Source organism: Vipera berus, assembly GCF_964194415.1.
Source record: "Vipera berus genome assembly, chromosome: 7".
Classification (NCBI taxonomy): domain Eukaryota; kingdom Metazoa; phylum Chordata; class Lepidosauria; order Squamata; family Viperidae; genus Vipera; species Vipera berus.
In genome coordinates, this window is record NC_138209.1 from 26547217 (window position 1) to 26806338 (window position 259122).

Below are 259122 nucleotides of genomic sequence, written 5' to 3' on the forward strand. Positions count from 1 at the left end.
CACTCTCTCCTATATGAGTTGTATCACAGAAAGAGAATTCTAGCAATGCTAATGTGATGTGATACCAGCATATTCTACAGTGCCTTCTGTTCATTTACAATTCTTTTTTAATTCTATTTTTAAAACTAAAGTTGCAGGCTTTTCATTTTTTCATAGCTGAAAAAGTCATATTAAAGTTATGAGAAAATGTCTAGTCCTAACGTATTTCATATGAAATTAAAATTGCTATATTTTGATGCAAACATTTCATTGTTATAATCCCAACCTCTTTGGAATTTTTGTCTTCCAAAAAAGTAACCACAAATACATACAGTAGTAATTTGTTTCTTTCCACCATATAATTTTTAATCAAGACAAGATTCTCAAGATCTTAGATTTGATTTCTGATCAGTATTATATCTCAAAGAAAATTGTAGGTTTCAGGTATCAGCACTAAATCCATCGAAGGCACACAAATATTTAAGTATTCCATTATGCAGTGCCTAGCAAAAATCACGCCATCAAATCATTTCTATTCTGCTCCCCCTTCCCTTATTTTCAGTTTGTTCAGCTATGCTGCTAAAAACATACTTGTACCTTTTAGACTTTTCAATTAGAAAGGAAAAAACATCTTCCATTGCAAATGGAAATGAAAACTTTTGCTATCTGCCAAGTACTCCATGCCAAGAACACTTAATAATATGTAACGTTTACTTCAAAACATTCTGCAAAACATTTAATTAGTTAAACTATAAGGCGAACTGCTTTAGCTCACAGAGCAAGGTCAAAATAGCTCAAATAAAGGCATTAGCTGTTTTTACAGCCTGGTACCAATTACTGGTGCATTGGTCTAATTCTAGTTTGGAATTCATAAACAATACCAAAGTTCATAAATTTAACATTTGCTTGGAATTAGTTTATTAATAAATAGTATCTTAAAGTACTAATCATCTTTTTATAAAAATATTCTAAAGAGGAAGACAAATTTAGTAACATTTTCTTGAGAAAATATTATAAATTACACATTTAAAAGAAATATGTAAAACAAAATATTTACACTAGAATTTAGTGATAAAGCACACACTGTAGTTTGAAAAGGAATTTTGCATATATTGAATATAAAATTGAATAATAATTAAATATATCTTTCTTCCAAAACTCTGTGGAGTCTGTAAATTTTCTTCTAACAATTCTGTTACAAATAGTAACATTAAAATCTATCCATCCTATATCCTGAGATATCCTGGGATATATAATCAGAACAAAAGCCAAGGAAAATAAGAAAACAGATAAGAGAATTATCAATAATAAAAGAATTTAACAAATATAACAATGAGATATTAGAAGAAATAGAGGAAAGTGAATGAGATACACGTTATCTCCTTCTGCAGGTTACCCCCTATTTATATTGATTTGAGACCAAATAAAATAATTCTTATTAATTCGATGTCACCTAGATCATTCTACTCTATAATTTACGTATTTTCTAATAAAAATCAAGATGGTTTTATTGACTTTACATTTTCCAGATGTTCAACTATTTCTAATACAGCTCAAGCAATAATGATCTTATTCCTTTGGAATTTTATGAGATGTAGTTCCCTTTCATTAGACTCTTTCATCAACCAAAATATCAAGATACTTCATTGTCATTCAGCAACATTCCAAGAGTTTGAACAGAATAGTATTTTTGTCATTCATCTTAGTCTATCCTGGCTGTTCCAAATCTTGCATTATCCAATGTACAAAAGGTCAGGCTGTCTTCTATAACCACTTATATTCCCCAAATCCTGGATCATTAGTATAGTTAAGTAAAGAAACAACAATTCTTGTTCAAGCTTATAAATTTCAAAATACAGTTAAAGGCTTGATAAGAAAAGTGACGTCCACCACAGCACAACTTACTGTCAGATTTATTCCCTGGAAACAAAGTATTTTACAATTAAAGGTTCTAATCAAAAACTGATCCAAACCTAATCAAACTATATTAAATAATTTATTATTCTTTTTGCACCAAAAAAGTTGTTATACGCTTTGTAAAGTGGACAGACAGATGAATCATTGCAATAATATAAGGCTTACATGTCTGTGCATATCTGATTGAAGCAACATTTCCACATGATAGCATGTAAAATCCCTACCCTACATTTTCTCCAATATAAGTACAGATTACAATGGATCTGGTCACAATGATAACATTTTCCCATAATCAGCCTACTGGGAAGGCAACCTATGTCTATATTTTATTGCTACACATCAAAAACCAAAAGCTTTCTGACTTGTGCTGGCTCAAATGTGCTAAGCATTTACACTGTGTAGGGTAGGCAAACCTCTCCTTGCTATTGGCTGCCATGCACTCTAGTAAGGAACTGCCCTCCCCTTCCAGTCACTATTGTCTTTCACAGCCATTTTGTTTTACAGACTTACTAGTGGAATAGTGAAAGGCTGGGTTTAGAGTGTTTGGATTTGGGGAATTTCAGAGATTAAAGTGAAGCAATGTAACTGTGTTGTTGTTGTTGTCTTACACATTTACTTATGAAACAATAAAATATTTTTAAGAAGAGATAAAAAAGTTTTTTTAAAAAAATTGTCCTGGCAGTCCAAATGATAAAAGTGTGATAATTCCTTTCTTGTTCAGTTCAGAAAGGGTAAAGAAGTAGGGGAACTCATAACTGGGACTGTGAAAAATGTGGTCCAGGCAGAACACCAGCTAAAGAGGAGGAAAGGGTTGAAATCAGGAAGGGATTTAAGACTGCTTCATTTCCAGCCAGTTTTCACATGAAAATGCAGCAGCTTAAGGCCACAGTATGGAAAAGCTCTAAAAATAAAGGGGGTGGGGGAGAGATCTCTACAGATAGGCTTTCATCATCACTTGATTGCAGTAACCTCTGATAGCCAGACCAACAATACAGCTCCCACACCACAGAAACCACTTCTAGAACAAAGGAAGTCTGAAAAGGAAGTGTCTCATGAGCAGACAAAATGCATAATATAGGAAAAGAGCATCTCTTGAGGCACTGCAACATTAGCAGCTCTCTTACCCAATTTGATAACCTCAAAATACTGTATGTTCCACTGCAATTATTTCCAGAAAGGAGAGCTAAAAAGGCTGGAATGATTGGCACCATAGTCCAGCATAACTAGAAAGCAGCAAGTAGGGGAAAATTCTTAAAGATATAGGAACAGTCTCTAGGTTAAGGTCCAGCAATCATATTTAATCTGGAAAACAAATGTGAGCAACTTGTAAGCTAACTGTGGTGAAGATCTAATTCTAAATATTCCAAATCACAGAAACTCTTGTCATTTTAGGAGCAATGGAGAGCAAGGTTTTCAACAGTATATGGATATTTAATTATGGCTGTTTAACTTTTAAATGTGAATAATTAAATCTCTTCTGATTAATACCTTACTTGTGTCATGAGAGAATAATTCCAGTTGGTGGCACCACAAACCAATTTTCATAAAACATGTCTGAACTTGCAGTTTAAATTTTTTTAAATGTGGAAGCAGCAATTAGTATACATGCTTAAACATGAAGCTTATGTTCAAATCAAATATATCTAAATCATATGATGAATTTGCTATGAATCTTGCCAATATGGTCGGGGCAAAATGAGATTCAAATGTGCATAGAATCCCACTACATTTATGAATTTTCCTTACCAAATATAAACACTTGTCTTGGATTAGGACCTAAAATGGACAGCCATAAATTTAACTTGTTACATCACCATTGTGGTCCCACCTGAAATTTTGTATGAATGTTTGTATTTTCTATGCATTTTGTAGGTGTGGCTGGGACTGAGTTAAATATTTTCATTCCATATCAAGAACATCAGGAGTTGAAGGAAGCAGCAGGGTTGGCTGTTAATCCTTCTGGTACAATTATTCTTACCCATTCTTCCCTTCCTTCTACCAGCATGCCTAATAAAATTAAGTTAAAATCATAGAAGAAAAATTACTGTAATTGCCCTCATTAGCATAACTATTCCAACAACCTGTTGGAATATTTATTCCATCACACCTTTGTTTCTGAGCTGGATTGGAAAAACAGGCAGTTGCATGAAATTAAATTCTTTATTCTTCACCCAACAGTAATTGACAATAAGCTGTTAGGTGGGTGACCACAAAGATACTCTCCATCCAGTACAGGTTATATACATTATAATCAGCCCCTTATATAGGATACCACCTTACCCAATCACTCATATCCCTCCTCACATCCTTTCATATAAAGAACTTCCTTCCTTCTTTGTGAGGTCTTCTAAGTTTCTTGAGAGTATTTATCTAAGGAGAAACTATCCTTGGAATGTACATCTTATCTCACTGACTTCCCTAGGTAAGCTACTTTCAAGGTCTGTGAACTATAAAATGTAAGAAGTCCAACAAATCTTAAAGTGAACAAAAGGACACATGGTTTCTGAGCCTTAATAAAAGTTTAAATGCTCAAGTGAAATTTCTACTACTATATTCTATAAAATATTCTAACAAGCCCACAAATTTTGATGAGTGATATTTGATGAACTTTTTCATATAGAAGAATACAACAATCAAACGTATGCTTGGAGGAAGAGATATTATGAAAGACAGAGTGGAGAAACTCCATCATTGGCCCATCTGGGACTCGTATGGTTGTCTGGATTTGTCCAAAGGCCATCTCTGTGTCCCAACTCCACTCAGTATTAGTGACATTACTAAATGCACCTTACTCAGTCTTGTTACTATAAAATCTATTCAACAAATTCTTAACAAATTAAGTGAAACTTTACTTTTGTTAATTACATTAATCTGGTTACAGGAAAAATTAAAATCTTATCTCCAATTTGCTTTCTCTAATTTGCCTAATTATTTTCAATAAATACTAAATTATTGGAATAAAAGGGAAAAGACTGCAATACTAGTGAGAACCATGATAGGTATTAAAACTAGGGTGACAGTGAATTAATTAATACTTTATTTAAGTTATTTTTCCTTACATATAGGAAAAAATAAGACATAATGCTGGGTTTTATTTAAGAAGTATTAAAGTGAGTAAAATGTTTATTTATTGTGAAAATGACTTTATGTTCACCATTGTAGAAAATAGTTGCTGAGAAGTTATTGGATGTTGATCTTTTCTTACCTTTTCTACTGTTCATAAATGGTATTGCAATGCCTTGTCAGTCACTAATTGCAAATCATTGGGTGACAGCATTGTTATTGCACAATATTTGAGACAAACCCAGTTTCTACACATGAAGAATGTAAATGTCAGCATGTAATGCTCATGAAAAAAGTGCAGGAAAAATACATATCTACTGAGAAGTAAATTCAGTTGCTTTCAATGAAACTCAGTCTAAAATATATGAACAAATTATTGTTGTTTTCAGAAAATAATGCCATCCTCCAGTTTCAGCCTGTTCAGTTTTGGAATCGAAATAAGAGAAATCAGAAGAGAAGGTGAGCAAATTTTGGAATTAGAGGAACTCACTTTTTCTTGTTTTTCCTCTTTCTTTTGGAAAGATGTTTTCTATCATTTTCCCTTGTATCTATCTATCTATCTATCTATCTATCTATCTATCTATCTATCTATCTATCTATCTATCTATCTATCTATCTATCTATCTATCTATCATCTATTTATAAAACTTATTGGCCACTCATCAGTTATCTTACTGAACTTCTTCTGTTCATTTATTTTTCATAGAGAGTAATGAACTTTTCTATACTATAAAAATATAACAAATTAGCTGTAAGTAGAAGTGAAATCACAAAGTGTAATTGCCAATAGTAATTTCTGAACTACAAAAGTCCACTTCTGTCATTCATGTAGAAGATGAATGGCAGCATGTTTCTACATTCTAGCCTCAGTCATACTTCAAACCTGCAGTAAAGAGGTAATAACTCTTTTATGTAAGGTCCATTCTACTTGCAGACTTGGAAATTTTGGAGTTAACAATCTTAATCATAAAGGACCCCTGGTTGAGAAATACTTTTGTAACCCTAATGGAGTAATGTATGACACACTCTATGTGTGCTACTTTATTACATAAATGCTAAGGAACTTCCGTTCATAAAGATTGCAAACATAACCCTACTTTAACTTGCATTTATGTACATGGCAAACAGTTGTATGAGATCTGTAAATACACACTACTTGCAAGAAACAATAACTGCTTGTCCATTGGACAATTTGCAGCATCTGTCAGGAAATCATGGATAAGTTAATGACCTAAAAAAAATCTAACCTATACTATTCCCTTTCCCCATCCCTATTCTATCTTATCACCTGCCAGGTTATATGCAAACCTTTGCATATATTTACATATATATAACGTTGCAATAGAAAGTTAGTGGAGACACCATTGTTTTTAAGTAGCTCATCCCAAAAAGGTTATGCAACAGGAAGTAAGATATTACACTTTCTGGACTCAATCTCTTCAGCTGTATCATCTTTTTCAAAAATTATTATGTCCTCTTATCCTTTCTTAGAAATTGCACATGGCCACATCTCACAAATCACTATTTAATCTGATTATCTTAGATTTCAATAGGTAAACAATGAGTTGCAATGTCAAGCATCTTGGCAGCAGCCATTTTCTGGTAGCAAGATATTTATGAATAAAAATTCCCATGCATCATAAGGATGTGTAAGTATATTCCATATACTTTCTAGTTAGTGGAATGTGAACAACACTTTGTTAGCTTGCAAGGTAGTTACTATTTTAGAAATTCTAATTATTCTAACTTGTAGAATAATTTTCAAATAAAAATGAATGTTGCTTGCCCTTGTGATATTGCCCAAAATATGGCCAAACTGATAGAATTTAATTAGGGACTTAAGAGCAGGAACTCTGCTCCTAGTTGTACCTGAAGTTGATTTTATTGAATTCCAGTCTGCATTCCAATGGTTTAGCAATGGGGCTAGACAGGGGATCAGTAACCATAAACTTTGATTAGTCATTCTCTTGCTTTTTTCCCCTCTTTCCCATTTATGCAAAAAGGAAAGCCTTGTTATCTGTTCTATGTGTGGGTGAGTCCATCAGTACTATATTTGTTTGTTTTTAATCTTAGAGATGTTCGTTCTTCAGTAATCCCTGTCCTTGTCCTTTGGTTTCCTAGTTATTTGGACACACAGATATCTTTCACATCCCCATGCTTTTTTCCTTTGATACTAACTACTCCCTCTTTCCCCTTCTATCTTTCCTTCTGTCCCTTCTTCCTTCCACCCTCTCTCCCTCCCTTCCTGCTCTCCCACTGTAACACTGTGCTTTAATAGGGAGAATCATGTTAATTCATTCCTTTATTCTGTAGAAACCTGGCTATGTGGCTATGAAGAATTCATGGTTCAGGTTCATAGAAGCAAAGGAACAACAATCACAGAGAGATGAAACCATTCCAGTCTAGTGGGCATATGGTGAAAAAGAGATTATTTCATCAGGCCAGACAGAAATCAAAAGAATGTTCACTGGGAAAACATAAGAAAAACGTGGTGGCCAAAACACTCTTCTGGACAGCTTGGCCTTTATGGAGATTGAATCAACTAGAAAAGAAAGAGGAAGGTGCTAATCAGCTGAGAAGACCCCGTCTTAGATAGTCATCATTAACTGGAAAAGAGGGGATATGCTATAGGCAATCAGCGGTAGGATGATGCTAGACTGGTGTGCAGTAGATTAAACACTTGGAAGGGCTTCAGACAGCTCTAGAGAAAAAACAGTGAAAATGCAAAGCATCAAAACACAGATAGTGCATCTGAATGAAAGATGAGATCATTTGTTCCTATGCTCATGAAATAGTGGGTGGCCTGTACTGACAATGAGGCAAGCAGAAACTTTGGATCTGGTCTTAGAAAGGAATGCTGCATACGTCACTGTTACGATCATACTGCAACCTATTACGCCTTCTCTACTTTTCCCCAAAGCATTATACATTAGCCTTGATTTAACAAGTTGGTGGTGGATATCTATGATCCCATCTACTGATAACCATGCACATGGAAGATAAATTATGACTTAGAATGTAAGAGAAATAAATGGTAAAGGTAATGAATTAACAAAATGAAAGAAAGAATATGTATGTTGTCCCTGTGAAGCTAAGGGAAAGAAAAAAGAAGTACTAAATCTGAGTGAAAGTGATGTGATCTTGTGGAGTATAGTTGATAAATATATAAAAATAATTATGAAAGAGAAAATGTCAGAAAGTATGAATTGGTGTTATTTAGACTGTTATGAGTATATATACTATATTTCCATGTCAGAAACACTGGAACACTTTTGTGGTTAAAAAATTAACTGGTGACATCATTGTTGCCAAAGGAACACGCAGCTGGGGGCTCCTTTATTGTCCCCATTAATGAGTCCATCAAAGTGGTACCTATTTATCTGCTCACATTTGCATGCTTTTGAACTGCTTGGTGGGCAGGAGCTGGAGCAAATGATGGGAGCCCACCCCATCACACAGCAGCATTCCCCCTTCCAACGCAGGCTTGTAAATTATCAGCCCAGCATCCAAACTACGTGAGTCACTGCGCTCCTTTTGAGTATGTATAAAAGTAGGAATCAATAGGTGGGTGATAAATATATACTTGAATTCCAGTAATAATGGAAGAACAAGATAAGAATTTTCAGAAAAAATATGCAATATTTTCAGTGAATGCAATCCAGAACAAAAAGGGTTTTTTGTTAAGTGACGTGAATGAATAGGTAGGAACAAAATTAGACAGAAACAAATTGTTTCAAATTTAAACATCTATTTATACATATGCATGACTAATTAATTGCAATGAATATAAATATAAGTATAGTTAATTTGATTGGTTATGATGAAAGATTAAGAGAACTAATAAAAATATGAAAATGAAAGATGCAGAATATAAGATAGTAAATTCTGGGGCTGGATCATGGGCAAAAGTGATTGTGATAAGAACGACAGATGTTAGGCAAGCTATTTCATTGATTAATTGTTCTCACTGTCAGGAAATTTCTCCTTAATTCTGGGTTGTATCTCTCTTTAATGTATTTCTACTCATTGCTTCTTATTCTACCCTCTGATGCCTTGCAGAATAAATTGACCACCTTCTCTCTGTAACAGCCCCTCAGGTACAAGAAAAGAGCTATCATGTCACTTCTAATCCTTCTCTTTGTTAGGGTAGACATATCTAGTTTCCTTAACGGTTCCTTGTATGATTTAGTCTCCAGATCCTTTATTATCTTTGTTGCTCTTCTCTGCACTTGTTCAAGAATCTCAGCATCTTTTTGTGCCATGTGACCAGAACTGGATGCAGTATTCCAAATGTGGTTTCACTAGTGCAGTATAAAGTGGTACTATTACCTCTCATAATCTTATGCTAGAACTGCATTGACCTTTTTTGGTAGCTGAAGCACCCTGTTGATTCATATTTTAGTGGTGGTCTGCTAGGACACCTAGATTCTTCTCAGAGTTACTACTGTTGAGCCAGATATTGCATATTCTATACCCATGGTGGCAAACCTATGGCACGCGTGCCGCAGGTGGCACACAGAGCCCTCTCTTTGGGCATGTGTGCTGTCACCCCAGTCCTAGGCCTTCAGCTGGGTTTTATAAAACCTTTTCGCTTTAAGCCTCCGCCGGTGTGCAAGGAAAAAAAAGATTCATTCAATCAATCAATAAATTTCAACTTCTCGCGGGAAAAAAAAATCTTGCAAAGTTGGAACTGATTGAACTTTTTATCCCCACCCAGTCTGCCGTTACCACCGCAGCCACATTCACCCAACTGGCCACTCCCACCCAATGGGCCACACCCACCCAGCACCCGATGATACATAAGTGGGTTTGGGGTTGCAGTTTGGGTACTCGGTCTCTAAAAGGTTCGCCATCACTGTTCTATACCTTTGCATTTGTTTTTTCCTGTCAAGGGCAGACCTTACTTTTCTTACCACTGAACTATACCTTTTGGGCTAGGGCCCACTGCTCAAGTCTGTGAAGATCCTTCTGAATCTTAAGCCTATCTTACAAAGTGTTAGTAATTTTCCCTCTCCCACCCCCAGCTTGATGTCATCTGTAAAAATGCATTATTGCAGGCAAACTCTGCCCACAATCTGGAGTTCAGTCCTGACAGGGGTTAAGGATGACTCAGCTTTCCATCCTTCTGAAGATGATAAAATGAGGACCCAGATTGTTGGGGGCAAGCTGACATTGTAAAGCATACAGAGTGCTTTAATGCATTATGGAGAGAGATATAAGTCTAAAGTGCTACTGCTGTTGCTATTCCCTCTATGTAGATGCAGTTCCATTGAGGACTACACACTAAGTACATTTGGCTAGAAAACTATGAAACCATCTGATGGTGGTATTGTCTACCCATTGTTCTATCTTACTAAGAAGTAGATTGTGGTCTGCTTTGTCAAATCACTTACTGAAGTTCAAGTACACTATATCCACAGCATTTCCCTGATCCACTAATTTAGACACTTAATCAAAGAAGACAATAAGGTTTATCTGGCATGATCTGTTGCTAACAAAACCATGTTGGCTTTTAGTAATTACCTTACTTTTCCCAGGTGGTCACAAATCCATTGTTTGATTAGCTTTTAGGATTTTCCTGGGTATTAATGTGCAGCTGATTGGTTTATAGTTTCCTGGATCCACCTTTTTCTCCTTTTTGAAGATTGGAACTATGTCAGCTCTTTTCCAGTTGTTTGACAATTCCCTCATGCTCTAGGTGCTCTGAAAGATTCTGTTCAGTGCTTCCTTCAGAACCCTGGGATGCAAACCATATAGTTCTGGCAATTTGAATTTGTCTAGATAGGTGCCTCTTACCAATTTTTGCCTATTTTGATCTGCATTCATGTTCTGTCTCCTACGGTGCTGCTTTTGGTAGGTTGGGCTATTTTTTCCTTTTTCGTGAGGACAGATGCAAAGAAGGAATTAAGGAATTTAGTTTTCTCCCTGTTCTTTGTTACCTTCTTGCCATCGAATCCCATTAGTGGACTGATCACTTCATTGACTTTCTTCTTGTTCCTTTTTTTGGTTATTTTTGGCTTTTGTTGCAAGTCTTAGTTCTTTCTGAGGCTTAATTTTCCTGATTCCATCCTTGAAGAGTCAGGCTACTTGCTGGTATTCTGTTCTAATTTTGTGCCCTTTCCACTTTTTTATAATTGTCCTTTTTGTCTCTCAGTTTGTCACAATTCTTTATGGAGCCATGCTGGTTATGGCTGGGTGTCTTGTTCTTTTTTCCTCTGTGGTACTGTGTTAGATTAGGCTTCTATAATTTTGCTTTTCAGAGTTTCCCAAGCATCTTAAATTGTTTTTCCTTTTAGGATTTCCATCCATGTAATCTTTCTACTCTCTCTCTTAGCTTGTTGAAGTCAGTTCTCTTAAAATCTAAAACACTAATTTGACTTTGTTCAACTCCTGTGTAATGTTGAATTCTGATATAATATAGTCCCTTTTCCCCAAAGTTCCTACAATGTCTACACCTTCTATCATTTTATCTGTATTAACAAAAATTAGGAAAGCTAGTTGACCCTTTAGTTCCCTCCTCTATCTTTTGGATGACAAAGTTCTCAGCTAGGTGCATCAGAAATCTGTTTGATCTCCCATTTGCTGTAGAGGTTGTCTCCCAACTGATGCATAGCCAGTTGATAGTGTAGACTTTCCACTCCAATCTATTGCGAAAAGTTCCAAATACAAAAGCAAATTGTACACACCCATTTACATTAGTATTAAAACTGAGTTCAGCCTTATGAAAAAAAATCCCTTTACCCAGGATCCCTTTATCATGGATCCAATCTGAGTCAGTCACTGAGACCAAAGGTTTATTCTTCCATACTTTTGGATTTGTGCTGGAGCCATCCTCAGGGAACTTCTCTGTCTCCAGAATGTTGGGAGAAGACATTCTGGACAGAGAGAAGTTCCCTGAGGACAGGTTCCAGCACAAGTTCGAAAGCTTGGAAGAATAAACCTCTGGTCAAGTGACCAACTCAAATTGGATCCTGCAACATTTTCCTGGGATATGTATATTTGCCTTCACACATTACTATGTATACACTGTGAGCTCAAACATAGTTTTCCCACAGAGTTTGTATGATAGAGTAAACAATAAATTAAAAATTCAGCCTGGGTTCCGACGTAATACAGTAGGTAAATGGTTGATTGAGTTTGGTTATAGCTGTGAAAACTCATCCTGTGGCTTGGAACTATGTGATAATCTTGCTAATCCTGAGAATTAGCAATCATAACTTGACCTACCTCAGCTGCAAATAGAAGTAGCAGATCACTGGATAAAAAGTGTCTATACTGCTGGAATCGTGTGCAATCAGGAACTTTTGCCTTACACTGTACTTCCCAGGTATTTCAGCTGTGGACATTGTTTTACCTAACATAATTTTATGTTAACTTTAAAGAAAAGAAAGATTACAGTCTCTTCACTCAGACAGTAATTAAATATTTATTTTGAACAAACAACTGGTGAAAATAGGCTAGGAGTGTCAAGGGCATTTTTCTCCAGTAGTTTAAAGATAAACCCAAACTGAAAAAATTGGGATCTAGCATAAATTATAGGACAATGGGAATTAGCCAACCCTGAAACTGACTTTCCTTGTGTTGGAACTAAGCCAATAAGAGGTTTGTTTAGTTATACTAGCTCTCTTAGCAGGTCACTTAACCAACACTGAAAAGAGCAGTAAGATTTCTTTTGATCAGAAGGATAAATTTCTAAATGTCCTGCTGGTTTCAAAAAGCAGGTAAACTTCCTCTGCCTCACCCAAACTCTGACCTTTTTCTTTGCAAATAAAAATCAAGGAACCTTGATGATCCATCCACCCGTCATCTGTCCTTCACTTTTCTACAGCTGCTTCAGCAGTGACTGGGGAGGTCTATCAAGAAAAAACTAGTAGAAACCTTCAAAGGCTTAGAAGTGATCCTTATGGGATAAGAACATCTCATGTTTTATTCTATTGCACAGTAGTGTTTCTGGAAGAATTAGATTGAGGCAGCTTTGCTAATATTAAAGAGATCAAAATTTCTCTGACACGTTGCAGATGTGGAGGTTGGTGATCCATAAAGCAGTCAACCCTTATGCCAGATGCAGCACAGTAAACAATCTTTTACTGCCTTGATCCTTGCCCTAGCATGTTTTCCTTCATTGTCTTTCACACAGTACCTTAATCAGCTGAAGAAACATCCTGCTTACACATGTGCTTATAATCTAAATTTTAAGAACAGTAAATGTTTTATATCTTTATTGTGAGCTTAAAAATTGTGCTTGGAGATGCTTTGTTTAATATTAGTTTATTGAAATCATAACTGGCTAGTTTTATGCAATACACAAGCTGGAAATCATGGTTCACAATTCACCATGCTGGCTTGCCCAATGTGCATTCTATATTTCTCAAATTGCGTTTTAAATTGAAGCATGTGCAACTCATGAGCATTAGTCAATATATCTTAAAAAGAAACTGGTTTACTAAATCCTCTAGACTAAGTAATTGGGATACTGATAGATCTTTAGATGTTACAGTACTACAACCTGATGTCAGTTGTAGCCCATTAACACTGTGGGTGTGCGTATGTGTGTGTCAAATGTTCTCCCTTCTTAAGGGCTCAGGGTTGCATGGAATTCCCCAAACCCTTCTTCAGTGCTGCTCTACAGGGTTCCGCTGAATTCTAAGGTACAAATTGTTAACTGCGTAGACTTAATTAAATTTTAAATCATTGCAAATTAAATACAATCAATTTTAGTTTTTGCCCTGGCCCACTGATTTCTTTCACATAGTCTTGTGGAAAGCAGTTGCTGGCAGCATGGCATTCAATACTGTGAAGTAAGCCAAGGAGGAAAGGAGTATTTTGAGCGGATCCTTTTTTATATGTTCAGATTTTTAGCAGCTGTTTTAACAAATAAACATTTGTGCAGCTATTGTATGTTGTAAAATGTTTGCAGTGCGCACACATGAAATGCTAGGTGTGTAAAATGCTTGCATGTGTATCTTAACTCCCCAAAGGACTTTGCTGGGACTCTTTCCTTTTGGCGCCAGGACTATAGGTTGCTGATTCAGGGTTTTGCATTGCTGGAGCATCTTTGCAGCAATCATCAAAGGTTTTGGGAGTTGCTTGTAGGAGTGAGTCAGGCCTAAGGGTGAATAGGAAATGAGGAAAGAATCAGTGAAGGGGAAAAAAAAAGACTGTGACAAGGGACAGGTAAAACATGAGCAAAATGCCTGTCAAAGAAATAAAAAACCAGGAGGGAGCAAACAAAGTTATCTAAATAGCAACAACACAGATTTTTTTTAAAAAAAACACCATGACTGGATAGACCAGACAACTGTGTTAGTGAAATAAAAAGCATGAATTGCAGTGAACAAAACATTTGTTATTTCCCACAGAAACTTGTCAAGCAGCTCACTGTTGTTTGTTTTCACATAAAAGAAAAGCTGATGATAAAGGCTCGCTCGGTCTTGCCTAAAAGTTGCCCTCCAAGTATGCTGTCATTGAGAGTGATGTCTAAAATCCCAATGTTGTTCCTCAAGTTGTATGATATCCACAAGTATCTCTGGCTTTGTGAATAATTCTCCACCTAGATAATCTACAAAAACAACATTTTAAGCATTTCACAAATCAAAACAGAGACATAACCCACCATAATTAGAGAGCTAATGTAAACTTTTTAGGGGCAAGTTTGGAAATAAGTATGTGGCTTGATAAAATAGCTATGAATGATACAATGTAGTGCTAATAACATAAATGTCCCATGCAAAGCAAAACTGCCATTTGTTTTAATCTAAGATGTATGACTGATATGTCTGTATAAAGTTCCTGGACATAGGGACAGAGTGTCTATATTAGAAGCAATTCTTGATAGTGTCATAAGCATCCCCCCCTCTTATTTATTTATTTATTTATTTATTTATTTATTTATTTATTTAATTAATTAAATTTCTATACTGCCCTTCTCCCAAAGGACTCAGGGCGGTGTACAGGGCAATAAAATGCAACATACAAAAGTTAAAAAGAAAATTAAATTAATTGGCCCTAACAATAAATAGTTAAAATAAACTCAAACCCTTAGTCCAGGCCGGCCTGTTCAAACAACCAAGTCTTCAGATCACGGTGGAAAGAGCGAAGGTCGGGAGCCATCCGGAGCTCAACAGGCAGTTGATTCCAAAGGGCTGGCGCACCCACAGAGAATGCTCTCCCCCTGGGGGCTGCCAGCCGGCAATCCCTGACCTACGGCACCCTGAGGAGGCCCTCTCTGTGGGAGCGCACAGGATGAAGGGAAGTTGACGCCGGCAGCAGGTGCTCCCGTAGGTAGTCCGGACCCATGCCATTTAGGGCTTTATAGGTCATCACCAGCACCTTGAATACTGAGAATATCTTTTGAAATGGCACACTTCAAATTTGCATATATCATTAAGTAAAAATTGTAATAGTTTGGTTTGAGTTTAGCATGGTGCATGAACCCAGACACTTTGGATTGTAATTTATTGTTTATTCCTTAGCATGTTGTATACATTCAGTCATGATATTTATTCAATAAACCATAGTTAAAACATGATTAACATATTTAATGAGAGTTTCAGAAGTTGAAGTATCCAGACTTCATGTATTCCTCCGAATGTATCTTCCAGAACCTTTTCTAAAATCTCCCCAAAGTAGAAAGGAATCTAAAACAAAATTGCCCAACAAAATTGTCCGAATTTGATTATGAAGTTTTCCACTCAAAATGCATGAGAAAATACATACTGTTAAGGAACAGTGTACATTAAAATGTAAACATCATGGAAAAAGTATGCAAAAATGGATTTAAAAATTGGCAATGGAAAATTCCTAGGAGTTGCTAGATACAGAAAAATGTATCTGAACAATCAAACGTACATTTTAGTCTTGAATAACCAAATTACCAGAGAAAAACAATTTTTGTTAGTAAATTACAATTAGAAAATAGAATTGTCTAATTCAACCTAAAACCAATATTAATGTGAGGAGACAAAATAATTTCATATTTTTCCAAATGTGCTATCTAGAAAATTTTACATTCTTTTCTCTGACATCAACATCTGCCTTATTCCAAAAAAGTGAGACTGAAACAAGGAGCAATAGTAATAAGGCTCAAATAATCCTCTTATAAATATTAAAAATTGGGTGTTCTGAATAGTAAGCTGTAATAGTTTAATCCCTCACATAAATGCATCTAAAATTTATTCTTTTAAATAGTGCATTATATTTGCATTATATGCTTCTATGTTATTTAACAAGTATCTGGACACAATGAATTAGCTACGCTTGAATTTAATACTATAAATATACACATTAATTACACAATATATTAAGCCTATACCGCTATCACATGTTATTGTTGGACCATTAGTACCATTAGTACTTTGTTTGCAGTTATTTACATTTGACTTCCAGGTTGATTTCATGATGATTGATTCTCTAACAATAGCCAGCTGGTATTTTCAATGTTTTACATTATTCCATCAAATTGACAAGAATTACGGTAATAAACCAATTGCAAATATAAATTTTGATAAAGTTACCAGTAAGACTAGATCTGGAGCTAGAGTAATAGGCAAGGTTAACTTTCTATCTGGACAATCCTTTTACGCAAAGAAATAGTACAGAAAGAGTGTATCAGATATAAAATCTGGCTTAGTCAATCATAAATTATTCTGATATATCCTCATAATGTACTTAGTGACAGACACTGCGAGGGAGAACTCTATGTTCTATTATGTTAATTCAGGTAGTTACAACATTGGATTATTTCAGAATTTTTCTAGATTACCGTACTCATTAGATAATGGATGAACTGCATACTAAGAGCAGTTTATAGTTAGCATTGGAGCTAACTATAAACAAGAAAAAGGCACAAAAATGTACTTGCATATCACAACTTTTATGAAAAGCAAAGCATTCTATGTTTGAAGAATAAGAGAAACCAATAAGAATGCAATTCTATACATATTCCCTTAAGAATAAGAATTACTAAAACCTGGGGGCATTTCTAAAAGAAATAAACATACTTCTGCACTGCTAATAATGCCAAAGGTAGTATTTGTTTTTTAAAAAAAACAAATGTCAGAATTCTATAAGCGTGCCCAAAACTTCACCTTTCCCACCACAGAATTCACAAACTGCCATAGATATGATTCTGGTTTCATGAAAGGATGATGTTTCTGTTTTCAGAACTAAGAGAAATGCTATTTAACCTATTTTAATTAGGTTAAAATATCTAACCTAATTATTGGATTATGTTTCTTCCATATCCCCTGATTTTTATAATAGTTTGTTTGATGAAGAGTTGTAGATAATTCAAAGATTTGCAAACCAGCTGCTCTAAATGAAATTATTCATCAGTTCTGAAAGATAGACATAATTAAGCTGAGCAACATTATCAAAGCAGATTTGTTTAATAGCCTTCTGTTCTGTATTTCCTTTGAAAGATCAAGACACCTTATGTGAAGATCTCCACCCATCTTTTTTCTTCATTCAATGGTAATGAGGTAAGGTTGGTTGAGAGAGAGTCCCTGGTTCACAAGGACAAAATGAATCTTCCTGGTTCCAGTTCAGCACTTTGATTATTGAGATGGCAACAAATTCCTATCAGCAGCTACTGGAAAAAGTTCAGTGAAAAGAAGTAAATCTCCTATTTGCAACATGGAGAGGTCTTACCCTGTCCTCATGACTACTTCCATGGTGGAAGTCAATGTGATGGTGGTAGTAGTGAGACCATAAAGGAGAACTAATTCAGTACTTCATCTGTGCTTTGTTCATTTTTACAAATAATTTTTAGTCCAACACAATCTATTTTAGACACGTTTATTACATTTTCAAGTAAATAACTCATTTTTCTTCGGTGGAATAAGCCTAAAAGGAAGCAATCAGGAAACTTAAGAACAGCACAAGTTTGTTTCAATCTAAGTATAAAATAATTCATGTCATTTTCTTGCTTGAATATATCTTACTAGATCTCAAAGATAGTGTTTGTCTATTACTGCATTCTGAACTTATGATTTATTACCAGGATAAAAATGAGAAAATTACAAACAACTTCAGTAATTCTTTCACAGAAAAACATGAATAATGTTTTTGGTTTTCCAAAAGCAAGTTGTGTCATATTAAGCTTATTGACCCAGTGGAAAACCCACAGTCTTCAGATGAGCGGAAATGGCAATGCTCCCTTACAGTGTTGTGGGAGTGGGGTGAATAAATGGGAAGTCACCCCCCTCATCTTTTGCTGCTGAAGTAGACACTGCATGTGCTGTCTCCCTACTTGAAGTAACAATGTACTCTTTCATTAAGTTGCAGGTGTTTGAAGCCTGAGAGAAAAGGAGCACTGTGAATTAGCAAGACAACAGTGGCTGAATGTTTAAGAACCCTCCAGCTCTACTTACAATGCAAGCTGCTGGGAATATTGTTCTTTGCTTGAATTATCATGGATAGCTGCCTCTCTACTGAGATGAATAGAGGAAAAAATGAAGAATGACGTAGTTAAACTGCACTGAACTTTGACCTACTAGTTTTAGGGCACAGGCTGCAGTTTAATGGGTTTCTCAAAAGTGATCCAGTTTGTCCATTAGCCAGGGCTCATGAAACAGATTTGCACAATATTTTAAGATTAACTTAAGCAAAGCACATGCTAGTTCAGTTGAGAGTGTCCACACAGTCTAATAGGTGAACCCAGATTTTGTGTCCTAAGAGAAGCAAAGAAATACTTTTCTTTTTGGGGTTTCATATGGTGATTCACAAAAATGCCATATTTACATTAGATTTGTGTATAAATAAGAAACTAAAATATGGATATCAGTTTTTCACCTCCTTGGGGCTGTTTGGACATCTTAAGTTAACTATACTTTAAGAATGGATAGATAAGCAAAACAAAACACCGAACAGCAATCTTAAATGCATCCAAATAAACCAGTAAATTGTGTATGACCTGTTGAGTGTATTACACTTATTTGTACTTTGCAAACTATGGGCATAAGGAGGGCAAAGTAGCTGCAGTTTTGTCACAACTGTTCTAAATCTATTTTAAATCTATTATTCCTGGCTTGTCAAGATTGCCTCCTAATTGCATTTTAATTAACTTATACTTGCTCTTCTGGTTGCTTGCCACATAGATATTACTTTACAGATAATGTACATCTTTTACCCTTTAATGTATGCAAGCTACTAGACGTGGCCCTTAATAATGTTTCAGGAGCCAGATAGATGAATGTGTAATTATGATGAGTAAGTTCTAGTACTTGTCCATTTAAGATTGTCTTGCAAAAAAGATACTATCAACAATTGATGATTCTATCTTACTAGTGGAATCAATTCAATTCAAAATATTGATTTGATTTGGACTTCCATTTTGGTTACCATATTTATCTGATCTATTTAAGAAATGTATAAAAATATTTCTATGCATATAAAAATATCAAATTATCAGATCAATTGAGAAGCAACCAATTCATTTGAACACATTCCACATTGAACAATTCAATTTAGAAAGTTGATTATATGTAGGAATTAAATGAAATAACCCAAATCCAGAATAATATTTTGCATAGTTCCAATAGCAAACCAGATAAAGAATTCAGAGTGGTATAAACTTTGTTTTACTGTAGATCCATCTGGTTTAGAATTGACCACAAAGATACTCTCACCTACTTTAGACGGTTTCATTTGCTCTATTGGAATATCAAAGGAATGTATTTTGTCACTGAGATACAGTCCTTTTTAATGCATTGAAGTCTTCAGTCTTTCATCAGCAAAATAATGCAGAGCTTTGACCTAAAATTATAATTCTCAATCAACATGGCAATAGTAATAATGGAAGTTTATGATAGAAAATTACATATGGATTCTATTTATTAGAAAGACCAAGAGTTGGAGAAGATTACAAAGTATCAATAAAATACAGTATCAATCTCAAAATTGAAGCTGAAAGATTATGGCATGAACTGGCAGTGATGGTCCCAAGAGTTATCAGTGCACTGTATATTATATTAAAAAACCTTGGATGACACTTAGAAAATCTGCACATTGACAAAATTTCCACCTATCAATTATAAAATGCACACTGCTTGGATCTGCACATATGCTGTCACAACATAGTATAATATACTAGGTTCTTGGGAAGAACTCAATGTGAATGAAGACTATTAGCTAAAAACTGACAACTATAATTTCATGTTGTGTATATAATAATAATTTATATGATACAACAATATATTGTAAATATATTAAAATTATATGCTGCCTGATTCCCTAACCCTAACCAAAGACATTTAAGTGGGAACTTTTAAATGTTAGTAATGCAATTTTTATTTATTTTTTTCTATCTTAGACTGCCTTTGTTGCAGCAAAAAATAAGTCTTCAGCTTCTGGCAAAGATATAAAGCCAAGATATCATTTATTAAATATTGCCCATACCCATGGATTTGTTCACCTTGAGCAAATTAGAAAGCTTATTAGAATAGGTTGGCCATCTGCTTTTATTTTATATTTTTAATTTTTTTTAATGCATGTACTCTACAGGCCTTCCATCTAATTCATTAGCAAAGCTAGCTGAGACGGCACAGAAAGTGCTTGTAAGAAAACTAAAACTGTTGTAATCTGCACCTGAAGGAACTTGTATACAAGTAAACACACAAAGCAATTAATGATAGTTTTTCTTGCTGCTTCAAACTTATCCAACTTTATTCTAAGCAGCCAATTATTCATAAGGTACATGCATATGGAAGACTAGAAAAAAAACACCATAAAAACAATTTAAAAGTGATCAGGACAGATGTGCATTAGCTGGGCAACAGTAAATACTTAAAGCTTTTTAGCCCAGAAATAAACCTATTTTAAAATTTAATTTTAGCTATTGACACAAATATTACTCCTTCATGGATTACTGCCTTGTCGTGGCAAAGGGGCTTGCGTAATTCAATGAAGCTATGGGCTATGCCGTGCAGGGCCACCCAAGACGGAAAGGTCATAGCAGAGAGTTCTGACAAAACGTGATCCACTGGAGAAGGAAATGGCAACCCACTCCAGTATCTTTGCCATGAAAACCCTATGGACAGTACCAAAAGGCAAAACGATATGACGCTGGAAGATGAGCCCCCTCAGGTCGGAAGGCGTCCAATATGCTACTGGGGAAGAGCAGAAAGAATGAAGCGACTGGGCCAAAGCCGAAAGGACGCTCAGCTGTGGATGTATCTGGTGGTGAAAGGAAAGTCCGATGCTGTAAAGATTTTTTCTCCATAGGAACCTGGAGAAAAAGGGAGAAAAAGAAAAGAAAGATACGCCCAATTGAATGCAGAATTCCAGAGAATAGCTAGAAGAGATAAGAATGCCTTCTTAAATGAACAGTGCAAAGAAATAGAAGAAAACAATAGAATAGGGAGGACCAGAGATCTTTTCAAGAAAATTGGAGAGATGAAGGGAACGTTTCATGCAAAAATGGGCATGATAAAGGACCAAAATGGCAGGGACCTAACAGAGGCACAAGAGATTAAGAAGAGGTGGCAAAATTACACAGAAGAACTATACAAAAATGAGCTTAATGTCCCTGATAATCACAATGAGGTGGTCACTGACCTTGAGCCAGACATCCTAGAATGTGAAGTGAAGTGGGCCCTAGAAAAGCTGAGCAACAACAAAGCTAGTGGAGGTGACAGTATTCCAGCTGAGCTATTCAAAATCTTAAAAGACGATGCAGTAAAAGTGCTACACTCAATTTGCCAGCAAATTTGGAAAACTCAACAGTGGCCACAGGATTGGAAAAAATCAGTTTACATTCCAATTCCAAAGAAAGGCAGTGCCAAATAATGTTCAAACTATCGCACCATTGCACTCATTTCTCATGCTAGTAAAGTTATGCTTAAAATCCTACAAGCTAGACTCCAGCAGTATGTGGATTGAGAACTACCAGAAGTACAGGAAGGATTTCGAAGAGGCAGAGGAACTAGAGATCACATTGCCAACATACGCTGGATCATGGAGAAAGCTAGGGAGTTCCAGAAAAACATCTACTTCTGCTTCATTGACTATGCTAAAGCCTTTGATTGTGTGGATCATAACAAACTCTGGCAAGTTCTTAAAGAGATGGGCATACCAGACCATCTTATTTGTCTCTTGAGAAACCTATATGTGGGCCAAGAAGCAACAGTGAGAACTGGACACGGAACCACTGATTGGTTCAAAATTGGGAAAGGCGTCCGGCAAGGCTGTATACTGTCGCCCTGCCTATTTAACTTATATGCAGAGCACATCATGAGAAAGGCAGGGTTAGAGGAATCAAAAGTTGGAAATAAGATTGCCGTAAGAAATATCAACAACCTAAGATACGCAGATGATACCACTCTAATGGCAGAAAGTGAAGAAGAACTAAAGAGCCTCTTGTTGCAGGTGAAGAAGGAGAGTGCAAAAGTTGGGTTGAAACTTAACATTAAGAAAGCCAAGATCATGGCATCCGGCCCTCTCAATTCCTGGCAAATAGATGGGGAAGAAATGGAGGTAGTGACAGATTTTATTTTCCTGGGCTCCATGATCACTGCAGATGGGTACTGTAGCCAAGAAATTAAAAGACGCTTGCTCCTCGGGAGGAAAGCCATGGCAAATCTAGACAGCACACTAAAAAGCAGAGACATCACCCTGTCAACAAAAGTGCGTATAGTCAAGGCTATGGTCTTCCCAGTTGCAATGTATGGGAGTGAAAGCTGGACCATAAGAAAGGCTGAGTGCCAAAGAATTGAGGCCTTTGAACTATGGTGCTGGAGAAGACTCCTGCGAGTCCCTTGGACTGCAAGGTGATCAAACCGGTCAGTCCTAGAGGAAATCAACCCTGACTGCTCTTTAGAAGGCCAGATCCTGAAGCTAAAACTCAAATACTTTGGCCACCTAATGAGAAGGAAGGACTCACTGGAGAAGAGCCTAATGCTGGAAAAGATTGAGAGCAATAGAAGAAGGAGACGACAGAGAATGAGGTGGCTGGATGGAGTCACTGAAGCAGTAGGCGTGAGCTTAAATGGACTCCAGAAGATGGTAGAGGACAGGAAGGCCTGGAGGAATGTTGTCCATAGGGTCGCGATGAGTCGGACACGACTTCGCAGCTAACAACAACAACAAATATTAATCATTAATTCCTGTTTAGTGGCTAATTTGGTAGTTGACTAAGGATGCTGCATTTTTTCCTTAGACAGTCTTTAAGTTGTTTTGCTCTTTCGTTATACTATTTCCATATTGGAAAGTGGATTCAGTTACTGAATTTCTGCTTAATCCTTGATTTAACACATTACAGCATTACAGATGGAGGAGATAGATATTAAAGAGAGTCAGTTTGCATAGTGATTAAGGTGCTAATCTAGAAACCAGAAGACTATGAGTTCTAGTTCTGTTATACATGAAAGCTGGCTAGGTGACTGTGAGAAAGTCACTTTCTCTCAGCCCAACCCATCTCACAGGATTGTTGTAAAGAAAATAGGAGGAAAAAGTATTATGTATGTTCACTGCCTTGAGTTACCTATAAAGTGAATTAAAGTGAAATAAAAATAAATAATATAGATAAACTAGTAAAGGTACTCAAGTGTTAATTTTCTTTTTTTTAAATATATTTTATTGATTTTTTACAATAACAATCTTTAGTGCTTGGTAAACAACAATCAATAATAGTTAATTTATATGATTCCATAACCAACATACTAGTTAGTGATACATTTCCTTGATCTTCTCTTCGTCCAATAATATTTTCCTTTTGCCAACATTGAGTAAGTACAATTCTTAGTATTTTCGATACATACAAAGTTGAATGAAAACATTTTCCTAGTGTTTATACAAATAACATCAACATCAGTGTATAACATCTTTTTTTAATCAGCTTATGTTTCAGTTGTATTTACAAAGTGTTAATTTATTAAATCACTATAGGTCCTGTTTTCAAAGTTCTTATTTAAGCTTAATTTCCCCTCAATATTCAAAACATTCTTGTCAATTATAATTTTCTGAAAATTAATTACATTTAAATGTCCAGACATTTCATTCACATAAACCATCCCAGTATTTTTATATTTCTCATCTCATAAAAGAAAAAAAGCTATATGACTTATAAATCACATCCCTCTTACTATAGGACCCATTTATATCCAAAGTTTATCTATTTTTTTAGTCGTATTCAAACAAGTGTATAGTCATGTAGTACTGCATCTGGTAAGTCAAGTCATCTGATCTCTTGAATCTAACTTTAGCCTTCTTCTTTTGCCAAACAACTTTCTGAGTCAATGTGTTCAGCTTGCCAGGGAATTCTTCCTGTATTTTTTATAAATGTTGTTAGAAATGGGGAAGATAGATTAGGTGGAGTACCTTTGAGGGGGAGTTTTGCCCATTTCCACTTTCCTTCTCCCTCAGTTTCTCTTTTCATTTTTTGTCTCCCAAACTCTAGTGGTTCTCCTGGCATCTCTATAATCCATTTTGTTGGATCTTCTTTCTTGTCCTCTTTTATTTTGAAGTCCTGAAACATAAAATGCTTTTTCCTTTTCCAATATTATTACAGAATCTTGCAAATTTTTCTTTAGCTGTGTTAAGCTGTAATTCCTTTCATTTGTAGCCTCCATCTTTGGGTCACTTTCCTCTGATTTGTGTTCTACTGTCTGATGTATTTGTTCATTCTTTATCATCATTTTCTGAGAGTTTTTTAAATTATAATTTTAGGTTAAAGATGTGCTCATTTATGTCATCTAAATTAATCTCATCATGATTTGAAATAATTGTCATTTGAATTAGTTGCAACATAGCATGCATTTCCTCCTGGAGTTTATTTGCCTTGTCTTGAAGTATTATTCCTGCAGACCTCTGATGTTCCAAGCTGGGAGTTTCAGAAAAGAATCTTGGGTGTGGTTTCCTACCACTTTCAGTTTGGTATGCAACATCCATTGTTTCTCCCCCCTCCAAATAATCTTTCACAAGTACCATAATCCCCATATATTAGTCTTATCCAACAAACCAATCTTAAGGTCCAAACAACAAAGTCTTGTATAATTCTTATCTTTATGTATGGCCTTTATAGTCCAATGTGCTTCCAATTGTCAATCCACCACTAAAAGCAATATTTTATAATGGTTCTTCTGCTCAGGGTTCCTACAATTATCAATCAGCCAACATTTGTAGTCCAAAATGTTCAACCACTAAGAGAATTCAGAAGCTTTCCCTCTAGTAGAGTAGTCAAAAGTCAGGGTTTTTCTTTCTTTGCAAACAATTCTTGAGCCTAAAGATTACAGCGCAGTGAGTGTTTATAATCCAAGAAGGTTAGCAATTTTTATAGTTCTCAGTCTGTAGTAAATAGCCCAATGTATTTTCTCTTCTCTGTTCCCAGCTGCTCTCTGTTTAGCTGGGAGTCACTGAGGATCAAAGGGACAAGTTGTTATCTTTTTCTGGGCATCTTGCCAGTTTCTGAGCCAAAACAGCTATAATTTTATACTGTAATCCACCACTAGATGTCAATACCTATTCATTTTCTAACTTTTAAAACAGAAAATTATTTTCTTGTAATTTCATCAATACTCTTTCAAAGGGAAGATCTTAACAATTTCCACAATTTTCAGATTTATCCAGACTATAGCTTTATATTAAATTCCATTTCAATATGTTTCTGTTCCTCATAAAAAATTAGAGCCGCTTCCATCTATGGAAGGGTGGGGGTTATTCCCTTCCTTCTGACTTTCGGAGGATTTTTGTTTCTTGGGGAACTTTTCCAGGAAATCAGTTGCAAGACAGAAGAGAAAAGATTGATATTCTCACCCAGTTTCCAACATGCTGTTCCCAGTCTGTTCTGGTTAATGCTTTTGGACTTCGGCTGCTGGTAGCTTGGGCTAGTCACTGAGGTGCAGCTAGCCTTTCTCCTGTCAGTTTGGAGGGCTTCCCCTGGATCACATGGATCAACCACCATCTTTCTGTGATCAAGGGGGGGGCCCTCCTTTGTCAACTCTCTGGGGCGACTTTAAACTCATTTAGGGTCCCATGGTAGGATGAATTCAACCGTGGGGTGCCAAGCCCCGCAGTCCTTTGGCCGTGTCGCTATGACACAAAACCAGAAATCTCTCAAGTATTAATTTTCACTGATATGTATTTTGAGCCATTATATATATTTATTTAAATTACGTATATGGCCATCCCTCTTCCAGCAGTGATTCTGCCATTTAATAAAATTTTGTCCCCAAAGTATATTTCCAAAAGAAATTTCAGTATTATTAATGCAGAGCTGAAGTGATATTGGTAGATGGAAGTCTTCATTGTCTTTATGTACTGAACAGTTGGGAAGAAGTCAGTATGAATGAAGGCTATTAGCTAAACACTGACAACTGTTGTAATGGTAATTAGGCCTAGGAACCCCATTGCTAAGTGGTTGTAAGGCATAGATTCCGGCAGATACAATTGTCATTGTTGCATGAATCCTGCATGGTCACAGTCACGTGACTGCCATTTGCAACCTCCTACTAGTTTCTCCATTGCTTGTTGGAAGCTGGTAATGAAGGTCCCAATTCACAGACTGTGGGACACTATGCATTGTAATTGTGAACTGGTCACCAAAGCCCAAAGTGCAATCATATGACTACAGGGATGCTGTGACAGAATGCAATTATGAAAACTTTTATTATTCATTATACTTATTTAATAGATTTATATGGCTGCCCAACTTGCACACAGTTATTCCAGGTGGAGTATGACTTTAAAATTCAACAATATAAAACCCCCAGAAACTTCCAGAAACTTCTTACAAGTACCCCTTGTTTACCACCATGGTAACTTCAGTCACTGTCATGGATCTGCCCCGGGACCTCTCTCCAGACATGAATTCAGAAGAGGAGGGTGAATTTAAGTCAGCAGAGGAAAGGACGGAGCCAAGTGTTAGTCAGAATTGGGGCTTGGAGTGTGCTAGCCTGATGAAGCAACTTCAGCTGGGTCAATCGGAAGGCTGAGGGAAGTGAGCCACAGCTGCAGCAAGTTGAGAATCCAGGCGAGGACCAGGACCACTTGCCACCTGTTAGCAATGAGGAGGAGGTGGAGTCCACACCTCCTTCTGATCCAAGGACACATAGAGCAGAGAGGTGACAGGCACAATGCCAGTCAGTGAGACTACTCACAATGAGGTAACCTCACCTCTCATGAAGGGCTGCACTGGCATCGCTTACCTAAACCCATCCTGAGGACTTAAGCATTGCTGAAATAACGTGCCCAGTTCTGTGCCTTGTGTGCTTGTGCCATGTATTCTGACTTGTTCTACTCATGGATTGCTTTCCTGGACTTCATGTGTGCCCATTGCACCTGATTACTCAGTGACTCTTGCCATATTGAGCTTGGAATCCAGTCCTGTGCAACAAGGGTGCTTCTGAGGACCTGTTTGGGTGTGTGTGTGTGTGTTGAATAAACACCTGTAGAACTCTTGCCATCTGTGTGTGGGGGAGGGGGTAGCGTAGCAGCACAGTCACTGAATGAGAGTCATTCAATGAGGACTAACTGTAATTCTAAATAGGTGAAGGTTACTACAGAAGAAAGGATCCAAGCAGTGGTGTTGAAGCACTAGACAGGCGTTCATCAAATATTATGAGGATCTTTCTGGATATTCCAGGTGTTCAATAGTGACATAGATTACCTAGAAATGAATGGATTTTTAAAGTAGAAAATGAATGACTAGCTATCAAATATATTATGACACACATTTGGCCTGAATGACCTTTGAGGACTTTTTAGTCTTTATTATACCATGCACTACAAATGGCCATTGTCACGAATAGGGATTTTTTTTAACATTTTTATTTAAACTTCAAAAACATAACTATATTGCTACTTATGAATAGAACAATTTAGTTTAAAATAGGTGCCTAATTGACATAAATGTTTAATTACCTATTTATACAAGAATACAAGAAAAAGAGATATGATATAGTAAATTTATAATGGACCCCCCCAAAGAAACAAGTTTTAAAAATTGTAAAGCAAAAATCTACATAACCAAACACTTAAATATCTCATGTATTTCTTTTTATAACATGAATACACATATATAGAAAGCAATATTAAGAGAAATAATTAGATAAGTTAGATTTAGTTTTTAAAATATATTATGAAAAATATTTCTATAGTAAAAACCAGTCTCCAACAACTTAAAAGCTGTGGTGTTTTAAAAGCTGTGCTGGCATAAGGACTGAACAATGTAGATAATGTTTCAAATATATGTATAGCAATTTATGCTTTTTAGATAAATTATGTTTCTTTTGTAAATTCTTGAAAGTTCTGAAGATACCATTACATAATAGCTGACTGAGGGTGATGATTCAGTTATGAGCATATTTTCAGGAACAATTTGTCACCAACCATTTTCAAATAAGAATGACTCCAGAGTATTTGTGTAGAAATAATAGATAAGTATGGCTACCTCAGTCAATTAGATGCTAAAGCAGCTTTTACTAGGTTCTTGTTCTCTGGATGTAATAGCTCAAAATTTTAAAAAGATATTGGATAATAAATTGTGCACTGAATAGAATATTACCAGCCTTTAAAATTACAGTAATATAAGCATCATAGCATAAAACTGGTAGAACTTGATTTTCTTATTTCATAACAAATATACAACTACTTTCTCCTGAAATTTAATTAATGTATTTTTAATATTTTGGTAAATGGGAAAGCAAATGCATTGTGTGATTTTATTTACTTAATTCATATAACTTCAGTTCTTTGTATTTGCACTTACTTTTAAAATACATATTTTTAAAAGCAGTGGTAACAGATAAAGGATACGGAATAGGATTGCTTATTGTTGGAAATGGGCGCTTAAGATTTCTGTTAAACCTCATTTAAGGAATGTTTATTTTGGCTGAAGCCAAATTCAGAAAGCTGAATAAAAGAGCAAACCCAGTCTTCTTGTATTAGATTTCATCTATCATAATTCCCAGCCATGATGTTTAATACATCTAGAAGGAACCAAGGAAAGAAATGGAATATAGAGCTAAAGCAATTTTCCATCATACCTTTGCAGCTGCAACTATTATCTATAACTTGATGGGTGTGAATGCTACTTAAGACAAAAATGATAAGATCCTGGCCTAAGGATCTTTCAGTCTAGTAAAGACATGCAGCACAAGTGTAAACATTAAACCACAAAATGGGAGTGGGACCAGTTAGGAGAGAACCTTGCAAATTTATCATTGAGTCATCAAAGAGTTGGAAGAAATCCATCAACCGAATCTTTGAGCTGTTACACATTTTAAATAGGCAAGTTGAAATCATGAATAATGAGTTCCTTCACAGGCTCAGCTGAAACAGGAGTAATGATGCAGGAAGAACTTCCAAATCATTGTTCTGGTGGATATTAAGAAGTCTTCTGCAGCTCAATGTTTCTCCTCATTTACAATTTCCTAGAGCCAGGCAATCCTTTGCAAAAGCAAAAGCAATTATATCCATTGGCATCCAGTATAAACCATCCACCAATATTCTTGTTCTGAATCTATGTGAAACTCCCTTTCACCCATCCTTCCACTGAGATATGTTTTGAGATTATCTTTCAGTAGGAGCCTTGGGATTTCCATATGATATCAGTAATTTTATCTCCCAAAGCTACTATCCTGACATAGCTAGCCAAGAACATATAAGGTATTATCAGGAAGATGGTAAGTAGATAAACTTCCACAAATAGTTTAAGATCTGGATAATTTCATAGCAATAGTGAACTGCCAGAATGTTTGATCTGGTGACTGTAAGGAAGGGTATTCTTGTTTTTAACCATGTTTGTATGAATTGTTGTGAACCAGCTAGAGTTATTGTATGAGATATGCAGCCACATAAATGCTATAAATAAATAAATAAGGCCATTTTGCAAGGTTATTTTTGTTTCTATGAAACTCATACTATTCTGACACAGTTTTATGTATCTGTTGTCTACCAGAGTTCCTAGCCTCATCTATTTGATAGTGGAAGCAGTTTGAAAAGGGATAAAGAACAAAGCAGCTTATATGCATTTGTTTCAATATTTTGCCTCTGATAATTTTCATAATACATTGGAAAAGACTAGGAGAAGGCAATGGAACACCTTCCATAATGTTAGAATTACCAGAAGTCAAATCCAGTAAAGAAACTTTATTTTTAAAATACATGTAATCGAATCTGGATCATGAACGCAATGTATAAGAAAGAAGCCACCAGACCTAGAATCTACTTATTAAAATGTCTAAACAAAAACCCTGCTCCAAAGTACAAGTAGATTAAAATGCTGCATGAAAGCACACATGTGCACATATATCCACATACATTCAGGGAATACATGTAAATTCTTCTGAAAAAAAGGTGCTAAGAGTAAGGACAAGACTCTGATCTCATTGTGTGTGGTGATTCTAATCTATCTAGTGGTTACCAACCATTTGAATGAATAAGAAATAGAATTGGAATGGCTTGCTATCTAATTAATCAGTAAGTGTTATGTATTGGTTCCCATAGTTACATAGTGAATCACTTTAAATTTTTTAGAGATGAAAATATAATTATGAAATCTATGTTAATATACAAATATTCTTCCAGGAACAAATATGATTTGAAAGGGTATTAATGTAACCTAAGATAGGAAACAATGAAAAGCATCACCTTAGACTGTCACAAGAAAATAGACAATCATCTCTTTCATTACATTTATGAAACTGTAAAAACATCACAGTTCATTCAAGAAAAGAAAAATCACCCATTTGTTTCACAGAAATAATATTCCATATACACAGCACAGTGAGGTAAAAATATACTCTAGATTTATTCATATAATGCACTATATAAAAAAACCATGACTTGTAAACCACAGTGGTTAAACTATAACCCAACAAACCACATTATAATTTAGCATGTTGTATGAATTAGGCTATCATATTAAACCATGTTATATTTTACCATGTTGCATTATGTGACCAAAGTAATTTTCCTGTCTTAATCATGGTTTATGATTTACTATTATACAAATGTGGCCGCTTACAGTACTGTTTTCTCTCTTGCTCGCTCTTGATCACACACACATATGCCTTCTTCAAATTAATATTTGTTTTTTTCTCCTTCTATCTGAGTAGAAGTTACTTAAGAATAAAGTTAACAATATGCAGTTACATATTGGGTAATGTACAAGAAGCGGAAGCATATCAAAAACTGATATGAAGCTAGTAGATCTTGATTAAACAAAGACATTTATTTTGCGTCATGGTCTTTTTGTCAGTCTCCTGAACAAACAAAATGTCTCATTGTAATCTTACCTTCTTATTTCTGAGCTACAGGCAAGACTGTCCACAGCAAGTTTCTCTGGCACAGAAGCCGTAAGTTTAGGTTTGAAGAAATAGAAAGTTGCAGTACTGTAGCATAAGACAAAGTGTTTAAAAAAGTATGCACATGCATATATTTCTCTTGTTTGTGCATACGGACATATTTAAAACAGAAGTCAATATCATGTGCAAATATGCATTCATGCATAAGACAAAAGGATCAGTCTTGCAGTGTGTACTTCTCAAGAATTTATTTTAAAAAAACCAGGTACAGAGTACTAGAAATCCTGTTTGTGTAGAAAGCATCCCAATTTCATACTCATTTACATGGGAATAAATCTCAGTGAATTTCAGAGTAAACATGCAGCAGATTATACTTGCGTCGGATATACAGTGTATGGGTTCATTAACATACCAATAATATGCTTGGTTTTAGAAAAAAATATTGTGTGAAACCAGGCACTGTGATTTGTAAACCATAGTTTATGTATTGTTTATTCTTTACATTTATTATTGTTTATTATGTATTGTTTATTCAGTAACCTACAATTGAAAACCACTGCTTAGTGTAATATAGGAACTCAATCACACTGTATGCATCACTATTTTCTACATGTTAATTAGAATCTACAGCTGATCAAATGCTGCCTGTCATGTATAATAGAAATGTATGCATTGTTAGAAGCAGTAAACTTAAACCTCAAGAACTACTAAATGTAAGAATTAGCTAAACTCTTAGCATGTGTTCATTGTTCTAGCAAAACTAAAAGCCGTCAGATAAATCCATGAATAAAAACGGATAAAAAGTGCATGCAATGTTACTATACAAACTGAGTACATGACATTGGTTTGCACAGATAATGAGGGGACAGAAATTGTATTCTAATAAGCATAATCAGAGAAGATAAAATGCAATCATGCGTTGGAAAATCAATTCTTGGGGAACAATAGCAGATCTATGTTCTTTAAGAAAATAGTCTGGTTCTCAGTACTACATTGCTTTATTTTGTTACCTTTCTATTGAAATCCACCTACCTTATGCTCTCAGGCAAGATTTTTTTAGACAGAAGGTTACTTGCCTCCCCTTACTTACTAATGCACTTGTCAAGATCTCCTAAAGGTAAAACCTTGATTTATTTATATCCCACCTTTATTATTTTTATGAATAACTCAAGGTTGTGAACATATATAATAGTCTTTCCTCCTCCTATTTTCCTCACTACAACAGCCTTGTGTGGTGAGTTGGGCTGAGAGAAAGTAACTTGTCCAGAGCCATCCAGCCAGTTTTCATATCTAAGGTTGAACTAGAATTCACTGTCTCCTGATTTCTAGGTTGGTACCTTAACTACTAGACCAAATTGGCTCTCACTGAGTGTTGCCCTGGTGATTTACATGAATGTATCCATGTGTTTTCTTGGCAACCATACAGAGGTATTGCCTCACTGCCTCCTCCCAATCTAATCTATAGCCCTGGGATTTCCTGATAAGTCAAGGTACTAATTCAGAGCAATCTTGTAACCTGTTAACTTTTTCAAAGTCACCAAACCACACTCCAGAAGTGATGTAGCTGTCTTAAAACAGCCTTGCTAACCTATGCATGAGAATTCCCAGCCAACAGACCACTTCATCATCCTGACTGTAACTGGAAGACTCACAGCTATTGCATCCAGAGAACAAGAACCTAGCAAAAGCTGATTTAGCATCTAATTGACTGAGGTAGCCATACTTATCTCTATGGAATAATTCAATTTTCTGGATTTCCATGCTGAACCAGAAACTAATACAAAGATTGGATTTGTATAACTGATATATAAACCAGCCAATCACATTTTAGACTAACATACCTTTGAACCACTGTGTGGTGGTACAGTGGTTAGAATACAGTACTGCAGGCTACTTCTGCTGACTGCCAACTACCAACAGTTTGGCATTTCGAATCTCACCGGCTTGAGGTTGACTCAGCCTACCATCTTTCCAAGGTTGATGACCCAGACTGTTGGAGGCAATACACTGAGTCTGTAAACTGCTTAGAGAGGGCTGTAAAGTACTGTGAAGAAGTACATAAGTCTTATTGCTATTGCTATTATTTAGCCTATGAATTGATGAAGGAAACTGTCCCACCAGACAGAACAGCCAAAAAGTGATCTAGAATGGTGCCAGCATCCAAAAATGATCCTTTGTCCTTGGCTGAACACATGTGAAGTTCCAATAAAGTTAAAGAATATTAGAGGAGTAGTAGTTCATGAATATGTTTATATAACACATGTCTGCCCACAATAAATCATGGTTGGTTCAGCCTAGTATTCTGCAAAGCACATTGACTATAAACTAATCCTATCAGCTATGTTGAGTGGGTACATAATGGCTCAAGTTTTTATGCCTGTATTGTCTATTGAATGATCAATAGGGAATAATTCAGAGACTGTCTGTATGGAAGAATATCTAATTGCTTACAGAAGCAGAGATAGAAGAGGGCTTATAAAGACTGTGGGATGGATTAAAATAGATAATTAAACAGAAAATGAAACTTAGAATTCCTGAAAGACTCTCTACCTTTCTTTCTATAACTGAAATTTTGTTTTTTCTCAGGAAAACAAAATTTATTGTTTTTCCACATTCCTCTATTTTGACAGCCCTAATAATTATTTTAAGATTACTGTTCTAGAGACAGGTGTTGAGCAATTTCTCCTTTCATATAACATTAAGAATTATGGAAGGGAACATCAGATTTTGTAACTCATTCACAATTTTAGGAAAGTAGTTTTAATGTGGAAAGAGATTGTCAAAGGTTCATTGTAACAACAGACAGAGGTTCTGTACAATCAACTTTCACACTTTTCTTTAACAAATTAAACTAGTACATATATATATTATTTAAATATTCATCATAATAAGTCTTTAAGACAAGCCTGTATTGCAGTCCCTCTGCAAGCTGAAGCTAACAAAACATAAGCTGAAGTTACTCAATACACAGCTGAACTAAGAACATATAATTTCATTTTATTTATTCTATCTTTCTTCTAGCAGCCCTAAAAATGAATAGAAAAAACAATTTAAGAACTGATTTATTAGATATTCCGAATAATCTGTTCTGCCATTGGAAATGAATTTACTATGATGCACATGTCAGGGCAGATCAATGTTTATTTGCTCAAATTCATACAATAAATAATATCCTAAACTCAAATGTAGGTAAAGTCCACATTCAAGTATGCAAACTTGCTTCTGCGTTTAAACAATTTACCCTGTGTTTAAACAATTTACCCTAGTTCACTCCTTTATAATCCAAATTAAGTACTACTTAGAAAAGGCTTCCATAGTCTTTATACTAAAGTGTGGTGGAAATAGTAACAATATGTAGTTTAAACAAGGATAGCTTGTAGAAGGTTGTGTTGTGTTCTAGCCCAGGACAATATGGGTTACTTCCAAACTGTGGATTTCTGTACCCAAGGATTTTGCAACTAAACATAAGACAGGTAGTCCTCAACTTACAAAAGTTCACTTAGTGACCATTCAAATTTACAATGGCACTTTAAAAAGTGACTTATGACCATTTTTCACACTGCTGCAGCATCCCCATGGACATGTGATCAGAATTCAGACAGTTGGCAACTGACTTATATTTATGATATCAAACAAATTCAATTTTCTTGATGCCTTATCCTCATGGCAATGGCAAAATTTAGCTACATTAATAATGACTTTATGATCTGGTAGGAAGTTGGGGACCTGACCAAACCTCTTCTTGGAAGTTCCTTTAAAAGAGATTGAGTCTATGCCTAAATATCACATTCAGGCCAAATACAGAAAGAACCAGAGTATGAATAAAGCCCATTGGACATTACAGTGAGCACAACCACTGTGATCTGAAGAACAGGCAGAAAAATAGGAGGCCTCTATTCCTGCTATTCTTGATCTTCACTTCTGTCTTATTGGGCTCCACCCAACCCTCTCAATATTTTGTTGCACTCAGTCAAGATGTTTCCTCTTGTCTTGGCAGAAGATCAACTTCAGACCAAAGGGAAGCCCAAATAGGAAAGAAGTTATTTCAACATACCTGGAACTTGGAATTTTCTCTTTTGTTACATAGTATGGTTGAGATTTAATTGTATTTTTGCAGCCTTTTTACTTTTAATTAGAATTTCAGAAAGAATTTGTGTCAGTACTGCAATACTGCTTTTACTGGTCTCATCTATCGGAACCATGACAATTTGATTTGATGGTCAAGATCTAGATACAGTTAGTCCTAATCCTATTCTGAGTAAAGGACCTAACACTTTATAGCAAAAGCATGAGGACAAACCAGAAGTAAGCATTCCAATGTAGCAGCATTTATAATTTACTTCAGTGTCTCTCAAACAGGCAAATTCAAGATGTGCAGACTTCAACACTCAGAATTCCCTAGTCAGCATGGGAACTGAAGTCCTCATGTCTTAAAGTTGCCAAGACTGAGAAATGCTGATCTAGTTTATGAACAATGTGAGATATCATCTTGCTAACAGCTGTGGAGAAAGGACCCACTTCCTGTGCAACTATTATAGCTGGAATATATGAAAACATAGTTTTAGCAGGTACTACAGAACTAGATTCTGTAGTTAGCCTAATAAGATATTCATTAGCATCCAAGGATAGTTTAGAAAACTTGGAGGAATCAGCACTGTACAATCAACTGGAATATACTGTATCTTCCAGTTGTCAATAGTCCAAGCTAATTTGCATATTCAGAAGCACCAGCCTGTTAGGTCTTCCCAGCTGGATTTTGAGTTTCAAGACTTATTGATCATTCACGGGTTTATTGGCTGATTAAAATATGGGAAGTTTGCTGAAAGCTTTATGGGGATTAGCTCTATCACAGCTAGGGAATCACATTAAATACTGGAAAAATCATAATATGAGCAAGACCATATTCACATATTTAGTTCCTTATCCAGCCTGATTTTCCTCCAAAACTTTCTCTATTTCTAAAGTCAGATTTCATTTAGGTGTATACTTACAGTTGTCACTGCAGACCTCGAAACAATTTTTCTTGCAAAAAAATTAAAAAGTACTTTGCAGATTGGTTCATGAGACCACACACCATATATTATCAAACTTGATACATCAAATTTTTCCAGGGACCCAGCCATGATTTACATGTTTTGAATCTTCAGGATGTTCCAGTCAATACTATGAACTTAATAGTGATGTAGAAAATATATACCTGTCTCTCATTACCCAATTTTACTCTTGTTTCATTTCTTACCCAAACCCAGTTTTTCTTACAATGGGGCTAGCTTGGTGTTTGGCAAAATGAAGAATGCATTCCATCTAGATTACATGCAAAATCTGCCTTTTGGAATACCGCTTATCTAGGTGCTCAGCCAGCTATACCTGTGATGAGGCACGTGTTCCATTGCTGAATGGTAATTATATCATCTTTCTTGTAGCCCAGGAAATAGTACAAGTCTTCTCAAGCACCAGTGAGTCACTCTGAATATGCCTGGTGTGGTTCTAGTGAAGAAAACCACCCTATTACTCACCACACAATTGAATAAACACAGAGATATAAAATTGTGTTGGCGGTCAAATGGGCTAGTACAGAATGTTTACCAAAGCCAAGGCATTCAAAAATAGCGATTAGCGTGGTGTCTTGATTATTCCTTGTCTTCTTTGCTATTCCATTCCTGAGCTCCCATTAATACTTATGCCACAGCAGTTGCAGAAAGAGTAGTAAACAGATTGAATCAGAAGCCACAGCATATCCTCTCACCCCAGCATACTGGATGGGGAATTCTGGGAACTGAAATCTATGCATCTTAAAGTTGTTGAGGTTGAGAAGTGCTGATCTAGCCTAAGACATGATTATAAGACGTCTGAACTGGTGCTAGATTTGTCAGGCACCATAATGGGGACACTTACAGTACATTCTTGTAACAACTAGATCTTTGGTCTGCTCACCAAAATTTAACTATTGTATTTCACTGCTCAAAAAGGCAAGACTTTTAATAACAGTTGTTTTCTAAGATAAATTAGACTTTATTAGAATATGAATATCTGTGTGGGAGATTATTACCAAGAAGCTAGAGTTAAAATTGACAAGATAATTTTCAAGTCTTTCACTTAGGGCTAACCAAGATAGTTCAAAAGCTACACATATTCACCCATAACAGGAAAGACAATAAGATAATCCATCTGGTTTATTAAAAAGATAATAATTAGTTCATATTTTGGACAGTGTCTGCTAAGTATAGAAGCCTATAAATCTTGGAGAATTTACAGAACTGCAGTTATGTTGCTCAGAAAGATGAGGCAACATAACAGTTACGCTTCATGTTGATCTTTGCAGAAAAATGAAAAAGACAACAATGGGCTTGCTCTCTACATGAACAGCCTCAGGTTAAGATTCTACTCTGGCAGCTGTTGCATTTGACTATTCCAGGTTCTGCTGAATTTATAATGTCACAGATTACTTGACATTTCTGTTTTCAATAGATTTAAAGCCCTTTACATGCCCATTTCACATAACCATCTATAGACTTTTGTCTACTTTTTGTCATAGTTTTAGTTTAGCTTTTGTCTTAGTTTAGCTTAATCCAAAACTGATTTTAATAACAAATCATACCAATATAAAAGATTTTCTCTAAGAAGAAATCCACATATTTTCTTTCTTCAGATATGGTGCTGAAGATAAAGGCTATTTCACTTGTAAAGTGATTTTCTTCAACTTAATGACCTCCTCACAGTCCCAAAATTCTCAGCCTGCATCATCCTTGGAATTTGAGCCTTGGATGTGTTGGCTGCAAAACTTTGAAACTGTGGATCATCACATCTGGAGGATAAAGTTAGCAAGACATTTGTAGAGGAATCTTATCCATTTCTTACATATGACATAAACTCTCATGTTATCAATGACCCTGCCAGGTTAGGGTCATGGAATATAGCTCCCAATATAGATGTAGGGCACCTTTTTGGGCCAGGAGCACATTTGAAATTTTAAGGCAGGGCTAGATGAATCAAAAGTTGGAATTAAGATTGCTGGAAGAAATATCAACAACCTAAGATATGCAGATGATACCACTCTAATGGCAGAAAGTGAAGAGGAACTGAAGAGTCTCTTGTTGCGAGTGAAGAAGGAGAGTGCAAAAGTTGGGTTGAAACTAAACATTAAGAAAACCAAGATCATGGCATCCGGCCCTCTCAATTCCTGGCAAATAGATGGGGAAGAAATGGAGGTAGTGACAGATTTTATTTTCCTGGGCTCCAAGATCACTGCAGATGGGGACTGTAGTCAAGAAATTAAAAGACGCTTGCTCCTCGGGAGGAAAGCCATGGCAAATCTAGACAGCACACTAAAAAGCAGAGACATCACCCTGTCAACAAAAGTGCGTATAGTCAAGGCTATGGTCTTCCCAGTTGCAATGTATGGCAGTGAAAGTTGGACCATAAGAAAGGCTGAGCGCAAAAGAATTGAGGCCTTTGAACTCTGGTGCTGGAGAAGACTCCTGCGAGTCCCTTGGACTACAAGGCGATCAAACCGGTCAGTCCTAGAGGAGATCAACCCTGACTGCTCTTTAGAAGGCCAGATCCTGAAGCTAAAACTCAAATACTTTGGCCACCTAATGAGGAGGAAGGACTCACTGGAGAAGAGCCTAATGCTGGGAAAGATTGAGGGCAATAGAAGAAGGGGACGACAGAGAATGAGGTGGCTGGATGGAGTCACTGAAGCAGTAGGCGTGAGCTTAAATGGACTCCAGAAGATGGTAGAGGACAGGAAAGCCTGGAGGAACATTGTCCATAGGGTCGCGATGGGTCGGACACGACTTCGCAACTAACAACAACAACAAAATAGGTGGATTTACAAAATAGGGCTTGGGATACAATTCTAAAAAGGTGTGGTGCATAAGGACCATGAACATTTCAACTCTTTGTAATTCTTTAAAGCTACTGGATCCTTTGCTGGATCATGCAGGCAAACTCATAAAAACATGAAACTAAGAAGTAATAGATTAGTGCTCTATCTGGGTCACTGTGTACTCAGAAGCACTTTTTTGGAACTAAATCCAAAGTGCTTCAGAACCTTACAAAATAGTGGTCATGAAGACTTCCCTATTCACAGGTTGTACATATAATTGATTATAATGAGCCCTTCAAGGTAGACCAGATCAGGAAACTCCCCACAGGAAGACCCGAATCATACTTTATTACGGTAAGGCTATATTAACAGAATTTTGCTAATCTGATTTATTTATTTAATTTTTGTGGTCACTCATCTCAATCAATGACTCTGGGTGACTTACATTTTATAACATATATTACAAGTAAAGATTAAAACAACTTTTGAAAACTATAAAAAATTAAAAAGTGATAACATTAAAAAAAATCTGTTCAAGATACACAAGAACAAGATATTTGGCCCATTAGTAATATAGCCAAGAACCGGGTCTTTGGCACATCCAGTGCCCCAGGCTCAGGAACATAGCTAAGTTTTTAAGACCTTGTAGAAAGGCTGACAGGGTTGGGGCCATTCTGATCTCTGAAGGGAGGTTGTTCCCTAGAGCAGGGGCCACTGCAGAAAAAGCTTATCTTCTGGTCCCTGCCAGCCAATATTCTGATTGTGCTTCTTGTGCCCTCTCTCTTATATCTTAGTGAATCATGGTGTGTGTGTGTGGCGGAGAGAATCATTCTGAATCTTAGTACAGATACTCTGTCCAGAACTTAGGAAATGCTTCTATCCTCTAAATCTATGCATCTTTCCCACAGGCAGCTGTTGAGGAGGAGGTGGGTGTTATATTTCCATCCCCAACCTTAATGTGTCACCAGAAATGCCCAAACAGCCTGAATTTATCGGTTCGTTAATCTGCCTATTTGGGCTAGTTGTCCTATCAAGCATAAGCTTTTCCCCCAACAATTCAAGAGAAAGTCTATTTTAAATATTTTGTGCAGAAGCTATTGTTAGAAAATTAGAAAATATTTTTTAGTTGGAAAATATTTTTTCTGTATAAAATGGATGTTTGGTGCTGTTATCCAGACTTATTTTCAAATCCATTACAGTCAATCTCTTTTATTAAACTTAAAATGCAATTACAGTATTGTGAAGCCAAGTTTGAAATGACCTGTGGTTTGAACCCGTGATTTGCAAATTAGGTTATCAATCATACAGACTTCCGAAGTCATCAAATGAATTTCCAAAGGCAATTGCTGTTGTGATTCAGCATCAGCCTGTGATACCGGCAGCTGAGTCTGATGATTCTGAAGAGGAGGAGGAGGAGGGGTTTGGAGAGCCTTTGGTGTCAGAGGAAGGCTCTGATGCACTGCAGGACTCTCAGCATGGCCCCTCCCGTCATGTTACTCATCAGACTCAGCCATGTGAGCACAAGGTATTGGACGTAGATGATTCACAGCTGGATTTATTCAGGGATGCTAGGATCAGGAGGCAATCCAGCAGAGTAGAACAGAGAAAGGCAATGAGGCAACTTGGTGAGAGGAGAAGAAGGCAATGAGAAGCCACGTCTTGGGACTGCTGATAAAAGGGAAAGGTGTGGGAGGTGCTGGTTGCTGAAGGCAACCATTTGAAGATCTGCTAGAGTCCTGGTCTGTTATTCCTGTTTAACTCTTGTTTGAACTTTTGGTTTAACTCTTGTTTGAACTTTTGATTTCTTTGTAAATAAATTTGGTTGGGTTTTTCCAGCCTGTTGACTATAAAAAGGGGTTGTCCCTGACATTCAAACAGGGCCGGTCGTAGGCTGGAACAGAACAATTGCCAAGTATAGACTTGAATCTGAGACTTCAAAGCCTACTCTATTACTTTAACTACTGTACTACATTAGCTGGAACATTCACATAGTAATCAACTTATAACCCTATAGGATGGGAAATCAGATGACTATAGGAATGAGTTGGATGTATTGCTGGAAATTATTCAGACCTGTATGGACAAGGTGACATGGTGAATAATATAGAGACCTAGGTCTTTTAGTTCTTCCCTTTTGCCATCAACTTACAAGACTGTAGTGAGTTTGCTTCAATAGTGCTTGCCTGTTCTTGTCTTCCAATTTCTTAAACTTACGGTTGCATCTGGAGCCCTTGCTTCACTCTCAGATCATGCTAGATCTAAATGAATAGCAAGCTTGGCTTTCATACAATCATGAGATGCATTTCAGGCATCTTTCCATAAAAGGAAAAATTGTCATATTTTGGTTTCTGAGCTTATATTTCTCTTTAATACTTGGTTTTAAGGAAATTTGGGGAATTGAATTCACACAAGTGATCCAATTCACTGCCATAGTGCTAGCTGTTCACATTTGCACAGTATGGTAATTGCACTTTGATTTCAGTTATCATATCATGCAAACATGGCCTCCTAACAAAAAAAATGCTAAGAAGGTATTCTGTAGTTTAATGGTAGAATACATCTGTTATATTCCAAGGATCCCAGTGTACCATAAAACTTTTGAGATTTGAACAGTCTTTATAATCATTCTGCATATCATTATGGTTTGTCAGCCAGATAATATGACAGGATTTGGCATTTTTATTTACCTGTTGAATCCATCTCTAGGACCTGGGATAGGCAGATATTGATGTTTGATGGTGTTAAGGGTATTATCACAGAATGATAGCTATTGCAAGTAAAATTGCCATCTGAAATTGACCAAGGGGGATTTTGTCAAAGTCAGTGGTGTTCAAACGGCGCTCCAGTTGTTATGGGATTGTACCCAAGGCCCTACCTATTATTAGTAGTAATATTTTTGCTTTCTTTTGCCATGGTTGCTCTATTTCTATTTGCAGATCTCGGTATTTTGTCATCTCCAGTTCTTTCTTTTTTATTCTGCTGTCTCCAGGTACTTTCATGTCCACTATCCAGACTTTTTTTGTCTTTCTTATTGACAAACAGGTGCCTGTCTGTCTGAATTCTAAAGTCCCAGAGCACTTTAGCTTTTTCATTTTTCAATTACTTTCTCTATTTTGTGGCCCCATCAGTTCTTGCTTGCAGACAAATGGTATTTCTTACAGATCTTCCAATGCACTGTTGTAGCTACTTTGTCATGCTGTTGTTTGTAGTCAGTCTGTGCAATCTTCTTGTAGTAGCTAAACATTATTTTTATTATTTTATTTATTCATATCCTACCTTTGTTATTTTTACAAATAATTCAAGGCAGTGAAAATATCCACCACTTTTCCTCCTATTTCCCCCCAAACAACTCTGTGAGGTGAACTGGGCTGAGATTGGGGCTGGCCCAAAGTCACCCAGCTGCCTTTCATGGCCAAGGCAGGACTTGACCTCACAATCTCCTACTATGGTGCTTTAACCATTAGATCAAACTGGCTGTAGCAACTGTACCAGAAATAATAATAGAAGAAACCAGCAGCCATGGCAATGACTTTGATGTGAAAGATACATTTCTGTTTAGTGGTTTTATGCTAAATAAACATTAAGACATAGAAATCATTTTAATGATGTTGAGTCTTATAAAAAGCTAATATTATTATTAATAGCTGTCATATTAATGTTAAACAAATATTTTAATGCCTGAGATCTTGTTTAGAGGATGGTTTTGATATTTTAACACTATACAGGAGTTTATACATTTAATTTCTATTTTTTTCTTATTGTTAAATAAACTGACCAAACTATTAATAAACCAAGGGGGATAAATATGCTTTAGGCAATAAAATATGTTCATTTTGTGGACTTCATTTTCTGCCAATAATTAAGAAAAATAACCGATGTCAGGGTTCACAATTGCAATGTATAAATGTGACATTTAAAAATATTTCCTTCATACCATAAAATTAGATATCCTTATCTCCAAGAATATAATCCCTCTTATTCAAATATGGTAGTAATACTTTATTTACTATAGTTTTAGATTCTTCTATCCACTTCTTCAATAATTCTCTCCAACTGTGCAAAAATGTTTATTTCTTAAAAATCTATTCCATTATCAAAACTGCCAAAATCCAGATATCAGTTGGCAGCTGTCAGCCTCCTATACCATTACAACAGCAGCAAAAAGATACACAAAGCTCTCCTTTTTACTATCTAGTGTTCATCTGGATTACTGCAAGTCAGATGTGGTAATGCTATTATTCCATAATAGAACACCTGTCTGAGTAGCCTGAGATAAAAATGCAGATTTTTTTATGAAGCACAACAGGTTATATTTGTCAGGCCTTTGAGGTAATCCAGACAAGAAGCACCAACCACAAATACCAACATTGTATTGTATGGTTATAATAACAGAATCTTGCAACTCTCCCTTGTTTTACTTTTACTCACCTGAAAACTAGGAGTATCCCTTCTAAGATGCTTTCTCCACCCCAGCCCTCCTTCAGACTCAGATGTTGTTATCAGATGGCTATCTAGGCTGTAGCTCTTCTTCTGTCTCTCAAGGTCATTTCCATATAACATTAAAACATGGCAGCAACAAATTTTTAGTGTCCATGAGAATTTTAGAATAATATACAAAAACATAGCACTTTTATTTCTCAAGTTTCCTTCAGATCTGTTATCTCCCATTCCATTTTGGAGAAGAAATCTATTCAGATCTATTATCTCTCTCCCCCCATAGAAAGAGCCACTCGGAACCAGTTCCCTCACAAAAGGAAAAACTGGGAGCCGCAAAAAATGTGTGCGCATGCACGTACATACGCGCATGCGCAAAACAGGGTTTGACTGAAGAGTGGAGCCAAGGCGAGATATGCACCTACCCTGCATATTTGAATTGATTGAACTTTTTTAGTCCCACTTTTTTTGGGGGGGACTGCACATGGCAGAGGACTGGGAGCCGCAGGAGACAGCTGAAAGAGCCGCATGCGGCTCCGGAGCCGCGGGTTGCAGACCTGTGATCTAGGCTTTCAACAAGGTAGAGGTCTTCTGGGAAAAAGCTAAGAGATGACACCAACTTGATGGCACATAATCAGTCAAGACGAGACAATCAGTCTACTACTACATTTGGAGAAGAGGGGACATATTTCTTCTTACATATTATTTTCCTTGTATTTATTAGCTTCAGTCATTCAACCTCTGCCCATTCTAGCATATCAAAACATAAAACATTGGCTATTTAACTGTTAGAAGATTAATGTATTTCTGCCCTACAACACTAGCTAGCTGTAAATCATGGCAGAACCCATCACCCTTCACTCTGGGGTTATTTCTGGTTTGGAGCCTTTTTATATGATTTCCTTTGTTTGCATTTATTTAAATTTGAAAGATGGCCTAATGGGATACAGAAAGAGAGCAGAAAAAATAGCCTAGAGAAAGTGTTTGGGACAAGCATTTCCCCTGCACAGACCTGATTGGCAGCTAATGACTAGCTGGTGACAGCTGAAAGCCATTAAAAGAAATGAACTTGTCTATAACCAGGCAAAAACTTTTTTTGCTAGAAATTCAATAATGATATCATGGAGCTGAATAGAAATTAGTAACAGCATAGCAAATATTATGCTGACATTGTTTTAGATAGGCTCAAGGTTAGATGGAGAGCCTTTTTATTCATTAATAGAGAAAGATTCACAGGGAAAGAGAAACATGGAGGGCCCATAACAATTTACCTGAGAGGAATGTTCTTTGATGGACAGTTTCCTTTGATATGAAAAGTGGTTTTTCTACCTTCCAAAACAAAATCTAGGAGTTTTAAGGAAATATATATTTGAGTATCGTTTCAGGGAGTAAACCCACATTTGAAGAAAATTCATGAATTGTTTGGAGTTTTATTTTCAAAAGTCTTTTTACATTTAACAGCTGTTCTTCTATCCCTGTATTTATATGACTTTAAAAATGGCATCTGTGGAATTTCTCCTTAGGCAGACGTAACATGACGAATAATCTTAATTTTAAAACAAATTCATTCCTGTGAAAATGAGGGGTTTGGCTATTTGTTTGTAGTTCTTTCCTGTCAAAATGCTACAATATCGGTGAACTCTAACCTTCACCACCTGTTGCTGTAGGATTGTTAAAAGGACTTTCTCAATATTCTCTCATCCCCTAGGACAGGGGTGTCAAACTCAATTTTATTGAGGGCCGCATCAGCATTGCGGTTGCCCTCAGGGGGCTGGGTGGGTATGGCCAGGGTGGGCATGGCCTACTGGGTGGGCATGGCTAGAGTGCGTATGGCCTACTGGGTGGGCGTGGCCAGCTCTACATCGTTCGCATCAAGGGTGCCTATGGGGGCCTGGACAGGAGTGGGACAGATCTGAGGGTCTCTGGCAGAAGGAGGGTCTCTGGGCCAGGGCCAAGGCAGTGGGGGCCGTTCCCTCACTGTTTCCAGGATGGCTTTGCGGGCCACATGAAACCACTTCGCGGGCCGGATCCGGCCCCCGGGCCTTGTGTTTGACATGTCTGTCCTAGGATTATAAGAGGAAAATTAATTTCACAGATTTGAAATTTGAAGATCTGGGTGTACTAATTTTAAAAAAAATGAAGAGCAACCAACTATGTTGGTAGAGGGGGAGGGGAAACAACAGGATAGGGTGGGAAAAAGGTAATATATGGAACGGGCAGGGCTTTTTTTGTCATAGAACGCTCAGAACAGAGTTCCGGCACCTTTTTTGGATGGAACCTTGTAGGGTAGGCAAGGTGGGTTGTATGACACGTGTGAGTTCCGGCACCTTTTTCTTTTACAAAAAAAGCACTGGGAACGGGAGTGGGAGTAAATAACTCTGGACAAAATTAAAGGAAGGGTCGGAACAGGAGAAAGGTAAATGAAAATATCAGAGTGGAAGATATAGTAAGATAACCTAAAATATAGCTACAGGATTTCTGAATTTGAGAATGGAAAAACAATATTTAAATAGAACATGCAGCAATTTTATATTTGAAAATATCATATTCAGGCCTACAGTGGGACAGATGATGATAACTGCCAGTTAGTTGCTTGGTTAGTATCTTCTCATACTACTGTTTAAACCCATGTTTCTCAACCCTGATAACCTGCAAATGTAATGTCAATTCCTAGAATTTCCCAGCCAGCACACTCATAGTCGTCATTAAGTTTAGCATGTGAGAGAAAAGCCAAAGGAAGAATATGCATTTATTTCACTTACATGGGTTTAGCTTTATTTCCTGTAGGGAGAATGACCTAATTTGTTGTGCAAGGATAGATTAGGATTTGAAGCAAGAGATAACATAATCAAATAGTAGCATCACCAGGAATGAGCAACCCAAAGGATAAAAAGAAAAAAGAAACAGTATATTTAGGCTACCTAAATAAATCCTTGGCTCATATGTGATCCCATGTAAATTGTATGGCTATTTTATTCTTTCATTGATTTACAAATTGGTCTACCATCCCATGTCTGCTAAAAAAATTCCTACTGATATTTTATTTATGTTCTGCATTAAGCAGACATCCGTATTTTTCACACAGTGTACATTTGTAGTTACTCCTATCTCTTTAACAGGAAGAGGAAATTAATACGGGAACATTTGACAGCTTTGTTAGCATGGGTGTGGATATGTAGGAAAATAACAGTGACTCTTCTCATACCAGCCAGCCCATTTATTAGTATCTAGTGGGGGAACACCTTTTCCTAGTTGAAGGAGGAGAAACATTTAGGAAGTTAGGCCAGTTATGAAATATCTTGCTCCATTGGTCTTGAATGCCTTAATTGACTTTATTCACTCATGAAGATATTTTTATTTTGAGAAATGATCAATGTGTTAAATTAGCCTCAGTGAGAAATCTCACTAAATGATTTTATTTAGATGGGTAACTTAAAATTCATTGGGATGTGATTAGTTCACTGTATTCTTTCCCATAATCCACTTAATCTGACTGGCCATTAACCCAGTGAAATTACCTTACCAGTGGATCTGGCAGCACATATGGCAATACTCAGAATACTCATTTGATTTCCCTGCAACTCCACGAGCTTCTTTATAGCCAGTTTGTGGGCCCAAAACTTCTTAATATAATTAGATGCTGGGAATTGTGATTTCTTCTGTGAATGTTCTTTGTGGTTGGGATTTGGTGGGATGGTTGCACACAACTGGACAGATGGTTTTGCAAATAACCTGGCCCTGTGCCATGCAGGGCTTTTGATGTCATCGTAAGCATCTTAAATTGACCCAGAAGTGAGTGGGAGTAAGTGTAGCTCATGTGACAAAATGGGATGACTTGCCATGGCCAACTTGCTGTGGGAAAATTCAACAATTCAATTATTTAAAATAATTAAAAAGTTATTTTAATTTTTGTTGTTCACATTTCATTTTGTCACTCCTTTGGCATATTTTCTTTAGTGATTCCATTCCTCTATTTCTTTGATATTAGTGTAACTCTTGTCCCACAGTGAGTTGTCCCATGGCAAGTTGGCCATTGGAAGCTTCTGTTAAGGCAAGCTGGCCTGTGGCAATTTGGTCATGGTGAATTGTCCCACTACAATCAATTGTAGTGATTGATCTGCCATTGCCACTGCATCCTAGACAAGCAGCAGCTTCTAAATCTCTTTAATGGTTGCCCTCTGAAGAGCCATTGAAGTAATCCAGCAAGATAGTGCTGTGACCAGAAGTTCCAGAATGGGCATAATTGACTCATTAGTCAATTATTGACTCATTAGTCAACAAAGGCTTTGCTGGCTACAACTATCACTTGATTCTGGAGAATGAGTCATCAATCCAGAAGGACACCCCCCCAATTATGTATCAACAGTATCTGAGAGACTAAACCCCATGCAGAATCTTCTTCCCCATCCAGATTTCCACAGCCTTCAGGCAGTGACAAACCTGACTGCATGACTTGGCAGTCTTGGGCAGAAATGTACAGCTCATTATCTTCAGCATACTGATGGTACTTAACTCTGAACTGACGAATGACCTCACCTAGTAGCTTCCTGTGGGTAGATGTTAAATAGGAGTGGGGAAAGAATTAAACCCTGAGGCATTCTGTAATGAAGGAGTCTAGGGCAGGACTTCCTCACTAGTGATAGGAACCAGTCCCCAAGTAAAAAACAACACCATAACAGTGTTCAACACTCCCCTCCACCCTAGGATGACACCATAATTAATGGTATTGAAAGCTATTGAGAAATCAAGGAGGACACACTACCCCACCCAAGCTATGGGAGACCATCTGTAAATGCGATCGATGCTATCTTAATAATGTAACCCAATCTGAAACCCAGAAGAAATATTTCTAGATAATCTGCTTCTTTCAGGAATTTTTGGAGCTGTAAGCCTACTATCTTCTCAACAAGCTTCTCCAAGAAGAAGAAAAAATAAAGACTGGATGAAAATTGCCAAAGTTAGTTGGATCCAGTGATGATCTTTTGAGATGAGGGAGTATCCTCACCTCTTTCAAATCAGAGACCTGTTCACCACTATCTGTTTTCAACCACATGTTATCTCCCAAGAGATCATGACCACTCAGGTGCAGCCTGGATCTAAGACACAAGAGGCAGAACATAGAGCCCAAGGACCCTTTATCAAGACTAAGAGGCTTGAATTCTTTCCAGATAATCAAAGAAGATGGGACCTGCACAACAAGAATCCAACTCCATGAGAATCCAAGCAACATAAAAAAGTTCCCACAGGGGTTTGCAAGGGTTTCAACAGCCTGCAGTATCTAGAAGGGATTGAATAATCCAAAACAAAGCCACTAGCGGACTATCTTTGAGTGTAACAAGAGCAGAAAAATAAGTAGATGTAGTCACAGTTATCACAGTGCAGCACTTCATAAATTCTTGCTAGTTTTCCTCAGCAGTTTTCTTGGCATGTTTTGTGCCATTTCATCTCTTGACGTTTCTCGGAAATGAGGGGGGCCTCTGGAATCCACAAAGACGGTTTGCACATGATTTCATATGGCCAAGAACCTATTTGCATGCTCATTCCAAGCAGCAACAGGCTTTGCTAAACTATGCCACAATTTCAAGAATATCCCAGATTCTCTCTGAAACTCTATTGGGTTAGGTGTTGATTTATGGTTGCATCTTGCTGATCCTAGTGGTGAATAAACAAACAAGTTCTAATGTGCTTAATATTGGAATGGGAAATTGAACAAAAACGTGGGTTACAGGCTAGAGAGTGGGGGGAAAAACATTCCAGAAAGAGGCAAAGGCATACAACTCTGTATTACTGCCAAGAAAACTATACGGATATCTCTATGTAGTCCCTAGCAATTGTATGACATTCAGATGAATTTACTTTTTAAGTGTTCCTGTAGCAGAGCAATTTTATCATATGTGGAAATGGGTCAGGCTAAAGTAAATTTCCCAAATGACCCTTGCTTGGTCCTCCCACAATATATGAAACCTTCCTCCCATCCAATTAAAAGTATTGTAGTAAAAGAGTCAGCATGTCATGCAAACACAGCCCTCACAGGAGGTAAGTGTGCAGTTGCTTTTCCACTTGTATAATTTTATTCCTCTTTCTTTACTGAAACTGAGTTGAAAACTACAAGTGATTGTCACTGTCACCTTCTGTTCTACAACATTCTTATCACCAAAGGAGAATAGATTATATTCTGGCCAAAATTATATTCTACTTTCTGTTTTTATTTCGCAAGGTAACTGTAATTAGTTTATCTTGTCATTATTGTGAAGTTTTGAATTTGGTTTTTATTTTACCCAAATATTTGCAAATTGAGTTAGCTTGGATTCAAAAGTACCTTTAAAATTGATAAAATGGTAATCCTTGACAACAATCATCATATAGTTTGAAATTACAACAGCACTGAAAAAAGGGACTAATGATTGTTTTTCACAAGACTGTTGCAGCATCCCCATTGGCTCACATTTATGATGGATGCAGTATCCTAGGTCATGTGCTCACCTTTTGCAACCTTCTCACAAGCAAAGTCAATGGGCAAGCCAGATTTACCTAACGGTGTTACTGACTTAACAACTGTAGTGATTCACATTAACTGTGGCAAGAAAGATCATAAAATGTGGCAAAAATAACAACTGTCTTGCTTAGTAATGAAAATTTTGGCCTCAGTTGTAGTCATATGTCGAGGACTACCTGTATTTTGAAGTAATTTGAGCTGTACCTGTAGTTTATACCTGCATCGCTTAGCTCAGATTACTTCAGAATAATCCTAAAACAGGTGAGATGACCAATATTGGAAACCTATGCAAAACTCCAGGGATGAATATGTCAGCTGTTTTTCTTTTAAGAATGCGTTAGCATTGAAATGGAATTTTTCCACTCTCTTTACTATGGAGTAAATCTTAGCTAACAAGCTGATGCAACTGCTATACATCTGAAAACTCTACCCTTGCTAAAAGATGATTCTGCATCTGCAAGGTCTCTCCCAAAATGAAGTCATTATGCTAATGGTTATTTTATCTTTGAATTAAAATCAATAAGCTAAGTGTATGAATGGAGTAACAAAGGAAAGGAAGTTAATAGATCAGAGAAATATTTTTGCTAAGAAGATCACATTTCATCCTGTTTATGTATTGATTCCTTTCTTAGCTAGCTTCTTTAAATTTCTAATTTTTATGTTGTAATTGTTTATATTGCTGTCTTATTATATTGGAAACTGCCTATAGTTGCTCATCTGTGAGATGGAGAGCATATAAATTTAATAAAATACTAAATAAAGAATATGAATGTGTGCATATATTTTCATATCTATGTGTATTTATATAGGAATAATAAAATGGTATCTAAGAAAAATAATTAGGCAGTTAGTAAAAACTGGTAATTGGGGCTTTTTCCTCCCAAAGAGCAACATTTTAAAAAATGTGTAAGCTATTATGATATTCAATCATCATATGGGATATGCTTGTGAACATTTCAAGAAATGTTCTGAGGCAAATTTCCCAGGATGGAATACATGAAATTTCCAAAAAATATATTAACAACATCTGAAACCTTTAGAGAGTTAAAGCCAGACTTGATGTCTTAAGAAAATAATACAAAACTCTTAAAAAATGTGATCACCATTATGAAGCAGGCCAGCAATGAGAACACTGACATGTCTCCAAACCAAAACAACTAATGACAAGGAAAACGTCTGACACTATCATAGATTTTAATGTTTTCTACATAATGCTTATCCGCAAATATCAAACATAGAATTAAAATAGAAATGGATACAAAGTATCATTATTTTAATTGGCTGGAAATCCTGAATTGTGTGTGTGTGTGTTTATCCCAGATTTAGGATCTTCCATTGTTATAACTTACAGCATTCCAAGATGCACTTAGCCTTTGACAGCACATGTAGCCCTTTCACCTTATTCTGTGTTGAAAGGTTGTTGGTTACTCTTTAATATGAGTAGGGTTAAGAGAACTAGGCATACAAGCACCAGTGTTAACAAATATGATTATTATAAAATTTGTAATTTAAAACCCTGTTAAATTTTAACTGACAAAATAATTTGTTGGGCTAACATACTGTGTATTAAATTATTTCTTAAAATAATTAAACAAACCACAACTGTCTGGATTCAGGCAGCACTCTACATCAAAAACCTTTTGGCTTTAACGAACTGTATGTACCACACCAGGATGTGCAGTAGAAAGGCAGACCTGGAACACAAGTCTACTTCCTTTCAAAGAGCTTTTGACAGCTTGAGATTGTTCATCATTTGTTGGTGTTTCCAACTGTAATGTTTTTGTGCCAGATCCACTGGATTCGGCTGTTATTTTGTGATACCATTTTTCTGTGTTCCTGTTTATAAGACGATTGTATTTTTAACTTGTACTTGGGATTATTTGTCTTTAGGAAAGGGCAGCCTAATTTGTGTCATAAACTGCTTCCAATCCTGCCTAAACAAGTGTGTCATTCCCCTTCTTGAAATTTAGCAATAGATAAAATATTCTAAGTGAACATAAACAAATGCACTGGCAAATTCAGACTTGTCAATTTTTAAATATTCATAAGGCAATCTAAGCCTCAAACTAGAAGGGAAAATACTTCATCCAGACTATAATTTGTTTAAAATGGAATATGGCATTTAGAATATTATTTCCACCTTAAGCTTAAGCAACCTTTAAATTTTCTTTCAACTTTCAGTTATGGATAGTTGCTTTTATATCCTGCCTGAGGCTCTTCCACAAAAGCAGCCGTAGTTTGCAGGAAGCAGGAAAATTGGATAGTCCAAGATGGCCATTTCTTACGTTCAGAAGACAAGCATTGGCACTCTTCTCTTGGACATCTCTTATCTAGTTTCACAATAGCTTAAATGCTGAATATAAATTGGTCAACTTGTCACTTAATTGTATTTATTTTTTCCAAGGCATTTTATGATTAATCTTTCCACCATGGTTCTTAACAGGAATACCAATCAAAACGCTAAGCAAAATCACACTAGAAGAATGGAAACATATAGCACAAATCCCATAAATGGGAACTTTATTAAACTAGCAAGATAAACTCAGAAATGTATAAATGGTCCATTAAATACATCCAGTTCATTTTTACATATACTTTTATATAGAAATTTACTTACAGTTTCCAAACATGTAACATTTAAATTATTTTCTCTTTTCAAGATCACTACCATCAAAAGGTAATAAAAATCCACCACCTGCTTTTGCAGATGAGTATAAAATGATGTAGATAGAGCCAAAGGGGTAGATTACTGCATTTTACCTATGGAGGAAGAACTCAAGAACCTGCTAAAACCAAAAGCAATGATACCATCCCAAGAGCATTTACCATAAGAAAGCTTGGCCAGCCATTCTACTGAAGTGGTGGCTCAACTATACACTTGATGGCATTTTGGCAAACAAGCTGGGGAGAAAAAAATAATTCGGTCACAGAAAAACACAATATCATGAGCTGAAAGTGTAAAATTCAGTTCATTCGTTCAATGTCTGTTGTCAGCCTGAGCAAATTCCATAGGACCTGATGTACATATAGAAGAAAGAGTGGGAATGTTGAAAACACGGCTTGATAACTAACATTATTTTCCCCAATATTAATATTTATTATTATTTGCTTTTTAACTATTTTATCAATGAATAAAATGGCAGCTGTTTAAATCAGGACTCTTCAAACTTGGCCCTTTTATGACTTGTGGACTTCAACTCCCAGAATTCCTCAGCCAACATGCCCAGCTGAAGAATTCTGGGAGTTGAAGTCCACAAGTCATAAAAGGGCCAAGTTTGAAGACCCCTGGTTTAAATGAAGAGGCTGAATAGCCACTTTCCCTATAAAACTCACTGCCCAACATTTATTTGGAAAGGGACCAAGGAGAACGCAAAATATACATTAACAGGTTTTTCCTCATTCTCTGTATCTTAGCTTGACCTGATTTTCTCATGCAGCGAACTATTTCTCTAACACTAACATACTAACCCACCCAGCCACACACACACACACACACACACACACACACACAAACACGCCTATAAGTGAAGTTTAAAAAGGAGTGTTAAAACCTACACTTGAGGCAAAAGAGTCTTTTGCCATACTTAAAAGAAAATTTGCACATTTCAAGCCTACTTGTTTTTTAAAAGAAAGTGTTATCAGGAAAACTGAAGGCTTTTCCTAACTGGAGCAGCAATTCAAGTAAGTGGCATAATTAAAAATCAATAGAAACCAGAATTGATAGGAAAAGTGCTCTGCAAAAGGTTAAATCCATTGCAGATTTCAAGCTGCAGCATTTGTGATAGGTATCACAAACATGGCACTTATGTATACCTAAAGCTGGCAAGTTTACACATGACTGAGACAAACCAAATCAACCATAAACTTTTTTTCTAACTATGGTACCACTTGTGATTTCTGAGAGCCACGGCTTCCAGCTAACCCAACTAATTCCAACACCAATCATTCCTTTTAGAATTCTACACTATTTCTACATGCAATCAGCTCTGTTACACTCACGGAGAATAAAAATTCTGCCCAGCAGACATTTCCCTCCTTCCAAAAGACACACATATTAACTGAAGACATGCTGCGTATTCTTTAGATGAGGTTACGGTCACACCCCTTCCAAAGCCAGCGTTGTTCATTTTTTATAATTTAGTAGGCCAGAAATTCCACGTGTCCAATTGCCAGCAATGGACTCTGCAATAGACACAATTATTCTTGAACCCAAGTGTTTAAAATGATCTGTGTGTATTTTTCATGCTTTTTGCAAAAAAAGAAGAAGTTCAGGACTGCATTCTCAGAAAAGCAGTGACAATACAACAACTGGCCATAATTCCTAATTCTGAATTCCTTTCCTTTCATTGCATGAAAGCATTTGTTAACACAATCTTCCCCAACTTTGCAATATTTTTTTACATGTAATTAACTTTAGTTCATTTCATCTCAAGCCAGCTAACTTGGAGATGAGGTCTTGTCTGGCAGAACACTAAGTTGAGGAAATCAGTCTTAGCATGCAAAATTCCTGAAGAAGTACTATCTCCCCAAGACATGGGATCTTAGTTACAGCTATTCCATCACAGAAGTTTTGAAATACATTCAGTTCAGGCATCCCTCAGATTTGCATAAGGTACCTTAGTTTCTATTGAATAACAAAATACAGCATTACTGTTTAGAATCTTTCATAAGAAAATAGTCAGCACTGAGAAACCTGGTTTTCACATTCTATATTGCCAAATGATACAATGCATTTATGTTTTAGAAGTGATTCAATAGTTTCCCAATTGTAGTTTGACTCCCATCTTTGCATTTAAGGGATCCTGATTTTTCCGTTATTATTTGTTCCCTCAGCACAGACTCTGCTTTAACACTTAGAAGCTCACTGTTGTCAGTGTTTCTTTTGATAATTTTAGCACTGTTGGCTCTTTTCAGTGTGCTTCCACCATTTTCCTTTGGATTAGAATCATCAGAGGCTGCTGTTACTTTCATTCGAGGTAGTCTTTGAGACAAAGACCTTGTGAGAGGTGGAGCTCTAGAAGGGGAGGGCAAATCCACCTTTGCACATTTTGAAGAAGAGGCCACTGTATTTCTTGCAAAACTCGGAACAGGAGCTGGTGCCTTGGGAGCTATGACAGATGTGCTTTTGTTAGCATCTACAGGGCCCTGAGATTTGGTCAAGGAGCGGCACATTTTTGTTTCATCATTTTTTGACTTGGGAACATATCTGACTGGTTTGCAGCTTGGCTTTTTGAAAGAGCCTTTATGCTGAAGCGCCTCCTTCTCAAAATGGCCACTGCTTGAATTTGAAGTTCCATGCTGAAATTTTGGCTCTTCTACTGATATACTCTGCCGATATTGAGGTTTTGGCGCTGCGTCTACAATACCCCGGACGGAGTTACGACGTGACAGACGTGTTTCAACTACAGCCATGTCTCGAGATGCAGGCTTAGCCTCTGGTTTTTTGGGACAACTAGGAGATGCTGGTTTAGTGGACCTGGAAATGGGTACAACTTTTCTCATGCTTGCATTCTCTGATGAATTCAGAGTTCTCACAGGTCTGGGATGATTTGGAGAGGCAGTGCTGGATTTTGTGTTACCTGAAGTTTTGTCTTTCAAAGAATTTCTCTTTGGTCCCAATGCATCTTTGCTCCTTACCGATTTTTCCTTTGGAAAACTAGGCTTATTGCTACAGTCAGATTTATCATTGGAAAAGATGGCATTATCACCAGTTTGCAGATCATTCATATAAGAGGAGTTAGCACCATTTTTGTTATCTATTTTATTGCCACCTGGCTTTGGACTGCTTTCTTCTGAGAGATCAAGTGTCAATGAACATTCAAAATCTGATTCAAAGAAGACTGGTCCTTGAGTTTTAGTTCCTGAAATACTACCATCTGAAGATATGGGGCTATCATTATCAGGTTCCAGAGCTTCATTAACATAACTCATCATTTTGGCAGAATGTTCAGTTTTATAATTAGTCTTTTCTCTATTGGATGGATTTCCTGTTATGCCAGGAGAGTGTAAGTCTGGATCATCTTGAGCATCTAAGCCTTGCATTCCAGCCACAAAATGAATTGGAGATGAATCCTCTATATAATTTGTTTCATGAGAGTCAAACTTACACAGACCAGGAATGTGTTCATGTTCTTCCATAGATGGGTCCCAAGAAACTGCATCACTGGATTCCATACAAGGCACATTGAACCTATACTTCTCATCATTTGACCTCTCTTGATTGCTATAGAGGTTATCATGGGAAGTATTTTCTACATGTTGAGCCTGAGATGGGAAAAGCTGGTGACTGTACTCCTTGTGTTTGGAACCTTGGTCTAAATGCAAATGAGTGAAGCAGACATCCACAGGCTCCTTACTTTCTGACCATGCTACATTTGCTCTTGTTGGACAAGGATGTTCACGAGGGAGACTGTTAAACTTGTTCAGATCTTCCTCTTTTGAGGTACCCAGGAAAGTAAAGAGTTCTCTTTCTGCAGTCACGCCCAAGGAATGTCGAGAACGTCTTGTGCTGGTATTTCTGTATGAAGGACTTTGGGGTCTTTGTTGCAAAAAGGGTAAGAATTCTTCAAGCCCTCGCTTTGTTAGTGCACCAACATCATTTTCACTACTGCTTCTGCCAAAAGCACTGATATCCCCAACAACCCACGACCGGCGTTTGTCCTCCAGCTCTTTAAGTCGCTGTAGTTGCTGAAGTTGTTGAGCCTCTCTTTCTTTGTTTTCCTGTTCAGAAAAGACATATTTGTAATCATTGAATTAAATACTTATTTACAAATAAAATGTTATTTACATTAAGTTTGCCCTTATATTAATCCTCCTTACCTGTCCCCCATCTATATCCTTGATTTTTTAAACAAAGTACTGTAATAATTTTCTATCAGAATATGAAATGGAGTAATAAATATTTTGTTGATGTCTCATTGCAAGTACATAGGCCTAACTGCAAGTGGACTATTATATGCTCCTCAAATTTTATTCCATTACGCTCAAACATTCTTTAAATAATCAACTCAGTCATAATATTGTCCAAAATTCTAAAGTTGTCATTCAATATATTACGAAAACATAAGCAAACCATTCAAAGCAACCAGTACAATTCATGTCCAGATTTGAATAAGATTTCTATGAATGTGAACACAAGGTAGGATAATAACCCATACCTCAGTATATTTAGCATTATTCCCATATTGTTTTCTTTTATAAACCATTTAAATGCTTTTAATGATATAAATCTTCTTGCCTTTTTAAAAAATTGAGTTTTCTGTGCCATAAAAACACTGTAATGAAAACCATCACTGCAACCATTTACATTTCACACAAACCAGATTGGAAAGAATTGGTAATTTTCATGTATGTGCAGGTTTAGTAGGGATCATCTGGGCATCCACACATGTGATTACATATTTTCACATTTAAAATCTTCTAGAGTTTATAAAAACATCTGGCTATATCTGTAGCATCAGGTACAGAAAAGGGGCATATTTTGTGCTATCATCTTTGTTTTTGTACTGGACTGCTACAGAACTGTCTGATATAACCTACACAGTGTGGCTGTAGAGAACAGAAGGTCCTTGAAGGACAGGAAGAAGGCCTAATCAATGAAAAGCTGAGATAAATAAGGGTATGAGCCTCCTTCTCCAAGACACCTTGAGAAAATATTTCAGACAAGCCCTTTATATGAAGAAAAACTGAGGTAGCAGGGTCATCAGCGCAGTCAGTTAGAAGAGGAACATTTAATTGTAAGCTGCTCAGAGTCATTAGGACTTGGGCAGCTCAAAAATATATTTATCTTATTCCTGCAGTGCTGACAGGACCCTAAGGCCAAAGGCTGAATAGCCACAGCTAATCTTTCTGCATCCATGAAAGTTCATGAGTAACAATGAAACAAAGTAAATAAAATAAAATTATAATTTAAACAAGCTTGATGGAACAAGGAGCTCAAAGGTGAATGTGTTACTTTTCTGGAGGTCAAGAATAAACAAATGAGGTTCAGCAGGAAATATGCCCAGACACATGACAAACCTTTTGCAAGACTACCACCAAATAAATTTCTATAAACTCTAGAATGTTCCAACACCTGCCCAGGTATTGGCAAGTGATTACGTATTATCAGCAATACATATAATTTCCCAGTAATACATTTAAATGCTTGGCCATTCAAGCAATGCCTCTAAAGTTACATCTCAGTGACTTGAGATCATGGGAATCTAGATAGGGGAAAGCAGGCTCAAGTTCAACCCCAGCAAAACTGAATGAATGACGATTTTAGGACCACCTGGATGTAAATAATTTCTAATTTTGATTCTTTTTAATTTTGATAAATGACCATCTGTCTGCATGCAATATAAATTCTTCCACTCCCCACCATCTAGTCAGAGCTGAAGGAGCTTCTTGGAGGAGAAGTGAGACGTCTTCCAAAGAAACACAAAAAAGTCCAGTTGCCTCCTGAAAAAAAATCACCTTTGGGTCCTTAAAATATGGTTCCTGCTTGAAGAACAGGCAATAGCATAGTTTTGAAAACCTTTGCACAAATTTATCTTGTATGCCAGTTATGCCCATTCCTGGACCACAAGGTCTTACTCAAGTTGTGTCCATATAATATTCCATGAACTTCTGGTTATCGTATTCTTCCAGCATGTGTTTTAAGGTGCTGATTGTGACCTACAAAGCCTTTTTCCAATTACTTCTACCTGACTGATAAGATTTGATAAGGCTGGTATGCTCTAGATCCCATCACGTAAGAGTCCCATCTTGCCAGAAGACGTGCCTTGTTTACTGCCGCACCTACTGCAAGGCACAGCTTCAACCAAGACAGCCAGATGGCCACAATCCTATTTGCCTTTCGGAAAGCCATGAATCCCTGGCTTTTCTTCCAGGAACTAGGTAGGGAGTTTTTGTGATTGAATAGCAGAATAACAGAGTTGAACAGGACTTTGGAAGAAACCCTATACCATTTCAGGCAAAGATTGTCTGGGCTTTTTTCACTGCTTTGGATGGATGAACTTGCGTCTTGTGCAATATGGTTTCTTTTTTTAAAAAAAAAAAGATGTTGTTTTTATCTGATTTATGGTCTTCATGATTGGGTGGCAATATAAACTAATAAATGAATGAATACAGCGTAACAAAACTTTATAAAATACACATTATTCCAGTGCATCTGAGGAGCTTTGTCAAGAACACAGCCACACATATTTGTATGGACACATATGTAATTGTGTACTCCAAGAACTTTATGATCTTGAGTTTTGCAGAAATAGCTCTTTCAGGAATTTGGCAAGGGTAAGAAGTACAACTCTGGAAAATCAGGAGGGGGTAGGCAAACAGGGATGAGAGAACAGAGAAATGGCTCCCCGTTAGCCCCAAAGGGTGTCATGCATTATTTGACTCAATGGATCAAATCACAATATTAATAGTAATAAAGCAACTTTATCACTTAAGGCCATTAGATATTTCTGAGTTTTGGAGTTGTTGTTACCTTAACAGCTTTGTTGAACCTTAAACAAAAATCTCGAAAGATCTGAAAGCATTCCTCCAGTTTCATAGTTTCTTTGTCTTCACACAAAAAGTCTATAAGGGCGTGTGCTTCTTTCATCAGATCTCGTTTCCAATGGTCGAGTTCTTTTAATTCTTTAACAGCAAACTTTAAATAAAAGTAAAATACATAGAGATTGATGAGTGATTATTTCTTACATGCTATGCATGCAGCTGCTAATTTCAGAAATCCAGAGTGTCATCTGTAGCAAGAGACTGTAGCCTATAGCACTGGCACAACAGTTGCTGTGCTCACTTTGGTCTACATACAACTTTTTATCCTTCCAGTCAAACAGGTTTCGCAGGGTTGTTTTTTTTAAGTATGGCACAAACCTGTGATACAAGTTTATACAAAAGAGTAGTAGAACGAGTGGGCACTTCATGGGCAATAATTATGCCAACAGCATTCATCATTCAGAAATGAATCAAATATATTATACCTCTCTTCACAAAATGCAGATCCCCAAAGAGCTGCTTTCCCCTTTCCTATAGTTCAGTGAAATGATGAGAAAGGAAGGGCAAAAACCCTAAGCACTTGTGAAATAAGCCATAAATATCTGTTGCCATATAAAGAATGTTGATTATTGATTGAAAGCATTAGTATTCCGTTACAGAATATATATATCTATGAAAGGAGAGGAATATAGTACATGCTCATTATTTTCTACCAAATATTTCATTTTGTCTACAACAGGGGTCTTCAAACTTGGCCCTTTTATGACTTGTGGACTTCAACTCCCAGAATTCCTCAGCCAGCGTGCCTAGCTGAGGAATTCTGGGAGTTGAAGTCCACAAGCCATAAAAGGGCCAAGTTTGAAGAACCCTGGTCTACAATAATGCAGAAGACTCAACTATGAAATCTCATCTGAAATTATAAACAGATAAAAGTCCACTTATGTGTATCAGCATCTGTTCTTGTAATTAATATAGCCCTTTGGACCACTGAGTTTCAAATTCAAATCCAATTTAACAAATAACCAGTAACAGATATTTGATCAAGTTAAGCTGAAATCTTCCCAATTCCTTTTTTTTCCTGTTTAAAAAACATGCAACAGAAACAAAGCAGATTCCTTCAGAACTTCCATTCATTCCCTAAAAAAGCATTCTTTAAAAAAAGGGATGGCAGTGCCAGACATGTATTATTAAGCTTTCTTTTCCTCATGACTTTGCTTACAAAATGAAAGAGAAAGCCTGAAGGTAAAAAGGCATGGAGATACGTAAATGCTATTCTAAGAAAGGTAGATTATCTTAAATTCATCTGTTAAACAAAAAGGAAAAAAAAGCTATTTCACTCAGCAAAGAGTTATGAAGATGACCTAAAGAGGGAGTATGAAAAATTGGCTCTACCTTTCTTGTTAGATAGGTTGTTTATGAGTAATAACGAGAGTAGATTTTTAAATCAGATTTATTCAGCATTTTTTAGAAACGATTATATTAGATGCATTTTTAAAATAAAGGGAGACTGAAACCTTAGTTGCATGTTTTTAATTAGTCTAATTAAAATTAATATGGCAATTATATGTCTGTTGCTTTAAATATTTTCTTCAGTATTAGCATTTTAAAAGGTGATATTAGCACCTTTAACATGGCAGTCAAGGCCTCTTTTTAACTTCAGGAAAACATGTATTTTTCTTCTAAGTCAAGGCTATTTTTGTATGCGAAAACTTGTCTTTTCAATACTAAACAATAAATAGTGTATTCTGAAAGTCCTTGAATACACTTGCAAATTTTAAGAAAGATACAAAGTCGGCTAGGAAAGAATAATGTAACCCATAAATTTGCTGTGGAATGTTATCTAGAATCAACATTTTCTATTGTTCAAGTGTCACGTGTAATCAATCTCCTTTACTGTTTGATCGCTTGTTTTCTGACATATTACATGTACTGCATATCCAGCATGCCTCATTTTTTTCTGTACCTTATAAAGAGACTTGATGCCCCTTGCTTTGCCTGAATTAGTGATTCACACTTTTGGGTGGACAAAGAAGGCGCTTTGCAAAGACAATTCAGGGATCAAGTTCTTAATCAGCTACACGTCAAACTCAGGATGCCAGCAAAAGTTTAACAAGGACATTAGGAAAACTTAAATATTTCTTAATACTGAATAGGTGATACAAAATCATTTGTAGTAATAACTATTACCAATGAAGTACAGGAGTGTGTAATGACAGTTGGCAGCTGTCATTAATGTAAACTAATATTCAAAGCCTAAACAATAAAGTGTTGGTTTGGACACATATGTATTTTTTTCTGTCATTCATATTTGCATTTGTTGCTTACAATGTTCAGATATAGATGATACCTACTTAAAGCTTTTGTCTTAATTAAGACCTTGTGAAATTATAGTTTAGGAACCCAATTTTATGCCCATTTTTACTGCAGTGATTAAATGAATCCAGCTTTCCCAATTGACTTTGTTTCTTGGCAAAGGGAAGCAGGGAAGGTTGCAAACCATTAATTTGATAAAATCAAACTTCACTCTAATTAACTTCCCATTTATCTACTCTATACTAATAAGTATTGTCAACCTTTTAAAATTTTACTTTCTCCTATTATTTAGAAATAGAATACTTGCAGAATCTTTACTTCATGTGTTTATTTATTTAATGTGTTATGTGTAACTAACATAATGTAAACACCACCCAAGACATGTGAATATAGGCCTCTTAATGGACCTGCACAAACAGAATATCTAAGTATGGGTGTTTCACTTATCTACAGGTGGTCTTCGACTTATGACCGTTCATTGATAATTCAAATAATGACAGCCTCAGAAAAAGTTAGTTATGACCTGTTCTCAAAGTTACGACTGTTGCATAACCTCCTGTCATGGTTCCGACAGACAGAGATGAATAAAGCAGAACTCAGAGGCTTGCAAATTCCTCAAAGAACATGTTTATTAGTTACAAAATATAGGCATGGTCAAGAGTGAAATCAAGTCTGGATACACAAGTAACAATTTTCCAATACAAAATTAAATGTCCCACCCACAAAAGCTATGCAAGCAACTACGTTCCCCAATATGATTATTTGGTGGGCTTTTTATGCAACGTCCAGTCCCTAGTCTTGGGAGCAGCCGGTAGCTTTCATTCCCATAGGACAAAAGATTATTTTGACTAGCGAAGCATGTGGGCAACCTCCCTCCCATTCTATGTGGCAACCCAGAATGAGAAGGAAAATGGCTGCAGCCATGCTCATTTGTACAGTTGACACCTCCATAGTCAAAATTTGAGTGCTTGGCAACTGGCTCATTTTTATGATGGTTGCAACATCTTGTGGTCACATGATCATGATTTTGCAACTTTCCCTGCTTCTCTTTGCCAAGAAACAAAGACAATTGGGATAGCTGGATTCACTTAACAACTGCAGTAAAAATGGTCATAAAATTGGTTCCCTAACTATGATATCACTAGATACGTGAGATCTTAATTAAGACAAAAGCTTTAAGCAAGTATTACCTTATGTATCTGAACATTGTAAGGAACAAATGCAATTATATGAAAGACAGAAAAGACACACAAGAGTCAAATATATCCAATGCAAAAGCTAATCAATTTTAGCAGATATTATCCATAAATCAGAAAAACAAAGTATTCATAAAAATAAGTTGTAGACTAAAATCAGTTCTTCATTCTCCTAGAAGTAAATTCATTCTTTATCTTAGAAAGCCTCATTCTATAAGACTAATCTGAGAAGTATGACATCAGTTGTAAAAATATCTGAGTTTATAAAATCCAGTTGGACATCAGAGTATACTAATGAATATTAAAAAAATGCAACATCTTATCTGAGACACATTAGGGTAGCATTATTCTAATTACTAATTTACAAAACTAATAAGACACTAATTCCTGTTATTCAACTATTCTATCCTTTCTATAGAAATAATGAATAAAATACTTAACAGGCTTTTAAAAACCAGGATGTTTAAAATTGTCTATAATGGAAGAATTTTTAACAAATAAATCAGAGATTGTAGGAAAGAATGCTTTGATCACCAGCACAAAGGCAAACAGATAGGTTCAATTGCCTTAAGCATTATACTACTTGGCTTTCATCAAATTGAAACAGTGGTGCAATTAAATGTTTGTACTGAATTTCAGACTACATCACCTCAAAGCTACTGAAAAAGCACAAACATAAGCTTCCATACTGAAGTGGTAATATTTGTTAAGAAAAGAAACCTTTTTAAAGCATTATTTTTTCCGCAAGCAGAGGAAAGTGGGTGGGCAGGAAATTCCATTGATCAACCAGTTAGCACTGCTTAAATAATAGACACTTGACAAAACCATTTCACACACCATACCCTTTCAGGACAACAAACTGTGTTGGTTTGACTGGGAAAAGCAACCCCTTAAAGTGCCTACAGAATTTTAGCAAGAGTACCACTGAAAAAGGTTTCTAAAAGAAACAAGGGGTTTATTATCTGTTAAGCACACTAACTGAATTTAAATTATGCAGCTCAATATATAAATGTATAATAAACAGACATATCAAGAATCTGCAACAAACCTGAAGGAATCCTTCCATCTGCCGAAAGAGTTCAGTGTCCCGGCGAATACTATCCTTTAGAGATTTTGTCTTTGATGACAGGGACTGAAGTTCAGTTTCAATACTTTCTACAGATATCCTGCAGAGAAACAGCAATCTCAATCTACCTTGGAAAAGAGCATTTCCCCATTGAAATGTGGACAACTTAAACCATCGTATTTGCTAATGGGACACATTAGTGAACAGTGTCTAAGCAAATCATCAGCCAACATTGTTGAATCATGACATTCACAACAGAAGTCAAAGTATTTGCATTAATGCAATGAGTGTTACAATTCTGATTCTTAAGTGGAAGGATACAATGGTGGCAAGATGTTAAATAATATGATTGCAACATTAAATGAAACTTTAATCAGTGCAATCAATTGATTAATATGTATAATCCAGTAAGGTTTAGTAAGTTAACTGCCATGAAAAACCCCTTTAAATATTCTTGAATTCAAACTCTAAACAGGAAAGTTGCATTCATATTTCCTTTTGCTGTGAAAATGAAAACAGTCTACAGTAAATATTTCCTTAAATTTCAGTTTTCATGCCCAAACTCTGCATACCAATTTATGTTCTCTGTGAAGAGAATAACCCAATGTTTACAGTTTTCTTACTTACCTTGCTGCCTCATGAACATGGTGCAATTTTTCTGAAAAGGTTAGAAGAACTCTATCTTTCTTTTGGGCTTCCTGAAACAAACAAAATCCCAGTAACATTTCATTTCATTCAATAGCAATCAATGTATATTTTTCCCCAGAGCAATTAAGAGGCTTCTGCTTTAAACCTATGGATCATGTTTTTCAAAACCTCATTTAAGAAAACTGATAAGTTTCCATCTTAATTGTGGACGTTTTTAGAATGACTGAGTAACAGTCTACCACCAGAATACAATCAAATTGCAGTAGGAAAGGCCATTAGATAAAGGCTGCATACTAATGCCTTTTCTGAAAATTAATACAGATAGTTCTCGACTTACGACCACAATTAAGCCCAAAATTACTGTTGATAAGACAGTTGTTAAGTGAATTTTGCCCCATTTTAAGACCTTTCTTTCAACAGTTGTTAAGTGAATCACTGCAGTTGTTAAGTTAGTAATACGGCTGTTAAAGTGAGCCTGGCTTCCTCATTGACTTTGCTCATCAGAAGGTTACAAAAGGTGATCACATGACCCTGGGATACTGCAACCATTATAAATATGACTTTGATCACGTGACTATGAGGATGCTGCAATGGTTGTAAGTATGAAAAATGTCATAAGTCACTTTTTTCAGTGCCATTGTAACTTCAAACGGTCACTAAATGAACTGCTGTAAATTGAGGACTATCGGTACAACATTTCCGGCTTAATCTCTTTTTTGCCCTCTCTCTGGACACTTCAAATTAGCTGTTAAACCAGTGTGCAGGGAAATATTAACAAAAATCACTAAAACAAATGCTAAATTTTAGATTCTCAGGAGCATTGCAAATTAAGCAAGGATTAGGAAAAACGATTTGCTCCTCAATTTTGCAGCCCTCATCTGTCCCATAATATCCCATCCATTACCTATTCCTTCTGCTTAGATGTCTATAGACTGTTATCTCAGAAATGGCAATTTACATACCAAAGCAACAAAATGAAGCAGATTCATCCCAGGCCTGTTTGCTTTTGTATCTGCCAACTTGAGTAATGAGGATAGCTTGAAGCCAACTGCATTGCCAGCACAGCCTCCCTATGCAGAAGAGTGGAGGGGGAGGCAGAAGAGATATGGGAGGTCAATCCACAAGGCTTGAAATTCTTTGCCCTACTTGCCATCTGCAAAGAGGCTAATCCACTTACTGCATTCATAATATTCCCAGCCTGAAGGACCAAGTGCAATATGGCATGCAGTTCTTCACAGCACATCAGCTCTGGAAAAAGACACAAGAAGTATTAACCAATGGGCATTTGTTTAGGAGACAAATAAATTATACTTCAATATTTTGCACATTCAATGTATCTTATTTTTCTTAGAGGAAACTAGGGTAATTTAGGGAGTAAACTAGGGTAATTTAGGTAATTTAGGTAATTTAGGGAGAGGATATAAATCTAATTATTGGCAAAAATATATGTGATAAAGAAGTAAACAAATTTTAGCTGGAGCTAATGAAAACCTCATCAGCTGCCTTCCTTGGTCCATCCTTGGCTAATAGGTTTTTTTTTTCTCTGAACACTGAGACTGTACTCTATAAAATAGATCTACGCACTGCAGACAACCAAAGCAAAACTTTTAAGCTCCATCTTCTTTGCTACAACTTATGCCATTTAATAGGGTCTTCTGATTATGAGAAATTGGGGATGGATGGGGGGGCTTGGAAGGTTCTTTGGAAACGGGGAGCTCAACTTCATTTTGATATTTTATTTGAATCTGTCTGAATTTGTGCAAATGTCCTTTTATGTAGATGTGTGAAAACAACACCTAGAAGATTAGTTTATTTCCCTAGATTAAACATTTATTTCCCTAAAACAATGTTCATCAGTCTGGCCTACAATGAATTCCACATAGGAAGGGATATGTAGAGGGAAAAATATATTTATGACACACCATAGTTCTTTCAGTTCAAGAGGGCTATGTCAAAAGGTCTAAAGCTAGTGAGAAAGGTCTGCTCTGAATGAAATTACGTATTTTGCAGCTGGAAGACTAACAAACTGGAAACTGCCAGAGGCTGATTAAGTAGAGTAACCTGAGGAACCCCTATGCATTTAGATGTTTCTGGATGACTAATGGACAGCATCATTCCTTAGGCCAATAAATGTCTAAATAGCACAACAGATTTAAGGCAGAGTAAGTATTTTACCAATCAACAGCTGAAAGAAGAGAAATGCAACATGCTTAGATCTTAAAAATTAATGGGTGGTTTCATATATTTTTCTAATTCATACTGTGATTTATGTAGCACAAGATTTTGCAATCATTATGATTTGCAAACTATACTTTAGCTGTTTGGGAATCTAGTTTAAGTTATTTACTATCAGCACTAGGAGGCCATGTCATAAAGTTATTCAATAAACCATGACTAAATGTACTGTAGCTAAGTATTAGTCTAAAATCAATGACTACCTATCTGCACAATGCAATGATTTTCATTCAATAAATTAAGCACCATTACTCAGTCATAATAGCATTATAAAAATGAATAATGTATAAGGGAAAAATGAATGCACATCTGTGCTGTTCCCAAGATTTAATAAAGCTAAAAAAAGTCACTGTTATGCCGTTGAAAAAGACTGAAAATTATATGATGTTAAGAAAAGCAAAATCAGAATACAAATACAGGAAAATAGAAAAAATAGAAAATGATTCTATCAAATTCAGAATACATCAAAATTGTTATACACCAACATACACACTTGATTGATAACATATGTACATGGCAACACACACCCTTATGGAATGTGTCAGAGCTAGCTTCCTTCTTTAAATAGCTAATAGGTACCTGAAATTCCAGATCTCATCTCTCTAGTTAGTTGATTAACCTGCTAAGAAAAACAAGATCCTAATGCATGCTGCAGCATGTTTAATTACCCTTTGTAGCCATTTTTATAATTGTCATGTTTTTCTGCAGTGAAGTACATGATGGAGAAAATTCTTTTTTTAACACCATTGCTTCAATGCGCAGGGAATAGCTGAAAATAAACAAAATAAGCTTTAAAATTGTGATGCAAGAAATAGTGAATTTAGTGTAAATAACAAAAACCCAACATTTCCTTACTTTGGCACCTGGATTAGCATATACATAAATGAATCTGCTTGACAAAGTTTTGAGAGATCGCCACTGAAATCCTTTAACTTCTTTACCTGGAAGGGTGGGGGGAATAAAGAAGATAAATCAATCGAAATTGAAGCAAGATGTTGAAGAGTACATTTAAGAGTTCACCACAGTAAAAAAATATTTCAAGGTTAATATGAAAATACTATATATGCCCTATCCACACTATTTAATAATATTCAAATTAAAAAAGATGTTATGAGATATTATTATCTAAAGTCCTCTAAATTTCTCATTTATTATTAAAGGGAAAAGAAATTATAGCATGACTACATTTTTTGTCAATAAGATTCCAGGGCAGAAAAAAGAGGTGATGTATCCAATTGTTGCTTTCTACACTTTGCTGTAACATCTAATTCCAGCTCAGGACACTTTAATATTTTTGCAAATCATGATAGCATTCCCCAATATTATCTATGATGATTAAACTTGCCCAGTCTTATGTCTCCAAATAATGAAAATATCGTGTGAAAGTTCAAAACATGTCAATAAGCAACTGGCCTTCTAAGAAAAAACACAGACTGATTTTTCACAATAAGTAAGTTAATTTGGCTTTTTATAATCACTGAAAAATTCGGCCTAGTAAGCATCAGATATAGAGAAGTCTTCAAAATCTTCACCCAAATGCAGAATAATGTACATACACCTGGAGGTTAGCAGCATTCACTGCTATAAAATAGCATGACAGTTTGCCAACTCATTAGCACATAAATAATTAAAAAACAAGTTTTGTCTCATTTCTTTCTCTATGTTTCTCCTTTAGGAGGGCAATTCTTGGCCTCTATTCAAATGAGATGTTTCTTTCATTAAAGATTTCTTTCCCTTCACATAGTTTAGATTCTAAGGGTGGGTTTAACATGAAGAGAAAACTATTTTTAAACCAAATAAAATTCCACAATTTGCAGGTGGCTTTGCTCAATAGGTATTGCTAGCCATTTAAGGGAAGATCTGTCATACACCACAGTATTGGCCTGAAATGTATTACAAATAATGGGATTTGTAATTCAAACATTTAAAGAGCATCAAATTGAAGAAGACTATGTGGCTTAAAAGATATTTCTAAATTTAAGCACATTAAAAAATACTGCAGCAATTAACAATTACTATGCCACAGAGACAAAAACAAAATCACTCCCACATATTATGTAAATGAATAAAAACATATTATGTTTAAGTATTTATGGCAGGGGTGTTAAACTGCCGGCCGGCAGGCCAGACACATCACGACAAAACCGCGCCCACCCCATTGCTGGCAATGGGAAAAAAGCTCTGCTACGTCGCGCAACGTCACATGATGTCACAAGTTTGACATGTCTGATTTATGGGACTCATCTGAATATACAGATTCTCTACATACATGGCACTGTAAAAAACAATGCACTTGCTAAAAACGATAAATAAAAATAAAATCACAATTGTAACTGACAACTGTGTTGAGAGAAAGTTTACAAACCTTTCTATCATCCCTGTCACCGGCTAGCAGTTAGAGGTATTTTGATCCATTCTTCTTTACAGAATTGCTTTAACTCATTAATATTTTTAGATTGTCTTGCATCAATATGCCCCTTCATGGATTACTGCCTTGTCGTGGCGAAGGGGCTTGCGTAATTCAATGAAGCTATGAGCTATGCCGTGCAGGGCCACCCAAGACGGAAAGGTCATAGCAGAGAGTTCTGACAAAACGTGATCCACTGGAGAAGGAAATGGCAAACCACTCCAGTATCTTTGCCATGAAAACCCTATGGACAGTACCAAAAGGCAAAACGATATGACGCTGGAAGATGAGCCCCTCAGGTCGGAAGGCGTCCAATATGCTACTGGGGAAGAGCAGAGGGCTAGTACTAGTAGCGCCAGAAAGAATGAAGCGAATGGGCCAAAGCCGAAAGGACGCTCAGCTGTGGATATGTCTGGTGGTGAAAGGAAAGTCCGATGCTGTAAAGATTTTTTCTCCATAGGAACCTGGAATGTAAGATCCATGAATCAAGGAAAGCTGGACGTGGTCAAACAAGAGATGGCAAGACTAAACATCGACATCTTAGGTATCAGCGAACTAAAATGGACAGGAATGGGTGAATTTAATTCAGATGACCATCAGGTATACTACTGCGGGCAAGAATCCCTCAGAAGAAATGGAGTAGCCTTCATAGTCAATAAAAAAATAGGAAAAGCAATACTGGGATACAATCCTCAAAATGACAGAATGATCTCAGTTCGAATCCAAGGCAAACCATTCAATATCACAGTAGTCCAAGTCTATGCCCCAACCACCGGTGCTGAAGAGGATGAAATTGACCGGTTCTATGAAGCCCTACAGCACCTTATAGAACTAACACCCAAAAATGATGTCCTTATCGTCATGGGGGATTGGAATGCTAAAGTAGGAAGCCAAAAGATAACTGGAATAACAGGCAAGTTTGGCCTTGGAGTACAAAATGAAGCAGGGCACAGGCTGATAGAATTTTGTCAAGAGAATACGATGGTCATAGCAAACACTCTTTTCCAACAACCCAAGAGACGGCTTTACACATGGACATCACCAGACGGTCAACACAGAAATCAGATTGACTATATGCTCTGCAGCCAAAGATGGAGAAGCTCTATACAGTCAGTAAAAACAAGACCAGGAGCTGACTGTGGCTCAGACCATGAGCTTCTTGTTGCAAAGTTTAGGCTTAAATTAAAGAAAGTAGGGAAAAGTGCTAGGCCAGTCAGGTATGAATTAAATCATATCCCTGTTCAATATACAGTAGAGGTGACAAATAGATTTAAGGAATTAGATCTGATAGACAGAGTGCCTGAAGAACTATGGACAGAGGTTCGCAACATTGTACAACAGGTAGCAACCAAAACCATCCCAAAGAAAAAGAAATGCAAGAAAGCAAAATGGCTGTCTGAGGAAGCTTTGCAAATAGCTGAGGAAAGGAGGGAAGCGAAAGGCAAGGGAGAAAAAGAAAGATATGCCCAATTAAATGCAGAATTCCAAAGAATAGCTAGAAGAGATAAGAATGCCTTCTTAAATGAACGGAGCAAAGAAATAGAAGAAAACAATAGAATAGGGAGGACCAGAGATCTTTTCAAGAAAATTGGAGAGATGAAAGGAACGTTTCATGCAAAAATGGGCATGATAAAGGACCAAAATGGCAGGGACCTAACAGAGGCACAAGAGATTAAGAAGAGGTGGCAAAATTACACAGAAGAACTATACAGGAATGAGCTTAACATCCCTGACAATCACAATGAGGTGGTCACTGACCTCGAGCCAGACATCCTAGAATGTGAAGTGAAGTGGGCCTTAGAAAAGCTGAGCAACAACAAAGCTAGTGGAGGTGACAGTATTCCAGCTGAGCTATTCAAAATCTTAAAAGACGATGCAGTAAAAGTGCTACACTCAATTTGCCAGCAAATTTGGAAAACTCAACAGTGGCCGCAGGATTGGAAAAGATCAGTTTACATTCCAATTCCAAAGAAAGGCAGTGCCAAAGAATGTTCAAACTATCGCACCATTGCACTCATTTCTCATGCTAGTAAAGTCATGCTTAAAATCCTACAAGCTAGACTTCAGCAGTATGTGGATCGAGAACTACCAGAAGTACAGGCAGGATTTCGAAGAGGCAGAGGAACTAGAGATCAAATTGCTAACATACGCTGGATCATGGAGAAAGCTAGAGAGTTCCAGAAAAACATCTACTTCTGCTTCATTGACTATGCTAAAGCCTTTGATTGTGTGGATCATAACAAACTCTGGCAAGTCCTTAAAGAGATGGGCATACCAGACCATCTTATTTGTCTTTTGAGAAACCTATATGCGGGCCAAGAAGCAACAGTGAGAACTGGACACGGAACCACTGATTGGTTCAAAATTGGGAAAGGAGTCTGGCAAGGCTGTATACTGTCGCCTTGCCTATTTAATTTATATGCAGAGCACATCATGAGAAAGGCAGGGCTAGATGAATCAAAAGTTGGAATTAAGATTGCCGGAAGAAACATCAACAACCTAAGATATGCAGATGACACCACTCTAATGGCAGAAAGTGAAGAGGAACTAAAGAGCCTCTTGTTGCGAGTGAAGAAGGAGAGTGCAAAATTTGGGTTGAAACTAAACATTAAGAAAACCAAGATCATGGCATCTGGCCCTCTCAATTCCTGGCAAATAGATGGGGAAGAAATGGAGGTAGTGACAGATTTTATTTTCCTGGGCTCCAAGATCACTGCAGATGGGGACTGTAGCCAAGAAATTAAAAGACGCTTGCTCCTGGGGAGGAAAGCCATGGCAAATCTAGACAGCACACTAAAAAGCAGAGACATCACCCTGTCAACAAAAGTGCGTATAGTCAAGGCTATGGTCTTCCCAGTTGCAATGTATGGCAGTGAAAGCTGGACCATAAGAAAGGCTGAACGCCAAAGAATTGAAGCCTTTGAACTCTGGTGCTGGAGAAGACTCCTGCGAGTCCCTTGGACTGCAAGGCGATCAAACCGGTCAGTCCTAGAGGAGATCAACCCTGACTGCTCTTTAGAAGGCCAGATCCTGAAGCTAAAACTCAAATACTTTGGCCATCTAATGAGAAGGAAGGACTCACTGGAGAAGAGCCTAATGCTGGGAAAGATTGAGGGCAATAGAAGAAGGGGACGACAGAGAATGAGGTGGCTGGATGGAGTCACTGAAGCAGTGGGTGTGAGCTTGAATGGACTCCGGAGGATGGTGGATGACAGGAAGGCCTGGAGGAACGTTGTCCATAGGGTCGCGATGGGTCGGACACGACTTCGCAACTAACAACTAACAACACATCAATATGGGTTTTGGGTCATACCACAATATTTATATTTCATTTGGGTTAAAATCAGAGATTTGAGTCAGCCATTTCAAAAGAAGAAATGTATTCTGTTTCATCCACTGTGTAATAGATTTACTTGGGTGTTCAGGACTGCTGCCATATTACATGACTTACATTCATTTAAGCATCAGCTTACTAATCTAGATGCTCCCTTGTAGAATTTGCTGTTTCCTCAAAGATTGTGAGCCATTTAAGTTCCAAACGATCCAAAACACTCCCATTGCAATGCTTCAAAGTTGGAAGCCAATGTTTAATTTCTTCCAAATATAATATTTCTCATTAGTGCCAAAACATTTTACTTTCAACTTATCTGGAATAGAGCCTTGTTCCAAAGGCCTGTTGGTCTCTGGCAAATTTAAAATGTGTAACATGTTTATGGACAATAGTGGTAGCTGTCATGCTCACCACTCCAGTGTTTTCCTTGTGGCCATTAATATCATATAATATACAAGTATCCTACACAGTCTATAACCCTAGGACTATTTAGAGTATTGAATGTGGGATGATTTTGCTGGATGACCATTTTGGGAATGTGGTCTATTTTGTCCATCTATGTACTATTTTCCTGAGAGTGGACTGATGGAGGCCTCGGATTAATCTATCACACTTGATTGATATCTCATTGATTAGAACAGTTGACTCAACCTACTGCCCTAAGAGAGCTGATTATCCTAGGCCAGGGGTCTGCAACCGTGACAACTTTAAGACTTGCGGACTTCAGCTTCCACAATTCCTCAGCCAGCTGAGGAATTCTGGGAGCTGAAGTCCACAAGTCTTAAAGTTGTCAAGATTGCAAACCTCTGACCTAGGCCTTCATATACTTCTTTCAACAAAGACTGTGAATCTATCAATGAAAACATGACACACTACAATGTTTGAGTATTATTTGTTTAACCTTCTCTTTAACTGTTAATTGGACTTAGATAAAGCTCTAATCAAATTGCAGATCACAGTCCTGATAGATTATGCATAGTTCCAAAAGGTTTACAGACTATTTTCACCAGAGCATGTGCCTCCATAGCAAGGATATGGTATAAGGTGCAGGCATGAAACAAAGTATTAACAATTTCCATTAATCTCCAGCTCCTTGCACACAAACCAGTTTCACCATATACATTTTGTGTATCTAATGAGGATTTCCAAAGCTGTGACAATTTAGTGTGTTACAAGAAAAAAGAGAGAATTACTTCAGGATGACCATGCTGCAGTCAAGCAAAAGCTTCAAGGGCATTAGTTACCTTTTGTTATTTATTTAATTGCCTGTGTTTTGTTTCATGGATTTTGCACTAGAGCATGGTAGTCAGGGCTGTCTCTTTAATATTTTTAGCAGTTGTTATACCTTAGTTTTGTGTGCAGCTCAGAGTCCACTAAAAATGAGTGGCCAATGAATATAAATAATTAAATACTGTATTGAGCCAATACTTCATTGCCAAAACTAAAAAATCTTTATTCAGAAACGTATGTATCTAATACTTTTAAATATTATTTTTAAAACATTTTCAAAGCTGCAGCAACCTTGTAGCAATACTTCCTTTCCTGTTTATGTTTTGATTTTGAAGTCACATCCATATTTGCTTTATAAAACTAGAGCAAAACACTGCAGTTTTTCAAATATGTTGCTTAGATCACAAAACAATTTTGCACTTCATTTTTAGCTACTGATATTGATGTAGCATCTACTGTCATATAAATATCCATATATTATTGAAATAGCATTGGAACCATCCACAGTTGTAATCATATTACACATGCAATATGTAAGTTAAGTCTTTGGAATATAACAGGTTCATCATTAAAGATATAAAAATACATGCAAGGTAGAATTTAATGATTTTCAAACAGACATTTTTCTGTTTACTTTCTGAATTCAGAAAAGTGTAAACCTACCCTTTTCTAATTTTTACTTTGTATGTTGTTTAGCATAGAAAGTATGACTGAAACATTAGATAAATCAGCCAGGAAGGTAGATAGTAGTCTAAAGGGAGGAGGGAATCAGCCCATAAGACCTTACTTAAATAATATAAAATTATGTCACTTTCAAAGAATTTCTATGTTATGTTATTCAGTACAATACAATCTAACTTTTTCTTTCACTAATACCTTATATTACATGACTAATATTCTTTACTATTGACTGAAGAATAACTGGGAGTTCAGCATGTTCAACTGATATGGTTGAATTCACATATTGGGCAAAACAAGGTTTGTTTTCACTATGATTTTCTGAGTAAATCCAATGACTAGATTCAAACATTATAATAACCATAAGTAAGAGGTACGTTTATTGCAAATGTGATTTAGTGTACAATGTTTGAAATGAAAAAGATGACTTGTTTGAGATTTTCTGGCTCAGTCTAGTTTGATTTTGCATCCAAACAAACTTCTAATCATCTAATAATGCAAAACAGCTATAAAAAAAGAGTGGGAAGAAACCAGGAATTGGTCAGACAAGCCAGAACAACGTTCCTCATCTGCAAACCCGATTCTACCTTATTTAGCAACCTTGTTGAAATAGTGTGTGTCACTTAGCATCGTGTGTGAACAAAGCCATTGTATTTGACTTCCAAACATTCCCAGCTTTCTTGTATGCTAATTTCAGTACTTCTTAAAATCACTGGGAGATGAAGAGCCATTGAGTGCCCAGTTCTCAACTTCACAGAACACTAATGAAAGGGACTTTGTTACTTGAGCAGACGCTGTACAGAAAAAGCTACTTGAAACAAGAGAATCAAACTTTGTACTTAAACATAGGAAATATTTCAAGGATTTAAGCTGTAAGCCAGGCAATACACTGACTTACTCTAAATGAGAAAAAAATCTGTATCAATGTAAACTAAATATTGTGCATAAACAAGAATTCACAAATGTAATCACCATGGAAACTGCCTGGTCACTTTTTAGTAACCCTTTTTATCCTAACTCTTTCTTCCTGTGCTTTAAAGGGCAGTCAAGACCTTGCCACCACCCTGAGCCTAAAATGGGAAGAGGGAAAATTTTTAATGTCTGACTTTATGCTATATTTTAAAAGACATTCCTGTTTCCCGTAGAGTACTAGATCAAAACATATCTTTTAAGAAGAAGCATTTATTGTATCTTAAGAGTAAACTAGCAAAATCTGAAACCGTTGGTTTAAATTTATGGCAAGGAGCGAGGTGCTATACACAAAACTTGCTTTCTTCAGAAGTGTGACAATGAGTGAAAAAAACCATACAGTTAAATGTTAACATAACATCCCCCCCTCCTTTAGATTCTGAGAGATTTAAAAATTGCCTTATGCTATATGGAGTCTCAATAGCAGCCTTAGATTGATTATTAACATGCCAGTTTTTACTTTGCTCAATTTTTAACTAAAAAAAATACGTTTGTATCAAAGCAAAGTGTTGTTGAAGGGAGATTTTTATGTGAATTCTTTCATATTTCTAATGTGTCTGCAATGATGTGTTCAAGTTCAAGCATGTTAATTTTAAGTTAAAAGAAAAACATTCATGACACCATACATATTTACTTGCAGACTTGCTAAATTGAAGTTTTCTCTCATCCTTGTTCTTTGCACATTGGCTTTCTCCTTCCCATATTAGTCTCATTTGATTTTTTTTCTGTTTTTTTTCTGTTTCTATTATAAAAAGGTAAAGGTAAAGGTTCCCCCGCACATGCGTGCTAGTCGTTTCCGACTCTAGGGGCCGGTGCTCATCTCCGTTTCAAAGCCGAAGAGCCAGCGCTTGTCCGAGGACGTCTCCGTGGTCATGTGGCCGGCATGACTAGACGCCAAAGGCGCACGGAGCGGTTACCTTCCCACCGTAGTGGTCCCTATTTTTCTACTTGCATTTTTACGTGCTTTCGAACTGCTAGGTTGGCAGAAGCTGGGACGAGTAACAGGCGCTCACTCTGCTACGCGGCACTCGGGATTCGACCCACCAAACTGCCGACCTTCTGATCGACAAGCTCAGCGTCCTAACCCACTGAGCCACCGCGTCCCTATGTTTCTATTATATCTCATATTAAATATGGACATTTCAACTTTTCTTTATTAAAAAGTAAGGGGAGAGAATTCTAATGAAACTACCACTGGAAAACTGAGAATGTTCATTGCCATGATACCATGGGGAAACGTATATCTCTTCATCCCTCAAAGCAAGCATTCTTAGTAATATTTCCAGTTCTACCCCTTCCTCCTCACCTCATTTACAAGAAAGGCTATTATACTGCTTTTTTCATTTTTCTAAATCTCAGATTCCATTAATTTCTGTTTTATGGCTACTGTTCGTGGCCTTGAAGATTGCTGGTTGTCTCTTACTATGGTTTATACAGTATTTATAACCTTGCTATCTTCTTTTTTTTAAAAAGGTCATTTCTTGACAGGTCTATGAAACTTTTTTAACTTTATTTCTTCTGCTCAGAACAGTCTTCCCATGCTGTCTCTGAAACCCCTATACCTTAAGTAGAGTTTCTTGGCCTAAAATGGTCCTGACGGTATCTTGTTCTTCTCAGATGGAATCTTTTGCTTGCATTTTATTTTGTCACTCACATAGCCAGTCTTCTAAGTAGGATTACCTAATGTGTACTTCAACACATAATGTCTTTTCAAAACTAAGTGCAAAACTAGTTAGACAAGACAAACATATCATGGCTAGAACATTTTCTTTTTAGTGCTATACTATAATTTTAAGAGTTTAAGTTTTTCTTCTTTTTCCAGAGAAAGAACTGTGGGTTTGCTATTTATTTCATGCCATTTAGGTGCTACCTAATTCCAAACCATCTGTAGGCAACTCACAGTGTAATAAACCTTTTATTGTAATAAACATTCAGTAAAGATGTTTGGAGAACAACTGGGTCTTTCGAGGTCTAATGGTATATGAACTAGGTGGAAGCCACATAGATCGCAGGGAGATGTTTTGTGGATCCTGACTCTTTAATTAGAGTCTGGAGCACATCAACTCTGCCAGCATGTACCTGGAGATGGTTGGTACCAAAAATAACCTAACCAAATGCCATGTAGAGTTTTATAGCAAATTGCATTGGCAATCAGTGCAACTTATGAAACAGAGGTATCACATGGGCATACTGAGACATGCCTATCCATGCCTATCCCTATTGTATTTTCATACAATATTTTCTAATCCTGAAGTAACTATCACAGGAAACTTAAAATACAGCACACATGAAAATAAAACCTAATTCTGCTCAATGTCCACATCTTGGTGGATACCTCCCATGATAAATCCTTGTTGTTAGGGTAATATTCATGAAACAAGTAACATGTGAAATAATAAAGATAGTTGAACTAATGGTATACGTATGGTGCTGCATTCTGATCCAACTGAAGTTTCCAAGTAGTTTTCAAAAGCAAGCAATCCTATTCTTACCTCCTCAGCTTCTGGCAATAATTTAAGAAGCTCACGTAGGGTCTCAGAGCTATAGAGGTCTCTTCCAGTGTGAAGATCTTCAATTATAGAGTCAAGTGATCTTAATGAAACAATAGAATGAAAATACATTTTAGTTTAGGAACATAGGAATTCTTTATTTTTCTTTATCAAACTTATACATTTTCAGTTTTTAGAATTCTCAGCCAGTATATCTAACGCTGGTTAGGAACTTTGGGAAGAAACCCAGCACATCTGGATGCACTGTTGAGAAGGAAGAATCTTTTAATATCATTTGCTGTTCCAAAACAATGTTCAGTATCAAAATGTAGTTAAATGTACAGCTGCCTATGAGCAAGTTCATCTGAAATAAACACAACTGTTTTTTTAAAAAGACATTAATATCAAGACATTGTCCTTACGTTCATATTGTCAAAAATACAATCTTTAAGAAAAATAAGATATAATTTAAAAACAGTTTACTTCAACCAAAATTACCTCTAATATTATAATATTACATGTTGCCTAAAATTTCAAAACGATTGCTTAAAAGTAAAATGTAAGGTTAACTCAAGTATAAGGTAAGATTGTTAATAGTTTGAATATGTTTTCAAATTAAGTTTGTAATTATGCTATTTGTAGCTGAATATATCTCTTTTCTTGATGTTATGTTATCATCAATCTAATAATTACAATAACAGGAGAGTAACTTACTTTTTAAACTGTTTGAGAAAAATCCCAATATTCATACTTCTTTTGGCATCCAAAATATTAATCTACAAAAAGCAACAAAAGATATCATTCCAGACAGAGCAAAATAATCACAATGGTTATTTGAAGTCATTATTTCTGGTAGAATAAAATTATTCTGCACAGCAAAAACAAGGCTAATTCTAAACATCACAAGAAAAGGTAAACATACTTCCACATAATAATACAGCTCTGCTGAGAAAGAAATATGGACAAAATTGTTCCTGTCAAGTCTCAGATCGCTATAATGAAAACAATTCTGAAACTTCAGTTGGTGAAAATAGGGTGCTATCTGGTGCAAGGATATACAATATTATTGTGCCAATATATTGTTATTTGCCCAGGCTGTATAATGAGGAAAATAGGTGGATACTAGGAGTCATTTTAGTTGTTGTCTCATTATGACACCCCACCCCACCCCATAAGGCTCACCTACTTCCTACATTATGTTATTTTTAATTAAAGTCCTTCTCCTGTCTAGAACTGCAATCCCTCCAGAGAAATATATTGTAGGCTATATAGCAAGTGTGGCTGAAGAAAGGATTGGCTAGAGTAAATGTCACATGTTAACTGGGAGAGCTACCATTCTTTGATACATCTTTCACCTTCTATTTTTGACCTGTTCTGGCCCCTCCCCTCAGTCTTTCTTTGGGAAAGGCTTTAATGTTGGGAAAGGTGGAAGAAAACAACAGCATGATGGGTACACTGTTAGAAGATCTAAATGACCAGGTTAGGGACAGATCATAGTAACAGCAATAGCACCTAGACTTATATATTGCTTCATAGTGCTTTACAACACTCTTTAAGTGGTTTACAGAGTCAGCATATTGCCCCCAACCATCTGGGTCCTCATTTTACTGACCTTGAAAGGATGGAAGGTTGAGTCAACCTTGAGCCAGTCAGGGTCGAACTCCCGGCCACGGGCAGAGTCAGCCTGCAATACTGCATTTTAACCACTGTGCCACCATGGCTCATGGAGAAAAACTATCTTTGTGGTTCCTAAGAATCAATTGCAACTTGATGGTACATAATCAATCAACCAGTCAATCTTCTGTTCTGCTTCCAACCCATTACTTTCCTCTAGATAGCAAGATGAAGAGAAAATGGAGATACTGAACTTCGGCTCAGAGATCTGAATAATTATGACTGAAAGCTAGCTGTTATTATTATGAAAGCTACAGGCAGTCCAAGAGCCACAAACTACAAAAGCTGCCTAGCAGGCTTAACTTAATATAAAACATTCTGCAAAGTAATTGTGTGCTTTGTAACTTTTGTGAATAAAATAGAATAGTATTTTTAACCAAGAAAATGCCAAATTCATTTCTCCTTTTTTACTACCTTTTCCTCCACCCAACTGACAAGATGAAAACAACAAGGCATGTAGCTGTTGATTTATTCTCCAATAAGACACCAATAAACTTTAACCAGACCTGTCTTGAAATACTATAATACATATAATAAAAGCTCTCTTTAAACCCCATTATATCTCCATAATGGTGATTAACATTAATCTATCAAGAATAAACAAATGCATAAATGGATGGAATAATAATTCTTCAATAGTTTTATGTGACCATATAAGATCTTCCTAATGAAAGATCACTAGGCACTTAGAAAAAACATTTTCGGTATTGGGAAAGTCCTATTTGTTTTTCCACTGACTTTTTACAGTTATACTAGTTCATTTTACTTAATACATATAATAGAAATAGCACTTAGACTTATATACCACTTCACAGTGCTTTAGAGCACTCTCTAAGCAGCTTAGAATCAGCCTATTGCCCCCAACAATCTGGATTGTCATTTTATTGACTTCAGAAGGATGGAAGGCTGAGTCAACCTTGAGCCGGTGAGAATCGAACTGCCAAACTGCTGGCAGCTGGCAGAAGTAGCCTGCAGAACTGCCTTCTAACCACTGCGCCACCACAGCTCATAATCTCACATTATATGTTATGAACAATAGAAATTGCTGAAATGAAAGTAGCTGTACTGAAGATAGTTCTAGGACAGGGGTCCCCAACACCCAGGTCGCAGCCCACAACCAGGCTGTGGCCTGTGTGAAATAGGGCCAATGAAGGGATGGGCAAGCACACGTGTGAAGCTCCACTTGTGCAGGTGGCGGGCAAGTGTGTGCACACGCGAAGCTCCACTTACACAAGTGGCAGGAGCTTGCGCTCACTCAAAGCTTCATTTGAGTGAATGGAACTTCAGATGTGAGTGCACCCTGCTCGCATGAGTGGAGCTTCACGCACCAACACCCTCCACTTGTGAGAGTAAAGCTTTGCGCACGAGTGCAAGTGCCTTCTGCTCGTGAGAGCGGAGCTTCGCATGTGAGCGCAAGTACTCTCTGCTCACATGCAAAGCTCCATTTGCGTGAGTAGCGGGTGCCCATGCCTGCACAAATGGAACTGTCGCACATGTGTGTGCCTACCACTCACAAGCTTCCCTCCTCTCCTCTCCACGCCAGGCCACCAAGCTGGAAAGGTTGGGGACTGCTGTTCTAGGACATATTCCCTAAGACTTTACACAACCAATCAGACTGATATGCTGGTTCTCTGTGCTATATTAACTGTGCCTTGTATTTTTCACAAGCATGATCTGAAAACTTTGAGTCAAGAGCTGATTTAATTCTATAAAGTGCAATTAAATCTTATAATGTTTTGCAGTAGTTAAATAAACAAGAGTTACGCTTCTCCCACAGATTATTTAAAATCTGTTTTCCCCAGAGAAGTATCAAGTCACAACCCAGCCAGCTAAGTCGGAGTACTTATATGTTGGCTAACCTAATGTTTTGGCAAAAATATAGCTGAATCCTGATGCTGATTTCTACTTCATCAGAGCATTATTCATGGTGTCTATTGTTCTCATATTTGCTTAATTCTTTAGTATCTCAGCAATTGACAGAACAAGCCTGACCTGTGCTTAGAGTGAAACAGAGCTGGACCTTGTTAACACTTGATGAGATCTTCAGAGAACTCCAAAGCAATAATTAGAAATTAAAAAACATTCCAGGAATGGCAGTGCCAACCTCTTCTATACCATTACTTAAAGCACACTGAGAGCAAGCACAGCTAAATCCATCTAGTCATCTAGTCCTAACGGCATCTTTAGTTTTACTGTCCACTAAGATGGCAGCATGTAGCTATCCCTGACTGGTCTCAAAAAACTAAACTCTGATTAATACTTGAATGGGAGATTACCAGGAAATAGCAAGATAATAGTCTGGAAGTCAAACCACATTCCAAAAGACAAGCCACTTTTGTACTGTTGCCAAAACAAACAAAAAACCAAACAAACAGAACTCCACTATCTGGACATAACCATGAAGTTACCAGAAAGTAAGCCATGTTTGCAAACTTTAACATGGCTTTAGTGCTGATACATTCAAATGCAATAAAGTAGCCAAATACCTCCAGAGTTTTCTAATATTTCTTAAGATTAATACATTGAGTCCTCTGTCTGCTGCTCCATTCTGAGCAAAATCTCAAAAGCAACAAATCTTTGGGTGTTTGGTTTGATTTTGAAATAAAAGTAGGAGCTACTCTGAAGACTAAGCGTAAGTTGCCTTCTTTGTCTTTTCATGTCCCCCCCTCCCCCACAGCAGCCTTTAGCTCAGTAGTGACCCAAGATTTGATTTAGACCATGCTTGTGATCCTTGCCTAACACTAATTCTGCTATGTGCCTAGCCTGCTCTTCTGTGTAATAATAAGCAAATGAGACAAATAACCTTTATTTATGAACTTTATAGCACCGTAGCTTTATCTGCCAATTTTTTTTCTTTCTCCAGGACTCCCTCCCTCCCCTTCCTCTGCTCCCTTTACCCAGGCCCTGACCCTTTGCTTCCTGATGAAAAGTTCACCCTAAGATGAAAGTAAGCCTTATCTACATTCAAGGCTGAATAGACAGAACTCTTCAAGGTTCTAATATATAGTTTCCCTAAAAGCCTCAGCCAAAATGTACATGTGGACCGTTTTTGGACAGCTGCTACTAGGGAATTAGGAAGCTAACTCTCTCAGCAGCAATTTGAATAATCCATTGTTGAAAAACTTCCCTTACACTGCAATGAAAACCTAGTTGCAATATTTGAAAGTTTGTGAGAATGTGATGTATATATACAAGTAGTCCTCCACATATAACCACAATTAGGACCAGAATTTTGGTCACTAAGTGATACAATCATTAAGTGGCTCATCATATGACCAATATCAATTTTACAATCATTTTTACTGAAGTCATTAAAGCAAATCACATGGTCATTAAATGCATCTGGCTTCCCCAATTGGCTTTTCTTTTCAGAAGCTGGCTGGGAAGGTTGCAAATCATGATTATATGACCACAAGATGCTGCAACCGTTATAAATGCAACGTGACTGGCAAGTGCTCAAATTGTGATCACATGACCAAGGAGGTGGTACAATGGTCACAACTTCAAGGACGGGTCTTAGATTATTTTTTTCCTAAGGCCATCTTTGAACCATCATTAAATGAACAGTTGTAAGTCAAAGTCTACCTGTATTTGCTAAAACATGCATATTCATAGGGGAATCTCCCTACCTACTCTGAGATGTCTCTATCCCCATCTTAGGGATGCATCCTCAAGACCAGTTTATCCCCTCAGTTCATTCCTCAACTCTTGCCTAGCAATAGCTATTAAAATATTTCATTAAAATACCAGAACCCAATATTTAAAAAGTAGCAATAATCAGTACTCAGTGCCAATTTTAAAATTAACAGAATGTTTATGCATGCAATGAAACAACCACACATTCTCTCTCCTTTTACATTCTCCCTCTCACACACACTTAGTGTGCACATCTTCTCTTTAGCAAACATATATTTATAATTTGATCATGGAAAAAGTGGCAACAGGCTTATGTGAGAAGGAGAAAAGGAACTATTATATTTACATATTTGCACTAATGGGGACTTGTAATTATTTTGCTTATCCACAAAATGTCTATCATCAAATATTCTGCCTGCAATTCTACAGTATTAAATAGCAAAGTTGAGAACCACTAACCACCCAACTTAAAGGTGCACAGAAAAGAGTGAGACAAGACATACATTAAAACCTGTAAAGTACATAGCAATTTATAATCTGTCCTTTAACTCAGATGCCAATTTATCACTTTGAAATTGTTTAGTATCCTTGACAACTGATTTTAAGTGCAAAAACAGTTTCTACAGCATCTCTTATCTTCTAAATAAGCCACACATAATGAACCAAGATAAAATTCTAACAGAAAATAGTCATTTTTATTAAAATAAAGCAAAATTTAATTTTACTTAATCTGCAAACTAATCCATCAAACCCTCTTTTTTTTGATATTAGAGAAAATGAGCTGTCTGAAAAACTCAGGTTATGTTTTCCACTAAACTTTTCGTGTATTTTGAAAGCCAAACTCAAGAGTCTATCTCTCCCAATCTCACTTCTCCCACTTTTTAAAAAGTTGGACTCATCTCTTTTAATTCACCAAACTGTTTTGATTTACCAAAGGGCATATTTCATGTGCTTCTTACTGTCAACTTACATTCTTATAACTATCTGAAATCAGTTTTCTGGGAAGAGTTTGAGCCAGTTGATCTTAAGGAAATGGACCGGATCCTTCTGGCTGTATTCTGCTCCCTGGCTCCCCAATTGCACAAGACCTGCTGGGAGATGTTTTTGGTCTAAGCAGCAGTTAATGCTTCTCTATGGGAGGATGAACTACTGATTGCTTGCCTTGAACAGACAGTAGTGTCCCCTTTTTAAAGAATCCTTGAACAGGCTTCTGGTTTGCAATTACAGCACTGGCAGACGTGTAGGGAGATTGCTCCCTTCACCGTCTAGTTTTCTCCTGCCAGGAGACTCTGAAAAGGGTCAAAAGTCGCCCTGTAGGGGCAACGAGCGTGAAGAGGACCTTCGAGTGATCGTGGAAGGGCAGCAGCCCTTCTGTTTGATCCAGGGCAGCTCTTTGAACCGACGGGGAAAAGATCGGCCATTTATGGCCCATCATTAAGCTGCTGACTAACAAGCTTACTAACTTACTAACAAGCACTTGAAAGCAACGTGGAGAAATTGAATGAGATTTTATCTTCTCCATATCCCAAGTATTTTTTCCTGTTAAAAGCTTCTTGAAAATCTATTCCCTTTTGAGGAGAGAGGGAAGGGAACTTTTTTCTCCACCCTCTAAAATGGCGGCGTCTGACTAAAATGTTATCTTTAACTCTATAAAATCCAATAAAATCTTTTTTTAAAGAATCCTTGAACACAACAGTGTTGGATTACTTTCATCCAGTCTCAAGGAAATGTTGTTGAGAGGGTGGTTGCTCTTCTGCAGAGAGCCTTGAATGAAGATATTATTTTAATTCTTTTTAGGCTGGGTTCAGGCTGGGTAGAAGTATGGAGACAGCAGTATAATATAGTGACTTCATTGGTCACACTTGCAGATGACTCTGGAGGGCTCAAAACAGAAGTGGTGCAACCAGTCTGGGCTTTCTGGTCTGTTGGCAGCATTTGATAGCATTGACCATAATAGCATCATCCTAGACTAGTTTCAGGGATTGGGAGGCACTGTTTTGCAGTGGTTGTCCTCCTTCCTCTGCAGCTGATTGCAGGTGTTACAAGGTAGGAGAGAGATCTAGTCCTAGACCCCTGCAGTGTGGAGTGCCTTGGGGCTCAGGTATTTCACCACTCCTCTTTAACATGTACATGAAACTGCTGGGTGAGATCATTCAACAGCAAGGAATGCAGTTTCATCACTATGCTGCTGATACCCAGTTATGTTACTCCACCTGTGGCTGAGCAGGTGATGTTATTTCAGTACTGACCCAGTGCCTGGAGGCTGCAAAGTTCTGGATATGGAGAAACCAGCTCCAACTCAACCCAAGCAAGACAGAGTGGCTTTGGGTTTTGGCTTTCCTGGGAATTGTGATGTCTCTTCTCCGAGTATCAATAGGAGAGCACTATCCAGACAGATCAGGCACACAATATGGTGATCCTTCCACAATTGTGGATCCTGGAGGATCAGGTGGCAGACATGGCTAAGGGCTTGTTCAAATACATCTTATGGACTTCCTGTTGGACTAGTGCAATGTGCTCTACATGGGGCTATCCCTGAAAACCAGCTGAAGTTATAACTGATCCTGAATGTGGTGGCATACAGAGTTTTGGGCTCCTGTCAGTTTGCCCATATCATACTACTGTTGTATGAACTGCACTGACTTTCCGGTTTTGTCACCAGGTAATTAAAGGTGCTAATTATCTTCAAGACCTTACTTGTAGGACCATCTCTCCCACTCCATACTAGATCAGGTAGGGTTCCTTCCCTTAAATACTGTCATCTAGTGAGACCTACAAAGTGTACATTTCTGTAGGAGCTCTGGCCATGTAGAATACTCTTCCTCCTGGAATCTGACAAGCCTCCTTCCTTTCAACTTCCTTGAAACCCATAAAGAGCTGGTTTTCACCTCATGTGTTTTCACCTTATAGGTTGCAGCTGGAGTCTGGGAATTGCATTGCTTGATGGATTAGAGATCACATGTTTTATTTTAGTGTTTGTTTTTTATCATTGTTGTGAGCCACCTAGAATTGTGTTTCATAAAATTGTAAGTAAGATTTTTAGTTCCAGAATATAATCGTGTATTTCTCCAAGTAGCAACATCTGAGAGCATCCTTCCTCCATTAAAAAAGTGCCTATCAAGCAGTCTTTCTCATATGTAGTACACACTTGTTAACAGAATACTATATTCACTATGTATAATACTATATACACTGACTATATCTTCATTAGGGTAAGTTTTCATCCTCTGCACAAATATAATTTATATTGTAATCAATTCATTAAACTTTTGGAGCCTTAATTTAGACCATACCTTCACTAATCACTGAACATAGTTCAATGCATAAACATTGGATAAGGGCAATATTTTAAAAACTTTACTTAGAATAGCTTATATAAATCATATAAAGATTTTTATTTATTTCTTCCTATTGGGAGGTTGGTTTATCCTTTATAATAACGTTCTAGCTTTTCCTATGTGCATACTCTCAGCTAGGAAATCAAAGTATCACTAGAACTTGTAATTTGTTCTCTTATAGAAACATTTTCTAGGGAACAGGAAGGAGGAAGGAGGATTGTGACTGACCAAGCCCACCAGCATTCTGTGGCAGCCACTTTTCTCAGAGTGCTAAGGGTCATTATGAATACTTTCTAGAAAGACCTATTGAAAAACACATCTAACTTCTCTTTTAGCCTCAACAAGTTTAGATGTTTCAGAAACAGGCTGAAGTACTAGAGTAAAGTCATAGTAAACTATAGTTTAGCTATATTTTTGAATAAATAATCATTGGCTGAGTTATTACAACACATTAAGCATAAAGCACGGCTTACAAACTACAATAATTCCATCCAGAGAAATGCTAAGTCAGTAAACTATTATTATTAGGACATTTCTCTAGATAGAATTATTGTGAACCATGCTTTATGCCTAATGGGTTGTACTAAGTCAGCCAGTTATGGAACAACTTTTATAGCTTAGTTCTTACATTACCATTGAAATATCAATGAATCAGTCCATATTTTTTAATACAACTTTCCTATCTGATGGTTTCCAGAGACATTGAATGTCGATGCCTATAATTCCTAGTCAACACAGAACTGAAATAATATGACATAACATTTATAGACCTAATCCATAATAAAGTGCTTTGATGGTATTTGCTAAACTCAATTAAAAGTTCTTAGATATCTGCCTCTTAATAAATAGTGGTTGAAAGTTTGAACACATGTTAATGTCAGTATACTTATGCATTAATTCTTTGATTTCTCTTTCAGTCTTAACCAGACATGTCAAACTCGCAACGTCACGTGATGTCGTGCAATGTATTGGGACTGTTTTGCCATTGCTGGCAATGGGGTGGGTGCAGCTTCCAGATGACACATCTGGCCTACGGGCCGGCAGTTTGACACCCCTGGTCTTAACCAAAGTATGAGTTTAAACCATATCAATTCCTTTGCCATTTAATAATTAATTGCTACATAATAGCAATCACTACTTCCCAGTAATTTTTAAAAATTTACTTCTAGGATTAGAAGCTCTCTTTTCATTTATTCTTATATGCTTAAACATGCCTTTTCTAAGAACACACATCATTTTTTAAATTATGCTTCCACATAATCTTGGATGCTTTTCCCAAACCACATGATAACAGTTTCCTGAAGATGCAAATCCTAAGAAAACATTAGCAATGTCAGAGGGTAAATGTAAGCATTACTATTGTGTTGAAATAAAAAGAAGTGAAAGCTTTGAAAGGTAGAGCGTAAACATATTAGCTTTTTAAAACCTTTTATAGCTCCCATCAATATTTATGGTGAAAACCTTTGATAACACATTTGATAAGTATAATACAATGGGATTCCCTTCTCCCTTCTTTTGAAACTAGATTGTTTTGTGGTGTTTGTCTTTTAAATGTGTACATTATCTCAAGTTGCCTTAGATGTATTTGGTGAAAGTGATTAAATGGGGTTTAATATTTTAGATCCCCTTCATGGATTACTGCCTTGTCGTGGCGAAGGGGCTTGCGTAATTCAATGAAGCTATGAGCTATGCCGTGCAGGGCCACCCAAGACGGACAGGTCATAGCTGAGAGTTCTGACAAAACGTGATCCACTGGAGAAGGAAATGGCAACCCACTCCAGTATCTTTGCCATGAAAACCCTATGGACAGTACCAAAAGGCAAAACGATATGACGCTGGAAGATGAGCGCCTCAGGTCGGAAGGCGTCCAATATGCTACTGGGGAAGAGCAGAGGGCTAGTACTAGTAGCGCCAGAAAGAATGAAGCGACTGGGCCAAAGCCGAAAGGACGCTCAGCTGTGGATGTGTCTGGTGGTGAAAGGAAAGTCCGATGCTGTAAAGATTTTTTCTCCATAGGAACCTGGAATGTAAGATCCATGAATCAAGGAAAGCTGGACGTGGTCAAACAAGAGATGACAAGACTGAACATCGACATCTTAGGTATCAGCGAACTAAAATGGACAGGAATGGGTGAATTTAATTCAGATGACCATCAGGTATACTACTGCGGGCAAGAATCCCTCAGAAGAAACGGAGTAGCCTTCATAGTCAATAAAAGAGTAGGAAAATCAATACTGGGATACAATCCTCAAAATGACAGAATGATCTCAGTTCGAATCCAAGGGAAACCATACAATATCACAGTAGTCCAAGTCTATGCCCCAACCACCAGTGCTGAAGAGGATGAAATTGACCGGTTCTATGAAGCCCTACAGCACCTTATAGAACTAACACCCAAAAATGATGTCCTTATCATCATGGGAGATTGGAATGCTAAAGTAGGAAGCCAAAAGATAACTGGAATAACAGGCAAGTTTGGCCTTGGAGTACAAAATGAAGCAGGGCACAGGCTGATAGAATTTTGTCAAGAGAATACGATGGTCATAGCAAACACTCTTTTCCAACAACCCAAGAGACGGCTCTACACATGGACATCACCAGATGGTCAACACAGAAATCAGATTGACTATATGCTCTGCAGCCAAAGATGGAGAAGCTCTATACAGTCGGTAAAAACAAGACCAGGAGCTGACTGTGGCTCAGACCATGAGCTTCTCCTTGCAAAGTTTAGGCTTAAACTGAAGAAAGTAGGGAAAAGCACTAGGCCACTCAGGTATGAACTAAATCATATCCCTGTTGAATATACAGTAGAGGTGACAAATAGATTTAAGGAATTAGATCTGATAGACAGAGTGCCTGAAGAACTATGGACAGAGGTTCGCGACATTGTACAACAGGTAGCAACCAAAACCATCCCAAAGAAAAAGAAATGCAAGAAAGCAAAATGGCTGTCTGAGGAAGCTTTGCAAATAGCTGAGGAAAGGAGGAAAGCGAAAGGCAAGGGAGAAAAACATAGATATGCCCAATTGAATGCAGAATTCCAGAGAATAGCTAGAAGAGATAAGAATGCCTTCTTAAATGAACAGTGCAAAGAAATAGAAGAAAACAATAGAATAGGGAGGACCAGAGATCTTTTCAAGAAAATTGGAGAGATGAAGGGAACATTCCATGCAAAAATGGGCATGATAAAGGACCAAAATGGCAGGGACCTAACAGAGGCAGAAGAGATTAAGAAGAGGTGGCAAAATTACACAGAAGAACTATACAAGAATGAGCTTAACGTCCCAGATAATCACAATGAGGTGGTCACTGACCTCGAGCCAGACATCCTAGAATGTGAAGTGAAGTGGGCCTTAGAAAAGCTGAGCAACAACAAAGCTAGTGGAGGTGACAGTATTCCAGCTGAGCTATTCAAAATCTTAAAAGACAGTGCAGTAAAAGTGCTACACTTAATTTGCCAGCAAATTTGGAAAACTCAACAGTGGCCACAGGATTGGAAAAGATCAGTTTACATTCCAATTCCAAAGAAAGGCAGTGCCAAAGAATGTTCAAACTATCGCACCATTGCACTCATTTCTCATGCTAGTAAAGTCATGCTTAAAATCCTACAAGCTAGACTTCAGCAGTATGTGGATCGAGAACTACCAGAAGTACAGGCAGGATTTCGAAGAGGCAGAGGAACTAGAGATCAAATTGCTAACATACGCTGGATCATGGAGAAAGCTAGGGAGTTCCAGAAAAACATCTACTTCTGCTTCATTGACTATGCTAAAGCCTTTGATTGTGTGGATCATAACAAACTGTGGCAAGTTCTTAAAGAGATGGGAGTACCAGACCATCTTATTTGTCTCTTGAGAAACCTATATGCGGGTCAAGAAGCAACAGTGAGAACTGGACACGGAACCACTGATTGGTTCAAAATTGGGAAAGGAGTCCGGCAAGGCTGTATACTGTCGCCCTGCCTATTTAACTTATATGCAGAGCACATCATGAGAAAGGCAGGGCTAGATGAATCAAAAGTTGGAATTAAGATTGCTGGAAGAAATATCAACAACCTAAGATACGCAGATGATACCACTCTAATGGCAGAAAGTGAAGAAGAACTAAAGAGCCTCTTGTTGCGGGTGAAGAAGGAGAGTGCAAAACTTGGGTTGAAACTTAACATTAAGAAAACCAAGATCATGGCATCTGGCCCTCTCAATTCCTGGCAAATAGATGGGGAAGAAATGGAGGTAGTGACAGATTTTGTTTTCCTGGGCTCCAAGATCACTGCAGATGGGGACTGTAGCCAAGAAATTAAAAGACGCTTGCTCCTGGGAAGGAAAGCCATGGCAAATCTAGACAGCACACTAAAAAGCAGAGACATCACCCTGTCAACAAAAGTGCGTATAGTCAAGGCTATGGTCTTCCCAGTTGCAATGTATGGCAGTGAAAGTTGGACCATAAGAAAGGCTGAGCGCCAAAGAATTGAGGCCTTTGAACTATGGTGCTGGAGAAGACTCCTACGAGTTCCTTGGACTGCAAGGCGATCAAACCGGTCAGTCCTAGAGGAGATCAATCCTGACTGCTCTTTAGAAGGCCAGATCCTGAAGCTAAAACTCAAATACTTTGGCCACCTAATGAGAAGGAAGGACTCACTGGAGAAGAGCCTAATGCTGGGAAAGATCGAGGGCAAGAGAAGAAGGGGACGACAGAGAATGAGGTGGCTGGATGGAGTCACTGAAGCAGTAGGCGTGAGCTTAAATGGACTCCAGAAGATGGTAGAAGACAGGAAGGCCTGGAGGAATGTTGTCCATAGGGTCGCGATGGGTCGTCCACGACTTCGCAGCTAACAACAACAACAACAATATTTTAGATATATCCACTTTCCTCCATATTATTAGAACCTCATTGTGCTTAGTCACAAAGCAAATTTACTGAACTCAAAGGAATCCAATCAGTCGGGACTGCAATTTTAATATAAAAAAGCAAGAGCACCGTCTGGTTTATGAGGAGAGAAAAATATTTAAAAATAAACAAATCCATATTAAAGCAGTATCTCTATAAAAAGATAAGCTGGATCTAACACATAGTGCATAAGTCCTGTACTGCATTTAAAAAACCCAAGTTTCACTAAGATGGGGCAAGATGTAAAGGACAGAAAGGACAATATAGGCAGGAGAATTCTCTAAGTATGGCTACCATCAAGACTGAGGTTTCATATTCTTATTTTCTTTTTACATGGCAAAAGGGAGGGCAGTTCCTAGTGAGCAAGACAAGGCCAGTCTTTTTCTTAATTATAATTAAAATGACAATAAACAATGGGTAGCAAGGTTTCTATTTTAAAATTATACTTGAATTGCACATCCTAGTATCTTGGATTAATTTTGGTTCTATGCTTGCTGGACAAAGCAACAACAAAATAATATATACTGTTTCCAAGACAGAGCTAAAAATGAGAGATGGAATTTTATTTGGGCCAGGCTGGAATTCAGGCTACAGAAAGCTTTGCTCGACAGCCTCCTAATAAATGAAACTAAAAAACAACAACAACAAAAAAACAGAAGCAGCTCAGATCCTGTCCCTGACATCCTAACTTGGAAGTATTGTTGAGAGTTTGTTTTCTGGCATCTCAGTCCAACCTATAGACAGACAAGTCCACATTGATAACATTACTCTGCGTTTCTGAAATGAAGCAACAGGCAGTTCAAGGCCAAAACTCTTTCGTTTCTTTGCAAGGTCTACTGCAATTTGGGCAAGCCAAAAAGCAGTCTTTCTGCACTCATGTGGACTAGAACCTTGTCTTTTTAGCAGAAAGATACCTTCAAGTTTGTAAATACTTTGTTCAGCAAAAAACTTAAATATAGTCCTAAAAAAAATATAGGCAGAATAATTCTAGTAAATGAAAGGCATGTTTTTCCCCCAAATGCCCAGTTATAGTATGGGTGTCCAAATTGATTACCACTCTAAAATTTGTGATGACAATGCATTTTGTATTAATTATATATTAATACAATAATGTCTGATAACTTGAAAGAAAGGTGACATTCTCTTACATAGAGAAAATTCACCTCAGTTTAAAGATTTTGGAGACAAATTTGGTTACCTACGTTCTACAAAATCTTCATTCTATATGTTTTCAAGAGGTCACTGAAGACCATAGTAAGTTACACAAATCATATAACTTTACTTCATTGCCATAAACATTGTGTGATTATTGCTATCATTTGGTATACATTACATTTAGGTAAAGTCCAACTTCGTTCTCCAGCAGAATGAGCTAATATTACAAGATTGTGAGTAAGGTAAAATGAGCACAAGTAATTATACCAGGCATGCACAAATGTGTGTCCTCCAGCTTGTTGTATAACAACCCCAATCATTGCTGATGAGCAAGAATCATGGCTAGTTGAAGGATGATGAGAATGGCAGCCAGCACTTCTAGAAGGCATGACAGGCAAGTATTACGCACTCATATCTTAGCAAATAGAATGTCTTTAATAAAAATTCAAAAAATTGCTTCTTTCCATGTTCATGCTTACCTCTTGTTTGGAATCTTTAAATGACCTTCTTAAAGATCTGCTTCTAGATGCTAATGGCGCAGGTTCTTCTTGCTGGCCAAAGAATTCCTCAATTGTCTTTGTATCAATTTGGTAGTCCTGCTTAGCACCAATAGTCCAGATATTGTTTTTACCACGGACTTGTTCTTCCGGGATTGTTTTCCAAAAGAAACTACGTATTCGTTTCTTCTTGCTCAGATGTCCATGTCCATGTCCATTTAACAGTTGTGATACTGAAGATCTGTTTAGATTGGGGGGAGGAGGGGGTGGTGGCGGCGGCACTCCTGCTGAGGAAGGCAATCCAGCTTCTATGGAAAAGCATGGTGGAGGAAGAGGTGGAGGTGGGGGTGGTTGCTCTTCTGGTTCATTGGTATCGCCAATCATTAATCCAGCTTCAACTGAAATTGCTCTATTTTCTTTATCATTGACCAAGGAGACACAATTCATAACATGCATTTTACAATCTCTCCCCTTGGAGAGACGGACTTAGTTCTGTGGATGTGCATATAATGTTTAGCAGCTGAACAATAACGTACGACTTGCTCATCAAAGTTTTGGTTTACCATCAGTCAATGACATTCAAGAAGCCCGTGTTCGCCCCTGAAATCTGTAATGAAATATAACAGAAAAACAAGAAGACTAGATCAATTTTTTTTGCAAATGTGGCAAAGAGTATGGCTGAAGCACCAATTTGTAGACTATGTTCAAATTATTCCACCAATTCAGACATACCAATTACTAACTCCATTTTATAACTCTTGTAATGCAACCTGAGTAAGCTTTGCTAACAACACACTCAGAAGGCATTGTTTATAACCATGCCCAAAGTATTTAAAACTACCTACTTACCTGAAAATCTAATTTAATGGGAACCTAAGAATAACTTTAAGGGCTGATCCACACCGCCAGTGTGAGGACAGGATATTTGCCTTTTCGCTAAGGCAGAAAAGGATGGTGTCATCCTTAGCCCACCCCAAATCATCTTAGAAAGGGCTCCCCAACTGAGGATTCTTATTTTGCATCAAAAATAGTGGTTTCTTTTCTTCTGCTAATGAAACAGGCCAGTCTCTTGCTGCACCTCATTTCATCTTACACAACTCCACTCCAGGTGGCTGGTGTGTGTTCTGGCAGGCAATTCCAATAGTCCCCACTCTATGACTTCAATGACCTTTTGTCTTGGGCTGCTTGGCTGCCTGCCATGAAGACATGGGTCTTTATTTTGTTTTTATGTTTTGTTTCATATTCAATAGTGGAGGAGTGAAATGCTGGCTATTTTTGCTTGTTTTTAACAAGTTCAGCAGAAGAAGGATGAAAAACTGAAATCAGCAAGAATTTTGTTGTTTCTCCTTGAAGACCAAGGGGACAGAGAGAACAGTAAAAATCTTAATGCTTTTTCCCCCTAACATATCTCCAAATATGTGCCTGAAGAAGATAGAGAAACTGGCACATATTTTGCTAGTATGGAAGGAAAGAAAGAAGCAGGGTTAACTATGATCAGACAGAACATCAAGCCAATACTGTGAGCAAAGTTAAGGAAGTGGTTGAAATCCAGAAAAGGATTTCTTAAGTCAGCATTATTTATGCATGGGAGGCAAGCGAAGAAATTAAATGGAATCAACATAAAACATTTGTAGTGCCACAGGCTTCTGCCCAAATCAATCACACCAATATTTAAAATCTTATTTAGGCTGCATCACAAGGTTTGGTATCATGATCTGACCACTTAAAACTGTTTTCATTAATTCAGTAAGCATTAGACTACATAGCAACACATGCTTTGCTTATTATCTTGTGCTATTTTTAATTTCTACCCTTCAATTCAATTTTATGCAATGTGTGCACCAGGCGTCAAAAAGTATTTAATAAAACATTCAATTTATTTATTGAATTTATATAGCCCCATCTGACTTACACATGATTCTGAGTAGCATACACCATTAAAATTCACTCAACCACTTCTCAAAAGTTTGCTATAGGAACTTAGTGACAAAAGAAAACAATAGCTACCTTGGTACATCTTGTTAAATTATAATATAAATAATTTTCACTTATTGTGAACCTATATTCTTTCACTTGGATGGCTGAACAACCCTTCATTGTTCCAATCATTGTTTATTCAGTGTTATATGTGAAACAAGAACTCTGCTTATTCCTCTCTTAACAAGATTGAGACATAAGCCTTTTTAAAAAGTAGCTGTTTGAAGAGATACAACACATAATTCTTACTTCTGTTTGCTTTGTACCAAACAAGTCATACAATCAACTATTTTCTTTTTATAATTTTGGCTTACTTTGACTTTTGTGCCAAGCTTTTTTGAACTATGTTTATTGGGAGACAATTCTGCATGTACACCACCAATGTACAGTATACCACCAATATATACTCTACACTTCTCCTTAATAAGACTAAAAATACGAATACTGGGTGTCTGTATGTTAGAAAGAAAAGACCTAAAGCCGGGCATGTTGTGGATTTGTCTTTCCTGGGGATCATTGTTGTGGCCACACCCTCCAAATCGAACATCTTGTACAACTAGTGACCCTGTGTCTGAAAAAGTATTTTATTTTCCAGGGTGTTATTTACGAACAGATCAAAGGGACACCAATGGGTTCTTTCATTTCGAATTCATTGTGGAGGCGGTCCTGCAACACTTAGAAATTGTAGTTATGGCCAAGTACCGCCCAAAGCTCTGGGTTAGATATGTGGATGACACATTTGTGGTTATTAAAAACAGGATAGTGCCAATTTTATGGACGAGCTGAACTCAGTCTATCTGGACATCCGTTTCACCACTGAGGAGGAAGCCAACGGCTCTCTTGCCTTTTTGGATGTACTAGTCAGCCATCAATCTAATGGCACTCTCCATATGACCATTTACCGCAAGCCAACCCACATGGACAAAACCCTGCATTACAGGAGTAACCATCCCGTGGCACACAAAATCAGTTGCATTTGGACATTATTTGGACGGGTCAGCTCACACTGCAATACGGTTAGGGCCAAAGTCAAGGAGAAGAACTATCTATACCATATATGCAGGCTTAACGGCTACCCTGCTGAATTTGTTAGGAGATACAGCAGGACACACAAATCTCGAAGTAGCCAACCAGATAACATATCAGCCATGCTGACCACATGGACGACACTCCCGTATATTAATGGAGTGTCCGAGGCTACTGCGCGGTTGTTAGCCCCTTACAATATCAATGTCGCCCATAGACTGGACCAAACCCTGCGTGCCAGGCTAATACATCCTAAAGAGTCACTCCCCAACAAAGAAAGATCGTCAATTATATATAGAATTCAATGTAAAAATTGCCAACGAAATTACGTTGGGGAAACAACTAAGAGGCTCAAAACCAGGCTCCATGAGCATGAGTTGGTGATCAGGAGACAAGAACAATGTTCACAGGGGTGGGCACATATGGCTAGTCACAACCATATGTTTGATTTTGCCAACGCTGAGGCCATAGCCCAGGATAACACCAAGGGCAGCCGGTTGCTCAAGGAGGCCTGGCTATCCGATGAAAACTCCATTAACCATCATATAGACCAGACATGTCAAACACAAGGCCCGGGGGCCGGATCCGGCCCACAAAGTGGTTTCATGTGGCCCGCAAAGCCATCCTGGAAACAGTGAGGGAACGGCCCCCACTGCCTTGGCACTTGCCCTGGTCCCATCTCCTTTTGCCAGAGACCCTCAGATCTGTCCCACTCCTGCCCAGGCCCCCATAGGCACCCTTGATGTGAACGATGTAGAGCTGGCCATGCCCACCCAGTAGGCCATACGCACTCTAGCCATGCCCACCCAGCAGGTAACGCCCACCCTGGCCACACCGACCCGGCCCCCTGAGGGAAACTGCAATGCTGATGTGGCCCTCAATGAAATTGAGTTTGACACCCCTGATATAGACCTTTTACCTGCTTACCAGATGCTCAGGGGATGGGAGGAATGATGCTATGACTTAAGACTCTTTACAGGACCTGAACAACGCTGCTACAGGCAGAACAACAGCGATCCTTGGGAAGGATGAATCTTCAATGTGCCCTGTGTCAGACTTTGGGACATGCCCTGTATTAGATCCTGATTTGGAGGGCGTGGCCACAGCAATGAACCCCAGGAAGAATGAATCCACAACATGCCCGGCTTTAGGTCTTGAGACGGAGGCTCGGGGTCGACCAAAGAAGGGGGGAGGTACAAAACAACTGCGGCTGGGTAATTGGCTCCCTGATGTGTATACACTTACCAGGGGAGCAACCATGAATAAGAAAACAACTTTTGATCCTGCAAGCACACGAAGAAATGCGGGACATTTAGAAATGCTACGGCTGTTTGAAGTCAATAGACCAGTGACCCGCTCAATGAGCAGGGTGCAAAAGCAGCCGGCTATATAGGCAAACTCCCAGATCTCCTATTCTTACTCTGACGTAGTCAGCAGTTTGGCTGACGAAAGCTAAGTGTTTTGCATATTAAACAGTTTATTTTTCTATCCTGGTGCTTGATTCTTTTCTTTCTAACACTCTACACTTAATAAATTAATCCACTATCTGTTCTTTGATACGAATCTTTTATATCATGTATCAGAATAGAAAAATTAAATATGAGCAATCTAGATTAAAATCAGTTTATTATATTGAGATGACGCAATATGTTTATTATTAATAGGCAGGCTATGTAAACCCAATACTGTATATTGATTTTAATCACAACCATTTAATTATTTTATTTAATTTATTATGCTAACCATCTCCCCCATAAGGTGACTCTGGATGGCTTAATTAACCAACCATGATTAATATGCCTTTATTAATATAAACTACAACCAATTTGATTCATATATCACATTAAAACAAACCAAATGAACCACATCATGGTTTATTGTGATGTGTACATTCAGTCATTGTATATTTTTCAGACTATAGTTAATTGGGTAGAATACAAAAATTATCTTTAAGCATTTCTTCTGTCCATATGTACAGTACCACAAATTGTAGTCACTAAAATTTATATACACTTTTATGAATTATAAACTTTTGTGGAACTTGAAAATAAAATATCATAGTTGAAGCCATTTTTAAGTTACTGATAAATACCTCAAAATCAGTTTAGTTTTACATCAAAAGTCTCAGAGCATTTGATTAATCTATTCATCTATATCACCCAATTTGAAAATATAAATTAAATTTGTTTACCAAATATGTTAGAACATCATTATTATTTTTTTGGTTGCAGTACAGATGGATACTTTAAGTTAGACTCCTTGGGTTGGTATTGTAACAAGCATAAACAATTAAATGGGAAGGAGAAGATGCGTAACTATGCAAGTATGCAAAGCTAAGTATTTACATAGGCAAACCAGTATGTCCAGATTATCTCATACTGGGATGATGGATACTTTAAAAGCTAGAAGAGCCACTGTATAATTGCATTTTTAGTATCCAGTAAATAAATACAACATAAAGGTAAAGGTAAAGGTTCCCCCGCACATGTGTGCTAGTCGTTTCCAACTCTAGGGGCCAGTGCTCATCTCCGTTTCAAAGCCGAAGAGCCAGCGCTTGTCCGAGGACGTCTCCGTGGTCATGTGGCCGGCATGACTAGATGCCAAAGGTGCACGGAACGCTGTTACCTTCCCACCATAGTCGTCCCTATTTTTCTACTTGCATTTTTATGTGCTTTCGAACTGCTAGGTTGGCAGAAGCTGGGACGAGTAACAGGTGCTCACTCTGTTATGCGGCACTCAGGATTTGACCAGCCAAACTGCCGACCATCTGATCGACAAGCTCAGCGTCCTAACCCACTGAGCCACCAACATAGGCAGCAACTATTTTAGATATCGCTTTTTGAAATACAGTTTCCAAATCTAAGTTAAAAAGCACAAACTCACTCTAAGTGAACAGATGTTCTTGTAAAAGTGCTTCCAGCAAAAAACCTAGTTGAATTCAAATCAGTAATAAAAAAGTCTTACAGCTGGCAGATCTAAATTACAGGATTGTTTTTAAAAAATATAACAAAGCATAAAAATCACCAAAATTTAAAATAGTTCACAGAAAATTTAGGAAAAAATATGTAAGGTGTCAACATGTTTGAAATAGATTGACCAGTTATATTTAAAAAAAACAAGAGACTATTTCTGCTTTCAGCATATGACAAAAAGAAAAGATTAAGAAAGTGAGAGTTTAGGATTGAAGCCTAATGGTAAAATATCAAGTTCTGTAGTGGGGAACATAACTAATTTAGGAACAAGGCATCTAGGAACTTCAATCAGTTTCAGTATTTCATAAAGTCTAATAAATTTTATAATTACTCTGAGAGTTTATAGCAAAGTAAAGATTTATACATATTGGATACAGCTGAGCTTTTTCTTGCTATAAGAAGTTGTGACACATAGAGAATTATGGATACTACATAATTTACATGCACACCATAAAGTTGTAGTCAAGGCTTCAAGATACACTTCTATTAAAGATCAAGAGAAACATGTACAAATTTAAGCATTAGGTTAAAAGACAGACCTTTTGACTTAATCTCTTGCTAACTCTTCTATTCAATCATTTGTTCTTTATTGGACTTTGACTTTATTATTGGAAGATACTGAGATAGGGACAATGACCAATCAAATTAACTACTCATTCAAACTACTTCTACCATAAAAATAATTTTATTACATGATCCTGCAATGCTGCCTTATAGATTTTTAATACATCTTTCTTTTTCTATCAATATCAAAAATTATCACCATTCAATTGTTTTACTGAAGGAAAAATTCATGTAAAAGTAAACATCTGGGAGCTTTCTCCAAATTGATGTTGCCTAAAGGATTGTGGAGCTTGAAATCAACATTCATTCATTCATTCATTCATTCATTCATTCATTCATTCATTTGAAGGATTTGTATGGCCACCTATCTTAAAACACAACCTCTGGTTGGTTCACAATATAGGGTGAAACATTTTTTTAAAAAGAAATTTGTTTGGTGTTTAGTGCAATATGATATGGAAGTAATAAAATACAGCTAAAGTCCTTATCCTATGGTATTAAAGCCAACATTCAAGTACAAGATATAATGAGGTATGGAATATATTATAATATATATAATATATTATGGCTAAGGAAGAAGTGTAAAGCTTACAATTAAATTCATATTGTGTTGGACAAAAAACTGCAGACTTGCAACATAGAAAGGGAGATAAAGTCAGTGACAGTATCTGACAGAGAAAATTATACTACTAAATTGCATTGTAAGAATAATATAGCCCTTTGTTAAAGAAATACAAAAGACTAGTAAGCTTTCAAATATGATTCTTAAAAATGGAAAAGTTTAAAGTTAAATACCTTCATGACAAAGGAAAGGTACTATCCAAAGTGTGACAGATTGACATTTGTTATGGATTGCTGTTGATTAAGCAATTTAAAAAACAGTATTTTCTCTTATAATAAACACATTGGTTTTCAGCATTATAAAAAAATTAAAGAAATTTAGTTGCAGAGGAAAATTAAGAACTAGTTTCTTTTGCAAAGAAACATGTAGGTGAACTTTCAGATTTGTATCAATTGATCAAATAACTTGGCAATTAGTAGCAAGAAAAATGCCAATTCCAGAATATAATTTACAATGTAATATTTACATAATTTAATGGTGTTTATGTTCCAGCTGGCTACTGAATAAAATCACAAAACTTTTTTAAAAAACAAGCATGTTTGATACTTATTCAGGAAACAATAAACTTGTGCTCAGAATAATACATCTAATTTGAAATATATTTTCTTACCAAAGGAAAAACCGTATATCTGAAGTTCTTGTGCACTGGACCAACCAGTTTTAAAACACTGAAGAGGCTTCTTGGGAAGTGACAATTCTAAATGCATCATGTACATGCATAACATTCACAAAAGCTCAGTAATCACAAATTGCCACTTATATCCAAGGTAAACATGAATGCTACAAGCTGGCCTCTTTTCTAGCCATCAGTTAAGAAAGCAGGTAATGAGTGGCCCAAAAGGAAGTGATTAATACATTCTCGCATTACCCTGATGGGGACAGTGAATAGACATACAAGGAAAACAAAGAGATATGGAACAGTTGTTTTAGCAGAATGGCTTCAAGAAGGGGTAAGCAAGATAAGTGAACATTACTAACTTCATTTTATACATGCAAGTTGTCCTGATTTAAGTGTAATGAGAAGCAATTAACATAACTGCGAATAGATTCTGCTTAAGTCAGTATCACTTTGTGCTTACAGCAACCTTATCTCAAGTTGATGCTCTCAGGGTGGACAGGTGTATCTATCTCATAATAATTGAATCAGAAGCACCCATGTTGTTCTGAGGCAATAGGAGCCAAAGACCAAACAAGTGCAAGGTGCCAAGTTTGGGAAAGCTGTGTAGAGAAATTAGAGAACTTAGGAAAAAGAAAGAAAAGAAAGTAGACAGAGCCAAAGGTATCACCTAAAATAACACACTTCCCCATCTCAGGTGCAGATGTACACTTCTAGCTTTTACCTTCTGTCCCAAGAAACCTGTTCCAAATTATAGAGGTTTCATGACTTATACATATTCAGCAGTGTGCCACATCACCATTTATGCTCACTAAGAACCAAAATGCATCATACCCATGTAAAGCCCATGTAAGCCAGGATTCTGTTTCCAGAATGGTTAACCAGACACCTGCTCAAATAAATGGTGATTTTTCCAGAAATGGTTTTATCCTCTTTTCCCAAAGCCTTTGAACTATGGTGCTGGAGGTGACTATTATACATCCCATGGACTGCAAAAATAACAAAGAAGTCCTAGACCGAACCTCACCAAAAATATCACTTGAAGCCAAGATCATTCATTCGAAAAGTCAATAATGCTGGGCGTGATCCGTGGAAAAATGAAAAGAGGCTGCTCTAGTACCTGCTGGCTGGCTACTATAAAGGATGACACCGGGATGATCTTGGCAGATCTGAAGGAGGCGGTGTGAGACAGAGGGGCACAGAGAGTGCTGATCCATAGAGTGGCCAAGGGTTGGACATGACTAAATGGCTGATGATGACACATGGCCATCAAAAGAAGAGTGAATTAGAATATATAACTTAATCTTACATGGACTATCAAGATTACTACTGATAATTAGTCAGAATTAAACAGATTATTTGTGTGCCACTTACAGAATTCTAAGCAATAATACTGTAATATCCAAACACTAGGAATAAATATCAATATTACTAAACTTTGTTTAATGTTTCCAGTTTTAGATTCCTAAATCACATCAGCTTCATATTTTGCATGTTTCAAATTTTAAGCAAAATTACTTTTTTTTAATCTAGATAAAAAAACTCGATAAAAATTTGGGTGACGAATATCATTGCTCTCACATAAAATGTGAAGCTTTAGTTATCCATTTGAAAGACTAAGATACCCATTTAGAGGAACAGGAAGATTCGAATAGGTTTAATACCATCAGATCAGCAGGATTTCAGAATTTTATTTGGAATATAGTTCAATTCAGGACAAAGACAGGTTTTCTTTGTCCGAGGAAAGAAATTTCTGTTGTTTGTTATAGCTTCCCCCTCAGGTATCTACTCTCTTCTTATTGCCTGTGCTTCAAGCGGGGGTGTACACTTCACCTTAGCAATGGATGGAAACCCAACAACTGGGGAAGAAATGAAATGGGCTTACCTGGAGTTCACCTTGCGGCATATTCACACACAGTCCCTACTTATTAAAACAAGACATATCACACTAGTGTCTGAAAAGCTATTGCTCAATTTGCTTCAGCAGCTGTCTCCGGCTTATATCCTAGCACAAGAATAAAACTGGAGGCTATTACCACACATTTTGCTGGATGTGGGATTGCATCCTGAACAACTAGTCTGAAGGAAACTAGAGTTTTAATCTGAAGAGGTCTTCAGGCTGATTCCCACACAATCCTGGTGTTCAAGTTACACAGGGGATGGGGTGTGGTACTGAGCTGTCGATAGACCCTGATGCACAAGAAAGGGTGTGAATGAATAAATGTATATGCCTAAGGCATACTCTCACAACCCCATTGTATTAATAAGCTGTGCACCTGTGTTGTGCACAAACTAACACTGAGAACTACTTTACATAGAAAAGTAGATGTATCAGTATAAAGTCCTAGAGAGCAATTGAGAGGTACAGATTTCTTTATGTGTGAACCAGAAATACAAACAGAGTAAGCCATTTCTACATCCTGATGCTTTCTCTGAGAAAATGTGAATCCAACAGAAAGGTGAAGAAAGAATATCAGAAGCATCTAAAGAAATACCACTGCAAGAATAGTTGCTGAACTGTAAATTCACCTAGGCCTAGGGTCTACAGGCAACCACAGGCAAACAGAGATATTTCTAAATATAAATTTGAAATTTGCAGAACTTCAAATAACTTACAATTAACACTATAAAAATCCAGTTATATCTAAAAACAGTAAGTTTCTAAGAAATCCACACTCACATCCATGATAATAAAAAAACATATATCATCACAATGAATAAAAAATATAATTGACTGGAATTCACATTCTAAGACAAATTTCTATATAATAATGATGCTACAATCTTACAACACAATGCTCAGATGTCACTATGTCAGTGTTTTAATAGCCACATAATAATTTCTCTACAAAAAAGGGAGATTGAGCAACTACCCACAAATACTACAGCAGCAAATTCTGCAGCATGGACGGCATTTGAAAGGCTGTTTTGTTTTCCTTAAAAAGCAAACACGAATGTTTATTGTATTTGGAACACAAAAACACAGACCTTTTATATGTTTAGGAAACCTAAATTATTTCTAGCTTCCCCTTTAATGTAGAACATGCAATATGGCAGTTTACTGCTTTTCTTTTGCAATCACAATATTCATCCCTGGTATCCAATCCACTGCTGAGACTTTCAATTTTTTCAGGCCTTAGATCAGGGGTGTCAAACTGCCGGCCCGGCCCATGGGCTGGATGCATCACAACAAAACCGTGCCCATCCCATTGCCAGCAATGGGGAAAAAGCTCTGATACGTCACGCGACGTCACGTGACGTCGCGAGTTTGACACCCCTGCTTTAGATCAAAACATTGGGTTCTCTGCCAAATAGTATTTTTTTATGTCAGCTAACATAACTGAAAATAATCAGGGACATACTTTATTCCAGAAACTGGAATAAGCACACTGTTGTTTTTTGAGTTACAACTTGATAGCCATAATGACACATATCTTACAACTGTAAACTTTGGGCTCACACTCTCCTATGTCCCAACAAGTGAATAGTCAATATTGGATAGAAGCCAAACCATTTCTCTTCCTTTATGGCTGAATTTAAATTATGTACCATTAGTGCCTGACAGGGACATCAGTGCTAAATCATTGAAGCAGAAGAAATTTCAAAATCTAGAACAAGCTTGATACATTTCATGAGAACATGAAAAGTTGTTACTGAACATTTTTATAAATCAATCCAAACATGCACAATGCATCTTAATAATTAAACTTAACGCCTTACTAACAGCTAAAATGCAATTTTAAAGTATCCTTAAAGCCCTTAAACTCTTTATAGATTAAGAAAAAAAACACATTTTTTTCAGACCTCATTTTCCAATCTTAAAGAGGTTTGTGGTCTAAGTTTTTAAAAGTGTGGGAATAGGCACATGCAAATTAGGAATAAAACTGCTTTATGTTTAGGAGACCACCCAGGTGAGGGCTGACCCCTATGCCACAGCAAGTTGATCATTTAAAAAAGAAGTTAATCTAAATTCATCCCAGTTTCCATTGGATTAACACTAATAATATCTGAGATTAGAAATTTAAGAGAATAGCAGGTACCTTATATTTAAGGCCTGTTTGATTAAGCCTCCCCCCCCAAAAAAAAACAACTATAAGGAGAATCCTGCAGTAAGAAAATTCCCTGTACACTGCATACATCTCAGATCAGTGGTGATAATGTGAAATGCCCTTGCCTTTATTTCTCTCCTAGGCACTAGCTGATGCTATTATTATTATGATGATGTTATTAAGCTGCTTGCTTCGTTTCTGGACAAATCCTAAAAAAAAACGTGGGGAGGAGACCAATTAAAAATAACAAGCTCACTAACAGCCAGAGTCGAAGTGAGATCAGAGGCAGTCATCCCTGAAATCAAGATACAGTATAAGGCGAGGCGCTGTGGGCTGCAGCGAAGATCGTCCTCACCGCCCCCACCGCCCCCCCCCGGAGAGAGAGAGATGCTGACGCCAAAGTTACCCGCCTGTCGATTGCAGTGGCAGAAACAGCAACAGAGATGGTGGATGTGGCGATAAGGGGTCTCTTTCCCCCATAGGAGACGGTACCCCCAGCAAGAGCCATTTTCTAATCACCCCTGTTCCAACCAAACGCAGCCCCCCCCCTTTCCTGTCTCCCACCTGCCCGGCCTGCTTCTTCCTGCGGGGCGCGAGGTTCTCTCCCCCCCCCCCGCAACGCTTCCCTCTCACGGGCCGACCCCGGAGCAGCTTCTGCCTCAAGAAAGCCCATTGTTTCCACGGCTGCGCCTCGCTTGCTGTGGCTGCTGCCTCAAGAGCCTTGGCCTTCCTCTCTCCCGTCTCCGCCGAAAGCGCTCGGGGCTCCCGCGGGCACCTTGCGACACCTCCCGGGAGGGGGTTGCTGTGGCGGCGGGAAGGTTATCGCTCCTTCTACTACTTCCAAGGGGGCCCTCCGGTCTTTTGTAATCCAGAAGCGGCATCCCGCCTTTCCAGCCGCAGTCCGAGGGAAAGGCTGACGGTCGGGGCGGCTACGGAGAACTTACCCGGGGATACCCAACGGCTCTCACCTCAAGCTTACCCCTCCCCCCTTCCTTCCTTCCTTCCTTAGCTCCCCCCGCTTTTAGTTCCCAGGAGCAAGAGAGGGGCTAAGCCTGCCTTTCGGCCCCCCCCCCCCGTTTCTCTCAGAATATGTGAAGAGGAGAGGAGAACCTGGAGGGCGCTTTTCCTTCCCTCCTCTTCTTTTGGCCCCTCTCTACTCGCGAAGGGGTGTGTGTGTGTTTGTGTGTGTGTGTGTGTGTGTTTGTGTGTGTGTGTGTGTGTGTGTGTAGAAGAAGCCGTGGACTGCACCTTCTTCCCTCACGCTCAGGCAGCCCAGTCCAAGCCGTGAAAGTACCGCTTCGGCCAAGCTCGAGGTCTACCACTTCTGTAGGAAGGCAAGTCTTTCTGAAACCGACGCAGCGAAGAAGAAAGCGAGGAATGGACCAGCGTCCGCTTGTGCCTCGACGGCGGCTTCTGTCGTGAATGTTTGACTGAACATTTCTTTCTCTCTCTCTCTCTCTCTCTCTCTCTCTCTCTCTCTCTCTCTCTCTCTCTCTCTCTCTCTCTCTCTCTCTCTCTCTCTCTCTCTCTCTCTCTCTCTCTCTCTCTCTGTGTGTGTGTGAGAGAGAGAGAGAGAGAGAGATTTGAAGGAGAAGTGGAGTAAAAGGCGAGTTCTAATAATAATAAACCTTTATTGTCAAAGTACAACATGTGTACATTGAGATTAGCTGAGCCTCCCCCTGTGCTCTCTCCCCCCAACCCACAGTGACAACAAACCCTCCATCCCACCACACTATGTGAACCAACTACACCACACACCGGCCTCCCAAGTCAATTCTGCATAAGATTATGTCCCATTTAAAAGCCTAACAGCCCACGGATAAAAGCTATTTTTCAGCCTGTTGGTACGGCTGGCTATATGATTGATTACAAAGGCAAAGGAGTTAAAAGATGCCGGACTGGCGAGAATCTTGTCTTAATTTGATCGGGGGGGGGGAGAGAAAGAAATCTAACCGAAGCCAACGATCCCCCTTTTCATTCGAAGCAAACACACACGATCGCCTTCTTCCTCCCGAAATCCACTTCCATTTCGCCTTTCCCCCCCCCCCCGCGCGCCCCCCCCAATGGTTCACCTTTCCCCGAGACAAGGGCTCTCCCGATCCCATCGGGCGTGATTTCAAACGCCCGAGTTAGCACACCTGCTGACTCGGATGATGGGAACTGTAGTCCAACGCGTAGATAAGAGGCACCGAGCTGGCAGGGCGATGTTTCTAACCCTGGAAGGGACGTCGGGCAAAGCGAGAGGGGAGAGAGAGAGAGAGAGAGGGGGGAAATCGGATGCCGAGAAAGCCGGCTGGCGGCTCCCTCTTCTTCAGCGGCCTCTTTTCTCGCCAATCAAACGGCGAAGGAGCCGCGGCCCCGAGGATCCCAGTGCAGGGCGCGAGGCAGAAAAAGGACGTCTTAAAGCAGGGGTCTTCAAACTTGGCCCTTTTATGACTTGTGGACTTCAACTCCCAGAATTCCTCAGCCAGCTTTGCTGGCTGAGGAATTCTGGGAGTTGAAGTCCACAAGTCATAAAAGGGCCAAGTTTGAAGACCCCTGTCTTAAAGTCTTCGTTGACCGCCACAGATCAGCCCATGCGATCCGGACCTCCGACCTGTAGAAGGACGACTCCCCCCCGCCCTGCCAGCAGCCAGCCTCTCCAGCTGCGCCCGGTGGGCACCGTAGTCTAGAGACATCGGCAGCTGCGCTTCCAATACACCGAGCCGAGAAACGTAAAGTCCGAGTATAGAAAACCAAGAGCAAACCTGGACCGACCGACCTACCTGCCTGCCAGCCGGGGCTCCGCGACCGAACCCGCAGCGTCCGGACGCCGAGCAGGCGGACTCCTCAAAGCCTCCGGACGCCACCGCTGCCCTCGCCGCCACCGCTTGCCAGGATTAAGCCGGACAAGGCGGAGACGCTGCGCAAGCGCAACGTTAGGCGGGGCTGTTTCAGGTAGCAGCAGCAGCAGCCTACTCGCCAAGTAGCAATTAAGGGCGGAAAGGCGAAGCGCTCGCCGCGCTCCGGGGGTGTTTTGAGAGGTCCCTCCCGCCCCCTGCGTTCGTCCCCGCTCTTGTGTCCACGAATCGCGAAAGTCGGAGGCTCAGAACCAGCCAGCGCCTTTGCCCAGCAGCTGCAGCAACAACAACAACCGAGGCTTGGAGAGTAATCGCATCAAACCCCAAAGAGCTTCCCGTCCGTCCGAGTGGGCGTGCGGAGAATTGTACTGCACCTGCCCTCCCGCCGGCACTCCCTTAGGAAACTGGAGTGCAGCAGGTAGTCCTCGACTTACAACAGATCGTTTAGTGACCGTCCAAAGTTGCAACAGCACTGGTCAGAGTGGCACTGAAAAAAAGTGACTAATGACCATTTTTCACGCTAATGGCTGTTGCATCTTCTCCGTGGTCATGTGATTGACATTCGGCTGCTGCTTGACAGCTGACTCACATTTTTAACCATTGCAGTGTCCAGGAGTCACGTGATTCCCTTTTGTGACCTTCAGACAAGCAAAGTCAACAGGGAAACCAGATTCACTCAACAACCGTGTTACTAATATAAGAACTACGATGACTCACTTAACAAATGTGGTGAGAAAAATTGTAAAATGGGGCAGGACTCACTTAACAAATTTCTCGCTTAGCAATATAAATTTCAAGGTCAATTGTAGTCGTAAGTTGAGGACTTCCTGTGTGTAGTCCTAGAGCTGTGTGAGAAAGGTTTATTCCTTTGCATTATGCAGTCCCTGCCTTTACCTGCTGATTCTGTGATGTGCAAAAAACAAAAACAAAAACCCAAAGTGGATCCTAGCAGATACGGAGGAGTCCCCATTTTAATTCTTTTCCGATATTTTAATGAATTGATCTTTTTTATTCAAGGCAGTATGGCTAGGTTCCTAGGAGTTTCTTAAGTATCTAAATTTTTTCTCCCCCTCCCACAGACTCTGGGCCCTTGGGCCTCTGACTTCTGTAAAGAAAGAAAAAAAAAGGAAGAATAGGGTACAAATGCTGTTGGATAAGGTGAGACTAAGGAAGGGATTCCTTGAACAACTTGTCAGGAAGCCTTTAAAGTCCTAGAAGGGCCTGGGGCAAAGAGCAGGCTTGGAACCTCAAAGATCGTAAGACAATCTGATGCCCTCAAATCCCTCTTGTGGACATCCATCTAAACCTTTTCTAAGAGGTGGATACAAAATCTAGCACACAAAGATCAAGTCTCTGTGGGAAAGCAAGTCTCCTGTGACCCCCTTTAGTTAATATTAAAAGATTCTGGATTTGAACAAAATGCTAAATTGAAACACAACTGTCTGGTTAGCGGGTCACTGTTTAAGACAAATGTAATGTATAACGGACAATAGGCAGGATTCTCACGTTATGCCAAGGTATAGTGAAGTTTGTTTTTGCCACAGTCTTTAGCCTAATATAAGCCTAAATGGTTTGATTCAGTTACCTGCGGAACCAGCTTAATTCCACAAGCTATTAAGGGCTAACATTTTGTAAAAATACTGCTTCAATGTGATATGTAAATCTAGTTACTGGTCCATTAAAATAATGGTTTGTTCAACAATTCATAATGGATAGAATTACATATTACACTAAGACAAATCTAAATGTATTACATTATGGTTTAGTGCAATATAATGCAACATAGGAACTACTCTAAAAGAAAAGATCAAACTCACTATCCACATGAAACTTTGTTGGAGAGTCCTTTGAATTGAATCAACACTCCATCTAAGAAATACTCTATCTCACCTAGTCTAATATTCTGTGGTTGTAACCATAATGCTAATGTAACAAAGTATGGTTAGCATGCCACATTGGCTATGATTATCCAACCCAAGCAAATGGGAACTATATCACACAGGGAGCAGCAAAGCTTACCTGGAAATACTGGATTAAAGTTTCTGATGTTGAGGGCCTAGATATAAGAAACCATTTTGCACTTAGTTGGACTCAATTTTGGTGTGAATGAAAGAAATCCTCTGTCCGCTTTACTTATTTGTAAGGTCAGAATCCATTCTGCTTGTTTGGGCATTACAGAGGTGAAGCTATTACTGCTGGTGAATTTTCTTTAATGGGTACTTCGAAAAGATAATTCTTCAAAACAGGACAAGAAATACTTTTATCAGGAAAAAGATAGGGGTTTTTTTCTAGCCTCCAGGAGGGTAGGTTTTCAACTTCCCAAATGCCCTAACGCGTTGTGGCATTGAGTTGTCCAGCATTTAAGAATAAAATTGGCAATTATCCCGCAAGAAGAAAGCAAAAGAGGCAAAAAATTCAAAAGTAAGGATTTGAATGTGAAAGAGAAAAATGCTTAATTTCTCAAAAATAAATACAATAGGTTAAAAATTGCCTAATGTGAAGATTAATTGTGACTTTTGATACCTACTAAGGCAGTTGAGCAACAATTTAAATTCTAATTAAGATACATTCTTGACATTCCACACTTTTTACTCAATCATCCTTATACATGCATAAAATAAATGCCTTTGAAATATACAGGGATGAAGGGATCATTAGACCAAACTTGTGCCAGAGGCAAACCCCTTAGAGAGGAAGATTTTTCTATTACCATCGGTCTATGGGTATATATAGAAGACTCATCTGAAACAGACTATTGCACAAGTTCTGTTCCTGGCTGCTGTTTTCTTCCTGCCGTTTTCAGCCACTGTTTTCACTAAGAATTTGTGCTTTGTTGCGTCTTGAACTTCTTTCTGTTTCTTTTTCTCCTTTCATTGTCTTTGTCGGGCCTCGGGAGCCCGACACTCGAGGGGGGGCCCCTCCACCTCCCCAGCACCCCCCGCCTGCCGCCCGCTGGACCTGCCTGCCTCCCCGGCGGACTGCGAGGCTCCTGAGGTCGCGCCGGACGGGATCGGCTCCGTAGCGGCCCGGAAGGCTCCAGGGGCCGCGCCGCCGCTTCGACTGTCCTCCTCCCCCGCCGCACAACAGCTGACTTCGCCTGGCGGTGCGTCGGCGGCCCGGAAGGTTCAGGAGGCCGCGCCGCCGCTTCGGCCGTCTTCCTCCGCGGTGCAGCACCTGTCTTCGCCTGGCGGTGCGTCGGTGGCCCGGAAGGCTCGGGAGGCCGCGCCGCCGCCCCGGTCGTCTTCTTGCGCGCCACAGCTGACCGGCGGAGGCTCGGGCCCACTCACGGCGGCCTGGGAGGGTACAAGAGCTTCGGGAGCCCGCAGCACGACGCTGGCCCTTCCCCGGCTTTGGCTACCGGGACTACGTTTGGCAAGGCAGGCCGAGACACGGGACAGTTGGGCGCAGGGCTGTATGGCCTGGGAGCCGGCGGGTCCGTTGGGAGACAGGCCCCTTCCCGCCGCGGTGCCTGGGTGGCTGGGAGCCTCGGGTGTGAACGACCACGGGGGGTTTCGGAGTTGGGCGCGGCAGGGAGGTGGTGAGGGGGTGGAGCACGGTGGCGGCAGCGCACGGGAGGAGGCTTACCTGGTTGGGCGACGGGCGAAGGGACTTGTAGGGGAGGGGTGGGGAAGTTATAGGGAATGGGAGGGCGTGGACGTGTTTGGGTGGAGTATGGGTGGGTGTTTTGGGTGTGTATATAATAGCGTTGGCTGCAGGTAGCGGCCAACGCTGTCTTTGTTTCTTGTTGCGGCTGTTGCCTTGAAGAATAAAGTGCTTGCAGATCGCAGCGGAAGTCTCTCGTTCCTGTGTTCGGCACTCTGCCCTGCTTGCTGCAGGACGAGTATTGACAGAAAGCCAACGTTGCCCCATAGCATTGCGGCCTTTCTGCCTTTCTGCTGTGTTTCGCTTTGAGTGCCATGGCAGAGGGCTTGCAAGGAGCCGCCTTGGAGACTGGTTTGGAGGAGGCCGGCGTGGCCGGGGCGGAGGCAACACCACCCGAGGGGAGGGAAGTGGAGGACGGGATAGGTTCGGAGAGGTCGGGGCACGTGACAACTCCCAGGAGAACCACAGAGCGCTCCAGAACGGCGTACCAGGTGACCGACAAGACACCCCGAACGTCAACCCCGCTGCGCCCAGAGGGGCCGGCGGATGGGCGGACCGATACATCCGACGGGTCTGAGGACCATGAGTACGAGGAGGACCCGATGGTAAGTGCTCCAGTGTGCCCCTTTGTGTTGCCTGTGACGTTGATAAGCCCACAAACAGGCGAAAGGAGGGAATGTAAAGCTTTGATCGATTCAGGTAGCACGCGCTGCCTTATCAGCCTGGAAACGGCAAGGAAGGCCGGCATCCCCCTTCAGCGGCTCCCCAAACCCCTCCGGTTCCAGCAGGTGGACGGGTCCCTTCTGGGCGGGGCACCCATCACGCATGTGACGGCACCGGTGAGGATGGAGTTAGGTACACACTGGGAGACCCTACGATTTGTCGTGGTGCCGTCCATGACGGAGGCGGTCATCCTGGGACTCACATGGTTGGACAGATGGGGTCCCACGGTCTGGTGGGAGGGGGGGTGCCGACACCTTCGTTTAGGGACGGGGCCCCAGCCCCCTGCAAAGCATACCTTCATGGGTCCGGAGGGGGCCGGTGGGCCTGAGAGTGCCGCGGGGGTGGGAGCTGGGCGTGAGATACAGGTGCCACGGGAGTACGGCGATCTAGCAGACATTTTCGGCGAGAAAGAGTGTGATGCTCTGCCGCCCCACCGCCCCACGGACTGTGCCATAGAACTGGAGCCGGGGGCGAAACTGCCGAAGCCCCGCATGTACGCAATGGCACCCCGGGAGATGCAGGAGCTCCGACAATACATAGATAAGAATCTGCGGAGGGGGTTCATCCAGCCTGCCCGGTCCAAGATGGCGGCCCCTGTCCTATTCAGGGAGAAGAAGGACGGGACCCTAAGACTGTGCGTGGATTACCGGGGGGTTAACGCGGTATGTGTGGAGCACTTGTACCCCCTCCCTCTGGTGAAGGACCTTTTGGCCCATTTGGCTACGGGCCGGGTGTTCACCAAATTAGACCTCAGGGAGGCGTACTACCGTGTCCGGATCAAAGCCGGCGACGAATGGAAGACGGCTTTCAATTGCCCGTTGGGGAGCTTTCAGTTCAGGGTAATGCCGTTTGGTCTGCAGGGAGCCCCCGCGGTCTTCATGCAATTGATTAACCAAGTCCTGCATGAACATTTGTACCGGGGGGTCCTGGTCTACCTTGATGACATCCTCATATACACGTCAACGCTGGAGGAGCATGTTGCCCTGGTTCGGTGTGTACTAACCAAACTGAGGGACGCCCAATTATATGTGAAACTCTCTAAATGTGAGTTTCACAAGTCCCGGCTGGACTATTTGGGATATCGGGTGTCTTCAAACGGGGTGGAGATGGACCCAGGGAAGGTGGAAGCCATCCAACAATGGCAGGCCCCACGAACCCGGAAACAGTTGCAGAGTTTCCTGGGTTTCGCTAATTTTTACCGCCAGTTCATCCCAAACTTTGCTTCCATCGCCTTGCCACTCACAGATCTGCTGCGGACAAAGCACTCAGCAACACCGCCGCGGCCAGGGCAAAAGCTGGCGTGGACTACTGTGTGTCAGCAGGCTTTTGAGATGCTCAAGGCACAATTTGCTAAGGAGCCCGTCCTACAACACCCGAACCCTGACCTGCCCTACGTCGTGCAGGTCGATGCAAGTGACGTGGCTGTTGGAGCTGTCCTTCTGCAGCGGCATGCAACGGGGGAGCTACGGCCCTGCGCTTATGCTTCCAAGAAACTGACCACCGCGGAGAGGGCTTGGGCTATCTGGGAGAAAGAGGCTTTCGCGGTCCGCTGGGCCTTGGGGACGTGGAGACATCTGCTTGAAGGGGCTAGCCAAGAGTTCGAGGTATGGACGGATCATAAAAATCTGGAAGCCTTACAAACGCCTCGCCGACTGTCCCCGAAGCACGTGCGGTGGGCCCAGTACTTCCGGCGCTTCCGGTTCTGGCTCAAGTATGTGCCGGGGGGTAGGAACTTCCTGGCAGACGCCTTGTCCCGGCTACCTCAATATGATTGCCAGAAAGAGGAGGTGGTGCAGGCACTGGTACCGCCACCCCGCCCGGTGGACGGGGCGGAGCACAAGGCCAACGCCTTAACAGACAACTTCCTGCAGGCCTGCGAGGGGGCACTGGCAACTGATGAGTGGATGCAGGCGCACCCCGATATTCTCACAATGCGGGATGGCGTAGCTTGGCACGGGGCCAGACTGTATGTGCCTGCGGCGGTACGGGATCGAGCGCTCTATCAGTGCCATGACGCCAGGCAGGCAGGCCATTACGGATTCGTAAAAACCCTACATTTGGCTCGCCGCCAGTTCTGGTGGCCAACCATGAGGCGAGACATCGAGAGCTATGTGCAGAGATGCCGCGTTTGCGCAACCACCAAGCCCTCCACCAACAAACCGGCAGGCCTTCTGCAACAGGTGGCGGACCCCATACGGCCTTGGCAGGACATTGCCATGGACTTTGTGGTCGAACTACCGGAAAGCAAGGGGTACAACGTTTTGTGGACAGTAGTAGACTTATTCTCGAAACAGGCCCATTTTATCCCCTGCAAGGGGTTGCCTTCGGCCCGTCGGTTGGCTTGGCTGTTTGTCCAACACATTTACCGTCTCCACGGGGTGCCACGACGTATCATCTCGGACCGAGGGGTGCAGTTCACGGCCAGGTTCTGGAAGAACTTCGTACGTTACATCGGAGCGACACAGGGCCTGAGCTCGGCGTACCACCCAAGCACAAATGGGGCTGCGGAACGTGCAAATGCGGCAGTGGAGCGGTACCTGCGTTGCTACGTCTCATACCAGCAGTCTGAATGGGTGGATCTGCTAGCCTTTGCGGAAGTAGCCTACAACAACGCGGTGCATAGCAGCACTGGGTTCTCCCCCTTTAAAGTAGTCTCAGGTTATGAATTCGTCCCCATCGCAGGTTGTGAACAGGGTGCCCCAGCATCCTGCACACCTGGGGAGTGGATGCACCAGTTGGAGGAAGTATGGGGGAAGGCAAAGAAGGCGTTAGAGCGGGCTACAGAGACATACAAAGAGCAGGCAGATAGAAAGAGACGACCATTTGCACTCCCTAAAGTAGGTGATCTTGTATACCTCTCCACGAAGTACCTGCGGCTACAGGTGCCCTGTAAGAAGTTAGGGCCCAAGTATCTTGGGCCGTTCCGGGTTATACAGGTGGTAAACCCTGTCACCGTCAGGCTGCGGCTACCCCCCCTCCTTGGGAAGATACACCCCGTCTTCCACAGTAGCCTGCTGAAGCCTGCTACAACTGCCTCTGTGGCAGTGGGGGAGGGCGGCCCAGGGCCTGTAAACGGCGACCACTATGAGGTACAGGAGATCCTGGACTCCCGAAAACGGAGGGGGCGAGTGCAATACTTGGTGCTCTGGAAGGGATACCCCATGGAGGAGGCCACCTGGGTGCGGGATGGGGATGTGTGCGCACCACGCCTTCTCCGCGCATTCCACCGAAAACATCCAGGGAAGCCGAGAGGGACCCAGGGGGAGCCTGCAGGTCACATAACGGAGCACTCACCTCTCTCCTCTTGCATTCCAGGTGGGGCCCTGGTAGAGGGGGCAGCATGTCGGGCCTCGGGAGCCCGACACTCGAGGGGGGGCCCCTCCACCTCCCCAGCACCCCCCGCCTGCTGCCCGCTGGACCTGCCTGCCTCCCCGGCGGACTGCGAGGCTCCTGAGGTCGTGCCGGACGGGATCGGCTCCGTAGCGGCCCGGAAGGCTCCAGGGGCCGCGCCGCCGCTTCGACCGTCCTCCTCCCCCGCCGCACAACAGCTGACTTCGCCTGGCGGCGCGTCGGCGGCCCGGAAGGTTCAGGAGGCCGCGCCGCCGCTTCGGCCGTCTTCCTCCGCGGTGCAGCACCTGTCTTCGCCTGGCGGTGCGTCGGCGGCCCGGAAGGCTCGGGAGGCCGCGCCGCCGCCCCGGTCGTCTTCTTGCGCGCCACAGCTGACCGGCGGAGGCTCGGGCCCACTCACGGCGGCCTGGGAGGGTACAAGAGCTTCGGGAGCCCGCAGCACGACGCTGGCCCTTCCCCGGCTTTGGCTACCGGGACTACGTTTGGCAAGGCAGGCCGAGACACTGGACAGTTGGGCGCAGGGCTGTATGGCCTGGGAGCCGGCGGGTCCGTTGGGAGACAGGCCCCTTCCCACCGCGGTGCCTGGGTGGCTGGGAGCCTCGGGTGTGAACGACCACGGGGGGTTTCGGAGTTGGGCGCGGCAGGGAGGTGGTGAGGGGGTGGAGCACGGTGGCGGCAGCGCACGGGAGGAGGCTTACCTGGTTGGGCGACGGGCGAAGGGACTTGTAGGGGAGGGGTGGGGAAGTTATAGGGAATGGGAGGGCGTGGACGTGTTTGGGTGGAGTATGGGTGGGTGTTTTGGGTGTGTATATAATAGCGTTGGCTGCAGGTAGCGGCCAACGCTGGCTTTGTTTCTTGTTGCGGCTGTTGCCTTGAAGAATAAAGTGCTTGCAGATCGCAGCGGAAGTCTCTCGTTCCTGTGTTCGGCACTCTGCCCTGCTTGCTGCAGGACGAGTATTGACAGTCTTCATGTCAGATTTCTAAGATGGCGGCGCCTAGAATGGCTGCGGCTGCATTGACTCTTGAAAGCGAATAGTTTTGGGAGGGATAGTAAGGGCTATAAGCCACATGATCAGGAAGATTTTAACGTGTTTGAGCAACATGGTGGAACTAAGGTAACATACGACATACGACCGACAATCTTTGCTGGCCTGGCGAGTTTCTAGTTGTTTTGGAACTGTTGGTGAGACCGTTAAAAGTCGTTGGCGCTGTTTGAATTTGTTCTGCCAGCAGCAAGATCTGACTGCTGGCCCAGTGATGGATTCTACTGCAAATCAGGGCTGTTTCCAGAGGAGGCAGAGAGGACCTGGAGCTTATGGAGCGAAGGAACTGGATGAGGCTGTCGGCAGGCCCAGAGGAAGAGAGGCTTTTGGAGGAGTTGGTGGCGGCGGCAGCAGCGTGCTCCAGGGGCGAAAAGAAGCAAGGCCTCTTTAAGGAAAGGGTGGAAGAGTCAGGATCAGAAAAAGGAAAGAAGGCGAGGTTGTCAGAATACAAGCTAACTTGAGGGCTAATCCACATGGAGCCCCATTTCCATCTATCCTGTTTGCCATCGTTCACTCCCTAGAGACTAAAATGGACAATGTGAAATTTGAGCGGGCCCCGAACAAGGAGTATATATCGGAGGTGGTGACCCTTTGAGAGCTGTATGCAACGAAATTTCATTTTGATGTATGCCGATTGGTGTACATTCAAAGTGACAATAAAGTTATATAATCATTTGGTCTTGCTTAATAACTGCTTTGAAAGAGAATTTTGGGAAAGAGGTTTTGAAAGCATGTAGTACGTGGAATCCAGGGGAATCATTATTCTGATGTGCAAACTTATATAACATTTGAATACAACCAAAAGGCATTTTATTGAATAACTTTAATCTCACATCTGCCATTTTTTAATCTTGAAATAGTGACTTTTCAGAATCCAGGGCTGCTCAGTGCAACTGGCTGTCTATTGTCAACCTTCCCAAAGAAGATCACTGGCAGAGTTGTTTGGATTACAACTCCGAGCAGCCTCATCCCTGCTCAGTATTTCAATTAAAAGGATGTACCCAACCCATGACATAATGCAAACATGTACACCATGTATTATTATACCCAGATTGTTTAAAATAATAAAATATATTTAAAATAATACCTCTATTAATTAAACCAATTTTCTTGATTTGTACAACCTGCTAGCTTAAACTAGAAATACAGTTCCTAGAAAGCAACTAATGGTACATTTTTATTTATTGGATTATTGTGAATCACCCTAGAATCTTTAACTGCAATACATATTCTAAATAAAATACAAATATAAAATCCTGACATCTGCCTGCCAGTGAGCTAACTCTGCCAAGAAACAGAAAACTATCGAATTTTTGTCCTCTCCAACAACATTTCTTAGAAAGGTGAAGAAAGAACAAGGAATTCTATTTTCTTGACATCGTGATATCAAGGGGATAAAAGTTTTTGGCAAGCTTTATTCCCTAAGACCTTAGCTGGACAGCCTTTGCCCTTTAAGCTTTGAGAATACCACAAGGATCCTCAGGCAATGTATTTGGGACACTGATTTTCGTATTCTAAGTCTAGTTCCCAGCCTCCCAGCCTGTGGGACCCTTAAAAATGGGATGGGGTTGGGTTGTATTAATCTATTTTAATCTGTTTTAATCTATTTTTAATGTGTTTTAACTTATTCATGGGCATTTGTTTAATCGTTTTTAATTTTTGTATCTTGTTTTTTAATATGTATTGCCCTGTTCACCGCCCTGAGTCCTCCGGGAGAAGGGCGGTATACAAATAAAATTATTATTATTATTATTATTATTATTATTATTATTATTATTATTATTATTATTATTATTATTATTATTATTATTATTATTATTATTAATAATAATAATAATAATAATAATAATAATTTAAAAAAGGACATTTGTCAGTCTCCTACTTCTCCTCTATCACAGTCCTGCATTGTTGCTGGAACTGCATTTTGGTCAGATGGGAGAAATCTAAAAAGAATATATAAACAAAGCTCTATGAAATAATGAAAAGGGGAAAAAAACGGAATATGTGTATATATGAAATGCAATAAGCAGCACATAACCGAAGAATGCAAATGAGGTTCCAGAAAAAGTGGAACTTGTGTCAGAAAGACTAAAACTTGGAATGTCTTGTGAGAAATTCAGAAAACTATGACAACTTTGTATAAGATTCAGGGAAAGGGAGTACTGTACACATCAGTTCAAAACCAAACGTAGTGAGAAGGTAGAAGTTTGTAGCTGCTGTTTTTGTGTCTTTCCTCATTGTTATTCATTAGGAAGAAAAGAAAACTATAACTTTAGGAAAGAAAAGAAGAGGGTAAGAAAGAACTTGACTAATTTAAGCAAATTCAAGTCTCCAGAGCCACACATTACATATTACAGTAACAAAGTGCTAGTAGAATCACTCTCAGAAATATTTAGGATCTCCTGTAGGACTGGCAGTGTTCTAGAAGAATAAAGAAGACCAAATATCTCAATTTTCAAAAATTGAAGGAGGACCACCCAGGAAACAACAGAATTATCAGCTGAGCAAAGTTATTGAAAAGATTGCTAAAATTATTAAACAACATGCTGGTGTTCGATATGCATGCTACAATTAACAGAACTCACAAGAGGTTTCTTGCAAGTAAACTAATTAATCTATATTCTTTGATGAAATTACTAATCTAGTAAATCAGGGAATGCTGTAGACATAAATGGCCATGTTGTTGTTGTTAGCTGCAAAGTCGTGTCCGACCCATTGTGACCCTATGGACAACGTTCCTCCAGGCCTTCCTGTCTTCTACCATCTTCTGGAGCCCATTTAAGGTCACGCCTACTGCTTCAGTGACTCCATCCAGCCACCTCATTCTCTGTCGTCCCCTTCTTCTCTTGCCCTCAATCTTTCCCAGCATTAGGCTCTTCTCCAGTGAGTCCTTCCTTCTCATTAGGTGGCCAAAGTATTTGAGTTTTAGCTTCAGGTAAATGGCTATACCAAAGCCTAAAATAAAACCTCTCAGAATATTTTTCTTAATAAAGTGATAAAAATTTGGTCTACATGATACTACTGTTAGATGAGCTCACAATTCATTGAGTGAATGAACCCAAGCAGTGCATTTAATGTTCATTTCAGATTGGTCTTCAGAGATGTTTTATAGCACATAAAAGGAGGCTTCTACCAATATCAGCAGATATAAGCTTATATTGGTATAAGCCTCCTTTTAAGTGCATACAATAACACTCTTAAGAAAAGGGGATGGAGCTTCAATCATGTGGTTGCACCTGCTATCCTGATGCTAGCGCGTGCATGTGGAATCAGGCCACATTCACCTGTAATGGTGCCCACACATGTGCACAACTGAGCCGCTGGTGCCCACACACATGCGCAAACGGGCTGCTAGCACCCACTTGATGCTGGTGGCAGTGATAGCACCCCCATGTCTGCGCAAATGGGGTCAATAGCACCTGCACAATGGTGCTACTACGAGTGCGGGGGTGTTGCCAGCTATTCCCGCGACCCGGTGGCCAACAGGCAACTAAGTACAGTATGGAGATATTCTATTCAACTTTCTAGTTAACAGTGAATCTTAAAGATCAAAAGCACTTGATAAACCCGTCCTCCATTAATTTATCCAGTTCAACTCTGTTACTGTGCTGATTCACTTCCGATGTTTCCTTTAATTTATAATTTTACCTTTAATTTAACTGTAGTTAAATGCTACCTCACATATATTGTTTCGTGGTTCAAAAGAATTTATGGACAAAAATACAGGCTCGTGTTTTGTCTTGCAATATTCCTTATTTTTAATCAAAAGAATCTTTGTAAAAAATCAAGTGGGCATGAAGCTCCAAAGGAGGTTGTCTGCGATCACCCCAAAGTTACCAGGCACTCAGTTGTTTATCCTGGGTTCAAGGTTTTGATATTACAGTGAATTCCACTGAGACTAATTAAAATAACAATTATATTTGTTTTGCTGATAAAATGCAGGCAAAAGTTATTGCTGTAAAATAATCTTCAAACAAGACAATGATGGCCGCGGGCAAGCCATGTGGGATTGCAGAAGCCAGAAAATGTGAGATGTCACACTGGGATTCTATTTTAGTCATAATGAGGCAATACATTTTTACTATTTCAGATGTATGGAGGATGAAATAATTTGTCATCAGTGACTTTTTATAATTCTTTATAAAGAAATTATTACTGTTACACGAATCATTACTATGTGATAAATCCTAATATTAAATAAATTCACTGTATTTCAGATACGTGTTGAAATACCAAATACTGTATTCAGAGACAAATGAAACACATAATTTTTAAAAAAATCTTAATTTAAGTAATTAAGAAATCAGTTTCTCTTTTAATACTGCAAATCTATTATCAGAAGCCTATAAAAGTATTAATTATCAATATAAATATTCATATTGCTGTAGGTTTAATTCAGTAAAACAAACCCAAGACAGAAATCCATGGTAACCTTTTAACATTTATTGCTTGGCGGTTTTAATGTCATGGTTCCAACAGAGATGAATAAAGCAGAACTCTGAGGCTTGCAAATTCCTCAAAAAACATGTTTATTAGTTACAAAGTATCAGCATGTCAAAAGTGAAACCAAGTCTGGAGACACAAATAACAATTCCCTAATACAAAGTTAAAAAATCCCACCCCTAAAACTATGCAAGCAACTACGTTCCCCAATACATCTTCTTGGCGGGTTTTTTAAGCAACACCCAGCCTGCAGTCTCAGGAGCATCCGATGACCTTGGTTCCCATGAGACAAAAGATTATTTAGATTAGCAAAGCACCTGGGCAACCTCCCTCCTTCCATTCTATGTGGCAACCAAAAATGAGTAGGAAAAATGGCTGCAGCCATGCTCGTTTGTAGTTGACAGTCTGCCCCTCTCAGAAAGTCTTCTGTAGGGGAAACAAAAAGTAGGTTAAGTATTCCCTCTAGGCTTGTGAGGGTATTTGTTGTAAAACTTTTTTTATTAATCTATCTGCTTTCACATTTGTACATTTCACCCATGTAGCTTCTGAAAGGGGGTAGCCTCTCCACTAAATGAGGTACTGTAATTTTCCCTTGTACAACCTAGAATCAAGAATTCATTTTATTTCATAATGCGTCTCCCCCTCTACCACTACTTGACCCAACAGCTCCTTTGGGACAGTCTTACAGAGGACTCTTGACACAGGTTTTAATAAACTGAAATGAAACACAGGGTGAATTTTTTCCCAACAATCGGGAAGTTGCAATTCCACTGTGACAGGGTTTATGATCTTTGTGATGGGAAAAGGACGGGGGAATTTTGGACCCAATTTTCTACTGGGTAACTTTAACCTTAAATATTTCATTGAAAGATAAAATTAATTGTTCAACATAAAAAGGTTTCTGAGGGGAGCATTGTTTATCTGCTTGCTCCTTGTAAACCTTGGTGGCCTTGGTCAATGCCTCTTTCAAGTTCATCCAACCCCCCTGGAAGGATGTCACCCACTGGTCCAAAGTCTGGGAAGTAGGAGGCTCCTGTGGGAACTCAGGCATGGACACAAAATCTTGGCCTGTTACTATTTTGAATGGGGCGAGACCAGTGCTACTGTGCACAGTATTGTTGTAGGCTACCTCTGTGAAAGGCAAGAGATCAGCCCAATTAGTCTGCTGGTAATTTACATAACATCTGAGGCTGCTCCACCATTGCATTAGCTTTCTTAGCAGCTCCATTAATATTTGGATGAAAAGCTGATGAAAGCCCCTGGGAGGACCCAATCAGTTTAACGAACTCCCTCCAGAATTTAGCAGTAAACTGGACCCCTCTTTCTGAAATAATCTGCTTTGGGGCACCATGGAGTCAGAATATGTGTTTCAAAAACAGATTGGTTAGCTTCTGGGCAGAGGGAAGTCCCGAACAAGAGATGAAATACGCCTGTTTGGAAAATAAATCGATCACAGTCCATATTACAGTGTTTCCCTTGCTCTCAGGTAATTCCACTATAAAATCCATTGCTATCTTCTCCCAAGGCTGAGAGGGCTCGGCAACTTGTTTCAATCCTGGGGGTTTTCCAGGATGCCTTTTCATGGCAGCACAGGTGGCACAACTGTTAACATAACCCTCAATGTCTTTTTCCATTCCTGGCCACCAGAATTGCCCCCGCACCAGATGCAATGTCTTTAAAAACCCAAAGTGACCTGCTTGTTTAGCATCATGGCTCTGTTGCAATGCTTGGAGTCTGAGGCCATCTGGGAGGTATAACTTGGAACCTATCCAAGCTAGTCCCCCCCTTAGGTTTAAAATAATTTGTTATCTTTAAACCGGGCATCAATCTCTGGCTTCTCCTTCAATTCCTTTTGTGAGCGACCATCAGGACCAGGACCATGAGGGGGTCTCCGTGTCTGCAATCCGATTGTTATTTGAGAAGTGGAGGAATGATGGGAGTTAATTACTTCCTCTAAGTGACTCTTGAACTGGGGCATTCTAGATAGGGCATCAGCCAAAAAGTTCTTGCCCCCAGGAAAATATTTTAAAGTGAAATTAAAACGGTTAAATTAGTGAATGCATGGGCAAAAGCTGGGAATAAATTGTGTTCAAGGTATGATATTGACTCCTACAAGCCCTCAAGTTGCGAATGAAATGGGCAGGCTCCATTACATTTGTAACTCAAGGACTACCCGTAGTCACAAAAAGTTTCCCTTTAGCAAAAAAGGGTGGTCAACTAAATACTTCTGTTATAATCAGGAAGCCTGCACCAGAATAGAGATGTGATAGAAATGTTCAAGTATGCCTTATACTTGGAGAATAAGTGAGGTGAGGTTTGCTTCTTTTATTATAATTAGCAGGCTCACAAAAACAATACAAGACACCTTGTTCCTCGGGGTTAATAAAAATTAAAGCATTTAATCTCTAGTTGCAAGAAACAAACAGATTTTAAATGCAATACTCCAATGAAGTAAATGGAAAAGCCTACAAAGTATTTTCATTTGTTTTACGCAAGACTCTAGAAGGATGTTACTTCTAGGTATATATGTATTGTGCTAATTTCTGTTAGTATGAATAAGCGCTAATAATGAAACATACTCTGGGAAACTAACTTTACTTCAAGACAGAACCCAGCAACAAAAACATAATGGACAAGAATGCAATGAGGAATGATTTAAGGTATACTTGATAAACGTTTTACTTTAAGATTGAAACAAAACCATTAAAGAAGCAACTGAATTTGTTTCAACATATAATACATAATTATACAATTCATTTAGTTGAGATAAGTTATTTTAAGTACTTCATTTATATAAACAGAAAAAGCAGTAGAAAGTGTGCAAACAATGATGCTCCAAAACAATAATTTTTGACTGGCTATGATAAAGTAACAAACCTGTACTTGTAACAGCTACTGATTAAAAAAACAGACTCTGTCCCAGTCAAGTAACATGGTCTGTGAGTCAAACAGAAGAATACAAACTAGACCGGCCTTAGTCTGTTTAAAAAAAACCATAAATCTAGAAAGGGTTTTGTAAAGATATATTTTGTATAGAAGAGTAGAAAGAGTATTTCAAAAGGCACTTTTGAATTTCAGACAAGTAAGGTATGATTTCATAGAAAGTTAAACATTGAAGTAGTACAACTAAGACTACTTGCTCAAGGTGGTTCTTTATAATGATAAAAAAAGGATTCAGCTCAAAATGGAAACTCGACATCTAGTATTTTTAAAGCATATGTTAGAAAGATTCTGGTGTAAAAAATGGCATTTTTTTGCAATTTCACATTGTCAGTAAGCCACTGATTTTGTGAATGAAGCTGTTTAAAGGGCTTAATGTTTTTCTTTTAAAAAATAGTTTTTGAACACAGTTACATGAAAAAGAATCTGTAGAGTTTTAATTCATTTATATAAAATATCAGATATTGGTATAAATCATGAGCATCTCCTTTGGAAAATTTCTCACCTACTTGCCACAGTTACCAAAGATCACAAATATTTATGTCAGTGCAAATCTATACTTCCCTACTACAGAAAACCATTCACCCTTAAATAAAAAACATTTTGATTCTGAAATGACAAGTTAATTTGGTTACATCCATCCACCCTGCCAAATTATTGTAGTATTCATTATTGGAGGGGGGGAGGAATTAAAGCTGCTTGTGCAAGTATCATTACAACAGTCCTTCTTATGGAAAAGTTGCTTGATTCTCCCTGGATATAGAAGATCCTGGGCTGAACAATTGATATCTGTGCGTGGTGTGATTACTGATCTTCGAGCCAAGAAGGAGTATCCACTCCAGGTATTTTCAATTTGATATGGAATAGTTTAAGGGTCTGTTCAAGCTGTTTCTGATTTCCTGAAAAATAGGCTGCAATGGCATTGTGGAACAGAACTAGTTGATTGTGCAGCACCTTCACCTGTGGAGAAAGATCAAATTTGAAAGCTGACACCCAAGATATATATATATACAAATTGTCTTTCTCTATAGTGAAACAATCAGATTGAAAACAAAAAAATCAGTTTCACCAACAGAAGCAAATATCAACTACCATTAATACCAACAGCCAAATTAAATGAAGAGGCTGTGTATGATAAATATAACCTTACCTGCATAGCTGCACTTAACTGACTATACTCACATGACCTGTTAAGCATAATTTGGCTTAGTGACAGATGAGCAGAACCCTGCCACAGGCTCTTCCTGTGAGTGGGTGCACCGAATGAACTACGAATGACATAAATCATACCTAATTTGGAGGGCTGTGTGCGCAATCTTGCTCATTTGTAGTCATCCATGTTACATCTTATCACCACACACAAATACGCCCATTGTTTTGTTTGCTCGTTGCTCTAAGAATTGTTCATCAACATGTCAAAAAGATTGTTTAGGTAGGTGATTATTTTACCCAATAGATACACTGATCATGTGTCTGTTTTTATCAGTTGCATCTATTTGTCTATTTTGTTTTCTGATAAGGATATTAGTATATTTTATTACTGCATTTGTTAGCAACCATCAACCAATTAAGGAAAATATTGGGGTAAGCTTATCAGTTGGATAGAGCTATGTAAGGATAATTTGTAAATATTGAAATTGTACCGATTATTTCAAGACATCGCAATTATCATTTGATCAAGTTTTAATTCAGCCAAAGAAAATAAAGACAAAAATATGTATAGTGGGAACAAAGTAGATCTATAATCTATACACAAAGTAGTGTCTATAATAGTGAGAGCCACTATAATATGTACAGGTAGTCTTCAGCTTACAACAGTTCATTTAGAGACTGTTTGAAGTTACAATGGGATTGAAAAAAAGTGAGTTATGATTGTTTTTCACACTTATGACCATTGCAGCATCCCTGTGGTCACATGATGAGAATTCAGATGCTTGGGAACTGACTCATATTTATGACCGTTATAGTGTCCTTGAGTTTCATGATCACCTTCTGTGATCTTCTGACAAGCAAAGTATATGGGGAATCCAGATTCATTTAACAACTGTGTTACTAACTTAACAACTTCACCGATTTCTTTGCCATTTCCGCCAGGTCAGAAACTTTTAGAGATTTCGGCTTATTTGAAAGACCATTCGCAACAACAATCCACCTTTTCCATTATGGAGTGGAAAAGGTGGATTGATTACATCCAGAACAAATATGGGACTAAAAAGTTTCATTTAGCATTTGTATAAGTTTTGATGTGATATTAGTATTGCTTGTAGTCATTTTATATGAGCTAGAGTGCGATAGACTTAATAGTTTATTGTTGTTAACACATGGTTGTTTATGATTGTTTTTACTTTTATACCTTGTATTTAGCTCTGGGAAGTCGGGGAGGGGGGAGGGGGGAAGGGGTGGGGGGAGGGTTAGGAAGGGTTGGGTGGGGGGAGGGGGGAAGGTTAGGGATTGTTAAAGATAAAATGTATTGAAAAACTTTTCAATAAAAAAAAACAACTTCACCGATTCACTTAACAATTATGGCAAGAAAAGTCATAAAATGGGGCAAAACTGACTTAATGTTTCACTTAAAAACAAAAATGCTGGGCTCAATTGTGGTTGTAAGTCAAGGATTACCTGCAATTCAAATATCTGAGTAACACTAAGGAAATCTAGACTTAAAACCCCACTTGGTCATGAAGCTTCCTAGTTAGGCTCTTGGCTACTCACTGGCTGGGCTCATACGTTGTCTTAAGTCATTATGCGGAGTATTTTTTTTTATGGTGAAGCTTTTTACCTGATACATGTGGTAATATTTGATAACAAACAAGCTAGATTCTCCTGTGTCTTATTAACCAGATTTATTGAAAGGACAAAAAGGATGATATTCATTGTAAAATGAATATATTTACTTTACTAACCTAATTATCTTTAAATTGATTAGGGTACATAATCCTTCAGCCTCTTGATAGTTTCCTTTTGAGGGAATAGGGAACTGTCTGCCTGCTTTTGTGATGTAGAAGAAATGTACTCAACTTTTAATATTTTGAAGATGTACTAAACACTGAATATTTTCCTAACCACAACCTCTTTCTTCAGCTCTGAAAAGTGTATTGGAAGACCATCAATGGGCACCAACACATTACCATCAGGCCCAATTTACTAAAATAAATTATGTATTTATTTATCCAATTCATATGGCTGCTCATTTTAACAAGTAACAAGACAGCAAAGTTAAAATGCAAACAATTGTATACATTTCAAAAATTAAAATACAAAGCATTTGATAAAGATCAGCCCAAATAACTAGCATAACCAAGAAGTGGGTCCCAGAACCAGTTCTTCAGGGCCATACAAAAAATCTGCATGGTTAGGGCCATCCTGATCTTCAGAAGGTGGTGTTTCATCGGGTGGGTGCTATAGTAGAAAAGGCACATCTAGGCCCTGCCAACTGACATTCTTTGGCCAATGGGACCCCAAGCATACTTATCTTGCCTGACTGGATTGAATGGTAGAAATAATTGGGAAGAAACGACCCCTCAAGTAACAAGACAAGACCATAAGCCTAAGAAACCCCACTGCCAACCCACACGGAGTCAAAATGCTCAGGCAGGAAGAATACTATGCAGCAGGAGGGTAGATACAATAGCAACAGTCCTACTAATCCCTAGAGCCCAACTTAACAAATAAGACCTTGCATCCAGCAATTTAAGAGGTGCAGTGGCTTAATGGCTTAAAAGATGCTAGAGAAGGTCTATACTTTAGCAGTTCGAGCCCTACCCCTGCATGAGGGAGTGAGCTCCCGTCATTTGCCTCAACTCCTGCCAACCTAGCAGTTTGAAAGCATGTAAATGCAAACAGACAAATAGATCCCACTTCAGTGAGAAGGCAACAGCACTCCATGTTTCATTGCATACTCTGCATTGCTGCGTGATGCCACATGACTGCAGAAACACCTTTAGACAGAGCTGGTTTAATAGCTTAGAAATGGAGATGAGCACTGCCCCCTAAAGTCGGCTACTACTAACAGAATACAATCCATAGGGACTCCTTTACCTTTGCTATTTTACCCAGCAACTTGTATCTGTGTGGACAGTGTTTCTGGGTGCCTCCCAAGTATTTCAGATGATCACTTCCACCTTACTACCCCTACCATGTGGTCTTGGCTGATGTCACATCTGAAACCCAGCTGGGCACAGAGGACTGCCCCACTTGGGCATGGCCAGGTTTCAGTAATACATGGCAGGTCAGTCTTCTCATCCACAATCAAGTCATCAAATTATGAGCCTTAATTCAGCCTTATCCTATTGTCATTTCCAAGCACACATTATTATATTAAAAAACTAACCACTAAAGACATGATACTGCTCTGCTCCATGTGTAGTATTAGATCTGCCCTACTCACAGATAGACCCTGGATGAGAAGTAATTTACGCTGATCCTCCAGTCATGCATATTTTGGAATTTTTCACATTATCATTACCAAAGTATGCTGGGACAAAAAATTCTTTCTTTGAAAATAAGATATTGGAAAAAGGAAGCTATAGTTACTCTGAAGAATAAGAGGCAATAATTGTTATTGTTATATTTTTTGTAGTTGATTAAACTAAGGAAGAGTATGCGCATCCTCTAATAAATCAGACAGAAAAGAATTTCCCAGAGAAATGCAAGTACCTGCAAATGCTTGATTGCAAGTCTCCACCCTGCTAGCATAACTCAAGGGAAATCTTTAGGTCAGCCAATTTAATTCAATCCAGACACATGGCCAACTTCCTCATGAGTAACATTTTTATTGTCTCCAATATCCCTTTTCATATCTAAGATCAAACCCCATAGAAAATCCTTTCAATTTTTCAGTTGAGCTTTTTTAAAACCCACTCTCAGTACAGCCCTGGATGTCTTGAGTACTTTGCAGTCTGTTTGAAACCTTAAAAACAGTAATTTGAGCTGAGGTTGAAACAAAAATGGTTTTTCTGGACATTCTACTGGAATATTTCAATACTATTCTGAAGGACAAGCTGGAGATTGTTCTAACACCTATCTATCACTCCAGTCAATTTCATAATCAAGTTAAAATGTTACAATGTAACTATCCATCCTAAAGCTTTCAATATCTCAATAGTCAAGATTACAAGATTTTAGTAAGCATATTTTCCAACTCTATAAGAGGTATTACAGGAATGTTGCAAAACGTTACAGTAAGATTAAGTGTGCAAAAAGTGAGCTGTTCATAAATCAAATAAATAAAAGTGTTTATACTCCATAACTACGTCTTCCACAATTTTTGCTTGTCTGTGTCTGTTACATGCTTATAACTACAGACTGAGAAAGCAGATTTGTGTGTGAAACACGTGGGATGGCCATACTTAAAAGTAATTTGCAATTACAATAATCAGACAGCAAACCTAGACACCACTATGTTTTACTGACTGAACAGGATTTTAAAATCCAGTTTTATGAATTAGACATATGTATGCAGTTATAATGCATTACGCGATTAAGACATATCCCATTATAGTTCTGGCAATACTTCTTTTTGTTGTTGTTAGTTGCGAAGTCGTGTCCGACCCATCACGACCCCATGGACAATGTTCCTCCAGGAGGTCCTTTTTGTACTGTCCATGGGGTTTTCATGGCAAAGATACTGGAGTGGGTTATGTACAAAACATCAGGAAAAAAACACAAGTGAAAAGCTCATAGTGACTTTATTGAGTTACATTCCAGGCAGTTAAACAACTAGTGCTTCCACACTATTGGCTAACTAGTGATGAAAGATGAACGGTACTATTAACAATCTAGACAAACAGGACATAAATAATAGCACAGCAAAAATTTGAATCAATTTAACTTGTTCCAACATTTTTGCCTTCCATCCAATCTGCTGCCAATGAAACTTTCATATTCTATTTAGCTACTTCACATTGTTGATATCCTCATAAAGTCCCTCTTGCATTGTTGCTCTTACTGTATTACCTAGTAACTCAATGCATGAGAACATCATACATTTGACTATAATTACAAAAGAAAAATACTCTTTTGTAGCTATTATAAAGTACCATTTAATGGAATATTTTTGCTTAATTCTTTTTTTCCTCTTGTTGGTTCTTTTTTATATGCAATCCCTTTTCTTACAAAATTCAAACCTGAATTTTCACAGCATAATTTCATGTTTTATGATTTCATTTCACAATGGAAAAATGTTTTCTTCTACCAAAGTCTTCTGTTTTCATCTTGTTCATAGGCAAGATACTTATTGTATCCATTAACATTTCTCATTTAAAATTACAAGAAATTTATAATTATAAAACTCAATTTGAGAAGTAAATTCTGGACGTTCAGGACAATGCTGTAACTAATGTATCAACACCCTTTCCCAAATGATAACTATCTTAAAAGGTTAATACATACAATAGTTATGTGCTTTCTCAATATATGCAAAAGTACCCTATCTAGCCTTTTGAGATAAATGCAAGTTCACGGAATCAGCAGTATCTACTTGCAAATCTACTGGGCCTTCCGAAAGAACTTCTGCCCCCTAAAGGCCCAATTTTCTAATCATAGTTCAGAAACTGTTACAGGTAGTAAAGTGATACCAAAGTGAATAATTTGCTTGCAGAAAATATTAAGTTCCATTCCAACCAAATGAAGAATTAGAAGCAACTTTATACTGATTTTGCTCCTGCTTTTCAACTGAATCAGGGATGCCCTATCCCAGGGGTAGGCAACCTTGGCTCTTTCATGACTCGTGGACTTCAATTTCCAGAATTCCTGAGCCAGCCATGCTGGCTCAGGAATTCTGGGAGTTGAAGTCCATGAGTCATGAAAGAGCCAAGGTTGCCTACCCTTGCCCTATCCCTTTCCCAGGAATAATTAAAACATGGATTCAAGATATTTTCAAATATATATATATGTACTCCATAACATTATACAACAAAACGTAATTTACATAGCTAGTTTTGGGTTCATAATTCAGTTACTTAATTAGAAAGACTTTCAGGGCCCAACTTAAGTTTTATCCCTGATCATTCAGCATTCTCTTGACAGCAGTCACCCAAGTGGCATTCCTGAACAAACAAGGCACAGGAAACAATATGCTGCAGCTGATAGCGGTATTCCAATCACAGGACTGGCAACGCACCCTGACTAAGAGAGCTATTGGGCACCGCAATTACATAAATATGTGCACCCTGGAACTGGAAGTGAGCTAACAGCTGAAATGTTTTTAGGGTAAAGCTCAATTTATTTTTACGCACACTACATGACAGGATTGTCACATTTTTATAGATACTTTCAAAGATAAAGCATTAGTATTTGTATTTACTTACTGGTCCACTTAACCCTTTGAGGAATATAACAATTACTGTAATATGTGCACAATTTACATTTCGGACAGCAAAGAATAGCTTGATAACAAATCTGACAGCTGCAGAAACAAACAGAAACAGCTTAGCTTGCCCAACAGAAAGGGCTGTGAAGTTTGACATACAGGGCAGGAAAGAAAAAAATATGAAATACATTTTGAATAAAGGCCTATACAGTACAAAGGCCTTATTCCTGAAAACACAGTAATTGTTGAAATGTTGCTGTTACAATTTCCCATTATTTCCTAGCTGGATTGGATCTTTTGTGAGCTTGTCTAAATGGTTCATTCCGGCTTGTGATGCCTGTCAATATCTAAAAGTTGGATATTTATATAATTTATATATTTTCTCCCAAAGTGCTCTCAAAAACATGCATAAGAAACTTGAACCAAGGAAAATGAAATTTGGTACACACATGTCCCCAGATGCATAATTAATTTGGCATTGAATTTATGAGTCAAAATTTTTAATTTTCTAAGGTTCATATTCTAGATAAGTCAATCTAGACATTGACAGCTATACTAGGCTACCTACATTAGTAGGCAGACTATTTTAAAACATTCTTCACTAATTTATGTTAATAGTTGTCCGCAATTTACCCATAGAATAATGAATATAATATAACATAATAATGAAATGAAATGAAGTACAGATCTGGGCATGGAAATAACTCTATGAATCCCCTTGCTCTCACTTTTTATGTCTGCAGTATAAACCAGCTGGTTTGGCACTATGACCTCCTTCAGCACAAGACTTAATATTTAGGACTGGGAAAAATAAGTAATAGAAAAGGGGAAAACATAAATAAATATATATTGCATCTAGCTTTACCCAGTTAATACGGTAGTAACCTAGTTGTGAGTTTCATTGAGATGACCAATACAATACAGTTGACAAGCTCCTTTTTGATTGTGAAATCAAAATTCCTTCAACAAGTCAATCAAGGTTCTAGCAGTAGAATATTATACACACATTGGCTACTAATGAGCACTTACTATAAGTCAAAGCAAGAAATTTGAGAAAGGTGTGAATTTAGATAGACTTCCTTTCCTGCACCACCAAAGCTTAACACATAAATAACATTTCCTGCAGACTTGCCGGCAAAACAGGACATACGTGCCTTTTTTGCTTGTTTGAAGGAAGAAAAGCTCTTGAGGCAAGCATAAGGTAAGGAAAACAGGCCCTCTCATTTCCAGAGACTTTTGAGTTTTTAAATCTTGATTTGGGGGGGAAAATATCACAAGGAGAAACAAAAACAAATTGCTTGCTTTATTTAACAATTAAATGCAAAAAAGTCCACAAATCTATCAACTGATTATTCAAAACTTTGGAACAAAATTGATCTGTAAAGTTTTTCATTCATATACAGAGTACCTGTGGCTATAATTTACCATGATGAGACTGCAAAAAACACACTGTTCCTTTGGGGTTGGGAAAAGCAGATCATTCTACAAGTTCCATTATATCCACAAAAAAACTGCTTGAATGAAAAGTTTTATAATCCACAAACCAGTAAAATAATCCACTATAGTTTAGCAGTTAGGATCTTCCTTTCAGTTACAATTATAGGTTCTAATAAAACCTATAATTTCCTTTAACATATGAATCATCAACCTTAGATAGCTAAAAAGGAATCTATAATTATTTTATACTAGAAGTAGGGATTTACAAGAAGAATTGCTCCTTCTGAAACTAATGAAAATCAAATATATCATAGAGAAGATTAGGACAGATTTTTTCCCCTCTGCTGTCTGCTCCTCTATTCATCAGAAAAATATGTAGAAATGAGTCCCACATCAGCAATTTCAAGTAACAGTAGAAACTGTAGTTCCATGTGTCTTGAGACCATCAATTCACTGAAGACTTCTGTATAAAAATAAACTTTGGCGTTTAAAAGAACTGTCATATAACACTCTTTGAGGATTTTCCCCTAACCTCAGAGGACTACACTTAGCTAGAAGCACATACCAAAACTTCTAAACTGGCACTCCTTGCTTCACTGGAAAACTATTTCTACCAACTGTGGGAATTCGACATTTCAGAATACAGGTTGTCCTTGACTGACAACGGCAATTGGGATCTGAATTGTTATCTCTAAGCAATACGGTCATAAAGCATGCTCACATCGTTTAGGGATAGCAATCCCCGCTGTCTTGGAGGGCATTGTTGACTGAATTCTATGATCATTAGGCAAGGCAACCTCTTGTTGGCTTTCCACAACAAAATCAGTGCGAAAACTGGCAGGAAGTTGCAAGTCACAAGCCCACAGATAGATAAGTAGGAAAAGAATGAGGTGGTGTGGGAAGGGTTGGGGAGGGTACACAAGATATATGACGTGGGGAAGGAGTGCAAAGGGGTAAATGGATGCATGAAAGGCATCATGTGGGTCAGAAGAATGCACAAGGGAGGTTCAGGAAATACTGCATGGGTCAGGGAGGGTGCATGAGAGGTGCCTGAATGGGTTGGGGAAGTGCCTGGAGTGCATAAGGGATTGGAACAGGTGCAACGGGCGAGGAGAGGGTATGTGGGAGGAGAGATTTACCTGAGATCCTCCATCCTGGGGAAGTTGGCAGAGATGACTGCAAATAGCAATCATGCACGGTGCTTGCAGGGTGCTTGGCAACTAGTTGAAAGTACAAATGAATTGCCAAGCACACAGATCACGATCATGTGACCACAGGGATGCTGAGGCAGCCAGACTGTGGGGACTGGTAAAAAAATTCTTCTGTGCCATCATAACCTGAAACACTCACTTACTGACTAGTCATAGGTCAAGGACTACCTGTTTTCATTTCTTCATGCTCGCTATGAAGAATTACAGATGCCTGGAAATATGGAAATGAAATTTGCACTTAATAAAACATAAACCCTGAAAATATATATTAGGCTCAAATAATAGTGGTAATAGTTCTCAGGGATTCTTGACATTATTTGTGCTTAGTTTGTGCACATATATTGGGAAGACAATAATAATTCACATTAATATCTGAAGAATTGCATGACTGGTAACATATCAAAGAAATGGAACAGTATTGGAAACACACTTATCTTCTAATAAAATGTTTCAAATTGATTTGCTTTCTTTTTCATAGAACTCCATGTATCAACCATATTGATGTAATTATTGCTATTATTTTATTTGGTTCTGTTATGATTTGGTTATTTATTATCTCAATAATTTTAATTGAACATTGCATTGTAATACCCTTCATTAATTGTTTTAATTTGTTTATATTTTTAACTGCTATGAATGTATTGGTTTATTCTAGAAAACTGCCATGAATCTGTGTGTGTGTGTGTATACATATATACGTATACATATACATATACATATACATATATATATATATATATATATATATATATATATATATATATATATATATATATATATATATATATATATATATATATATATATATATATATATATATATATATATTCTTTGTTAGCAAGCCAAAAAATTTACACACACACACACACACACACACACACACACACACATATATATATATATATATATATATATCAGGGGAATGGGTATGAAACTGGAAATTCATGGGATTATTATTGAAGCTCCATTCCTTTTGTGTGTGCATGGATGTCACACAGATATTTAAAGGGGCGAGGTTTCAATCATGATGCCATAATTACTATTTTGTGTGTTTTGACCTTCTTTCTCATAAAACTGCAATATGAACAAAAATGAAAACAATTCTACAGTAATTATCCATGCTGGAAAGAAACCAAGATTTATATTTGGCAGATATGAAAACAAATGCATAAACAAGATTAGAATTACTAGATTTCAATTAGTCCTGTTTGGTCATGTTCTGTTTTGAAATATAATAGTAATTACTTATGTTAATAGCATATTGAATTACTATCACATGCTTCTCAAAATGCTTCTACTAATGACAGGGAATAAAATGTTTGTCCTTTTTCCTATAGCTTAGCCTCTTAAACTATTTTTATTTACTCATTTATTCAATAAATACATCTTTTTTACTTCAGTTGGTATTTGTTAAACTATAAGAATGGTTATTTTCTACTACGAACTGTTACAATATAGAGCTGTTCCAAAGTAGAGTATCATTCCCTAATCCTTTACTTACAGTAAGAACTTAGAATTGATACCAAGATAGCCAAAAAAAAAACACCCAAATAGATAAACTGAACAAATCAACCCAGAGTTCTTACTAGAGGCACAAATGACCAGGCTCAAATTATGTTCTAAAGTTGAGGAAGGTGGAAGGAAAGAGAAGGGGCTGACCATCAGCAAAATGGCTGGACTCAGTTAAAGTGGCAAAAAGTACACAGTTGGGAAACTTGAAAGATAAAGTTGGGGTTAGATTGTCATGGAAAAAACCTATGTAGTCATTAGGAGTTAAAAATGGCTTGAGGGAAGATAATCAATCAATACTTATTAATATTTATGCACAGTAGGTAAAATTTATTTGAAGCAGAAACAGGCCCAGTGAACTCAGAGCTAAGGTTATGTTTCCCATATTATTCATATTTAAACAACAAAAATTAACTGATCTCTGACAGAAATTTAAAACATTTCATTACCTTATTTTCCTCCAAAAATTTCAATTTAACTGATACATCATTGCGCATTTTATCATATTTCTCTTTATGTATTTGGAATAGTTGTTGTGATTGCTCTATCTTTGGCAAAGTATTAGCATCACGGGGGCCAAGATTCAGTTCTTCTAGATCTGTACGGTAAGCATCATATTCAATCCTGAGAATAAAAGAATTAACATGTACAAATATTCACAGAACTGCAACATTTAATTACAGAGCTAATATGCAACAGGGGCTATGGTGCTGAGCTAGAAGTGGGGAGGCCCAAGTTCTAAATGGTTATTAGGAAAAATAATTGAAAGTTCTGTATGTTGTTTTGAGCTTCTGTCACAAAGGGAGAACATAAATCTAGTAAAATGAAACTTAACTTTATATCATAGTTATAAAACTTTGTAGTGACCAAAGACTATACTCTGTTGCAAAAGTTGTCAGAACCTTGTTCAATGTTTTATTATTTTTATTTTATGTTTTGATCCTGTTGCATAACTCCCTGCAATCACTTTGTGATTGAAGCAGGAAACAAATGAATAAAAATAAAACTTCAAAAATCAGCCATACCTTGTTTATGAATTACTAAATTTTTATTTAACAAAGTTGCTTTTAGAATGTATTTCTGACCCAACATTACACTGTGTTAAAAAGTAAATTCAATGTTCAATAAATAACTACTTAAATTAAAATAAATAGTAATATATAATCCATTACCTGGCACTTTCATACTGCTTTACTGTCAGTAGGGTGTCCTCAATGGTTTTATTTACCAAAGTGTTCACACTAGCTACAAAAAAATTAATTGCACCAAGCAGAGTTTCACCATTTTTAGCAAGCAACTTCTGAGTATCTGCATTGTATCCAAATTCCTCCTGTTAATATATAATTTTTGAACAGTTAATTCTTCTTTACTAAATGGTACTGGCATTATAACAGTAGCCAAGAGATTGTAATTATCAATATGAAAGCAGCCCAGTTAGCTTATTGATCTGCAATATGTTTGTATCATTGCAACTATGTTCTTCATTCTCCCAGTATTCCCAGAATCTTAGCACATGCTTCTTGATTTCAATAGAGCATGAATGGGTTGCTTTTATTTCTGGATATAAAATCCATGAAATACAAAATAAGGTTACAAAATAGTAAGGTCAATGTCTTAAAATAACCATCTCCAATCCTAGAACATCTTGTGAGAACACTGAAATTAGCAGTATTAATTCGTATTGGTATTCAACATGGAAGGTGCATATTATTGGATTTATTTCCATTAAGCTACCATTTATCACCCAATGTCTTTACAAGCTGGACTAAATACAAATGTAGGCATTTCAGCAGATAACAAAGATAATTAATGCAAATGAAATCTTACATGGAGTTCTAATGATTTTAAACTTAAGTCTGCAAAAACATCTCCAAGTTGTCGTTGAGTATGCACCATTTGAGAAAGTTGAGTTGATAGAGTATGCGCCAGTTTCAGGACATTCTCATACTTCTTTTTGTTCTCCCTCAATACTTCAATTTGAGCTTCTAATTCAAGGTCTACAGTTCGTGATCCCCGTCCCAGCTTCTCTGAGATTATTTGACGAGTACACTGTAAAATTTGAGAAGCTTAAATTAAGTTTTTCAGTTTATTTAAAATAACATCATTCACGTTATAGAATTAGTATAAAATTATTCTGAAAATATTGCATTTGCTTTTTAAAATTCTCTACATACTTCTTCCTAAAGTTTAACTATTTTAAACCATAAGTTCATCTAATATCCGGGGGGGGGGGGGAAAGCTGTGCTGAAAATCAACTGAACATGGTACTAATAAAACCTTCTAGTAATGAATGCACATACAATTCTTAAGGCACTAAAATACCGCATATACTTGAGTATAAGCCGACTCGAGTATAAGCCGAGACCCCCCAATTTCACCCCCAAAACTGAAAAAAGTTATTGACTCGAGTATAAGCCGAGTATAAGTACCGTATAAGCTTCGCCCCTTCTTAGCAACATATCTATATTCTGTGCCACGACGAGCTGCTCGTTGACTCTGGCAGCATCCCGGAGCTGGCTCGGCCGTGGTTCGCAGGGTCCGCTCATCAGGCTGCCAGGCTTCCTGGCAGCACATCCCGCAGGGAAGGTCTGCTAGGGAGGCGGTAGTCAAGCGTTGTTTCCCTCCTCGTGCGTGTGTGTGTGTGTGTGTGTGTGAGTGAGACCTGCGGGAACGGCTGGTAGAGGTGGCGGCAGTCCGGCATTTCCCCCCCTCATGCATGCGTGCTTGTGTCAGACCCGCGGGAATGGCTGGTAAGGAAGCGGCGTCCCCCCCTCCTGTGTGTCGGGCCCACGGGGCTTGACACACAGAGAAACGCAAATGCCGGACTGCCGCCACCTTTACTAGCCATTCCTGCGGGTCTGACACACACACACACACACGCACGCATGAGGGGGAGAAACAACGCTGGACTGCTGCCACCTCTGCCAGCCCTGCAACCCTCTGATGCCCCGGGGCAGCAGAGGCTTGCAGGGCTGGCAGAGGTGGCGGCAGTCCTGCGTTGTTTCTCCCCCTCGTGCGTGTGTGTGTGTGTGTGTGTCAGACCCGCAGGAATGGCTAGTAAAGGTGGCGGCAGTCCGGCATTTGCGTTTCTCTGTGTGTCAAGCCCCGTGGGCCCGACACACAGGAAGGGGGGGAATGCCGGAATGCCGCTTCCCTACCAGCCATTCCCGTGGGTCTGACACACACACGTACGCACGAGGGGGAGAAACAACGCTGGACTGCCGCCACCTCTGCCAGCTCTGCAAGGCTCTGCCGCTCCCTTCTCTCAGCAGCCTGGCCCGAACGAAGGGACAGTTCGTTTTTTTTTGTTCACTGGAGTATAAGCCGAAGTGGAGTTTTTCAGCCCAAAAAGTGGGCTGAAAAATTCGGCTTATACTCAAGTATATACGGTAATATGTCGCAGGCCATAAATATTAACATTTGCAATATGGGAAGTATAAGCTTTACCTGATTTCAAATTCAACATATCTGGCTGCCAACTGTATATGACAGCAAAATATATGGTTCTAAGCAGTGGCTAAAAGAGTCACCTATTTCTGTAGGACATATAGCATCATTCAGTCACTCTATTACTGACCAAGCATTGGGAAGATCTGTTGAATCTTGTTTTCAAATCTGCTCCCAATTTGGGAATAGGAGGACATTACAGTTAATCAACTGAATTGTTTACTGGGAGATCTTTTCTCTGTTCTGATCAGAGACATTACAAATCTTACTGTAACTCAGTTGCCTATTGTATTTGAATCAACAAACCTTAGCACGGTTCTTGAATATAACAATAATAGTTATTAAACTACTCGATAACAAGTCACTAAAGCTATGGAATATGCAAAACATGTTTCCTTGAACCAATTTATCCAACTATCTTCTAGATATATTGAGATCGTTTAAGTGGATTTAGTCTACAAAGAAAAATATGCATATTTGTTTGACTACAGTTAAGTCATTTTGCATGATTGCTACTATGGGGTGTTTTAAGATAGAAATATCTTAAAGTATCATATCTTCTAAAATGGAACTTAGATGATTTTCGAGTATTTCTTTTGGATAGATTTAAGTAGAAAAAATCTTTAACTGAACAAGTCCAAGTTTTAAAGCACAATGAATGTACTGACCATTTGCAATTCATTTTTTTTCCAAAACAGAAATTCTTTAATTTTGTGTGTAGATATCCTCACCCGGGAGACTTATTCTTATTGGAAATGGCTGCAAAATTGTACCAATCCTACATGGATGTAAATAAATTATGCAAACTGTCTTCTACAACATGTTAATGTCTAGAGGAAAGGTGCATATGGATTTTTAAAAACTGAGTTGCATTGCTTCTTAGAAATATAATTAAGAATTTAAAAAGCTCAGATATTTATTATGATTATGATGGTGTTAAACGTATCATTGCAGGATGCCACTTGTTCTGAGCAAAGCTGCCTTTTGCAGTTGACTGATGGTGATTTTGTCAACGTTGATGATATTCAAATGGTACTACACTTGTTTTGGGATTGCACCCAAAGCACCTATTGGTACTATCCTTGCTTATTTTGTCGTTCTATTTCTATCTGCTAGTCTTTATACTTTGTTCCCTTCTCCATACCTTCTTTATGGGGATAAAGTGAACACAATCTGCTCAGTAATATATTTGGTATATACTCATTCATAAATGATACAAATATATTTTTAAGGTTTTTTTTCAATAAGTGGGATTTTGTGACTTTTTGCCACCACCACCCCAAAAAAGAGAACTAGATATCATAATCTCTACAAACAGACAAAAACAAAAGAAAAGACCACTTGTGCCTTATACTATATCTTCCTAAAATGAAAGGTTTACCAATCCGATACGAGTATTCCCAGGTTGAGAAGAATATTTTCATTCCATTAAAGATTTAGATGACAATTGCTAGATAAGATGAAAATCTGCAGAAATAAAATGCTTTTCACCCATTTTGATTGTAGATACATGTGTACCTTAAGGGTAGGATAGTTATAATAAAGAACTAATTCTTCCAAATTAAAGTACGTAATGACAAAGAAACTCACTGGAAACCTTCTGCATGGTGACATAAAAAATTCTCTACTCTAAATTATTAACATAAATTGTCTTGCATTTTGTAATCGCTATATAGGTAGTCCTCAAGCCCAACATATTTGTTGCTAATGTATGTTAAGGAGTACTTGTGTCCTAAAGAATTATGGGCGGACCCGGAGGGGAGAAGCCTGATGCTGGAGATAGAAATGGTGGGAAGCAAAGTGTTACTGGTAGGCATATATGCACCTAATAACAATCAGGGAGACTTTTTCCAGAAAATATATCGGAAAATATTAGATCTGGAGCATGAGCAGATGTGTCTCTTGGGGGACTTTAATGCGGTGGTAGATAGGGCTAAGGATTACAAAACAGGGAGGGTTGATTTGAAGAAGAAGAAAGGGAAAGATAGGAGTGTCTTACCCAAAGTATTTAGGGATATGTGTGAAGAATTTGGCCTTAGGGATATATGGCGTTTGATTAACCCAGCCTCTCAACGTTATACCTACTACTCCGCCAGGCATACCTCATGGTCTAGGTTGGATATGGTATGGTTGTCGGATGGGCTGATACCTTATGCAAAAGATGCCATGATTTTGACGAACGAATGGGCGGACCACAACCCGGTGGCTATTACATTGATAAGGGGGAGTAGAGTGAGGAGTAGATGGATGATGAGCCTGGAGATCCTGAAGGATACGGTTTTTGTACAAAAAAATAAACAAGAGATGAGTCTGTGTTTTTTTTTAGAAAATAGGACGGAAGGGATGCCCCTACGAATAGTTTGGGATACGGCTAAAGCTTATTTGAGAGGCTTGATAATAAAACAGATGGCAGTTAAACGTAGGAAGGAGGAGGAAAGTAGGAGGGAAATTGTTGAGCAACTTACTAAGGCAGAGAAGGCTCTCCAGGTAAACCCACAGAAAGTTTACGGGAAGGAGCAGGTGGATTTTTGGAGGCATAAACTCAACCTTGTGGACCAAGAGAAAATAGCATGTCAAATTAGGGTGGCAAGGCAGAACTATTTTGAATATGCCAATAAACCAGGGAGATGGCTTAGCTATAGAATAAGGAAAGAGAAGGAAAGTAGAAGAATTGAGCAGTTAGAGGATAAGAGGGGGACACTGATAGGGGATAAAGAAGGGATAGAAAAGATAGCGATTGAGTTTTTTACAGAATTATATCAGGAAGAAAAGGTTCCTGAGGAGAGGATTAAACAATACCTGACAGAGTCAGACCTTCCTAAGTTATTTCCTAATGAGAAAGAGGCCTTAGATCAGGAGATAACAATAGCAGAAATTGAAAAAGCGGTCAGACAACAGAAATGTCAGAAAACCCCAGGCACTGACGGAATTCCTGCAGAATTGTATAAGGTATTAGTGGAATCGTTGGGAAAACATATGAAAGATCTATTTAATGAAATTTTGGATGAGGCTATAGTCCCGCAAACTTGGTTGGAGGCAAATATTAGTTTGATTCCTAAGGATGACTTCCCTTCGAAGCATATTAAAAATTATAGGCCAATATCCCTTCTTAATTCAGATTATAAAATATTTGCAACAATAATTGCAGATAGATTAAAAATTTACTTAAACCAATTCATACGTACAGACCAGAATGGGTTCCTTCCCACTAGACAAATAAAAGATAATCTCAGAATTATATTAAATGTTCTGGAGTATTATGAAAGCCGACCAGATAAACAATTAGCTTTAATATTTATCGATGCTCTAAAAGCATTTGATAGGGTTAATTGGGATTTCCTGATGTGTCAGTTGGAACATATGGAGTTTGGGGCTAAATTCTGTAATATGATTAAAGCAATCTATACTAAGCAGGAAGCAAGATTGTTGATAAATGGGAATTTAACTGACAAATTTGATATCTGTAAGGGCACTAGGCAGGGTTGTCCACTCTCCCCACTTTTATTTATCCTAACTTTAGAACCCCTACTGAGAATAATAAGGAAAGATGAGGAGATTACTGGGCTTCAGATAAGAGACCAAATTTATAAACTGCAGGCGTTTGCAGATGATATGGTCTTCGTTTTGGAAAACCCTCTGGAATCCAGCACGGCATTACTAAAAAGGATTGAGGAATTTGGAAACATGGCTGGTCTGAAAGTAAATAAAGATAAGACAAATATATTGACGAAAAATCTTTCAAATAGAAGTAAACAGATGTTAGAGGACACTACAGGGTTTAAAATCGTGAAGGTGAAATATTTGGGAATCTGGTTGACCGGAAGATGTTCAAGTATTAGGGAGGATAATTATTCTAAATTACTGATACAAACAAAAATGGACCTGGGAAAATGGGGTAGGATACAGTTGTCATTATTAGGAAGGGTAGCCACGGTGAAATCTTATGTTTTGCCGAAATGGAATTTTCTTTTTCAGACAGCACCAGTTAAACTTTCGCTGAAATTTTTAAAAGAGTTAGAGGGGGTAGTTTCTAGATTTGTTTGGCAGGGGAAACGGCCCAGGATTGGGGAAAAAATGATACAAGAGATTAAGGAAAGAGGGGGCCTTGGCCTACCAAACTGGGAACTTTACTATCAGGCTGCCCTCTTAGTTTGGGGCAAGGAATGGATAAGTCTAAGGAATAATCGATTGTTGAGTTTGGAAGGATTTGATTTGCTGCAGGGATGGCATGCAGCTCTTTGGCGGGAAGGTACTCCTCCAAGCAAACAGTTTACTCGCCACTACATAAGGGATATACTGATTCGGAATTGGGATAAGATAAGGGCTACGTACTATGCGCAAATTCCGTGTTGGTTATCAACTTTGGAAGCCTTGACCCATTTGACCCTACTCAAGAAGGGAAGAAGACCAACTTATAAAGAACTTTTAGATAGCAGGGGAGAACTCAAAACACGACAAGATCTGGCTCAGCAAGGGTTTCAATTGGAGTGGTGGGCCTACCTGCAGATCCAGTCAAGGTATAAGAAGGATAAGGAAGGAAGGGGTATTTACCTGAATCTGCAGGAATTAGATAAGATTCTGCTGGGTCCGGAGAAAGGGATGATATCTAAGTGCTATAAATTGTTGCTAACTAGGGTAGTAGGGGAGGAGGTGGTAAAAGATGCGATGATTGCCTGGGGGAAGAATTTTGGTTATGCACTTCCACTTGAGAAATGGGAAGAGATTTGGTGGACTAATATGAGGCTGGTGGTTTCCACGTCATATAAGGAGAACATATACAAAATGCTTTATAGATGGCATCTCCCTCCGGCTAGACTTTCCAAAATGTTCCCCGGATTGTCGGCCGATTGTTGGAAGTGTGGTAAAGGGATTGGCACATACTATCACTTATGGTGGACATGTCCGGAAGTGGTTAGATATTGGATGAGGATCCAAAAATGGATAAAGGAAATCACAGGGTGTTTAGTTGATCTTAAACCAGAGACGTATCTGCTTGGCTCCAGGCCTGGAAATATTAAGAAGGAAATATGGTATTTGGTTTTACATATCTTAACGGCGGCAAGGATGGGGTATGCTCAATTTTGGAAGGCAAATCATACCCCGCCGGATGAAGTTATAATTAGGAGAATACTTGATTGTGCAGAAGCAGACACATTGACCAAGAAGTTGAAGGGTAAAGAAGAGACACCAGCATTTCTATCATAGAATAAATGGTATATTTGGATGGATAAAAGATTAAAGAAATGAGGGTGGCTTGGAGGTTGGTCAAAAATAAAGTGATATAGTCTTTGTTAATGAATAAGCTTTGGAGTTGAATGGTTATAAGAGACTTAATGAGTGGAATATAATTGTTAGTTTAGAAGTAGATATAATGTGAAATTTTTGAAATGGTTTTCAATTTTTTGATTTCTTTGTTTTTTGTATATTGTAAATGTTTTTTTTTGTCTTTGTTGGTGTATGGTGTGTTTTCAACATGAAATGTAAATAAAGATTCATTTATAAAAAAATATTTGTTGCTAAGTGAGACAGTTGTTAAATGAATTTTGCCCCATTTTATGACCTTTCTTGTCACCATTGTTAAGTGAGTCACTGCAGTTCTTAAATTAGTAACATGGTTGTTAAGTAAATCTGGTTTCCCCCGTTAACATTGCTTGCTAGAAGGTTGCAAAAGGGGATCACTTGACCCCCGGGACACTGCAAACACCATAAATGTGAGTCACTTGCCAAGCATCTGAATTTTGATCATGTGACCATGGAGATGCTGCAATAGTCATAAGTTTGAAAAACGGTTATAAGTTACTTTTTCAGTGATGTTGTAACTTTGAATGGTCAGTAAATAAACTGTTGTAAGTCAAGGACTACCTGTATACTGTAACACCATAAAGAACAATGAAACTTGCTATGTAGTGAATATTTCTTTTATTATCAAATTTATTTACCAGTCATCTTGCAGTTTGAAGTAACTGAACGGCTTACAGTAAAGTAAAATATACAAATATCCAAACAATTTACAAATATCATAAAATACGAATATGACAACATATTGAAAATTACTTATCTATTAAAGTAATTTTGGAAACATGGGTTTGGATGGGAGAGGTGGGGATGCCTTCTCTGTTAAGGGTACCAACTATCTCCAGCCAATTGCTTCTCCTTCCGGAGCCCATGGCAGGTTTTAAGGCTTTTCTTGACAACTAAAAGAGAGGGTGGATCTTATGTCCTGTGGCAAGATATTCCAAAGGGTGGAGCCATGGCAGAAAAGGCTGTTCTTTGGATCTCACCAGCCAAAATTCCTTGGATGGGATCTGCAATAGGCCCCTTCTGCCAGCACAAGTGGGGTGAGCTGATCTCATTGGGGAAAGATGGAGCCACAGATATCCTGGACCCAGGCCATAAAGGGCTTTAAAGATAAATATCTTGAATGTCCCGAGAGTAAATTGGAAGCCAGTGCAGTTTGTGTAACAGTGGTGTTACATGTGCCACCCTAGGGGCCTCCAAAACTGTCTGCGCTGCTGCATTCTGGACCAATTGTAGCTTACAAATATTCTTAAAGGGTGATCAAGAAAAGGTGGTAATTGGTGCATCAATGAAGTTGTGCAAAGGCTCTCTTAGCCACGACTGCCACCTGCTCTTCAAGTAGGAGTTGTGAGTCTAGCAGAACCCCAAAGTGGCATACAGGGTCTGTGGTAGTGCTACCCAATCAGAACAAAAATAATAAACCTCCAGATCCTGAGACCACACTTGCCCACACTTGTCCCCCATCCACGCCCCTGCAACCTGCAGATACCAAGAAAGGGCAGCCACAAGCAAGTACGAGCAATGATATAAGTTTCAGCAATTCAAGAATTGTCAGGTGAATACTTAGAATGACCCCAAGTCTTGCTTTAACCCATTTATTTATGGCTGCTCAGCAACATCATTTTTTTATAATATCTCAATGTCTCATTTGAATCCAAGAAAAGCAACACAGGCTTAAAAATAACCTTAGAAAAATTAACTATACGAAACAAATTGCTTTCCTTGTTAAATACCATTGCTATAAAACGTTTCTTCCCATTAAGTTACTGTTGAAGAGGAAGGTTATTGTTTTAAACTGCATATCAGCCTTCAAGTTGGAAAATGCAAAATTTCACGGCATGTGAAATACCTGAATCATTTGGCTACTGCAATGAAATTAATACAAACCTTGTATGTATTTAAACTCCATTTTCTTACAAGCTCCAATTTTTCCATAGCTGGATTCTTTACTTCCTCTGCTAAAACAATCGGTCCACTTTTCTGCTGCATTCTTGGATTGCCTACTTAGAAAACACAGGTAAGTGTATCAAGGCATATTTAGAGCTCTTTCAATGGATTAAAGAGATAAGACAACTTTATTTTCAGCATCGTACTAAAGAAAACAAGATGGTGGAGAGGCAGCAAAGGCTGTAAAGAGCTCCTCCAAAAGTAAAAGTTTTATTTTATTTTACTTTATTTTTATTTAAATTTTTTAACCTCTTTTAATATTGTATTTTTAACCTACCCCTTTTTAACCTTTTAAACCCATTTTAACTCATTTTAACCTTTTAAAACATAGTTTTAAACTTATTTTTAAACCTGTTTTAACAAACGTGAATGGGGAAAAGAAGGAAGAGACAGCACTCTGCAGCAGAGAGTTTATCCAAGCCTTTGAAGCAGCAGAAAATGGAAGATTATATTGCAAACAGACAGTCTGCTCCAGTAAGTAACTCATTTGCAGGCACCTTATCAGATAAATTTAATTTATGTGACTCATTGGAATGGGACTTACAAACCAAAGCATGTAGAGCTGTCCTCCTCCCTCTTGGAGAATGGTTCCCCTCCTTGGAACCCGGCAACAGCATTTTTTGCACAGGAGGGATATGTAACAAATTTAAAGGGGGAAAATGTGACAGACTTCCTCTCTAGACAATGTTTGCTTACAGCTCAAACTGTAAACTCAATATATGATCTTTTGTCAATTGTCATAAGGTCGAGTGCCTGAAAGAATCTTTTGCAAAGTTTATTAGGACCCACCCAAATACTGTAGAAGGACTTGGGAGGATAACCATGGACAGACATGGGATGGCTAACTCAGAAAATGAAACTAGAGAAGGACCTTGTTTTCCTCCCAAAAATTTGAACAACCACAGAGAAAACACTCAATCAGACAAAGGCCTAAGAGATGACCAATATAACTACAGTCTGCAAACTAACCAGGTTACTTTGCAAATTTATGACAAGAGAGTAAATAGAGGGCGTTGGGGCAATAGAGAAGCTATTAGGCTGTCCCTCAGCCAGCTGCTCCGCTGTGAATTCACTCTGATAGATCTATTACATGCAGAGTGGCTGCCAGCAAGAACACAATGTATGAGAATTCTCCTATCGTTCAAGCAGCCCACAATTCCCTCCATGCTCTTCAGAATGAAGCCCTTTCTGAGCACCTTCTCAATATTTCCAATAAGGGTCTTTTGCTCAGAAAAAGTGTGCCCACTCCTGAAACAGCGTCACCAAGAGGGAACTGTCGCTTTAAATCCAGGCTGCAACAGCCCTCACACTACTAAGCCTGAGGCTCCTGCAACTGAACTGACCCTGAGAAAGCAAAGAAGTAATATACAAACTGTGTTACCCACAGCTGCAGGAACTGCTGAGGATGTGCCAGAGGAAATGATGATTGACCTATTCAGTGCATTGCCAGAACCTGAGCAAGTTAACATCATTCAAAGATTGGATGACCTAAAAGAGGCACTGACAACAACTCAATCTACAGCAAAGCCTCTATTTAATTTCTTTCCACAAGATGAATCCTCAGCTATGCCCCTCCAAAAATGGACATAAATCTACATTTATAGACTTACGCCAGAGTACCTGCCCAATGGAAAAAAAATCATTCTTGGAGCAAGAGCAGAGGCACACTGGCAACCGAGATATAGAGGAGCAACAACAAGTTCTGCAACCCATGAGGAGAAATATTGAACCTCACAACAACTGTGTTTATATGGGAAGCTTAGATGATATCGACCCAGCTCCAATGTCAAGTTGACATCTGGCATTTTTACCATCTAGCCGATCAACCAAGCCAGACCACCTTGCCTCTGAGAACCCCATACAGTTGATGACCTGGAACATAGCTGGCTGGAAAGGGATGGTTGATAGTGGACTAATGAGCTTTCTCTCTAGATTTGACGTAATAGCCTTTCAAGAAACCTGGATAACCGAAGTGGACGAACCAGTACAACTGCCAGGCTTTCAGGGATGGGCCTCCCCAGCCCTAAAAAAAAAGAACAAAGGGAGACCCTCTGGTGGGCTATGCATTCTTATAAAGCAAGAGTTGCAATGGCAGGGAGAGAAATTATATAACGAAGATAAATATCCATACTTTCTAGCTGTCAAATTTGAATATGACCAGTTTGAGTTAATATTGGTAAATGTGTACATTCCTCCAAGCACATCCCAGCACTTTTAATTCTGAATATTGGATGGGCTTGGAAGTTATCCTAGAAGATATATCTGTACTGTACCCTCAGTCCATAATGGTTTTATTAGGAGGTCTGAATGCTAGACTGGGTCCCTCTCTGTATGAGCTTGCCCAGAAGAAGGGAATCCCAGGGAAGTTCTTTGATAACCATCCTCAGTGGCTCTCGAGAGACTGTAAAAGTAATGCCGCTGGCATGCTCCTAGTCTCCTTAATTTTTAAGGGTAATCTCCAAATTTTGGGAGGAAAGGACAAGAATTACACATACCCTTATACATACCACTCAGCCAATTCAAGTAGTGTACTGGATCTCTTTTCTGTATCTAGAGATAAGGCTGACCTCTTCTCAGAGGTCACAGTACACCTTAGCGACAATAGCAACCATCAGCCTGTAAGTGTGACATTGCGAGGCCGCTCAGATTTAAGACCATATAACATGGCTGACAGATGGCTCACCAAAAAGGTAGAGGTGACCCAAAATAAAAGGTTAATTTAGGCCAAAGTTGATACTAAGGCTATATTAGAATGCCTTAAAACAGAGAATGCTACTAAGTGGGCTAGAACAATCCAGTCATCTACTACTGACTGGATGTCAGCCTTCAATGCATTCTCCAATCTTTGTAACATACTGAAGAAACACCTAACAGCTAAACCTACTAGATAAAGAGCCCAAGTGGGTAGACCTCGGTGGTTTGATCCTGATTGCCAGCGACTGAAAAAGAAATTGAAGGCAGCCATGAGGCTTGCCCAGAGGAATCCTACTGCCCATATACAAGCTAAGATGCTGCACACAAGAAGGGAATATAAAAAAAATATAACATTAAAGAAAAAACATTTTGCCATTTCAATCTGGTCAGAACTTGAGTTGGCTGCCAGAAGTCATAACTCAGTATTATTTTGGCACTCTGTAGCAGGTATCCTGAACGAACGGAGATTTGCATTTGACATACCAATCTCTGCTGCAGACCGGGAGAATTATTATCAGTGCTTGTTTGCCCCCACCTAACCGGTAAAGAAATTATTTTTAAACAGTGATTTGGTAAACCCTAGAACTCCCCCCCCCTTGGCCACCAGTCTCAGAAAAGGAGATACAGTCCATCATTAAAAGCTTAAAGAGCAATAAAGCCCCAGGCGAGGATTTTTTACGAGCATAATTATTTAAGAAATTTCCCAACTGGTGGGGCCCTGTATTAGCAGGTCTTTTTACACACATAAATAACACCTGCCATATACCAGATGGGTGGAAGAGGGCAATAGCTGTCCCCATATATAAAAAACGGAATAGAAAGGATCCTAGTAATTATAGGCCCATCAGCCTGATTGACATTGTAGCAAAAATATATGCTAGGTACCTTTTGAACAGAATTGAAATCTGGGTAGAGGAAAACAACATCCTCACAGAAGAACAAGCAGGTTTTAGACAAAACAGATCTACTATTGATAACTGTTTTGTCTTGAACCATCTAATTGCCAAATATGCCTATAAGAGGAGACCCCTGTTTGCTGCTTTCATAGACCTTACAGCAGCATTTGATATGGTAGAGACGTACTATGGAGTAAATTGACATCTCTTAAAATAGAACCCAGACTCCTGGCTTTGATTAAAGCCCTTTACACAAGTACCTGTTTGAGGGTACGGTATGGGGTTAATGGGGCCCTGACTAATAGGATTCACACAAATGAAGGTAGGTTCTCCTCCTACCTCCTGGGCCGCTCGCAGTCGGTGTTGACGGGAGGACAGAGGTCAACCCCGAGATCTCTTGTTTGTGGAGTCCCTCAGGGGTCGGTCCTCTCTCCCCTCCTGTTCAACATCTACATGAAGCCAATGGGTGAGCTCATTCGTGGTTTCGGGGTGGGGTATCACCAGTACGCTGATGATAGCCAACTTTTTCTTTCCACCCCGAACCAACCCAGTGATGCCCTCACTGTGATGTCCCATTGCCTGGAGGCGGTCCGGGTTTGGATGGGGAGAAACAGGCTTCGTCTCAATCCTGACAAGACTGAGTGGCTGTTCATACCGGCATCTCGGGCTGACCAGCCTTCTCCATCATTAACAATAGGGGATGAGGTATTACCTCCCGTTGATAGGGCTCGCAACTTGGGAGTCCTCCTGGATTCACGGCTCAGTTTGGAAGATCATATAGGAGCCGTGACCAGGGGGGCTTTTGCCCAGATTCGCCTGGTGCGCCAGTTGCGTCCCTATCTGGACCGAGATGCTCTACGTACAGTCACTCATGCGCTCGTGACCTCCCGGTTAGACTACTGCAATGCCCTCTACATGGGGCTGCCCTTGAGGACCACCCGAAGGCTTCAACTGGTGCAGAATTCAGCCACGCGAGTTTTGATGGGAGCTTCCTGATACTCCCGTGTAACACCTCTTCTCCGTGAGCTACATTGGCTTCTGGTTGCCCTCCGGGTGAGATTCAAGGTGCTGGTAATGACCTATAAAGCCCTAAATGGCTTGGGTCTGGACTATCTAAGGCAGGGGTCGGCAACCTAAAAAAGAAAAAGAGCCACTGGGAACCGGTTCCATCACAAATTAAAAAAAGAGGGAGCCGCGTGCGTGTGTCCATGCACGCGCATGCGCAAAAAGGTTTTTTGCGCATGCGCGGACGCACGCGGCTGCCATTTTTTAAAAAATGAGATGGAACCGGTTCCCGGTTGCCCGATGGCGACGGCCCGTCTGCAAAGCTGCCGCTTTCGGCAGCTTTGCAGACGGGCCGTGGCAGCTTCCTCAAAGAGCGGCGCCCCTGCCCATTCCGAGAGGTGCGCGTGCACCTCTCCGAACGACCGGAGGTGCGCGCGTACCTCCGCGCGAATGGGCAGCGGTGCCGCTCTTTCAGGAAGCCCGCCGCGGCCCGTCTGTGAAGCTGCCGAAAGCGGCAGCTTAGCAGACGGGCCGCGGCAGCTTCCGCAAAGAGCGGCGCCCCTGCCCATTCCGAGAGGTGCGCGCGCACCTCTCCGAACGACCGGAGGTGCGCGCGCACCTCCCCAAACCTTTGGGGAGGTGCGCGCGTACCTCCGTGCGAAGGGGCAGCGGCGCCGCTCTTTCAGGAAGCTGCCGAAAGCGGCAGCTTCCTGAAAGAGCGGCACCGCTGCCCGTTCGCGCGGAGGTACGCGCGCACCTCCCCAAAGGTTTGGGGAGGTGCGCGCGCACCTCCGGTCGTTCGGAGAGGTGCGCGCGCACATCTCGGAATGGGCAGGGGCGCCGCTCTTTGCGGAAGCTGCCGCGGCCCGTCTGCTAAGCTGCCGCTTTCGGCAGCTTCACAGACGGGCCGCGGCGGGCTTCCTGAAAGAGCGGCACCGCTGCCCATTCGCGCAGAGGTACGCGCGCACCTCCGGTCGTTCGGAGAGGTGCGCGCGCACCTCTCGGAATGGGCAGGGGCGCCGCTCTTTGCGGAAGCCCGCCGCGGCCCGTCTGCTAAGCTGCCGCTTTTGGCAGCTTCACAGACGGGCCGCGGCGGGCTTCCTGAAAGAGCGGCACCGCTGCCCATTCGCGCTGAGGTACGCGCGCACCTCCGGTCGTTCGGAGAGGTGCGCGCGCACCTCTCGGAATGGGCAGGGCCGCCGCTCTTTGCGGAAGCTGCCGCTTTCGGCAGCTTCACAGACGGGCCGCGGCGGGCTTCCTGAAAGAGCGGCGCCGCTGCCCCTTCGCACGGAGGTACGCGCGCACCTCCCCAAAGGTTTGGGGAGGTGCGCGCGCACCTCCGGTCGTTCGGAGAGGTGCGCGCGCACCTCTCGGAATGGGCAGGGGCGCCGCTCTTTGCGGAAGCTGCCGCGGCCCGTCTGCTAAGCTGCCGCTTTTGGCAGCTTCACAGACGGGCCGCGGCGGGCTTCCTGAAAGAGCGGCACCGCTGCCCATTCACGCGGAGGTACGCGCGCATCTCCGGTCGTTCGGAGAGGTGCGCGCGCACCTCTCGGAATGGGCAGGGGCGCCGCTCTTTGCGGAAGCTGCCGCGGCCCGTCTGCTAAGCTGCCGCTTTCGGCAGCTTCACAGACGGGCCGCGGCGGGCTTCCTGAAAGAGCGGCACCGCTGCCCATTCGCGCGGAGGTACGCGCGCACCTCCGGTCGTTCGGAGAGGTGCGCGCGCACCTCTCGGAATGGGCAGGGGCGCCGCTCTTTGCGGAAGCCCGCCGCGGCCCGTCTGCTAAGCTGCCGCTTTTGGCAGCTTCACAGACGGGCCGCGGCGGGCTTCCTGAAAGAGCGGCACCGCTGCCCATTCGCGCGGAGGTACGCGCGCACCTCCGGTCGTTCGGAGAGGTGCGCGCGCACCTCTCGGAATGGGCAGGGGCGCCGCTCTTTGCGGAAGCTGCCGCTTTCGGCAGCTTCACAGACGGGCCGCGGCGGGCTTCCTGAAAGAGCGGCGCCGCTGCCCCTTCGCACGGAGGTACGCGCGCACCTCCCCAAAGGTTTGGGGAGGTGCGCGCGCACCTCCGGTCGTTCGGAGAGGTGCGCGCGCACCTCTCGGAATGGGCAGGGGCGCCGCTCTTTGCGGAAGCTGCCGCGGCCCGTCTGCTAAGCTGCCGCTTTTGGCAGCTTCACAGACGGGCCGCGGCGGGCTTCCTGAAAGAGCGGCACCGCTGCCCATTCGCGCGGAGGTACGCGCGCACCTCCGGTCGTTCGGAGAGGTGCGCGCGCACCTCTCGGAATGGGCAGGGGCGCCGCTCTTTGCGGAAGCTGCCGCGGCCCGTCTGCTAAGCTGCCGCTTTCGGCAGCTTCACAGACGGGCCGCGGCGGGCTTCCTGAAAGAGCGGCAACGCTGCCCATTCGCGCGGAGGTACGCGCGCACCTCTCCAAAGGTTTGGGGAGGTGCGCGCGCACCTCCGCCCATTCGGGGAGGTGCGCGTGCACCTCTCCAAACGGGCGGTGCCACTCTCCATTTGGAGAGGTGCGCGCGCACCACTGCCCGTTGGAAGAGGTGCGCGCGCACCGGGCGGCTGGGAGCCGCAAGAGACGGCTCAAAGAGCCGCATGCGGCTCCGGAGCCGCAGGTTGCCGACCTGTGATCTAAGGGAACACCTGCTGCCGGCATCATCTTCCCATCATCCTGTGTGCCCACACAGGGAGGGCCTTCTCGGGGTACTGCCGGTTAATGAATGCCGGCGGGTTATTCCCAGGGGAAGGGCGTTCTCTGTGGGTGCGCCTGCTCTATGGAACCAACTACCCACAGAACTTAGGACTGCCCCCAACCTTCGCTCATTTCACCGGGACCTGAAAACTTGGCTCTTTGATCTGTTTGGTCCAGACTGTGGGGTTGTTAATTTAACTGGGTTTTAGATTTACTCTTGGGGCTTGAATTTAATTTAATTGTTTTAATTGTTTTTAATTTTTTGTATTCATGGTTTTAACTGCCCTGTAAACCGCCCTGAGTCCTACGGGAATAGGGCGGTATACAAATCCAATAAAATAAAATAAATAAGGCAAGGGTGTATCCTGGCCCCATTATTATTTAATTTATACATCAATGACTTGCCAGGGTTAATGAAGGATACCATGGTACACATGCCGATGATCCTAAATACTTACTGTAACAGCTTGCTTTATGCTGATGATATGATTTTATTATCATACTCACAAGTAGGATTACATAGGCTATTAAGAAGATTCAGCTCTTACTGCCAGGGTAACTCCCTAATCATTAGCAAATCTAAATCGAAAACAATGGTGATTGGAAGAAACCATCAGAGACATAAGTGGCAATCAGATGGTGAACCAATTGAACAAGTTAACAACTTTGTATATTTGGGCATAACTTTTTCCAAGACTGGATCTTGGGCCTACCATCATCAACGGAGTAAATTTAGAGCAAAAGCCCATTTGAATTTATTGCTCAAATTAAAGAACCATAGTTACCCAGGGTCCCTAGCCCCATTAATCAAGGTTTATAAGGCTAAGGTTACCACAATGCTCTTGTATGGAGCAGAAATTTGGGGTCTTTACTCAACCACAGTACTAGAACAAAAACAGTCCCAGCATTTGAGATGTATTTTGGGTGTAGATCCAAGAACATCTGCTGCAGCAGTTAGAGCTGAATTGGGAATTCATACAAGTCAGGCATTATCTAAAATTAGAGCTTATAACTACTGGTGCAAAGTTAATGAAATGGAGACTGACAGACTCCCCAAATTATGCCTACTAGAGCAAATAAAACTACAATCACAAATCTCCTGGATCACCAAACTAACAAATTTTTTAAGAAGCTGTGGCCTTCCTGTCTCTTGCGTAACAGGAGAACAATCTAAAAAAAAGTTGCCCAAAGAATTAAGGATATAGAAGCACAAACTGATATAGCTATCCTTAGTAAGGTGGGTAACTTGAAATGGCTGAGTAAATACAAACGTACTTTTCAAGTAGACAGTTATTTGAAGTTACAACTCCCAAAACATGTTAGGGAGATATTTACGAGAGCGAGATTCGAACAGCTTGACACAATGGTCAGATATGGGAGATTTCATGCTATACCGTACAATGAACGTCTCTGCATTTGCGGAGCGGCAGAGGTAGAGGACCTGGCTCACATCCTATTTGACTGTTGTCTGTATAAGAGGGTGAGAGACAGGTATCTTGGTCTATATACCAAATGAATGACCCATTGGGATCCCCACATCAAAATAACTTACCTTATGTCCGGCCAGAACTTGAAAATAACATTTAACGTAGCACAGTACTTAAACAAAATGATCCGGTTGAGATCTGCATATGTGGGACTAATTGGGGTAGATTGCAAGGGCGATTCTGAAATATAATGTTATCATATTTTATCTATATTTTAAATTATTGTACACTAATTTCATTTTAGATTGTATTTTATTACTATTTCATCTTAAATTGTATTTTATTTTAATTCCATTTTAAATTGTATTTTATCAAATTCCATTTTAAATTGTATTTTATCAAATTCCATTTTAAATTGCCTTTATCAAATTTTAGTAACAATTTGTTGCTGGAACTTCGCACTTTGATATGGACCAAGGGCTAATCAATAAAGTTGTTGTTGTACTAAAGAAAACAGCACAATAATTTGGTTATGGTAAAGTCTAAAAAATAACATTGCTTGCATTTAAATCATAGCTAGCAGTAATTTAGAATTAAGCGACTACAAAACATTCTGCAAGATTCTCATATGTTGCATTACGGGACAATTAAATATTAAATATAAATAATTCTCCCAGAAATGTGCAGAAAAGCACATCATCTCTTCTGTTTTCATCACACTCATGTTTTACCAAAACTAACAGGCCACTCCTTTTCAGCAAGGTAAAGCCACCATGAATCAAACACTATGTTTTGTGATAAGGATTGAGAGGTTCAGCCCATTGCTGCTCCTTTGTGGAATGCCGCAGGGCTCAGTACTCTCTCCACTCCTTTTTAACATCTACGTGAAGCTACTGGGTGAAATTATCTGCTACCAGGGCTTAAGGTATCATCAATATGCCAATAATACGCAACTTTACATCTCTACCCTTAGTGACCAATTGATGCTGTCACTGTCTTCTTGCAATGCTGGAAGCTGTAGAGGCCTGGATGGGGGACAATAAGCTTTGACTACACCCTGGCAAGACAGGATGGCTCTGGGAGCATGGAGCTCCGAGATCTGGGACTCTTTAACATCTTTAGTTTTGGATGGGTTGCACTACCCCCAAACAAACCTGGTGCCCAACTTAGGGTACTTCTGTACTCTCGCCTACTGTTCGAAGAACAGGTGGCAGTCAATGGTCAGAAGAGTTTTTGCAAACTTCCTGTTGTGTGCCAGTTGCATCCGTTCCTGGATTGGGAGCTCCTGCACTCAGACATTCAAGCCCTAGTCATCTAAGACCTGGAATATTTGGTCTACATAGGGCTATCCTTGAAGAGTATTTGGAAGCTACAATTGGGTGCAGAATGCAGCAGCACAGAAAGTTCTTGGGACTCTCAATGTCCATGTAACACTGCTGCTCTACAAGCTACATTGGCTACCAGTTTGATTCTGGGTGCAATTCCAGATGTTGGTAATTTCTTTTAAAGCCCTGTATGACATGGGTGTAGACCAGGGGTGTCAAACTGCTGGCCCATGGGCTGGATGCGTCATGCCGAAACCACGCCTACCCCATTGCCAGCAATGGAAAAAAAGTCGCAATATGTTGTGACACGTCACGTGACGTTGCAAGTTTGACACACCTCGTCTAGACTATCTGAGGAACTGTCTCAACCCAACAGGGTCAGTGATGATGATGATTACTACTACTACTACTATTACTACCATACAGAGGCATAAACAATGAATCATGGTTTATGCCTCTGTATGTTGGTAGCAGCAGCAGCAGCAGCAACAACAACAATAATTAGTGAGTACCTGACAAGGAAGAAACAGTGCAGATCTGGAAGCAGATATGGGATAACCCAAAGAAACACAAAAAGGATGCAGCTTGGTTAAAAGAGGTGGATGCAAATAAAACAGAAGTTGAAATGAAAGAACTAGTAATAACAACAAAAATGGTAGAAAAAAAAGCAAGGAAGATCAAAAATTGGTCAGCACCAGTTGAAGATGAACTGCATGGGTTTTGGCTGAAACATCTAACTGTTATATACCCACTCATTGCCAAGCAGTTCACAATATACTACAAGGAGGAAAAATTGAAAAGTGGCTAACAACTGGGAAAACCTACCTAATAATGAAAAATCCAGCAAAAGGGGCAACACCAGGCAACTACAGGCCAATTACCTGCTTACCAACAACTTGCTAACTGGTGTGGTAGTTGATGCAGTACAACAGCATCTAGTTGAAAACAATCTCTTTCCACCCGAGCAGAAAGGAAACCGCCCCAATAGCAGAGGAACAAAAGAACAACTCTTAATAGACAAAATGATCTTGGAAAACTGCAAGAAAAGGAAGACCAACCTCAATGTGGCATGGATTGACTACAAAAAGGCATTTGACTCTCTGCCACATGACTGGATAATCAAGTGCCTAGAAATAACAGGAGTCAGTAGAAACAGCAGAAAATTTGTGCAAAGATCGATGGCACAATGGAAGACACAACTGCAGGTCAATGGTGAAAGACTGGGAGAGGTTAATATCAAGAGAGGAATATTTCAAGGAGATTCATTATCACCACTACTGTTTCCTCTGTCAACAATACTGAATAACTCAGGACATGGCTATCAAACATCAAAAACATCTGCCAGAGTATCCCACCTCCTTTACATGGATGATCTGAAGCTATATGGAAAAACATTATCTGAAATAGAATCACAGCTGAACGCTGTCTGTATATATAGCTAAGATATTGCAATGGAGTTTGGCTTGGACAAATGTGCCACACTTACTCTCAAACAAGGAAAAATAGTGAAAACTGAAGGAATCAAGATGCCCCACAAAAATAACATTAAGAGTCTGGATGAGGAAGATTACTACAAATACTTGGGTATCCTTCAAGCTGACAACATGAAGCACACTGAAGTCAAGAAAAAGATTAGAGGTGAATACATCAAGAGAGTGAAGAAGATCTTAAAGTCCAAACTCAATGGAGGAAATACTGTGAAGGCAATCAACACCTGGGCAATTCCAGTCATTAGATACACAGCTGGAATAGTGGACTGGACTCAAGCAGAACTAAAAGCAATGGATAGGAAGACCAGAAAAATAATGACAATGAATCATGCCCTTCATCCATGCGGTGACATTGACAGACTCTATCTACCAAGGCAAATAGGTGGACATGGAATGCTGCAAGTACATCAGATGGTTGAAGAAGAAAAAATGGCTTTGGAAGAATATCTGAAGGACAATGATGAAGATGCACTGAAATTAGTATATCAGGAAGGCTTACTGACTACTGGAGAGACCAAACTGGTCTACAAGAAAGACCAAATAAAGAATAGAACAGAGGCATGGGAAGACAAAGCACTACATGGCCATTACATTAAAAAAATAGCTGGGAAAGCAGATAATAACAAGACCTGGCAATGGCTAAGAGCAGGAAAGTTGAAGAAAGAGACTGAGGGACTAATTCTGTCTGCCCAAGGCCAAGCCTTAAGGACAAATGCATACAAAGTCAAAATTGAGAAGACAACAACACACAGTAAGTGCCGCCTATGCAAAGAAGCTGAAGAAACAGTCGACCACCTGGAAAGCTGCTGCAAGAAGATCGCACAGACTGACTACAAGCAGCGGCATGACAAAGTAGCAACAATGGTGCATTGGAAGATCTGCAAGAAATATCATTTGCCTGTAAGCAAGAACTGGTGGGATCATAAAATAGAGAAAGTCATAGAAAATGATAAACTGCTCTGGGACTTCAGAATTCAAACAGACAAGCACCTGCAACATAACACCCTGGACTTAACAATTGTCGATAAGAAAGACAAAAAAGTCTGGATAGTGGATGTGGCAGTGCCTGGAGACAGCAGAATAGACAAGAAAGAACTGGAGAAGATAACAAAATACAAAGACCTACACATGGAAATAGAAAGACTGTGGTAAAGGCAAGCAAGGGTAGTACCAATAGCAATAGGTGCCTTGGGTGCAATCCCAAAACAACTGGAGCACCACTTGAACACCATTGGCATTGACAAATTCGCCATTAGTCAATTGCAAAAGGTGGCCTTACTAGGAACTTCTTCCATCCTGCGATGATATCTGTAATACCATCAAACATCCACATCTGCCTATCCCAGGTCCTTGGTAAGGACTCGATAGGTAGACAAAAATGCCAAATCCAGTCTGAACATCTGGCTGACTGTGTGATGATCTATCATCAATAATAATAGTTGGAAGGGACCTTGGAAGTCTTCTAGTCCAACCCCCTGCTCAGGCAGGAAACCCTATACCATTTCTGACAAATGCTCGTCCAGTCTCTTCTTAAAAATTTCCAGTGTTGGAGCATTCACAACTTCTGGAGGCAGGTTGTTCCACTCATTAATTGTTCTAAGTGTCAGGAAATTTCTCCTTAGTTCTAAATTGCTTCTCTCTTTGATTAGTTTCCATCCATTGCTTCTTGTCCTGCCTTCAGGTGCTTTGGAGAATAGCTTGACTTCTTTGTGGCAGCCCCTGAGATATTGGAATACTGCTATCATGTCACCCCTCATCCTTCTCTTCATTAAACTAGACATACCCAATTCCAGCAACTGTTCTTTATATGTTTTAGCCTCCAGTCCCCTAATCATCTTTGTTGCTCTTCTCTGTACTCTATCTAGAGTCTCAACATCTATTTTACATCGTGGTGACCAAAACCGGATACAGTATTCCAAGCGTGGCCTTACCAAGGCTTTGTAAAGTGGTATTAATACTTCACATGATCTTGATTCTAGCCCTCTATTAATGCAACCTAGCACTGTGTTGGCTTTTTTGGCAGCTGCAGCACACTGTTGGCTCATATTTAAGTGCTTGCCACTAGGACTCTGAGATCCCTCTCACAGTTACTATTATTGATTGAGTATAATGTATAAATCCAACAACATATGAAGAAATCATTTAATGGAAATGTACTATTTATCACAAAATTTTGGAATCCATGCTGGAAACCTGGACTTTACTTCAGATCAGGTCTCCAAGTTTGCTTATCATACTTTTGCAGGTGGTCCAATTATTCTGCATTAGTGCTTTTATGCTCAGTAAGACAAATAGGACATACACATAGATAGGAAACCTTTTTCATCCCAAGAGTTGCATGGCAGGTGTGCCCACCTTTGGCAAGGAAGCGAAAGCCAACTTACAAGTGGATACAGCAATCCTATTCCCTCCCAACACACACATATGTGCATTTCCCCAGTGCATTTCCCCACTTAAGTGTTCCACTGATACCAAGAAAGAGTAGCTTTTAGGTGGGATCACAGATGCAATCTCTTCTGAATTTTTTCTAAACAAAAATGTATCACTTTAAATCACTTTTAAAAAAGGAAGGCCTCTTTTTAAAGCTCATCTGTTTCAGGTGTTAATTGAGAATCAGTCATTCAAATCACAAGAAGCTGAAGACATTTCTGTTCCAAAGTGACTCCAGTGACTGCTAGAAAGACATTGTTATAAAAGAGAAAATATCTACCGTATTTTCCGGCGTATAAGACGACTTTTGAACCCCTGAAAATCTTCTCAAAAGTTGGGGGGTCGTCTTATACGCCGGGTCGTCTTATACGCCGGAAAAAAAACACCTTCGGATCTTTTTTCTGCTGGGCGGCGGGATCGCTGGGTGAATGGAGGCAGGCGATGGCGACCCGTGGTTAAGCGGACGACGGCGAACGGGTGATGGAAGGCAAACTCGTCAGCTACTGGGGCGGCTACTGCAGCTGCTGCCGTTGCTCGCTCAAGGACTGGCCGTGCTAGCGCCTCCAATGCTGGCTGACAGGTTCCTGATGAGAGGAGCGGGACTAGCTCGCGCCCGTCGTATCGAGCAGCCGCTGCCCTGTTTCCCTCCCTGTTTCCCTGCTCCGCCTGCTCTGTGATTGGCCCAGCTTTGCTCCTTTCCGCCAAAGGGGCGCCTCGCCTTATTGTCTCTGAGCTCTCTCGCCTGCTGCGCTGCTGCTCTCAGTTCCGCACTCCGAGCAAGCAATTCTTGTGGTCAGCGCGAGTCAGGCGGTGCCTCGGCGGGAGCAAAGGCTCTCCCTTCCTACGGTCGAGCGGGGCGCCTCTGGGGACCGCCTGCCCGTCCTCTCGTCGGGGACCTGACAGCCAAGCATTGGAGGCGCTAGCACGGCCAGTCCTTGAGCGAGCAACGGCAGCAGCTGCAGTAGCCGCCCCAGAAGCTGACGAGTTTGCCTTCCATCACCCGTTTGCCGTCGGCCGCTTAACCACGGGTCGCCATCGCCTGCCTCCATTCAGCCCAGGGCTCCAGCCGAGCGGGAGTCGTGTTTCTGCGAAGAGGCGGCGGCCGTGGCGGCGGCAAGGGACTCGAGAAACCCAGCGAGAGGGGCGTGCCTGTGCTGAAGGTTCTCCCGGAGCCTGGCCTGGGGCGGGGGCTAGGGAGCGGCGCCCTCTGCACGCCCGCGGACCCGGAGCCGCGGCGGAGAGGCGCTTTTTCCCTTTCCCTTCATGGGGGGGGGTGTGCGCCTCTCCAGGGACTGCTGGGTGGGCCGCGTGAAGCCGAGCGGCGCTTCCCGCGCGAGTGGCTCGGCAGAGGCGCTGGGAGAGGCCGGGGAGCGAGGCGAGCTGGCGGACAAAGGCGAGAAGGGCGTGCCTGTGCTGAAGGTTCTCCCGGAGTCTGGCCTGGGGCGGGGGCGGCGCCCCCTGGGCCTGCTTTCCCCCTCTGGCCCCGCTCCTCCCCCGTGCCTGCCGCTCTTCTCGGCCTGGCTTGGGGCTGCGGCTGCCGGCCCCTTGTTCCGGGAAGCCCCGCGAGGAACCATGTGGCTTTTTGCAGTTCTGAAGGTATAGGCTTAGCTTCCTGTTTGGCGGGGCCTTCCAGCAGCTGCAACATTCGAGCAAACTCGCATGGGGCAAAGAGGGAAGGAAGGAGACTTGGGGAGCCTAACTTTTGGGGACCAGCAACTTGGGAAAGCTGTAGCCTCAGGCTTCCTTCCGGACTCACCTGTCACCAGCACCGCTCTTCCCCCCGCGGGGATGCGCTTCCGCCGGGCGGTGCTGGCCGAGACGAGCCAGCAGGCAGCCGCCGTGAGCGCGGTGCTGAGGGGCAGCGGCAGGACGGCCTGGCCCAGCGCCTGCAGGACGGCCAGCAGCCCCACGCGCACGCGCAGCAGCAGCCGCCGGCGCAGCAACAGGTCGGAGCGCAGGAGCCGCACCGCCAGGCTGCCCAGGAAAAGCAGCCACACCGAGAGGCTGCACGCCCAGGCCAGCTCCATGAGGGGCAGGGTGGGAAGCTGGCCGGGAAGAGGGACCAGGAGCCCGGGCCGAGCGCGCCTCGGCCGACAGTGAGAGGCAAGCGGCACGTGAGTTCTAAAAAAGAGGCTGCGGGCGGAGCTGCCCCGCCCTCCGCCGAATGGGAGAAGTTCAAGGCCTGGGGGGGAAGCAGGAGGGGCGCCGGCCGTGGCGGGGTGGCGGCTGCCCTCCGGCGCTGCCTGCCGCCCGGGAAACGCTGCGCCTCGGGGGCCGGCAGAAGCGCGGGAGGGCCGGTGGGTAAGTATTTTCCGGCGTATAAGACAAAACCTTCAAAATCTTCTTAAAAGTAGGGGGTCGTCTTATACGCCGGGTCGTCTTATACGCCGGAAAATATGGTATCATTTATTCTATTAGAAAACATTAGAAGCACAATTGCATATCAGAATAATTGAATTTTCCAAACCAGATTCATACTTCTTTATAGCTTAATATCCTTTGTTTTCCATCATCCACAAAATTAAAAGGTAGCAGTGTAATCCAGCTATTCACAGAAGTCAGTGAAAAAATGGAAGTAAGGAAGTTTTCTTCATTTTAGAATTCAGTATTATTACAAATTTAAAGAAAAAGCTTCTAATATGAAATGAGATTTGAGTATTATAATACAGTAATACAGTGGTTCTACTCCTATTTGAATGACTGATCCCAATGTAATATTAAGGTATGGCTTTATTTTTGGTAGTATATTGTGGATTCCAAAATAGTGTATTTTAATTCTCATTATTATTTAAAAGATAAAGGTAAAGGTTTCTCCTGTCCAATCGTGTCCGACTCTAGGGGTTGGTGCTCATCTTCATTTCTTAGCTGAGGGAAGTAGTATTGTCTGAAGACACTTTCTGTGGTCATGTGGCTATACACCAAAGTGCACAGAAAGGTTAACTTCCCACCAAAGTGGTACTTATTTATCTATTTGCATTTGCATGCTTCCGAATTGCCAGGTTGGCAGGAGCTGGAGCAAGTAATGGGAGCTCACCCCATTGTGAACTGCTCGGGTCTTGAACTTGGGTTGTCAGCTTAAGTGTCTTTAAATGCTGAGTCATCGCGCCCCCTGCCAATATTGTTAACATCTACATATAAAGGAAATCTAGTGGTTTCTCCTTTTTCATCTAATCAGAAAGACTGGGTGCTTTGAAAAACTTTTAGGTGTGGTGACAGACACAAAAAACACTGATAGTCTAGATCAGGGGTCCTCAGACATAAAGTACCCAAGGTTGGGGACCCCTGATCTAGATTGCCATAGATGGTTTATCTGTTCATGTAATTAATAATCTACTTTGGGAGTGTCTGAATTCCATCTAAAGCAGCATTTCCCAAACTGATATTGTCTAGATGCTTCCGATTATAATTCCAGTCAGCATTGACTATTTATTATAACGGCTAGATCTTTTAAGAAACACCAGCCCAGAACATCTGGAGGATTCCAATTCAGGGACATCTGGAGAATGTTAAATCCAGAAGGCATAGAAAACACAAATTACTTTGGTAGTAGTTTGCAGGCCCTTTTGTTTGTTTAGCCCAGGGGTGTCAAACTGCCGACCTACAAGCCAGATGCGGTGTGACGAAACCGTGCCCACCCCATTGTCGAAACCGTGCCCACCCCATTGTCGGCAATGGGAAAAAAGTTGTAATACATCATGACACGTCATGTGACTTGCAAGTTTCACACCCCTGGTTTAGCTTGATATATGGATAGAGATAACCTAATTGTAATATTCACATCCTGGTTACTTTTAACTTGACACCTGTCAATGCAATTATAATACATCATTGCTTTGCCATTTCAAAGGTTTACTTAAAACTTAGAAATTCTTTTCCAAATGTGATGAATCAAATAAAGTCAAGCCTGTGCTTACAATACAGAATATTTTGGGGGGTTGACATTTGGATACCAGCACATCCAGAAGAGCTTGCTTGGCACCTATATTATAAACCTTTCAACACCAAAATAATACTAGGGAAGTACAAATCATTTTGAACACCAAGCCACTTTGAAAGTAAAGAAGTTGCTCTGAATGCAAAACTAGCTATCATTTCTGCAAGTAGTTTTGAGTTCAAAACCTCATTGTTTTGAGCCTGAAACACTTCCAAGCTAGTCAACTTTGATTCAATTGCAAAATGATTCCATAATTTTGAGTTTGAAATATTTTGCACACCCCCAGTAAATTCTTTATTTTCCTGCCTTTTTTCAAATGTTATTATTTTAGTGTTTTAAATATACCAGTAGTTTTAGTATCTTTTTGAATCTATTTTTATTCATCTTATGATGCATTTCAAAAGTGGTAATATAATTTTCATAAAACCAAGAATCATTCTGTTATTTACTTTAAAAGAAGGTACAGACATCAGCACAAATTCTCAAATTTGTATAGATATAGATTTGTAAATTGTATTTCCATTATAATGGATTCCTCAACACAATCATTATTTAGTATTATGATGATAAAATTTAACACAAAATTTCATTTTAATTAACATTTCTCACAATTCATTTTACTGAATGCTTCTCTGGACATGCTTAATACTGAGGGAAGATAGTATGCAGAAGAGAAAAGGTAGTTATTTGGCAAGCCAAAGCAGCATAAAAGGCAGCATTCTACTTAGCCATAGCAATTAATCACAAGTCAAGGAAGTATAGGCAAACATGGGAGTTAGGATTATATCAGCAAAGCCATTAACTGCTTAGACCTCTGAATACCTTTGGGAATAACTAAATCATTCCCTTGTCCAGCCAGTCTGCAGGCTGCTGCACTGCTAGGCGATATAACAGGAGACATGGGTAATGATGAAGGACCTGGAAATGGGACATATGCCATCAACATCCATCTTCATTTAATCAATATATTTTTAATGCACAAAATACTGGGTGAAACTGAAGCAAAACGTGAAGTGAATTAGACTTCATTTAAATAAAAGGCAATCTATTACATTCTTCATAAGGTGATTAAATCACATAGAGAGCTATTTTGTGTATACCCATTAGATTCTCAACCATTGTTACCAATTACTGCTAGCATGTACATTTTACAGCTGAAATCACTGTATTTAAATTGAAGGTTACAGGATGCTCCCTATTTATCAATAATACACACTGAATTCTGTTACCTTCAAAAGGTCCAACTCCAATAGTCCCCTCCTCGGTACTGTCAAAGCCATGAGTTGTGATCTGTGTTTCAGACAAGCCAAGTCCAGCTGGCAAAGAACGCTTCAACTCCTTAGAAATGTTTGAATAAAAGGGAATATCCATGTAAAAATCCCAAATAAGTGAACACTTAGGCATAATAGCAGTCTTTAAGTCATCTTGAAAAATGTGTTCTGTAGTTTGGAATCTATTTTATGGTGTCATGATGTTCTATTTTAATGACAACACAATGCTCAATTACAACAGTTTCCAGGTTTAAGAGATCCCTTGTGTAGTCTAGATGCTTCCCCTGACCCTAAAGAGAACAGTCCAGCATACCTTTGAAAAAACAGGAGGAAAAATTCTAGAGCACTGATTGATTCCAAACTGGAAGGCTTTTTTCAAGACTGATACCTTGAATGTTACTTAGTGCAATAAGCAGATATTCTGTGTATTGCTTATTTCCAGTAAAGAAACTAATCTAGCTAACTCTTATCATTAAGCCTTCTGCAAGAAGAGTTTCCTAATACAGGGTTAACTATTTGAACAGCTGAGATCAATCACAGATACATTTATGGATCAAACTGCCATTATCCAATAGTTTAATTAAACAACTGTGATTGCTTACATAGAAAAGTTAAAGCTGTAAACTAGGTCTTTGTATCAAAAACTCAATGCAAACTTACGTAGATCGCAGATACAAAAATCTTAGATCGTTTAAAATATTCTGAGAGTCAATGCTAACAGTCCTTTTCTTTCAGCCATTCTGAAAATAAGTATTTGAACAGTAAACTAGTAATCTTTGTACAGAATCTGTACTCTTTTTTCTGTTGATGAAATTTCTCCGTTCAGCAAAATGGCAGTGGGGCAAGTACAATGACTTTTAGAGTTGGGGGCTAGCAACTGGAATTTATGACAATGAACTGAGCAAATTAAATCTGTTGTTCCTATTTGGACGCAATTCAAAATTAATCCAGAAAGTTACCTTTTCAATTTTACCCCTTTATCCTGTTTTGGGAAACTGATAAATAAATACTAAACATCTCTATAGTAACACCCACAACGTGATTTAGAGAGATTTAAATTCATGCCATAGACTGCTATTAACCCACTAGAGCATGGGTAGGCAACCTCGGCTCTTTTATGACTCATTGACTTCAACTCCCAGAATTCCTGAGTCAGCTGACTCAGGAATTCTGGGAGTTGAAGTCCATGAGTCATAAAAGAGCCGAGGTTGCCTACCCCTGCACTAGAGCCTCAGGATTTCAAGTTTTTTCCATTTCATGTTTCTAATTTGATACATTCATGCCTTATTTGCTACAAGCCATAATTTGCTATTTCATCCATTCAATGAGATTTCACTAGAAGACAAAGATCAAGCCACAGATTTGGAGAAAAAGATAAGCAAGTGATAGAGAAGGATAAAAAAATGGAACTCTCCATATATAAGAGGAAGGAACAAATACTAGAGACTGAAGCAATTATGCGTTTACTTAATATAAAATATAATGCATACAATGAACTTTACATTTGTCTGTTCCATAATATTTAATCCAGTTATCAAGCTAAAACAATATTTAACTGAATGATGGATAACCATTTCCAATTAGCAAGTCAGCAGAACATGACGTTTTGGCTTGTAATACATTTGCAAAACCAGGCCTTGATAATCTACTATATTTGCTTGGATAAATAACTGAAATCTTGCCATATTATAGCATTCCACAGGAGGATGAAGACGGAAACATAGCAAAACCAAGATCTATGTATATATACTCTTTGATATACAACCAAGCCAAAACCGGGAACTTGTGATCTGAATTCAAAATTCTGTTGGTTGGGCCCACCTGGAGGTTCCATAATCAAAAGCATTTACGACTGCTACAACATACAACCTTAATGGGCAGGCTCCATGCAGTCATATGTAATAAGTTACCAGTATGTGATATGTGCAGACATCTCTTGGGATTTCTCCAAAAACCTAAATATTTATGGCCAAATAGTACATGCAGGTGAAATTACATAGTCAACAATTTATCATTATTTAGATGGAACAGCAATATGCTCATTAACAATGTTTACAAGAGGATTAAACTGTAGAGAAATCCACAAAATATTGTAAACATAGCACTGAAGCCAGCTTCTGCCATTAAGCATTATAGCACACTGAAAAATTTCTTTAAATTAAATGCTAACAGTAATTTATTAATGAATATTTAAACAAGGAATTTTATCTTTTTTCCAGTTATGTTAACTTTCTGGTTCAATTGACTAAAATACTATTTTGACTTGCATTGTACCAAAAGAATCTCCCTAGAGCTCCCTGTTTTTCTGAACTAAGAGGTTTTTTATTTTTTAATTGAAGTTGAATTAAGTTGTCTCTACTACATATCTTCACCGATACAGCTGTGTGGCTGGTATTTGTTTTTTTTAAATAAAATTTTCAAGTTTGAGCATAAGAATGTATCCTTTTACTTTCCTGGATGTTTGTATTTCTTTAATCAAAGTTAGCGCTCTGTGCTGTCTGGGGATTTCTATAAATATCCCAGATTCTCTCTCAACCCTTTCCACGCCCATGTTCTGGCAACTGCAAAATATTTTCTAATTTCCTACAAAGTGCCAAAGTTTTACAGTAATGAACAATAATCAGGGATAAAGCTTTAATCATTTACAAGATTCAGTCTTTATAGAAAAGCTGTCAGCTTTAGTTTCAAAGCCCCAATGTTAATGACCATAATAGGCATGAAAGTATGCCAGAAGTTTGCCTTCACTGTTCATTTGACTGCTTCCAAAAATTAGAACAGATATATAGTTTCAATATTTTTTTTCATGGAATACTTGCCAGGCTTATGTTTATTCCATTTTAAAGCTAATGAAATGGCTATTTCAAAGTACATAGTTGACAATATTCAAAATTGGTACATATTGCTGAACCTATGCTTCATTTTACTTTTCATTTATATCTGTCTTCTTACCTCTTCTTTAACACCAATAATTACTAGGACATCTGCTATATCACTTTGTCTGTGAGGTAACATTAATTACTAGTGACCTGGTTTGTACATAACAGTGAAGTATAAAATGATTTCTCACTTCTTCAGGAGAATTTTGCATCCTGGGCCACACTCATTTTCACAAAACATTAATTTTCTTTTTTTGGGGGGGACTTTAAAGTTTATAGCATTCATTTCTTTTCCACTCTTTTATGTATCATGAATGCAAATCTCTAAGTCTGTCTAGCATTTCTCACTTCAATTTTATCATCAATTTTATTTTAAATTTCACTCATGCTGCTAGATTAAGGTTCCTTTTTAAACCCTCTACATTTTAAAAACAAAATAAATACAAATGGCCGTCCAGTTTTAGTTTATTCTATTTTATGTATAGCTCTAGAAATAAAATACCCATTTTTAATGAATAAGGCTTCTCCCATCAGGGAAATCTTGGCTACCCTGACACACGTTCTCCAGCTCTTGGATTGCTTAATCATTAGTAAAACTGGATTATTGCAAGGCAATTCAGGGGATATTTATAGATTCATACCCTGTTATAGTTGTGCTCATGCATATCTTCCAATTCTCCATTGCTTGTCACAGAAATCTCTGCTGCTGACGTTTTGGGGGACTCTTGAGCCATTGAGCACGCCTACAATATGAAAAAAATTAATTAGCTTTCCTCAAACATAATCAATATTCAGCTTTTGGATATTCAGTAATTTTTTTCCTGGTAGGGGCAGGAAATGGAGGAAATCTTGCTATATCCCAGGTGTATCTTGAGACTCTTATATAAGAGTGTTATGAAACATGCTATTACTAAGTTTTGTTTTTGAACCTTCAAGTCTGTTGACTCTTGGTGACTGCTTGGACTAGTCGTTACTAATTTTTTGGCAAGCTTTTTCAGAAGTACTTTGCCATTGCTTCTTCCTTGGGCTGAGAGTGAGTGTCTGTTCCAAGGTCACCAAGCTGGCTTCATGGCTAACACAGGACTTGAACTTATAGTCCCTTGGTTTCTAGCCAGATCCCTTAACCACTATACTAAACAGACTTTCTGTTACCATGTTACTGGAATCTAAATAAGCAACTATGCATTCATTGTCAGGGTTCCCCACCACAATAGTATATTTATTTCTTTATGAAATTTATAAAGTTACCCCTAGCATATGGCATATGTAGGATAACATATAATCACAATATAAAATTATAATCTAGCACAGTGGTTATGAATAAATCATGCTGAAAGTATATAAGTGAATCACACCATAAGTATTAATAACTTAATACTTATTAAGTAATAGGTATTAATGTTATATGTTAATTAAATTATGTGTTATAAGCATATCTGATCATGCAAAATAGACAGTCTCGATGGCCCATGAAATTGTATTGCTCAATTTCTCGCTTCAAACTTACAGAGGACTAAAAGACGATCACTATAGTTCTCTTGATCCATGTGAGTCTTGGAATGCTTAGAATGAACCACAACTTCCAGCATCCCTCATCATTAGCTATTCTGACTAGTACTGATAAAAGATGTACATTAGAAACCTCAGGAGGGTTTAGTGCTCCAGTCTGAACAAATAATAATGTTTACAACAAATGTTACCTCATTGTCTTTCTGAGGGTGTTTGCTGGGATGAGTGAAAAATACTCGGATTATAAATCAAAAGTATGTACTCCCAACAGGATCACCCAAGGCATGAAGGTGATCCTAGGTACACAGCTAAAGCAGGCAGGCACCTATATCAGGCAGCATTAACAGGAGAAAGTGATCCTGTATTTTACTAACAAAATTACATGGATAGATGAGTTAAAGTAACTGACAACATAATGCCAGATAACTGGCCTCTCCGCTGCATAGTATTCAACATGCTACTGAGGAAGAACTTAGGACCTTTAGGAGTAAGAATGGCTTATTATCTGACACCACTGGACAATATAGTTAAGATGAAAAGAATCAATTATATAATAATATCTTAAGAAGTGAATTGAATCAGAATGGAATTAGATATCTTCATTCAGAAGTTCATAGTTTAATATTCAGAACATGAAAAATAAAGATGAAACTGCACTGTTTTCATAGTTAGGTGGAACATAGTAAGGCATTACTTGGAGACAATATAGTCAATGACCAAATATTATCAAACAGATTGTGTGGACAGCTCTTTAGTATATGCCACTGATGGAAAAGAGGAGGTTGATAAGTTTTATGGTCAACAGACCATGCAAGCAAGAAGTGGCCCTTGTAGTTGGAGAGTGGAATATCAAAGTTTGAAATAATAGGGAAGAAAATGTAGATGGGTCTAGGAAATAGAAATGAAGCCAACTCAATTATTTCTTCATTGCTATTATAGTATTCAAGCAATCAAAATGACATCTACATATACTAGAAGGTATACACTGAAAGAAAAATGACAATATTAGTAGTAGAAGAAAGTGGAAATACTGTTTTAACAGTAAAAACATGGCCAGGGACTGATCGTGGAATACATTATGAAGTAATCATGTGCAAGTTTCAAGTCAAGCAATAGCAGAACAAAGCAAAACCAATTAATTTCCTGTATATTATCATAAGTATATACAATATACACATTTTGAAACCCCACATTAGGGCTGAAATTCATTATTAGAGAACCAGAGGAACTATAGAATGAAATCAAGGTTGTTAAGGATGAATATGAAAATAGATTACAAAAGACTAAGAAATAGAAGAGAGCAAATATAATATCATAATAAATTATGAAAATTGCCAAGTAGAGAAACCAAAGCCAAGAAAGATAAAGATCACAGGGAGGATTTTTAACGAAGAGTTTCAGAGAGCTGTTACAAGAGACAAGTAAAGATACCAAATATAGGAAGAGGGAGGATTTCCAAAAGATTTCCAAACACAAGAAGACTTTTCAACTTCAAATTGGTATCCAAAAGGACACCAATAGACAAATAGCAAGGGATTCCAATAAGATGAAATGAAGAGGGAAGAAGTATACTGAAATTCTGTACAATAAATTTGTTAACATTCAAGATTCCTTAGAATAGTTTTCCAAACTGTGAGGTGTATTTTCCTTGAGGAGATGTAGAAAGAGTCCAGCCAGGGGAAGTGTGAAGAACCTTTTAGTACATCATTATAATAAATCCACTTTCCCCAAAGTTTCACAACATTGATTTCATTCGTGCTCATCTCGGTATTTAGATTTTTAGGGACAGTGTATATGTGAAGGTTATATTAAAGAGATGTATGATCGTAAAAAGTTTAGAAACTCTGCTTTAAAAGATATTCCTTATTTACAAGAAGCTCTAGTTCCAGAAAAAGGGACGCGGTGGCTCAGTGGGTTAGGACGCTGAGCTTGTCGATCAGAAGGTCGGCAGTTTGGCAGGTCAAATCCTGAGTGCCACGTAACAGAGTGAGCGCCTGTTACTCGTCCCAGCTTCTGCCAACCTAGCAATTCGAAAGCACGTAAAAATGCAAGTAGAAAAATAGGGACCACTACAGTGGGAAGGTAACAGCGTTCTGTGCGCCTTTGGCGTCTAGTCATGCCAGCCACATGAGCACGGAGACGTCCTCGGACAAGCGTGGGCTCTTCGGCTTTGAAACGGAGATGAGCACCGGCCCCTAGAGTTGGAAACGACTAGCACGCATGTGCGGGGGAACCTTTACCTTTACCTAGTTCCAGAAGATGAAGTTAGATTAACACTCTAGTCATTATTTATTTATTAGATTTGAATGATCACCCCATCTCAGAGTGCAACTCTGGGCAGCTCACAACAAAAATTAGTAAAGGCTACAGAAATACTGCAAGCAACAGAAGACGAACCAGTCAAGGTACCGACCAAACTATGCTAACAAATCTGGAGACTGATAGTCTGGAAAATCAATTAAAAGATGTAAGCATACATATCAATGCCAAAGAAAGGAGACTTAACAGACTGTGCAAACTATCATATAATAAGTCTTAATTTCACATGGTATCAAAATATTTAGTATCTTCCTGTGCAAATTAGACCCATGTATGGAAAGGCAGATATTGGATGTTCAAGATGGTTTTAGAAAAGAACAAGAAACAAAAGATATTATTGTAGCTGCACACTAGATAATTGAGAAAAACAAAGGAAAAAATAAATATGTGCTAAATTGATTACAGAATGGTGTTAAATTACATTGACATGAAGCTATGGAATATCCTTATGAAAATGGGAATCTCAAAATGCCTCCCTGTCCTCATAAAAAAACTTATACATAGGTTAGGAAGCCACTGTTTAGGCAGAACATGGCAACACAGATTGATTCCAGGTTGGTAAAAGAATGCATACTTAAACAGTAATGAGCTTTTGGGCTGAAAGGCCATGGTCTAGTTTGGTCATTTAGACAACAGCCATTCAGCCTGAAAACTTATTACTAGTTAATTGATGCCTGCTATGAAAGCCTATACTAGTATATAACTACATATTCTTTCCTTATTTATCCAATTTATATGCTGAATATATATTGAGGAAGACTGGATTGGAAGATGAGCATGGTTTTAACACTGGAGGCAAAACATCAATAATCTGCTCTGTGCTGATGATGAAAATGCAAATGATCTGCAAGCTCTAGTAATGAAAAGATATTGAGTAAGGAAGATGAGCTAAAAAAGCTGACAGAAAATCAAGAAGCACAGTGGGAAAAATGGGATTAAGATTAAAAACATAGAAAACCAAACTAATGACAACAGGTATGTGGTGTACTGTTTCTGTCTTTTTTCTTTGTTGATATTGTCTGTTACACTAATTATAAACCGTTATTGTCTTGCTATTTTTTTTTGAGTAATACAGGTAGTTCTCACTTAGCGACTACCGGTTCAGTGGCCATTCAAAGTTGCAATGGTGCTGAATGGCGAGTCTTATGGCCAATCCTTAAATTCAGGCACTTGGCAACCAGTGCATAATTACAACACTTGCAATGCCCCATACTAACATGATTGCTATTCACAACCTTCATTGCAGCTTCCAAAAGGCAAAGCCAGCAGGAAGTTGCAAGCTATGGTCATGTGATATCATGCTTAATAAACCATGGTCCAATTAACAACAGCAACCAGAACTGCCATCATTAAGTTAGTATGGTCATGTAACTTTTATGCTATATGATATCACACAGTGACAGAATTCTGGTCCCAATTATGGCAGTTAACTGAAGATTACATATAACCTATTTGGTCCATGTGTATTATATCTAGGATACATTTCTTTAGATATTCAACTAGCATTGTTGCAAAAAATTATAATCTGCATTCAACAAAGAAATTGGTCTGTATAACTGTGTTTCCTCTGGATCATTCTGTTCTTTGTAATTTATAACTATACATGCCTCTTCCCATATTGGCAGTATTGTCTTTGTCTCTTTAATTTTATTCCTTGTGTTTGTCATTGGTTGCAACAGTTCTTCTCAAATTCTTTATAATATTTAGCTCTCAACCCATCTAAATGTGATGCTTTTCCAAGTCTGATTTTTTTAATTGCTTCTTTTATTTCTTTGAGATTCAGTACCAACATTAAGGGACCAGCACTGAAGAAATATGCTATGTAGCACTTGCTCAGGTAGCAACAGAGGGCTCCAAAAAATTCAGATGTCATAATGTATCTGTATCTACAAAAATCTGAATCAGGTAGGCAATGGTTTTCCCTGTAACTTTTTGTATAAATAAAAATTGGCATCTAAGGGAAAGAGAACAACTAGAAGTGAGCCTGATGGGCTTGACTATACCAACAATGGATGCATCACTGCAAGGCCTCTGTTTCCAGAGTATCATCCTGGAGAAAACCTGTCTATGTAATTACAAAGAGTTTATATACAGCCAAATAATTTCTTGAAAAATCATATTTTCTTTAACATATGCTGATTTTATGAGCCAAATCCTGCTACCATATTTTTACAGATTACAAAAAATAGATTTAATTAATTTGAAACTATTCTACAGTTACTGTTTGTGGTAATAGCTCACTTCACAAAACATGCACTTAAACAGGGATCTTTTTCCTTTTTTTACTTGCTTGCTAATAAGCTTTTTTTGCTTACTAGCATGAGGGAGGACTGACTAATAGGCATTAGTTATAGTCATCCAAATATGAAAAAACTTCTTTCTGATAATAACTGTAACACAGCCTATCTATGGAGCTTGTGGTTGTTTCTCCATCTCTGGGATACTTTAAGAACAGTTACAATGACTACATTTACAATCTTTGTAATGCCTTTTTTTCCACTCACATTTTCAGTCAGCCAGTATCTGTTATCCTCTACCTGACTTGTTTTTTTCTCCCATCTTGCAGAGAGATTGCTTAAACAAGTGTTCTTAAACAAAGAACCATCTCCCTAAAAAGTGCCAAGGGCAAGTTAAAAAGCTCAGTTCTGTGAGAGAAATTAGAAACCTCCCTGCTGCCTGAAATCAGCTAGAACCCAATCAGATTCATACTAGACTTTTTTTTGCCTCCTAAATGGCTAGCAGTTCAAACAACTGGTAGTAGCACACTCTTTTCAATGTGTATACCTCACTGTATGACTTAGTCTCTTGTAATCCCTTCCTTTCCAATGAAGGTAAATGCAAACATTTTAACTGGGTTTTAATTTTCTCAGGGTTCTATTTAATCTCTTTTAATTTGTTTTAACGTTTGTATTGTCTGTTTTTTAAATGCCCTGTAAACCGCCCTGAGTCCTTCGGGAAAGGGCGGTATATAAATCTAAATAAATAAATAAATAATAAATAAACATTAATTCTTTTCTTGCTAATTATCCCAATGCTGGGGTGAGCATTCCAAAGGGCAGGGGGTTGGGAAAGGGGGCTGTAGGATTTGCCCTTTCACCTAGCTTCCTCATGAGTTGAGTTGCTCCTTACTGTTTGGGCTCACTCGGCTGTTTGGGTCACATCCTTCTGCATTGTAAAGCAAAAGAAAGTGCAAAATTGTAAGCACAGTCATGGTCACATGATTTTTCATTTAGTGACTTTGCTTAATAACCAAGTTGCTTGTCCCAACTGTGGCCTACACAAGGACACAGGTTTAATGCTGATGGCATTATCCAATTCCATGATCCTATGCTTTCCAGATATGTTGAATTTATAACTCTCAGAATTGCCAGTTTGTTTTACCTGTTTCCAAAACTCTGCATACATTCCATCTTAACTTGGATGTTATTTTTCCCATTCTGAAATAATGATAATCTACTAATGTATCTACTATACTTTGGAGACTGCTATCTAGTTATATATACAAATAAAGTTTGTGTCACTTTCCAATCCTCTGGTCCTGAACCTAATCTCACACTTATTAAAAATGCCACACAAAGATAAGAATTCCCAAGAATAGTATGAGGTACTGTACTTTGTTATAGCTTTAATCAGGCAACAGTCATTATCTTTTGAGTCTACTCTGTTCAGCATTATTTATATCTTTTGCAACACCTGCAGAATTTTGGAGCCATCCCTTTCATGCAAGTGAACCTCTGTGCTCAAGTTTCTAGTTCTTTGCTTTTAAAAAACACAAATATTCCATTTAAATATATTGAAACTTATAAACAAGTAATTCTAAATACAGTACTGTTGGCTACATTACAGAACTGCAGATTGCAAAAAATCCTGTTGTGCTAGAATTCTCCACAAGTATCATTTGAAATTATTCAGTGCCACCCTAATATTATTGGGGAAATATGCATTAGCAACAAACTGCATATTATAAACTATGTGTTTGTCCAACCTGTTTGGGAAAGAAAAAAAGGTTTTCTAGTGTTAAGCAGAATGTATCGCAGAGGTTTGCACAAATATTTGGCAAACTACTTGGCTAGAAGTAATTATTTGCTCTAAACAAGCAGCTAATGACAAAGATTGTGTGTGCTTAACATGTCTTTCAACAATTCAACAATACTGAACTGACATTCTTATAATAATTGAGGATGCTCTTGAATTTATTACTGAAATGAAGCTACTTATTTAATTTTTAAAAATATACAAGTATTTTATAGCTCATATTTGCAATCATTATTATTACTACTATTCCTTTTTCCTCTTTCAATGACTATTTTTCAAGAATGTAGGATCTAGATTGGTATACAACTTATATCACATAAACAATTCTATATGTTTTATTTATATAATGGGCTAAAACCAGCTAAAGGTCATATGAATATTGAATTGAAAACAATTTAAATGGTCCCAGAGTGCCCTCATGTGGAAGCCGTTGAACACTCAAGGGCTTTCATTAAAATATTAGTTGTAGTGTTTCAGTGGAAAGAGAATGAACAATTCAGATTGGTAGAACTGAAGACTCAAAGCAAAGGTAAACTTTTTCAGGCTAAGGAGAATATTAGAATCTGTATTCAAAGAATTTATTGGAATAATATGGATTACAGATTATGAAATTATTCCCCCTGTATTTAATAATTTCCCTATTCTATTACATTAAATATTGTAATTAAGTAAAATCTTTTGGGCCACACTCAAGCCTTTGGAGAGAACTGCATTTCTCCTTGGCTCTCAATATGGTACTGGGAGACTGTAACCTGCCTTGAGTTCAGAATTTCCCAAAATATTACTTTGTAATACAGGCAGTGCCTGTATTAAGAACATTTGATTTATAGATAACTTGTACATATGACCAGGTTTATTATTCAAAATGGTGGATGGCATTCTCCTTCCTCAAGCCAATAAACCACTAAAGCCATGCAATATTTTCATGAACCACTGAAGTCACACATTTTTAATACAAAACCTGTTTTCAGCAATTCAGCAGTTTTGCAGCTCAAGGAAGAAGAAAAGTCTGCCATTTTTAGTAATAGGCAATCCATTCATAAGTACAAACTCTGATTTGTATACAAATTTGAGTTAAAGACAAACTTAAGAACAAATTTGTTCTTAAGATGGAGACTCCCTGTACACGTTATTGCTACTGTAGACATTCTAGGCTGTTTACATGGTTTTAATAATCATGATATTCTCACTAAAATTAACAGCAAGGTGGATTGCTAAGCTTATTACAATGCCCAAGAGAAGAAATTTTGAACTGCCAACTAATTAAGTTTTTAAATTTACAAGACTATGCATTAAGTTAGGCCTTTGGCTTTTTCTACCTATCCAGTTATTCCATATTACTGCCACGTTAGAAGGAAATGTGGTAAATCAGGTATTATTTTCAAACATGTGGCTCATATGCCCAAATGATTTACTTTTAGAAAAAAATATATCTTATTTCAAACAATTAAACATTAGAAGAGATATAATGTGGGACATATTTCACAAAAATTAATTAATATAATTAATTTTAATATTTATATTCACCTGAATCACAAGATTTATTACAATGACAAGTTTCAAAGTTCACAATCAAAAAAACAATTTAAATAGTACATAAACTCTAAACCCCAAAATTTTAAGAGTATACTGCTAAAAATAAATATAAAAATTAAATAAGAAATTAAGAAAGAAAACCGCAGCCATTCTTAACTCTTACTTGAATTACAAATGTTTGGTGAAACAGAATAATTGTAATGGTCTTCCTAAAAATAAATAGTGCAGGAGCTATTTGGGTACCTTATGGTAAGCTTTTTCAGAACAACAAATACACTCGGTGTTATTAATCATACCAGTTTAACCAGCCATGGTTTTCAGCATTTACTAACCGCATTTATTAAAAGTATAAATACATTTTTCAAATGTTTAAAAGAAATCCAGAACTTTCCAAATGCTATATGTTTACGCCTAAGTAGACAGATTATAAAAGCCTTGTGTAATACCACAATCAAAGAGACTCTATCCTTACATTTAGGCACAATGAGCACAACTGATACAGGTAGTCCCTGACATACAAGAGTTTGTTTAGTGGCCATTTGAAATTAATATGAAAAAAGTGACTTATGACCATTTTTCACACTTACAACTGCATCTCCATGGTCACATGAACAAAATTCAGACATTTGGCAGCTGACACATATTTATGATGGTTGCAAAGTCAATGGGGACACCAGATTCCCTTAACAACTGTGTTACTAACTTAGCAATTACAGGGATTCACTTAACAAGTGTGGAAAGAAAGGTATTAAAATGGGGCATAATTCATTTAACAAATACTTCGCTTAGCAACAGAAATTTTGGGCTCAATCGTGGTTGTAACTTGAGACTACCTGTATAGCAACAATGCTGTATATTACTTGAAAAACATTTTTGCTTAATCTGAATGATGTTTAAAACTGTTCATTAATACTGTAACACAATCTAGTGTCTTCTATGCATCACATTAGGTTACTTTGCAAGAAGCTAAACAGGAACCAAATAAGATATTCTTCAAACTAAGAGAAACTGACTCTCCTACAGAAAAAGTAACTGTTCCTCAAACATGGGATGAGAAAAGCCAACCATCTACCTCATGAGAATGCACCCAGAAGAGCAACATAAAATCCTGTCAAAGTAGGAGAGAGGATGTGGTTACCTACGAATGAACGAATTCATTGGTATGCATTGAAACCATCTAGATCAGGGGTGTCAAACTCAATTTCATTGAGGGCCACATCAGCATTGTGGTTGCCCTCAGGGGGCCGGGTGGGTATGGCCAGGGTGGGCGTGGCCTACTGGGTGGGCATGGCTAGAGTGTGTATGGCCTACTGGGTGGGAATGGCCAGCTCTACATTGTTTGCATCAAGGGTGCCTATGGGGGCCTGGGCAGGAGTGGGACAGATCTGAGGGTCCCTGGCAGAAGGAGGGTCTCTGGGCCAGGGCCAAGGCAGTGGGGGCCGTTCCCTCACTGTTTCCAGGATGGCTTTGCGGGCCACATGAAACCACTTTGCGGGCCGGATCCGGCCCCCGGGCCTTGTGTTTGACATGTCTGATCTAGATCAATATGCACCCATTCTGCAAACCTGTCAGTAATGCCAATAGTTCCTCCCAAAAAAGTAGGAATATTGGATCAACATCCATATAATAGAGATTGAATTAAATTTGTTTTTCCAGTCTGAGCCTGTTAAAGGATTGGTTGATTTCTGAATAACTATCACTATATGTATCACCCAATCACCTCAGAGTCAGACTGGATTCCTTCTGGAGCTTGATGAAGTTCATCAACCGTTGGGGAACTCTTGCTGTGTTCTGACATATCTGAAAATGAAACAAGTTGAGTGTGTATTATTTTAAGTAACTAAATGTATTCTAATAAGCTCCTACAAGAACTTATATCTGCTTTATAATATATATGTATATATAAGTACGTATTAACATAATGTAACATAACACACACCTCGCCACTCCACACCATAACATATATGAAAGCAAGTTTGGTGTAGTCATTACTACACAGTCCTAGAGCCTGTGAATTCTAGGCCTCCCTTAGGCATAAAAGTACATAAAAACTCTCTCTCAGCCCAAAACACTTCACAGGATTGTTTGGGAAAATAGGAGGAGGAAAGAGTATAAAGTGGGTTCATCACGTTCAGTAATTTATAAAAAAGGCAGGATAAAAATCTAATAATACAATAGTAATAGTGTTATTAATATTATTATACATTCCAGCAATACCTTTTGGATGGGTTATGACTGAAGGGACTAAGAGGAAGGAGAACATTTGCAAACTGGACAGACAAAATCTTTTTAGATATTGTTCCTACTTCTTTTAAACCCTAATCCATAGCAATCAAGGAAGGAGGAAATGAAGTAGAGAAAGTTGTTTATGGCAGTGCCATCTGTTTAACCTGACTGGGGGAAAAAGCAAAAAAAAAAAAAAAGCAAGATCTACTTGTTTTAATCTGATTTTAATTTTTGTATGTTATGTTTTTAACCTTCCCTGTAAACCGCCCTGAGTCCTATGGGAATAGGGCGGTATATAAATTTAATAAAATAAAAATAAAAAATAAATAAAATATATCAAAATAACTAAATAAATACAAGAAATACAAGGTTATAAAGTTGGGAATGTTCTGCTTCAGATGCTCTACTATTTTAGGAACTTGATTTCTTTTCCCCATGATTTCTGTTGGTAGTTCTAAAAATCTTTTTAGTTTAAGTATTAAATGTTAAATAATGAACGAATCCCAAAAAGCAATTTTGGGAGTGATAGTTCAACTATGGTAATGTACAAAAAGAAACTGTCTAAAATGAGTCTTAAAAACTTATAATCTTCCTGAACTGGACACTGTCCAGTGTTTGACTGCAAACAGCTGGCCTGGCCTTGTTGATAGTTCCTATCATGGAGTCATCTGAAAATAATTCTTAGACAATCCTACTGAGCCAAAAGTCCTATTGAGCCAACTCAGCAAGGTTAAGCCTAGGATTTGAGCCAGAATCATTACACAATAGATCAGGAAGACTCTGATTTACACTCACTTATGCAATACTAGGGACGCGGTGGCTCAGTGGGTTAGGACGCTGAGCTTGTCGATCAGAAGGTCGGCATTTTGGTGGGTCGAATCCCGAGTGCCGTGTAACAGAGTGAGCGCCTGTTACTCGTCCCAGCTTCTGCCAACCTAGCAGTTCGAAAGCATGTAAAAATGCAAGTAGAAAAATAGGGACCACTACGGTGGGAAGGTAACAGCGTTCCGTGCGCCTTTGGCGTCTAGCCATGCCGGCCACATGACCACGGAGACGTCCTCGGACAAGCGCGGGCTCTTTGGCTTTGAAACAGAGATGAGCACCGGCCCCTAGAGTCGGAAACGACTAACACACATGTGCGGGGGAACCTTTACCTTTTATGCAATGCTTAACCCATGTGAGAGGTGCTATCACAAAGGGAGCTGCCACAGGACTTGTAAGTCACAGCAACTTAGAAATTAAAATCTAGTCAAAAGTAGCCCCTGTCTAAATTACCTTGTGATCCAGAGTATTAACTCTTCAAAGGCCGGCCTCCATCATTTCTCATTTTCTCCCCTGGAACTTTGCCTAATATATGGAGTGGATTGGGTTTTTGACTTTTAGATGGAGTTAACTATTTTTTTAATGTAATGGTCCCACTGTGAGTACTCAAGCTCACTCAAACTTAGGACGGATTGTGGAGTACTGATTTACACTATTTAGCCGGTGAAATAAATTGGAGAAAGAATTTACATCAAGACATGCTCACTAACAAGGTTATGTTTTCCCTCACACAATACAGAAAGATTTCAGAAATTCTCCAAACTTTACTTATGCTGATATTTATCAACTTGGTTAAAGAGTTTCAGTGGTATGTAGGCCTATAAATAATAGCTTTAATTAATCTACTGATTATTAGAATAAAATGAGGTTTTAAAGCAGGGATCTTCAAACTTGGCCCTTTTGAAGATCCCTGTTTTAAAGGATTAGAAAGAAAAACCCCTGCTTTCTTCTTCCTCTCATGGAACTCGCTCTTATACAATTTCTGAGCACCATTACAAGCCTTTATTCTAGGCTGGATAAGCTAGAACAAATACTTTATGAGTCGCAAGCTGTTCTGTCTTAATTTCAAAGTACAGGAACTGCTTCTACCGTAGCACATTTTAAAAATTAAATTGCCAGCTAAAGAACAGAGTTCAGGAACTGAGTTAAGAGATTACCACAGTATAAAGTATTAGACAATGTTTTTATTATGCTGCATGCACCTGAGAACATATAAAAATGTTTTATGTTGACATCTTTATATCTATCCTTAAAATATAAAAAGTAAAGGTAAAGGTTCCCCCGCACATGCGTGCTAGTCGTTTTGCAACTATATTAAATTAATTTACTATCTTTACAATTACCAAAGTGAGAAACTTCAAACCTTAAGCAATCCTTTTACTTCGTTGGATGAAATGAAATCTAGGAACTAGTTACAAAATTAAACACAGGAACAACACTCTTTCAAAGCTAAAAACTTCTCTGTAAATTTCTACTTAAACACTTCTTAGAAGCTGAAACATAGAAATAAAATTACATTGGTTGAACCATTCAACACACATTTACAGGATGATGTAAACTAAATACTATGACTTTAAAACATTTTTACAGCACAGAGGCAAGAAACAGAAAACTAAAATGTTTTGGACTTTTATAGGTGTTCAGAAGACGACTAATAATGGAAGCACAAGTAAATTAGGATTTTTTTTAATATTACTAGATAATTCATTCCCATTGGGTCATCATTTAGACATTTTTCTTTATATAAAGAGCAAAGCAGAATTATCGCAAGTGGGCAAAAAAGCAGCTGGAATGGCAGTGTCTTCCAACTTCCTAACAGCTTCTTCATTGAGGTGCCTTATGAAAAGCTAGCAGGGAGCATCAGAAATCTATCTTCCTTGTTTGGAAAGGGTGTATGGGTGTGCACCAGAGATACTGTGTGAGTTGTGAAGAGCATATAAACTGCATAGGTCGGGAAGGGTGCCTGGGACAAGAGTGCAGTGCGGTTCAGGTAGAGGGTGGTGCAGGTCAAGAAGGGCTTGTCGGACTCACGGGGATGTGTAAGAGTTGCAACGTAGATCAAGTAGAACATGTGGAAAGGTAGCACAGGTCAAGAAGAATGCATGGGGATTGCAGAGGTGTGTGAGAGGTACTGCACTAGTTGGAGATGGTGTGGATTAGAAGGTGCTGGGAGTGCTGGGCAGTGCTTAAAAAGTGCTGCACAGATCATGGACAGTGCATGTGGGTCACAGCATGGGTCAGGAAGGGTGTGGGTCAGGAAAGGTGTGGGAAGATGTGCCGAAGGTCTGGTTTTTTTTTACTATCAAAAACTATAGAATTATTTTAAAGATCATTTACCTATCATCCACCAATCTTGAGCCTGTGGGTTGCCATTTTTGCATTACTGTTCAATATTGACCACTGCAGCTATGTGTGAAACAGAGCAGATGAAGGCAAGTAAACACAAGATGTTTACTTGTATTTTATCAATAAGAAGTGCTTTCTGACTGTTACCAGATTCTATATACTTGCTAGCTGTATTTTTATAAGTTTAGTTTAGTTTGGTCTATTGTAGTGGATAAAAAGGATGGCCTTGAAGGACAAAAGGAAGATCTGCTACCAAGGCAACAATCAGATAAACAAATCTTAACCCAAACCAAAAATGTACTGTAATCCATGCAAATGGCTCTGTCTACCTCCTCCAAATTCTCATGCAGATAAAAGATACAGGAAAGGTAGCACATTCAGACTTGCAATATTCTATTATTACAACTGTTGTAATAGAAGTAGTTTACTTCTGCACAGTATCCGATAGGGCTCTGTTGATGCCATACTGTTTTTTTATTATTTTGATTGTGGAAAACCAAAACAATACAGTCCCTTACATTTTCAAAAAGGTCACTGGTGTACTTATCAGCGTATTAAAAAATATCTGGCTTTGCATAGTGTAAATGAAGTCAGCATATTCCCATTGCAACAAGAAAAATGGCAATAATAGTCAAATTAGTGATAAGTATAAATAACTTCTGTACATCTTAAAATGGGATGTGCAGCAAAAATGACTTAGGACATTTATTTCTGAGTTTTTAGTAATTCTATGCATACTAAATTCATAGAAATGATTAACAATTATATAACAAACATTGGAAATCAGCAATATATTCAGCTAAAGGCTTAATTGCCTGAACATGCCCACAGAACACTTCAATCATTAAAAATTATTGATCATGTCCTTTTTAACTGTTATTGAATTTAATAGTAAACTGCTGTTTTTTAACAATGAAAAACAAAGTGTTTATACAGATAAACACATAGGAATAGCAATGTATATGCATTTGTGATAGATTGTGATCACCCTCCATCTTATAATAGAATGTAGCAATCACTGTCTACAGGTAAATAAGAAGTTACACTGGTAGTAGATACATATACTGTGTTGTATCACCTGGGACATTCCACTTTGTTTAGCAGATGACAATTCAAGAAGTCATTTTCAGTCTCCATTCAATACACACAGTGTAATTTTTACAGCCATACTATATCAGTTTAAGGCATTAAAGGAGCACAATAGCCTGGTGAAATTACAGCTTTATGCAATTTCATTCAGAAATGTTGAGGGTATTTTCAAGTAATTGGAATTAATTTGCAGCACACTCTGTCCCTAAGCAATTTATCTAGCATTACTTTCCATAGGATGTTCTCATCGTGCTTCCTGCTATAAAATATACATCATTATTGTACTTAGAGCAGTGATTGTCAGCCTGTGATCCACACTGTCATCACAGTGGGTCCATGAAGGATTTAAAAAATGATATGTTTTAAATCTTAAGTCTTGGTTGAAGGTGACCATGGCCCATGACCACAAAAGGTATTTAAAGAGGTTTCCGTGATGAAGAAAAGATTGAGAACCACTAGAGCATTTTCACTAGGTATAAATCCACAAAATTCTCTCTCTCTAAAAAGTTTGGATCTCCTTTTTACTTTTTTTATATGTATCTTGAAATATTTAACACTTAGTAATAAAGTCTAAAAATCTAAAAAGATATATAGCATATACCTACTTTCTCTTTACACTAGTTTTTCCTTATACTTTTACAAGGATATAAATCATGATGCATATTTACAATGTACAGACAAGATAATACAGTACATCTTTCCTTATACAAATAAAGCTACAGTTTTATACATGCTATTCAGAAGTTTAGCTTTATTAAAGTTCAAATAAACTTAGTTTTAAGTCTAATCAGTATATATCTCAAAAGCAATGTCATATTTAATCACCAAGTTGCTACCGATACAAAACTTTTTAAAAATACATTAAATCCTTAGTGTTAATTGACCTTAGTTCATTAGACTATGGACACAACAGATAAATTTATCATTTGCAGTTCACCCTGTTTAATGTCAAACTGAGATTTTACTTCAAATAATGTCTTTAATTATCAGATGACATATTAATTCCAAGTGATATGAACTTAGATTTAACTGACAATTGGATCTAACGGGACCTCTCCCACAAAACATCCACTAAATAATGGTATTACAGTGTTGTGAAGAGAGAGTACCTTTCAAAGCTAAGATCCTATTCAGGCACATTGTGAAAGTGTAATTAAGCCACCCAAAAGAATCTCAGGCACTTTCTACTTTCCACCTGTTGCTAATATTGGCACTATATAACGTAACAGATATCCAAAATCAAAGAAACGACTGGGTGTAAGATTACAGCATATTCTATTTCTAGCCAACTCACTTTTTGCACCTTTCAACAAAAATTACTGCCAGCTATCTTTATACCAACTTAGAGGACTACAACACAGACATTTCAGTCCCAAACATTTGATCAGAATGCCTAAACACCAAGCAATGGAAAAGCAAAGCAAAGCAAGCAGGAAAGAGATGGAAAACTATTCAGGGCATTCACAAGTAAGCTGAAGGTCTCTGATCAACAAGAGTACAGTACTTCCTCCTGTTTCTGCATCATTACCGCCCCGCCTGCTTCAGGGTAGATAATAAATCCGGGTGTGTAGCAGGATTGCCTCGTTCTCTTGGTAAAGGTCCAGGTTTGCTTGTTTTTTTTTAAAAAGTGAGAAGCGACTGTTTGTGAAATGAGCCAAACTTTCTCCATCAGTCCGTCTCCATGCAGAAAAAAAGCTGCCCCCGATGACCTTATGGGAATCTTACAGCTAATATGATTAAGATGCCAGAGGAAGGGCATACCACCACCACCACCACCACCCCCATTCCTCGACCGCAAGCCTTGGGCCGTCTCCACGAGCAACGCAGACACGGAGAAAACTTCGTTGCTGCCCCGCTACCTCCCGGCCACCCGCTTCTTCCCAGCTCCCATCCCCGGCGAAGAGCCAAGACTGCCGCTAACCGGCTCACCTTCCCTCTCTCTCTCTCTCTCTCACCGTCGGTCACCCACTTCCTTCCTGCTACTCTGCCGGGAGCGCCAGAGAAATCTTGAGAAAACTCTGCTTAGACCGGTTGCCTCCGCCTTTTAGCCTTTCTCGCCCAGAGAACTCCGGCAGCGATCGGAACTGGGTGGACGGAAGTGGAGCCTCAAGTCTCAACTCTATCGTCTTTCTCCCTCCCAAGTAGGACCCTTCTAGGAGACCGCTACGCGTGGCACAGCCTGCTTACCGCGGAGCTGTAACAACATCCGGGTCTATCTCGTCGCATGCGCTCTTTGCTTACGGTAGTCCTTTGGAAGAGAACCAAGTAGAAATGGTCATAGATTCAGTGAATGATAGAGACGCTTCCGAATCTCAAGGAAATGAGTAGTAAAGTGATTTCCTAGAATGTATCCAGTGATTGAGCTTCGCCTAGGGCGGCGTCTCACGGGGAATAAGAAGTTAAGGCTGCATGATTTTGTTTTCCAGAAGACAGGCTGCGGCTGAGATTTTATAAACAGCTTCAAACGAGAAGGAAAACGATTTGTCTGCGTGGATGTTAGTGGTGGCAGCTTCAGCAGATTGTCTGGGTTGGATATTTTTTAAAAAATTGTACAGGTAATCCTCGACTTACGACCACAGTTGAGCCCAACATTTATGTTGCTAAGTTGTTAAGTGAATTTTGTCCCATTTTACGACCTTTCTTGCCACAGTTGTGCAGCAAATATAAGAATGGAAAAAAGAAAAAAAATACAATAGCAGAAGTTAGAACCTAATAGTTTGAGATATACTGACAACACTACTTAGATAGATAGGTAGGTAGGTAGGTAGATAGATAGATAGATAGGTAGGTAGGTAGGTAGGTAGATAGATAGATAGATAGATAGATAGATAGATAGATAGATAGATAGATAGATAGATAGATAGATAGATAGATAGATAGCCTTGTCATTTTTTACTGTGGGCACAATGGCACACATTAAAAATGAAATTTAGTTGTTTGCTCTCAAAGTATAAACATACATAACACATTTAAACATACTATATACAACATGCATAAACCTACACCCTTACATATAAGTAACATAAATATTAATCACTGTCCATCTTGAATACATAACGGAAGGAGGAAGCTTTAGAGTTCACAAGGTTAATACTGTATGGAACAAAACTGACTGAATCTGGATGTTCTGCTTTGGATACCAGGGAGCCTCCTCCCAGAAGGTAACAAGGAAAACAGGTCGTGAAGAGCATGTATAGTGTCCCAGACAATACTGTGGATCATGCTCGAGCAATGCTTATATGCTATGTCCTGGATGGAAGGGAGGGAACTGCCAATAAATCTTTTCAGCCATCCTCACCACTCTCTGCACCGCCTTCCTGTTTGAAGCAGTGAAGAGAGTTCTTTATGCAGCCATGCTGGTTTCTTTTGAAAGCTGTTATTTTTCTTCTTTGTTGGTATTGTACTAGACTGGGCCTTTATTATCTCACTTTTCAAAATTTCTCAAGCTTCTTGAGTTGATTTCCCCTTTAGGATTCTCATCCATGGAATTCTTCCCAAGGTCTCTCTAAGTTTATTGAATGGAACAGGAACAATCTTTGATACTGTGTAATATTAAGAAGTCAAAGGTAGTGTCAACCAATATGTTTAGTGAATTTACAGTTGCAGGCAAATAATGGAAAATTGTAGATTGTTTTGTTTTCTTGCACTTAATGCAATATGCTGGACAATAAGTTAGCTACTGTTGCCACCTGTTAAGGTTAAACAAACAGACAAATAAATAAAATATTCTATTTTAGGGGCTTATCCACATACCCTCCTTTCCCTAGCTCTGAGACAAGCTGACTATGTTTTTTCCCCTCAAGATATGTCCTCACAATGGCAGCGCAGTAACTCAGTGGTTAGGATGCTGGACTTGTTGGCTGGAAAAGCCAGCAGCCCAGGTTCAAGACCCAAGCACCACACAAACTGGGTAATCTCCCATCTTCACCTAGCTCCTGCCAATTTAGCAGTTCGAAAGCATGTAAATGTGAGTAGATTAATAGGTACCACTTTGGTGAAAAGATAACTGCTCTATGATGTCATGCTGGTCACATGTCTGTGAAAATGTCTTCAGACAGTGTTGGCTTAATAGCCTTGAAATGGAGATGAGCACAGCCTGCTATAGTTGGCAACGACTAGTGGAGTAAAATCTGCAGGGACATCTATCTTTGTACTAGCCTGCTAAAGTCAGGTCAAGATGCTCTAAAATAGTGGTCATCAACCTTTGTTGGTTGATGGACCAGAGGAAAAGGGAGGGGGAAGCACTTTACATGTGTCCGCGTGCGAGTGCACAGGGATGTGAGCACATGCGTGATACTAGCCCTACCCCATACTTGCGTGCTGCAGAGCTTTGTTTCTGTGCCCCATGGTGTGGTGGCATCCATTTTTGCACCTTGCAGAGTGGCGGCAGCCAGTTTTTGTACCCCGTGGTATGGCAGCACCCATTTTCGCACCCCTGATGCGGAGGTGGCCCATTGCGCCCCACAGCATGGCAGCGCCCATTTTCATGCCCCATAGCATGGTGGCAGCCTGTTTATACACCGTGCGGCAGCATCACTAGCATAATTGAGACTGGCTAGCCTGTCCTGCAGCCCGGTGGCCAGGAGGCCACAGGCCACTATCAGGCCATGGCCCACAGGTTGGAGACCCCTTGCTCTAGATGGATACACACACATACATACACACACACACACACACACGTAGGAATCAATCCTATATATTTTATATTACAGGAAAGAGTTTTTGGAAAGTGAACAAACTATTGATCCTCTTCAGGATTTTATCTTGCCATATGACTGTGAAGCTCTGTGATTCTATAAGCATTTCTATATAAATAGTCCTCAATTTATGACCATTTATTCAGTGACTGTTTAAAGTTACAGTAGCACTGAATTATGGGATATGATCTCTGCTCAATGTTATGGCTGTTGCAACACCTCTCCAGTCACCTGACCAAAATTTAGACATTTGGCACCTCCCACATTTAAGTTTGGAGAGGCACTGCAACTCTCTCTACCCATCTGTCTCTCCCCCACTTTGGCTGCCCCACACCCTGCCTTGCACACCAAAAAGCCATCTTGGCTGCATGCGTTGATTGGAACAGCCTGGAAATTTTAAGAAAAGTATCCATCAGGGCTGAGCCAAGCTAGAGTCTGATTTTGCCATCCTGCTTCTCTCTACACCACCTCACCCCCCTGTCCAACCCTCATTCACCTGTTGGGTTTTTCTTGGAAGAAAAGCAGAAGTGCCTCTCCCCCAACCATCTGCCATGAGGATAATATTCCATTTGGTAAGCTCCTTGCCATCAAAGCAATATTGAGAAAGATGTCAAGCCCCAAGGAAATCAGAAAATCCAGGCAGTTCAAATGAGTATAAAGATTTATTGCAAGCTTAAGCTCTCTAAAAGAATCTGAACTACTAATGCTAAAAGCAAATTGGTGGTAGGCAGGGCTTTTTTCTCATAGAACGCTCAGAACAGCGTTCCAGCACTTTTTTTTTTTTTTTTTTGAAGAAAAAAAAAAGCTCCCTTTGTTGGCTTTAGGAGTAGGCAATCTTGGCTCTTTTTATGACTCGTGGACTTCAACTCCCAGAAATCCTGAGCCAAGCACACTGAGGGGAAAGAGGTTTCCAAGCTGAGACATGCTGGCTCAGGAATTCTGGGAGTTGAAGTCCTTGAGTCATAAAAGAGCCAAGGTTGCTTACCCTACACTAAAGGAGGACATTAAAATTATTTACAAGGTTACTTCTTTAGGAACTAAACTTTTAGAATCTAAAACAGCTAATTCAAAAAAGCCAACAGGAAAGAACCTCACATTTCTCATCTGCTTCTGTCCTTTGGAAGGTAAAATTAGATAACAAAATGATCTATTTCCTATGTTAACATCTCTGCAATGAAATCAATAAAGGTAACAGGAAAGAAATGAGAAACATTTTTCTCAATGTAATATGTCTAATTTAGCTGATGCTAGAAAAAAAATTGTATCTTTTGTACACTCTTGAAAACTATTTTGAATCTATAACCATCTATTACAACTAAACCACTGTAAATTAAACAATTCTTAAGAATGAAATATTCTTAACTTGGACTTTACTTTTACTGTTTGGACTGTTGTGTGTTTTGAAAAATAGATTATTTAGAATCTAGTTATGTTGCACTTCAGTCTTTAAATAATTAACCTAGTATATACATAACAATATATGATTTTCCCATGGTGAACTTAACATCAATAACAACATTTATTAAAAAGGCTAAAATAATTTCTAGTGATATTATCTGGACATTAAAATTTTGTTTAGTCACAATCTTTCACTTTTCACATTCTGGACAAGCAGTGGTCATGTATCCTAGCAAAAGATGTTACATATGTGCATAAGTGTAGTCAGTAGCATATGCCTTTTTAAAAATATCAAACATGCAAAGAAACAAAAATAAGTCCAAAATATCTGTATTACATCCAGAAATGCCAACTTTGCAACCAATATTTCTCATCCATAACTATGGCACCCTAAGGATACCTGCATACATGCAAATGCTACTCTGGGATCAGTAACGCAGCAGGGATTGCTTTTTCCTTCCAGTAACAGATTGCTGGGAAATACCAAACATGGCCTTGAGAATCCCAATGTTTGTTATAAATTTTTCTGGATGTGGTTGGAAAGAGGCTGTTTGGCACCGGAGACCACTGCCACGAGGAACACAGCTCTGGGTCGGGGTTTGGAGCAGCTCCGGGTGGGGGCTCAGCACGGGCTGCGGCGTGGCAACTGTGGGGAGGGGAATCCCACGGCAGCTGTGGGGAAGAGAATCCCTGCAGCATGTGGCTCTGAGCCGCAGGGGCGGGGGTGCAAAGGACGGGCATTGCTCCCAGTGACAGCACCTCTGAGTTCCGGCACCTTTTTTTTTAAGAAAAAAAGCACTGGTGGTAGGTAAGAGTCAAAGGAATTCAAGGTGAGCTGGACTTAGATCTTTTGTGGGCACGAACGGACTCAAAACTGATGACACGTTTGACCCCTCCCTCAGGGTCAGCCGGGTCTTCTATAAAAGCTAAGACAACAATACTGCTGGTACCCTTTCTTCCCCCGTCTACTAAGACAGGCCTCACAATGTATGCAGCTGAAGAATATGCTGCTGCCCAGACTACTATAAACTTTCAACTGAGGAGGCTCTAAGTGGTGGGGAGAAAAGAGGGAGAAGAGGGTTGATTCTGACAAAAACAATCAGCAATTGAACCAAAACTAAATAGGATCAAGACTGCATTTCTGAGTGGTTATTCTATATGACTATATGAACTGTAATAGCTAAGAGTTGACCACTACTACATCTGCTGCTGTCTCCTCCTGTCTCCTTCATTTACCCCTCCCACATGACTTCTGTGCAAAAATCCATCACTGCTTGACTGACATCCTCTTTTAGTCTCCTATGGGGCTCTCTCCAATGAAGCATCTGAGTCTGCCAAGGCTGCTGAGGGTGGGGATCAACTCTACTGATCTCAATCTTGTACAGCAGTAAACAAAAGCATTGTGAAGTGGGGCAGATTAGTTAGTTTTGGAAATAACATACTTCCCCCCCCCCCACATGCAGAATACAAGCAGATCTTTCTGCATGAGTCTACATGTCTCTATTTTTCTTCAATTAACATGCAGGCAACGGATGAACGAAGCTTCCTCAAAATGCATAGATGTTCACTTAGATAACTTAAACAGTTCATAAATGTGGAACGTGATCCTAATATGTTTTTCTTGCTAAATCGGAATTTGTAATTTATCTAGTTCGGGTATGAGCGACTTGTGGCCTTCTACACTGGTTCTTCTCCAAACCCTCTTCCTAACTCATTTATTTCAGCTACAGAATGCAGAACCTTGTTGCAGAACTGGGGCTTTCTTCCTTCTTCAGAAGGGAAGCACATGAAAACCATAACTATAGACTTTAAGAGTACATTTAAATGCAAGCTTCTGAGGTGGCAGGAAATCTGCATTTGTGGTAAGAAAACAGGACATTTGAGGTTGCAGTTAAAGCACATTTATTTATATTTAGCAATAGACAGCATTGCTGCCTGTTTAGTAAAAGTTGTGACTGACTGTAGATCTAGTAAGCCACCATAACTGAACTTGAACTCAAGTCTTCCCAATCCTAATTCAACAATACAAAAACAATATAAACATTACAACTGTGTAATAAACTAGAAAATGTAAAATATGCTACTGTTCTTTTTATTATTTTTCATATAATTTACTGAAATGAAAACAGGCTTTTTCAGATCATATGACAGCTACAGAACACAAAGAATTCCACAGCTGGGGAACAATCATCTAAAATATATTTCTGCATAGAATAAATAAATGATGCATGAGTACATGACTATAATACTCTCTGGAAGGGAAGGCTTCATGTTTTTTAATTTATTCCAAATATGTATACTGAATCTCACTTTTATGTTGCAAGACACTTAATATAAATCACATTTTTATGTTGCAAAATACCCTATTATGAGTGGAATGCTTAAAAAAATGCTCTTGGTTCATTTGGAGAACAGAGCGAGAATTCAAGCCATGCTTATCAAATATCAATGTGGACATTTATCATATGTGCTTGTATAGGTAATTTTCTGGTTTTTGCTATTTGGCAATCCTTGGCTATAACTATAACATTCAGCCATCAAGGAAACAGAATCTGAGCACCATGTGCTAGTGCAGCTCATAAAATATATATAAAAAATAATTTTTAATTTTGTATATTACAATTCCTTATCAAGAAAATATTGACTAATAAAAACATAAAATTTTCATAATTACTTTTATTCTGCATCTTTTTTTATCCTACTACACTTGTAGAATGGATTATGCAAATCACTGAGCTTTGTGGAGTAAAATTCCTATGCCATAGCTAAGAGCCTTGGTGGAGCAGTGGGCTAATGCCTCCTTAAGTAACACCAGTTGCCTGCAATTAGTGCAGGTTCGCATCCCACCAGGCTCAAGGTTGACTCAGCCTTCCATCCTTCCGAGGTAGGTAAAATGAGGACCCAGATTGTTGGGGGCAATTAAGCTGACTTTGTAATAATGCCGCTTGGGGTGTGTGTGAAAGCCCTAATAAGCAGGCATATACATAGAATGAAGGCTACTGCTAAGTTTGTAAGCCGTCCTGAGTCTTCGGAGAAGGGCGGGATATAAATGGAATTAAAATAAATAAAATAAAATAAATAAGTAAACCTTTCTTAGCAGTCCCTCTGTCTTCTGTTCCAGTTTCATTAAGCATTGCCAGCACATGCAGATAAGGCTTTCTGGATCGTTCAAACATCTGTTGGGATGCAATGCTTAACAATGACCTTTTCAATCTAATCTCAGAATATTAGAGTTTACGAGAATAAAAGAGAAGCGCCATGGAAACCATCCATGCAAATCTTGTAAAATGGTGGGAAATATTAAGTAAAATGAAAAATGCTTTTAAAAAATGAACACTGATTATCCCAGACCTCACGATACATTTATGTGGAATAAATGTACACGTATGCTTTGGCTTTCCCCTTTGCCTCTTTTGCCTCTTTTCTGGTTTGTGGTCAAATAGTATTGGTCTGATTATCTGTAGGATGTTTAAGCAAAAAGATTGGTTTAACCTAGTGATTCCTCTGCCCACGTCTGTCTCAAACATTACCCGTGAGTGAAGAAACATCTACCTGTGATGAATGAACCTTTATTGTCAAAGTATTGACTCAGCCTTCCATCCTTCCGAGGTAAGTAAAATGAGGACCCAGATTGTTGGGGGCAATTAAGCTGACTTTGTAATAATGCTGCTTGGGGTGTGTGTGTGAAAGCCCTAATAAGCAGGCATATACATAGAATGAAGGCTACTGCTAAGCTTGTAAGCCGCCCTGAGTCTTCGGAGAAGGGCGGGATATAAATGGAATTAAAATAAATAAAATAAATAAATGTATACATTGAGATTGGCTGAGCCTCCCTTTGTTCCCCCACCCCCAACTTACAGTGACACAAACCCTCCATCTTATTACACCATCTTATGACAGTAATATGGAATGGGGCAGTTTTCTCATCTGAAACTTGACGTCTTTGAAAATTTATTCCCTATCGCTTGACTGATAAAGGCACTAGGCAGTGACCATGATTACCTAAGAACTGAGTTGCTGAATTTTATCTGCAGGTCTACATACATGAAAAACATAAACATCAACTTCCTCTAGTTACAAGGTCAGAAAGGCCACCATTAGTCATTTCATTGTTTCGTCATTTTAGCTTCCTGCAAAATCTTTCTCTGAACCTGAGAATACAGTTAAGCAAGCGAGTTCAACTGTAGCCCTTTTAAGGAACTATGCAAGTCTGCTTTACCCGGTGGGGAAAAGCTGCACCAGCCTTTCACAGAGAAAAGGAAAACAACATGGAAGCAAAATTATCCACTGCAACCCATGTTGTGTCCCACTTAGTGCCAATAGAAAAAGAGATCTAGAAGGTCCAAGGTAATCAAGATGTAATATTTGTGATCAAAATGTAAAACTTACATTTACAATCATAGTTTCTCAGGCCAGAAATATTGGTAATTAGTTTAGCTCCATGACTGAAATGTTCAAGGACCTATTAAATTGGAAAAATTAATAATAATTCTATAATTAATTCCATCCAGTATACAGTGCTTTTTTGTAAAAGAAAAAGGTGCTGGAACTCACACATGTCGTACAACCCACCTTGCCTACCCTACAAGGTTCCATCCAAAAAAGGTGCCGGAACTCCGTTCTGGGCGTTCTATGAGAAAAAAAGCCCTGCCAGTATAGGATGTGTCTCCATTTCTTGTTGTCATTGGGAGTAGGCCTTTGATTGCCATCTTGTATTTTCTGACCCTCTCCCATGCTCTATGATCTTAAGTGGCAGCAAGGATATTGTTAGCAAGAATTCCTGAAAGTTTTCTTTTAAAAGAAAAGGGAAAAAGAAGGGAAACACCAGGTGAAGCAGGAAGCCTGCTGGATGCTGACTGAGGCATTTTTAGATATTTGTCGATGAAGCAAAAAGCATAATGGATGTTACAACTTTTGGTGTTCTCAGGATCACTCAGGATGAAGGCCTAATTAGAGCTAAATATAGGTATTACCTTCAAACTTGATAAAACCAAGAAACTTGCTGGGTTTCTTCTGTCAATTCTGTGTCGTGTATGTTTCATCTTGCCTTCAAATTTGTTCTGTCTCCTGAACAGAACAATTTTTTTCTATTTTTTTTAATGGTACAACATTTTGCCAAATTCTAATTTAATCTTTAAGTTGTTCTTTAGACACGTTTTGCTGGTTGTTTTCCGAGGCTACTAAATTCCATCCTAAAAATTTACAACAAACAAAAAGCAAACTGATTAACAATACAAATTCATAGTCCTTGAACTATTTGGAATGATGCCAGATGGTTTTGATTTTTGTTTTAAATTATGGTAAGCTGCATCTAGATGATTTTGGGCAATCCTGAAAACTAAACAGAATTGGTCCGGTTAACACTTGGATGATAGGTCATTTGGAAGTCGAGGGCCGCAGGCTGCACTGGTGAGAAAAAAAAAACATCTCAGGAAGATAAGCTACAGCAAAGCACTTCTGCATTAGTATCAAGGAAACAAATGATGTGAAATGAGTCCAGTCACTAAGAGCTGAGCTTTGCTGAAAGGCAACTTTATGTTTAAGCCAAATAGAAGTTGAAGATGCAGTGGTTGCTGGAAAGAAGTTGTCCATTTATTTATTTTTATAATTTCCCCATTGTTCCATTTTATTTTTAAATGATAAGAAGCCATGCTGAGAGTGACGTCCATGTGAAATTTTAGTCCTTGCCCTCTTTATAGATCCAGGATCCAAGTGGATCATAAGAGAAGATGATGGAGTAAAAGATGTAAGTAAAAGATGGGCACTTGTAAGTCAGTGGCTTCATTGTGAAACATTTTTGTTAAAACAAGAAAGAAAAACAGGAAATGCTATTGTTATTATGAACTAGAATTCACAGTGGGTGAATTGAGGAAGACATAGAATTAACCCAAAAGAAAATAGGTGAGATGATGGTCAAGTTAAGAGGAGAGATACTGGTCAAAAATACATGTCTACTTATGGATTAGGTGTTGCCATGCCTAATCCTAATATATAGGGTAACAGCTTGATTAAAGAAAGGGGGCACAGGGTCTTCAAGTATCAGTTTTTTGGGTCCCACTGAGGGATCACTTCACAGGACAAAAGCACTAACACAGACATGTCAAACACAAGGCCCGGGGGCCGGATCCAGCCCGCAAAGTGGTTTCATGTGGCCCGCGAAGCCATCCTGGAAACAGTGAGGGAACGGCCCCCACTGCCTTGGCCCTGGCCCAGAGACCCTCCTTCTGCCAGAGACCCTCAGATCTGTCCCACTCCTGCCCAGGCCCCCATAGGCACCCTTGATGCGAACAATGTAGAGCTGGCCATGCCCACCCAGTAGGCCATACACACTCTAGCCACGCCCACCCAGTAGGCCACGCCCACCCAGCCCCCTGAGGGCAACCACAATGCTGATGCGGCCCTCAATGAAATTGAGTTTGACACCCCTGCACTAACAGCAAAGGAGTTGCTCTTTTCACTGCTTCTCTTGCCATTCAAACTTAGAGAAGCAGCCAGTGGGAAGAGAAGAGGGGAAGTGAGGCTTTCTAGGGGCAGTTCCCTGGCACCAAGATCTGCTTCCCTTCCTTTCACCCTCCTTGAATCACCATTCCTATCAGTTAGAGCATGTATGGCAAGAGAAGAGAGTAGAGGTGAGCAAGGACAGCTCTTTTGGTGGCTGTTTGTCCAATCCTGTAAAGTGAACTGACAACGGAAGAGCTGCTTCTCCTGCCCTCCACCTCAAGACATGGGTCTGAAGTAAAACAGCAGAGGGCAATGCAAGCAACAGAGTTTTCAGAATGTTGTTTTCCTAGAAGAAAAACACTTCAGTTGCTGTCACACTGAACAGTCTATACTCTATAATCTGTAAATAACTCTGTCCCTAAGTTCAACCTCCAGCGAATATGCTTCACAACTCCACCCTAATTCTGATCCCAATCTTGCTGAAACTTGTACTGTTAGCAGTCTGCATGCTCAAAGAAAACCTGAAATGCCCAAGTACACAATGTGAATTTCAGGGAGAAGGCCAGGGAAAGAACAGTAAGGCTATTGTGAATGTTAAGGTTGTAAGGCTGAATGTACTTGAAGCTACATTCTTATCATACTTCATCAGTCTACTGTATTCTTGAAAAAAACTACAACCATCAGACTTATATTTACAGATATCTGAACAGATAATTTCATTCTCCAATTATATTATGCCATAACTCTCCCCACCAAAAAAACCTGCCAAAAGGTTCTATGAACTATGTATTACTTTGGAAAAAAACATGTAAAAATATATCTCTTCCCTATTTTCAGTTTAACTTCAAATGTTTGCATTCAAATACCATATTAAGCCATAATATAGTTTATTTGGCTTTGGCTTAGTTATATGAATAAAAAGATTGTGGTTTACAAACCTTGCAAAATGAATGAATCTGACTATTATGAATTAGTCAATAGCCATTGTTAAAATAAACACTGCTAGTGCTATGTGTGAATCCAGCATGGGTGTGTTGTGTTCCACTTGTGCAACTCATAATGAGTTCTGCAGGGGTCAAGGCAGCTCTTAATTTTGCTCTATTATACAACAAGAAAGATGCAATCATTTTCATATGGTTTCAATAAAAAAGTAAGCTTGATCTAGAAATTTTATTTTGAAAATTTAAAGTATAATTTCTCTTAAATTAACCATAAAAAGATACTTTTATACAATAGATAATTATTATAAAAGAAATATATGAATATTTGATAATACTGCTTTTAATTTTTAGTCCTTTTAAACATAAATGTAAAGAGTATAACTGAAGTTTTACGACATCTCTTTATATAACATTAATGCAGCAGAAATGTTGAGCAGCATGGTGGCCTAGTGGTGAAGATGATCTACTCTTGTTTGAAAGGTTGAGAGGTCAATCCTAGGTAGTGGCAGTAGTTTAGGGCGCAAAGACAAAAATTATCTGCTGTGAACTCCACATGGCATCAGGAAGGGCATCCAGCCAGTAAACACTCAGCTCCATTCAGTTGCTCTGGCTCTACCCCGAATTAAGGGATTGCAGGCTCATAAAAAGGGAGTTTTTAATTCAGCTGAAATGTTTCAGCATTAATTATCATTACAATTATATTTTGTAAATGCTACATATTAAATTATGAATGTTATTATCTATGTTATCTACTCAACAATATTGGATGTATTTTGAATTTGGTTCAGTTTCCCCTACAGAAAATGGAAGTGCTTTGCCTCAAATGAAATATTGTTTATTTAGTCATTTAAATTTGTTGTAGTTATCCACCTCAGCAGACCATGAATAGGTTACAAAATCCAAAAACAATCAAAACAGTTAAACTCTGAATTGTATTCTAGGGATAGTAAAGGTAAAGGTAAAGGTTCCCCCGCACATGCATGCTAGTCATTTCCAACTCTAGGGGCCGGTGCTCATCTCCATTTCAAAGCCGAAGAGCCAGCGCTTGTCCGAGGACGTCTCCGTGGACATGTGGCCGGCATGACTAGACGCCAAAGGCTCATGGAACGCTGTTACCTTCCCACCGTAGAGGTCCCTATTTTTCTACTTGCATTTTACTAGGTTGGCAGAAGCTGGGACGAGTAACAGGCGCTCACTCTGTTACACGGCACTTGGGATTTGACCCGCCAAACTGCCAACCATCTGATCAACAAGCTCAGCGTCCTAACCCACTGAGCCACTGTGTCCCTAGTATTGCATAAGTGAGTGTAAATCAGAGTCTTCCTGATCTATTGTGTAATGATTCTGGCTCAAATCCTAGGCTTAACCTTGCTGAGTTGGCTCAATAGGATTTTTGGCTCAGTAGGATTGTCTAAGAATTATTTTCAGATGACTCCATGATAGGAACTATCTTTCAACCTCATTAATCTTGTGGTTGTTGAATGCATTTATTCACTGATGTATTTATAATGAATATGTCGTCTTTCAGGACACCTTTTATTAAAGCAATATGCAAAAGCTGATTAAAGCAGAAAATGTTGATGAGAGATTGGCCGAGCAAAGGGGAGAAGTTAAATGGGGAATTAGTCTGGAATCTTTACATTGGCACAAGAGTGCAAAGTCTGCCCACCACAACCTTGAATGCTATTGAACCTTATATAGTCTGGACAAAAGCCAGTCTGAGAAGATTTCTGTGTTAGAAGCTTGAGCAATAAAATAGCTAACTGAACTCTTTAGGTGTGGATCTAATTGTTCATAACTGACAAAAAGAGATGCAAGAACAACAAAGGTCTGTTGGCATGGGACCACTAAGCCCAAAAGTTTTGTTAATGAAAATTGATAGTACCATCTCATCATTGGTCATGTGAATGCCCATCTTCAGCTGCTGCAGCAGTTGTGCCCCTATCTGAAGCACTAAGACCTTGCAACAGTAGTATCATCCTCTTTACATAAAGGTTATTGCTCTGGCCTTTGAAGACCATTTGGAAACTACAACTGCTGCAAAGTTACGGGGCCAGGATTAATGTCTAAAAGCTTTTCATGCTGGTCCTCAAGGCTCTGGATGTATTACCAACAGGCTTCTGAATACAAATCAAAATGTTGGGTTTTGACCTATGAAATCCTTTGGTAGGATTAAGAGCTTGCACTAAAGAATTTTCAGGACTACTTTCTCTGGCAAGATTCAGCTCATCCTGTACATCTATCACAGAAAAAGCTGCTGATACTCTCATATTTTCATGAGTCATTGGAAGGAGGAAGGGAGGAAGCTGAAAGCTATAGGACAATGGCAATGGCAGCATCAACACTATGAAACTATGAAATGATAGAAAATACTCAGGTTTTAGATCTTGGCTGTGATTTGTTCTCCAAGCTTGTTTTAATATAATATCTGAATGTGAACTATGAAACTATCTTCCCTTGGATATTAGAGTAAACTTCTTTGTGATATTCATCCAGAAATTATTAAAAGTAGAAGTATTCCAAAATGCCCTCAGGAGTTAAATGATTTCTTGCCATTAATGTTATTGCATCCTGATCAGTATCTATCATATAATCCCATGTTAAGGATTTTAATGTTATTACTATGAATATATTAGTATTATATTTATTGTGGATCTTTTATTGTTTGTAGCAGTATCTGTTCTGTGGGCATTTCCTGTAAACTGTCATGAATCAAGTGAAACTGATATTGTGCATATTTAATCAATTTTTTTAAAAAATCATCTGTGTTAAACTTAAAATCTCTAGTTTCCAGAAATCCAAATGGCAATTGACATGGAGTTACATGACATGCTAAACTGAAGATTTTGACTACTAAATATGTGCAAAAGGAACCCGGATTTACTTATGCTTTATAATAAATACTTTTCCCATTGAACTACTTAACAAAAGAAAAGCATCTTTGCTTACAATAGTGTTGATTAGATGATGCAACTTAAATAATAAGAACAAAGGAGAGGGAGAAAAAAGTGTGTGTGGGGGGGGAGAAATATGCAAACAAGTCCATTCATTGATGATAGAAAGTAGGAGAAATGCAGACAAATCTATATAACTCAGAAGCAGAGCAGATTCAGGCTCAGACTAAAGGTAGGACCAGAAATCGCTTTCCTGCAGCTACTAATTCATCTTTATTGGTTAATGGTCTAGCTTGCTATAAGTCAACCTCCTGCATAACAAATGAGAAGGCATCTAATCATACAGAAGGTGTGAAGAAGTTGGATAACAAACCAGCACCCAGCCCCATACATTCCTGCATTGGTGTCTATACAACTTTTTTTTTTTGGATTGCAACTTCAGTGTATTATATCCACAGTGGCCCATATTATATTGGTCCTGTTATGTATTGGGCTCAATGGTAATACCACGTGGGTTGCTGAAGCAGCTAACGGCTCTCCAGCAACCCAGACTACAAGTCTCCAGTGCTGCTATTGGCTGTCCCTAGGCGGCAATGGTTGCTTCAAACCTATTGGCTGCCGCCTAGGGGCTAGACTATATATTGCGGCTAGTTACAGCCCAATTCTCAGTTCAGATCTTGCAAGCAATAAACCATGAGCTTTCCTGAACTCACTTGCCTCGTCTTCATTCCGGCGCCAAAGAACCCGCTACACAACTCTGGTGATGAAGGTGGGATCCTGCTTCCCTGAAAAAGAGCTGAAGTCTTAGAAGGGAAGGCAGCCCACGCCAGAGGGAAAAGGCATTTCCCCCCCTCCCTCAAGGTCAGCTAGCAAGCTACGCTAGCGACCTCGTGCTCAGCGAACTCATTCCCTGAGCCTGGGAAGCAGTATCGGAAGAAATCGCAGGAACCAGCAAGAAACAGAATGCTGAAGGTCGGAAGACTTTGAGAATTCGATGTGAAGCATCCAGAAGAATGGCCACCTTATTTGTCCCAGGTAGAAAACTACCTCCGGGCAAACCAAATCGTGGAAGAAGGCCTCAAGGCCACAACGCTACTCTGCCTCTGCAGCCCAGCAACCTTTGATTTGGCCGAGAACCTCTTTGCTCCAATGCCAATAGAATCGGTCTCCTATGCGGACCTCAGGAAGAAGTTAACCGAACATTTCTACCCCAAGATGTCTGAAATGGCCTGGTGTTTCAAGTTTGACCAGAGAGTGCAGCAACTCGGTGAATCAGCTTCAGAATTTATCGCGGGCCTGAGGCAGGCTGCACGCCTTTGCAAATTTTTGAACTTAGAAGAGAGACTACAAGATCAGCTCGTTTGTGGCCTACGGAACTGAACGCTTCAACAAAGACTCTTTGCCAGACCAAATTTAACATTTTCAGAAGCAGAAGACGAAGTTTTGGTCAACGAAGCCGCCGGGGGTACAGTTCAAGCAGTCCAGCCTGCCAAAACGACAAAGCATGAAGAAACGGTCCACCACGAGGACGCCAAACACGAAGAGTCCTCCGAGGAGGAAGAACCAGAAATCAACAAACTTCAAAAGCAGCCCAATGCACAACACCACAACAGCCAGCAGCAAGAGAACGCTTACAAGGCAGTTCTCTTACCTAGATGTAAAGGGTGCAGCGGCAGCCATTTTCTTGTCGATTGCACATTCCGGCCAGTCACGTGCAGAGCCTGTGGCCGGACAGGCCACATCACAGTGGTTTGCAGAGCCTGCCAGAGGGACCGGCCACCCAAACACCAGTCGGAAGAACCGACTAGGAGAGGGACTGGGGCCCAGGGTCTGGTTAGTGTGGGGTTTTTCAGAAGCCGTAGAAACGTGTGCTGCACTGGGGCCCGACGGCCCCTCAAACCTAAACTCAGACTCCTGGTAGAGCTACAAGGAGTTCCTTGTAAAATGGAATTGGACTCTGGCTCTGCAGTCTCCATTATTTCTCAAGACACTTTTAATTTCGTGTGTAGGCACAGTAACAATTGGGCCAAACTGAAGCCCTCAGACATAATTCTAACTGACTTTCAAAATGCTCAAGTTAAAATTAAGGGAGAAGCCACCTTGACTGTAAAATTTAAGGGGTTTTATGGGCACCTGGATGTCATAGTAGTAGGGGGCCAGAGAACGAGTCTCATTGGACTCGATTAGTTTGATGCCTTAGGTATTCAGATTATTGGTATCAACCGGACACAAACTGCAAACCTCTTGTCAGTATGTGAGGACTATGCTGATGTTTTTGATTCTGCCCTAGGAACATACACAGGCCTGCCTATCTCATTCAAGCTAGACCCCAATGTAGTTCCAATTAGGGTTAAGCCTCGAAGGGTCCCCTTTGCCTTAAAACATAAAATTGATTCTGAACTCGACAAGATTGTAGAACAGGGCATTTTACAGCCAGTTGATGGGGGGGAGTGGGAAACTCGTATAGTCACCCCACTTAAAGCCAACGGGGAAATTCACATTTGTGCTGATTATAAATGCACTCTAAATAAAGCCTTCAAGCAACACGCTTACCCAGTTCCAGTGGTCAACCACATTTTAGCCTCCTTGCAAGGGGGAACTATTTTTGCTAAACTTGATTTAGCACAGGCCTATCAGCAATTGCCAGCTGATGAGGCCACAGCTGCGGCTTAGACAATCGTGACTCACGGGGGGGGGCTTTCAAAGTAAAACGCTTACAGTTTGGAGTCAGTGTTGCCCCAGGCATTTTCCAGGGAATAATGGAACGCACAGTTAAGGGCATTCAGGGCGTCTGCCCTTATTTTGATGATGTTCTTATTGCTGGGGAATCCCCAGAAGTGTTAGCCAGCAGGCTCAGAGCTGTTTTACAGAGGCTTCGTGAAGCAGGCCTCAAATTGAAAAAGAACAAGTGTAGTATTGGGGTTCCTTCAACAGAATTCTTGGGATTCAGAATTGATGCTAATGGCATTCACCCTGCTGAATCTAAAGTGAGGGCCATTGAAATGGCTCCTAGGCCCAAATCCAAAGGTGAGCTACAAGCATTCTTGGGTCTCCTTAACTTCTATCACACCTTTCTACCTCATAAGGCAGCATTGCACAGGCTTTTAGATAAGAAAGCTCCATGGAAATGGACTAATTTACATGAAAAACGTTTCCAGGACTTAAAAGCATTATTGTCAGAAAAGTCCACTGTAACTCATTACAAAGAGTCTAAACCAGTATGTCTTGCATGTGATGCATTTCCCTATGGGGTGGGGGCAGTTTTAAGTCACTTAGAAAAGAATGGAACACAGGTTCCTATAACATTCTACTCAAGGACGTTGTCCTCTGCTGAGTGCAACTATGCTCAGATTAACAAAGAGGCCCTAGCCATTGTTGCTGGAATAAAAAAATTCCATGACTATTTATATGGCAGGGACTTCACGGTCTTTACAGACCACAAGCCACTGTTGGGACTTTTCACAACAGATAAACAAACTGCCCACATACTGTCCCCAAGAATGTTGAGATGGTCTATTTTTCTTTCTGCATACAATTTTAATTTTATTCACAAATGGGGCAAAGAAATGGGCCATGCTGATGGCCTCAGCAGACTACCACTGCCACTAATGGAACCAGACCCAGCTCCTGCTGCCAGAATTCTGTCCATACAGGACCTGCCTGAATTTCCCCTCCATGCTGGGGACATTGCTGCTGAAACAGCTACAGATAGAACACTTAGTAGAGTACTTTCATGGGTATACACGGGGTGGTTGGATAAAAGCCCAGGTTCTGAATTTCAGAATTATTTTGTCAGAAGACATGAGCTTTCTGCCCACGAAGGGTGCAATTTATGGGGAAACAGAGTCATAATTCCCTCTTCCTTAAGAGACAGGGTCTTACAATCATTACATGAAGGCCATCCAGGCATTGTCAGAATGAAAGCTTTAGCAAGAAGCTACCTTTGGTGGCCTGGCCTTGACAAGGACATTGAGGGACAAGTCCATGGTTGTTATACATGCCAGCAATCTAGGCCTGAAATGCCACAGGCTCCAGTTCACAGGTGGGAGGAAACGCACACTCCCTGGTCTAGAATTCACATAGACTACGCTGGGCCCTTTCAAGGCCAGCTCTTTTTCATAGTGGTGGACAGCCACTCCAAATGGCTGGAAGTAATACCAGTCCCTAACATGACTACTGCTAGAACCATCCAGGTGCTGAGAAAACTCTTATCCACACATGGGTTGCCAGATGTCTTAGCTTCAGACAATGGGGCCCAATTCACTGCTGCTGAATTTCAGGCCTTCCTTAGAGCAAATCTCATCAGACGTGCAACATCTGTGCCCTTTCATCCATCTTCTAATGGTCAAGCTGAACATATGGTGAGGACAACGAAGGAATCACTCAAGTGCATTGTAACAGGTGACTGGCATCACAGATTGGCAGATTTTCTACTCTGCCAGCATTCTACGCCCTGCACTGCTACAGGCAAAAGTCCTGCAGAACTGCTTTGGGGGAGGTGATTGATCACTAAACTGGACAGGTTGCATCCAGATAGAGTGGCAGCAGAAGCCTCTCAACCAAAACCCCCGAGGGGACTGCAAATGGGCGATTGGGTTTGGGCCAGGAACTATGGTCATGGGAATCTGTGGGTTCCTGGTAAAACTACCAACGCATCTGGGCCCCTCTCTTATGAAGTGGGGCTGGAGGGAGGGCAAGTTGTCAGACGCCACATTGATCAACTGAGAAAATGGTTTCCAGAACGGCCACTAAGTGAGGATTGCATCATAAGTCCCTCCCAAGGTCCTCAAACTTGTGGCCAAGCTAGTCCTCACTTGGACTCTCAGGACTTTTCCTTCATAATCGATGAGGAACCAGATGGAGAAGTGGGGAGTCCAGGAATGCAACATGGATCCCCTGCAGGAGCAAGCCAACCGGACTTCAGCAACCGCTGTGCCTACTCTGCTGATCAGTCTGACTCTGGGGTGGGCCAACCTGGAAAGGCCAGCCAGAGAGCATCTAATCCCCTTGACTCAGGAGCAACAAGGGACATGGGTCTACCCAGCCCACTGGGTAAGCTGGTAGACCACAAAGTGACTGGAACTCCGAGACGTTCCTCTAGGACACACAAGCCTCCTTCATATCTTGCTGATTACATTGTAAAATAAAGATCTATAATGTTGTTGTATTGCAACTTGCCACTGTACTACAGAAACTGGGAGTTATGATGTTAACTGTCTAGTGTGCTGTCAATGAAGGCCTATTCATTCAGATGCTATGATGTTAACTGTCTACTGTGCTGTCAATGAAGCCTATTCATTCAGATGCTGTAAGTTAACCTTGTAACCTATATGGGTTTATTTTCTATTACTATTATTTAGGATTGTTTTGATAATGAATCTTGATAATTGTATTAAGACTAAATTGTGTTACAATATTGTCTGATCTAAGAGGGGAGGGGTGTTATGTATTGGGCTCAATAGTAATACCACGTGGGTTGCTGGAGCAGCTAACGGCTCTCCAGCAACCCAGACTACAAGTCTCCAGTGCTGCTATTGGCTGTCCCTAGGCGGCAATGGTTGCTTCAAACCTATTGGCTGCCGCCTAGGGGCTAGACTATATATTGCGGCTAGTTACAGCCCAATTCTCAGTTCAGATCTTGCATGTAATAAACCATGAGCTTTCCTGAACTCACTTGCCTCGTCTTCATTCTGGCGCCAAAGAACCCGCTACACAACTCACTTTGAAAAGTTTTTTTCCCCTTTTCTCTCTCTTAAATACCATGATCTGGATAGCATTCAGGTTCTGAAGACACAAAAGGACTGCAAAATTCTCTTAGGGAGACTTCACTGTTCACTTTTTTTCACTTGAATCAGTGCTTTTCCAGGAACCTTTTGCAATTGTTTGCTCATTTGATAGGCCCAAACTGAATTACATCACTTCCTAAAAGTAACTGAACGTAGTACATCTTCCTAAGGCATCTTACACATCCACCACAGAAGCAGTAAGCAGGAAATGTACAAAAGAATGAAAGCAGTATCACATCTGCGTTAGAGAAGTAACATGAAGAAGTACAACTTTTTATTGTCCTCCTTTCTGTTGCTGAGTGGAGTATCTGACTTCCATGGTAAGTAGGAACATGCCTTCTACATTGTTAAGAATAACCACACAGACAATGTTATGCTCCAGGCTATAGAACTGTTTTTGATGGGTCACACCCAGAAAATCTGGTCCCTGCAAAGACTATACAAGCCTGCACCATTTCTTTCGGTGTAGTTTCCCAACTGCATGCTGACTTGTCTTTCCATGGATCCAGTTTGAACTACAAATCTAAGGTGTGTTAATCTGTGAATGAATGTTGTGTTTCTGACCCATTGTTAACTGTGCTTAAGATATTAATTCACTTGGATTTTTTAAAAAATAAATAAAGCCTCTATTCCTATTATTATAATGTACTCTTAATAAATCCAAGTAATTTATTTTTCTAAGCTGATTTCACGGAAATGTTGCAATATTAGTATTGATCTACTATGATAGGTAGAACATATATAATTTTAAGGAAGGATTAAGTTCCTAAAATAATATATAAGAGGAAACCTTGCTGTTTAAGATAGTATAATTTAAAAGATGTGTATTTAACTTTCAGAGAGGCACCCTGTCAAAGAACAAAAAAAATGTGTTGGGTGTTTTTGTTCCAGATAAAAATCATTAGAAAAATAATTTTCATGTCATATATGTAGAATTATATATATAAAACCAAGTTTTTCTAATTTGTTTCCAAAGCAACAGACTGTAAACACCATTATCTGTGGCCAGACTGATGTAGTTTATAATCTAAAATGTGCAGATCATAACGGTTGGGAAGGATGAACCAAATATTTTTATATTAAAATATTAATTATTTGCTTTTTATTTTAATTTTAAAACATTGTCTAAATATGCTATACTTACATTAAGGAAATGCCTAAATTAGATGAGACATTTGGTTTCCTAATATTTAAAGATTTATCTCTCAAATGTTATGAAGGAAAACAAATCTCTAAAAAGTTAACTGCAAAGGACAAAATACACCAGTCTGCTTCATGTCTTTCACTTCTGTAGATGTCATCATGCTTACCTGCTGAGTTACTTTCTGCACGTCCTAGCTTGCTATTTAGAATAAAAGCAGTATCGGATCTTGTAGCCCTAATGTTAGGTAGACAACTATTTTGTAATTGGGTCAATACTTGCACTGTACAAATGAAAACAGCAGTTCTTGAAGGCTGCAGGAACAGAACTTCTGATGGGATGATATCACAGCAATTGGGGCTAAACTTTCTGATCCTTTTTTGTGAAATAGCTTAAATCAGATTTAAAGGCTAATCACAGAATTCTTACACATTTATTTTGTTTCTTAATTTAGCAGGAAAATACAGAGGAATGGAGAGAGGCAGGATGTTCTCATTCACCCATTGGCCACTCAGAACTAATTAAAATTAGGAATATAATATTTGGTTCATAAATACTTATGTGATATTGTTTGTCACCCTTTAAATGTCATTCACAGTAGCTTTTATCATACATGAATCTCTCCATCTTCTGCACTTGCAAAGTGGTATATATTCTAAACACATGACTATATAAAGACCAAATGTATAAATGTGTGTCCGTGTTATTGCCACATTCTTACGAAAGATATTATAAGCTTGTAAACTTTTTAAACTGTTAAAAGAAACTCTTTAAAAAGGGACCTTCAAAAGAATAACAAAAGAATGCAGTTCTTGCTCAGGCAAGTTCTAAAATAGATAAAGATTATTTGACATACAAATCAAGATAGCTTATGCAAACATGGACATAATGTATATGCCTATCTATGAGAACTGAAGAATACGTCAACTGAAGAATAAAGTGTGAAAAGCCCTGATAAGAAGAGCCCTAAAATTTCAAATTATCTAGGTTTAATAGTCTCTATGTGTGCAAAGAGTATTATCTGCATCTGGGAGCTTTTGCCTAGAGACGCACATGCTTCCATCCTGATTGGAACTGTCCACTGTCAGGATTTTAGCTCACACAGAAGTAACTGCTCACAGGACTTGCATAGCCAATATAAATGCTGTCAGCATGAATCTTTCTTTTCACCTACATCACTCCCTCAACTATTTATTTTTCTAAGAACAATATAATGATAGCCTTTTAAGGGCAGAAGATGTTGATTCACCTAGAATGTTTATACCCAACTTGAGAGAAGGATTTTACTTACCTAGACTACAAGATGATGCTGTAATGCACGGGTGGCACCCTGAGGAGGCCCTCTCTGTGGGAACGCACAGGGCGGAGGGAAGTTGACGCCGGCAGCAGGTGATCCCTAAGGTACTCCGGACCCATGCCATGTAGGGCCTTGAAAACCATTACCAGAACCTTGAATCTCACCCGGAAGACAACTGGGAGCCAATGCAGCTCACGGAGCAGAAGTGTAACATGGGAGTATCGGGAGACTCCCAACACAACTCTCGCGGCTGCATTCTGTACCAGTTGGAGCCTCCGAGTGGTCCTCAAGGGCAGCCCCATGTAGAGAGCATTGCAGTAGTCTAAATGAGAGGTCACGAGCGCATGAATGACCGTACACAGGGCATCCCGGTCTAGATAGGGCCGCAACTGGCGCACCAGGCGCACCTGGGCGAAGGTCTGGTCAACATTTTTCTTGGGAAACCTCCCCTCTGGCCATTCCCAAGACTTGCCTGCTGTGCCCACCATTAGTCACTCTGCAATCATTGCCCTATTACAGTCTGATGCTCTTTTTTTTCTTTTTGCTCCTTGTCATCACCATGCATACCACCACAGCAGAGATCTTTTTGAATGGTTGGACTGATCAATCTGCAAGTCAGTATGCTTAAATGAGACTGGGATAAAGAGGGATATGGACATGTTAGTTGAATATGTTCTTCCTTCTACACAGGCTCAATGTGGTGCATCAAGCAGCACTTATTGCAGACTGTCTACTCATAATCTAAACAAGGAACAGGCAACCTAATGCTGTAAACTTATTTCAGAGTTTGACCTCCATCTTCTTCAGCTAGGATGGCCAATGGCAAGAGATTGTGGAAATTCTCCAAAATATCTGGCCAACATTCAACTTTATACATTTTCTTCAGAAGGGCATCACTTTTAAAGATATACTTTTGCTTTCAGACAGGTTTGCAAAATAATTTATGAACTGACTGTATAGAGTTTTCTCAGAAGAAACATACAATAGTCATATAGCTGGATTTTATTGATCACTTTGGGGATGAATTTGAAAAAAAATGGTTAATGTAATTGTAATGGTTTTATTTCACTCTTAGTGAATTCATTTGATATGCTGACTTCTGCATCAAATAAAGATTGACAAAGTTATCCTAGTCACGTAGTCAGAAGATCTTTAACCATAATATTGGTATGTTGCAGCAATCAACTGTTGCATACTTTTATCTCTCTTCCCTATTGCTCCGTAAGCATCTGGCATAAATGGGGGAGAGATAGAGCTCAGACTGAAGTTATTTTGGGAGCAATTAATTTGCAAAGTGTCTGAAGTATGTGTTGCTGCTGAAGGCAAGAACAAATATTTACTTCTCACCAATGATAACATCAAGCTTTCAGAATGTATTTTCAATTCAATACTTGTAGAGAATGGATTTATTATCATGATGTTTTACTGATTAATAAATCAGAATATCTTTTTTAAAAAGCTTTTTGTTCATTGATTTCTCTTTTTTAATAGATCCAGATCCATAATTTTGTTAGCAGTAAACTTTTTGCTATGAATTCGAAAATCTTATTTTCCTGACTAATTGCAGTTATTTCAGAAACCATCTGTATTTGTGTGTGTACATATAGAGATACATACATACATACCTCTGTGTGTAAAAGTTTCATTTGTTTATTCTTACAAAAATCAGTGGGAACAATACAATACTATTACATATAAAACCAAATGAGCAAGAATTTGCTCAGTAGTTCAGTTATTTAAAATAATCTATTTGGCATTTGAAAACTTATGTTTCTAATGTCCTAGATAGAAAAGGGGTAGAAATAAATTGGATACCCATAAAGGCTGGCTTGGCATACCACCTAAACATTATTTGTTTTTGTTACTAATACTCACTCCTGCATGGTCTCACAGAAGGTTCGAGGGAGAGAAGAGGGGTATTATTTTATCATTGTAGAATGTGGAAAACATAAGAAATAGTGGGAGCTCTTCCATTGCTTAAAACAGGGGTCCCCAACCCCTGGGCCGTAAACTGGTACCAGGCCGTGGCATGCCAGCAACCAGGCTGCACAAACAAAGAAAGCCCCATCCACGGGATGCAGGCAGCACACCAAACCACGCTCCCGGGCCATGAACCAGTCCCTGGTGCCCAAAAGGTTGGGGACCTCTGGCTTAAAATACTCTTGCATACTCTTATAATACTTTTGCTTGAAAAAGGAATGGAAGAAAAGCAATGTGGCAAGTATTTCTTGAAAGATGTATAAATACCTAAGCGGAATGCAAACACTTACATATTTGGATGGAAAATATGAAAATCACAGAGATGTATCACTTGAATGAAAAAGCAAATGCAATTATACTCAAATGCTAAATTAAACTTCACAAACATACATGAAAAAAATGCCTCTTATGTGTGCATGTACTTTACTGAAAAACTTCTAGTAAATTTCCTGCTAGTTTTTTAATTCAAGTTTTTGTCACTGTCCACTGAGATTTGTACAGTTTGGGTTTAATTTTATTTTCCTGAATGCCTTGTAGTTATTTGCAAAAAAAAAACAACATTCAACTGGAATCATACATCAAGATTGTTATTTTAAAGTTTACCCTTTAACCCTTGACCAAACTTGTGATGAGTATCAATCCAAAGAGGAAGTATGAATCATTATATAATTAGGGGAAGATAGTTACAAGAGAACCCCCAAATTATAATTTAATTATCATAGCAGTTCTCGAACAGTTATATTGCCTTATATTGTAAGAATGTTAAGAGATCAAAATATTCACAAAAGCTGAATTGTTATGTTTTTCCTTTTTTGTAGAGTCCATAACTACAATGGCAGATCATGAACATTCTGGTGATGGCATATCATCTACTGTGACAACTACAGTAGGATCTATTAGTTCTGTTTTATTTTCAATTTCTGCTAATAAATCGGAAGAACAAAATGCCACAACACCAACTGAAACTAAGGTTACTACCCCAGAAATGAATGGGAATGACTCTATTTTATATACTGCTTTGATAATTGGAATTGCTATAGTGGTGCTCCTAGTCCTCTTGATTATCCTGGTCATCTTTATTGTAAGACGTCACAAACAGAAACAGAGCCAAGAAGGTAAATATTTTATTTCCCTTGGGTAAAAGGGAAATAAGGTTCACATGGGAGAAAATAGCATTCATGCTGTAAAAGTAATGTTCCAATTAGATTTTATATCTTATAAAGTTTTCTAAGCTTAGTGACTGTGTAAAAAACCTTGTTCCAAGTATATACAGATCCACCCATCCATCCATCCATCATTTGTCTTTCTGTCTGTGTCTGTCTGTCTGTCTATCTATCTAACTGTCTGTCTGTCTGTCTGTCTGTCTGTCTGTCTATCTATCTTCACCTTCTTATTCATTCACATCTAATACATCTTAGTTTACATTTAATACATCTTAGAGCATCTAATATTTGCATACCCAGGGGTATGCAAGTATGGCAGGGCTGCAGTTCCCCAATTTCCAACCAATATGCTTTGGTGGGGAGTAGCAGTCCCAACTTCTCTAAGAAGCACAGCATAAGGCAATTCCTTTAGCAGACAAATATGAAGGTGGGCTGAGTCAAGTAGAATCTTGTTTCTTACTTACTCATTGTGGAGTGCCTTGAGGTCCCCAAGGGCAGAATGTAGGGACATATCAGTGTGTTAAAACACATATAACTCATATTGGACTCAACTTGAAAAAAGAAAAGTGATGGAGAACAGATTATACCTGTCCATTCCTTGCAGTGCACTCTCAGAATATCTATGTGATCATTGTCTTGGCACTAAGAAGTCCAAGAAAACAGGCCAGGGGCTATTATAAGCAGGGGACATTGTTCTGTTGAAGCAGGCCATTTTTTATTAATGGGGCTTCAAAAGAGGTGAATAAAGATGTTAAACAACTGGGAAATATAAATTATGCCAGTATAGGCCCTATCATTTCAATCTGAAAGGAAAAAAAAGATTTTAACTATTATTTTTCTAAGAGCAAGGGAAGGTTTTCTGCTTCGGGCCTTATTCTGTCTGCATTTGTTTTTATCAGTGTTGCAGACAAGTCATTATAGGGATATTTCTTCTGCTGTATAAATGTGCTGTAGATTATTAAAGTTTCTTCACTAGTAACATTGGTGGATAGTTTGCATGCGCTATTTCCCAATCTGTGCTCTTCTAATGTATTGGATTTAGTTCCAATGATTCCCAGCCAGCTGGCTTAAGCACATCTCTCTTTTTTTTCCTCAGATGAGCTAGGAAGTGAAAATGGTAAAAGGTAAGAGATTTATAGGTCTGCTTCTTGTCGTTTGTCATTTATATTTTGCACGAATTCTACCAGAGGCCTGGGAGTTTGAGGGTTCTGAGCAGGATATTAGCTGTTCCTATCACTGTGCTCTTTTAGACAGAGACCTCTGGTGAACAAAACAAGACTATATATATAGTCTAAATCACGGGTGAGGAATTATAGCCCTTTTATGACTTGTGAACCTCAACTCCCAGAATTCCTGAGCCAGCCATGCTGGCTCTGGAATTCTAGGAGTTAGTCCACAAGTCATAAAGAGGCCATAGTTCCCCACTGCTGCTCTAAAGTTACATCATGGCTCTTTTCTTTCTATAATCTGTCCTATTTAATCATCAGAACCATTAATCATAAGTTCATCTTTTTACTGTTTTATGCAAAGAAAATCCTTAAAGTTTTTCAGTCAGTAATAAATGTAGAGACAGGTGGTCCTTGCTTAATGACCAGTCACTTAGCAACCATTTGAAGATATGATGGACTTCCCCAGAGAGCAAAGATAAGTTTTATCTTGCAGTTTAGGAATGTTAGAAATTATCAATCAATCCATCCAGCAACAGAATAAAGATCTTTCTACATTCCAGTCTGCAATAGTTTAATAAGCTATTAACCTCAAATTAAAAGAGGAGAATAAAATCAAATTAAAATGCAAGAAAAACCTATGCTATTTATCAAGTACAACAATACTACAATACTACAAAGTCTATGTTGTGTGGCCCCTAGAAGAAAATAGGTTTGCTTAACAACTGCTACTTTTGTTTAACAGCCGCTGCATGCACTTAATGACCATGGCATTAATTTAACAACCACTGCAAAAAAGGTTGTAAAATCAGTCATGGTAATGTGATGACCTGCTTAATAATGGCTGCCTTATAACCTTAATTCTGGGCTCATGGTCATAAGTCAAGGATTACCTGCATTGACTTTTCTCTAATCAAATAGGTCAATTTCACCATCTCAGCAAGTTCTATCATCTTCGCCAACTATTCTTCCATTGTAGGTACTGTCAAATCTTTCCATCTTTGCATGTACAATAACATCATTGTGGTTATCATCTATAAAAACAACATTCCATGATTTTTTCCCAACTGTTTAACCACTAGTCTCAAGAGCAAAAGCCCAGTTTCAAGTGTTCAGCATTAATCTTAATAATTCTTTGAATCAGAGTATGCATTTGTATCCCAAATCTTCTAGCTTTTTTGCATGTACACATCTAGGTATCTTACCATATCTACATTCTGCAGTTGTAATTCAACTGCCATGTAATGTAATTAATATTTTTTTCCTAAACTAAAGTCACTAGTTGGTAGCCACTTAGCTATTCCTGAGCATGTGCCTCGATATAAACAATTTTATTTAAAAAAAAAAAACTAAAGAAGAGCAATTCTAAATTGCCAGCTCCAATATATTTTTTTGTTTTTTAATTCAGCCCTATTTTTGAAGAAGACACGCCCTCTGTAATGGAAATTGAGATGGAAGAACTGGATAAATGGATGAACAGCTTAAAAAAAAATGGTATTTATCCCTATCTGACTCTCAACTTTTTTCTTTCCTGGTATATCTGTCTCTCATATTGATAAATATTTTAAACAGTTGTAGATAATAACATATCATAAAATGCGAGCAGAAAGATATGCTGTATATTTTAAGAATTTTAATTTTTAAAGAAGAGCTAATACAAAAAGTTGTCCTTTACATAAAGAATATTTTATTCTGAACATATAAATGTTTGTAATATTTTAAAATGTACCAGGTGTTCGTTGAAATTAGCAGGATTTTAATGTGAAAGGGAGGGTGTTGGCATTAATTTATAATATACTTTACAAGTAATTCACAACTTCTAGTGCTTTTTCTTCAATTCTGTCTTTGGGATAATTCTACAAAATAGGCAATGATCACATTGGGCCATTTGTGTAGACCTTTTAAATTGACCCTCTAACTGCCATTAACTGTAATGGAATAATTTTTCCCCCCTTTATAAGCTGTGATTCTACTCCAGTCTGGAAACTAAGACTGCATATCCAATTATATTTAAGACATGTTTCTTGGCTTCTTTATTTTAATCACTATGCATGCTTGTCTCTTTTACTGGATTAAATCAAGCTGCTTGGGAGGGGGAATATGGGATCAAGCTGTTTGTCCAGGAAGGATTTTAACAATGTTTGGCTGTTAAAGATGACATATAAATTAGAAAAGAAGAGAAATATATGTGGGCATCAAGAGGTTGAGTACTCTTTGTAGATGGTTTTTTGGGGTACCCCAGGAGGATGATTGGGGCGTGGGGTTTAGTGTTTAGTTTTGTTTTTACGGTTTTTGCTGTGTTTGTGGTTTCATTATTGTTGTGAGCTACCAGAATTGTGCTGTAAGATGGGCAGCCATACAAATCTTTTAAATTTGTAAAAATTGTAAGCAAACAAACAAAACAGTGGCTAAAAGTCCCCTTTCTAGCCTGGCACCTTCCTGATAGATTGGTTTATAACCCCCATCACTCCAGTTGGGTTAGCCTGGATAGCTATGGATTTTAATTCATTTGTTCAATTGTTGAAACCCTGCACATCAAGAATCTAGTTTAGAATAAATGTAAAAAAGGCAGCCATGTAAGGAGGAAACTGCACATATCAGGTACAATTCATATGCAAATTGTGCATCACCATTTACACTCTAAAGTACAGTCCATATAAAACCTATGCATTGTTACTTTGTAGTAGTTCAACAGACTACTACAACCACACGGAATCAGCGTAGCACACAAGCCAACTAATGCCCCTTAAAGCATCCTAAGCAAACCAAAAGACACAGCAACCCCAGAAGAAAAAACAGGAGTCACCTACAATCCCTACAATGTAAGGATTGCAACATCAACTAGGTAGGACAAACAGGCAGAACGTATCCATGAACACCAACGAGCAATTAGAAGATATGATGAAAATTCTTTAATTTCACAACATATAGACAGATTTAACCATAGTTTCAGTTGGGGAAATGTGACAATCCTAGACGAGACAGAATCCAAAAATTCCAGGGAATTTCTAGAATCCTGGCACTCTGACAAATTAGCCATCTATAGATACATAGACATTAACAACATCTATAGACTATGCAAAAGAGACAGTCAACCAGCCCAAAAGGGAACAAAAAGTCCTAAGCACCTCTCCACCAGGAATCAGCACCCAGATCAGCTTAAATTAACACCAAAGTTAACTTCAGACCAACAATCAAGTAAACATACCCTAATTAAGAAACTCTCAGAGCCAACAGTAAACAGCCCAACCAGAATCTCTTAAGACCACTCCCACCAACACTGACAGGCAAGCCACCAGAATATAAACTGACAGCAAACAGCAGTCCTTATTAGCACTCATTATGTTACCTAGTTTGGGTAATGAAACGTCTGCAAGAAAACAAGCAAGCTCAGAGAGCACCAAGGATCCCTTGTTACTTTCCACAAAAGTTATCTTCTACTCAGTGGCCAGAGCTTGATTGCTTCTGCTCTTTCCTTGTAGTAGGATAGAAGATACACAGTACTTGCAGATAATTGAATGTGTTATTATTCATTTGCACAATAGGAATTTATAAATCTATTTGCATAAGAGAAAGCAATGGAAGCAGGCTATTAGAGGATTATTAAAATGTGTATTATTAGCAGATACCCATGCAGACAGTAAGCAGTAGATACAGTAAATGTTTTATGGGTGCACTTGCTCCAACTAAGAGTGGAAATGTTTAGATTTTATAAATCTCTTTCTCTAGTCTAACATAGATCAATTCCATGCCCTGATTAAAAAACATATATCCTTAAAGGTGCCAGCCCATTAATTCACAGTGAACATTCATTCTTTTTTTACAGTCATACTGTATGTCCAGCCATGATTGTCCAATACTGAAATGACTTTAAGCTAAATAAGGCTTGAGGAAGGCATAATCACAGGTCTTGATTAAGCTGTATGAAAACTAAGCCTCAGTTTGCAGAAATGGCCTAATTCCTCATTTGTTTAAACAGCATTCATAAACCTGCCCATCTCATTTTCTAACTCTGAGCTTCAGGGCAGAATAGGAATAATTATTTTAATAAAGTGACACACTTCCTTACCCTCCTGTTTCATAAAGCTTTCTAGACCATAGATCAACCTGAAGACTAAATTACTAAGAATTTCTATAAATTCTTAGGAGAGGGTTGTAGCCATTCAAGTTGCACAGCCATTTTGCAACTAAGGACATACTTAATTTGAATGTCACACCAGGACATAACTAAACTGGACTGAATTTAAATTCAACTAATCATATACAGTTTAATTTTTCTATTCCCCGTATATTTAATCATTTCCCGTTTGCATTATTTCAATTTGTAATTTGACAGTAATTTGCAAAGGAGCTCTAAGACCATACACAAGACTTGTATGCTACAGAGCCACAGTAGTAAATCTACTCCATTTTCTGATACTGCATATATTTTAATGGTATTTTTCTTTTCTTCAAAACTTTCATCTCTCTTCAAAGAAATAGATTTCCCGTGTTCAACAGCAAAATCCCATGAAACCCAACTCCATTGGGTCCATCTAAACGGGTCTTATATAAGCAAATTGGTAGATACTCCTGCTAGGTAAATCATTTTGGAAAACCACAAAATACCTGCACATATGACATAGGACATAAAAGGAGGGTGTATAGTTTTATACCAAAATAACAAAAGGATCTGATTTTATAAAGGCTGAGCGCTTTCACTAGGGTTAAACCTCCATTCTATACCTGTACACTGCATACAATGCAATGACACTTATCTCTAGTTTGCAACACTTGTCAAACAATATGAGTTACAACAAATCTGATCTTCTACTATGTAGTAAAGATGGAGTGCTAGGCATTATATGTGATGCTACTTGCCAGTAAATTTATAAATAATTAAAACAAACAAACAAATAAATAAATAAATAAAATTCATTGGCCACCCATTTTACCACAAGATAATCTGTGGACTCTCAATCAACTTTGAGCATGGTTTTGCAGCATCGTACTTGATAGGTAGTACAAAATCACAGCATAAAATCAACAAGAGTCGATAAACTCCACAGCAAGAGTAAACCAACAGAATGCAGATATGACAATTCACAATAGTACAGTGGACAGTTTATTATCCATTTTATTTTTAGCCGGTTGGCAAAATATTGGAGAGTAGAGCTGTATATACTGTACAGAGAATGCATTGAGATAAATGAAACAAAGGCTATTATAGCTTCTGAGACATTCAGAATGTTTCTTTTTAATATAAACATATATTTTTTATAAAAAAAATACATCTATGTTCTGCAAGAGCCCATCATGTAGACATTGCTATTCAAACCGAATTGCTGTCCCTCCAGTTCTCAAGGCTAATAGTGCATTGTCTTTTCACAGCAGAATGTGATTATTTGCCTCCTGTAAAAGAAGAGAAAGATTATAACACCAACCCAAGGTATTTATAATTCTCATTTCTAAAAGTTACACTGTCAGTAGATCCACAATTGCAAAAATGTTATGTCTTCCTTTTCCTCCTTATTCCTTGATATCTCACTTGCTTCTAATAAACCAAATTATTATTTTCCTCAAAGTATAGCCTATATTTACTTTGGTTCCTACAGAAAACAATGGGAATTTAATTTTTTCTCTTGTGAGATTGAGCAGAAGCTTCCTTTTGTAAATGGTCTACCAGAAATGCCATAGAAATTCAGGTCAGAGCACTACTTTTGCCTGTTATTGTACTTAGTTCTATAATTATTGAACTGCAACTGAACAGTTTTCCACGGACAAACCCAACTGTATAGTACTGGGGAAAATGACATTTTTCTTTTCTTCTATTTCCTTTCTGTGCTCTCTAAACCTGAAAATTGGGGGGAAGGCTTCTAAATTAATTTTGTGGCAGGGAAGACGAGCAGAGGTTCTCTGGGTGGCTATAGTAGTTAACACCTTAAATGTACTTGCACCTAATTATGCAAGCTATCAAGATAACTTCACTTTTTTCTAATGCAACTTAGAATAATACTATAGATATTGTACAATATAAAAACATAATTTAAAACATGGTTTTAATTTTTTCCTTACTGTCACTGTCCAAGAATGAATGGGCCTTTACATATTCAAGCCTTAACCTCTCAATGCTACAGCTCTTTTCAAGGTTATTAAAATACTGCTGTATTTGAGAAGGCAAGTAAATCTAATTTCCCCATCTTAGTTACATTTTCAATGGAGAGTCCAGTAGAATACATTGGATGAAGTTCCTTGACTATCTCTTGTTGATTAAAAAAGCCAAATAGATGGAGAGGAAAAGAGAAAGAGAAAGGAAGAATGGTTGTTACCACTAGATGGCTCTATCTTATTGTAAATCATGGTGCAAGTATAGGTTCATATACCTTTGTTCTAATTCACAGAAAATGCATGTTTTGCTAAAGTAAAAAGATGTAGAAAAATAAGCTTCTCTGAGATAACTGCAGCATGAGAGCCAAAAAAATAAAATAAAATTGAATAAAATCGTTCGGAAGGGTGATCTCTTACCATTTGCTCTAGTGGAGAGGTCTACAATCTGGTGCATGTCAGAAATCCTGTACAAAATGATAACTTGGAAAATGTTGGAAAAGTCCCAATTAACTATTATACCAGTTAACATACAGTATGATCTCCTGTGGCCTGTAAAAATATCATTTCAGTTTACTCTAAATCAATGTTTTAAACTCAATTTCTATTGTAGAACTAACAAAAGAGCTACATAAGAGTTCAATCCAAAGCACCCAAGTTAACACTTGTATTCTACAGATGGGACATGAAGGCTAAAATATGTACAAGTAATCAATTTATGTGAAGTCACTATAGATTTTAAAATATGGGTATTTTTTTAATGGTAAATATAATCTCCAGCATTATAGCTCAGAAAGATAAGAGTTCATTGTCCATTGTTTTAGGGTCAATTTGTGTTGTTTTGCTCTTTTAAGAGATAGGCAAATATTTTTGTATAACGACTGAAAGTTAAAACCTTTTGCCCCATCACTGAACCTCATCTCTCTTGATTTTCTATAATCTGCTTGATTTTGTTTAGCTCCTGGCCATAAGATCCTGTGACATAATTTAGATGTATAATTACAAATATGCATATAGTTAGAGCACTACAGGTTATTGACCCAGGAATGGGTGGGTAAGGGTGAAGTAGAAGGAGGTATTTGGCAAAAAAACAAGAAGTAAAATAAAGATTCAGGAAGGGATCTGACATGTGGAAATCTTTTTTCAGTACAGAATCCCACAGAAGATATGGCAATTCTATAACTAATGAAGTAGTGAAAGAAATATGATTAACTTTATATCACCATCATAGATTCCTGTTAGAGGGATGTGGGTTTCAGACTGGCCAATAATTAAAGTATTTTATGTATTTTTGTTGAGGCAAAAAATGAAAAGAGTTTATGGGAAAACAGATGGGCAAGGGGATCTCTTTGCTCAATGTGTATAAGTACCTTGACAGAATAACAGAGTTGGAAGGTACCTTGGAGATATTCTAGTCCAATGATGGCGAACCTTTTAGAGACCGAATGCCCAAACTGCAACCCAAAACCCACTTATGTATTGTTGTGTGCTGGGTGGGTGTGGCCCATTGGGTAGATGTGGCCAATTGGGTGGCTGTGACTGCGGTGGTAAGAGCAGACTAGGTGGGACTAAAAAGTTCAATCAATCAATTCCAACTTTATGAGATCTTTTTTCCATGTGAGTTGAAATTGATTGATTTGATTGAAACTTTTTTTTTGCACACATGGTGGCAGAGACCTAAAGCGAAAAGGTTTTATAAAACCCAGCTGAAGGCTGAGGACTGGGGTGACGGCGCACGTGCCCACAGAGAGGGCTCTGCGTGCCACCTGTGGCATGCGTGCCATAGGTTCGCTACCACGGTTCTAGTCCAACCCGCTCCCCATGGGAGGAGATCTTATACCATGTCCAGTCTGTTCTTAAAAACCTCCAGTGTTGGAGCACCTACAGCTTCCAGAGGCAAGTTGTTCTACTGATTAGTTGTTCTAATTGTCAGGAAATTTCTCCTTAGAACGAGGTTGGTTCTCTCCTTGATTAATTTATGTGCAAGCATGGAAGATTGTAAATACTTTCTTGTTACATTTCACAATCATTCTACTAGTTGCAGCAAATCTGTTATTCTGTATGATAGTAGATTCGGTGTAATTCAAACAATTATATACTGATATTAATATATATTCCTGGCTTATATTTAATTAATGACAAATAGCCTTAACACGGTGGCTCAGTGGGTTAGGACGCTGAGCTTGTCGATCAGAAGGTCGGCAGTTTGGCAGGTCAAATCCCGAGTGCCGCGTAACAGAGTGAGCGCCTGTTACTCGTCCCAGCTTCTGCCAACCTAGCAGTTCGAAAGCACGTAAAAATGCAAGTAGAAAAATAGGGACCACTACGGTGGTAAGGTAACAGTGTTCCGTGTGCCTTTGGCGTCTAGTCATGCCGGCCACATGACCAAGGAGACGTCCTCGAACAAGCGCTGGCTCTTCGGCTTTGAAACGGAGATGAGCACCGGCCCCTAGAGTCGGAAACAACTAGCACGCATGTGCGGGAGAACCTTTAGCCTTAAAAATAATAAAATAAAAGACTCAGTTAAACATTGAAATTGTAGTGGCCAAAACCTAACTAGAAAGAAGAAATGAAGATTGAGCATTAAAAAAAAACTTTGCTCAAATGTTGTGATGAAGTTTAATCTTTTAAAATTTTTATACAGTGACTGTGAATCTTAAGAAATAAGGGAAGAAAAGCAGAAGTAATATTGTTGCTGAGTTCTGAGATGCTGTGGATATGAAGTATCTTCATCTCACCTGGTCATGGATCCCAGTTAGTTCTTTTTATTTCTTCCTGATGGTTTTGTTTTATACACTGATAAAATTCTGAAAGATGGAAATCCTGAAATCAATTTTTAACACTGTGAATGTGAGGAAGCATGTGCACAGAATGACATTCTTCCAGGTATTTCCTCAGAGCACTTTGTTCTCTCTTTTGTTAGACACAAATGATATATTTTGTAAAGTTGCCTATTACAGCAGTGCATGTAAATACAATAGTACTGTGCCCTTCACACTGAATTTTCTTGGTCTGGAAAGCAAATGTCACTGTTCTGAAATATGATCCTCGGCATTGATTTTGCTGATTGTGATACCTCATGAAGATTTGTACAGATGAGGGCAGCAGAAATGAAGCTTGCATAGAGAATGTTGCACCAACATTTCAAATACTTAAGTGCAACCAGTAGATTTGGAATAAGCAGGTAACTAATAGGATTTGTTTAAAAAGATTTTTTGTGGATAATGTCATTACATCATTTAGTCATTAGATAGTAATGGCTTTAACTTTATCTGGGAAGAATCTAGAGTTTCCTAAAGCTTATGCCTAGTTTCTTGACTGTATGTTTTCTAAGCCTTTTAATCACAGTTTTCATAAGGCATAAAGTTTCAGTGCAAATTTCAGCCAAGGATCTGCTCAATGTGTAAAAATCACCAATGACACACATTCCAATATCTCTAAGAGTAGGATTTTTTAAAAAATAGTTTTTGGTTAAAAACAAAACATTTAGGAATGGCACCATAATTGGAGTATACTGTGATGGAGGAAACCCTGTCCATGGTAATTCACCAGCTGACATAACATCTTCTTTCAATCTGGGTAGAAAATCACACACATGCCAAAGCCAAAATAAAACAATTCATCTTCTGCCTACTAAAATACTAGAAAGTGGTAGGATATCGAAGAGTAGCAGAACCAAGGGGTGGCATTAAAAGAGGGATCAGCAAACTAAGTCCAACCCCTCCTTAAATTTGGTTGACCCTTATCTAACTCAAAGCAGGTGTAAACAGTCGAGAAGATTCCTGTACATAGGTATGATTAGAAATAAATCAGTTGAAATCGACTTTCTTTTTTTTATTTTTCTTTTTTTTTTATTTAAAAAGTTTTACAATACATTTTGACTTTAATCCCCCCCTCCCCCACCCCTATCCAACCCTCCCTATCCCTCTCCCCCACTCCCTCCTCCCCCCCCCCGACTTCCCAGAGCTAAATACAGGGCATAAAATCAAAAAACAAACATAAACACCCCTATGTTATCAACAATAAACTATAAATTCTATCTCTCTCTAGCTCATATAAAATGAGTACAAACAATATTAATATTACAAATAAAGTAGAAAAAGAGGAAAACAGAAAAAGAGCTTTACTCAAAATAAATTTTCTTAATCCCAGTCCTTATTCATATTAATTTCAAAAAAAAAGAAAAGAAAAAAAAACTTTCACCTGCTATTTTCATTCTCCCACCTTTCTCTAATTTCCAAACAAATTCTCAGTTACGCACCAAAAGCGCCTATCTCTGTTAATCTTAATAATCTCCGACCAAACTAAACTATGATCAAAAATAGTTCTTGCATGTATCACGCCAAATGTCTCGCAGTTCCAAATCATCCTTAAGTTCAAATAAAAGTTCAAATAAAAAGAGTATATAAAAAAAAGATTTAGGCAATCTCTAAGACAACTTGTTGTTAATTAGGAGCTTACATACCCATTCTTAGTTCAACACATACTTTAAGTCCATAACCCTAATATACTTTTCTAGCAAGCAAATAACATCAATCTTAAATTGTGTAAAATATTAAAAAAAAAACTTTCTTTCTCCTCTATAATAATTTTACTCCATTGACATTCTAATCTAAAAATTTAATCAGCAATCTTAACGCCCCAAAACTTTTGGAGCACCTCTGTCATGACCCCCAAAACTTCTTTAGACCGCTCTCCTCCCATATCTTCACTGTAAGCACACTTTGAAGATTCCATAACTTTCTGCTGGTCTTGCTCTTGCTCTCGTCTCGCTCTTCTTAGGGCGGCACGCGTCATCTTCTGGCCTCCTGCAGCAACCGATGAGACTGTGACTTGATCCCCTCCAACACCATTGTCCTCTGTCTGTCTATCTGCAACATCTTGAAGCTTTCCCACACCGTATCCTTTTGCAGCTTCCAAAAATGATAGGGGGGTTGCTTTTAACACATTACTATAAAAATCACGTGCCTGAGCCACAGTAACCAAACGATGTCTTTTACCTTCGTGCGTCGCCACCAATCCAACTGGAATCTCCCATCTAAACTTAATATCACGTTTCTTAAGTTCCTGTACTAGAAATGCAAAATCTTTCCTTCTCCTTAGGATCTTCGGAGGGATCTCTTTTAAAACCAAAACTTCTTGCTCAGCCACTTGTTGTGACTCAGGGCCAGCCTGTGGGTCCGACAGCCGGCTCCGATGTATCGGAGGACTCAGATGTGGGGGAGGAGGGAAACGAACCGGCTGATGATGATGATTTGGAGGCTTTGCAGAGCCCTCAGCCGGGGACCTCTTCTCAGCTGTGTGAGCCTGAGAGTGCGGAGGATGATGACCCACAGCTGGCCCTGTTCAAGGACGCCCGACGCAGGAGGCAGACGAGCAGGGACAAACAAAGAAAGACTATGGGACTCCTCGGGAGGAGGCACAGGGAGACCACGCCCTGAGCTCTCTATAAAAGAAGTGTTTGGGGAGGGGCTGGTTGCTGAAAGCAACCTTTTCCGCTTGAGAAGACAAGCTCTTGTGTTTTTGTTAACTGCGTAATTAAATCTTGGCAGAAGCCTTTTAGCCTTGGACGCTTTCCAGACTCTTCTTTTGATTAGGGGTGCGAGAAGAGGGCTGGTTCAGAACAGTTTGCTTTCAGCCGTCCACCCCTTAATACTACGATGGAGCAGCTTCTTGCCGAGAATGCCCAGCTCAACCAGCAACTCACCTTGCTGGCAGCTCAGGTGGCTCAACTGCAAGCTCAGGTACATGCTGCCCCCCCACCCAGGAGGAAATGTCAGATAGCTATGCCGGATAAATTTGCTGGTAAACCAGAACTGTTTCCTGCCTTCCTGGGACAATGCCAGCTTTATATCAGCGTGAGAGCAGCTGATTTCCCCACTGACCGAGATAAGGTGGGATTCGTGTTGAGCCTTCTGTCGGGAGATGCAGCTCGTTGGGGCACGCCTCTGTTGGCACAGCCTAGCCCTTTGTTGGATAACTTTGGGGGGTTTTGTGACCATATGCGCCTCATGTACGAGGACCCGATTAAGGCGCAGACCGCCACCCGACGTCTGAAAGCTTTGAGGCAGGGTCAGCGCCCCCTACAGGCCTATATCAGCGATTTCCGGCTGCTTAGCCAGGATTCCGCCTGGAATGAGGCTGCGCTCGTGGATGCCTTTCAGGATGGCTTGTCAGAGGAGATGTTGGATGAGCTGGCCCGCGTGGACATTCCCTCAGACCTGAATGGGCTGATCCATCTTTGTCTGCGGATCGATGCCCGGCTGCAGCAGCCTAAGAGTCGCCGTGCCACCCCACAGACCCCTGCCGCCCCTGTTGTGCGTGAGCCCCCAGTCCAGAGGGAGGAGCCAATGGAGCTGGGTGCCGCCAGGTCCCGTCTATCGGTGACGGAAATGGACAGACGACGATCGGAGGGGTTGTGTTTTTACTGTGGGGACCCTGGACATTTGGCTGCTTCTTGCCCGAAGAAGCGTCAGCGGGCGTCAGTGACCAAGCCTGCCCCGAGAAAGTCCCCTGCTTTGCTATCGGGAAACGGCCCGAGCCCGATCTAGACGGTGTGAAAGATCGGGCGACCCACAACGATCACGCCGAGCGACGCCGTTCCGACGGTGCCTGTGAACCTCCACGGCATTTGATTCTGGAGGCACGACTGATCCTCCCTGGCAAGCCAGAGGGGATTCCGGTCCATGCCTTAATTGACTCTGGGGCTACCACTAACTTTATGGATTCGGCCTTTGTGGCCAAATGGGCTGTTCCCCAGTGTCCGGTGGATCCGCCCATGCTTGTGGAGACCATCGATGGTCGAGTGCTCCTGTCCGGGCCTATCACGGCCGCCACGCAACCCGTGTGTATGGCCATCAGTACCCATGTGGAGGCCATTCAGTTTTACGTCACTTCGGATCTGCACTTCCCCGTGGTCTTGGGACTGGCGTGGCTCCGGGCGCATGATCCACAGATCTATTGGTCTCAGAACTTGGTCACCTTCCCAAGTTTGCAGTGCGTGGACCACACCCGCCATATCTGTGCCGGCCAGGTGGAGGGTTCCCCAGGGGTTTCCTTGCCTCCCGAACTGTCCGACTTTGCTGACGTGTTCAGTGAGTCAGAGGCGGACCAATTACCCCCGCACAGGCCCTACGACTGCTCCATTGACCTAGTCCCTGATGCGCCTCTCCCAGTGGGGCGTTTGTACTCCATGTCGGAGCCCGAGTTGGCTGCATTGCGGGACTTCCTGACAAAGAACTTGGCTCGTGGTTTCATCCGGCCCTCGTCCTCGCCAGTGTCTGCGCCCGTGCTCTTCGTCAAAAAGAAGTCGGGCGAGTTACGGCTTTGCTGTGACTACCGGAAACTCAATGCCATCACGGTGCGTAACCGCTACCCGCTGCCCCTCATCCCCGAGCTCTTGGACCGACTCCGGGAGGCTAAGATCTTCACGAAACTGGACCTGCGTGGAGCTTACAACCTCGTCAGGGTTCGGCCGGGTGATGAGTGGAAGACGGCGTTTGGTACTCGCTATGGACATTTCGAGTACACGGTGATGCCGTTTGGCCTGACCAACGCCCCCGCTGTGTTTCAGCATTTTATGAACGACATCTTTCGGGATCTGTTGGACCAGTTTGTTGTGATTTACCTGGACGACATCCTGATTTACTCCCCGTCGCGTGAAGCGCATCATCAGCATCTCCGTCAGGTCCTGCAGCGCCTCCGGAAACATCGGCTGTTTGCCAAGTTGGAGAAGTGCCAGTTCTACCAGGTGACCATTGATTTCTTGGGTCACCGCATTTCTCCTGAGGGCATCGCCATGGAACCGAGTAAAGTTGAGTCGTTGCAGAGTTGGCAACCCCCGCGTCGCGTGAAGGATGTTCAGCGACTTCTTGGATTTGCCAACTACTATCGGACATTCATCCCTGGCTTTGCTGCCTTGACAGCCCCCCTCACCCGGCTCCTGCAGAAGAAGACTCGGTTCCAGTGGAACGCCCCCGAACAACAGGCGTTCCAAGCTTTGAAGGACGCCTTCATGAAGGAGCCCATCTTGAAGCATCCTGACCCGCAACGGCCGTTTGTCGTGGAGGCGGACGCCTCCGACATTGCCATTGGGGCCGTGTTGCTCCAGGCAGCGACGCCCAACGGTACCCTTTTCCCTTGCGCGTATCACTCTCGGAAATTGAACCCCTCGGAGCGCAACTATACCATCTGGGAGAAGGAGCTGCTGGCCATCAAGGCGGCGTTCGAGGCTTGGAGGCATCATCTGGAGGGGGCGCGGCATCAAATCGAGGTCCGGACGGACCACAAGAATCTGGAAAGCCTGCAGACCGCTCGGAATTTGAACCAACGCCAGATCCGGTGGTCCCTCTTCTTTGCGAGGTTTGACTTCCGGGTGCGGTACATACCAAGCGGGCACAACCAGAGAGCGGATGCTCTGTCCAGGAAGCCCGAGTACACCCGAGTGGAAGACAAGCTTCCGCCCAGGACCGTGATCCCCGTCGAGTCTTTTGCTGCGGTGCGGGAGCCGATGGATATACGGGCTCGGATCCGGGAGGCGCAGCAGCAGGAGGCGTGGGTGGCTCAGCGGAAGGAAGAGGTGGGGCCAGATTCGCCTTGGTCGGTCACGGATGGACTCCTGTATTATCGTGACCGGCTCTATGTTCCAGGAGGGCCACTCAGGGGACTCGTCCTCAGCCAATGTCATGATAACCCGGCTGCGGGGCATTTTGGCCTGTTCAAGACTCTGAACCTGGTCTCCCGTACCTTCTGGTGGCCCCGAGTCCGACACGATGTCCAGTCTTATGTCACCTCCTGCGTCCCATGCAGGCAGGCCAAGTCAGCGACAGGGGCCCCGCCTGGTTTACTGCAGCCTTTGCCAACGCCCAAGAGACCCTGGGGGGCTGTGTCCATGGACTTTCTGACGGATCTACCCCCATCCTCCGGCTTCACGACAGTGTTTGTGGTGGTGGACATGTTGACCAAGATGGCGCACTTCATCCCCTGTCGCGGCTTACCGTCAGCTCGCGCCACTAGTCGCATGTTCATCCAACAGGTGTTCCGGCTGCACGGCCTTCCCGATAGAGTCGTCTCCGATAGGGGGGCCCAGTTTACAGCCCGCTTCTGGCAGGAGTTGATGCGGGCGTTGGACATTAAGGTTTGCCTCTCGTCCGCGCATCATCCTCAGACCGACGGGGGTACCGAGAAGGTCATCGGCATCTTAGAGCAGTATCTGCGCTGCTACGTTAACCTGCAGCAGGACAATTGGGTGGACTATTTGGCCATAGCCGAGTTTGCCTTTAACAACTCGCAGCACACCTCCACGCAGATGACACCGTTCTTGGCCAATGTGGGTTATCACCCCCGGTTTTTCCCCCTTTCTCCCGTGGACTCACCGGAGCCGGCAGCGAACGAATTCATGGCGGAGTTACAGGCGATCCATCGGTTGGTGCGACGGCAGCTGGAGAAGGCCAAGGCCGACTACAAGAGGTTCGCCGATCGGTCGAGAAGGGATACGCCTCCACTATCGGTGGGGGATCGGGTCTGGCTGTCCACCAGGAACCTGCCATCCACTCGGCCGGCGAGGAAGCTGGACCACCGTTACCTTGGACCGTTCCCAGTCGAGGCCGTCATCAACCCGGTCGCCTATCGTTTAACTCTGCCACGTTCCCTGCGCGTGCACCCCGTCTTCCATCGGTCCTTGCTGGTCCCCGAACGACCGGCCTGTCCACTTCGCCAGGCGGAACCTCCACCATCAGGAACTCGTGATGGAGACAGCACCCCCGAGTACGAGGTCGCCAGCATCAGGGATTCCCGCTGGCTGAAAGGTCGCTTCCAGTACCTGATCGAGTGGAAAGGGTACGGGCCGGAGGACTTCACATGGGAAGACGCGACCGCCGTTCATGCCCCTGCGTTGGTGACTGCGTTTCACGAACAGTTCCCATCCCGACCGCATCCGGATCGGCAGACCCGGGGGAAGGGCCCTGCGGTGCGGGATAGTGTTGTGACTCAGGGCCAGCCTGTGGGTCCGACAGCCGGCTCCGATGTATCGGAGGACTCAGATGTGGGGGAGGAGGGAAACGAACCGGCTGATGATGATGATTTGGAGGCTTTGCAGAGCCCTCAGCCGGGGACCTCTTCTCAGCTGTGTGAGCCTGAGAGTGCGGAGGATGATGACCCACAGCTGGCCCTGTTCAAGGACGCCCGACGCAGGAGGCAGACGAGCAGGGACAAACAAAGAAAGACTATGGGACTCCTCGGGAGGAGGCACAGGGAGACCACGCCCTGAGCTCTCTATAAAAGAAGTGTTTGGGGAGGGGCTGGTTGCTGAAAGCAACCTTTTCCGCTTGAGAAGACAAGCTCTTGTGTTTTTGTTAACTGCGTAATTAAATCTTGGCAGAAGCCTTTTAGCCTTGGACGCTTTCCAGACTCTTCTTTTGATTAGGGGTGCGAGAAGAGGGCTGGTTCAGAACACCACTACCAAATTAGTATCATAAGCAGCTTGAATGACTTCATCTCTAATTACTCTCTTTGTAAAATAGACCACCACATCTCTGGGTAACTTCCTCTGTCTTGCAATCCATGAATTTACACGAAAAACTTTGTCCATATTTCCCTCAATTTCAGATGCTGACTGGCCCAGTACCCCTTCCAGAGCCTCAGAAATCAGCTGCTTTAAATCTTCTTTACCATTCTCCTTTAAACCCCTAATTCTAATAGCATACTGCATCTGATTATACTGAACAAGGCTCAATTCTTCGTCCATTTTATCCCTTATATTTTCATTTTCTAATACCTTTGCTTCTAATATAGAGTTCTTTTGACTGAGGTCCTCCAATTTTATATCCAGCTGTAGCACACATTCAGCTACGGATTCAACCATAGACAAGATGTCCACCCTCATTGCTCTCAGCTTCTCTTCCATCTTCTTCTCCAATTTCTCCATTTTCTCCTCCAGCTTTTTCAACTTTTCATCCATCATATCAGACATCAATTGTGCATGCTTTCCAAGAGCGTCTTGTAAATCCTTAAGCGTCAATACCGGGGGAGATGCAGGAGGAAGCAAAGCTTGCAATGAGGTCTCTTGCACCAGGGAAGACCCCGCATTCCGAAGAGCTTTAGAAGTTTTAGCCGCCATCTTCCCCCACTTTCACTTATTACGCACTTTCACTTTAAAGCTATAAAATCCATTGAGCTAGAGAGTAAAAATAAAGAGTCCACTTCACCTTGACCTCCTGTACCGCTCTGCCTGCATCTTGATAATCAAAAGTATTTCCTTTTGGCAGGGGTGGTTGCTAACGCCTGGCTCTGCTCCAAAAATCCCAGAGCAGAGGCACTGCGCAGCTCGGAGCAACCCAGGCTTCGGGGGGGGCTCATCCTTCAGCCGCCCAAGCTCTCAGCTCAGGCGGCCCGGAGAGCTCAACCCCTACCTGGGGCCTCACCCCCTCCTCTTCTCCCGAGGAGGGGGCTTCAAATCCATCTAAACAGCTGATCGACGCTGTTTACGATGGAAAAACACAGCTGCGGAGCGGGCAGCCCAAAAACGGCTGTCTTTCAGCGTCGCGTCGCCACCGGAAGTCCTCAGTTGAAATCGACTTTCATGTCTTGACCTGATCTTTCGCGCCTGATATAGGATAACTTTTGTTACATTGTAGTACGTTGCTCAACCCCTGTGCTCCATATAAAGTGCTCTGAGTGTTTTGTAGGAAAAACTAACAAAAATATATTTACAAGTTTAAATGAAGCATTTCCAAATGTTTGCTAGTGGTTTTAGGATAATCTCTTTCATTGCCTCAACAGAAGATGTGAAATATCTCCCCTGCCTTTGGACTATGACATCCTCTGAGTAAGAAAGGACCTATCATGATTGCAAATGACAAATGCAATCTATAAATATAAAAATGCCCATGATCCCTCTAGTTTATAGATGTTTTATCATACAGATGTAAATTCTTACATGAATTAATATATTTAACTCAGTTTTGTATTTATTATGTAACTCAGTTAAGGAACACTATAAAATATGGTGAATCAGAAATTTTTTAAAAAGACACATGTGGTATAGACTTGATTTTATTCCTGGGATCCACTTTCATGTTACTCTTGGCAATATGACCCAATATATAAAAGCCCAAAGATACAATCTGTAGTTCACTTTTTTCCATGCCTAAATATGAACTTGTGCCCATCTAATATACTTTGACTATGTTAAATGGAAATTTTGGTAGTTGTAGCCCTAAATACCCAAATGATAACAAACTGGGGAGACACTGACTTTCAAGAAGAGTGAATCCTTATATTCAAGATCGATAGCATGCCTATCAGGTCAATCAAATATTTATTCTCCTATTCAGAGTATAACAATATTGGGTTAAGTAGATTAAAGCCTTGAACAGTCATAGGGTACAGTAGATTAATTGTGTAGGTTGTATAATAAACTTGGTCTTTCCCAAAATTCCTGAGTTAAAAAAATGAAACTTGACACAAGTTATATTTTGCTCTTACTTAGTTGAGACTCAGCATTTGAACTATCACTGTCAGGGAACAATTCCTTATTTATCACAACACATTTTTTCTCAGAATCACATTGGTCAAAATGCAGTAGCAAAATTGCTATTAATCCTTCAGGAAACAATTCAGAAATCCCCAAAGAGATCACTAACAGGATACTGGCACTAGGACTAGGAAACCTTTGCAAAGTCAAGGGCAACATTCGGCCTTTGGATTATGTGCCAATAGGCATATTTCAAAAAGTCCTGTGTCCAAGGCAAAGAAATAGATCAAGGTTAGGCCAAAAGTTAAATTAAATGAAATTAAAATTTAATTATGAGTAAAATGATTACTTCTAATGCATTTAATCATTTTCTTTTCTATCATATTATAACTGGGCAACAATTTTTGGAAGGGCTCTGTACTTTACATCAGCACTATTAGCAGTCTTATGTAGTCTTGGACCAACAACTTTAAAAGAGGGAAGGCATAATGAAACATGAAACTCCTGTCTACTGGTTAAAAATGCCCAGTTGATGGATTTGAACTAATAAGATCTAGATTAATACTCTCAGCCATGACATGTTATTCACTGTATGGCCCTGGATAATCAAAATAAACCATGCCTATGCTATACAGTTTTAATAAGGATAATGTAGCTTCATTTTACTTTGGTTGCCTTGAACTTTGGGAAGGAAGATGTATAGTAAATAATTATAAACAAAATGGAGAAATAAAATGTTAATGTATGCAAGTCTATATATAATCAGTTTTATGTCACTTTCACGCAAGATTCTATGTGGCTTACAATTATAAAAGTGTGAAAACAATAATTAATTCTAAATACAACTTAAAATATAATCAATTGAAAGACCTTGTGGAAAAGTACATTTTAAAGAGACTAAATATTAGCAGGGTGGGAATCATTCTGACTTTGGGAAACAAACTGTTGTAGAATGAAGGGATTGCTCCTGGCTAGACTATTCTCCATGCCCTAGACTCATGATCTTTCAGGTTGGGTGGGCAGATTCAACATACAGTGGTGCCTTGGTACTCATCATTAATTGGTTCAAGGAGGCTCAATGAGTACCAAAAACAATGAGTACCAAACAGATTTCTCCCATAAAGAATACAATACTGTAGTGAGTCACAAGGCAGCCGACACCAACAAGTTCTAGCTTGTGAGTTGAATACCAAACATACTCGAGTACCGGGACAAATTTTTTTGATTAAAATGTATTGAGTATCGAATCTGATGAGTTTCAAAGCAGTTGGATATCAAAGTACCAGTGTATTGCAAATCATTCCAAAAATAATGATGATTCAAGGTATAAAATATTTAATAATTAACATCTACAATAAAGACAATGCTTTTAAATAAGTTGACACAAATCAGCAGGTGGATAGTCACATTCTGTGCCAATTGTAGGTTCCAGGTCATCTTCAAGAGGAGCCTTATGTAAACTGCAGTAGCCAATTAAGAGATGACAAGGACATCAGTCACAGTTTACAGAATCTGTGAACTATATATTTCACAGAAATCCCAAGAGAGCAAGGCATTCCTGAATTGCTCCCCAAATCTTACATTATATATATATATATATATATATATATATATATATATATATATATATATATATATATATATATATATATATATATATATATATATATATATATATATATATATATATATATATATATATATATATATATATATATATATATATATATACACATATACATATATATATATATACATACATACATACACACACACACAAATGCCTCAACAATATCTTCAGTAAGATAAATGAAGCATTCTTCACAACCATTTGGTAACATTTGTAGAAGTCATGCTAACTGTAGTGTATTCAGTTATTTTTTATTTACAACTTGCATTGTAATTTTTTGGTAAAAATGTTTTATACTGTAATCACATTTGTATAATATAAATAAGAATAAAATAAAAACAGTTATTTTCTTGAGCACACCTGTGCTCAGTATAAAGTGATTTGGATGTTTTGTAGGAAAAAATTAACTTAAATGCATTTACAAGTTTAAATGAAGCATTTGTTTGCTAGTGGTGCTAGGAAAATCTCTTTGGTTGCTTCAACAGCAGATGAGCAGTATCTCCCCTGCATTTGGACTATGACATCCTCTGAATAAGAAAGGACCCATCATGATTTCAAGCCCTTAAACTGCAGCATAAGGCAAAAGATTCAGAAGCCTCCTGGAGGAAGACACAAGAGACCCTTCAGCAGAATCTCCATATTCCTTTCCTTTTAAAAGCATGAGGTTGGAAAATGAAGTGTAGGCTCATCAACAGTTTAGACTCTTTAAGCACTGGAGCTAATCAAAATAAAGTCCTTGTTATCTAATATAAATCTTCTGGGTGTGGAAGAAAGCATTAGATTATTGCTGTAACAGAACAAAGCTCAGCCCAATTTATTTGCTGCTCTCCAAGGTCCTGGGGGATTGGATTTTGCCATTTCTCTTGTCTGTAGATTCTGCGCTAACCTTTCCTGCAGCTTTAATTACTCCTTCAAGAGTCATGGAAAGAGATTTATATTTTATATTTAGAAATTTACATTTATATTTAGAAATCAAAGACAAAACTGGGTGAAAGTAAGACATCTTACACGTTCCATAGCCAATAAAGGTAGCAGGGAAGGTAGCCAGTTGGATGACTTTGGGGTCTCTCTCAGCCCAACCCACCTCACAGGTTTGTTGTTGTGGGGAAAGTAGAAGGAAGAAGGCATTTTGGATTCATTTGCCACCTTCAGTTATTTGTAAAAATAATAAAGGTGGGATATAAATAAATAAAATGTTGTGGACGCTGCCAGCTAAAAATTTCTGACTGGCAGAGCCCAGGAAGGAAGCTTTCTGTACCATTTCAATTATCATGTAGTGGTCCACATGATGGAAAATATTGAGAATTGCTGAATTAACTTATTCACTTGTTAAAATTAATCCTGATCTGTAGGGCCTCAGACTTTGCTTTTTTGTGTGTCACTGTTCTCTTGACATCTGAGGATTGGTACTGTATAAGGCCTCCAGCTCAATGAATATGCCTACTTAATGACATTTTTTTCCTTATTAGATCTGATTTCTATACTGTTAAAGAAATTACATACCTCTGAGGCTGGAAAATCTATATTAAATTTCAGAGGGAATAAAAACACTAGTCATTATGAGTAATGTAATTCAGTCAAAATATATAGTATTAAAAGATCTTTATTTTAATGATATAATTGGCAAATTATTGTTTTCTTTAACAAAAGTCATTGTATATTGTACATGCAATATACAAAACACATAGTTAATATGTGTGCTACCTGTTCTAACATATGGCTGTGAAACATGGGACACTAGCCTCATAATCTATACAAAAGCTACAAGTGGTGCAAAGAGCCATGGAAAGATACATGTTTGGCATTACAAGACAAGATAGAAAAACCTGCATATGGATTAGAGAACAAACAAAAGTATACGATATCATCAAAAGAGTAAAAGAATTGAAATGGAAACGGTCTGGTCACATAGCAAGAACTAATGGCAGGTGGACCGAGGCAGTCATAGACTGGATTCCACTTGATAAAAAGTGTCCATGAAAGAGACCTAACACAAGATGGATCAACAACATCAGCAAGCACTGCGGGCCCAATTGGCAAAAGAAAGCTCAGGACTGTATAGGTTGGAAACATGTGGAAGAGGCCTTCATCCTGCAGTGGACAGACAATGGCTAAAATGGTGATATGATGACAGTTAATATATAACTCTCAAAGTGTGAAAGTTTCTTTACTGTAGCAGGACATAAGTCTAATAATTAAATGCACATACAAATAAATAGGAAGCTGATCCCTATAAAGAAAAACTGAGATCATACAAGACAATAAATTTTACAAAAACAAATTCTATTGTTAATGAAATATGCCTTTCCCCTTTGCTTTTGAAAATTGAGATGAAACTGAGGCGGCCTTATCCGGGGGCTAGTCGGGTTCTTTTCTCAATTAGCTTTTCACAGAATTTGCTTCCCTAGAATGTATTTTGTAAGGAGCCTCTTTGAACACCTGCAAAAAATGTTGACTGCAGTGTAGTTCTTTCCCTCTTTCCTTCTGCTCATTCTGAACTGATCCTATCAAATTGTGGTAGAATAATAATTTGAACAGGAATGCGAGTTCAGAATTCAGTGAAGATCTAAGTACCACAGCAAGGTGCTTACAACTGGCATTCCTGTTCAAATTATTATTTGTCTTAGATCTTGAATTTTTTAACAAAAGCAGAGTGGTTTTTAAGAGCATTTGTGATCACGATTTTCATACCATTATTTCAGAAATTTAGATGTTTCAAAGGCACCATCCTAAACTGGAAAGATGCTAATTGATGCTCTAGTGCTACAGTTGCTAAGAAACCTGTGCAGTTGCCAGTGATGTGTGGTAAGAAATAGTTTTTTATTTTTTAGGAACTCTCTTTTAGTCCAGCTGAAACTGGGCAGCAATCTCCTACCAAAGAGCTGTTTTCTTACCAACCACAGGCAGGAATCTTAAAGCATCACCTGGACTAAACACATTTGTTAAGTGAATCACTGTAGCTGTTAAATTAGTAACACAGGTGTTAAGTGAATCCAGTACCCTTTGACTTTGCTTGTTAGAAGATTGCAAAAGATGATCACATGACCCTGGGACATGGCAACCATCATAAATATAATAATAATAATAATAATAATAATAATAATAATAATAATAATAATAATAATAATAATAATAATAATAATAATAATAATAATTTATTTATTTAATAATATTTCTATACCGCCCTTCTCCCGAAGGACTCAGGGCGGTGAACAGGGCAAGAATAAAAATACAGAATTACAAAAATTAAAAAAGGATTAAATACATGCCCACTAAAAACAGTCAATACAATATTAAAACCCCAATAAAACAACAGTAAAAAACCCCACCAATCCCCCATCAGGCCAGGCTGGCTTGTTCGAATAAGAATGTTTTTAGATCGCGGCGAAAGGAGCGAAGATCGGGCGCCATCCGGAGCTCAACCGGTAACTGATTCCATAGCTCCGGGGCGCCCACAGAGAAGGATCTCCCCCTGGGGGCCACCAATCGACATTCTCTGATCGGTGGCACCCTGAGGAGGCCCTCTCTGTGGGAACGCACAGGGCGAAGGGAGGTTGATGCCGGCAGCAGGTGTTCCCTAAGGTACTCCGGACCCCTGCCATGTAGGGCTTTAAACACCATTACTAGTACCTTGAATCTCACCCGGAAGACAACTGGTAACCAATGCAGCTCACGGAGCAGAGGTGTAACATGGGAGTATCGGGAGACTCCCAACACAACTCTCGCGGCTGCATTCTGTACTAATAATAATAATAATAATAATAATAATAATAATAATAATAATAATGATGATGATGATGATGATGATGATGATAAAGTTGGAAGGGACCTTGGAGAACATCTATTCCAACCCCCTGCTCAGGCAGAAAAACCTATACCATTTCAGGCAAATGGCCGTCCAGTCTCTTCTTAAAAACTTCCAGCGTTGGAGCATTCACAGCTTCTGGAGGCAGGTTGCTCCACTGGTTCATTGTTCTAACTGTCAGGAAGTTTCTCCTTAGTTCTAAGTTGCTTCTCTCATTGACTAGTTTCCATCAGGCGCTTTGGAGAATAGCTTGACTCCCTCTTTTTTGTGGCAGCACGAATTATTGGAACACTGCCATCATGTTATCCCTCATCTTTCTCTTCATTAAACTTTGTTGTTGTTAGTTGCGAAGTCGTGTCCGACCCATCGCGACCCTATGGACAATGTTCCTCCAGGCCTTCCTGTCCTCTACCATCTTCTGGAGTCCATTTAAGCTCACACCTACTGCTTCACTGACTCCATCCAGCCACCTCATTCTCTGTCGTCCCCTTCTTCTATTGCCCTCAATCTTTCCCAGCATTAGGCTCTTCTCCAGTGAATCCTTCCTTCTCATTAGGTGGCCAAAGTATTTGAGTTTTAGCTTCAGGATCTGGCCTTCTAAAGAGCAGTCAGGGTTGATCTCCTCTAGGACTGACCGGTTTGATCGCCTTGCAGTCCAAGGGACTCGCAGGAGTCTTCTCCAGCACCATAGTTCAAAGGCTTCAATTCTTTGGCGCTCAGCCTTTCTTATGGTCCAACTTTCACTGCCATACATTGCAACTGGGAAGACCATAGCCTTGACTATACGCACTTTTGTTGACCGGGTGATGTCTCTGCTTTTTAGTGTGCTGTCTAGATTTGACATGGCTTTCCTCCCAAGGAGCAAGCGTCTTTTAATTTCTTGGTTACAGTCCCCATCTTCAGTGATCTTGGAGCCCAGGAAAATAAAATCTGTCACTACCTCCATTTCTTCCCCATCTATTTGCCAGGAATTGAGAGGGCCGGATGCCATGATCTTGGTTTTCTTAATGTTTAGTTTCAACCCAAGTTTTGCACTCTCCTTCTTCACTCGCAACAAGAGGCTCTTTAGTTCCTCTTCACTTTCTGCCATTAGAGTGGTATCATCTGCATATCTTAGGTTGTTGATGTTTCTTCCGGCAATCTTAATTCCAACTTTTGATTCATCTAGCCCTGCCTTTCTCATGATGTGCTCTGCATATAAGTTAAATAGGCAAGGTGACAGTATACAGCCTTGCCGGACTCCTTTCCCAATTTTGAACCAATCAGTGGTTCCGTGTCCAGTTCTCACTGTTGCTTCTTGGCCCGCATATAGGTTTCTCAAGAGACAAATAAGATGGTCTGGTATGCCCATCTCTTTAAGGACTTCTTCATTAAACTAGACATACCCAATTCCAGCAACTGTTCCTTATATGTTTTAGCCTTCAGTCCCCTAATTATCTTTGTTGCTCTTCTCTGTACTCTTTCTAGAGTCTCAATATCTTTTTTACATCATGGTGACCAAAACTGGATGCAGTATTCCAAGTGTGGCCTTACCAAGGCATTGTAATTTGGTATTAACACTTCACATAATCTTGATTCTATCCCTCTAATGCAGCCTAGCACTGTGTTGGCTTTTTTGGCAGCTGCAGCACACTGCTGGCTCATATTTAAGTGATTGTCCACTAGGACTCCAATATCCCTCTCACAGTTACTACTACTGAGCAAAGTGCCACCTATACTATACCTGTGCATTTGGTTTTTCTTGCCTAAATGTAGAACCTTACGTTTTTCACCACTGAATTTCATTTTGTTAGATAGTGCCCAATGTTCAAGTCTGTCAAGATCTTCTGTATCTTAAGCCTATCTTCTGGAGTGTTGGCTATTCCTGCCAGCTTGATGTCATCTGCAAATTTGATGAATTCCTCATCTATCCCCTCGTCCAAATCATTGATGAAGATGTTGAAGAACACTGGGCCCAGAACAGAGCCCCGGGACACCCCACTACACATTTCCCTCTATGTAGATGCAGTTCCATTGAGGACCACATGCTGAGTACAGCCGGTCAGCTAGCTACGAATCCATCTGGTGGTTCTGTTGTCTAACCCACATTTTTCTATCTTATCAAGTAGTAGGTTGTGATCTACTTTATCAAATGCCTTACTGAAGTCCAAGTAAATTATATCCACAGCATTCCTCTGGTCCACTAATTCTGTCGAGCATGTGACCACGGAATGCTGCAATGGTCATAAGTGTGAAAAATGGTTATAAATAACTTTTTCCAGTGCCGTTATAACTTTGAAGGGTCACTAAATGAACTGTTGTAAGTCAAGGACTACCTGTATTCTGTATAATTTTAGGAAGAATAGACCTGAAATTACACTCAAATCCTGCTTGCTATTTTGGTCCTTTTGGTATGGGAGAATTGCAGATTTTAATGTTTAGATCATGGCAGAGAATAATATAATGTAATCACGATTTTTATATCTGTTTTTTTGCATTCTTCTTAACCTGGCAGAAATGTTCTTTTCCCTAGTGATCAGATCTTGGTGTGTATATTGCACTAAATTGTAATATAAGCTAAAAAAATTTGTTAAGGGAATACATATGAAAATACACATTGCCTTTCTTTTTATTCCTGCCAGCACAACAGAATGTTGGAAATGAATTCTGTACTGGGTCTGTTTTGATTATTTATCAACTGGATAACTACAAAACCAGAACAAGATCAAATGGTATGTCAGGATAATCTGGCAAAAGACAGTCAAGTTCAAAATTGGGATAGATCCAGCCAGAAACTGTATGGAAAAAATCTAGAAAAAAAAATCTCTGTCATGTATCTTTAATGAAAAAGTCAGTAGGTCACATTTTGCTGACTGTTTCATTCCCAAACCATCCTTTTTCCTGCCTTCTGATGATGCAGCCAAGGCAAAAGGGTTGAATGAAACATGCTCTGTAGGCTTTCCTTCCAGCCTGGTAAAATGTTGGAAAAAATTACATTAAAAAATTACATGGAGAGCCCAGCACTATGTATATTCATCAGCAAGGTAATTTACCTCTGAACACTGAGCAGAACAGGACCAAATTTATGTGAGGGAAAAGAGCAAAAGAAAGACCAAATTCAAAAAAGGGTCATGGCCCAGGCAAGAATAAAAAGAAAAAAAAACTAGAAAAAATGCTGCGAGTGCTTCTGTATGGAAGGTGGCAGTTCAGTAGCACCTCAGAATGTTGCTAAGTGCTCCGTTTTTAGCCCCACTCATTCTCAGTCAGGTGAGCTTCAACGGAACTATTTTTGAGAGGTTGGAAAGGGGTACAGAAACCATGCTTTGTTCATATTTGCAGAATTTTGTGGAAATGTGATGAAACATAATACACTAAACTGTTTTTATGACCCCCTGTAATCCCTTAATTTGGAATAGAGTTGGGGCGACTGGATGGAGCTGAGCATTTATTGACCGGATGCCCTTCCTGACACCACACAGAGTTTGCAGATTTTTTTTCTTTGCGCTCTAGGAGAGAAACATCTGCCGCTACCTAGCATTGAACTCTCAACCTTCTGAATGGGAGGTGAGTGTCTTCACTAGTAGACCACCATATCGCTCAAAATATACATACAATGACTACATGTAAATGTAGACTGCAACCTGGAGCTCACTTACAGATATCACTTAGGTCCTTTTACAAATGCATTTTAACTTTTTCTTAAACTTTAATTTATCTTCAATAAGATAGAATGCACACACACATTACATTTTCATTCATTCATTAATCCACTCTGCTTGTACTCTGCTTATGACTGCAATAATTGATTGACTACATGCAAAACAGATATCATACAGATAAAAACCTGCTTTATCCATTCCAAGTTTAAAGTCAACTGGGCATAATTATTTTCGTTTTTAAAATGATGTGGTGAAAAGTACAGCACGGCTGCGTGTACTGCTCTAGAAGCCAGTGTAAATAATTGGAAACATCTTTTTGAATAATGATGTATAACAATGTGGCAGAAGAAACAGACTTGGGAGAGCTTTTTTTTTATTGTTGCTGTTAAATTTTTTAAAAGCTGGAACAATGCAAGGCCAACATCTGAAGTAACCACAGTCATAGAAGAATTATGAACTACATAAATAATTCAGCATTTCTTAGAAAACAGCCAGCTATTTTCTGGCATAAGTAAAATATAGTATGTTTAGCATCCGATGCCAAGGGGAGCGGGCAGTGAGGAGGAGATCCTTAGCCAAAATTTTTCAGATGAAATTCTTAAAAATGTAAGAGATCATTATTTCAATTTGAAAATTTCCCTTCATAAATCCTACTCTTGGGAATAGAATCATTTTTACCAGCCTTCTAGTGTAATCAGATGAGAGCTGGTAGTGTGTATCTGTATCCATTAAGCTGGAATGATGCATGTGAATCACCCTTTCCATCCAGATGTCCTTCAAATGTCCGAATTCCCAATCAATACACAGAAGAATCTGTGGTATTGATATCCTTCAAACCTTGTCTGATTTCCCAGTAAAGGAACATAATGGCTCTTGTTACAAGAAATACTATTCAGCCTCTGCTATAAGGAATTACAGTCTCCTTGAAAAATCAAATTTTCAGCTGGTGGATATTCAGTTTGTATCTATGAGCCAGAGGATTTCCCCACCACCACCACCACCTGTAATTGTTCTTCAGCAGTGCTATCTCCTGAGGAGAAATGAATCTCATCAATTTATCAATGTTTTGACAAAATCCAGACTACTGTACTACAATGTATTATATTTATAGATAGTCCTCACAGTAACAACTGCAATTGGGACTAGCAACTCTGTTACTAAAGGATATGGTCTTAAGTGAAAGATCACATGACCCTGCTGAACTTATGCTATCAGTTCCATGGAGTCAAGGAGATAATGCAACCACATGACCACAGATACACTGCAACAGCTACAGTATAAGTTCAAGGACTACTAGTCATAAAGCTACTTTTTCAATGCTTTCATATATTTGAATGATCACTAAACAGAGTGACATTAATCAAGAACTACCTATACATTATAATACCTTTGAAGTCTGGGCTATATCAGATAGTTCAGGGAACAGCAACTGGATTTCATCTGAGATTTACCTACGTGAGTACATCACATCAAATACTTTTAAATCTCTATTGTTCCCAGTGTTGACCAAATGCAGCTGAGCTATTAGTGATACTTGGAATTTTAGATATTTTAGCATGGCATCCATACCTACTTTTGAAGTTCAGGAAATGATGGTCTTTTTAGCCAAAGCCATTTTTTCTTTTGATATGCAAAAACTAGCCTTTTCAGCAACTAAACAACAGGGAGCATTAGGTGTTCTGTTAGTCCTTAAATACACTTGCAAGTATTAAGAAAGATACAAAAGGGATGATGTAAACCAGGCATGTCAAACTTCCAGCCCACGGGCCGGATGCGTCATGCTGAAACCACACCCACCCCATTGCCGGCAATGGGGAAAAAGTCCCGATACGTCATGCGACGTCATGAGTTTGACATGCCTGATGTAAACCATAAATTTGCCACCTGTGGAATGTTACCTAGGATCAATGTTTTCTATTGTTTAATTTTTACTAATATCGCTAGTATAACTTTGCAAATATGTGGATCTCTTCCAGTCACTCAGTTAGTGAGAATTGGATATGCCAACATCCAATATTCATGTCACTATGGTTAAGATGCCTAATCCTTTATTGCAGACATGTGAAACTCACATCATGTGATATCATGTGACATCACACAACGTATCGGGACTGTTTTGCCATTCCCGGCAATGGGGTGGGCGTGGCTTCTGAGTGACGCATCCGGCCCACATGCCGGCAGTTTGACACCCCTGTTTTATTGCCGGAAGACAGCTTTTGACCCAATATTTTTGGCCAGTAATTGAAGACAGTCAATAACAAAATTGGCAAGCTATCAGACAGCTTTCATGGTATTTACCCTGCCTTTCTCCCCTGCCCCCCCCTGGATAATGTGCAAGATAAGTACAAGATAACACTGGGGCAGATGGATGTGTTGCGTGAAAGATAAGGGCAAAGAAAAATCAAAATCAAATGCATCCAGGAATATCTGTAGCAATTTTTCTAAAATATTAGTGGAAAATGCATAGCTTGTTAGCTGACATTCCAAAGCCCCATCACTTCTGCTCATGATATTTCATCACTGTTTCATGGCTTGAAATCTGTGGCTGTGCGGTGATTCACAGAAAGTCTATCTTCTATGGTCTGTGATAAGACGCCCAGTGAATTGTATTATAGCAATAGCCGGGGAGTCACAGATTTAAACTTCTCTCTCTTTTTGATAAATACATCAGGCAAACTTAGCATTAGATTGAGGGGTGCCATTATAATGTTGTTTCTAAATAAACATAACTATGTTCCATGGATATGAAATATGAAGCACTGAGGCCACAAAAGCCACGATGATGCCAAAATAGCATTTGTAGTGACATCACTCAAATCCTAACACTTAGAAAGATACATATGCTGTGGTATTTGCATGATACCCTTCACATTTCATCATTTGCTCCCCCTTACTGTTTCCTGCAGATGCCCTTAAAATACTGTTCAGGAAGAAGTTAAGTAATTCACCTAAAACTATGGGTAGAAATGAACTCTTTTGTCACCAGCTATTCAGTGTTACTGGATAATGAAATTATAGGTGTTCCAGTCAGGAATTGTTCCACAACAGAGGTTCATTCACCTATTTCCCTGCAATTGGGTTACTGAAATGCACCTGTGCATAAGGCTGGTCTTGAAAGTACTAGGAAATTTCAATTATTTTAGTATTGACCACTATTATAACTGACAGATGGTATCCGACTATATATGGTTCATTTCATATGGAACATGAAGCTGTTCTTGATCTGTATGTTGCGTAAATTTCTCTCGGCTAGACGGGGAGATGATGCAATTTATAACCAGACTATGAAATTATAAGTAAAATTATCTTTCTACAGTTCTGTGAGAATTGACAAAAGTTGAAATTACACAGAATTTACTACACTGCAGAGATAAATAATATTATTACTATTTGCCTTTGAGAAATAATCTAATGTTAACCCAGGTTAGAATGAATACCATTTTCTACAGAAATAGCCGTTGTTCTTAGAACAAAGATCTCATGCATGTTTTTTTTTACCTGCCCTTCTCTTTTTTCTGGAAATTCAGTTTTAATCTGAGGATATGGGTAAATGAGTTGGTCCCCTTTTTCTCATCCTAACACGTACCAAACCTAGATATGATTTGTTTGTTCAGATTCTCTTTACAGTTTTGTCAATATTTAGTGGCAAAAATATGCAGGCACGCCAAAAAACAAAAACGAGGTAATGTAATGGTAAGGGGAAAAGTAGAGTGTTAATCCTCACGATTTTATGCATTCTCTGGGCCAGGGCTTTTCAACCGTTTCACCCATTGTACCACTTTTAGGATAAGGCAATGTCCGAGTACCACTAGTCGCCCAGCAAGTTGTCAAAAACTTGACCAAAAAAAAAAAGAAAAAAAATGATAAAGTACAGGTAGTCCTCGACTTACAACAATTCGCTTAGTGACTGTTTGAAGTTATGACGGCACTGAAAAAAGTGACTTATGACCATTTTCCACACTTATGACTGCTGCAGCATCCCCAGCGTCATGTGATTTATATTCGGATGCTTGGCAACTGATTCATACTTATGACGGTCACAGTGTCCCAGGGTCATGTGGTCACTTTTTGCAACTTTTTGACAAGCAAAGTCAATGGCCAGGGGGTGGGGGCAGCTAATCACTCAGGTTGCAGGGTGCCTGTGTGGGGGAAATCCATGGGTCTCTTATGGAGGGGGGTTTGACTGGGGTGGGTGCCCTCCTTCTTCCCTCTCTCCCATTGTCCCTTCCTTCCTTTCTTTCCTCCTTCTTTGTCCCTTCCTCCTTCCCTCCCTCCCTTTCTCCCTCCCTCAGGTTGCAGGGTACCTTTGTGTATGGGGGGGATCCATGGGTTACTATTGTGAGTGGGCAGGAGGGAAACCAAACTTTTCAAAAGGCATGTTACTGTTTATCCCTACCTTTCTTCTTTCCTTCCATCCTTCCTTCCCTCCCTAAGTCTAAGGCTTGGAGGGGGTGGGAGGGGCTGGTGAGGAGAGAGCGGAGAGAATCCACTGGACTCTGCCTCCGGCTGCAGCTTCTCCTCCAATTGGTCCCGCTTTCGCTACGCAGACCAAACGGGAGATCCGCTGCAGGTTTTCGAGCGGGACACCTTCACTTGCCAGCCCGCCTGCCCACCCGGTTCCCGAGACAGGTGCGTCCTTAGGGCTAAGGCAGGGATAGGCAAACTTGGCTCTTTGATGACTCGTGGACTTCAACTCCCAGATGCCTGAGCCAGCATAGCTGCTCAGGGGCTGCTCCGGCTGCTGCAATTGGACAGCCCAAGCGGCAGAGAAATGCCGGCAAGTGAAGGCATGCATAGTCAGGGCGCTTCCCACAGCTGTGGGAAAAGACACCTCAGGGGCAGGGTGGGACAGCTTCCTTCCCCAGGAGGAGCCGGCAGGCCAGGCAGTGGCCGCAGCAGGCACGGAGGGCTTCGGCTTCCCGGAGCTGGGAAGAAGGAAGCTGAGCTTGTTCCTGATCCTCGTGCAACACAGCGGAGCAGCTCTGCCCAGGGCCAGCTGCTCCTTCCCGTGGCTCCGTGTGCGCCCGGAGGATGCTGCCTCCCGCATGCTCGCTCAGCCTTATCTGTACCGAGACAAGGACACCGCAGGGAGAAGCGGAGGGAGAGGAGGGGAAGGGAAGGGAGGAGAGTGCCAACGCCGTGCCTCCCTCGCCCGCCCGCTGCCACAGCAACCTCCACCAGCTGGAAGCCGCACTGCACAGAAGCCTCTGTGTCACAACCAGGCAGGAGAGCTGGGTCCCAGCCAGGCAACCGGGCAGGTGAAGGAGGTCGGAGGAGACGTCTCAGCCGATCAGGCTTTTAGATCCCCAGTTCCAGCCAGCCGCTTTCAAGGGCAGCTACGGGTTGTCAATTGAAAAACATGGGGAACAGTAGCAAGCCACGGCGGCAGGTGCTGGGTCACATCTCCTGCTCGGCAAAGAGAAATCACCTCAGCAGGTCTTAAGTGGAGCTACCAAATCTAGGCTGCTGATATCCAACAGGCGAGAGAAGGCCTCGCGAACAGAACAGCCACACACGGCAGAGGCGCTGCTCGGGGCCGAAGGGGAGGCCGGGCAGATTGCAGGCACTGGCGGCAGTGCTGATGTGGAGGGCGCTCGCACGTGCGATCACCCTCCAGCCCTGAGCAGCGCCTCTGCCGTGCGGATCTGTCCCGCTTGCGTGTGCATTCACCCTCCGCGCCAGTACCCACAATCTGCCTGGCCTCCCCTCTGGCCTCGAGCAGCGCCTCTGCCGTGTGTGGCTGTCCTGTTCACGTGTGCGATCACCTTCCAGCCCCAAGCAGCACCTCTACCGTACAATCAGCCTCTGGTCCCAAGCAGCACTTCTACTATGCGATTGCCCTCCACTCCAAGCAGCGCCTCTACCGTGCAATCACCCTCCGGTCCCAAGCAGCACCTCTACTGTCCATTCGCCCTCCACCCCAAGCAGTGCCTCTACTGTGAGATCACCTTCCGGCCCCAAGCAGCGCCTCTACCGTGCGATCGCCCTCCACCCCAAGCAGCGCCCACAATCTATATGGCCTCCCCTCCACCTGCTTTACACAACTCCTCCTGGGTCCCCCACACCCATTAACCCTCCCGCCACTGTGCAGGGTAAGGTGACCGCCCCTGTCCCCACCCAGATGCCCTTGCCTCCCCCAAATGTTTTTTTACTAACCTGCTTTCAGCTGCATTCTGTTTCTCTGTTCCCTTCTCAGCCTTCCCCACAAGTTTGTGGGACTATCGATAAAAAGAAAAGAAAGTTCCACGAGACTTTCTAACTTCTCGCGAGATCTCGCGAGAAGTTAGAAAGTCTCATGGAACTTTTTTTTTGTCCCACAAACACTGAAAGCTGAGAAGCGAATGGAGAAACGGAATGCAGCTGAAAGCAGGTTAGTAAAAAATGCTTTTTAAAACTTTTTTTTCACATTTTTTTACAGTGCTGTTCAACTGGTTCTTTGCGTACCACCAGCTATGTGCTCGCATACCACTAGTGGTACGCGTACCACCGGTTGAAAAGCCCTGCTCTGGGCCCTATTTCTGCCTTGGTAGTTGCTTGACAGTTTTATGGCTGCCAACATTCAACTCCTTTCACAATATTTTTCCTCTTATACCCTTGAAAATGGGGCAGATAGAGATCCTACACTTTGTATTAGCAAAAGAAAGAATATCAAGACCAGGGGTCTTCAAACTTGGCCCTTTTATGACTTGTGGACTTCAACTTCCAGAATTCCTCAGCCATGCTGGCTGAGGAATTCTGGAAGTTGAAGTCCACAAGTCATAAAAAGGCCAAGTTTGAAGACCCCCTCATCAAGACTGATAAAAGTGAAGAAAAGTCTACAATAATCTCTTACAAATGTAGTGTGAGCTTGAGGTGGGTGCTAAAATAAACATGCTTCCCTTGCTTGGGGCAGAGCAAGATAATAAAAATTATAAATTTTATTAAAAATAAAATCAGGGACAACATAATTTTTCCTCTCTATTTTAGCAGTTTCCTGTGAAAACCATCACTACTGAAGAACATAATCCTAGATAATTTTATAGTGCTGTGCGAGTCATAGAAAATGCCTTAAGAAGACTCCCATAAAATTATAAAAAGATGTTCTTGAGAAGGACAATGCAATGTTTTACTGCTTTGATCTTGTTTATAATACTCTGATATAACAATCATTCCAAAGTAAGCCTCTCTCCAACACATACAATCCACCAGACATGCATATAATACATATAAATCAAGAGACAATGATTGCAGATACTAAAATGTCAGACATTAAAGCATTTAATGTGCAGACACACATTAAAATAAAGCATAAAGTCCCATAAGAGTGCTGAACGTATTTCACTGTATTTTCCCAAACCATCCCTTGAATCACATGTCCTTTTCTGATTCGATGTTACCTTGGCTTGCTTTTAGTTCTTATGGAATGTCCAAGTTTCTATGGCTTGGGGAGATGGTAATGTTTATTTTGCCTCAGTCACCACTTCTTGCAGTTCTTTTACCCATTTAAGACTTGAATTTTAATATCACTGTTAAAGGCATGACTGAGGGGATTTCTTTATGCTTTCTTTACTTGGACATGACTGCACTGGGTTTTATTGGTTGACCACAGTTTCTCAGCCATATCAGTGTGCAAGTTAGTATTAAGTCTTTGCTTAGCTAAAGGGACTGATTCCATACCTGGGAAGCATTGTCAATCTTGTAGACATTGTAGGAAGACAGCCATGTGTCAAGCTATGGTGACAAAAATCAGAAATTGCATCAAGGACAACACCCAGGGATAGGGCCTTCTCAGTGGGTGCGCCTGCCCTTTGGAACCAGCTGCCAGTGGAGCTTAGGACTGCCCCCCCCCCCCGACCTCCGTTCGTTCTGCCGGGACCTGAAGACTTGGCTCTTTGAGCTCTCTGACCCAGGCTGAGAATTTTAATTTTAACTGGGGTTTTATTTGTTCAGGGACGGATATAATTTTTTAATCTGTTTTTAACTTTTGTATTTTTTGTTTTAATCACCCTGTAAACCGCCCTGAGTCCTTCGGGAAAGGGCGGTATATAAATATAATAAAAAATAAATAAATAAATGTCAATGTGAGCTTTAGCTACAGTTCATGCTAGCTTATGCCTTTGAAGAAAATTTGTGAAAAGATGCTACCACCTCCTTTTGATTTTGCAAAGGTCAGAATAAGTGAAGTTAGTAGGCAATTCATACAACATACTACAGAATCATTTGTGAACCATTATTGGTTTAGCCATAGTATGCCAACAATGGCTGGGTTCACACAACATAATCCAGAACAAACTATATCATACTGCATATACATAACCAATTAGTTCCATGGCTGTACCTCATTTACGGTACAGTGAATCCACCAGTGAGCTTACTTGTGAGTCCAAAAAAGCCCTGCTTGAATGAACGGAGAATTAACCACAGTAAGTACTGTCAAGGAGTACAGCCACTGTCTATTATAACAGAGCAGAACCAACTAAATATCAACTTTCTGTTTGGCAAATCCCGCACTCTCCACCAACTACTGCTCCTATTTTCCACGTTGATTAGCCACAACTGCTGTCTTATTAATGAAGTAACCTTCTTTACCGAACTCCCACTTCTTTGTTTAATTCACCAACTGCGATTGCGCACAACCAAATAATGGGCCAGGCTTTTCCGCCTCGCTGATTTATCCCCGCGTCTGGGATTACACAACCCCTCCACGAAGGCACACAGCCTTTCAACCTCTGTACGTCATTAATTCGCGTCCGCGGGAGGCGGGTAGAAGGTTCCTGTTGCCAAGGCTACGATCTATGTCATCTACCTGCGCCGCCGTGGACGGGCCGTCCCTTCTTTGCCTCCTCCCTCCCACCGCTGGCTGTATGCGAGGGACAGCAAATAAGCGGCTCTGGACTACCGGGCAGACCGTCTCGTGGTTCCGTGTTATCGATCTTTCCTTCCGGGACAGAAGCGGCTCTCCGCGTCCCTCAGAATCCGTCCTGCGGAGTGACCGGAGCCCGCACGGAGAATTAGTTACCCACATGCCTGGGTGCGGGGCGGGAGCGGCGCTGACCCTGGCCGTCCGGCGCCGCTTCCGCGCTCCGTCTGCCTGGTTGGGGCCCTAGCACCACCGGCGGCAGTAACTCGGGAGTGTATGAAAACGAGAGCCGGTCTGGGGCCGCCGCCCGACCCTCTGGCCGCCTCCCCCTCCAAGGCCGGGGGTGGCCGGACCGGTCCCGGGGGAAGCGGCGGGTAGCGCTGTGGTGGAGGCGGCAGCGGCTGCTCCGCGGGAAGCGAGTCAGGGCACACCGCTGCTGCTGTTGCTGCTGCTGAGTTTCCCAGCAGCCTTGAGGCGACGAAAGCTTCGGTGACCAGTCCTGGAACGTCAAGCGGTGCCCGCCGCAGAAGCCCCCGAGTGGAGGAGCCTCGGTCCTCTCGAACTTGCTCCCAATCTTGTTGGCCTCCTCCTCCTCCTCCTCCTCTGGGGTGAAGAAAGGTGATACCGGCCAAGCTCTCCGCTTGGTCCCAGGTCTGCTTCGTTATCCCTGGAAAGCCGGTTGGACGCCGCCGCTGCTGCTTTAGTTCCCCAAGCGTACAAGGCGAGTGGAGCGGAGAATGAAGTTGGGGGGGAGGTCGTGGGGCTCATCTTAGCATCCTGGCTCGGTAGTTGGGTGATGCACGTGGTGCCTTCCCCCCCCCCCCCACGCCGCCCCGGTATCGCATGAAGGGATGGGCTCTGTCCTGAATGTGGCTTGTGGTGGAATATAAAGGGCAGTCGCTGTCCCTTGTTTCACATGCGCCTCACGTTGCAGGACTGTCTGCATGGTCTGCTGCGCTCAGTGACCCACCCTGTTAACTACGATGGGGAGTTCTCCCTCAGGGTCGCACCCCCCCCAAAGCATTGGTACATCTTGAGGGGACTTTAAATGCCTTTGTTGAACAACTAATGAAAGAACAGAAGGGTTCTCGGGCTGTTTTCTTTTCCCCCCCCAGTAACAAAGTAGTTTTAAGTACACTGATCTCTGCACCATGCAGGCAATCATTCGACTAGAGGCTGATTGCTGGGTGATGAGAAGTGTTCTGGTTTAGCATTTTGCCTTCGATAGCGTAAGCTTTATTGCTCCAGAATGGGTTCCACAATGTGCAATAAAACTAAAATGCATTTAAGTATATTCTGCCTACTTCACACAATGTGCAACACAATATTGAAGCAGTAGTGTGTTATGAAATAAAATTATCAGCAGTTATAATAATTAATTTTAATGTTGCCTAAAAGTTAGGGATTCCTTAATATTGGAGGAACCAAACTATGCCTTGAGTCTTGCATTCTTCTACTGCATACTTTTAAAGTACATTGCTTCAAAATCCCATATAAAAATATTCATTGCATTCTGTTTAAAACAATGAAGATGTGTATAATGCCTACTGGTACATTTGTTGCAGAATTAGGTCTCTATTTACTGTAGTCTTGTTCACTAGATGCATAGAATATTATCCTGAAAGAAAATCATATATGTGTATATGATTTATTTTATATAAATTGTATATATAATATACTACCAAACATAAATGTATAGTTTGCTTTCTAAATTCCATGTGTAATGAAGTGAGCCTTAGTCATCAAAAACTATCCCATAATACATTGGCTGGTCTTAAGGATCACACAGGACTTTGCTTTTGTTTCAACAAACTAACCCAATGATCTTTTGAAAATAGATACCTATCGAGTGTTTGGTGTATATTTTTGATTATATGTGTATTATGTGAAAACCCAGGTAATGGAGAAGCAGACAGAAACAACCATGACTATATATTTACTTGGCACTAATTGTTATTTAGTGGGAAATGTCTCTGAATAGATTTATTTTTTCTGCATAGCATTTTACAATTATACTATTTTCTGTGCACTGATTTTAAATGAACTTAGGCATTTACATCAAAGGAAGCATTCATGTAATTAAATAAGGCTTAATTTGCTTATTCATGATTTATTAAATCACAATAGTATGAGTTTGCAATACATATGAAAACATAAAGGGTTTGTACAATATACTGAGTCTAAATAAAACCATACTGGGTGGAAGTTGAGTCATGGCAAATGGACTTTTCCCTTTTTAATTTGAAATATTTTCACAGGTTGTTTAAGTAGCTTCTTTGGTATTACAGTGGTAGTTCAAATATAATTTATAAAGAATCTAGTTTTAAAACTATTGAGATAAATTATTGATAGAAAATGGAAAGGGCTTGAACAAAAATATTTTGTTTTAAATTCTGCACAGTCTACACAAGTTAATTTTTTATATTTTTTATATTTTCTATTTAGTAAAATTAAGCCGGAAATTATAGGCTTATTACAGAAGGAATATATGTTAAGAATGAATTGCTTTACTCTGGAGGGAATAACAGGTATCTATTATACATGCAATCCTAAAATAATATCTTAGATAATAAATTTTACTGGATTTAAGAGTACATGCTTCTGAATAAGCATTTTTTGAATTATGTTTGTGTACTTGCCAGTATTACATCAGAAAATAATGGAAATGAGTGCACTATAGTTTTATAAAGTACATAAATTATTTTTATTGCAGTCTTAATGTTAAAGACTGATAGTGAAATACTTACACATTATCTCCTGGAAAATATGAAATAGCTGCTTTTCCCAGATCGTTCTAATTCTTAGTTTTATTTTTTTGCTTGATCTGAATTTGTCCTTGTTTTCAGGGGTTACTTTATCAACTTTGTCTTTTTGATTTGACTTATTTAGGAGCAACTATGAATTTTGCTTGACATATCCCTGTTTTAGCTAGGCTGGTTCAAAGTAACAATATTAATTTCTTATACTCAGTTATATGAGTTGATTTGAAGAATAAGGGCAAGATTAATTTTTACACTAGTGACAATTACCCTTTTCACTTCCCTGTTATATCTTGTTCCCTCCCAAAATCTGCTCTATATGGTCTTTCATACCTCTGAAACAGACACTATCATGTTATACATGTTATATATAAGTACTGCTGAGGAAAGGAGACTATCCCTCTCTCATTCACTGATGAATTGGAAATGATAACTATATGTAAAACATATTAATAGTTGGCTAGGTAGTTATTTGATGTTGGGGTTGTATAGCAAAAATTGCATATCACTTTAATTAAAAGCTGTATTATAACAAACACGCACAATAGGAAATGCTAACTTCCAGTTAGAATTTCACAAATTTTTCAGGGTGTTTTGATTACAAATTGTTTTGATTTTTAACATTGTATTGTTGAAGATATAAAGAATGCTGGACATTTAGTTTCTGAAAAGTGGCCTTCTATTCGTTAATAATAGAAGTATAAGCAATCCTATTTTTGTAGGTTGTATCTGTGAATTCAGCTTCTGAAATTGTTTTCATGTTAGTTTGCTATGGGCAGAATCTTTTTATAATGTTTTAAAATTTGATAAATATCCTCTGTTAGTTGCAGAGAGACATAAGATACTAATCTAGTGTTGGGGATAAGCAATTTGAGAGTCTTTAGATATTAGTAATAGGTAGCATTCAGTTTGATAAATAGTTTATGTGAAAATACTATTTAAAATAGTTGGTATTGTGCATAACAATGATTTTGAGATATAAAAAACTACTTTGAAAAACTGATACTTGTATAGTAAGAATTAATATGGTGGATCATTTTGTATAATCAATTTCTCCAACTTTGTGCCCACCAGATGTGACAGTATATAGGCTGACTATTAAGAACTGAATACTTGATACATCAAGATGATTTCAAGACTGAATAAAATTGTCTTAATAAAATTGAAAAGGACAACTCTATTTTCTTATTTAGACAAATGAGTCTTAAATATACCAATGGTATAAATAAATCATATCTTTAAGCATTTCTTACAAGCACACTGCATGTGAACAGATGTTCCAGTAATAACTGAGATTGTGGCCAAGTTTGTATTTCAAAATATTTAATGATCATTGATAATATTACTGTAGTACAGAGAATGCTTGGTATTTAAAACTTATATTTTACCATTTTACTTATAATTTCATTTTGCTGGTGGTTAGTTTACCCATAATAAACTGGAAACAGAATAAAACCTAGATTTTTAAGGTTGTATTTTGGAACTTCATTTATAGAACACAATTCACTTCTAATCTGCTTAAATATGTTTAGTGGGAATGCCTATCTAATTATGTGCTGCTTTGTAACTAAAATTTTGCTCAGTCTTGAATGCATATTATTTGTTCTAGTCTCCTCACAAAGTGTATGTATCTGATATGACTTAAAATAGGTTGGCATTTGTTATTATTAGCTGTTTGCTGTTGTACAGTTTGTAGATTTAGTCTTCTGAATATTTACTGACTTTACTAAATTCTGTATCTCAGGATTTAAATTTAGAGTAGTAAAGTATATTCCATAATAAAGAATTAAAGACATATTTAAGTGTGTTTACATTTTTAATATGAAATCACTGACTTTTTAAAAGTTGTTCAAAGATGGTCCAATCTGTAGGTGCTATTACTTCATGAAATTTTGCCTTGAATAAGTCCTTATCTGTTTCAACTCTCAGCTAAAAGTGGGCTGTAAGTTTTTCTTTAGTACTTACCAGCTATTAAGTTTATAGATTTGGACCCAATATTGCACAAGGTATTATTGGTAATTGTGTTTGCACAGTGTGTTAAAATAATGAACATAGGTTGTTGTTGTGTGCACTATTTGTACCTCAGTAATGAAATTTACTGCTCGTCCTGACTGAAAATTAAACATGTTAAGCCGCCAAACCTGTTTGAAGGGCAGTGTATAATGGAGAGTTAAATTGTAGTACATATGTGGTGTAAGCCATGTCTTTTGGCTTAATTTGTCCCTTTGACTGGGCACTGAATATCCTTGCTATTGATAGCATTATTTAATGTAATATATGATTTGCATAAGATTTTGAAGATTATTTGTTAGATTTCTACACCACTTACCTAAGTGGGTGGTTTACAACAACATAATAAAATAATATACATTTCTAAAAGCACAGTGAAAAATAGAATAAGGTTAAAATTTACAGGTTAAAAAGTGAAAATCAAAAGATGAAAAAGAAAATTGAGAAGACTAAAAAGTTCACAAGGCAGAGTGAGTGCCCTCAAGCCACCAATCACCCTGCTTTTAAATTGCCATACTAATTGGCAGAGCCAAGTCTTAACTGCTGGAAAACCAGAAGAGTAGGCATTTGCCTTACCTCAGTGGGTAAGATATTCCAAGTGGCGGAGGCAACAGCAGAGAAGGCCCTTCTCCTAGATCCTGTCAGTCAAAAGAATTGCTTTACTTGCACTTGCTTCAAGATATATCATAGATGTATTTTTACCCACGTTTTTAAACATATTTGACTTTCCTAATTTAATTTTTTATTTATGTTCATGGGTTTACTTTTATGGGAAGCAAAACAGATGTTTCTCTTCCCAGAAGAAGAAAAAGTCATAGCTGGAAGGAAAAAGATAGTCAAGATAGCTTTCAGAAAAAAGCTGGAAATTTCCAAGCACAGCATACACACTGAATTTGGATAGGCCTAGAAAAACAGTTGACTATATGAAAAGATGCAAATGTAAAAAGAAGACCAGAAGTATCAAGTATTCAAAATGAAATTAAGTTGGAATTTATTTTTGCTTAAAACAGTAGCTTTAAGTATAATAAATATCTATAGAAGTATTAATATGGTAGATCAAATGGAGATAAATGGTGTGGATGGATAAGAAAAATAGTATGCTGAAATTTAGTTTGTAGTAACATAGGTTTTAATCAGTTAAATAAGCTACATATCTTTAAAATAGAGCCTTGGTGGAGCAGTGGGCTAATGCCTCCTTAAGTAACACCAGCTGCCTGCAATTAGTGCAGGTTCGCATCCCACCTGGCTCAAGGTTGACTCAGCCTTCCATCTTTCTGAGGTAGGTAAAATGAGGACCCAGATTGTTGGGGGCAATTAAGCTGACTTTGTAATAATGCCGCTTGGGGGGTGTATGAAAGCCCTAATAAGCAGGCATATACATAGAATGAAGGCTACTGCTAAGCTTGTAAGCCGCCCTGAGTCTTCGGAGAAGGGCGGGATATAAATGGAATTAAAATAAATAAAATAAAAATAAAAATCTTTTTTATTTTTGCATTCTTGCCTTTTAAAAAATTATCTCAAATAGCATTAAAGTAACTTAATTGTGTATTTAGATTGAGATACTGACTTCTTCAAAGCTGGCTAATCATTTTAATGAGAGAAATATTTTCTAAAATAACAAATATTATATAAAACTTTAAAGCTAAATTTCTCCGGGAAACATTTAAATAGTTAATCTAAGTTAGTTATACTATTGCTAAGTTATACTATACTAAATTAGTGCATAAATATTGAGGATTCACAAGACCACTGCATTGCTGATGATAATTGCATGAAACTTAAACTGGCTTTGTAGTACCATTAATGCTTTTTCTTTTGAAATACTATCTCTGGCATATTAATTCAGAATTTTCTTATTTAAATTTAATTGCTTGTCCATCATTTGTGTGATACCAAATGTGTGATCACTGTAAGTACAAATGATTTGTTCTTTCCTTCTTTTCTTTAAACATTTTAGAGAAAGAGTACAAACAGACAAAAGACAAGTAAAATAGATAAAATTATAAAAATATAAAGTACATATAGCCACAGTAAAATACCAATAAATAAAGCAATGGATCTAAAATGTCATTGCATTTATATTAAGCTGAGATCCTGACTCCACCTGCCTTCATATTGCATACATTCTGAACAAAACAGTTAAGTTAATGGAATATTATTTCCTGAGATCCATTTGACCCCAATCCTCCTGTCCTGTAGAACAACTTTATTTTAGAAATGCTTTTCAAAAACAGTCCAAAGGTCTAAGTTTATTAGCTGAAAAATAAGAACTCCATTGCATATTCCATTTATCTCTTTCACAGAAAACCTCCACTTGCACACATACACACAGACATGATAAACTTACAATCATTGCTTTAGCGACCATCCAAAGTTATGACAGTGCTGAAAAATGTGAGTTATGACCGGTCCTCGCACTTAGGAAATCTCAAAATCCCTGCATGATCATGTGATCATGATCCAAGTACTTGGCAACCATCTCACATTTATGAGAGGGACAGAATCCCAGGATCACATGATAGCCATTTGCATCCTTCCAGTTGGCTTCTGACAAGCAACGTCAATGGGGAAACCAGTAGGGAAGATTATAAGTTGTGGTCATGTGATGTCTCACTTAACAACCTTGGCAGAAAAGCCAGAAAATTGAGTATAGTCATGTGATGCCTCAGTTAATGACTGCATTTAAAGAAAAATTGGTCCCAATTTTGTCATAGGTTGAGGACTACCTGTATACACAAATACCTCCCTTTTGTTCCATTAGCAACATCAAAAAAGATAAAAGGTTATAGGTAGATAAGAGAGGTTTATATAACTAAAAGGGAACAGAAAAAGAGAAAACTGACGCCACCATATTTATTTTGGCAATTTTTTGATAAAGAAAAAAAAAGGATTTTCAAGTGATTTAGACAAAATGCTAGTTTGCCCTAGTTCTATGGATATGTTATGTTATAAAATTTATTGGCCGCCCATCTTACCATACGGTAACTCTGGGTGGCTTACAGTCATAAAAATATGTCTATACATATACAATTAAAACATAAATTAAAAGCAAACATTAACATCTAAGGACATGTGGGGAGAGTGGGGGAAAGTGGGATCTGCTGTTACTCTATCAGCCACCTTCACTGTGCTGTTCCCCCACTGGGGCCCCAAACCAACTGGTAGAACCATGTTTGTAGGCCCTTACGAAAGGATAGGGTTGGGGCTGATCAGGAGGCAAGATGTTCCAGAGGGCAGGAGCAAAAGCAGAGAAGGCCCTCTTCCTGGATCCTGAAAGCCAGAATAATCAGGCTGATGGGGCCTGCAGTAGGCCTCCTCTGCCGGCACAAGTGGCCAATTCCAGTGGGGTGAGATGGTCCGTCAAGTAACCTGGATCCATCCTATGAAGAGCTAACCCTAACCAACATCTTGAAATGCATCTGGAAGCAGACTGGTAACCAATGCAGCTCGCAGAGCAGTGGTGTTACAGGGGCCATTCTGCCCACATCACTGCACTTTGCACTAGCTGTAGCTTCTGAATGGTCTTTAAGGGTAGCCCCACATTACAATAATACAAATATTTTGGTTATTTCATAAGCATAGGATTATTGGCCTAGTTACAATATTTAATACGTGAAAGGAAGAAGAGATGTTTCATAGTTTGGGATGTTACTTTAATCTTTTATAGAATGGACAATTGATATTTGTAATGCTGAACTTAAAATGAACTGTTAGCCATGAGATGAAAAACTGCATAAGGAAAGGGAAAATTAGATTTAGAGCAGTTTATGTCCCATCACTCAATACAAAAAAAGGGCAACTCTGCTGTGTTTCAGTTTCAGTAATGGGGATGAATCCTGTTGAGTGTTGCCTCTTGGACATGCAGACATGTGAAACTTTGTCAAAGTAACATCACAGTAGGGCTGATGTCTCACTTAATTTGTTTTCAGTCTATGTTTTTACATATTTTGGGTTAATGTTAAAAGTACAGTATATTCTTATTGTGTAGTGGTTGTAAGGAGACTGTTTGCTTTTTAGTTATGAAACTGGCAAAAAATAGGGAATTGGTAATGTTTTCAACCTACAGTTGCAAGAAAAAGTATGTGAACCCTTTGGGATTACGTGGAGTTTTGCATGAATTGGCCATAAAATGCGCTCTAAACGTCATGTAAGTCACAACAATAAAAATACACAGTCTGCTTAAAATAATACTACACAAACATTAGCTGTTGTCATGTTTTAATTGAACATAAGATGGAAACATTCACAGTGCTGGGTGGAAAAAGTATGTGAACCCCTAGCCTAATGATTTCTCCAAGAGCTAATTGGAGCCAGGAGTGAGCCAACCTTGACTCCAATCAGTGTGATGATATTGGATGTGTTGCTGACAGCCGTCCTGCCCTTTAAAAACACACACCTGTTTTGGGTTTACTGGTCTCAAGAAGCACTGTCAGATGTGAACCATGCCTCGCAGAAAAGAGCTCTCAGAAGACCTACGATCAAGAATTGTTGACTTGCATGAAGCTGGAAAGGGTTACAAAAGTATCTCCAAAAGCCTTGATGTTCATGTGTCCACGGTAAGACAGTCTACAAATGGAGAAAGTTTAGCACTGTTGCTACTCTCCCTAGGCGTGGTTGTCCTGTAAAAATGACTGCAAGAGCACAGCACATAATGCTTAATGAGGTAAAGAAGAATCCTAGAGTGTCAGCTAAAGACCTACAGAAATCTCTGGCACATGCTAACATTTTTGTTGACACATCTACAAAAAGGAAAACATTAAACAAGAATGGAGTACATGGGAGGACACCACGGAGGAAGCCATTGCTGTCCAAAAAAAATATTGTAGCACGTTTGAAGTTTGCAAAAGAGCACCTGGATGTTCCACAGCACTACTGGCAAAATATACTGTGCACAGATGAAACCAAAATTGAGTTGTTTGGGAAAAACACGCAACACTA

At 39.5% G+C, this 259122-nt stretch overlaps 3 protein-coding genes across 9 annotated transcripts; 1 reads left to right on the top strand and 2 right to left on the bottom strand.

The window, feature by feature from the left end:
• Positions 1-54697: 54697 nt before the first annotated feature.
• Positions 54698-107180, bottom strand: FHDC1 (FH2 domain containing 1; the record flags this gene model as incomplete). Its single annotated transcript, XM_081332826.1, has 12 exons — positions 107088-107180; positions 93172-93796; positions 78717-78778; positions 78006-78105; positions 67754-67839; positions 67567-67667; positions 65841-65911; positions 65626-65733; positions 64643-64713; positions 63998-64115; positions 59430-59594; positions 54698-56677 (listed from the first exon to the last, which is right to left on the bottom strand). Exons 2-12 carry the CDS (start codon positions 93643-93645, stop codon positions 54698-54700), a joined length of 3336 nt encoding a protein of 1111 aa, XP_081188952.1. The 5' UTR covers positions 93646-93796; positions 107088-107180.
• A 13908-nt stretch (positions 107181-121088) lies between these two features.
• Positions 121089-186134, bottom strand: ARFIP1 (ARF interacting protein 1). Of its 7 annotated transcripts, none has more exons than XM_081332839.1 (10): positions 185999-186134; positions 179281-179360; positions 168803-168904; positions 165244-165352; positions 164837-164932; positions 146054-146169; positions 137249-137470; positions 136594-136751; positions 135871-136045; positions 121089-121441 (listed from the first exon to the last, which is right to left on the bottom strand). In XM_081332839.1, exons 2-10 carry the CDS (start codon positions 179356-179358, stop codon positions 121430-121432), a joined length of 1068 nt encoding a protein of 355 aa, XP_081188965.1. In that variant the 5' UTR covers positions 179359-179360; positions 185999-186134; the 3' UTR covers positions 121089-121429. The 7 variants fall into 7 exon arrangements, with proteins under 7 accessions (XP_081188965.1, XP_081188961.1, XP_081188959.1 ...); XM_081332835.1 differs by lacking the exon at positions 121089-121441 and adding an exon at positions 123389-124915 and having other exon boundaries at positions 146054-146166; XM_081332833.1 differs by lacking the exon at positions 121089-121441 and adding an exon at positions 123389-124915.
• Positions 186135-206417: 20283 nt separating this feature from the next.
• Positions 206418-222148, top strand: TMEM154 (transmembrane protein 154). Its single transcript, XM_081332095.1, has 6 exons — positions 206418-206520; positions 211437-211733; positions 212878-212905; positions 214356-214441; positions 218318-218375; positions 221676-222148. The coding sequence occupies exons 1-6, from the start codon at positions 206457-206459 to the stop codon at positions 221689-221691; spliced, it is 549 nt and encodes a 182-aa protein (XP_081188221.1). The 5' UTR covers positions 206418-206456; the 3' UTR covers positions 221692-222148.
• Positions 222149-259122: the final 36974 nt, after the last annotated feature.

Coding starts and splice junctions, on each gene's coding strand:
- ARFIP1 (XM_081332833.1), bottom strand. CDS start 179,358: ATGTCAGAACACAGCAAGAGTTCCCCAACGGTTGATGAACTTCATCAA. Junction 168,905..179,280: donor GAATCCAGTCTGACTCTGAG/GTGATTGGGTGA, acceptor TTCATATTGTAG/GCGTGCTCAATGGCTCAAGA. Junction 165,353..168,802: donor ATGAGCACAACTATAACAGG/GTATGAATCTAT, acceptor AACATTTCTAAG/GAGTTGAAGCGTTCTTTGCC.
- TMEM154 (XM_081332095.1), top strand. CDS start 206,457: ATGAAGAAGTACAACTTTTTATTGTCCTCCTTTCTGTTGCTGAGTGGA. Junction 211,734..212,877: donor ACAGAAACAGAGCCAAGAAG/GTAAATATTTTA, acceptor TTTTTTCCTCAG/ATGAGCTAGGAAGTGAAAAT. Junction 214,442..218,317: donor GAACAGCTTAAAAAAAAATG/GTATTTATCCCT, acceptor GTCTTTTCACAG/CAGAATGTGATTATTTGCCT.